Below are 288358 nucleotides of genomic sequence, written 5' to 3'. Positions count from 1 at the left end.
TCAGTACAGGACACATGAGCAGGTTTGACACCACGCAATGGACATGATCAATGCTGCACAATGAAGGACAGCAGATGTAGCCAGGGATCATGCCATCACCAGTGGATGGCCTGCAGTGGAACACCACTCTTGGCCACTGAGGAATTCCTGGTGAACCTAGGCACACACGACAGCTCCAAGGCATCCATCACACCATACATTGTGGATGTGGGTGCCACAGTTTCCACAGCAGAGGAACATGCAGGTAGGCTTACTGCTATCAGTATTGTAATACTGTAGCATTCAGTGTGTCAGGCTGTACATACATTTACATGGCTGTCAGGTCTTTGTTCTTTGGGGATGTTACCTCAGTTGTACTCTCATACTCAGAATGAGACCAACACAGCAAGAAACACAGTTGCTACTGTAAATGTGAGATATAAGGATGCATTACCTTCTTGTGCTACAACATGCGTTGGTACTGACATTACTTCACCCTCAACTTTTCACAGGTCCATCAGATAGTGGGCAAGGCTGTGGTCCTGCTCCTGGTAAGCAAGACATTGTTTTGTTAAGGAACATTTATATTCTATTAAAGTTAAGGGCTAGAATAATGCCCTATTTAAACATAATGTCATGTGTAAACAGGATCAAATGTTTTTATTTCTATTCTGGAACAGGTACATACGGATCTTAGAGGGGGTAATCACAAGAGTGTAGTTGAGCAAACAGAAACACTTTGGCATTGACAGCTAAAAAAATATAAGCCTCCTGGTTTAAATGAGGCATTTGCTCTAAAATTCCTTTTAAAAAGCAAGAGGTGGAACAGACATTAAATTACGTAATGATATGTGTATTTCATAATATTTGTTAAGATAGGTGTACTGGGTTTTTATGTTTTGTTTTATCAAGTATAGTGTCATATTGCTTAATTAAAAGGTAAATTTTATCGGTCATGTTTTACTTGATTTAATTGAAGTGATTGTTATAAAAGTTTTAACTTGAATATGTATTTTGTTCTGAGGAAGTCTATCTTGGACGAAAGTAGAGAGAAAAAAGTTTGACCACTAATCCAGTCGTGGGTCTTTGTTATTATGAGTATTGATGGATTTTACATACACAATAGTACAGGTATTCAAGTGCCACTTTTTTCTTTCTTATCACAGGTGACCAGTGGGGGGCATTGGTCTCTGTCTCCTACACAACCTGATGTCAGTGTCTGTTCAGACGCTGATGATGATGATCGCCACAGTGAGGCACAGGTGGAGGCTGAATCTGTCCTGGAGGTAGATATCTCTCTTTTGCCTCCATTGTCACTACACACAGTCAGTATAGCCACACATATCCATTCCCCAGAGGCCACAGATATTGGACAGTCAGAGGGTGGGGACATTGAACAGGAAAGTATGGCAAATATGGCTCCAGTGAGTGTAGACACTGGCCATAGCCAGAGAGCTGGTGAGGTCCCACACAGGCAGGTTGACAGGGGTGCACATAGAAGGCTTGCTGTCTGTCCACCACCTGCTGCAGGTGTCACATCACTGGTCACTCAGCACCTGTTTCTGGCCATCATGGAGGCACAGGCATGTTCTGAATGGAACACCAGATGTATGCTTAGGGTTATGGATGCAGCACAGTCTGACATATTTGATTGCCTGCACTGCATTGGGGACAAATTGAATCAGCAGACTGATGTGGTGGACAGAAGGTGTGCTGAGACAGTGTCTGTACTGGACCGTACATTGTCTGTGCTGGAACGTGTGGTTGAAGTTGAGCATCAGACTCATGGACATTGGTCAGCAACCCCATCTGCTGAGAGTCCATGTGGCCATACACAATCACGCTGCTGTAGGGGCAATATATCCAGAGCTACAGAGTGGAATGTGTTGTCCACACCATGCTTTGGCAGGCCATGGGCTCATGGTCCTGGGCATTCCCTTGGGGGACACAGTCAAAACAGACAGCAGTCACTGTCAGGTACTAGCACTGCTTCTGATCTTGGACATGTAGGTGCCAGTGCAACTCCTGGCAGAGCCAGTTTCCAGAGATGGTGAACTGTCAACTCTACCATGCCCGTTCCAAAGCTGTCCAATATACACACATGCAGAGCTAGCACTGAGCTTGACTGTGTACATACACACACACACACACACACACACACACACACACACACACACACACACACACACACACACACACACACACACCACTGTCAAATGCAGTTCCCTTACAGACAGACACTGCACCTTTCCATGGTCTATAAAACAACATAGTTTCAGGTTCATGGTGCTTCAGGTTATATATGTTAAAACTAGGGGAGGAGATTTGATTAACCACACAGAATACAATGAGATGAAATTGATTATATAGAGCTAGCAGCAGATCAAAGTCCTGCCATGAATGATGTCATATCACTTAAGCTGGCCCTAAAAAGGAGGAGGGCGCAATACTAGAATGTGATTGGTTACTCAAATGTTTAAATCTGATCTTGTTTGTATTGTGATTTTATCTGCAGAAGGGCTTAGGCTCAAAAGCGCTCATGTATTTGTTATTTTATTTGTGGTTTTTATTAAAAGATTGACTCAGTCTGGTGGTCCGATTGCTGTTTTTATACGCTTTCCATGGTCTATCTTACCTGCTTCCCTTCCTGACCTTGCCATTGATATAGGGAAATTAAGCTATGTGTCTGATGTACAGGGTGACTATAGTAGTTAACATGTACTTGTGTAATGCAGTGTTATTTTGCCATGCCACTTGTAGTGGTTAATGACAGATACTGTGTGCTGGCATTTGTCATGAGTACACCACATACTTCTGTGTACCTTATGTTGTATGATGTTGTACTGGCTGTATAGTAACACAATGATAGGTGTGTCATGGACCTGTTTATGTTTCTGTTTCAGGAGTCTGTTGAGGTAACCTATGGATACACAGTGGCAATAAGGCAGCACAGGATGGCATGTCAGCACAGCAGAAATATGTCTTCAGCAAGATACAGCACTATAAGTGCATGACTCCATAGGTTCATGTGTGTATAACAGGCTAACAAGGACAATGGTGGCGTTCAGCGTACTCGTGCATCCCTAACTTGTGAACAGGTCAGCTGTCCTTGATAAGTGTCACCAGGGTTTTAGGAACTCATGCATCTACAAGCTGTGGTGATGAAGATGACCCATATACAAATATCCTGTGTCCAGTACAGACAGTTGCCTGACACCCATGATGATTGTCATGTTCTACATCCCATTTTGTAAACTGCATATGCTGTGTCACAGTAGATGTGTGCTACACATGCTAGGGGGGCCTGTTTCATGCACTGTGTACTGCCTGTGTTACATACCTGTCTCTGCAGCATGTACTATGTATACCAAGTGATGTTGTAGGCATGTAGAACAGGTGAGACGTGTTAGTCCTATCATGGATACACAGGAGGTACACAGTGGGATCCAACATCTTCCTGTATGGAGCCATACCCATCACCTCCAAAGCATTTAGGAGACACAATACACAAGTACGGTCATGTTACAGACTCCATAGGACAGGTTATCTATGCTGTGTATTGGTGTACAATGGAACCTGTGTGGCTGCTTCATTTGTACGATATGCCTGTGTAGTGACATAGCAAGGGTGCCATTGCACACAATGGTAGCTGTGATGATTGCCACATTCAGCATAGCAGTGACAGTCTGGGATTTACATCCAAAACCTGTCAGTGCAGGTTGTACAACAGTGAATGCATCCCCACATCTTACCGACTAGTGAGAGTCAAAGGCTACATTACTCTCGGTGTCCATAACTCCATGTGTAATGACTGAACTTGGTGCAGTGTATATACACTACAATATTTTGCAGGGGTGGATGATTTCCCACAGGGTAGTATTGTGCAGTCTTTGGCAGTCGGTCTTTGTCAGTGGCTCAAAGCACAACTGACTGTGTCTTAGGCCATCCTGGATAACTGTTAGTTCTGTGTGGGAGTCTATGACAGCTCCCAATATGCAAACACCTACTAATGTAGTCTGTCTGAGGTCACTGACACTGGCTGTGACTGCAGGTAGATGGGGTACACCTATAATGGAGGATGGTAAACCCCACTGGTGACTGGCATCATTGCAGCGCAGGTCTCCCAATGCGATCTTCCTAGAGTATGACTGTCAGACACCTGCCTATTCACCAGCTGACATAACACTCTGTGCATGACGTACACAGTTTCCAGCAAAGCCTGCTGGCCTAGTATTGTGATATACCTTGGCAGAAAACGAACTGACAAATGAAATACTGAAGAAAAGAACACACTGTGAACAAGCACCAACACTTCTCTCATTTCGATGAAGAAATAAATGTAAAAAGCCATTCTTGTTCACTTTAATACCAAAACAAACAAAAAAAAATCTTAGCAAAAGTAACAATTTCTATTGTGTTATGATGTTTGTAAAGTCTTGAAGTTTTTAAGTTCATATTGGTCTTGTTAGCAAAACAATGCAACTGTGAAGTGTAATTTTAAATGAGTGCTGTGATCCACTTGTAGGCAGTTAATCAATTAACTCTTCATGATATAGAGTGGATTTTTGCTGGGCTGACTGATTTTGTTCTTGCTCTACATCTGAAGAAGTTTGGATATTTCCCAAATTAAAAGCACTTAATTTTATTTTGTTTTGGTATTAAAGTGAATAAGAATGGCTTTTTACATTTATTTCTTCATCGAGCTGAGTGAAGTGTTGGTGCTTGTTCACAGTGTGTTCTTTTCTTCAAATTGTCATATACCTTGTCAGGCCATGGTTGGTGGAGTGAGACATATGTCAGACATCCATTGCATAGTATAACAGTCAATGGGTTCTGCCGGGTACAGTCGGTAGGCATGATCTGGCCTTGAGCAAAAGGAACAGTGTTTGGTCCAGTGTCACTAGATGTACGACAGTGTCAATGCTCATATCCATGCTAACTCCTATCATGGCATTTCAGGTGACATGACTCAGAGATCTGGGGACACTGCTTGGCACTACATGCTAGTTGCCCTCTGTGCAAGTCAGTGCTGAAGTTAATTCTAGCATGTTGCAGGAAGAAAGTCATGCAACGTGTCTGTGCAGAGCACAAACATGTTAGGGAAGTATAATATGTACACACTGTGTTGCTTAGTCATGCTGTGGCTCACTTGTCCAAAGGATGGTCCAGGGCCTTACCTACAATGCCTTGCAGCAGTGTTGTGACATCCTCATATGTGTTGCCAGTGTATTGCATCATGTGTTTACCAAAATGAGTGACCAGTACAGCACCCCCAGTGTGAGGTTCTCCTTGGTGGGATTTCACCTCAGATCATTCTCCTTAGAACTACCAGCATGTACCCCCCCCCCTTGCAGACAATACAGACATATATGTCAAGACAGCCATTTATTACCTCTTGTGGGATGATTGACGTAATGTGACTGCACCTCCCCCTTCAGATTGGACAGGCAAGTATGTAGAGCTGTACACCCATGCATTATGTCAACAGCATTACAATAGCATTAACTCATCTGTACCTGACAGGAGGGACACAGGTGCATCATGACTCATCAAACCTGACTGGTGGACAACTGCCATTAGCAGGCTATACAATAACAGGTGGGCAGTACTGTGTGACAGTTGGGATGAGGGTGCCCTCCAACATGAACTTACTACCTCCTCAGCTAAAAGAAGCTGATAGTGTTGTGCTGTTGAGTAGACATGGTAAGTGCCAAAAGTCGCCACCTATGCAAAGGAAAACCACAAAGCACAGTGTAGTTACATGTGTGACCTCAAAGGACAGGCTCAGATTGTTGGTGACATCATATGTCATGATGCCACGTATGATGGGTCTGGACTCATACCTAACCTATACACCCACACTGTCTGCATCACCTACACTCCCTTGTCCCCACCACATATGACACATGACATTCCTACAACCTGTCTCATAACTTCCAGATTTACAGAGCAGTTAGTAACTGGCCTCTCATTGGAAGATACACAGCATCTATTGCACATGCTAACATTCCAGGCTGCATACCACATGTGATCTGACAAGGTTTGCTAACACCATTGGGACACCCTTGCAATCATACTGACACTACTGGCTGCACACTAGCTGAGTGGACAACAGCAACTGTTATACTCTTGCACAGAGGTGGTGCATCCACTGACCAACATAACTATACATCTCTTTGTCTGAGTATCCATATCTTATCCTTGTACAGAGGTGGTGCATCCACTGACCAACATAACTATACATCTCTTTGTCTGAGTATCCATATCTGTATGCCTGTAGGGGTGATCATCATGGAGCTGATTAGCACAAATATATGTATTCTACACACAGTTGACTGTACACAGTTTGGATGTGTGACAGGGGGAGCATGACAGTTACACATGATGGATATTTCTGTGGCAGTCACCATGGACCTGGGTGGGGTACATCAGGGCATGCAACCCCGTAGACTCATCTAAGCCATCTGACTATATCCCCTGCTCAGGCAACATTTGCAAAGCACCGACTTCGGCATCCATGATACTGTCATTGTAGGGGTCGCTAAGTGGCCCATTGCTGACACACATACAACACAGGGACATCTGCCTCCAATAGCTGATCTGTCAGCAGCATTGCTCAACAGGGTGCAGTCCTGGGTCCTCTAATGCTCGGAATCCATTCAACCACAATACATGCAACTACTGAATGACTGTGGCTAATGATGTTGGTTGATGCCTGCAAATTGTGAACACTCATAGAGTCTCTGTGGTATGCCACTATCCTGCAAGATGATATTGTGAACATATGCCTGTTGACATAGTAATGGCCATAAACTCCATGCACATATATATGTAGTATCAGTTCCATCAGTTAGAAATATGTACCTGGTAAGTAGCACATCATTTGCAACATGTAATGTACATACTCAGGGGTGAATGAACTGGCCACACAGGTTTACACCAAATGTGGCTCAGATCACCGTGTCTTTACCATGGTATGGCAGGAATCATATGGCATAGCTAAGGCCACAGTCAACTGTAAGTTACATACTCATAACCTCCAAGTACTCTTCCCTCAGCATGCCAATAACTGAGTGCAATGGCAATTTAGTGATGTATCTTTTTAAGCAGTATTGGCAATTGCACACAACACCATGGTTCCTCACAAGGTCACTTCACGTCTTCAGTATGTGTTCAATGGGGATAGTCTGCAATGAGTATCATTATCACCTGTGGCATATAGACTATTCAGAGGTGATCTGTGTCTTGTATATGGGGCAATGTGCGACCCTGCTTGATTGCATATGCTGCCTATCTGTAGGAGACATAGTAGATGGATAACCCACTGTAAGGACATTAGGCTTGTATGTGACATTGATACTACATGGTTGTGGGAGAGATGTGTCTAGCAGACTTAAACACACCCTTGAAACAGAACCCTGCCTAATAGCACACAGAGCACTTCAGTGCACCTCACCACATGCCATATGTATGATTGGCTGGGCGACCATTATCTCAACATAGAGCACCTGCCTGTGTCCCTCTTGGACTGGGGCAATATGTGCTGAGTCTGTAACTATGGATATAAAGATGACTATGATGGTGAGGAATGTATGACCATTATGCCAGAGAAGTTCAAACATCCTATGGTTCCATAACATGATGTAAAATCCTCTAACAGGCTCACATACATTTATGCTAGCAACACTTCCAATCACTGCATACATGACATGCCAAGGCACACATGTAGTGCAAGTTGGCTGTATGTAGATGGGAACTATAAACTGTGTAATGGTACACACTACAGATCACAGTACGCGATGCACGCATGTCTGCTAGTATTATCGGTTCAGGACATATGCATGATGACTTCAGCAGGCCTTGTTGTGGTCAGTCCTTTAGGGGGGCCACATCACAAACTATAGATAATATAATGCAAAACACTACCTATTACTAGGTTACAAGATGGTCGCATTTAGGTCATCAGGACACATATGTGCACCAAGTAGGGAGGAGTGAGATTAGAATCCATGGCTATCTAGTCATACACCCTACAGCTAACAGCACTTATTGCATGTGCACTGCTTCAGTCTGGGTACTCCACTCTCAGCTGCTAGTCTTAAAGTGGATGACATTATCAGGCCTTGTAAAAGAGGGCAGTGTGGAAGTCATCAAAATGTTGCTGGGCCAAAAAGTGCATAACCATTACAGGTGGATAGCCCATGAGGGAATGGCTGTTGTTCTGCAGGGGGATGCGCACACACACGCACACACACACACACACACACACACACACACACACACACACACACACACATACACACAAGCACAGCAAGTAACCCAGAGTGAGATTAGAACCCCTACTAATTTAGTCTTATTCACTACAGATCACAGTAATTGCATGAGCCACAGGTTGAGTCTGGTGGATATATGATTGCAAGCATAGTACTTGTGCATTACACAAACTAGGCTTGTGTTGAACAGCATCTGCAGAGTGATATTGCTTTGTACTGTTATCTGCATCTAGTGAGATAACTGTTATTATCCTAGCCCTGTGTGTACACTTACTTACCATATTTGTCTGCTTGCAGTTAGATAGGCAAACCTGTGGGCAGGAACAATGTGCCCTGTTTATGTGTGCATTGACAACATTTTGCATTGCACCACCTGCTCACCTGCATCTCTCTATGTGGTGACAACCAGCAGGCACAGGGGTCTGTAGGTAATTGGATTATGTATTGTTGCTTCCTTAGTTTAGATCCTTTGAGCAACAATATGGATGTGTGATATTGCAGATTTACTCACCATTATGATACATAGACTCTCCCCATATATGTAATTAACAGGGATGTATATATAAATGTAGCTCTGTGTGTGTATAATATGTATATGTGGTATGTAGATATACGGGGAGAGTATATGTATCATTGTGATATATATAGCTATGTAGATCAGTATATATCTATTTGACACTATATAGCGATAGATATACTGTGTATGTGAGGGACAGATAGTGACAGACGGATATGTATACATATATGTCTGTATGTATAGACATACTTATACATAACAAGTCAGTCTGATGATGGGGCAACAGAATTGCGCTCATTTTAACTGTTTGGGTATGCCCAATATGACTGCCAGTACTTATAAAGAGACTCCAGGCCACACCTACCTGTACTCAAGTCTCAGATGTTTTGTGTTACAGACTATACCTCTCAACTGTCCAGGGTTTCGTAGACTGTCCAGAGGTTTGGCTCATACTTTTGGTGTGTTCCTAATAAAATTTGTAGTTTTCTGGCAAATTACTTGGATGAACATAGGACTGAACTCACTAAATAGTGATATACATTTGAGTTTCTGACTTCAAATACTTCAGAAAAATGTCTGTTGAAACAATCCATGCTATTTTAGCAACTGTTTAAGTTTATGAGAGTAGTATATAACATACGGCCATATTTGTGGGCCTTTGCCCCCCCCCATTTTGTTGGCTTTGAACAGATTGCTTGCACTAAGAGGTTGAGAGGTATGTTACAGATATTGACATCTGTCTTTGTTTCTGCAGTACTGCACCCCACTCAAGATGTCCACAGCATTCTCCAGCTGTCTGCTGTACTTAATATGTGACTGAGATTCATAATGATACACCACACAGACTGACAGTCTGTGAAAACACCAACATAATAATACCCCACATGCAACAGATGTGCCTACTTCCAGATTAGACACATCAACATCATCACCCATGGTAACTTCCCTAGCCCACTGAGTCACACAGGCTGCCAGACAGAGTGAAGTCATTCATCACACAATCAACAGCATAAATATGTATGTTGTTATTCATGCATTATGTGTGATATACAATGTGTGATCATGGTCTATGTTACAGCCCTTAGATTGGTCTGCTGATCTACCATTGTTAAATTGTTAAAGCAGTTATATGGGAGCACTGCTGTGTTGGGGTGGGGGAACAGCAGCACATGATCTGCTGAGATAGACAGTAGTCCAAATATCATGTGCCCCTACTGTTTAACATCTTCCTTGACTGATGTAGTGAATATTCACACCACGAGGCCTAGTGATTATTAGGGAACGCATACTATTGAACTAGGTATCTGTAGGCCCACATGGATATTACTTCTGTCCAAATAGCCCACTATATGTCCTTGCATAAATGCGGCAGATCCACACATATGATACCATATTATAGCAATCCTCACAAGAAGTGTGTAGGTTAGAGACTTATCTTGCAAATGCAGCAGTTGACAGGACTGTAGTTCAGGGCTGACTCTGTGTGATGCAAGCAGTACACAGACAACACATGAACAGGTACAGGTTGTGTGGGTTGTCCGGCATCAACAATTTTACTATATATTTATGTGAGTAGGAGTAAGGTGTCAGTCCCTAGGGCCCTAAGTTGTCAATGAATGTGCAATGTGTTGTCTCTTAGCCAAAGCCAGGGTGTACTGGGCATGCCTACGCTTGCCTACAGGGATTTTATCAGGGGGTTTCTCCTCCAAGTCCTACTGTGACTGTGGTTGTGGTGACATAAGCACTGGTGGGGGGCAGTGTATCCCTTCACTTTGCTGATCCTGCTGCAGCTGTTTCCACAGGATCATATTGTGTAGCATGGCTCATACTTTGAACATCTGTGCACATGTGGCTGAAAAGTACTGCAGGGCTCCACCAGATATATTGACACACCGGAACCATGACTTCAGAAGCCCAAACACACGCTCTATGATGTTTCTAGTTTGTGCATGTGTCTCATTATAGTGTTCCTCCATGGGTGTGTGTGCATTTCTGATAGGTGTCATCATCCACGGTTCCAGTGCATAGCGGGCACCCCCCAGTAAATGACCGTGTGGGATGTCCCCCCTAACACACATCAGGTACAGCTGTGATGCATGTCAGATATGGGAGTCGTGATAACTGCCAGGGCTGCCAGCACACACATTCATGATAATGCCCTGGGCATTGCACATGACCTGGCAGTTGATGGAGTGGTGCCCTTTGTGGTTGACATAGATTCTACCCTCAGACTCTACATGGTGCCCTATAGGGGGAAGAGTTGTACAGACCAACTGCTTTGGGTCTCTACTGTGGTGCACAGTATCCTCAAGATAGGAGAACATGGATCACAGACTGAGTGCCATGGCAGGGCTAGCCACTTGATGGTGTAAAATATGGCTCTATGCGATTCGGTCATGTTGACTAATGTCACCAAAAATGGGCATGTGGAGTTACTGGTGATAAGTGGGTTGAGGACCCAGCCTACTCTGACCCACGCCAGGGACCCATGCTAACTGTGGGAGGGGTACATGTGCCCCTATTGGCCAGTATGTGCCCACCATAAAGACCAGCAGCCCTGGGTCAATAAGCTACTGACTGGCTGGCATCTAGTTGCCCAGCCTGGGTTACCTGGGATAGCTCTGTTGAGCGAAAGCTGGACATAAAACCAACCAATCTGCCAAACATGAACTGAGAATTGCTATGCTTAGTGTAGGTTCACTGACAGGATGCAGCTTGAAAGTGGATGACATGATGATAAGGAGGAGGCTGGACATCCTATGTATCCAGGAGATGAGATGGAAGGGCAGTGCAGCAAAGCCACTTGGCTTGGGATCCAGAGTCTACTACTCAGGTGGAGGGTAGGCTAGAAATGGAGTAGGAATTGTGGTGAGAGACAGGCTTCAGAAGGCAGTAAGGGATATCGTCAGAATTAATGACAGACTCATGTCAGTCAGACTCCAGTGTAATGATAGGGCAGTATTCATAATCTCAGCCTATGCCTCACAACAGGGTTGCGATAGTGAGGAAAAGAGTACATTCAGACAGCAGTTGCAGGACCTACTAGATAAAGCAGGGCAACATGAATTGGTGTTGATAATGGGTGACTTGAATGCACATATCGTGACAGACAGAACAAGATATGAGGACTGCCTGGGTCCACATGGGTGGGGCAACAGGAATAAAGAAGGAGAAGCCATTCTAGATTGATGTCTGGCAAATGGCTTGATAGTAGCCAACTCATGGTTCAGAAGGAGAGACAGTCACAAGATCACATCCAAGAGTAGTCAACATGCAACTTAGGAAGACTTCCTCCTAGTAAGGAGAAAGCACTGAGGCAGAATCCATGATTGCAAAGTCATCCCCAGTGAAACAGTTGGCCCACAGCATAAACCATTAGTTGCCACAATCAGCTGCAAGCAGTGGTCAGAGAAGGCTCTAAGGTCAACAGAGATCAGGCTGAAGACCTGGAAGTTGACTGGAGAGAAAGTACAACAGTTCAAGGAATTGCTCAGGGCTCTAGCACCCCAAGAAGAGGAGGAAATAGGTGGAGTTGAAGAAGAATGGCAGCGCCTAAAAAAAGCATGTGTTAGGACTACAGAAAAGATATGTGGCTGAGCCAGGTATGGAAATAAGGTACACAAAGAAAGTGGGTGGTGGAATGCAGAAGCCCAGGAAGTCATCAAAAAAAAGGAGTGCAGGAAGAAGTGGGAGACAGAAAAGACTGACGAGGCTAGGAAGGATTACTGGTTAGCTAACAAAGAAGCTAAGAAAGAAGTTGCAATAGCAAAGAATAGGGCATTGGAGGCACTGTACCAACTTCTGTAAAGTGACTCAGTAAGGGGCGGAAAGAAACTATATCAGGTTGCAAGGCAAAGACAGAATGATAAAGAAGATAGGTCAGGCACCCTTCATAAGGGATGCCAGCAACAACCTGCTCTCCAGCCCAGAGGACATCAAAGGCAGATGGAAGGACTATTTCCAGCAGCTTCTGAATGAATAAAACCCCACAGAAACTGTACTGCCACAAAAACAGCCTACAGTGAGAGAAGAAGAGGAGCCCAACCTAGAAGAAGTAAGAACAGCACTGAGGAAGATGAAGCCAGGGAAAGCAACAGGCTCAGATGGTGTCACAGCAGATATGATAAAGATGCTGGGTGAGATAGGGGAGAAATGGCTACTGAGGGTACTAACTGCAGTGTGGAGAGAAAGACATATCCCAGGTGACTGGAGAATAAGTATACTCATGCAAGTGTACAAGAACAAAGTGGACATCCATAACTGTGGGCAGTACAGACGCATCAAACTCCCATCACACTTTATGAAAGTTCTAGAGAGGGTGACTGATAAATGGATACGCAGAGTAGTAGAATGTAAGATGGAAGATGAGCAGTTTGGATTCAGATCAGGATGCAGTACAACTGACCCGATGTTTGCATTGAGACAGATACTTGAGGAAAAGCTAGAGATGAGGAGAGAGTCCAACTGGGCATTCCTAGACTTGGAAAAAGCATATGACAAGGTCACAAGAAAGCTATCTGAGCACTACTGCGGTGGTTTGAAATCCCAGAAACACCAGTAGAATTAGTGCAGACTCTGTGCAAGGGCCCAATGACTCAACTACAAACAGTGTTCGGCCTCACAGAGGGGTTCCGAGTGGGTGTGGGTGTACATCAGGGTTCAGCTCTGAGCCCACTGCTGTTCATACTGGTGATGGACTACATTAGCAAACAGGATGGAGGGGACGGATCAACAAAGCTGCTGTATGCAGACGATGTGGCAGTACAGGGAGACTCTGAGCTAGAACTTCAGCAAAGGATAGGAGAATGGAATACAAATCTGAAGGCACGTGGAATGAAACTAAGCACAGATAAGACGGTGGTAATGGCAACAAATTGGGGAAATCAGAAGAAGCTGAGAATAGAGATAGAAGGGAAGATAGTGGAACAGGTAAACAGCTTCAAGTATCTGGGAGGAGTAGTTGAGGAGAAGGGTAGTCTGAATGAAGAGATCACAGCTAGAATCAGAGGGGCTGCAGCCAACTGGCATAGAGTATCAGGTGTAGTCTATGACAGAAGAATGCCAAAGAAGCTGAAAAGTAAGGTGTACAAGACAGTGGTGCAGCCAGTACTACTGTATGGTACAGAAACCTGGGCAGTAAAGGCAGAACATTTGAAGAAGCTAGAGGTGATGGAAATGAAGTGCCTGAGAAAGGTGATAGGATGCACATTGTGGGACAGATGAAGAAATGAGGACATAAGGGCAGAAGCCAAAGTAGCTCCAATTGCAGGAAAGATAAAAGAGAACAGATTACGGTTGTTTGGGCACATGTGTAGAAAACCAGAAGACAATCTGGTGAGGAAGATTTGGGACAGACAGGAAGAAGGTAAGAGGAAGTGAGGACATCTAGCAAAGAGGTGGATGGATTGTGTGAATGCAGATGCGCAACAGTCAGGCATGAGTGTTGAAGAAGGCAGGAGTGTGGCACTAAATCAAGAGAGTTGGTGACAGTTAATACGATATCCCAACCCCATGTAGAAAAAAAATGGGATAATTGGGGCTGATGATTATGATGATGATGATAGATTCTACCCTCCTCACCAAGTGATCACTTGATGTGTATATGACTACAATCTATGGCACCCAGTACCTCTGGGTAGTATGCTACATGGCAGAAGTGTTGGATATTGCTGGCCCTCACCTCAGGAATGGGGGAAAAGAAATGTGCTCACTGGTATGTGGTAGCGTGGCATCCAGGAACTAGTGGAGTACCCTGGAAGCAGATGCCTGTAATACCCCCATCATATCCCCAGTTGGTCTTTGGAAAGTACCTGTAGCTAGTGTCCTAAGGGCTACACATTTCCACTGGGATGGGTTCCCCTCTGTTGGCTCTGAGTCTGAGTTGAGGGCAGCAGAGCTCAGTGAGTTCTTATAGTATGTCCCTGTCCACCAAGTAGAGCTCTACAATCTCCAGCTCATGTTGCTCCTGGAAGGGTATTCTGGGCCTGAACACTCTTCTCCTTCTCTGTCTAGGCCTATTGTCAGCAGCAGCAGCAGTATTGACTTCGGCATCTAGCACATACAGATGTAGCAGAACTGCAGCAGCCCCTAGCATTCTCTCACCTAACATTCCCAAGTCTGTACTCCAATGGTGCAGAGTATGGGGGAAAATCAGATTGTAGGGTGTATGTATACTTTATACTGCTCTGCTGTAGGTGCTGACTGTGTGATTGGCTACTTATGATGCATTCCAGCTGCCTAGTATATCATTAACATCATTTAATGACCCTAGTTTAAGTTAAACAGAGGTCAAAACTAATTAATATGTCACTGGCTTTTCGATACAATCAGCAGTGTGGCACACTGTGCAAAAGCATACCCCGTAGGTGAGCAAAGCTTAGCAGTCAATATACACACACCCCCAGACTTCTATGCTCAGCATGGCAGTGCACCATGCAAACATGCTGAAACTCACTCCCCTTAGCTAAACAAAGCTTAGAAGTGAGTGCACACAACCCCTGCAAAGATATACTCAGCACGGTGGCGAGCCATGGAAACAGGCTGAAATAAGCTTAGAAGTCACCCCCCCCTGATGTCAGCTACCTCCTCTGTAAGCAACAACATGGTTCTCTGCCTACATAAAAGAGATATGCGGACACAATTATCTCTTTGTGCTATTCAGTAATTCCACCTCATTTGCATAGGGATCAGTGCTCACAGCCTGAAAACTACACGGTTCAAAATCCTACCGTGTTAGCAACAGCACCAATGCACCATTGCAGATACTCCACACAGGGTCTTGTAATACATTTCTTTCACATAATATTAATTTTGTTTTTTCCAATTTTTTTTTAATTTTTTTATTTTTTATAAAGCATCTTTGTGCACTGTGGTACACCATGCAAACATGCACAGATTATTAAAAAAAATAATTTAAATTAACTTATTTCCTTTAATTTGTCAGACATACACAGAGGAGAGTTTCACTCATATCTGTTTGTGCTATGCAATTTCTGTCTGGCTGTCTACATTTTTACATCACAAAACTATCAAGAAATAATTGAATCCACAGTAATTTCAAGTTCTTTTGGCACTAGAACTAAATGAAGAAAAACAAACGATCAACACAGCCGGTAAAAAATAAAATTTAATAAAAAAGTAAGCACTTTCATGTAAAATACTTCTTCAGAACTAAGAACTACATCACTTTATAGGTACATCAATTAATAAAACATATAATTAACTTAGCAACTAATTAATCAATGTTTTAATTTATGTGAGAGCAAATAAGATTTAAGTGGGATGTTGTCATTCAATCCAAAACCTCTATCAGCCTGTAGGGTAATGGGCCACCTTAATTCATTAACCTCTGTTCTATTGACAATGCATCCACCCCCTAATACTTTTTGAAGTTCTTAGTTGCTTGTATTAGTTGGTCTGAAGCAGTGTTTTACATGAAAGCACTTACCTTTTTATTACATTTTATTTTTTACTGGCTGTATTCCTCATTTGTTTTTCTTCATTACATTTTTACAGCCCCTTTTGTCTATCTATATTCCTGTACACAGATTTTTTCTGTGTACACTACTGACCCTGGGTCTTCAGAGCTTCTTATCTGCTTGCTGGATCACTCTACATGCCTCATTCGCATGAGATTCACCTGCTGATGAGGTGATTCGCATGCCACAGAAGTTTCCATGTTGGCGCGCTCATGCGCCGTGATGCCTACATAGTAAAAAATGTGTAGGCTTTAGTAAATTCACCCCATAATCTTTAAATTTAATCTTGAATTTTTAAAGTTCCAGCTAATTTTTGACATACATAAACTATTCCAATTGACAAGTATTAGCATGTCCATGAACATCAACAAATTGGAGAAGCATTAAGAAAAGGTAAAAGCCTACTCAGTCAAGTGCCATAAATAATCTTTAAATTTGATCTAGAATTTTGAAAGTTCCAGGTAATTTCTGACATACATAGACTATTCCAACTGACAAGTATTAGTTTGCTGCCACTAGATTTAAAGTTTTTTTTTCAGGGTCAAGTCTTCTTGCTGTGTGGATACCTGATCAAAATAACTAGATTTGTAGCAAGTGACAAACATTACCTCAAGTGCAGCACCTTGAAACAGTGCTGTTCAGCACCAGTGGGACAGTTACTTGGAGCCATCCAGCTTTCTAAACAGAAATGGTTCCATACTATCAGTAAGAGAAATAAAATGGTAGATTTTGATAGGAGTGGTTTGAAGTAATAAGTTATTTTTACTTTTCTTCAGCTCTTCTTATGGTTTCTATATCCTTAGTACACATGTGGGGGAGAACAAGGATACCTGACCCAGACTTTTAAAGTCAGTTCAAATATCAGAGTTACAAGAAAGGAACACTGAACATCCCATGCCCTCCTCTCATCCATCCTCCAACTCGTTTTTAGTAGAAAGTAAATAAATCTACTTTATAAAGGTGAAAAGTGATGCCGTGTATCCTACCATTCCTCTCCCTGATTTGCTCTTTTACCTTTTCATCCGCATGCAGTTGTATTCTTGGGTTGGTGTGAACTGATTGGACTAGGCAGGCAGCGATCTGTCCCTCTTTCTTGAATCATCCACAGCTGTTATAATGTACACAACAAAATTTGCTTCTCAGATCCATACCAGGGGTGCTGCCTTCATGATCATTTAGCTTCAGTTGCATGGCTCTAAGCTCCGAGCCCTCATGGGCTTTAGATTACAGGAATGTTTCTACTTCATCAGAGCTAGCAAAGAAGAAAAGTTCAACACTCAAATCAACCACAGTGTATCAGGGTAATATCCCTGTGTTATAAATCTTCTGATTCCTATATTCAATAATGTAGTTCATAAATAGGAATGCTGAACAGTATAAAGCAACTCTTATTTGAAAGTCATTTGGCCGATACCATTCTGGTTCACTTTGCTTTGCCCATGTATGTTGATTTTTTTCCAGAATACCAAACATTCTACAATAAAGTCCCAAAGAAATTGTTGTTAAGTGTGATGCTGATACACCTTCCAAGTTCCTACACTGTGCATGCTTTTAGATATTAAAAGCTCAGCAAAAGATATAGCCGTCTGAAAAACTACAGTAAAAATATAGGATATGGTTCTTACGTATCTTCACCAATACCACTGAAGAGCAAACATTAGTTGCCAAATGATCCCCATATAATTTTTTGAACAAAATTATTTTATACATATCTTAAAATGCATATTTTTTGCTGTTTTCTAACATCCTGAATGTGTTCTTTTTTTATATGTACATGTTTTATTGGTATTTTTAAGGCTTTTACCTTTTTTTACTGCTTCTCCAAGTAAACTTAAATTACTGTAATACCATGTGAAATGCCTTGCAGCACACTGGTAGTCTGAACCAGGACAGTGATTTTGCTCAATAAGTTTATAAAAATCTACAGCTCTGCAGATGATACAGTTATCAATATTCAAAAATTAGTCACACCACTCTAGCCACCTGGGAAACACGGATTTAATACAGCTTATAATAGGTATTAGATTTAGTGTGATGTCATGTGATTCTGCTCTGAAACCCCAACAAGCTCAATTTTAATACAGTTTTGATGATTCTGATAAGGACCTCCTGAATGCCACTGGCACTTGACTGAGAGCATACCCAGAGCCCAACTTTAAAACTTCCAAGCAAGTCTGACTGGTTCTTCTTGAACTAAAACAAAAGTGACCTAAGAGAAGCATGTTAAACATACTCTGTTACAACAAATGTGCAATTCTACTACCTAAAGTAGTGCTTTATCAATGTCACCTGTAAAGTATGACAGCTGTGAACAAAGTCGCACACATTTTAGTAAACAAAGGCATCGGTTCTCTGGTACTTACTTACTTTTTAGTTATTGAAATATTTGCATGGAATAGGCTTAGTGAGCAAACCCATTAGGCACTAAGTGATACTTTTCAGAGACATCCCAGGAGAACTGTTTGGGTAAGAGAGTTGTTCAGTTGTTCAGAGTCATACACAGGGTAGAGACTGAGGAAATCAAATAAAGGACAAAGATTGTTACGATATCATAGTCACAACCCCCTCTGCTAAACTGCCAGCTGCATGCCACTTGTGTGATCCATCAGTCCAGAGCTTCAAGATTGTGTGGTGCATTTTTATGTCTTATGCCATCAGCAAATTGAATTCCTTTTATTGTGTGAAGTAAAATGTTGAAAGTCATGTGCCTCATTTGACATAGCTTATTTAGGTTATAATGCATGTGTTTAAGAAGTAAACTCTTCATCATCATTATCATCAACCCACTTTTTTCTTAGTTTTTTCTACATGGTGTAAGGGTGTCATGTCAATTGTCATTATGTCATTCGGTTCAGTGGCAGTCTCCTATCTTATTCAGCAGTCATTCCTTACAGTCGCAGGTCTTTTCTCACACAATCAATTTATCTGCCCCCAAATCTTCTTCACCAGATTGTCTCCTGCTTTTGTTCGCATGTGCATGAACCACCATAATCTGTTCTCTTTGACCTTCTCTGCAATTGGGTCTACTTTGGCCTCTGCTCTGATGTCCTCATTTTGTCATCTGTCCCACAGTTTGCATCCTTCCACCCATCTCAAGCAGTTTACCTCCATTACCTTTAGCTTTCTCAACTGTTCTGCCTTTACTGTCCAGGTTTTTGTATCATACAGTAGTACTTGTCACATCAGCATTTTGTATGTCTTACATTTCAGTTCTTTGGCATTCTTCTGTCATGCACTACCCCTGACACTCTGTGCCAGTTGACTGCAACCCCACTGATTCTGGCTTTGACCTCCTCATTCTGATTTCCCCTTCTCCTCAACCACCCCTCCTAGATACGTGAAGCTGTTAACCTGTTTCACTATTTTCCCTTCCATCTCAATTCTCAGCTTCTTCTGATTTCCTCCATTTGCTGCCATTATAACTGTCATATCTGTACTCACGTTCATCCTATGTACCTTCAGCTTTGCATTCCATTCCCCTGTCCTTTGCTGAAGTTCTTGTTCAGAGTCTGCCTGTAATGCCACATTGATTACATACAGCACCTTTGTTGATTTGTCCCCTCCAGCCTGTTTGCTGATGTAGTACATCACCAGCATGGACAACAGCGGGCTCAGAGCTGAACTGTGATGCACACCCAATCCCACTGGGAACCCATCTGTGAGACTGACCACCGTTTATGTGTTTAAAAAGGAAAGAAATCTTAAAACATAGTAATAAGATCTTACAGATTGTGTGTGTGTGTGTGTGTGTGTGTGTGTGTGTGTGTGTGTGTGTGTGTGTGTGTGTGTGTGTGTGTGTGTGTGTGTGTGTGTGTGTAATTTGAGGGCATGGGGTTATGGGGTTTGGCACTATAGAAAAAGTACATTTGTGTGTGTATTAGAACTTTGGGAATGTGGCTGTTTTGAATTGCTACTACCAAAGGTTTTAGACATTTTAGATTCATTTATTTGCTTATCAGTTAAACACGCACTTATTCATAGGAAATCCTAAAATTAGAACATATTGTATGCAACATACACTATGTATAACTTCATAAAGGCAGTCAGAATAGACAAATTAACCGTTATATACTAAACATGAAGCAAAAGTGTAGGAGTAAAATGTTTATCTAGTTGTGGCAGTGAAGCATATTGGAAATATTGCAAATGTTTTGAAATATAGAAAATGCTGCTGGCAGACACAGTCTGGAACATTGCTATTCATTTTGTTCTCTCAGTGCAAAACACCGCTTATATTTCTAATCTTTGACACAGCTCTGTAAGATGTGACTTTTTCCCAGGTGTATATTCAGCAAGTGGAACTGAACTTATAAATTGGTTTTCTTATCCATGGAAGTGTTTAAATGCAATCTAGCTGCTGTTTGCTATCTTGATCACTTATAATTGACCCTTGCTTCCGTCTGATAAAAACACTCCCCACCTCACAGCTAGTGCAATTCGTACGTTACTCTGTAATTTTCAAGAATGGATGACAAATAGGTGAATCCCTGCTACCTGAAATTTGAAGCCTCATTATTCATTTGAAATAGAAGTAAAATTTGGTGTATGTATCACATTTTTGATTTTATTTATTTTTTTATTATTTTTCAGAAATGGGTTACCTTGAGGTGACTGACAGCACAGTTCATTAACACCCACTGGCTGTGGCATTCAAGACAACATGACAAAAATAATATATTATTACATAACATGTTTCAGATGAGACTATTAAAAATGATGTATTATAATTAAAGCTGATACACAAACTTCCCATCTGCCAATATTTTAATCTATATTTATGCTACAGTGAGACATTTTTTTTTTTATTTTAGAATGTCCTGTAAAGCAGAATTACCTGCCTTCAGAAACATCAGTGTTAATACAGTGAGGTATATCATTTCTTAACAAATTTTTAATGTCAACACAATGAGGTATATCATTTCATAACAACTGTTTTAATGTTTCATAAGAAATATTGCTGAAAGTATGCCAAGTGGATGCTAGGTGAATGTCAGTCTGTAGTCATGGGAAGCAACAATTCTTCCTTTAATCTGCAACTTTATTTTGGAACCAAAGTCTTCAGCAACATTTATATTCTGGATAAGATAATTAGAAATGGGCATTACCTGTACTTGTCATACAGCAGCTATTAAAGAGAAAAATGTTACAAAAAAACTTTTTTCAGAACATGAAAGTTTTACAAAAGCATGCTTTTCATTTGTTAATTTCTACCCAGATTTGTATAGCATTGCACAGTTCATAAAATTTCCCCTCCATCTGAACACATTTCTTTATTTATCTTTATGCATGAATATATATTTTCTCCAAATAATTCTACATTATCCTATACTGATAACTGGCTTGATGTTAAAACAGTTAAACCTACAGACTACATCACTACAGAAGAAAGAATTATTACCAATAGGTTATTATATAATATAATATAGTAACCTGATTTAAGGCTCCAGAGAGCACCCCAGCACTACCAGGCTACAACTCACACCATACATTTCAGTTACAGAACCCAAACCGAAATACAAAAGGTGGGGACGTATCCATATTCATCAAGGATACCCACACCTCCAGGTTAGTGGCACAGCTCGATGCTTCAGAGATCATCCATGTGCAACTAACAATGGGCAAAACTGCAATTCAAATTGTAGCTTGCTACAGATCACCCACCATGTCCCAGGACCCCCATTCCGTGTTTCTGGAAACACTGGGAAACATAAAGGTCCTACCAAACACCCTAATATTGGGTGATTTTAATTACCCAAACATTAACTGGGAGAACTACTCAAGTACTAAATCCCCTTGCCCAACTTTTCCTAGAATTTATAAACTCAAATGCCCTGGTTCAAGTGGTCAACACTCCCACCAGAGGTGACAACATATTGGACCTGGTCATCACCAACATGGGCGACCGGTGTTCCACACCAGAGGTCAACCTCTCGCTGGTTAGATCTGATCATAAACAAATCACTTTGGATATCCATATTCTGCTGCCAACCCCAGACAAGAAAGCCACCATGAAAAGCTTTTCAAAAGTAAACTTCATGTTACTTAAGACCAAGGTGAAAAGTTTCAAAGCCCCCATGCTGAAGGATAACACTGTCCAAGCTGCAAAATCCTTTACTAATGCATTCTACGGGCAGCTACAAGAATGCATGGATCTTGCCATCCCAAGCAAAACCAAGACTCACTCCTCCAAGAAAAGGAAACCAGTCTGGTGGACTCCTGCCATAAACAAGCTATACAATAGAAGGAGGAAACTAGTACAGAAAAGAGTAAAATCCCAAGAAGGGAAGACATCCCTGATCAGTATCAGCAAGAAACTGTGATCCTTCATAAAATCATCCAAGGCGAGCTTTGAAAGAAAAATTGCCAAGGACTCCAAAGATAACCACAAGGTATTCTTTAGCTATGTCAAGAATCTAAGTGACAATGCTCAGATCTGCTTGGAGTTAGTGGAGAATGGCACAAAATACACTGAACCGACCGATATCGCCAACATCCTTGGCAGACAGGTTCAGCACAAACTTCACCCCCCTCTCACCCCCAAAAGGGCACATAACCATACCAGAAGAATGTAGAGTCCCTGAAATCACAGACACGCAGGTTAAAACAGCCCTCTCCAAAGTCAAAAACTCAGCATCAATGGGACCAGACGGTGTCCCAGGCTGCATCCTACATGAGCTCAAAGATGAACTAATCCCTCACCTAAACACAGGGTTCAAACTCAGCCTCTCCACAGGCTACATACCCATAGAGTGGCGCACAGCAACGGTTATTCCACTCCACAAAGGTGGAGCCACAAATGACCCTGGGAACTATCGCCCTATAAGCCTGACTAGCTTGGTCTGCAAGGCTATGGAGTGCATCATCATGTAACTCATTAACAGAGACATTGGGAACCTCCAAACACTGGACCCTACCCAGTTTGGCTTTGTTAAAGACAGATCATGCCTCCTAAACCTGGTGGACTTCTTTGAGACAGTTACCATGGCTATAGACGAGGGAAAGGTGGTACACACAGCCTATCTAGACCTCGCTAAGGCCTTCAACACCATTCCCCATTCTGGTATTATAGACAAGCTCACCAGCCTGAACATAAACCCCTATGTCACAAGATGGGTTGCCAACTGGTTCACGGACAAAACCCACATGGTGAGAGTTGTGGGAGCTAGGTCTGTCTCTAAACTAGTTACAAGTGGTGTTCCCCAGGGCTCAGTCCTAGGACCCCTCCTGTTCGGCATATACTTCTCAGAGGTACAGGCATGCACAGGAGGACTATGGCTGACCAAGTTCGCAGACAACTGCAAACTAGGGGCTATAATTGACTCTCCAGCTGACACAAACATCCTCCAAAAGGGTCTCACTGAGATGGATACCTGGTGTTAAAATCATGGCCTCAAGCTAAATGCCAAAAAGTGCATAGTCATCCCCTTTGGAAAAAACAAAGTACCCACAAACTACCACATAGGTGGTAGTGCCCTAAATATGGAAGACGTAATAAGGGATCTGGGGACCCAAGTAGATAGTAATCTCACCTTTGATAATCACATTGCCAAAGTGGTTAGAAAATCCTTCTACGTGGCCCACCTAATCACAAAAAGGTTCGCATCCAGATCAAAGGAGGTCATTGTGCCCCTCTACTCATCACTCATCAGACCCATCTTAGAGTATAATGTCCCAATTGGGATGTACCTTACAAGACACCTGCAACAGCTGGAAAGACCACAGAAGTACCTCACCAAGAGGATCAATGGCCTCAAACAGATGCCCTATGCAGCTCGACTGAAGAAACTTCAGTTGTACTCAGTTGCATACCGCCTACTCAGAGGTGATCTCTGCCTGACATACAAGGCCATGTTTAACCCAGAATTGATGGACATGCTTCACCTAAAGAAAACCTTATCCCCTCAAACCACATACTCTAGGGAATCTAAACCTCACCACAACAATAAATAGGATGTGCTGGAGGGATAGATTCCTGTCCCAGAGACTTCTCATGCTTTGGAACAAGATCCCAATCTACATTAGGCAGAGCTCCTCACTAACACTCTTCAAAAGAAACCTTGACGAGTGGATGGGAAGCAGAAAGTTTACCTCGGGGATCACTTCAGTGGCTCTGCTGGACAGAGGCACAGGGAACTAATCTAAGGGGGCGGAGAAAGCCAACACATTCTGGCTAGGCTTATAAATGCCTTCGGGCAGATAGCCTAGTACCCAACTATGAACCTAGGAACCTAATACAGAGGAACATAAAATAATGCTTGTTACACTGTGCTTCATTTATTAAAATAATATGGCTCTTGAGCCAGCTGTAAGCCATAATATCATGGCATCAATATGACTGCAATACTACAGCTGTTGCACCACAACTGCACATGAAAGGAAAAAGAGGGCTGTTCTGTCCTTAACAGAACTTGATTTGGCAAGGATGGTGCAGACAGAATGTTTTCCTGCTCATCTGTCCACCATTTTATTGCATCTGATTGTGTCACACCCGCCAAGTAAGAATGCAACATGTATGCCACATACCTACACTTTACTGTTCTGACAGAAAGCAAATAACATTTAAATAAGATGTATAATAAGCTTGCTGATAAAGTATTTGGTCATTTCACATCGAGGCACACAAGAACAGATTACATTGGCATAGTGGTGAAATACTTATGACCACAGGGGAGAGAAAAATGTGAAATATGAGGAAAATTAATGTAAACTGGAGACTGGCAAATGTAAGAGGGAAACTTTGAGAAAAACATTTAATATAAATAAGGAAAATAATGTGGAAAAGGGAATCTCTTGACAGAAGTACCTTTAAAGTGAACCAAGGACTAGAACACTGAAGGAGCCCATGTACCAGCATGTTCAATGTATTTCATTCATAAAGCAGGATTTGGACATAGGTGCTGGTTGCAATACACTTGGACTTGTTTAATATAAATTAAGGGGTGGGACATTGGAGAAAGGCAACCCTGGAAACAGATCACACGATAAATGATTTGCCTAGGAACAAGCTCTTAATTTCAAAACCAGAAGAACAGATATGCCCATGTGTGTGTGGGGGGGGGGGGTCCTGTGCCAGGGGCAATATCCAGCTACTGAAGACAACTTCAATGAAAGATTTTTGTGTGTGTCCATTAAATCAACAGATAGTTGCACTCACAATCAGAACATGGGCAATGGGGCCCAAGGCAGGGCCATGGATCACCCATCCATTAGCCATTCAAATGTTTCAATACTTGGCTCGCTGTCTCCCCAGTTACCATAAACACAGTTCAAACCTGTCAGTGTACATACTATTTTCTTCTTTACTCTACAATGATTACATATATTTGGATTTAATTTAAAACTTTTATTTAATATTTTATATCACAAACACTGATTTACATTTGCTAAACAAATAAATACGGTCTCATAATGAAAACAAAGTTAGCATGAGCAACAGTACATTTCTGTGTCCTTGAAACCCACATTGAATGAAACAGCATTGAAACTCACATAAATAGAAAATGCATCTGGCCGGTGGCATATGTTTGGACAATCTCTGCAAAAGTAAAAGTCATCTGCATAATTCTACATTAAAGAGATCTGTAACTAATGAAGAGGTTGCTGCTGGCAACAGCTTTACATTTCAGTGCTTCAGTGAAGAATTAATAGCCTATGTTACATTAAACATTATCCACTGGTGATATGCAGTACAGAATGGATGGCAAACCAATAATAGTTTCATAGCTAATAGGCATCTCATCCAAAGGAGAACACACTCAAGAGTGCAGTACCTGAGTGCTGTAGTTTACTTCGATGGGGAACAAACTCTCCATCCACATAAAACCTGTTCATCCCTGTCCATATTCAAGTGCAACTTAGAACTATGGATGGGAAATGGAAAATGTACCCTTCGACTCTCTCCGGCACTACTAATGAAAAGAGTCAGCTCCTAAATGCTTTATCCTATGCAAGGTCCTCTCCAAATTCTCATTAGGAGTAATATATAATTATCAATCATGTGATGGGTAAGGCCAATGTATAACCAAATGGGATAGGTCATTTGTGAGGCTTAAAATGGCCTGCAAGGGCAGCTAGCCTAATACTTGGCTATAAACCTATGAGCCTATTTTTGTTATTATTAGCAATATTATACCCTTTTTAAATGTTTCTAATGCATTCATATATATGATGTTAATTTTTTATATGACATTATCATTTCCACATAGCACTAAGCAGATTTAGTTAGAATGTATATAAATGTCAGTCATTTAAATATGTAATGATTTTAAGGCATTATTTCATCTGCATGATAGATAATCTAACATGTACTACAATGTTCTCTACAGAATATAGAAAGGAAAAGAGAAGCATTAACATAATTTGCATAATGTCACAAGAAGTTCATAATTTGATCTTGCACCTCATTGAACTTCCTACTGTTTTATCTGATATTTTGCAAAAGGGCCTTATATGACTAGATTTCCATTTGCTAGTACTTTTAACCACCTCCAATGAAGCCACTACCCATAACTCTGGTATTAATGACAATTTAGACAATCTTATTGTAAACCCCTGCTGGCTTGCAATTTAGTTCGCCAACAGATCCCAGTCTGTGAAAGGTGCCTCCACCATACCTGAAAGTAAAATTGCAACTAGTGGCATACCCCAGGGATCAGTGCTAGTCCCTCTTCTGTTTAGTATCAATCCCACAGTAAATGTATTACTACCCCTCCAATCATCTAGATTATATTTAAAGGAAAGTGATGAATCTCACTGCTTAATATGCAGGGGAATTTTATTCCAGAGGTTTGAGAGATGCTAGGTTATAAACCTATCCTCCAACATGTTTTACTTGTCTTTTGGTAAAGATTTTAGGTCCCTGATTTTAGTACAAGTGGAGATATTGGACTTGGGAAAATAAAGAAGATCCAGAACATCTAGATCTCTAATAGTAAATGAGCTAGATATTTCTCCTCAAAGTTGATAAGACATTAAATAAGAAAATATTCCTTCCAGTCTCTTTTGTTAGTTAAAGAACTTTAGGCCTGGTATCTTTTTGGTTAGGAACCTTTCATGTTTTTTTCAATTGTTTGATATGTTTACAGAGAGAGAGACATCTAACATAGGATATCTTCAAATCTACTGCACCATTAGAGATCTAGATGTCCAACAGATTAGCAAGACTCTCTTTTACTCAGTGGACTACCAGCTGCTCCAAGATGCTTATGTTTTAATTTTTGAGACAGGAAAGACATAATACTATATGATGCCTGTTTCTTTGTGAAATCAGTGAGTCTACAAACACTTGCACTAGGGAAATAAAGCTACACTAATAAATAAGCAAAACTCACTGAAGTGACAAGTTCCTAACTCAACATATTCCCTACCTTTGGAATAATTTGCCACTAGAGGTCAAACAAAGTACTACTTTAACTGTTGTTTTTTTTTTTTTTTTTTGTCCCCTCAAACCTCATTTTACTGACTGAGCTCCCTAGTGTTCCACATCCACACCAGGTCTACCAGTTATCTTCCTACAGTCCTGGACTTATTCTGGTATTGCTGGAGCCAGTCATGGATCTTAAGGGAATAGTGGAGGTTCAGCCATCTGTGCTTCTGTTCAGGGAAGTTCTTTTTTATGCCCTTTCCACTTAGCTTTCCATGCCCTCCCCCATGCTTGGCAACTACATTTGAGGGCAACTCCTCTCTTTGGATCATGCCTCACCTTATGGAACACCATTGATGAGTGCCCTTCCATCTAGGATGGGCATTTTCATCACTCACTACCTCTCACATCAAACCCAGATCATCTGGGTCATAGTCATGGCTTTTTTCCCTGTACGCCACCAAAATGGCCTACCTTAACTACTTTTTAAGGTTAGTCTTAACAACCGGATGAGTGGACACAAATTTACACCAGGTTTATCATGTACAGCCCTGCTCAGATTGGGAAGTCAACAATATTAAGTGGCAAAAGGAGGTTGTAAAGGATGGCAAGAACTTTTAGGTGTGTTGGCTTAAATGTTTATTTGTCTGGGCATCTTATTGTGCCCATGATCATTTGTCTAGTACTATTCCTGTGTTCCTATGTTTCTTTCCTTAGCAAAATCCAACCCCAAAACATTCCTAAAGTAATGGAATGAATGGATTGAAAAATGACTTGCACTGATAGCTGTTCTCTGTAATGTTGCCTTCTGTGCCAACTCAAATTGTTGCCCTTGCTGACCCAGTAGAGTTACTGTAAATATGAGGTCCATTACCCACAACACTCACCTTAGCTTACACAATGTGTACACCCATCTAACTGGTAAAATTAGCTCTCAGTCTGCTCTTTCCAATACAGATTAGCTGCCCTTTACCAGACTGATTGATCCTGGAAGACCTTAACCAGGTAACCACATGCTAAAACATAAGAATTGCATCCCCTCAAGTTAAAGGTTGAACAATATCTAATCCATACTACCAATAACTCATAGTTTAACACAAGGGGCAAAACTGCCAACATAGCACAGACAATGTAATGTTGAATACTTTTGCGCAAACCATGTAAAAGCATAAGCAGCATGTCTTTACCTTATGATTGCCTTTGATTAGACTACCATCCATCCAAATGAGCCAAACTCTTCAACATTCTGACAAGTATCCAATGCTGTAAGTCCACTATACAGCTAGCCTAAAAACAAACCTTATGCAAACAAATGCACTTGGATTACTCTGACTGCTTTACCTAGTTACTGTCTATGAACTATGTATCTCAGCACCCGGTACACAGATGACTTCCTTTCCTGTTGTCACAGGCCATCCACAAACCCCTCATAGATACTACAAGTCTAGGCATGGCTTGCCACTGGAACTAAGTCCAAAAGCCTGCATAATATAAATAACAGCAAACTGACAGCCACCTCGTGGCTTTCATCTATATTATAGAATGCAGGGAAATTGTATTATTCTTCAGGTTTTCTAAAACTACCCTTTTCAGTAAAGGTTTGATTTTAACAGATTTAGATTACCTCCTCTTCAGCGACTAAACCCTAGCTTGAGTATCTGACTGAAACATAAATCTCTTGTTCAATAGCACAGCAGTTCTCACCAGTTTTGCTGTCCAGAAGTGAATTAGCTCTAAGAGCAATTTCACTACCTGTTCATTTCTTGGGTCAAGGATATGCAAACCTTTGACCCCCCATATATCTTTCTTTCTTTTATTCCTAATGAGTCTGTCAACAGTTTTAAGTCAAAATTTTCTCTCCATTCCTGTCCTTCTGCCAAAATGAAAACCACTACTAATGTTGCAAAAAACTCCTGCAGATTTTCAGATCCTATTTCACCTGCCCAGTGATGCTAATTCAGTGATGCTTTTGTTTAGCTAATTTTAATAAGTTTGCCAGCATCCTAGTAAATGCTCTTCTAGGAGTTACTGCTCTTGAGGCAAAATTGAGTAATCCAGGTAATGGCATAATCTTAGCCACCCTCACTTTCTTTATGCTCTTCATATTTTCAACTTTGTCTCTTAATATGTCAGTTTTTAAAATATGTCCATCAGTGTGTCAATAGCCATTTGTTTGACAGTGTGCTCGGGTATGTGTGCGTGTCTTGTTTATTGGTAGCATTACAGCAAGTTTTTTTTTTTTAAGGTAAAGTGTAGAAATGAGGGTAGAATATGGACTGAGTTAGGGTAAATACACATCATTCATTTAGAGGCACAAGTTGGGTGAAGAAATTCACAAAAAATAAAGTGTAATTAATTCACAAACATGGAGTAACCACAGTATATACAAAGTCCAGCAGAAGATTGAAAAATGAGTAAATATATGTATGTGTGTGTGCATGCGTGCACACACATGCATGCGTGCCCCCTTACCAGTTCTCCAATTATCACTAATGCTTCACCTTCTGGTGAAGATAATCATGTAGCTGTTTTGGTGGTTAAAGGGGATAACAGTAACATTCTTTCTGGTGATAACATATTTTTGCCTGCAGACTATCCACCCCTCCCAAGATGTTCCCCAAAATTAGTGCAGGCTCAGATGTCAAATGCTTTTGTTAAAGGCACAAATGGGGTGTTCAGTGATTCTAACAACATTTCTGTAACAGACAGCTTGGCAGTTTCTTTTTCAACAAATACAAGATGAAACTGGTTCAGGGAAATAGATACAGAAGAAGAGGTTGTGGAAAAAAAGAAATGGTAGATTCAAAGACAGTTCAAATTTTTAATTTGAGCACCAAACTGTTAAATGGATTTAATTTCAAGGTTTTGAGTAAAGCTGTGCCTCTCAGCTGTCCATATTATTGTAGAATGTCCAGATTTTTGCCTTATATTTTTGGTCTGTTCATCATAAATTTTGTGGTTTTCCAGCAAATCATGGAAGTCTAAAGTCAACAAATAACGTCTGACTTGAATTTCAGGCTTCATATCCCTTTAGAAAATGCATGTTAGTTCTAAAACTGTTACTCTAACAACCAGTTTATAAGAACAATATTTAAAATATGTCCCTATTTTTGCACCTTTGTACCACCATAATTTGTGGCTCTGTCCATATTTCTTGTCCTAAGAGGTTGAGAGGTATAAATAAAGATATTTCTTTTATACCCTCTAAGAGGGTGAATTTGGTCAGTTTGTTGGTGGATTTGAAGTTATTTACAAGAAAATTGAATCTACAATACATTTTAAGAGATGTAAAACAATTTAACACTTATTTATCTAATGTTTGCAAAAAAGTACTTTTAATACACTTTTAAATAGTACATTTGCATTGAATGTTTTAAAGACATCTGAGAATGATCTTAAAATGTTATTACAAAAAAGACCTAATAAAAGATTTTTCAATTTATCTCATTTAGAAAGAAAATCATTGATTGATTTAATGTAGTGCTACAGTTAGAATAATGAAAGCAGATAAAGACAATGGAGTAGTGGTCATGGAGACTGAGAAGTACACAGAAGCAATGTTGAAACATTTATCATACATTAATTGTAAAACAGTAACTGGCTTGTATGGTAGCATGAACTAGTTAATCAATTATTGTCTTTTAGATTTAATGAGTCAGCAATATATTAATTTTTACTTATTTCATTTATGTATGTTGATCAGTCACCTTTGGGAAAGTTTTTGGGCATGCTCAAAAATACAGTTCACCCATAGCCGGCCTTAGGCATAGCCCAACTAGGCAGCTATCTAGGGCACTGGTCTAGCAGGGGCACATTTTCAATATTTATTTGTTTACTTTTTTTGTAGTAAAGAAATGGATTTTTCAAAATCTGTTGAATACCTACAGGAAAGACTGAAGAGTAAGACAAACTGTGAAAAAATGGAGAAAAAGTAATCTGGATGGTGTAGGTAGACAAGGATGGGGCCACTGGGTGGTGTGGGGAGGGGCACTGGGAAGCCTTTTTGCCTAGGGTACCATATGACTAAAGGCCAGCCCTGATTCAGCTACCATTCAGGCCAATAGTGTCAGCTAGTTGTAGTAAAACAGAGACCATTGCTGTCAATTTAGATTTTGTGCTAAATCCAATAGTGTAGTGTTCTGGTGTCTATTTAAAAGATTTTTGTGTCTGTTTAGATTTATTAAAACAGTATGAGTTCATAGGATCTGAAAGTTTTTAGTTACTATAGATATAGCATCATTATACAACTATATAGAGCAACATGTTGGTACAGAATTTGTATGGCAGTATCTTAGCAAATTTACAAAGTTTGGTAATGTTCAGATCAACACTTTACTGGAGTCAGTACCCATTATTTTTTTTTCAATGATAACAAATGATAACATTTACCGATAATTAAAGGATGTTGCCATGGGCATGAGAATGGTGTCATTCTTTGCAAATGTAGTGTTATGTTGGTGGGAACAAACATTAGTAGTAAATAATAAATATTTTAGTCATATTACTTTTTATAGAAGGTAAATCAACAATTTCTTTTTTATTTGGTGTGGCATGTGAAATGAATTTTATAATCAGTTGGTAGATCTTAAAGAAACAAGAGTTTTTTATCCTTTAAGTGATATCACGGATAAAGTACAATTTTTGGATGTCAGTATAACATTAGATAAAAACAGTAAATGTTTTGACAGCAGTGTTTTTAGAAAATATATTTTTGTATATAATTGGCTTCATTTCAGTAATCAACACCCTCACTACATGTAGTGGAATGTTATTAGGGGACAATTCATTAGTTTGAGTAGGCTGGTTAGTCAAGATGAATCATCCATTGATGAGACTGAATTTTTAAAGGATATTTTTTTGGATAGAGGTTATCATTTTGAATGGATTTTGGAAACTTTTATTAAAAAAAGAAACAGCAAACAGAACAATTAAGTTTTCTTCAATATTAGTAAATAGTTATGCTCATAAAGATAAGACAGTGAAAGATAATTCTTTTTGTAGGGTTTTTTCAGTCCCAGCCTGTGTAGATATGGTTGATACCTAGAACATCATTCCAGAAAACTGAAGAATAATTGATAATGCAGACTTAGTGAGAGCCATTGGATTCATACCCAAGTTCATTTACAAAAGGTTTTGCAATTTAAAAATGTTATTAGAAGGATATCAAGGTTTGGTAATTATAACCAATAGTGGAATATTTGGTACTTATCCCTATTACCTGTGTAAATACTGTAGCTATATTAATACTGGCTGTAATGTTGTTTTGAAACACAATAATAGGGGAAATTGTTTGTAAAGGAAGGTTTCCATATAAATCTGAGAGCGTAGTGTATTTGGTCACTTGGGTAAAACCACTAGAATGCTCTCACAGCAAATTTATGAACATGCATTGGCCATAAAAAAGAAAGATGCTACATATGCACTTGTTAGACATGCACTCAACAGTGTTAACTTTACAAAGTTTTTGTTTTTTGTTACTGACTATGTTAAACATTCCAAAAATAAATGCTTTATGGGAGATCTCAACAATTTGTTAGAATGTAAAAATGTTAAATGGCAGATTTTACTCAAGGCATTCAAGATTGGTTGGGTTTCAATGGAGTCATCAGTATTAAGTGTATTTTGAAGGCACAGTCCAGTGTGTTTAATTTAATTTAACAATTCATATGCTTTTATAATATTTTATCTTTATACTTGCTGTCATAGGGATTATTTATATTTACGAATTAAAGTGGTATCTTGCTTTTAATATCATGCAACTCTGTGGATATGTCAGCAGATGCAATCATGTGACTGGTTTCTATGGTATTTAATTTGAATTTTTTCATTTCTTTCACATGTTCTGATGAAATTCTGGTGTTTAAATTAAAGGAACAAAAACACTAAACCTCTTCATTTTTTAGTGGTGTTCATGTCCTTAGTGGTATTCTGTTTCATGTTTTTTTTTTTTTCTTTTTTAAGTTTTGTACAGTACACAAAACACAGTATATGATACATTTGTCAATGAGCTTCCTTTCTGTTTTCTAATTTAGCCCCTACCTGATTGTCACTTTAATTATAATACTGAATACCACTAAAGAGATAAAATATACATTAAGTTTATTGTGACATTTATCACCTACTTAAGGAATGGAATAATATTTTCCTCACATTAAATCAAGGTCAACATTAAAAAAGGCAGCACGTACAGTTTAAAACTGAGAACTGCTAATATCTCTGTGTATCTCAAATAAATCCTAAATATCACTTAAGCATCATACTAGGTCATGTATACATGAATGACTTGTTTTCATACATCCTGTATTAAGCTTCAGCATTATTCATTAAACCACTTTTACAGTATGGTTCTTGGAAAGAAATATACTTGTATATAATTCATTCATTTAAATAGAGCTATTCTACCTACAATATCCATACCTACTTCTAGTCTAAAGGACTTGGTGCTTCATTATTGTAGAACTCAGTCTTAATTCCACTGTTCATGTCTTATGAAATTCATTGCTTACAGCAACCAAGAAAAATGTATTACTGTAGTCGTACCACTGGAATTTGAGCATTCATATGATTACCTATAACAGCCACTGTTGGCTTTCATGCTAGATTTTATACATGTTTACAATAAGCATCATCACAAGGAGATTTACTTTTCTTAGTGCATCCCTGCTAATATGCCTCTGACATTTATTCAGTTATTTATTCAATTCCTTTTCTATCAAACCAATTCAAACGAATACAATGAAAAACATCTTTCCAAACTTAAGATCTCCTTCTGCACAGCTGACCAACTCCACAATGAATTTCTAAAGCTAGCAGCAGATGCCATCTCCTACCCTATATCTCTCCTAATAAACTGTAAGTAATTACCGTTCTGTTGCTGAGCAGTACATCCACAAACTCTGGAAAAGAGGCTCCTCTACTGAGTTCTCAAACTACAGACCAATTGCTCCTCCTCCCTCCCGTAGCCAAGATTCTTGAAAAATGCATAAACAGATAACTCCTGCGCTATCTACTAAACAATAATCTCCTATCTGCATCTCAACATGACTTCAGACCTAAACACAGTAAAACCACTGCCTTGTTAGTTTTACAAACTCAGTCAATCAGCTTAGAAATGACAACCAGCTCATCTCGTCTATCTTTTTTGATATGTCTAAGGTCTTTGATACAGTAATCCATCAAAAGCTACTGAATGAGCTAGCTTTCTTAAACCTAACCCAGCCAGCCCTCTTCTGGTTTCTCATCTACTTAACTCACTGCTGACAGGCAGTTAAGTGGCAAAATGAACTCTCCACCCTATTACCAGCATCAGTAGGAGTACCACAAGGGTCAATTCTTGGTCCACTGGTCTCACCATATTCACCAACAGGCTCAGCACAGCCAAGCAGCATGTAAGCATTGTTCAATACGCACACAATTTCTCCCTCATATGCTCAGCTCCCTCCCTACCAGAACTCCTACAAACAACCCAACAATCATTCCAAGACATTGAAAATTACCTCTCAGACTCTCAGCTCATACTCAATCCAAATAAAACAAAGCTCATGCTCTTCACTAATAGTAAAGTTCCTGATAACTCTCCCCTTCACTATTTACTCTGCCAATAAAACTAATATTGAACCTGTCCAGCACATCAAACTCCTTGGAGCCACAATTGACATCAACCTAAAACACCTCGCTCTATTAAAAAGGTCCACATTAAGCTAGGCTCACTATACAGAGTCAAGCCATATCTAACCAAGGCCACTAGACATTCCATAGCTAGGATTCATCTACTCGCTGCCTTTCTATATGCCCCACCAATATTCACCAATCTCAGAAAATCAGAAAATCAAATTTAAACAAACTGGAGTCCTGCTATAACGAAATTGCAAGATTCACTACTTACCTCCCTTATAGATCACTTCACAGCACATCACTTCATAAACGAAATTGGATTGAATTACCCAATCTCCTATCCCTCAACCAACAAACTTTTATTCATTTCATCTTCCACCATCCAAACAACTGTCCATCACTCAAGAGCTTAGTGCAGCCCTACTCAAACGGCAGGCCACCAAGATCCTCCAACAAACTACTACTCAAAGTAACTAGATCTAATAATTGCTATGGTAACTCTCTATTGTCCCACCAAATATGTAAGTCCTGGAATTCCATGCCTCAGACAATACTAAATTCTAGCAGCACATACCGCTTAAGGAACACCTAACCAAAACTAGCTTTGCTCCTGCACTAATCCAGGCTGATCATTCCATTTTTCCTTGTTCCTACAACCAAAATATGTCTTCCCTTGCTAAATTTTAACATCCAAACTATACCTTCTCTCACAGAACTCCAGTTTCTCTATGCCTATCACAAGCCCACTACTGCTGCTGTTTTTATCTACCTATCTCAAGCTTCCTACAGTTTTATCATATTCCCTCCTTCTTGTACTTCACCTCAATATCGCCTTAGTGATCACTGTTTAGAACAAGCAAAACTAGCATAGCAGCAGTAAGCCATATTCCTGTTCATATACCATACATGTATCTCATAAATATATACCACCAAAACCATGATATTGATCTACTGATCAGCCATTTCTCTATGATGGCACAAGCTATTTCATGCTAGTTCACTTGTTAGTTTTCTTTTTTTCTGACTTTATATTGCTCTCTCAATTTTTATTGTTTACATATAAACTATTAACTACCTATATTTACCAAAGTTATGCATTCTTGATTGTTACAGATTTCTTGTATTGTTTTAATGTGTTTTTAATGGCAGATCATGCCTCCTAAACCTGGTGGACTTCTCTGAGACAGTTACCAAGGCTTTAGACGAGGGGAAAGGAGGTCCACACAGCCTACCTAGACCTTGCAAAGGCTTTCAACACCATTCCCCATATTGGTATTATAGACAAGCTCACCAGCCTGAACATAAACATCTACGTCATGAGATGGGCTGCCAATTGGCTCACGGATAGAACCCACACAGTGAGAGTTGCAGGCTCTCGGTCCGACTTTAAACCAGTTACAAGTGGCATTCCACAGGACTCAGTCCTAGGACCCCTCCTTTTCGATATATACTTCTCAGAGGTACAGACAAGCACAGGAGGACTATGGCTGACCAAGTTCGCAGATGACTGCAAACTGAGTGCCATAATTGACTCTCTGGCTGATACAGACATCCTCCAGAAGGGTCTCACTGAGACGGATACCTGGTGTCAAAATCATGGCCTCAAGCTAAATGCCAAAAAGTGCATAGTCATCCCCTTTGGAAAAAACAAAGTACCCACAAACTACCACATACATGGTAGTCCCCTAAATACAGAAAATGTAATAAAGGATCTGAGGACCCAAGTAGATAGTAATCTCTCCTTTGATAATCATATTGCCAAGGTGGTTAGAAAATCCTTTTATGTGGCCCACCTAATCACAAAAGAGTTCACATCTAGAACAAAATAGGTTATTGTTCCTCTCTATTTGTCACTCATCAGACCCATCATAGAGTACAACGCCCCATTTGGGATGTACCTTACAAGACACCTGCAACAGCTGGAAAGACCACAGAAGTAACTCACCAAGAGGACTGTTGGCCTCAAACAGATGCCCTATGCAGCCCGACTGAAGAAACTCCAGCTGTATTCAGTTGCATACTGCTTACTCAGAGGTGATCTCTGCCTGACATCATACAAGGCCATGTCCAACCCAGAATTGATGGACATGCTCTACCTAAAAAAAACAAATCCCCGAGAGCCACGTGCTCTAGGGATTTAAACCTCACCACAATGATAAATAGGACTTGCTGGAGGGATAGATTCCTGTCCCAGAGACTCCCCATGCTTTGGAACAGGATTCCAATCTACATTGGGCAGAGCCCCTCATTAACACTCTTCAAGAAAAACCCTGACAAGTGGATGGGAAACAGAAAATTTACCCCAGGGATCACTGCAGTGGCTCTGCTAGACAGAGGCACAGGGAACTAATGGCTCTGCTGGACAGAGGCACAGGGAACTAGTCTAAGGGGGTGCCAAAACCAACACATTCTGGCTAGGCTTACAGATGCCCTTGGGCAGATAGCCTTGTACTTACCTATGAACCTATGAGCATTTCTCCATGGGCCTCCTCTGAAAAAGGGCCACTGGCCAAGTTGGACATCCCCAGTAAACAAATGTAAAATAAATTGACTGTGGGATTCTTTCAGTATATGTGACAAAAATATAAATTCCCAAATTGCTTCAAACAAACAGCCTGCTGCTTTATACATTTATAAAACCCTACACAGTAAGGCACTCACTGGCAGATATCAGTGGACATAAATCTGCATTGAAATCACAGTGGTAGAACATACAATGAAAACAAAAATCCAAACTGTATGCGGCCGATGGATCACCTCACCTTGAGTGTTACCTCAGCTGTAATGTGGCTTCAGCTAACCAGTGTGGAAATAATTGGGCTAATAGGCAAGAAGAGAACTGAAGGTCAAGGATTGTAATTGCAAAATAAATAAACAAATAAATAAATAAAAATTAAAAAAATAATTTATTAGACTAATTTATTAGAGATTATTACCACTGCATCTGGATTGTAATTGCAAAAAAAAAAAAAAAGTTATTAGATTAATTTATAAGAGATTATTACCACTGCATCCCTTTCTTCTTTTGAAGCTACTTACATTCTCACACCATGATGAAACTTGATTTATCACAATGTTGACCTGACATTTATATCCCCAGTTATATTACCTTATGTTATCAGTGTCTGTCTACTTGCATAATTTCCCAGAAATATTCTCACTCCACCATAACTTCCCACATGTTTAAAAGCACATCAGATGGCTAGCAAAGGTGTCCTACTTGAAACTGCACACGTTAGCATATATTCTATGAATGTCTCATCAAATATCCATTCTGTTTCTCACTTAACGGGCATATCAACAAATACAGCATTACAGTTTTTTTACTAAAAAATATGTTATGGAGTTATTAACATTCCACCCTTGCCTGCTACATTCAACAAACTGAGCTGCTATAGTGCTTTTCTACTAGGTAAGTTTAAAACGTGAATACATGTACCTACAACATATACATTATTTCTCTTGAAACTGATTCAGTAGCTTGCTGCTCACACTGATTAATCTGCTTTTGTTATTATCCAGTTTTCCTTATTCTTGGATTTCTGTTCTGGTATATGTGTTAATTTAGGTCACCTCACTGAAACAAGTAGATGATCAGAAGTGGCTGCAATACTAAAGCAATGAAGGAAAAAGCTGTCAGCATACAACAGATCAAACTGAAAAATATAAAACACAAAACTAAATGTATGCTAAGTTTCTAAATAACTTTGTTTTAATGTTATGATTTAAAGTTTCTTTACAGGGGAAAAGTCCCCCTTCACTTTCATATCCAGTTGCTTTACCCTCACACCCCACAAAATTGATATTATAAATCCTAGGTCATGCAGTTATAGGGATACATGGCTCTAAGTCTGTGTACTTAAATGTGTATATGGCTAGACATCTTAAGGTTCCTGTAATTGCTTGCCTAGTATTGTTCCTTTTTTTCTATATTCTGTAGTGGCATAATTAAATGTGTAACCCTTTCTCTGTTTTTCTGTGTCAACAGAGTAGTAAGATGTTTAGCAATTTGGAGATAAAGATCTCCATGGGGTGCAGAGGTGCTTGTCTCCCCACAATGTTTGTCAAAGTCTTCACTTCAGTACTGGCAAACTAGTCATCTCATGTCATTGCTGCCAACTTTTCTTGCCTGTGTTTTCCCCAGTGGCAGATTAGTACTTCATGGTGTTGTGTACTCAATAATAAACCTATGGAAAACTGTAGCTCTGTAAAACTTGACTCGTCCATTTGTGGCGACTCATTCTTGCTCTTACTATTGATATTAACAAATGAGTTACGGAAAAATAAAATGATTTTACTATCCGTTGAAGAACTGGTGACTTAGGTATGTCTAGTAGAATTGAAGTCTTTAGGTTATACATTCTATAAGATAATTTATTTATAAAAAGTATTAAAGTTAGAAAAGACATACATCTGTACTTCATTTGATAGGGCATATCATTCTTACAGGGAAGTTTATAAATCTGAAATAGAACTTTAGTGTATTATCTTCAATTGAAAGATATATTGTTTAAAAGATTGAGACTAAGTCTGAATTAAAATGCTGCCTTCTACATTAATCATAGCCTAAATAAATTTAGGGGCATGTGTTAACCAGGACAATCTTTTAGAGAAGTTTTAACTTGACATGCAATTTCATAGAAAGAGACATCTTTTATGTTGTTTTTTATAAATGTGAGTATTATTAAACCATTGAACATAAGAAAATGGCTAGCCATCAACAAATTCTGTTTTCATAATTGTCAGTATTAATAAAACTTTGAACATAATAAAAGTTGCCATTTACAAATTTTTATTACTGTGCGTATTAAAAAACTTTGAATATAAGAAAATTGGCTGGCATTGACAAAAAACTCTGAACATAAGAAAATTGGTTGGCACTGACAATTCAGTAATAGCACAATGTCAGATTTCTAAGTACTTTATGCCTAGTGATGGACTGCTCTAGATTTTAGACATGGGCTTACTTAAATTAATTGTGCAATTTCTACATTTAATAAGTAATTGCATCCATTCTGTAAGTCAAGCAGTATTTTATTTTACAAAGCACTACAAATGAAGTTTCAGCATTGAGACTAGGAAATAACTTCATTAAAATATGATACAGACCTCAGAAGATAAATGTGCCTTTTACTGAAGTTTTCTGGACACACAACCACAAGGGCATATAGGTGATAGTCACTATGTTGATGCAAGAATTGGTCATGTTATGTGAGTGTTTATCCAATTAATATAAAACTATTTGTAATCTTTTTCTTAACTCTTACTCTGACTCATCAGTAAATCGCTGCCAACCCTTCTCCAAAAATTTTCACATAATATTATTGCTTGCTTTATAACAGTAATGAATCCGGGAGGTTTTCTAGCACAACTAATCTTGACCTCCAACATGCCATTTGTTCTCTCTAGCTGCAGTCAATATCCTTATCTATTTTACCTAATATATGTAAAAGGCTAAATGGGGAATTCATATTTAATGGCCTTTGTCACTAACTGTGATAAATCATATAGCCTAATATAATTTGTTGCCACTCTGATGGAGTAGAAATATAAATCCCTGAATATGACCCAGGCAAGCCAGGTTTAATTAGTGGCTCTGATGACTAATGGAGATGCAGGGAGGGATGAGACTGCCTTATCTCTGGGAGGGGGTTGTGATATGAGACATCATTGGGGTAGGCATTGTCCAAAGAAGAGTCAGGGGTGGACAATGGCTGAGCTGTTGTGGAGGTGGGTGATGCACCACAAATCTCCATTGAATGCCCACCCCTCAGACATAATTACATTGCTGTGAGGAAGGGGAGAGGGAGCAAGGCATACAAAAGGATAATCTTGGGATGGATGTGGAGATGGCCAAGCCCCTGGTAAATCCTTAAGATCCTCGATTGGCACCATCAGTACTGAAATGAGTCCAGCAGGATAGAAGATCAGTTGGTAAACCCAGTGTGGACATAGACCACTGGGGTGCCAGGGTGGAGAAATTACATAAAAGTGCAAAAAATATCCTAGCATAATTTCAAATTCAAATAGCAAATGTAATCAGCAGTACAACAAAGAATCATTTAATTATTTAACATTTGTTTCCTGGGAAAGTCTGAATTGGAACAAAGCCAAATTTCAGCAGAGGCCCAGACAGAAACACTCCAGACGCATGTCTTTGTAATGTGGGAGGAAATCATAGTACCCGAAGAAAACCCACACGAATGTAGGGAGGACATGCAGACTCCACACAGAAGGCACTCCAGCTGAGAATTGAACTGGAGAACCTCTTGCCGTGAGACAACAATGCTACAGCTGTACCACTGCACCATCCATGTAAAGAATCATATTAGTTAAATTAGATTTTGCAATACCAATTACTACTGAAAGTAACCGAAAATATGAAAGAGGGAACAAGGTTGTGTGAATCTAGTGCATTTAGAACACAGAAAGCAATAATTAATGGGGTAGATTATGCATGCACATTAGATGAGAGTAGACAGGCATAAAATAACTTTCAAAGTAAACATAAAATTCTAAACTGCATAGAGACAAGGGCGAGGGTTGCAAAACTCAAATTCAGCACTCAGAAAACTCAATATAAAAAGTGTCAGCAGTGACATTAATTCTCAAGAATACATGTTTAACCTAGTCTAATGTCCAGGAACAGTCTTGTGCCATAATATTAGCTGTTACCCACTGACAAAAGAACAGCTGCAGTCTTGCTTCCTACCTGAGTTACAAAAGCAAAAGTAACAGTTTAAACATTAAAAATGCTCTGAAATATATCCACAATTATCATTCACGGAAATCCAAAACCTTATTAGTAATACATACTAAAAATTGAAATTGTCTTAAAAAATACCAGAATTAAAACAACTAACTTTATATGTACTCTGGCCAGTAAAGATAAATTGCTCAAGACTAAATGGCAACATAGTAGTCAGTTAAAAATAATCTAAGTACATTGTTAACAATAGGAGCCATGCTTAATTTTATGTCGTGGTCAGAGATTACTTAAGAAGCTATAAAGGGTAGAAATATACTTGGGAAAAAGAAATATATTATTATGAGCTTGCTGTTATCATAGTTTCAGCATAGTGTGCGGACACATACTGCATATGCTGGAAAAATATAATGATGTATGTAGGATTCAGTCTAATCTCCAGCCCTGGCTCCAAATATAATATACAATTATTGCTCTCAGGACACTTACTAAAATAAATATAAAATATCTTATGACCTACACAACTGCAGTTTCAGTTATGATAAGGGTAAAAAAAACGGTAATAAATAATATACAATAAAATGTCTAGATGGATATGACTGCTAGAATAAAGAGTGAACTTCCTGGAAAAAATCTTCAATGTTTGAATACTTGCTTAAGATAAGTAATTAAGATAGTTCTCTCATAAGCAACAAAAACAGCTTATCCCTCCCACCCCTAATCCTTTCCCAAATTTGCAAAAAGAGAATTGCATATAATTTAAATGCCACTCTTTTATCATTTTGCATATATTACCTTCTCCCACTATAATGTTATAAGCGGTATAATGCTGCAGCAGTTTTCTCTGTCTTACACTAAATTGTGGAATTCCTTTTCAAATATCATATCACTTTAAACATCTTTTCATGTTGATCATGTTTGGCAAAGGAGGTGAAAAGTGAGAGACTTTGATTTTTTTGTGTGTATTTAATTATGGATGAAATGGCTATTTTTTTATTTAAATGATTCACTTGAAAGGTCATACCTAGTATTGTATAGAAAATTTGACATGTAGTGTGTAAATAGTAAAAACTGGGATGCATTAATATTCCTGTGTAGTAAATGTAAAGTGTTGATGGCTGATAGGAATTTAAATATCTGCACCATAGTATACAAGTTTCATTTGACAATAAGGAGGAACATGTTTTTCCTGTAGTTAAAATTTAAAAACTGGTGAGGTACAAACAGAAGATGATATATTTCATTAATGTCAATATTTAAACTGATCTTGAAGATATGAAATAATATTCTGATGTTATAATCCAAAAAGAAACTGAAATTAATATTTATAGATCTAATGATGATGAGATTATAAAAATGAATAAGGATTTGCACAATGCAGGGGAGCAGCATGATGTTATGGATTAGAATGAGTGTTCATCTCCTTATGCAGAGAAAAGTAGCATAAAAGCAGGGTAGGAAAAGAAATGTAAGTGAAATTTATATGGTGGAGTCAAGGAATGTTTAGTCTGATATGAATGGAAAGAAAAGAAGATGAGCCCTGGATGGTACTTTTATTAGCAGAACTCAAAGCCGTTTTGCTGCAATAAATGAAGAGGCTTCCAGTGCAGAAGTTCCTTCTTTTAAGAATAATACAGGATCTGACAATCATATAAGATGTGAATAGATTCTGATTATAGGTGACTCTGTGTTAAAAGGACTTATTAAGTAGGGAATGTTTCACAGTTTCTTCACTAAATAGTGCTAAAATGAAAGATACAGAACATTTGCTTGAAATATTATTTTCTAAAAGGGTTATTATATTGTGATTATAGTAGGAGGAAAAATTATGTTGGTAGCACTAATCTATATAACGTTGAGGAGAAAGTTAGAAAAATTCTGATTTAGGTGATAAATTAGGGTGTTTTTAATCATCTTTATTAAATAAAGTATTCACAGAATAACTAAATTAATTGAATAAGTGAATAATTGAGTAAAAAGGGGGGGAATATTAAGTATATAGGACTTTCAAAATGTATGATGAGTATTCTGATGAAATCTATGGTTAGCAGAAGAAAGCACTCAACCTGATTTTATTTAGTGGTACATAAAACCTGTTTTTTATAAACGTACTGGACCATGACACTTGCTTCTTGGAATCTTTTTGTTTTTACTTGTTTGGAAATACTTATAACATAGGCAATCATACATTTATATACATTAAAGCAAACCATATTGACATATTCTCATTTACAAACATTATACATTGTATATAATATTCTGTACAGTCATTGTCAGTCCAGCATTACATAGCTCACTCAATTCCTGCCTTCCCTTAAAATTAATTCTTCCTCTAAAACATTATTCTGTGTGCATTCTTCCCACAGTTCCTATTTTTCTATACAGTTGTTCATACTCTTGTCTAAAAATCTCACTTCCGGTTCTTTTATCTTTGTTACTATATTCACTACTTCAAATATGGTTGGTTTAGACTTAGATTTCCATTTTCTAGTATTTTTTGCAGGCAGCAGAATTAAACTCAGCAAAGACTTACTATACAATTCAGATCCTGTATCACAGCTCAAAAAATGTCCATAGTTACACCAGTTTGCTCACCGAATATTTCTGACAGAATAGTCTGTAGAGGAGTTTTAAGGCCTGTCAGCTCATTACAATTCTAAAAATATGTTCCCAGTTATCTCTTTCTCCCTGATCACACCTCCAATATTTGCAATCTACCTGAGGAAAAATTCTTTGGAGTCTGCTTGGAGTATAAAAATAACCTATGCAAACACTTTCAGGCTAAAATTCTAAATTATCTAGACTTTGTTGCATATTTGGGAACCATACATATATACTTCCATTGTATTTTTTGTGAATTGCTTATCCAGTCTTTGCTCCCAAGCTTTTCAAAATCCCCTCTGATTGATTCCTACAGTTATCATGCAATATTTTGTATGCCCTACTAATTACCCTATTTTAACTGCAGCTTGTGTTTTAGATTAATCTAAAAACTCTACAATTACTGGTCTCTCACTTAGGATTCCCTAATCCCTTTCTCTTTCCCTATACTCTGATATCAGTCCTTGATAGGGAAGGCAGTTTCTAGCCTACATTCCAAATGTGTTTTTGGCCTCTTCCCATTCTATTACCATTTCCTGTCTAATTGCTTGTTCCCAATGCCTTGGTTTCATTGCCAGTTTTCTCCAGTAAATTCCTGCCTCCTGTTGCCTAATCCCCATTCCCTTAATACCAATCATCTATATGACAGAATCTCCTTTCTCCATTCCCATGTTGGCTTAATTCTTGGAATACTATCTGCTACTTTAGGAATATAATATTCTGTACGGCTATTGTTATTCTCCTTAAGGATCTGCATCCAAAATCTCAGTCTCTCCTTATTTCTTGAGCTTCCTCGCATTTCACCATCATCCCTTTCCACTCTGAATTATAGCTTTCTGCTTCTACGTATAGGAGATTTAACTGTGTATGTCTAATATATCCATGCAAGTCAGGTAATCCCAAACCACCTTGTTCTGTTGGAAGGATAACATATTCCACTTGACTGTTGCTCCTTTATCTCCCAGAAAAAAATTCTTCAACTCCTTATTAATTAATTTTTCTCTAGTTGATAAAAATATGCTTACCCTGTAGCTGCTATAACATATTAATTTTTAACCCATACTCCTTAGTACTTCACTGAGTATTGCTGAACCAATCTGTGTCTGGATATATTGCCTTCTATCGTCATTAACTTTTTTATCTCAAAAAGACTTGAAACTTTCTCAGAATTTTCCACAATACTGAGATGTCCTTTTCTGGTTTTACATGGTACAAAATAATATCATCTGCAAATAAAAACCAACTTTTCTTGATTATTATATTAATTATATCCTTCAATTTATGAGTATGTTCTTTGCCAATGGTTTGAAATATAACACAAAACAAAGGGAAAAGGAGACACCATTTCCTGGTTCATATGTTCAGACAAAACTTATCAGCAGAGAGACCCCCCCCCACTTAAAATTTTCATCTCTGATCCTTCATATAACCTTATTATGGTGTCAGGAAATGCAAATGTTTCCATCACCCTACTCATAAAATTCTAACTTACTCTGCCAAGTGCTTTTTCTGCATTAAGACCCACCGACAATGGTGTTTTTGTCTTACATTCTGCTCCCCTCTGGAACATTATTGTTCTATTAATGTTGGCAAATGTTAGCCTCCCCTCCACAAAACCACATCAATCCATATCGATCAATTTTGGAAAAACCTTTAACATTCTCTTAGCAATTATAGACATAAGCACTTTATAATCATGATTTAGAATAAAGATCGGCCTATATGAAGCTGGATCTGATGAGTCTTTACCATCTATAGGTATTACAGCCACAACATCTTTCTTCCAGGATGATGGTGCCTTCCCTCCTTTTAAAATACTGTGAAACAAAACCTCCCATATCTTTATCACTCTATTCCCTGCTAGCTTCCAAACCTCCAGACAAATAACAACTATTCCTAGATACTTTCCTGTAGATTGGTTATACACCTCCATTTTTGTTTCATTTCCTCCAAACCTAACTGTTAATAATTAAGCTTCATCTACCTCTAACATTGGCATATTTTATTCTTTCATAAATATTTCCATTTGTGCTTTTTCTTGATTTCTGCATTTCCCTACTTTATACAGATTTTTATATTCTTTGCAAAATGGTTATAATACCTGAAAATAATTCAGCGACTGAAAAATAAACAGTGACACAGAGAATTGAAGAAATTTTTTTTAGTATCACCTGTATCACTCTACAGTTACCTATCCAAATTCGAGACAAGATGAATGGAATATCCCACTCATGAGGAAAAAGTCAGGGAAGAGACAATCATATGCATATAGGTCCTGCAACCAGGAGTCAGTTTATGACCAACAGGTAAAGACTGGCATGACTGTGGTCACCTTATCAAAATATGTATTTACTGAATTGGAAGTGTATATTTTTGATAAGAGATTGATGTTTGCTCCCTCAGCAGAAGGTGACTTGAATGATTTCCCCTTACTGAACTAAGGTTATTTGTGCATAATTTAGATTTGAAGTTACTTTATAAATCTGATTCCTTTCAGGCTAGGGATGCTACAAATAAACCTATCACTTTTATACCAGTTAGCACACCTGTAGCAAATGCCTTTTGTAAGATGTATAAAAAACAAGTGCTTGATTTTCATTTTAAACAGAGAAGTAAAAAATATTATACTTTAAGTATGATAAAAGAAAAGCACTACATAATTCACGTGAAAGGTGATATAAAGTCATAAAAACAGCTGATAAAAGTGGTATGACAGTGATTATGGCTCATAACAGTTATATACAATTTATGAAAGATATTCTACTAGATTCAAATACATTTCAGGTAGTTAATAGAATGTTTATAGAAAGTGTTATATATAAAAGTAAAACTTTGTTATATGATCTGATGCTTGAGAATGCAATTATTACTGAGATATATAATTATATGTATATACCAACTCCTGTCATCCCTTTGATATATGGTCTGCCGAAATTCCACAAAGATAAAATGAATCCACCAATGAGACCAATTATATCTAAATGGATAACAGTAGCTATTTCTAAATATTTAGAAACTCAACTAAAACATTTATTATGAAAACAAAGATAAAATCAGAGCACACATACACAGACTAGAATCAAATAAAAATATATTTATTTATTACAAGTGCTTCCACATCACTATATGGTGGTTCATCAGACCATATTTTACAACCACCAAAACTGTACAGATATAGTATAAAACAACTTCAGAACAACCAGTGATGCATTTACATCAAATACAAAATAACCAGTCATATAAATTAAGCAACACTTTATCTTAATAGATCATGAGCTTTCAAAATAGGCCTTAAAGGGACCTTACCATTTAACCCCAGTTACTTATCAGCCTGCAATTTAATAATCCACCTTCCCTCCAGTTTCTCAGTTATATTCTTAAGATTATCCAATTTTTTACTTTCTCTTAACACTTTAATGACCATAAATTTAAAAGAATGACTATTGTGTGCCTCCATGCAGTGTTTTGCTAAAGCATTGTTGTAATCATGTATATATATATATATATATATATATATATATATATATATATATATATATATATATATATATATCTTCTCTAATCTGCTCAAACAATAAGTGGTTAGTCTTTCCTACATAAAAACAAATAAGTCTTTGTTTACTGTTATACCTAATGAATATGGTCTTCAAGCAGTGTTTATGTACATACAGCAATTTTTTGGGAAGAAAAACAGAGACTACTTGTTTCCTAATGGATGGTGTTTTAAATAATAATGTTTTTCTTTTCAATAATGAATACTTTCACCAAAAATTTGGTGTAGCCATGGGTACTCCAGTGGCTAACACCTGTAGGGATACAGCACTTTCCAGTTAGGAAGATAATAATATATTTAACATCAGCTTACCTTATATTCAATATATAGCCTTCTATAAGCATTTTATAGATGATATATTTTTATTTGGACAGGTGAAGAAGAAGTGTTATATAAATTTGTTGAAGATTTACAACAATCTACACCTTTTCTATCTTTTGAAACAAATTGCTCCAAAACTGAGAAAAATTTTTTAGATATCACTGCATTTTTAGAGATAGTAAATTTGATACTGGTAATTAAAAAAAAAGATATACTGACTACTAGTCATTTCCATATTCAAAGTATGCATCCTATAAATATATATATATATATATATATATACATATATATATATATATATATATATATATATATATATATATATATATATATATATATGAGCATTACAAAATCCTGAAAGACCAAAATCCTGAAACCCAAAATCTTGAGACCAAAATCCTGAAAGATCATAATACATAAACTCAAAATACTGAATCTCATAATACTGAAAACTGAAAACACACAGGATACCAACACTTACTACATTCCAGCACAAGTACATGTAGAAACATATTACCCTTCAACTATAAGCAGGGGGCAAGCCCCCCTGCACCACCCATGTGGTGGGCTGTGCCTCCACACCCCATGCTACTTAAATATATCAGCTCTGATTTTACACTTCACTACACTAAGTGCAATCTCAGAGTTGATATATTTAAGAAGCAGGGGGTGTGGGGGTGCAGCCTACCACATGGGAGAACAGGGGGGCCTGCCCCTCTACTTACAGTTGGAGAAGAGTAATATGGTTTGTCTTTTATTTGTTTCTGTATGTACATGTGCTGGAATATAGTAAGTGTTGGTATCCTGTGTGTTTTCAGTATTATGAGATTCAGTATTTTGAGTTTTAAGTATTTTGAACTTTCAGGGTTTTGGTCTCAGGATTTTGGGCTTTCAGGTTTTGTATCACTTATATATATATATATATATATATATATATATTATACATTATATATATATAATAATATTGTTAGGAATCAGTTGTTGAGAGTGAGTAAACTGACTACTTGCATTGATCACTTTCATAATGAAGCCTATACTATGATGGATGACTTTTATAAAATGGGTCATAGTGGTCTGAATAAGATAATATTAGTAAACCATTTTTTTTCTAAGATACTATTTATCCATGTTGATAATGGTATGTGTCCTAGAAAATTAGCCTATATTGTGAAATATAATAGGTGACCATCACAAGTTAAGAACATTATTAAAAATAATTGGTCAATATTGAATTCTAATTTGGAAATCAATAAAATTATAGACACTCAACCTAATTTTGTTTATAAGAAAGAAACCAATTTGAAACAGAAGTTATATTTTCAGATTGTGTTTCTGTGAATAACAAACCATTAGGCATTAAATATGGTACTATGCCATGTCATAATTGTCATTATTGTAATTTCATAAATAATGATTTTAGCTTTATGCATTCTTTTAATAAAAAATAATTTATGTTTAAGACATTTACAACATGTAATACTGAGAATTTAGTCTATCTTGTTGAAATATACTAGTTTTATGTGGGTAAAACCAATTACAATTTGAAGGAAATAATATGTTCACATTTATCTGAGATACAAAGGGGAGTAGAGGTGAATTTTTTTAGGTAAACATAGTGAACTGAAGGGTAAAGAGCATGTATTTAAGTTTAGAGTTCTCTAAGGATTTATAAAAATGAGCGTGGAGGTTATTTAACTTCCACTGAATTAATGTAATATAAATAGAGAAATTATTTTAGGGCTGATCATGTAGGAGGTCTTAATGCTGTAAATAGTGCTAAACCAGTCCTAAAGATGAAACAGTATTATTTTTAAAAACAAATATTAAAAAAAATCCTGTGCTTTATAACTATAATTAATATGTCATGTGATTATTTAACTTATACTGATATATATAAATATGGGTTCATATGATACCGTCGACAACTGACTAAATCGACAACCGGCCCTGTAGCACCAATTTACCGAAACCGCACAGCATCGACACTTTAAATAACCTACACCGACTCTACCGACAGCAGCTACACGACATCGATTACAGCTACGGTATTAACATGTGTGAGGTAGGGGAGGTATTGCTAAACTTATGTCACTCAGTCTAACATTATAAATACATCCCCTACCTCACACATGTTAATACCCGTTAGCTGTAATACGCGATGTCGGTGTAGCGCGTTGTCGGTAGAGTCGGTGTCGGTTATTTAAAGTGTCGATGCTGTGCGGTTTCGGTAAATTGGTGCTACAGGGCCAGTTGTCGATTTAGTCAGTTGTCGACGGTATCATATGAACCCATATATGGATATATATATATATATATATATATATATATATATATATATATATATATGGGTTCTATACACTAGATCAAATTTTCACTAATTCGAAATAGTGCATGGAATGCTCACTGCAGCGAAAGTGTACTTAATCAAAAGTGCACTTACACGAAGTTCAGTACAGCGAACAGGTGTTGTACTGCACTTTTGTGCAGTACTCATGGACCTTAGGGTTAGGGCACGGGTCATAGTAAGAGGATAGCCCGTAGGGTTATCCCCTTACCATGACCTGTGCCCTAACCCTAAGGTCTGTGATAACTGCAGCACAGTGAAGGACATAGCAATGTCCTCCACTATGGTGCGATAGTCACAAATCTTAGGGTTAGGGCATGGGTTAGGGGATAGCTTTACTAACTATCCCCTTACCCTAACCCGTGCCCTAACCCTAAGGTCCGTGACTATCGCACCATAGTGGACATAGCTTGTTTTTTATGTCCTCCACTTTGCTGCGGTGTTTTCGGTGAAGTGCACTTACGTAAAAGTTCACTTTCATTAAAGTGAACTTTCGCAGAAGTGAGGCTTCCTATTACAAGCTCAAAGTAGTGAACTTTTATTCTTGTAATAGGAATCCATATATATATATATATATATATATATATATATATATATATATATATATATATATCCATATATATATATATATATATATATATATATATATATATATATATATATATTATTCTTATACCTCATTAAACAAAAGTGTTTTGATTGAAAGCTGTGTACATTAAATTAAGTTAAGTGGTGGTCATAGTTCTTTTTTGTTTTATTATGTTTTATGATATTTCTAAAACCTCTACAGGATTTCTGGTTATTATTCTTTTCACAGGCTCCTTAAGCTTAGCAACAACCCTTTCTACTTTCTGTTGCCTGAGTTGTGCTACAAGTTTTTGTGCTCTGCAATTATAATTAAAAACAGTTTAACAGCACTCTTTCTAAATTCTGCCTATGTAGCCCCTTATTTTCTCTCTAGAATTCTGCAGTTGCTCCTCTTCTTGATCTGCAAGATTCTCCTTATTCTGCAATTCTTTAACCTCTATCAGTTCCTCTAAATAATTCTTGTTACTTCTTAAGCATATCTATTTTCATTTATTTCTACCCTATTTTTAAACTCTGCTTTCATTTTATCCCACTCCTTGCTATATCATCTGAAGAAATTTCTATCTTCCCTAACAACTCTTGAACAATTTCCACTACCCATTCAATAAATTCCTCCCTTTTTAACAGATTGGTGGGAAAGCATTGGTGTCTCATTTTTATTTCAATTCCCCCTATCTTAGTTTATTATTGGCATACGATCTGAAACAATATATCAAAACTTTCAATTAAATGCACATGTTCCTGTGAAATATAATTTCTTTCTATCCCAACCCAGTTGTTTTACCTTGGGGAATAATATCTAAATTCTGTTCAAGTTCCTACTAATGAATTCACCTTTCATACCAAATATTTTCCTAAATTTCTTCAAAAAGTAACCCTCTTTTGTTATACTTTCCCTTCTAGCCCCCAATACATTCTCACTGTTGGAAATCAAACTCCAGTCCCATCTATAAGTAATACTCTCTGCTGAAAGCTATTTATTTCTCCCAGAATTGTCTTAAGCTCCATTGTAGCAGTTTTGAGTGGAATATATAATCCTGCTCCTTTGCCAGTAGCTTCTTACTACCACAGATCTACTATTATCATTTTTTTCCTCTTCTATTACTAATGGAACTCCTCTAGTAATTAATATAAGTACTTCCCTTTTCCTTTGTTTGACATATTCCACTGAATAACTACCCTCATATCTTTTCTTTATAATATTCACATGTTCATTTCTTTCCATATTTGTTTCCTGCAGCACAGCTATTTGCACTCTGCATTTCTTAATATAGTTCATTACTTTTTTTTCTTTTTTTGCATATACCTGTGAGGCCATTCACATTCCAAGATAATACTGAAATTGTTTCCATTATGATAAAAGGTTATTGTTCCCACCTGTTATGTATAACAGTTTTTTTAATGTCTATTTTCAGCTTTTGTGTTGCATGCATGCTGTAATGTTTGGCAAGTTGATTTTTTTATATGGTTGAATCTTGTCATGTCCATTTGAACCTATGTCACATCTTACAAGACTGTTTGTGTTAATGAAAACCCTCAAAGAAAAACCACACACACACAGAATACCACCATTACCTATTAACTTAATACAAACACACTCACACTGCTTCAAATAATGAAGCTTTATTCGTCTAATAGGAACAGTTATCCTAGACTGAAAGCTAAACTCATATGTTTTAAATGACCTATAATTAAGGTTATACATGCTGAGATATATGGTATAGTCTGTGATTCTATTTACACTAACTGCTGTCTGTTTTTGTCTTATGTTTATTCCTCTCCGAGACATAGAAAACAACTTGAATGCTTTTAGAAAACATTACCTTTGAGCCTTAAAATGTATTGCTCTCTTACTATCTTGTCTCCATTTTTTCCACCTAAAATTGTTGTTAGGTCAATCCAAGAGCCTTAATCCAGTCTTTGATCTATGCAAAACAAGAAAATGCATACCATCTCTGCTTATATTGTGATCTGTATACTTTTATTTTCTACCCCCCACCTCAAAAAAAAAAAAAAACTAAAATTACAGCCTATTGTCTTAAACATGCTTTTGGCCAGCCTTTCTTCTCTTTTGCATTGCAATGCCTCCATTTCTTAAAATAAAGAAGAAGAAGAAAGAAAAAGAAGAAAAAAGGGGGCAACTATTTACTTTAGTATACTTATAACATACAAAAACAACTGAAAATGCTTTACTATATAACATGCAGTTTATGCTATGAAATGTTTCATAAAATTACTGTTAAGAACAAAAATTGCTTTACTTAAATTTACTTCTTACCCTCTTCTTCCCTCCCCTTTAATGTTCTTCCAAACATCAATGACATGAAGTAGGGTGAATGCTTTGGAGACCCCTACAAGTTTAATAAAGTCAAAAAAGTACAGTATTTCCATGTTTTTTCTTGTTCATCCATATTTCCCAAATGTGATTGACGTTTTGCAATCCCACATGAATTCATTAATTACTGAGTTGATGGTTTTCTTCCTGTTGATCTCCATCTCCCAACTGTAATCTCTGGTTCAATTCCAATGTGCTCCCAGTTCTTCTAGTCAACTCATGTGTTTTTCTCTGTCTCTCAAGCATTTTCCTTTAGAACAGTGGAAAAGGTTTCACTGTCAGAAGAATAAGCAGATTACCCTTCTGTTTGATATGTCAGTTTTTGTTTGACAAACTTTTGCATTTCCTCCTTAGCCTGTTCTGCATCAAATATTACCTTTAATCCTCCAGAAAAAAATATTCTGAAGCTAACTGGATACAGCTGCCTGAATCTCACAACTGCCTCTCAACATACCATGATTGCTGAAATAAATTTGCTCCACTTCTGCCTGATGTAGAGTGAGTAATCATTTTCCACAAACACTTTACTGTCTCCAACTGTTAGTACTCTGCCCTTCTGCAACATTTTTGTCAGTATCAACTCTTTCTGCTCTTAGGCTTACATCTTTACTTTTATGGGACTTGGCTGGTTTCTCGTGGCCAGGTTTGGAGCATACACATTGTGCATCCTTTCAATTAACAACTCCTGCTGTGTAATATCAGCCCAGTTGCTTATTAGTGCTTTCATGAAATTAATACAGTCTGTTTCTTCCAGTATCACTGGTACAACAGAAAATTTCAGGTTTTCATATGTGCTACATCCTCTAAGTCTATCATTTTTTGAAACATATCTTCTTGAGCAGTCTGATATTCAGCCAGCCTTTTCTTAATGTTTACCTGTGGTTGTTGCAGTTTTGTCAGTGCATCTAGATATCTATATACAGCTTCTTCAATTTTTTTCTAGCCATTTGTTATTTGAGTTGATATACACCTTCAGTCTTTCATCTATTTTAATCTGAGCAAATTTGACTTATTTTTCCCCTAGATTACTGGAAATCATGCATGTACCAAAGCTGGAGCTTGAACTGCTTTTTGCTGAATGGCTGCAGGATTATTCCCAGACAGTGTTTTCTCATCACCTTCTGTGGTTGATTTTCTTTCAACTTCTCTAAATTTCTTCTATCCCGGCATCACATTTACTATCCAGTAACTGAAGTGTACCCAAAAAGACAAATTCATCAGCTGTCTCTTCTGAGTTTCTGTTTTCATACTGGGAGCTGAAATTGAGCTGTTACTTAGTGTACAACCATTGTTGAAGTTGAGAAATTAGAGTTTTGGCTCATTTTCTGTGACATAATTCCAGCTCATCAATATAGGGAAATCTCACTGGCTAAAGATTGGGAATTTACTAACCTTTTTAGAAGACTAAGTTTGCAACACTTCATGGAGTACATCAATATATGGGAAGATATATTCCTTAGGAAGCATCTCTTTAGTTGTGATATACCTGAGTCAATCAGGATAGCAGTTTCTTATCTGATAAGACAAAGTAATGAAACCATTTAGGAAGCTCTTATTAGGGGAAAAGACTTACATTGTTTACAACAGGTTAGGATGTTTGAAGGACAATGCAAGAAGCCTTAACTATAATATTTTGGAAATTGAGACAAGGGTTATGAATGAAGGATATGATGTTATTTTCATCATGGAAACATAGGTTTCTGAAACTAACTAACCAATGATTCTGCCTGGTTTTATGGGATACCATGCTTATAGGAATTCTAAGAAGGAGGAGGTGTTTGAATCTATGTCAAGGATACTATACATCAGTACCTATTTATAAGGATTTGGAAAATGAGATTCTAGGAATGAGTATAAAACATGGGTAAGTATCTATGGAAGATTGCCTTGTTTTATAGAGATCCCTCACAAAGGACAGAAGAAAGGAGGAATCTCATCAAGGCTTTGCATAATTTATATTAAGTGATTATGAAGTAATAGCTGGCAATTTAAATACCCCAGGTGTGGACTGGGTTTTTTTTTTAGAAAACAACAAATCCTTTGATACTGTTAATGGAATTCAGTAGAAATTGTGAATATAATCGAGTACTAAACAAACCATTTAGGGAAGCAAACATCCTGGATGTAGACTGGGTGAAGAATCAAATTGATATTGAACACTGTGACTTATTAGCTAAATTAAATAATTCCAAATCTGGGCATTTGTGCATTTCCTGGAAGATCAAGCTAATGAAATTGAAAGTTATTTCCTTGCATTTAAGAGATAGTAGGAGCTTCTCTAAAACTGACTATATGAGAATTAAACATGAAATAAAATTGTAAGACTAGAAAATCATTTGATACACAAAACTATAAAGGAGTCCTGGGATATTGTATTTACAAATTTGCAAGCAATCTAGTGCATAAATATGCCCCAACAGAGCCTGGTTATGGGACTGCTAGTAAATGCCCTTGGTGGTCATACAAACTGGAAAAAGCAAAAAGTATGAAAAATCACTATTGGGATATTATTAGAAGGGGGTCATATCTAGCAAACAAAACTAGATATACTATGGCAAGACAAAGTTACGGGACATTGATGCATGCTAGTAGATTAAAAATGAAAAAAAATTGACAATAAGGAAACTTTACTTCACATTTAAGAAATTATAAGCACAAAAATCAATCTGGCATTTCAATAGATACTTGTATCTCTTTTTGAAGACAAATTTGCTGGGTTTAGAAGTAGTATTAATATTAATTATGACCTGAGTCTGCCCAGTGAACAAGGCCCTACATTTGTAAGCAATGAGACTATGTTATTAAAATCTATTAAAACCAACTCTGCAGCTTTACTTGGTGGTTTAAATGCAATATAGCTGACTGTGTTCTTCATAGTTTGCTATATTGTTTTGGAAATCCTTAATTGATGAATTTGTTCCACCATTTTGGAAAAAAAAAGATATTGTTGTACCGATACATAAGGGGGCTTCACTTATATCAGCTGATACTTTTAGACCAATTATCCTTACCTGTATACTAGGCAAATGTTTTGAATGTATTCTTTGTGATTATATTGCAGAGATTAACATTTATTTACCAGGAAAGTCTGACTTTGATTGAAGCCAATTTTCAGTGGAGGCCTGGGGAGATACACTCCAGACGCATGTCTTTGTAACATGGGAGGAAACCGGAGTACCCAGAGAAAACCCACACAAACACAGGGAGGACATGCAGACTATGCACAGAAGGCGCTCCAGCCAAGAATTGAACCGGAGAACCTCTTGTTGTGAGGTGACAATGCTGCCGCTGCACCACTGCTAATAGGCTAGTTATTGACCAACATGGGTTTATGGAAGGTAGAGCTTATCTAATCAATATGGACATCTTTTATCAAGTGTTCTAGGAAGCATTGGATCAAGGATTGTCTGTCAGTGTGGCATATTAAGACCTTTCAAAAGCATCGAATTCCATTCCTTATGATCAAATATTAACTATAATGAAAGGAGCTAATTTTATTTTTTATCTTATTAGATGAGTGGGATAATGGCTGAAAGTCATAATTTTTAAGGTTAGAATAAAGAGTGCCTTTTCTGATAGCAAGAATATGAAAGCAGGAATGCTTCAGGTGTCCATTTTAGAACTTTATTTATTCTGTATTTTTATGTCTGATTTTCCATCTAATGCTAGGATTTAGGTTAGTAAATACACTGAAGACACTAAGTAGGTGCTATAGTGGCATCTGTACAAGATCAATTCAGCTTTCAAGGCTCTTTCAATGTTTTACAGAATTGATCTCAAACAAGGTGAATTGATTTTAATACTAATAAAACAGAATTTGTTCATTTGGGTTCTAACAATGTTAACTACCCCTATGCTTTGAATTGCACTGTCTTGAAAAGTGTGAGCTCTATAAGGGACTTAGGGATATTAATTGACTGTAATCTCACCTTTGAAGATAAGCTAAGAGCTGTTATTATGAGATGATATTCAATAATAAAATATATTTTCCACTCAATTGTAAGTAGGGATAAGCCTATCTTAATTCCTCTCTATAAGCCAATGGTGGAGCTTCATACTGAATACTGTGCTGCACTTTGTTCTTATAAAATGAAACAGAAAGTATCTAGAAGTGCTATACAAGGCAGATTGCACAACTAAAGGGTCTTAACTTTATTTTCTGTAAATTATAGGCTCATATAGGGAGATTTAATACTGATGTACAGGTGTGTACATAATGACAGACTGACTGTGAGCTTAGGAGTTGAAATAAAATCTCAGCTGATTGACACCAGAAACAACAGGTGAGTATTTCAAGTTTTAATACTAAATTAAATATATATATATATATATATATATATATATATATATATATATATATATATATATATATAGCTAGATAGATAGATATAGATAGATATATAGATAGATAGATAGAGATATAGATATAGATACATATTGTTTCACTATTGAGCTAGTTTATGTTGAACTCATTGCCATAAGGTATGCCAGGAGGTAATGACTTTCAAGAAACAACTAGATGATTGGATAGGTAATCAGGTCTAAAATTCTCCTGTTATAGATGGTAAGCTTTTTGAAAGCTTAAACTAGGTTATTAAACTTGATTTAACAAATACTGAAATTTTGAAAATAATGACAATTTAAAATCTTACCATTGATGGACTAGTTTATCTCCAAGCTAAAGAAATATATTTTTGTAACAATGAGAAGTAGCTCCTTTTTGCAGCTAAGCAGCTAACACTTGAATACATCACCATGCTTAAGAATAAAGTCATGAATAAATTTGCATGCTATAATGAACAAAATTTCAATGCCGATTTTCTTGCATTTCTAATGACTTAATACTTTTATATTGGTCTAGAACAAATATATGTCCCTAAAAACTTTATTCTGAGGAGAACATGTCATGGGTAGGAAGTTCACTAGGTACCTTATATTTTTGTCACTGGCTTTTGATATTTAAAACTGTGAAGTTCTTATGAGTGATGTTTCTGTACGGATTCATTGCATAATGTATATTAGGATATCCACTTAACTATAACATATGTGCAATATATCTGACCTGTCTTTTATTGTATTTTTGCTGTTATATTTTTTTAATTCATTTTGCTGTCTTTTTATAATTGACTATTTTGTTTATTGCATTTAGCATTTTTATATTGTTGCTGAAAGTATATTATTAGAGAATACTACTAATGATATTACCAATTAAATAATAAATCCCAAAAATACCTAATACCTTGTTCTATGAAAACAAATATTAATAGAACTATACAAAAAGCCACAGTGCCCTAAAAATTGATTAATGACTCTATCAAAATACTAGCAAGCTGAAACTAAAATAGCAAAACAAAATGTTTTAAACAAATTAAAAAACTATGATGTGGTGAAATTTTGGGTTATAATTCCAGCACAACATGGGAACTTGGCTAGGCTTAAAATGAGCTTGCAGACCAAAGATGGATACTCAGATTGAATGCACATACCTCTCCAGGGATTTATGAGGCAGTGTCCCTGAAACCCTTTTTAAAAGCTAGGACACTTAAGCATTAAGGAGTTATTATTAGACAAATGTATTTTTTGCTATACTTTTTACTATTTTTTAAATGAAGTCTTTAATATGAAGTTTTAGCATGCATAATTGAATAATTGATGTTCTTAATTAATGTTTTAATTGATTATTGAGTGTATAAACGTAGGTGTATGAAAGGATTTTATTTGAGTCTGATGAAGCGGTTGAGAGGATCGTGAAAGCGCTAACTTTCTGTCTCGACAATTAAAGTGGATTTATATCAGCCGTGGTGACTGGCTCAGCCTGTTTTTCTTTATATATTAAAATAGCCCACAATGGCTGCTAGCTTAATGCTTATGAACCTATGAACCTGCTTCTGTTTTGAATATTACCAGCTTCTCCCAGATAGCTTTCTGTTATTGCCCTATTTGTTGTATTATTGACTCTTCACTATGTGTCAAAGCATGATAATTGCTGTTAGAATGCATTCAGAAATATGTGATATACTTTAGACATTTATAACTGCAAATTTTAATTTGCATATGTTTTGAACTGTGTAGAATGCATTGAATGAACATTTAATATAGCATATGATCCTGCAAAATATGAAAGCCTTGGGGGGATAGGTGCAGATTATATTTTATATATAAGTTTTAGTTACATGTTTTATGCTAGGTGTAGTCTGAACAGGTTGCTTGTGAGGTTGATGATGGTACTTGTTTCCTTGGTTGTGTTTGTGAGGTCTTTTTTGGATTAGGTAAGCTACTTTTAAGAGACTCTGTAGATGTTGCAGTATGTGTTTGGTCTGTAGTGTTTGTGTGTCTGGTACATATAGTGTGGCATTGTGTATTACCGACAGCCTGTCTGGCATTTTTAGTGGCTGAATGTGGGAGCATTGCCCTGAATGAAATTGTAGAGCTACATCTCCGACACATTGTGTCAGATTGTTTAAGTATTAAGTGGTTGTCAGTAAACTTGAAATAATTCCAACATTGTCTCTGGATACCCATGTCAGATAGTTGGAAAGTGCAAATCCATGTTTCCAGATGTTAATTTACATGGGCTACAGGTGAAGTGGTACTGTTGGGGTTTGGACTTGTTTTACAGGAGTGTTATTGGAGTGAAAACAACAACCTATATCTAAACAACTTTGTAAGTCTAAACATGACAGCAATGCCACCATGCGAGCAACCCAGGTGCTCTTCACACAAAGCAAGGGCTCATAGCACCACTGCAGAGTACTAGTTACTCAATCAATTCAGGAGATTAGTTTTATAAGAGAGTTAAGCTTCTAAGTGTCATGTGTTTATAGAGGTCACTGCTAACTGCACTACAATGAGCAGTGTCATGCAAATGCAACAACTTTATAAAAGTGGATAAATTAATACAAAACAAAAAGAAACAGTTCAAACAGCACTTTGACCAATCACAAACAGCACATTATTATGTTATTTAAGCAACCCAAGCACAAAAATGACTTGTTTCCCTACTCTTCCCACTAGAGGGAGGAAGGCTGGCATAATGGTTAAGGTAGTTACCTTACAAACACAAAGTGCAGAGTGTGATTCTCACATGGGATAATTGGCTAGGCTTAAAATAGTCCACAAGGACAGCTATCCTAATACTAATCTATGAACCTATAAAAGAAAATATATATAAAAAAACCCAAATCTTTCTAGTTTAGAGCATTAATTAACCTCCAAAAAGGGAAGATCAAGCAAATACACATTCAGTCTTACAGAAAATACATGTAAAGCAGCAAAAGAAATACCTATTAGACCTATATGAGGCTGGTGGTTCACCAAATCACTGTATTTCAGATGGCATTGTCACAAGTGTTGCAGAACTCTAAAGAAATTAGTCAAGCATCACACAAATGTGACAACTTTAAAGAAGCAGAGAAATTCAAGTTCAAGTTCAAACAGTTCAAACAGACCTCTGTCCAACCAAAAAACGGCATACTCATTGGATCTTTAAGCAATCAAAGCATAGAAATTACTTAGTTCCCTTTTACACCGACTATAGTGTAAAACCAAAGGCTTTTATTTTAGATTACTAATTATCTAGTATTCTAACAAGACTTAGTGATAATTATATCAACTGCATAAAGGAGATAATTTATTTGGGAGTGGTCCCAATTTGCATCTGAGAAAATTTAGTGATAATTATATCAGCTGCATAAAGGAGATAGTTTTGAGGGGATTCCAAGATGTATTACTAATGAAAAGTGAAAATAAAAGGGGAGCTGGTACTGAGCCTTGTGGTACCCCAGTTCTATATTACCTGTTGTTGGTTGTGAAAATGAGCACAGCAGTGTGAATGAGCATCTTGTAAGGCAACATTTGAACCAAAAGTGTAACTTTGGTAAAGAAACCCGTGGAAGACAATTTATGAAGCAATACTTTATACTCAACAATTTCAATGGCCCCTTTCATAATGAGAAAAATAGTGCCTGTCAGTAGTCCTTGGTCGATGTTATTGTAGATTAGGTTGGTAAAATATAAAACAGTGCTGTACTATATTTAGGGCAGAATCCATATTGCTTATGTATGAGTATATCATATCTGCAAATGCATTAAAAATTGGTTGTGGATGAGCTTTTCCAATATTTTTGAGAATGATCAGAGGTCAGCTCTGGGTTGATGGTCTGATGCAGAAGAAGGACTGGTCACCTTTGACAATGGAATGATTAAGGTGTGCTTAAAAACAGTGTGAGATAGTGCCACATGAGAAAGATGGGTTGTTTATTTATTTATTTATTTGTTTACATTTGTTGACCAGGAATGTCCAACTGGACGCAGGTCCATTTTCAGTGGAGGCCCGGGGAGAAAAGCTCCACAAATTAAAATATTACAGACATAGTTATAGATGAAGAATCCTAGCAATTAAAATATTACAAACATAGTTACAGATGAAGAACATAATACATTCAGTAGATAACTAGAATCTGTTCCATCCATGAAGTCATAGCAGATATCAACAAGTGTTACAATTAGAAGTTACTGCCGTGAAATAAGTAGAGAGATATGGAAGTATCGGAGCTTGCTGTAATCAAGGGTAGTTTGTGGGGTGGAAGAAAGGTAGAGGGTAGATGGAGTGGGAGACGTTAGAGGGGAGAGTTACAAGGGCATAGCCAGCATGTTTGTAGGTGCGCTTTAAGTAAAGCTTTGAAGTGGTACATGAGCAGATGATGGTTGAGACATCTGCATATTGTATGAGTGCGCCATGTTTAGTGGCAGAGGCTAGATTATTGGTGAAAATAGAGAAGAGAAGGGGTCCAAGGATGGATCCTTGGGGAACACCAATTGAGACAGGTAGTTGGGGAGATATGTCATTTTGCCATACAACGGATTGCTGGCGGTCAGACAGGTAACTCTGAAACCAGTTGGTGACTGATTGAGAGAAGGATAGGTTATTGAGTACAGAGATGAGTTGTTTGTGTGGGACCATGTCAAATGCTTTAGATAGGTCTAGGAAAGTAGCAGAGGAGAGATGGCCATTGTTTTTATGATGAAGGATAGTGTTAGTAAAAGAGAGTAAGGCAGTGGTGGTGCTATGGTTTGGTCGGAAACCATGTTGCGTATTAGAAAGGAGGTTGTTAGTAAGGAGGTAGTCTGAGATTTGAGAGGAATGCATATCTCTAGTATTTTGGAGAGTGGAGATAGAATCGCTATGGGGCAGTAGTTGGTTAGTTCTGTGGAGGGGCCACCTTTGTGAAGGGGAATTATGTGTGATATTTTCCACAGTGTAGGGACATAGCATTCTGACAGAGATCAGTTAATCGAGATTGATACTGGGTTGGCTAGGGCATCAGCTGCAATTTGTAGGAATTCACTTGGGAGGTTGTCTACTGCTAATTTTGTGGGTTTAAGTTTAGTTAAGAGTTTTCTTATGTTGGAGGTAGGAATGTGAGAAAATGAGAAGAGTGTGGGGAGATTACTGGGTGAAAGTGTGGGGTGTAGGGGAGGGGGGTTGTGTTGTCTAGTTAGTGATAGTACAGTTTGTGTGAAGTGTGTGTTGAATGAGGTACCAATATTTTCTGAGGAGTGAGGAATGTTAGGTGGAGGGGTATTGATTTTACCTGGGTGGAGGATGGAGTTTATGGAGGTCCAGAATTGTTTGGGGTTGTGTTGGGAGAAGTTGAGGCTGGTAGTATTATAAATAAAGGAGATCAGTCTCATAATGTTGGGGTGTGATGTATGAATTGAGGGGTTGTAGCTTTATACAGTTTGTCAAGTAGATCTTTTGTATGTGTGTCTTACCAATTTCCTTCAAGTAAAATGAAGGATTATCCAGATATATGTGCAAGGGTGTATTAGTGGATAGGTTGTTGGATATTATCAAAAACTGAGGAGTTAACAACTGGTAGGTTGGCAACATTTTGTTTTATATTCTGTAATGTTATTACTTTTAATGTGTCTTGTGCTGCTAATTCAGAGAAAACCTTGTTGTTAGAGAGGTATCTGATGGTATGCCAAAACTGTTTTGAGTGCTTTTAGCTGAAGTTCTCTGAAACAGCTGTCCTGGTGTGCAATACTGGAGAGACTGATCTCCTTGAGAAGCCTTGTTTTTTTTTTTTTGTTTGTTTTTGGGGTTTTTTTTGGTTAGCTTTCCAAATGTTCTAAGTAGCATCAAACTTTTTGATCACCTGCTTTAATTCGTTTGATAGCCAGAGGATAGCCTAATCTGTAAATCTAATTTTTCTACGTTGAAATTGCCTATCCTGGATAAGAGATATTAAATGAACCAATGCAATATAGGCAGAGACAACATCAATACAGATGTATACATTGTTCCAGTTGATTTGCTAGAGTTCTGTGAATATTTCATCTAAGGATTTATTAGGGATGAGCCTTATAAGCTTGTTAATGGATGAAAGCTTTCTTACTTTAAAAGACAGGTAGTTGTAAATGGACAATGATAGCAGAATATATTTGGGAGAACTTGAATTGAATGCATTTTGCCTGGTATGTTGATGAAAAGTATGGCTAATGTTTTGCTTTATTGCTACCATGATTAAGCCTAGTGCCTGAACCAACTAGCTGTGTAAGACCACAGGAATCTTTCAGGCTCAGTCTTCAGTGAGATATGCCAGTTTACATTTAGAGCACCCAGATGAATAGTTTATATGATTGTACCAGACCCACATTCCACTAGCACTCATATCTTTGATTGTCTTTACCATGTTAGAATTGCAGTGTAGTGGTTGGCAAGTGATAGAAGTTGATGGATGAAAAATGGTCTTCCTGAGTAGGAGATCATGTTAGTAAGGTGGAAAAATCTAAAGTATATGAAGACATGCATGTATGCAAAAGAAAATGTATATGAAGACATGCATGTATGCAAAAGAAAACAATGTTATAATAATGTAAGCAACACCTAGAATGTACTGCAGACAAAGAAATATACCTATTTAGTTGTCTATTTTATTAATGTATAGCCATTAGTGAAGAGGATTAGGACACTGAGCTGTTGCCTTTTTTCTCAGGTATGGGGTTTGATTCCTTTCACATCCATTTGTCTATTGTGTGGTTCTGAGCAAGTCACTTAACCAGGCAGTGCTTCTGAGTCACCCTAGAAAAGGGGCACTTGCCTATAGTGTTCTTATTCAGTGCATAAATGGTTAAAATAAAAATGGTTATTAACTGAGCAGGTGGACTGGTCAGTGGACCCTTTTCTAGTTTCACCTGGGCTCAAACACTGAGTAAAAATAATAAACATACAAAGGACAGTGTCATAAATAATCAATTAACAGCATTGATTAGTCATGTACATTAACTGACAGAGACACATTAAATATACACATTTGCATGTAATATACCGGTATACAGATTATTCACTCATAATGTTTACACAACATTTAATTGTACAAATGCAGTGCACAGTTTATGACTTATTTGCATTTAGATCCCAATCTACCTGTAGGGGAATAGGAAGAGTGCTTGAAGTCTGTTAGCAACTATCCCTTATGCAATTGCAAATGCTCCCTGGAAGGTAACATGATTAGCCGACTGTGCATGATGAGCAGCAATGCAAGACTCCAAGCTACTCTACACATCGAGCAGCCCTATCTCAAGCCCATAATATAGGCACACGGCCCAGTTGTGGGAAGGCAGGGCTTGCGTACACAATGTAAACAAAGGAGTGTACAAAAACTTGAGATCAGTAAGTGAGTGTGTGCTAATGGCACAGCAAGATAGGTCAATTTTGAATACATAAAAGCCAGGGGAAGTGTAGCAAAATAAGTGTACACGGAGGGTTGATAGAGTTGTACATTTCAATGAATACAGTAGTGGAAATGTGAGGACTTCACTGGCATTGTCATGTACATTATGAAAGAAAATACAGGCAGTAAATCTTCAGAAAGAAAAATGTCTTGCTCGAACAGGCATGCAGTTGACACAGCTTTCCAAATTCCCATGCCTTATATGTACCAAAGTACCAATGCATGGGTACTGAGGAAGCACATATATTCATTTGTGGACAAAGTGAACACCTGGACATACTGCCAATACAAGCACATATAGTGGTTACAGTTAAAAGTTGTGGTGGCAACTTTTGGAGGGTAGGAAGTGAGACAGAGAGGACATCCCCAAACCAGTATGCAATGCAATCCACAATGATATGACACAGAAGCAGAACTGTCAAATTGAACAGAAAATGAATAGAAGATTATGCTGCAATACATTGCTACAGATTTGTAAAATAGAAAGGATAAGATGTACGTACACAGGAGATTTAGGGCATGTCATGAAAAATTTACTAAGATTGAAATCTTGGCAGACTCAACTGCCCCATGTGCAAGATCAGACAATCCAGGTCTTTCTCTAGTGCAATATTGGCTTTTAAAGACAATACAGCATTTGTTGTCAAACCTGAAGGTGTAGAATTCCATGTGTGGTCTAAAAAAAATAAAAAAAAAAAGTTGTCCTGTTTTTAAAACTAAAGCCTGAGCAGTTTAGTGCTCCATGTAGGCAGGGTATAAACTCTAGTAACTGTTTGCTACATTTGTAGCAAACAGTTTGCTACAGTTTAAAAGATTTTTTGTCTTTAAATAAATATTGTTGAATGAGAGTTGGGGGTGCCAGGATGCAGATAAAGGACCTGAAAGCCTGGAGGGAGGGAGGGAGGGAGTGTCATGTTTGCATCTGGCCACCTGGTTTGTATGCTAGTAGATGAAACATCCATTTTTTTTTTGCTTGCTCCTTAGTGGAAGAGCTGGGGGGGGGGGGATCTAACTGTAAGAAGCCAATCACTTACAAAGTATTGATCAACAATTACACAGAAGTGTTTTTTTTTTTTCTGCTCTTCACTTGAAGAGCTTACGGGGAGAGATGCACTGGTTCATAGCATCTATGCATACAAAAACTTCAAAGGAACTGTGGAAGTAGACTAATAAACCAAACAACAGTCCATTTCCACAGTTCTTTTGAAGTTTTTGTATGCGTAGTTCGTTTTCCTAGTTTTGGTGTGTCTTGCGTGGTTCATAGCATCTGCCCAGGGAGCTGGTTGAATCAGCTATGCTTCTGATTAAAATCATCTGGAAGCAGTCCAGTAATGTCTATTACATGCGTGTATGTATGTCAGTATATGCTACACAATTAAATGTGTGAAAGGAAGACCACTCATGACAGATACATCCTGGGGGAAATAATCATAACACAAGAGAGTCTGATGTCACATTATGTAAGGAAAATTGCTGCATGCACCATTTCAATTTATTTTATGCGATTGGAGTGTAAAGCATTTGTACGTATGTAAGCATCATATTACACCTATACCACCTGCTGCTGACACATATTCACAGATAATACAGTACAACAGACCCTATATAAGCATTGTATTACATGTATACTGCCTGCTGCTGTCACACATACACAGTTAATACAGTATGAGAGACCATAAGCATGCATCGTATTACATGTATACTATCTCTTGCGGCCACACATACATGCTTAATACAGTATGACAAAACCTATATAAGCATCGTATTACATGTATACTTCCTGCTGCGGCCAAACATACACAGTTAATACAGTATGACAAGCTCTATGTAAGCATCATATTATATATGTATACTACCTGCTACTGCCACACATGCACAGTTAATACAGTAAGACAAACCTTATGTAAGCATTGTATTACATGTATACTACCTCCTGCTGCCACAAATGCACAATTAATACAGTAATACAGACCATATGTGAGCATCAAAATACATGTATACTACCTACTGCGGCCACACATACACAGTTAATACAGTATGACAAACCTATGTAAGCATCGTATTACTTGTATACTACCTACTGCTGCCACACATGCACTGTTAATACTGTATGACAAACCCTATATAAGCATCATATTACATGTATACTACCTGCTGCTGCCACACATGCACAGTTAATACAGTATAACAAACCCTATGTAAGCATTGTATTACATGTATACTACCTGCTGCTGCCACACATGCACAGTTAATACACTATGACAGACCCTATGTAAGCATCATATTACATGTATATTACCTACTGCTGCCAAACATACACAGTTAATACTGTATGACAAACCCTAAGGAAGCATCAAATTACATGTATACTACCTGCTGCTGCCACACATGCACAGTTAATTCATTATGAAAAACCCTATGTAAGCATTGTATTACATGTATTAGTATACTGCTGCTTCCACACATACACAGTTAATACACTATGACAAACACTATGTAAGCATAGTATTACATGTTGGCTACCTTCTGTGGGAATAAATACACAGTTAATGCAGTATGACAAACCCTATGCAAGCATTGTGTGTATATATATATATATATATATATATATATATATATATATATATATATATATATATATATATATATATATATATATATTATGACAAACCCAATGTAAGCATCATATTACATGTATACTACCTGCTGCAGTCACACATACACAATTAATACAGTATGACAAACAGTATGTAAGCATCATCTTACATGTCGGCTACCTTCTGTGGGAACACATACACAGTTAATACAATATGACAGACCCTATGTAAGCATCGTATGACATGTATACTACCTGCTGCTGCCACATGTACACAGTAAATGCAGTATGACAAACCGTATGTAAGCATTATATGTATACTACCTGCTGCTGCTACTACATATATACAGTTAATGCAGTATGAAAAATAGTATGTAAGCATAGTATTACATGTCAGCTACCTGCTTTGGCCACACATAAAGTTAATACACTATGACAAACCCTAAGAAAGCATCGCATTCGATGTATACTACCTGCTGCTGCCACACATGCACACTTAATACAGTATGACAAATCCTATGTAAGCATCATATTATATGTATAATACCTCCTGTGGCCACACATGCACAGTTAATACAGTATGACAAACCCTATGTAAGCATCATATTACATGTATATTACCTGCTGCTGCCACACATGCACAGTTAATACACTATGACAAAACCTATGTAAACATCGTATTATATGTATACTATCTGCTGCTGCCACACATACACAGTTAATACAGTATGACAAACCATATGTAATCATCAGATTAAACGTATACTGCCTGCTGATGCCACACATACACAGTTAATACAGTATGACAAACTCAATGTAAGCATAATATTACATGTATACTACCTGCTGCTGCCACACATGCACAGTTAATACACTATGACAAAACCTATATAAGCATTGTATTACATGTATACTCCCTTTTGTTGCCACATATGCACAGTTAATACAATATAACAAACCCTATGTAAGCATCATATTATATGTATACTGCCTGCTGCTGCCACACGTACACAGTTAATACAGTACAACAGACCCTATATAAGCATTGTATTACATGTATACTGCCTGCTGCTGTCACACATACACAGTTAATACAGTATGAGAGACCATAAGCATGCATCGTATTACATGTATACTATCTCTTGCGGCCACACATACATGCTTAATACAGTATGACAAAACCTATATAAGCATCGTATTACATGTATACTTCCTGCTGCGGCCAAACATACACAGTTAATACAGTATGACAAGCTCTATGTAAGCATCATATTATATATGTATACTACCTGCTACTGCCACACATGCACAGTTAATACAGTAAGACAAACCTTACTGTATTAACATGTATACTACCTCCTGCTGCCACAAATGCACAATTAATACAGTAATACAAACCATATGTAAGCATCAAAATACATGTATACTACCTACTGCGGCCACACATACACAGTTAATACAGTATGACAAACCTATGTAAGCATCAGATTTGTATACTACCTACTGCTGCCACACATGCACTGTTAATACTGTATGACAAACCCTATATAAGCATCATATTACATGTATACTACCTGCTGCAGCCACACATGCACAGTTAATAGAATATGACAAACCCTATATAAGCATCATATTACATGTATACTACCTGCTGCCACACATGCACAGTTAATACAGTATGAAAAACCCTATGTAAGCATTGTATTACATGTATACTACCTGCTGCTGCCACACATGCACAGTTAATACACTATGACAGACCCTATGTAAGCATCATATTACATGTATATTACCTACTGCTGCCAAACATACACAGTTAATACTGTATGACAAACCCTAAGGAAGCATCAAATTACATGTATACTACCTGCTGCTGCCACACATGCACAGTTAATTCATTATGAAAAACCCTATGTAAGCATTGTATTACATGTATTAGTATACTGCTGCTTCCACACATACACAGTTAATACACTATGACAACCACTATGTAAGCATAGTATTACATGTCGGCTACCTTCTGTGAGAATACATACACAGTTAATGCAGTATGACAAGCCCTATGCAAGCATCGTGTGTATATATATATATATATATATATATATATATATATATATATATATATATATATATATATTATGACAAACCCAATGTAAGCATCATATTACATGTATACTACCTGCTGCAGTCACACATACACAATTAATACAGTATGACAAACAGTATGTAAGCATCATCTTACATGTCGGCTACCTTCTGTGGGAACACATACACAGTTAATACAATATGACAGACCCTATGTAAGCATCGTATGACATGTATACTACCTGCTGCTGCCACATGTACACAGTAAATGCAGTATGACAAACCGTATGTAAGCATTATATGTATACTACCTGCTGCTACTACATATATACAGTTAATGCAGTATGAAAAATAGTATGTAAGCATAGTATTACATGTCGGCTACCTGCTTTGGCCACACATAAAGTTAATACACTATGACAAACCCTAAGAAAGCATCACATTCAATGTATACTACCTGCTGCTGCCACACATGCACACTTAATACAGTATGACAAATCCTATGTAAGCATCATATTATATGTATAATACCTTCTGGGGCCACACATGCACAGTTAATACAGTATGACAAACCCTATGTAAGCATCATATTACATGTATATTACCTGCTGCTGCCACACATGCACAGTTAATACACTATGACAAAACCTATGTAAACATCGTATTATATGTATACTATCTGCTGCTGCCACACATACACAGTTAATACAGTATGACAAACCATATGTAATCATCAGATTAAATGTATACTGCCTGCTGCTGCCACACATGCACAGTTAATACACTATGACAAACCCTATATAAGCATTGTATTACATGTATACTCCCTTTTGCTGCCACATATGCACAGTTAATACAATATAACAAACCCTATGTAAGCATCATATTATATGTATACTGCCTGCTGCTGCCACACGTACACAGTTAATACAGTATGACAGACCCTATGTAAGCATCATATTACAAGTATACTACCTACTGCTTCCACGCATACACAGTCAATACAGTATGACAAACCCTATGTAAGCATCCGATTGCATGTATACTACATCTTGTGGCCACACATACACAGTTAATACAGTATGACAAAACCTATCTAAGCATCATATTACATATATACTACTTGCTGCAGCCACACATACACAGTTAATACAGTACGTCAAGCCCTATGTAAGCATCATATTGCATATATACTACCTGCTGCCACCACACATACACAGTTAATACAGTATGGCAAACCCTATGTAAGCATCATATTACAAGTATACTACCTGCTGCAGCCACACATACACAGTTAATACAGTACGACAAACAGTATGTAAGCATCATATTACATGTCAGCTACCTTTTGTGGCCACACATACACAGTTAATACAGTATGACAGACCCTATGTAAGCATCGTATCACATGTATACTACCTGCTACTTCCACACATACACTATGAATACATTTTGACAAATTGTATGTAAGCATCCTATTACATGTATAATACCTGCTGCTACCACACATACACAGTGAGTACAGTATGACAAACCCTATGTAACCATCATATTATATGTATACTATGTGCTGCTGCCACACATACACAGTTTATAAAGTATGATGAACCCTCTGTAAGCTTCAGATTACATGTATACTGCCTGCTGCTGCCACACATGCACAGGTTATACAGTACGACAACCCCTAAGTAAGCATCATATTGCATGTATACTACCTGCTACTGCCACACATGCACATGTAATACAGTATGACAAACCCTATCTAAGCATCATATTACATCTATACTACCTGCTGTGGCCACACATACACTGTTAATACAGCATGACATACCCTATGTAAGCATTGTATTAGATGTATACTACCTGCTGCAACCACATATGCACAGTGAATACAGTATGACAAACCCTATGTAAACATTGTGTTATATGTATAATACCTGCTGTGGCAACACATGCACAGTTAATACAGTATGACAAACCCTACGTAAGCATCATATTACATGTATACTACCTGCTGCTGCCACACATGCACAGTTAATACAGTATGACAAACCCAATCTAAACATCATATTATATCTATACTACCTGCTGCGGCCACACATACACTGTTAATACAGTATGACAGACCCTATGTAAGCATCGTATTAGATGTATACTACCTGATGCTGCCACACATACACAATGAATATAGTATGACAAACCATATGTAATCATTGTATTACATATATACTAGCTACCGTGGCCACACATGCACAGTTAATACAGTATGAAAAACCCTATGTAAGCATCATACTACATGTATACTACCTCCTTCAGGCACACACACCAGTCAATGCAGTATGACAAACCCTATGTAAGAATGATATTACATGTACACTACTTGTTGCAGCCATAATACAGTTAATACAGTATGACAAGCCCTTTGTAAGCATCACATTACATGTATACTACCTGCTGCAGCCACACATACACACTTAATACAGGATGACACACCCTAAGTAAGCATGATATTACATGTATACTATCTGCTGCTGCCACAGATACACAGTGAATACAGAATGCCAAACCCTATGTAAGCATTGTATTACATGTGCATTGCCTGCTGCGGCCACACATACGCAGTTAATACAGTATGACAAACCCTATGTAAGCATCATATTATATGTATACTACATCCTGAAACCACGAAAACAGCAAACCAAGAATCCAAAATCACGGTAGACTGAACCAAGCAAATAGCTGAGGCAAGACGTAAAACGTACAACTATTTATTCGAAATAACACAATAAAGAAGAAACACCTTGATATGAGCTTTGGTTGGCTGTGCCAAACTTTTTCAAATACAACCCTTTTACTCAACCACGTGGATTAAATACATTTCTTAATGATTTACGTCATAATGACGAATGTATGACTAACATCAATTCATCTTACTGAAAAACAAGTACAAAATATAAAATAATTTGAAAAACAATCGTACTAGAAACACTGGACAGAGATGGATCGTATACTCAACAACACTAAAATACAATAAAATAAAATACACTGTAAATAAACACAGAAACTGGAAGCTGACTTAGAATAAACATGTCTTTTCCAATAAAAAACAATTGTTTATACCAATTGCATATAATGTGTATATATTTTTTTATATATATTTTTGTTGTACTGCTAACATTACTAACCTAATATCACAAAAAGCTTAGTAGATTTGTTCCTATAGCCTGCATATTAAATTAACCGCATAAAACATAATGAATATTTATATATAATAAATTTTTATATAATGAATTTTTATATATTGTATTTTTATTTTTATTTTTTATTTATATTTATATTTTATTGTATTTTAGTGTTGTTGAGTATTTAATCCACGTGGTTGAGTAAAAGGGTTGTATTTGAAAAAGTTTGGCACAGCCAAAGCATCATATTATATGTATACTACCTGCTGCTGCCACATATACACAGTTTATACAGTATGAAAGACCCTATGTAAGCATCATATTACATGTATACCACCTGCTGCTGCAACAGATACACAGTTAATGCAGTATGACAGAATCTATGTAAGCATCGTATTACATGTATACTACCTGCTGCTGCCATACATACACCGTTAATACAATATGACAAACCATATTCAAGCATCATATTACATGTATACTACCTGCTGCTGCCATACATACACCGTTAATACAGTATGACAAACCCTATTCAAGCATCGTATTACATGTATACTACCTGTTGCCATCACACATACACAGTTAATACAGTATGACAAGCCCTATGTAAGCATAGTATTACTTGTATACTACCTGCTGCTACCATACATAACAGAACTCAATGCTTTGCCAGAGATGGCCTGCAGCTGTCACCCCTGGGCTTCCAGATACTGGCCAAGGCTCTTGCCACCCCTATAGTGCCTTTTTAAGTGGTGTTCCAAAGACCAAATTACCACCATAACAGCTACAAGTAAATGCAATCTGAGGGTCATGCCGCTCAATGCTAGAAGTCTAAATCTCAGAATACTCTCACTCAAAGCACTTCTTAAAATGGAGAACATCGACATTTGTGCTGTAATAGAGACTTGGTTCAAGACAGCAGAAATCACTTCTGCACTGCCAGGCTATAACTCATTCCACACCATTTGGCCCCAGAACTTGGACCGAAGCTCCAAAGGTGGTGGTGTTTCCTTATTCATAAAGGATATGCACACCTCCAGACTGGTAGCCCAAGATAGCTCATCTGAGATACTTCAGGTGCAGCTAACTTGTGTAAGACAGGGATTTAGGTCATAGCCTGCTATAGGTCCCCAACCATGTCCCAAGATTCACGCTCCATGTTCCTAAGCACCCTGGAGAATATTAAGGTCCAGCCTAACACTCTCATACTGGGCGACTTCAACTACCCCTCCATTAACTGGGAAAACTACTCATGTACCAATACACATGCCCAGTGTTTCCGGGAATTCATTAATTCCATTGCACTGGACCAGCTCATTCTTACCCCCACTAGAGGTAGCAACATCTTTGACCTGCACATTACTAACATGGGTGATGATTGCTCTACACCAATAGTCAACTTCTCTCTGGTTAGATCTGACCATAAACTAATCACCTTGGAAATCCACATCCATGTCACCCCTGCCCTGCAATGGCAACCACCATGAAAAACTTTTCCAAGGCTAATTTTGGCCTCCTAAAAAAAGAGGTGGCTAACTTCACTGCACCCATGCAAATGGAGATCAGTTGCATGACTGCCGAATCATACACCAATGCACTGTACGAACACGTACAAAAATGCAAGGATCTTGCCTTACCCAGTAGAATCAAGATGCCCTCCTCCAAAAAAAGGAAGCCAATCTGGTGGTCCCCTGCCATAAACAAACTCTACAACAGAAGTAGGAAACTGATGCGGAATAAGGTGAAATCCCAAGACTGGAAAAACTCCCTTATCAGCCTCAACAAAATGTTGAAATCCCTCATCAAATCCCCAAAAATTAGCTATGAAAAAAATTGCAGCAGATAGTAAAGACAACCACAAGGCCTTCTATAGTTATGTAAAGAATCTCCACGACAATACCCAGATTTGCTCTGAGCTACTGCACAATGGTACCTCCTATACCGAGCCAACAGATATTGCCAATATACTGGCTGAAAGATTTAGTGCCAACTTTACCCCTCCCCCCAAGGGACCAGTCACAATACCAGTAGATTGCCAGGTAACCAGTATTTCTGCTGCACATGTTAAAACAGCACTGTGCAAGGCCAAGAATACAGCTTCTATGGGACCTGACAATATCCCTGTCTGTATTCTACATGAACTACAGAGTGAACTGGCACATCACCTGTGTGCCCTGTTCAATCACAGCCTCACCTCAGGGTTTGTCCCTACCGAATGGAACACTGTTACAGTCATCCCTCTCCACAAAGGAGGAGTGACTACAGATGCTATTAACTATTGCCCCATTAGCCTGATGAGTCTGATATGCAAAGCTATGGAATGCATCATCATGGACCTGCTAAACAAGGATATAGGGAATCTCCAAACTCTGTATCCCACAAAGTTTGGTTTTGTGAAGTGTAGATCATTCCTGCTCAACTTGGTCAACTTCTTTGAGTCAGTCACCAGAGCTGTGCATGAAGGCAAGGTGGTTCATACAGCCTACCTTGATCGGGCCAAGGCCTTTGATACCATTCCCCACTCAGGAATCATAGAAAAACTCACTAAGCTAGGCATCAACCCCTATATCACTAGGTGGGTTGAAAACTGGCACACAGGTAGAACCCACAGTGTGAAAGTAGCTGACTCCAAGTCAGACCGTTGACCAGTCACGACTGGAGTCTCACAGGGTTTGGTCCTGGGTCCTCTCCTGTTTGATATCTACTTCTCTGAAGTCCAGGCCAACATGAAGGGACTCCAACTGACAAAGTTCACATACGATTGCAAGTTGGGAGCTATTATTAACTCCCCGAGTGATGTTGACATCCTATAGAAAAGCCTCACTGAGACCAATGACTGGTGTCAGAATCATGGCCTTAAGCTCAATGCCAAATAATGTGTGATCATCCTTTTTGGGAAAAAAACAGTTCCCATGAATTACCACATCGATGGTAGTCCACTGAACACACAAGAGGTGTTATAAAAGATCTGGGAACCCAGGTTGACAGCAACCACTGTTTTGACCACCACATTGCCACTGTGGTCAGAAAGTCCTTCTATGTGGCACATCCCATTACTAAGGGTTTTGCATCCAGGAAGAAAGAGGTTATTGTCTCCCTCTAATTTTCAGTCATTAGGCTAATCATTGCGTACAATGCCTCATTTGGCATGTACCTCACTAAACATCTGCAACAACAAGAGAGGCCACAAAAGTACCTCAAAAAGAGGATTCTAGGCTTTAAACATTTGTTCTATATGGATAGACTAGAAGAACTCCAACTATTCTCTGTCTCATAGTGCCTACTTAGAGGCAATCTCTGCAAATCCATGCCTGACCCAGCTCTGTTAGAAATGCTACAGCTGAAGAAATCCCAATCCCTCCACACCACATGCTCCAGAGACTTCAACCTCATTACCACAATCAACATAACATGCTGGAGGGACAGGTTAATAACCCAGAGACTGCCCATGCTATGGAATAGACTTCCCATCCATGTCAAACAGAGCACCTCACTGGCCCTCTTCAAAAGAAATATGGATGAGTGGATGGGAAATAGAAAATTCACCCCAGGGATCACTCCAGCAGCTTTACTCGACATAGGCACTGGGAACTAAGGTTGAGTGGCACAATGCCAGGGTAATGATATGGGCTAGGCATGTAAAGGCTCCAGGGCCATTAGTCTAGTACACACCTATGAATCTATAAACCTATACATGCACAGTTAGTAGAGTATGACAAACCCTATCTAAGCATCATATTAAATGTATACTACCTCCTGCTGCCACACATACAAAGTTAGTACAGTATGATAAATCCTATGAAAGCATCGTATTACATGTATAATACCTGTTGCTGCCACACATATACAGTTAATACAGTATGACGAACCCTATGTAAGCATCATATTACATGTATACTACCAGCTGCAGCCACACATACACAGATAATACAGTATGACAAGCCCTATGTAAGCACCATATTACATGCTGTGGCCACATACACAGCTAATACAGTATGACAAACCCTATGTAAGCATCATATTACATGTATACTACCTGTGCTGCCACACATACACTGTGAATACAGTAAGACAAACCCTATGTAAGCATCATATTACAAGTATGCTGCCTGCTGCTGCCACACATGCACAGTTAATACCGTATAACAAACACTATATACGCATCATATTACATGTGTACTACCTGCTGCTGGCACATGTACACAGTTAATACAGTATGATAGACCCTATGTAAGCATCATATTACATGTACACTACCTACTGCTGCCACACATACACAGTCAATAAGGTATGACAAACCCTATGTAAGTATCTTATTACATTTATACTACCTGCTGCTGCCACACATACACAGTCAATACAGTATGACAAACCCTATGTAAGCATCATATTACATATATACTACCTGCTGCAGCCACACATGCACAGTTAATACAATACAACAAACCCTATGAAAGCATCATATTATATGTATAATACCTGCTGTGGCCAGAAATGCACAGTTAATACACTATGGCAAACCCTATGTAAGCATTGTATTTTATGTATACTACCTGCTGCTGTCACACATAAACAGTTAATACAGTATGACAAACCCTAAGTAAGCATCGTATTATATGTATACTACCTGCTACTGCCATACGTACACAGTGAATACAGTATGACAAACCCTATGTAAACATCATATTACATATATACTACCTGCTGTGACCACACATACACAGTTAATACAGCATGACAAACCCTATGTAAGCATCATATTACATGTATACTACCTGCTGCTACCACACATACACAGTGAATACAGTATGGCAAACCCTATGTAAGAATCATATTATATGTATAATATCTGCTGTGGCCACACATGCACAGTTAATACACTATGACAAACCCTATGTAAGCATTGTATTATATGTATACTACCTGCTGCTGCCACACATAAACAGTCAATACAGTATGACAAGCCCTATGTAACCATCAGATTACATGTATACTACCTAGAGCGGCCACACATGCACAGTTATTACAGTATGAGAAACCCAATGTAAACATCATATTACATGTAAAAAAAACAAATACTGCCAACAGTAAAAAAAACAAATACCGCCAACTACTGTTTTTTTATGAAGTTTTTGGTGATACTTTATTGGAAATTATCCTGCAGCTCATGGTGCACTCATCGTTTTCTTTTTGAATCATATTACATGTATACTACCTCCTGCAGCCACACATACACACAGTCAATGCAGTATGAAAAACCCTATTTAAGCATCATATTACATGTACACTACTTGCTGCAGCCACACATACAGTTAATACAGTATGACAAGCATTATGTAATCATCACATTAGATGTATATTACCTGCTGCAGCCACACATACACAGTTAATACAATATGACAAACCCTATGGAAGCATAATATTAAATCTATACTACCTGCTGCTGCCACACATACACAGTTAATAAAGTGTGACAAACCCTATCTAAGCATCATATTATATGTATTCTACCTGCTGTGGCCACACCTGCACATTTAATACAGTATGACAGTGCCTATGTAAGCATTGTATTACATGTACACTACCTGCTGTGACCACACATGCACAGTTAATACAGTATGACATACCCCAAATAAGCATTGTACTATATGTATACTACCTTCCACTACCACACATGTAGAGTTAATACAGTGTGACATACCCTATGTAAGCATTGTATTACATGAATACTACCTGCTGCTGCCACTCATACACAGTTAATACAGTATGACAAATCCTAATTAAGCAATGTATTACATGTATAATACCTGTATTACATGTACACTACCTGCTGTGACCACACATGCACAGTTAATACAGTATGACATACCCCAAATAAGCATTGTACTATATGTATACTACCTTCCACTGCCACACATGTAGAGTTAATACAGTGTGACATACCCTATGTAAGCATTGTATTACATGAATACTACCTGCTGCTGCCACTCATACACAGTTAATACAGTATGACAAATCCTAATTAAGCAATGTATTACATGTATAATACCTGCTCCGACCACACATACACAGTTAATACAGTATGAAAAAGCCATTGTAGATATCACATTACATGTATACTACCTGTTGCATCCACAGATACACAGTTAATACAGTATGACAGACCCTATGTAAGCACCATATTACATGTATACTACCTACTGCTGCCACACGTACACTGTCAACACAGTATTACAGACCCTATGTAAGCATCTAATTACATGTATACTACCTGCTGCTGCCACACATACAAAGTGAATACAGTATGACAAAACCTATGTAAGCACTGTATTACATGTATGCAACCTGCTGCGGCCACACACCTATAGTTAATAGAGTATGGCAATCCCTACATAAGCATCATATTACATGTATACTACCTGCAGCAGCCACACATACACAGTTAATACAGTATGACAACCCCTATGTAAGCATCATATTATATGTCTATTGCCTGCTGTGGCCACACATGCACAGTCAATACAGTTTGACAACCCCAATGTTAGCATCATACTACATGTATAGTACCTGCTGCAGCCACACATACACATTTAACACAGTAAGACAAACCCTATGTAAACATGATATTATATGTATACTATCTGCTGCTGCCACACATACACAGTTAAGTTAATATAGTATGACAATACCTATGTATGTATGATATTACATGAATACAACCTCCTGCTGCCACACATGCACAGTTAAAACAGTATGACAAACCCTATGTCACCATGATATTACATATATACTACCTGCCGCTGCCACACATACACAGTTAATACAGTATGACAAACCCTAAGTAAGCATCGTATTATATATATATATATATATATATATATATATATATATATATATACTACCTGCTGCACCCACACATGCACAGTTAATAAAGTATGACAAACCCTACATAAGCATCATATTACATATATATATATATATATATATATATATATATATATATATATATATATATATACTACATGCTGCTTCCAAACAAACACGGTTAATACAGTATGTCTAACCCTATGTAAGCATCGTATTATATGTATACTATCTGCTGCTGCCACATATACACAGTTAATACAGTAAGACAATACCTATGCAAGCATGATATTACATGAATACTACCTCCTGCTACCACACATGCACAGTTAATACAGTATAACAAACCCTAAGTCACCATAATATTACATATATTACACAGTTAATAAAGTATGACAAACCTTATGTAAACATTGTATTATATGTGTACTACCTGCTGTCTCCACACCTGCACAGTTAATTCAGTATGACAAACCCTACGTAAGCATCATATTACACACACACACATATATATATATATATATATATATATATATATATATACTACAACCTTTTGCTGCCACACAAACACAGTTAATACAGTATGACAAACCCTATGTAAGCATCATATTATATGTATACAACCTGCTGCGGCCACACATACACATTTAATACAGTATGACAGAGCCTATATAAGCATCGTATTACATATATACTACCTGCTATGACCACACATACACAGTTAATACATTATGACAAACCCTATGCAGGCATCGTATTACATGTATACTACCTGCTGCTGCCACACATACACAGTTAATACAGTATGACAAACCTTATGTAAGCATTGTGTTATATGTATACGACCTGCTGCTACCACACATACACAATTAATACAGTATGACAATCCCTATGTAAGGATCATATTATATGTATACTGTCTGCTGCAGCCACACATGTACAGTTAATACAGTATGACAAACCCTATGTAAGCATCATATGACATATATACTACCTGCAGCTGCCACACATATGCAGTTAATACAGTTTGACAAACCCTATGTAAGCATTACATTATATGTATACTACCTGCTGCTGCTGCCACACATGCAGTTAATTCAGTGTGACAAACCCTATGTAAGCATCATATTACATGTATACTACCTGCCGTGACCATACATACACAGTTAATACAGTATGACACACCCTACATAAGCATCATATTACATGTATACTAACTGTTGCAGCCACACATAAGCAGGTAATACTGTATGACAACCCCTATGTAAGCATCATAATACATGTATACTACCTGCTGCTGCAACACATACACAGTGAATACAGTATGAAAGACCATATGTAAGCATTGTACTACATGTATACAACCTGCTGCAGCTACACATACAAAGTTAATATGGTATGACAAACCCTACATAAGCATCATATCATATGTATACTACCAGCTGCAGCCACATATTCACAGTTACTACAGTATGACAAGCCCTGTGTAAGCATCATAGTACTTGTAAACTACCTGCTACAGCCACACATACACAGTTAATACTGTATAACAACCCCTATGTAAGCATCATATTACATGTTTACTACCTGCTGCAGTCACACATACACATTTAATACAGTATGACAAGCCCTATGTAAACATCTTGTTACATGTATACTACCTGCTGCTGCCACACATACACAGTTAATACAGTATGACAAACCCTATTTAAGCATCTTATTACATGTATACAACCTGCTGTGGCCACACATGCACAGTTAATGCAGTATGACACACCCTACATAATCATCATATTTCATGTATACTACCTACTGCAGCTACACATAGATAGTTAATACAGTATGACAAGCCCTATGTAAGCATCATATTATATGTATACTACCTGCTGCGGCCACACATACACTGTTAATACAGTATGATAGACCCTATGTAAGCATTGTATTACATGTATACCACCCGCTGTTACCACACATACACAATCAATACAGTATGACAAACCCTATGTAAGCATCGTATTATATGTATACAACCTGCTGTGGCCACACATGCACAATTAATACAGTATCACAAACCCTATGTAAGCATTGTATTATATGTATACTTCTTGTTTCTGCCACACATACACAGTTAATACAGTATGAAAAACCCTCTGTAAGCATCATATTACATGTATGCTGCCTGCTGCTGCCACACATACACAGTTAATACAGTTTGACAAACCCTATGTAAGCATTATATTATACATATACTACCTGCTGCTGCCACACATACACAGTTTATACAGTATGACAAACCCTATGTAAGCATCATATTACATGTATACTACCTGCTGCTGCCACACATACACAGTTAATACAGTTTGACAAACCCTATGTAAGCATTAAATTATATGTATACTACCTGCTGCTGCTGCCACACATGCACAGTTACTACAGTATGACAAACCCTATGTAAGCATTGTTGTACATGTATACTACCTGCTCCAACCACACATACACAATAATACAATATGACAAAGTCAATGTAGACATCATATTACATGTATACTACCTGCTGCAGCCACACATACACAGTTAATACAGTATGACAGACCCTTTGTAAGCATCATATAAGTAAATAATGTGGGAAGAAATAGCCAGGGAATTGTTATGGCTAGGCTTGTATAGGCCCTAGGGCTGATAGCCTAGTACCAACATATGAACCTATGAACCTATATTACATATATACTACCCACTGCTGCCACACATACACAGCCAATACAGTATGATAAGCCTTATGTAAGCATCATATTATATGTATACTACCTGCTCCAACCACACATACACAGTAATACAATATGACAAAGTCAATGTAGACATCATATTACATGTATACTATCTGCTGCAGCCACACATACACAGTTAATGCAGTATTACAAACCCTATGTAAACATTGTATTACATGTATACTACCTGCTGCTGTCACAAGTACACATTTAATACAGTTTGACAGAACCTATGTAAGCATCATATTACATGTATACAACCTGCTGCAGCCACACATGCACAGTTAATAGAATATGACAAACCCTACATAAGCATCATATTACATGTATACTACCTGCTGCAGCCACACATACACAGTTAATACAGTATGACAAGCCCTATGTAAGCATAATATTATATGTATATTACCTGCTGCAGCCACACATACATGGTTAATACAGTAAGAGAAACCCTATGTAAGCATTATATTACATGTGTGCTACCTGCTGTGGCCACACATACACAGTTAATACAGTTTGACAACCCCAATGTAAACATTATACTACATTTATAGTACCTGCTGCAGCCACACATACACAGTTATTACAGTATAACAGACCCTCTGTAAGCATCATATTGCATTTATACTTCCTGCTGCCACACATGCACAGTTAATACACTATGACAAACTGTATGTAAGCATCGTATTACATCTATACTACCTGCTGCTGCCGCACATGCACAGTTAATACAGTATGGCAATCCCTATGTAAGCATTGTATTATATGTATACTACCTGCTGCTGCCACACATATACATTTTAACACAGTATGACAAACCCTGTGTAAGCATCATAATATATGTATAAAAATGTCTACTGAATTAAGCATTATGTGTCACATCATTATAATACCTGTATCATAATATACAACAAACCTCACAGACAGATCAACCATACCATCAGGTAGTAAGCAAATTCTAGAAACTGCAAGTGTTCACATGCAACAGGTGTATAATGGCCTGTAACAATAATGGTATCCTCCGCACATCAGCCAATCCCTCCTTTGCATGCCAGTTAGGTAATCCATGCTGCAAATTCTCAATATTTTTAAATACATAATAATATTGGGAATGCACATAAGGAAGTACAGCAATTACTGGATTAACATCATCTACCCATCCCATTAAATTAAAAATATAATGCAGGTCTGATGACACTTAATGCTGTCATTAGGTAGTATGACACGCAATGATATCTGTTGAATAAGCCATTCTTGCCTGTTACCATTATATTGTGAACAAAATAAAAGGTAAACACTACTGGATTCAAACATCTTTGTGGGTAAAGTTCCTGTTAATCTATGCATGCCATACAGGAAATTATATCACAGTTGTCAGACAACACACACTTGAAGGAATAAACTGACCATTGTGTTTGCATGCATATGGCCTCCATTAAAGGTAGTACAAAACTTGGCCTTTGTAAATGTTTCCAGTATCCATCCACCCATAACCCTTTTCACCATTTTTGCACATGGGGTTGGGATGTCACTCCAACAGTGACAATCATCTACAGCCAAAGCTTGTACCACCAGGTGGCCATTCCTGTCATGGTAGCTCTTCCACACCATGTACTAGCATGCACACTCACACCTCTGGCCAATTTAGAGTGTCCAATCCCTGTACTGCATGTCTTTGGAATGTAGGAGGAAATGGGAGCATCTAGAAGAAGCCCACATGAACACAGGAAGGACATGCAGACTCTGCACAGAAGGCACCCCAGCCAAGAATCAAACCTGGGAACCTCCTGCTATGAGGCGACAATGCTATCTGCTGTGCCACTGTGCCAACCCCTGCAAATGTTTCCTGTATGTTAAACTGTAAACATCAGTTCTCTTGGTAAAGTCAATCCTACCTGTTAACATTGTCTTACACACACAGTAGTTAACTTGCCAGACTTCAACATGTTCCTACCTGACTGTGTAGTCCATAGATCTGTATATCAAACACTGATATCACAGAAATAATTGCATCTGAAGTGTCATAAAGTACATATTCAAAGGGATTATATCAGCACCATGTAAGAATGGTAATGCCTCCCCTAAAATGTAGTTTGAGGGCTCAAAACTCTTTAGCCTTGTTAGTGTTCACTTAAGTGTGAATCAGCCATATCACCGTCTGTTGCATAAACTTGTCCAGTCTGCCACTATTCTCTTGCACTGTCTATCTAGGTACACACACTTTATATAGCTAAGTATAAGCCACTCACACCACAGGAAAAGCCATATTACAAGTCTGAGACAGCACACATTTGAAGTGATGACATTATCATTGTGTTGCAAAGACAATACTTGGCCTAAAATAGACTGAAATTGTTGAGGTAACCGAATACCTGTATAAACATTTACACTAAGTGGAAGTGTACACACCAGATCGATTGGATAAGCCAGTCCTACTTGTCACTATAATAACATAAACTCTTGCTAGTTAATCATTGCTGAAGTTGAACACCAGCCTAAGTCCATAATCTAGAAAACTGTGTATTAGTCACTCACACCAAAGGGGAAGGCTTGCTGGAAGTGTGAAACAGCACACATTTAAAGGGATATCATCATCACTGTGTTGCAAAACAGATGTTCAGTCTAAAATGGATTGAAATACTTGGGGGAGTCCTCTTATTTATTTATTTATTTATTGACATTTGATTACCAGTAAAGTCCAGTTGGGTAGGAGCCCATTTTCAAAGGAGGCTCAGGGAGAACAGCTCCAAAGTATTACAAAACATTTTAAGGACAACTTTTTACAATCTTCAGAAATAATAAAAAACATCTACAGTTTAAATAATTATACCAAATTAAACATAATATGAAAACATCAGTTAAGAATAGATACAATTTGTATGACAATGATTTAATATTTAGAGAAATGTTAGCCAGTTTTTAAAGATATTAAATGTAAAGTAATGTCTTTCAGCTTTTCCCTGTTAGGGGTTGCCAGAGCATAACTCTGGTCCGCTCATGATTGGCAGTGGATTTTTATGGTGCCTAGTTGCCAGCCCACCACCCAACCTTCAATGAAGGCACACTCATTCACGCACTCACCTACCTGCATGTCTTTAAACATCACTCAACCATGGGGAGGACATGCAGACTGCACACAGAAGGTGCTTCAGCTGAGAATCGAGCCAGAGAACCTCTTGCTGTGAGGCAACAACGCTAACCGCTGCACCACCTTATAGAGAAATTAAATTGTATTATACTAATTTATAGAGAAATTAAATGTAAATTAGTATAATACAAACAGGAATTGCAACATGAAGTGAGAGAAAAGCAGACTTATGGTATATTTAGAAAGAAAGCTGGGGAGGCAAATTGTTAGAAGTAAGGAAGTGAGTGAGGAAGGGAGAGTAAGGAGGTATACGGTATGAATAGGTATTTGTTCACATTTAGGAATATAGTTTATCCTGGTGTTGAACAAGAACAGAGCCAGCGTTTGACTCAGAGGTCTTTTGGAATGTTTTTGAAAGATGGGAGGGTTTACTCTTCCTGAGTAAATGTTTCTCCTCAGTGAAAGTATAGACACCAGATCTGTTGGATAAGCCAGTCCTTGTTACAGTTTAAAAGAAAAATCTGTGGCATCCCTCAAAGTCTCAGAAAAATACAGTTTGCAACCTATACTGGGTCAAAAACAAACCAAGAAGAAACTTTGCAGTGTGGAGGGTGTGATGTTCACTTCCTGAATTATGTATTGCACCTAGTTCACTTAATAAAAATCAAACTGTAAAACACGTGCTAGAAAATAACCAAATAGAAAACAAAATAATCAAACAGAAAATAGTACATAGTCCACAGTTAAGTTAAAAATGGAATATCCTTTATTGAAACACATAAAGCTTTTTCTATATGATTATTTTGTCGCATGTATTTTACAGTTCAATTTTTATTAAGTGAACTAGGTACAAAACATAATTCAGGAAGTGAACATCATACCCTCCACACTGCAAAGTTTCTTCTTGGTTTGTTTCTTGTTACAATTTTCTAACACACTCATACAAGTTACAGTTGCTGTATTCAATCAACTGCCTATCACATTCTGTACAACATTGCATTAACTGCTGAAACAATAGGAGAAGTCTTATTAACAAAGTGTCAGACACCACATTGTTGTACTTTACATGACATATGTTTGGGTGAATGGGCAATGTGATGTGACAGACAAAACATCAATGTGCTGATCACAACTCACAATATACTGTAGCAATAAAATATGCATCACATAATTCACATTAATTGTTGTGTCACCGAAGATATATGTGTGTGTCACATTAAGATGTATCAAGCTGTTTTGTGATGGGTGAGTGTCACAAATGTCAACCAGTGGAGTGTCACTCTTGACTTCCTGACTGTTTATCAGTCAATATCATTGTATGAAAGTCTTGTGGCTTTTGGGGATCATTAACAAGTCTTTATTTGTGTACAATGTGCAGGGTAACAACAAGCCAGACGTATTTGCATGACCAATGGCAAAGTATTATATGTGTAATTATTTTTTCAGCTTTTTAACTTAGCATCACACAAAGGAAAAATTCAGGCATATAGGCATTTCTGTTTCTGAGCCATTAGTGCCCACTTGTATGTTCATAGGTTCATAGGTTCATACTAGGCTATCTGCCCAAGGGCATTTATAAGCCTAGCCCATAGTTATGTGGCTTTCGCCACCCCTTTAGTTTGAATAAAAACTATGCCTATCATTTTGCTGTGCCTCTGTCAAGCAGTGACGCTGAAGTAATCCCTGGGGTATATCTGCAATCTCCCATCCATTGGTCAAGATTCCTCTTGAACAAGACCAGAGAGGTGCTCTGCCTCACATGTACCGGGATTTTGTTCCACAGCATAGGGAGTCTCTGGGTGATGAATCTGTCCCTCCAGCACGTTCTATTTATAACCGTGTCAAGGTTTAAGTCTCCCGCCCTTGTGGTTCTGAGGGATCTAGATCTCTTGAGGTGAAGCATATTCATCAAATCTGGGTTTGACATGGCCTTATGTGTCAGGCACAGGTCACCTCTGAGCAAGCGGTATGAGACTGAATAGAGCTGGAGCACTTTCAGTCGGGCAGCATAAGACATATTTTGAGACCCTTTATCCTTTTGGTGAGGAACTTTTGGGGCCTTTCAAGCTGCAGCAGGTGTCTGGTCAGATACATTCGAACGGGCATTGTACTCAATCATAGGTCTAATAAGTGATGAGTACAGGGGATGATGACCTCCCTTGATCTAGATGTGAATCCCTTCATGATCAGGTGGGTGATATAGAAGGTTTTCCTAACTACTTTAGCAACATGAGTGTCAAAGCGAAGGCTACTGTCAACCTGGGTCCCCAGATCTCTGATGACTTTTTCTGTGCTCAGTGGATTGCCACCTATATGGTAGCTAGGGGTAGCCTTGTTTTTCCCAAAGGGTATGACTATGCATTTTTGGCATTTAACTTCAGGCCATGGCTCTGGCACCAGTTATCCATTTCTGTGAGGCCCTTCTGGAGGATATCTGTGTCAGATGTGTTTTCGACTATGGCCCAGTTTGCAGTCATCTGCAAACTTTGTCAGCCATAACCCTCCTGTGTTTGCTTGTACTTCAGAAAAGTAGATGCCGAACAAGAGTGGACCCAGGACTGAGCCCTGTGGGACACCACTTGTGACAGGCTTTGAGTCTGACATGGCTCCAGCAACTCTGACCCTGTGGGTTCTGTCACTTAGCCAGTTTGCAACCCATCTTGTGATGTATGGGTTTACATTCAAGCTGATGAGTTTTTCGATGATACCTGAGTGGGGTATTGTGTGAAGGCCTTTGCCAGGTCGAGGTAGGCTGTATGGACTGCCTTTCCCTCATCAATGGCCTTGGTGACTGTCTCGAAAAAGTCAACCAAGTTTAAGAGGCAGGATCTGCCTTTGACAAAGCCAAACTGAGTTGGATCCAAAGTCTGCAAGTTCCCTATGTCTTTATTTATGAGTTCCATTATGATCCTCTCCATGGCTTTGCAGATAAGGCTTGTCAAGCTAATGGGCGGTAATTTCCAGGGTCTGTGGAGGCACCGCCCTTATGAAGTGGGACCACAGTCGCCGTCGCCACTCCTTGGGTACGTATCCTGAGGTGAGGCTAAGATTAAACAGCTGTCCTAACTGTGGGTTTAATTCCTCATTGAGTTCATGAAGCACACAGCCGGGGACACCATCCGGTCCCATGGATGCTGTGTTTTTGCCTTAGTGAGGGCAGTTCTCACCTGGGCGTTGGAGATGTTTGGGGGCTACAATCCTCTGGAATAGATATCTCTCCTTTTGGGGGAGGGGAGTTTGCACTGAACCTGTCAGCCAGTATGTTGGCAATGTGTGTAGGTTCAGTAATTTTCACATCATTTTGAACTAATTCTGAGCATATCTGGGAGTTTCCTCCTAGGTTTCTAACATAGCTAAAGAAGGCCTTATGATTCTCTTTAGAGTCCTTGGCGATTTTTCTCTCAAAATTTGCCTTGGATGATTTTATGAGAGCTCTTAGTTTTTACTTATAATGATCAAAGGTGTCTTACCTTTCAAGGATTTTGCTCTATCTTGTAGTAGCTTCCTCCTTTTGTTGTAGAGCTTGTTTATGGCTGGGGTCCACCAGACTGGACGCTTGCCTTTGGTACAGAGAGTCTTAGTTTTGTTTGGGATTGCCTGATCCATGCAGTCCTGTAGGTGCTGGTAGAAGGCATTTGTAAGTGATTCAGCGGTTTGAGTAATGTTTACCACTGGCTCAGGGGCCTTAAAGGAGACCACACTAGTTTTTAGAAGTGTGAAATCGGCTTTTGAGAAGTTTTTCACTGTGGTCTTTTTGTTTCAGGTGGGGCGGGATGAGGACCTCCAGCGAGATTAGTTTATGATCTGATCTCACCAGTGAGGGGTATACTTCGGTGTTGAACATTTTGATCCCATGTTCGTGATGATGAGATCAAGTATGTTTTCTCCTCTTGTGGGGATGGTGACTAGTTGTTCCATGGCATTTGAGTTTATGAACTCCAGGAATCTTTGGGTTAGAGTGTTCGGGCTTGAGTAGTGTTCCCAGTCTATATTAGGGTAGTTAAAGTCACCTAGTATGATGGTGTTTGGAGATACATTTATCCCCTCCAATGTTTTCAGGAAGGCCATGTGAGGTTCCTGAGTTTGAGAGGGTGGCCTGTAACATGCTACAAATTGCAGAGCAGTCTTGCCTATGGTTAATTGCACCTGGATGGTCTCCGATGCATCATGCGTTGCCACCAACCTTGAGGTGTGGGTGTCCTTTATGAATATGGACACCCCCCCTCCTTTCTTGGTGTTGTCCGGATTTTGGGGCCGGAACGCATGATATGAGGTGAAACCTGTTGTGTTGTGTTAGTCTTGTGTGTCATTATTACAACTTCTGTCAAGTTGTTTACAGTAGCGTGTTCAAAATAGGGAGCATGTGGGGTGACATAATGATAAACTAATTAAGGAATAAGCAGTATAGTGGTGGGGTAATATATTGAGCCGATACTTTCCCAGGTAAAATGTTATAGAAAAGAAAACTATAACCAATTTTGCATTCAAACACCTGATGTTGTTAATCAACCTTACCCAGACCCAAGCATTCTTAGAGAACACCACAGAAGAAGTTAGATTTCAGCTAGTAAACCTCACACAGCTGAAGGGATAATGAAAAACAAGTGAAGAAATGGACTATGTGTGCACCAGACTTCATAACAGTAATAAGAATTTAAACATCCTATATGGTGTACTTTAGACCCTGGAGACTGTTATACATATAATAACGACTGCCTCGTCATAGTGCTATCAGTATTGCTTTTTGTCATGCAGTGAGATTTAGCAAAGTTGTGCGAGGGGGCACTATATTAATGTGGTGGAAGGCAAATTGAACATTTTTTTTTCCACAGGACGTGGTGTCATTTACTGTCTCTTTGCATTGTTGCTCAGTGCTGTGAGTCATGCAAATGCTGAGGAGAAAATAGAGAATTTGGTTTATGGGCCATTTCTGGCCATGTGTGGCATGTGAATCTATTTTTTTCTTTATTTGTTTATTTATTTGTTTATTTATTTATTTATGTGTTTATTTATTTATTTTTGCCCAAATTAAAGGTGTGAAAAGGAGTTGACATTACAGTGGTAAAATGGAAGGCAACCAGCGGATAAGATACTGGGGGAGATCTTAAGGAATGTGCAAGGGGGTGGTGGGAGAGTACCATAGCTGTCCACTTCTTCAGCAGTTAACATCGTATTTGTACAAACAATGTGAGGAATTTGGATAGTCACACATAAAAGGTGTGTGACAACAATTTAATAATGTTGTGTGGTCAATTTGACCAAATCAAGTCTGTCCTATACACACATATGCAAAGTTGAGAGATATGTCTGGGGTGTAATTTTTTGTGAGACAGTTGCCTGTTTCATTTCTTTAAAGAGAGAGGAATGATGGGTAAAGTAGTTAGGAAGAAGAGGTGTGGGTAAGTAGGTTAGGTTAGATAGCAGGTACAGACATACAGGGCATAAATGACAGAGAGGTACAGTGATGGACACAAATGCTTGGAGAACATCATGATTGGGGATAGGTATGGGACTTCAGAGGCATATTCCTGTCTAGTGTGAACTCAGTGGGAATCTAGTCCTCCACCTCAGAACGTTCACTACTGTCTCCTAGTGCAAGCAACTGGGGCAGTGTCGGATGGGGGTACTGATTCAGCAATTTGCTGCAAGATCCTTTACATACAGCTGATACAGGCACTGAGGCCTCTCTCCATAGTCTCCTTCACCAGCCCTGTCAGTTCCTATTGGATGGCATAATTGTCCCCTCCACTGACATTATTCCCAGTAGATACCACTGCCCCAGCCCCTGGTACTATTGCATCAGCCCCCCAGGGCAGACCTACCTGATGTAGGTGGTACAAATAGTGCAGGGGTTATGGAGACTACATTGTCAGGTTGTGACCCAAAAATGTTGGGTGCCTATGCTGACTGTGGTCACACCACAGCAGCCACCTGTAGAGGGATAGCAATCCAAGCCCCTGTCACTGGTGTAGCTCACCATGTTGGTGGTTGTGTTGCAGCAGGAATGATAGTCCAAATGTTATAAAGACAGAAAAAAGATTTAGACTTGGGGGGAAAGACAACAGAGAAAATATCATAAATGCAATATAATTATTATACATCCCAGTCAATGTATATTCCCATATAAATCTTTAGGTTTGTCACATCCACTGATACAGGAGAGTATAATCTCATCAATATTATACACGTTATGCAAATAGCAAAACTATAGCTAAGCTGGTTTATGCATTACAAGTTATGAAATGTCTATGTGGACTAAGTAAAATGTTATTACTGACTGCAAAATAATAAATATTAAGTAATACAGCCAAATTGCTGCTTCTTGGATTTGAACACAGAGATTTCTGCATTTATTGAACCATTGACTAGGACAATGTCACAAGAGCTATTCATCCAGGCTTGTATAATGAGCATATGTTGAGCATGCATACGCATGTATTACTTTGTCAAACATTTATGGACTAATGCTCAGAGAATTTTCTAACCAGTTTTTACAATCAGTTCTTATACCTGAACTCATACCTACCCCCATGCCTTTCTGAGGTGTTGCAGTCTCTCTTGATGTGCCTCACTAGTCCCATCAATATGTGCAGAAGCTACACATAAAAAACATTAAAAAAATAATGAACACATGTTTATGTTAGCAGTTCATTATATTATATTGCCTGGTTATGCGCCACTGTACTTATACATTTGAGGTTGCTCGTGAATCTTAAAATATTCCTTCCATTGGCTAAGGAGGTCCGGTTTTCACCTTAAGTCACTATAATGTTGATAGCATTTTTCATCCATGCGTGGGCTGCCAGTTGCACTGGATACAGTCTTCATTAAGCTATTCTAAGCTTAAGCCTCATACTGTGACCCGGTACAGTTACCCTGCAGAAGCCATCAAATATAACATTTAGCAAGGAGCACCAAAAAAAATCTTGGACTCTACCTCACACCATCTCTATGCTCTAAATGGAGCACTATCCTCACCTTTGTTTATCATGTCTTCTGCAAGATCTCTGGAAAAATGGTAGGGCATTGGTGCACAAATCAGATCCCCCATGTACCATCTCGTGGAATAACAGAAATGCTAGTGGATTTCATTCGCATGACAGAAAGTACAGAAATGGGCTGGATTTATGTGCTTATATTACTTATGCAATGCTGACTTCAGGTGAGAAACATGTCAGTAAGACATAGCCATGTTTGCTGCTTAGTGTATGAGAAATACTTTAAAGAGACTCCAGCAAATATTGGACAATGTTGATATCTCAGTTGTATTTCATAATATATATTACCATCTCTGGATATGAACTCTGGAATGGTTAATAGCATTTATAACATGAACACTTTCACAAACAAATATGGCATCTCTGTGATGTTATTGTTGTCACTGAGTGTTATTGTTTTGCAAATTTTGTTTCAGTAATACACCAGTGCCTTGGTGACACATAAAAATTTAAGTGTGAGTAATAGCACCTTGAAATCAAACCCATGACAAAAAGGAACATCAATTTCTGAATTCTGTGAAATAACTGCTAACATCATAGGAGAGTTGACCTTCCAAGTGCGTAAGCTGAGGTATACAATTTTTGAACAACAATGGATATAGACCTACTTTTGACAACCTTAAAACTGTTGCACTTTGAGGTGTCTTTTTATTGGAGTACTAATTTTAGACTAGTATGTATTCCTGTGGAAAGCGTCCCATTGCACTGCTTTTTTATATCTTCAATACTAACTGCCACATGCTAAAGCCAAGCTTATTTGTGTAGTCATTGGGAAAGCCTTAGAGCACGCATAATTATTTTCAGAGTTTTTGCCATGGGATGAGATGTGACAATTCTCTACAGTCATTCCGGCATACTGAGAGTGCTGCTTGCCAGCTGCTGAGCAAACAGTAAGAAACAGTTTAAGAATTGCTGACTTTGTGTGTGATGACCTGTTGTTATCAATTGCATCAGAATGTGTTTATGATATAACACATATTGATGAAAAAGCCTTCCAGAGTTTACAGGAAGTGATGTTCTCCACAGCTTATATCACTACATTGTTTACTTGGGATATTTAAAAATATATTCCACTGAAGCCATGTTCACACATGTTTTGAAAGTTGTGTTGCTGTGCTCTTCATATTTCCATAATTCGTTATCTTGCTAATTATACTACCGCATACTTTTTGACATGCACTGGTTTTCACAGCATGCACAAAGACATCTGTTCTTACTATAATCAGTGGTATGAGTCCTGCAGGTGACACAGATCACATTTTTCCTTTTTAGCAGCCATAGCACACAATAATATTGCAACATTCTCCTTTTAAATTACATGTGTAGTTCAACTTAAAGTACAGAAAAAAAATGTTCACACGTATTATGGGTCATAAAGATAAACTATCCCTAATGTAGATAGTAACTTGCATTGTTATTCAGAATGTATTTCATTAACACATTGCACCATTGATAAAGTTGCTTAGTAACTGTATTTTTCTCCATTCAGTTCTGTCTAAACTGCTGAGTAAGGCACATCAAAGCCAGTCTTATTTGCATGACTGCTGGTATTTGTGCATGTGAAATTAAATTATGAGTTATTTCCATAGGAAATGAACTGTGATTCAGTTAAGGGCATTGCTGACAGGCCCCAGTGCCTAATGCAAACCATCATGCAAAGGATGCAGCCATAACAAAAAAAAAAAAAGATTGTATTCTTAAATCAGTGTGTCAGTGTGAGGATTGCTCAACTATATGGACTTATGCAAGTAAAATGTTTACAGTAGGGATCTCTTTTTTAACAAAAGCAGCACCCTGCCAAGATTTGAACACTGCAGCTATGGCATTCCTATGAAACATGTTTTGCCGCCTGACATTTAAATGCAAAAGTAGTGAAAGTCTAGCATATGCTGCTTAGCATTATGCTTCTGAAATTTACATTGACTCTGTACCATACCCATATTAGCACATATTGACGTGTATCCTGTCATTGTACAAGTGGGTGACTGTGATCCTTGCAGACATGAGGATGGTAAAGCATGGGAGGTTAGGTTATGTCTATAAGGGAAGGGTTTATGTTTTCAGTTTGTTTGCATTATTTCATTGTATTTAATTTGTACCATGAATGTATTACATCGTCATGAGTATGATTTTTACTGTCTTTCTAAGTTGTGTATAAGCTAAGAGTTACACATACTCTGTCATCAGAGGCATGTACTCTCCTTAAAAAATGTTAAACAATGCTTGTAACCCAGCCACTGGAGGATGCACAAGTCAGTGTATTTCTTTCTGCCTGTCCCAAGCCTGGATAAATTTGGAGGGTTATGTCAGGATTTTGCCAGATCGATATGCGGACAATACAGCTTTCTATACCGGATCGGTTGAGGCCCAGGTTAACGACTGCCTCCAGTACTGTTAGCCAACAGGGTGCTGGTGGAAATTGGGTTACTGTTGGCTGACGGAGAAGGAGAAAAAGAGGAAGAAGGCATGCCCGGAGGCAGGAGGAGAGTAGGAAAGTTAGAAGTGTGGAAGTGAGATTAGGAACTTTGAATGTTGGCGGTATGACTTGTAAAGGAAGAGAGTTAGCTGATGTGATGGAGACAAGGAAGGTTGATAAGTTTACTATTGTTTAATTGGAAGACAGAACACATTTCTGCCAGAATTCTGAAGCAGAATGTGAAATTTACATGTGCACATGCTCAGAAAGCCTTTCTGAATGGACAAATTTGAAATTCGATATATATGTCGAACATTCCTAGTGGCAATTCTAACTATATCCAACATGCGCCTTTTATGTTCATAGTGAAACACCGTCCCATCAAAAAAAACATCAGTAGTGAACATTACCCATGTCCTACAATTTTAAAAGTGGATTCCATGATCTTTGAAGCATGTCCCAAGTGAGGAAACACTGCAGATTACAGATGCACCCTAATAATACTTTAAATACAATACAGTTAACACCAGTTTAAAATAAAACAGTGCCGTGCAATTAATTGCACGAATCCTCATGAAGTGAAATCATTCCTCTTTAATAGTAGTTTCATAAATGATGTCTCCTTCTGTACTAGTCACCATCGTTTTGGAAAAGAAGGAAGGCAAGTCAAAGCCCTGTGCTTCAAATCTTCGATATGAGTCTGTTCTAATTTTATTGCGTGTAGTACATCATGTAAATACATTTTTTTTCTTGCCTAACAGACTACGCAAGCATTTGTGCCAACCCTCCACAGTATTCTGTGTCCTTGGATACCCCAATAAGCAAGTGTCATACTGATTCCAGAAGTCTATATTATACTAGGGTGGAATACATTCAGTGGTGGCATTTCTAATGCTGTAACGACGAGGTCTCCCTACAATGTAGTTCTCCTTAAAAAACTCACATAAAGGTTTAGCCTGCTGTGGCATGTCAGCTTCAATCAGTTGAAAAGTAGGCAAAACGTGATCAGGTTTCACAAATGCTAGGGCGGGTATTTGCTTACATAGTAATGAAAATTGGATATCTGATCCAAATAAAGAAGCAAGTTGTGTTTTTTTGAATGTGCTGCCACACAATTTGGCACAGGTGAAACCAACAGCCCTTTGCCTTACTTGAAGATACCTGCTTGACAATATTGTTTATCACCCCCTTCTCAGAATCACACAAGACCATTTCTTGTTTGAATATCAGATCATGTCGAGCACACAAATCAATTATAGTCATCCAGAAGGAGTCATAATTGCTCTCAGTCTTTTAATTCAGGATTCCATACACCACGGGGACTACCTTGCCTTCTATCCCACCCTGCAAACAGCAGTGAATTGTATACACTTGTTTGCATTCCTTTACAGTTAGTGGAAATGTTCCATCAACTAAGACATATTCCTTATTACACATAGCCTGCAAATTACTCAGAGGTTAACACCACAGCATTAGTTGCAACACCATCCTTTCTAATGTGCTGGGCAATAACAGAACCACATTTTATACTGAACATCTCTGCATTTATGTCAGTTAAAGCAACTGGTGAATGCATAGTTGAGGATGTTTCTTTATGCCTAACTCTCCTCACTGTCTGCTTTAAGGCATCACTGTTTGGTAATGCGCTAACCACGTCTGAAGAAGTAGTTGCTAAAGCCTCAGACACAATTTTGCAGGGATCTTCCAATGTATTTGCAGCTTTTCTTTTTATAGCTGATACACTGATACTGATGCACGGATTCTCAAACCTTCACAACTAATAGGATTGGGAGTATGGAAATGTGAATCTGCTTTTAACATTCTTTCACCATTTGTAACAGTTTCAGTGACACACCCTCCTTTGCATTTCTCCTTTTGTTTCAGACAGCAACACTAGTAGTTATGGGTATCAGTAGGTTTTTCAAGATAGTACTGACAACCCGTAACTACTAACATTTTCTTTCCTTTCTGACTTATTTCTGTCTGATGCATGTCACCTACTTTACCAGGCAAATACATATTAGTATTACAGGAGCTCATTTATCTTTGTTACACCTAGGAAAGGGAAACAAATTTACTATTATGTTTTAGACAGCATGTATGCTTTCTTTAAATGAGACTGACTACAATCTACATATACAATACTTACCAATTCGCTGTGTATGTGCATTCCGTGTTAGCCTTTTGTTACACCTCAGATTAGCACAGTGGTTATTTACGAATAGCATTATTTCCCAGAAGTTAGTTGTCAAATTTAAATATGCGATGTGGTGACATAACCACGTGCAATACATCAAAACCTTATAGTCAACTACAAGTATACATTTGTGTATGTGAGTTCGATTTATTAACACAGTTTACCTTTTAAATTTGACACATTGGTTTTCGGACATATACAGTCATCTAACACACGTTCGAGTAAACAATAGTAAACTAGGTTGATATATTGTGCATTCAAGAGACCAGATGGAAGGGGAGTAAGGCCAGGTGTATCGGAGGTCAGTTCAAATTGTTCTACCATGGTGTGGATGGGTGGAGAAATGGGGGAGGAGTTATCCTGAAGGAATAGTATGGCAGGGGTGTTTTGGAAGTGAAAAGAATGTCGGATAGAGTGATGTTTATGAAGCTAGAAATTGATGGTGTGATGATGAATGTTGTTAGTGCATATGTTTTGCAAGTTGGGTGTGTGATAGATAAGAAAGAAAAATTTTTGAGCGAGTTGGATGCAATGATGGGGGGTGTACCCAAGGGTGAGAGAGTGGTGATTGCAGCAGAATCCAATGGGCATGTTGGTGAAGGGAAAAAAGGGGATGAGGAGGTAATGGGTAGGTATGGTTTTAAGGAGAGGAATGCAGAAGGTCAGATGGTAGTGGATTTTGTGAAAAGGATGGACATGGCTGTGGTGAATACATATTTTAAGAAGAGGGAGGAGCATAAGGTGACATACAAGAGTGGAGGATGATGCACTCAGGTGGATTATATCCTATGCAGGAGGGCCAATGTGAAGGAGATTGGAGACTGCAAAGTGGCGACGTGGAAAGCATAGTTAGGCAGCATAAGATGGTGGTCTGTAGGATGACATTGGCGATTAAGAAGAAGAGGAGGAGAGTGGGGACAGTGCCAAGGACCAAATGCTGGAAGTAGAAAAAGGATGACTGTAAGGTGGAGCTCAGGGAAGAGTTAAGACAAGCACTGGGTGGCTGTTAAGAGTTACCAGATAGCTGGGCAGACACAGCAGAGCTGGTAAGGGAGACGGTTAGAAAGGTGCTTGAATTGACATCTGGACAGAAGAAAGAGGACAAGGAGACCTGCTGGTGGAATGAGGAAGTACAGGAGAGTATACAGAGGAAGAGGTTGCCAAAGAAGAAGTGGGATTGCCAGAGATATGAATAAAGTAGACAGGAATACAAGGAGATTAGGTGCATGGTAATGACAGCAGTGGAGAAGGCTAAGGATAAGGTGTATGGTGAGCTGTATGAAAGTCTGGACACTAAGGAGGGAGAAAAGGACCTGCACCAATTGGCTAGACAGAGGGACTGAGCTGAGAGAGATGTGCAGCAGGTTAGGGTGATAAAGGATAATGAGGGAAATGTACTCGCAAGTGAAGAGAGTGCGTTGAGTCGATGGAAATAGTACTTTGAGGGGCTGTTGAATGAAGAGAATAAGACAGACAGAAGGTTGGATGATGTGGGGATATTGAATCAGGAAGTACAATGAATTAGCAAGGAGGAAGTAAGGATAGCTATGAAGAGGATGAAGAATGCAAAGGCTGTTGGACCAGATGACATTCTTGTGGAAGCATGCAGATGTTTAGGAGAGATGGCAGTGTTTTTTAACCAGATTATTTAATGAAATCTTGGAAAGTGAGAGGATGCCTGAGGAGTGGAGAAGAAGTGTATTGGTACTGATTTTTAAGAATAAGGGTGATGTGCAGAGCTGTGCTAACTACAGAAGGATAAAATTGATCAGCCACTGCACGAAGTTAAGGGAAAGAGTAATGGAAACTAGGTTAAGAAGGGTGGTGATGATTAGTGAGCAGCAGAATGGTTTAATGCATGAAAATAGCACTACAGATGTGATGTTTGCTCTGAGGATGTTGATGGAGAGGTATAGAGAAGGTCAGAAGAAGTTGACATTATCTCTTTGTGGACTTAGAGAAAGCATATGACAGGGTGCTTAGAGAGGAGTTGTGGTATTGTATGAGGAAGTCAGGAGTGGCAGTAAAGTATGTAAGAGTGGTACAGGATATGTACAAGGTTAGTGTGACAGTGGTGAAGTCTGTGGTAGGAGTGACGGATACATTCAATATGGAGGTGGGATTACATCAATGATCAGGTCTGAGATGTTTTTTATTTGCAATGGTGATAGATAGGTTGACAGATGAGATCAGACAGGAGTCCCCATTGACTATGATGTTTGCAGATGACATTATGATTTGTAGTGAAAGTAGAGAACAGGTTGAGGAGACCCTGGAGAAGTGGAAATATGCTCTAGAGAGGAGAAGAATGAAGGTCAGCAGGAATAAGACAGAACTATATGTGTGTGTATAAGAGGGAGAACAGAGGAATGGTGAGGATACAGGGAGTAGAGTTGGCAAAGCTGAATGAGTTTAAATACTTAAGCACAACAATTCAGAGTAATGGTGCGTATGGAAGAGAGCTGAAGAAGAGCGTGCAGACAGGGTGGAGTGGGTGGAAAAGAGTGTCAGGAGTAGTTTGTGACAGACTGGTACCAGTAAGAGTGAAAGGGAAGGTCTACAAGATGGTAGTGAGACCAGTTATGTTGTATGGGTTGGAGATGGTGGCACTGATGAAAAGACAGGAGTTAGAGCTGGAGGTGGCAGAATTAAAGATGCTAAGATTTGCATTGGGTGTGATGAGGATGGACAGGATTAGAAATGAGTATATTAGAAGGTCAGCTAAAGTTAGATGGTTTGGAGACAAAGCCAGAGAGGTGAGATTGCATTGGTTTGGACATGTGCTGAGGAGGGGCGCTGGGTATATTGGGAGAAGGATTTTAAGGATGGAACTGCCAGGTAAGATGAAAAGAGGAAGGCCTAAGATAAGGTTTATGGATGTGGTGAAAGAGGACATGCAGGTAGCTGGTGTGACCGAGCAAGATGCAGAGGACAGAAAGAAATGGAAACAGATGATCTGCTATGGTGACCCCTAATGGGAGAAGAAGAAGAAGAAACAATGCATGTAGCATGGTTTTCTCCTAATTCAAGAAATATAACTTATACCTTCTCCATGTGTCTTTTTCTTTTACAGACCCTCTGTAAGTGGCCTTGTCATTAGCAGGGATCATAAACAAGTGACTGAATAAGCAGAACTGCTAGTGAGCCACATTTGCCATTACCATGCCAAAACTCTTAATACCAGCTCTTGTACTGTTCAGATGTGTGCCATGTGAACATCACCATGTAGGACCTGCACAATGTTTACCTGACCAGCAGCTTGAGCAGATTGAATGATTCAGGAATGACTATGAGTTGAGCTCTAATTAACATATTCAACCTGCCTGGGGGGTCTACACCAAATAAAGAAGATGTAGAGCTATAGAACTTCCATCAATCAAGGTAAGACTCGTTTCCCCAAGTTCTTCCAAAGTAAATGGTAGCAACAGTTTTAATTATGACTGCAAAGGCTAATGGAGATTTTTCAAGGAATATATCTTTTAGTATGTTGATAAATAATTGCAAAGAGGGCTGTATACCTGAAGTGTTTCGGTGATTTTGTTGAAGTATGCTATGTATTTCATAGTGATTGGGAAACACACACATTCATGTGTACAGAATCCACACATTGTTGTAAAAAATCCTTAAAAAATGGGCTGTCACTAACTTGAATGACTTAAGTATGTTTATGTTACACTGGTGGCTACCTGCCTGCTTCTGACTTTTTTCCTGCTTAGTATGCATATATTGTTGAATGTGTTATTGTCTGCTTCTTTTTCTGGTTTATACACATTATCTTGGGGGTGGCATATGGGATATTACATTGTTTGCATCATTGCTTACCCTGTTTTGTTTCTCTGATGCTACTGGTTTACTATCAAAATCCTGCACCTGCAATGTGTGAGTGTTCATATTTCTGACCTGAAATGTTGGAAATCAAATCTACAAACATAAACATGACCGAATGATGTATTTCAGGAAAGTCGACATCTCAGGAATATCGACTTTACAGAAAATACTACACTTCCAGTCATGAGCAACAAACGTTTTTGCAGGGGGAAAGCCCCCCCCCTGCAACTTTCATGTGGGGGGCTGCATCCCCCTCACCCCCTGTTACTTTTATATATGAACTCCGAGACAGCAATACAGTGAGGGAAAGGGTACATTTCCTGAGCCCCACTACAGTGCGATCTGCATTCAAAATGTTGAATCCACAACAGTGAAGGCTAGTGTGCATTCACTAGGGCTTTTGGTGTTACCAATTCAGATGTAGTCCAGTTGCTCTTTTGATAGTAAACTGATGCTACTTACTGACAGTGTAGCCATGCTATGTTGATCCATATGTATACCTGTCAGTACAGCCCCCCCGCCAGGTTTTATATATATATATATATATGTATTATTGATTTGGTATCATAAAATGCAAGTTATTTTTAGTGTATAGAGAGGAACAAGCATACCCTTGCTAAAATGAACACAAAATGAACAAATGGTGGCTATCCCAAATTAGACCTGAGGAATGAAGATCTAATATCCCCACAGCCTTCCTGAGCAGATGGCAGGGTTAGAAGAAGAGGAGTAATTAAAACATGTAATGGATATAAGCATATGCAAATGATAGGCAAAATATTCTAATAGGTTATAACCTGTTACTGAGTTCTATTCCATAGGACCAGGTTCTATCAATCCCTATAAATATCATGTGATTCTGAGCAAGTCATTTAATCAGAGATCTCCCCCTTGCTTGTCCATGAAAACAGGTGCTTAAGCTTTTTTTGGCCTTACTCAGCCAATAGATAAAGAAAAAAGAAAAAAAATGCTTTAAGATAAAAAAAAAAAATCAGAAATTAGCTTTGCAATGAGTTCAGGCACAGGAAACAGTTTCCACATTATTTATAGCTATGCCTCAGATGGAACTATAAATTGAGGTTCATCACAAAGAACACATAAAAAATTAATTCCTCAGATACAAGGAACCAAATGACTTCCAGAACTTTCAAGAACAGGTTTAGAAACAGAAATAACAACTGCAATCAAAAATGTATAGAGCACAAACAAATGCAAAGCATAAATAACAATGTAGGCTGCTCAAAGCATGAGTTCAGGCATAAGTAAAAACAGCTTTCCACCATGTTACTAGCATACATCCAGCTAAAACTACTATAAAAATGAGTTTGCTGTAAGGAGTTTGTCCCAAGTACACACAATAAAGCATTTATTCACGGGTCTATATTACAAGCCCAAAGATCCGTTTGAGTGAATCAGAAAAGTGCGACACATATTGCGCGAACTACGGAAATGGCGAACGTCCAAAACCTCAAAATTCAAAATGTTCATTTGTCAAGGTTGGCCCATCTGCGGTATAGCTCCGTAAGGTAAGTGTGCGATAGTTATGGACCTTAGGGTTAGGGTGCGGGTTAAGGTAAGTGCATAGATAATAATGTATGTAAGGTTTAGTGTAGGGTTAGAAGTAGGAGGGATTGGTTAGTGTATGTATGTGGTTTATTTATTATGTTTGGGTGGGTAGTATGTAGTGGGCGGTGGGGTTGGCCATCTATGACGATTCGAGATTTTAAATTTTGCGGTTTAGGGGGTTTGGCGTATTTGCGATTCTGGCTATATGTGTCGCTGTTGTATTAGCTCAAAAGGGTTTTCGTGTTTTTAATTTAGACCCTTTATTCACACAGAGAGTGGTGGCTGACTTCTATAGTTTTCCCCGGAGGTGACAGCATCAAAAAGGGGAGGAAGTTTGATGTAACCAATAATAGTATTACTAATGATTATCAATAATCATCACTAACAAAAAATTAAAGTCAAACAAAACAAAAAAATAGTCACCACTGTCAACATGTCTTATTTCTCAGCACTCTGTTCTTTAATGACTATGCACAGTGAACACTCAAATTTCCTCAAGGAAATTGATACCTGCTAAAATTATGTGCTTACTGCTGTATTAACTGTAAAGACAAGATACAAAAAAATCTTAACAAGAACTACACAATGCAGTAACTGTATTTAAACTAACCATATAGCTACTCACAAAAGAAGAAAATCATGTTCTTTAGGTATGAATCTTACCTGCAAGTTATATCATTAATTAGCAAGTCTATCAAATTAACTATTCATGCTCTTCAAATTAAGTTAAACATTTATATAATCATAACACAGTATTTAAACTGCCAAGCTGGCATTACCCAATTAATATTCTGTTTTACTACAGAGAATGACATGTATTACTTGGGGCAAGTTCTCTGAAAAAAAAAATAATAAAGCAAAACAAAAAATGTGGAAAAATACACAAGCAATATAAAAACACTAATAGAAAGCTGTAAAACAAATAGCAACAAACTATTATTTTAATTGCAAACCTTTTTACTTAGTGACATCTTTCCCACATTGAGCAACAGAGCAAAATGGTGCCTTGTCAGAATTTCCTGATTTTTCAATGCAAGGCCTGAAACTCTGAAAATGTAAGTGCAGTCCTCAGAACATAATGCAAAACTTGTTATGTGTAAAAAGCATTTTTTTGTTTTGCAGGACTCAAGCCCCTATATCCTACAATATGGGAGGATTCTCATTCCACACTCCCACTACACACACACACACTCACATATGGTGTGTGTGTGTGTGTGTGTATATATATATATATATATATATATATATATACACAAAATACAATATCACTGTGCCTCAGAGAACAGGGAATATTTGGCGATGCAGCAATTTCAAAATTAATACGTATTTGCTTATAATCATACTGAAACTCTCACTGTACCAAGGACTGCGGTCATGGCCCTTGAGCATACTCTGAAGTATGCTTCCTACCCTTTCTAGTAGTGCTGTTGCAAAATGTTGTTACAGATATCCTCTTATGTACATCTTCTGGTCCTTCTGAAAAGGACACATGAGTATATACAAACCAATGTCCCACTACTGTATGCACTGCAAATAAAGACATTTTTACTTTAGAGCTGACCCTTTTATTTGCTGCTGTGTTCTCTCCATCTCTTCATCTTTCTTTCTTTAATTTAACTTTATTGGCAGTCACAGAGTCATGGGTAAATAAACATATGTTTTTTGGCACAGAACTGTTTGGTGCAACTGAATGCTGCAAGTGAGACACAGAAGAGCTGGACAGCCATAAACAGCATGGTATCTTGTGATGCAAATTAAGTAAGTTCATAGGTTCATAGTTATATACTAAGCTAATGACCACCAGGGCCTTTGTAAGCCTAGCAGTGCAATCCAACCAAACTGTGTCCCGATATATCATGGGCATTTATTAGGAGGGGATATGTTAGGAAGTTTGTAGAGGTTATCTAGGGTGTATGCTAGTTTTGATGTTACTGTCTGCCACTGTCTGTCTGAGAAATGGAAGGCCAGACCCAGGGTGAATTTCTGATTTCCCATCCATTGGTCAAGAGTACTCTTAAATAGGGTTAGAGGTGGACTCAGCTTCACATGGATGGGGAGCATGTTCCAGAGTATGGAATCCTCTGAGACACATATCTGTCTCCCCAACATGTCTTATTTATGTCACAACCAACATTTAAATCCTTGGGTATAGGGGTTCTAATGTTGTTCATTTTGCAGATGCACAAAAGTTTCATCAGAGCTGGATCCGAGGATGCCTTGTATGCTTATACCAGGCATAGATTACCTCTCAGTAACCTGTAAGAGACAGAGTATAAAGATAGGGCTTTACAATGCTCTATATAAGACAATGTGTTTATACTCTGGATTCCCTGGTAAGGAACCTTTGTGGACCTTTCAACTGTTGCATATGTTTAGTCAGGTAAATGCCAAAGGGGGCATTACACTCAATGATGGGTCTATTAAGGGCCAAACAGAGTGGCACTATGACTTCACTGGACCCGAATGCCATGGCCTTACTTATAAGTTGGGTGACATAGAATGATTTTCTTACTCCCTTGTCCACATGTTCATCAAAGACCAGATCCCTGACTACTTGGTCATCTCTTAGGGGTGTCCTGTCAACAGAATAATTAACCTGTGTGGCAGTTTCTTAAAAGGCATTATAATACATTTCTTGGCATTGAGTTTTAGTCTGTGACTTAGTACCAGTCATTTGTCTGTGTTAGACCCTCTTTAAAATGTTTGCATCATGGAGAGAATCTATGATAGCTCCCAATTTGCAGTCATCTGCAGACTTGTTCAGCCAAAGGCCCTAGATAGTAGTAGATGCCAAATAGGAGCAATTCCAGCATAGAGCCCTGAGGTACCCCACTAGTGAGCAGCCTCTTAGTGGAGATGATATCACCAGTCATGACTTCCTGGGTCCTCATTGTGAACCGGCCGGCAATCAGTGAGTTATTTAGGGGTTTATAACTAGTTTGGTGAGGTTTGTCAACTATACCTGTACACCTTAGCCAGGTCCAGGTAGGTAGTATGCAAAATTTCCCCACATCCATTGCCTTAGTGACCTTCTCAAAGAAGTCCACTAAGTTTAGTAGGCATGATCTTCACTTGACAAAGCCAGACTGGGTTGGGCCCAGTGTCTGAAGGCTGCTATATCTTTGATAATTTGTTCCATGGCTTTGCACATTAAACTAGTCAGATTAATAGATCTGTAGTTTCTGGGGTCAGTTGATGGTTCACCCTTGTGAAGTGGAATGTAACCCCATTGTTGCATCAGTTGAGCTATCACATGACAGCACCACAGCACCGACTTCCTAAGAATACCATATGATAAATATGTGAGCACCATGAGCCAAATTCCAAAAGAAATTTGCTAGCACTGTAGGACACCAAAAGAAGACATAAGCTCATCAGTGGCAGATGCGATTCCATAACATATGCTAAAACAAGACCAAGTAAATATTTATTCAGTGTAAGATAATTACAGACTCCACATAGGCCAACCATATTCCAAAACACAATGGGCACCCCAATGCAACATAAATGTGACAAGGTACTTTACCAACAACTTTCTGAAAGCACTCGGCGGAGGACCAGTGTGCTTTATCTTAACTCCATTTTATTCCACATACTGTAATCTTAGGGAATTGTGCAAAATCGGCAAACCTTACTTAAAAAAAATCCAACTGGCATTTAATCCACAAAAGCAGGCTGGGGTACTACAAGCCATAGTAGTGGACAAACTGCAAATATTTCACAATTGGCAGCTAGCTAGGCACTGAGCTATGTTACAGTTAAATCAGCCCTCTAACCAGGAAATAATAGATAATACAGATTAGATAGTGAGATGGTGTGGGCTGTGCACAGGATGTGTGCACCCCTTATGCATACCTGTAGTCTGCAGGTAACCCAATATCAACATAAAATAATGTGTGCCTGAGTACAAGTATACTGGCCTCTGGGACATTTCAGCAGTACATGCATGTCTGTAGTCTGTGGGTAACCCAATACAATAGAAAAAAATGTGTGCCTGAGTCCAGGTATACTGGCCTCTAGGACATTTCATCAGCATATGGGGACATCGTAGGAGTGTCTCAGAGAGCTGCCAGTTGCATCCTCTCACATTTCTTAGCAGTAAAGTACACCATGGTGGATGAATATATCCCAACAGCAGTCATGGCTTGGAGAACTGTCATGCAACAATTCTATGATATAGGCATCTTCACCTGTGTCCTCAATGCAATAGACTGCACCCATATCCCAATTAAAACTCCAGCTGTACCTGATGCTGAATGGTATAGCAATAGAAAGGGGTAGTCACTGCTCAATTAGCTGGTGTGCTCAGCAGACAGCCTCATTACTGATATCATGGCAACATAGCCTGGTAGTGTGTATGGTACTGCAATATGGAAGGAAATTGGTCTGAGGGCCACTTTCCAACATGACAAAATTCCTAAGGGACTGCTACTTGGTAAGTACAGGACCACAGCTATAATGTAAGTAGACTCTAGACCTGCCAACATTAAGCATAAGGACAAATATGTGTTATCGTCTTCCCACAAACAGGTGACTGTGGTTATCCACTTGACCCTTGGCTAATGACGCTATACAGAACCCCATCAATCTCTGTGGAGGGTGCAATACATCACACACTGTGACATGAAACCCCATCAAGTATGTGTTTTGTGTGCTGAAAGCAATATTCAGATGTCTGGACACAGCTGAAAGTGCACTACAATACCCACCAGAAAAGGCATCATGGATGGTTGCCATGTGTGTTATATTACACAACATGATAACAGCAAATCATGATAGCTTGCCATCTGCAGGTGTGGGTGACCTACCCAAGAACCCCAAAAGTCTGATGGTGACATATCAGAGCTGTCACAGGGTAATCAGGTGGACACAGAGGTGAGAAGAAATAAGCATGAGTGATGGGAGGATGCAGCCATATGTCCTAGCTCATGTCTGGCACACACCTTTGAGTAATGACAAGCCACATGTAGAAATGTGCACAGACTAAACAGCAATGCTCATATTTTGCCCCACAATAGAAATACAGGACATGAATAATGGAAAGAAACCATTAGTTGTCCACATTGAACATCATACATAACAGAGCATAAGTAATACCAGTAAGAACATATACACAGCACTCAGGGGAAGTGTCAGCTCATGACGTCTGTCTGCAAAGTAAATCACCAAAGAGTACCACACTGGCAAATGTGTGGGATGCTGGAGGAGTGCACAACAGAATATGTCATTGGACAGGTAGGATATCATCATACAGATAACTAGCATGGAAAGTTAGCCTTAAAATAGCCACTAACGCAAGGCATTTAGACATAAAGTTTATGGGAGTACATCAGAACAAATGTACCTAAAAACAGGGGCCATATACTAACCTTGATGCATCACATACCACTGTGTGATGTGCAAGTGTGTTACAACACAGTGAAAAGCTCCATGAGTAATTACAAACAGGCTTCACATCCCATGCCTGATATGGAATGTCACACAGAAGGCAATGCTTTGATTCACAGGTTATTGCTGCAAAATGATTGAGTTATAGGTAATAATATGAGCAAGCATCAATGTCAATGACTACACAGAATATATGGAACATGCATCAATGTTGGGGATACAGCAACATAGGTATATATATATATATATATATATGTATATATATATATATATATATATATATGGTTCTACCTCACATAAACGAAACACCACAACACCGACAACGCAATCACCGACACCACATAACCGACAGTACAAAAACACGAAATCCCACATGCCCGACAACGAAATAACCGACGGTACACAAACACGAAACCTCATACACTTCACACACCACAATCAACAACCAAAACACATTCCCCGTCCAAAACCACATACACAACACAAGCACACCAAAATCCCTACAAACCCACACTAAACCACACATACACAACTACCTACAACCCTGACCCAAACCCTAACCCTAAGGTCCGTCACTACCGCACACTTACCTGACCGCTCCCTAACCCTAACTCACTTATCCCGCCCCTAACCCAAACACAATCACTACCGCACACTTACCTGACCCGCTCCCTAACCCTAACTCACTTATCCCGCCCCTAACCCAAACACAATCACTACCGCACACTTACCTGACCCGCTCCCTAACCCTAACTCACTTAACCCACCCCTATCCCCACTTACCTTACTCGCACCCTAACGTCCGTCACTGCCGCATACTTACACAGCCTTTTCCCATTTCGGCATCCTCGGCGTCGGTGCTTTCATCCGTCGGGTCGGTCTTCTGCTTGTCGATCTTCTAGGTCCCGTCGCGTCGGTCTTCTGCGCTGTCGATCTTCTGGGGCTCGCGATTTCCCTGTCGATGTTCCGGCGTGTCATTGAAGTGAGGTAGAACCATATATATATATATATATATATATATATGTGTGTGTGTGTGTGTGTGTGTGTGTGTGTGTATGTATGTGGAATCAGTGAGATATGGAAAGTCACAAATGGGAACTATGTGTTAGCATGGGGATTAAAAATGGAAACATGTCATCACAAATGCAGTGAGTCAGTTCTGAGGGAAAGACATGCAGTACCATATTAAAACTCCATAAGTAACACAGGTATGCATACAGAGGCATGCTTGTGCATGTGAGAATGTCAGACAACAGGGAAATGTGTAATGAAGCAATCAATGCTGAATGACAAAGATAACATGTTGTTAACCATGTAAATATGTGCTATATGTGAACTAGCAATTGATGCAAACATAGAAGCATGAAGTCACATATAACATCACTGTTGTCATTATCTGTGCTAACATATATCAAATAAGTACTTCATATCACAGCTTGAAACTAATCACCCAGGTCAGATAAATGATCAGAAAAATCCTGTGGCATCAGACATTTGAAAAGCCACCTAAGATTTATTATTCAGTGGTCATTGCCATAAGGTCAGAATGACACAACATTACCCACATTGGATCAACTGCCAGTGTTACCCTGCCACAGTCTAGACTCACACTGTAGTCCTGGCTGCCCCAGCCATGTCTGGAAGTGCTCAGCCCTGGGTGCTGTACTGAGAAGTCTGATGTTGTGACCATTAACATTTTGAGACACATTATGGATAAGAGCAGTAATGTGATGTGACAGTCTGGACATGACTGCTAGACTCATAACTGAGTGACCAACAGTAGATGTGCATGCTCATTGCAGCACAGACATTTATGTCTGAGGTTCATGTGTAGCTATAATGCAATGGAGTCTGCATCTACCCACTGGAGGTAATCTGCTTAGTACAGTTAGGGCATATAACACCCATCTAATACTATGGCATTGCTCTAGCACCAGAATAACAACACTTTCAACATAATGTACAACAGATAACATGCTGTCATTCTGTGCAACCAGTGCTGCCATGACCTCTCCATGTCTGTGCTTCTGACCTTCATGTAACACATGCAGCTGGTATGCTACATGAGCATTTGCCCAGACAAGTATACACAGGTCAGAGCATGACATCACTGTAAATGTTGATCTGCCTGTAATAGTAGGTGGACACCATCTGACATTCATCCATGCACATCAGCTACACTCCCACCCTGTGTAGTCTGATGGAAAGTATTGGTCCATTATGGGGAAGAGTCACCATCATTACCAAACTCTACATGGGACAGTGCATTATGGTCATTATCATGTCCATCATCTGACATCCCAGCATCAGAATGTTTGGCCACATTATCCTCCATATTGGAGGGTACACAGTGAACCAAATAGCTGTCCCATTCCAGACTGGAAAATGAACCCAGTACAGTAGCCTGAGTGCCATGGACCATACTTATCATAGTTAGACATATCACATCCCACCTCAGTGGATGGGCTACTGGAAGAGGCAGGCAGTGAACAAGCTACAAAAGAGACAGATGACACATGTCACATACCTTCACAGAAACCAAATGATGCAGCATAATATTGAAATCTGGAACAACTATATGACTACAATGCTAAAGATGATATGGATGTACCAGGATGCCTTGGCTGTTGTTGGTTCAGAGACCCTATATTACAGAGATATGACATGCAAATTACATATCATACAAAATGACAGGTGAGGTCTATACAAATACTAAATCCTATCTTGCATGTCCTCCTGTGACTCTACAGCCAGAGGTGAGGGTTATAATGCCACTGCCATGTAAAAAGACAGGCATAAACAATCATCATTAAGCACATAATAGGCATCATGAAGCATTACACCTGAGGAATAACACACAGTAAATAAGATCCATGCATACCAGATCAGTGAAGGTGATGCGCATATTGCAGGTGTTCTCTGCAGGTGTACAAGAACACAGTAATCATGAAGGGCACAGATGTAATTATCAGCAGCGAAATGTAGCAAACCAAAGTACCTGTGTAGAGAACAAGGCAACATAAATATCCTAGATCACAGGTGTGCTAAACAGTGTTGCATAATATCAATCAGATGAACAATTACCAGGCCAGTCTGTACATGCAGCTTCCTGGCCCATGTCTTATGATGATGTATCTGTAGGGTAAAATGGCACACAAACATCAAGATGTGAGTGTACTCCACAGTCATGACTAGAGGCAGAGGCACAAAACAGCTGTGCATCACATTAACAGGATATGAATGCACTTCCTATACATGTTGCTGTGCACATGTTTATGGAACCTATCCAACTGAAAAACACAGCATTACATGTTGCTGAGATTATTATATATGTACTATGTTGGTAAGATAACAGGCTATAACACGCTTGTTGTGCATCCATATCAGATGTGCTTTCATGTTTGTTGTGTACTTCTGCTGCTGGAACATAGATATAACAATACAATACTAATCTTGAATTAATTCCCTGTAATGAGAGTTGTGTATGCTGCAATGTTTTTGAATATGGAACATACCTGTACATCCTAGAACACATGCTCCAATACCTCCCTTGGATATCTGATGATCCCAGCTGGTGGTATGATGTGAAGCCAGGAACATTGTTATTTCATCTGGGGAGGCAAGGGTGGCCCACCCTCAATGGCATTCCTCACCATCTCATAGCAGCCGAGTCTATTGGCTGTACAGAGGATCATGTCAGAGCAACATTGACAACAGGCCTCCTTTGATTCTGTTATGACCACCCACCACATTGATCATGTTTGCCATGTCTGCCAACACTTGATTCCTCCAGACAGTATTGCCTGTCCCTCTAAGTAGGTTGCAGCCATGCTGGCACAGAGCCATGATCATTATATCATTCTGTGTGAGAAACTGTGTCCCCTATTTCTGATTGACATCTGGTGGCAGGGTGATATGCTCATTTTAGACTTGATATAGAAGCTGACACATTGACATGATAATGTTAAAAACATATGTCAATTGAATTGCTCGCCTCTCATATACAATGGATAGATATGTAAAATAATCCATGTCATGTATACCACTGTTATGTACATATTAATCTGTATGAATATGAAAAACATGTCACAATATGTAATCCATATAGGCTAACAATATCAGCAGATCTATCAATCCCTTTAACAATTTTGTACAGGTCATACATACAGAGGTGGGATTTGAACTCATGTCAGTAGTTCTGACAGCAAGTAAGGGACAAATACATAACCAATGTGCTTCAAACCCAGTTTGATAATAATGGTGTTGCCATAGTTACATGCACATTCAAACACAAACGGCATGTCTATCTCAAGAATGTAGGCTGCATCTCAAATATTACCACAGTCAGTTTCACGCACCATAAAAAATGTTAATATCATTATATGGTACGCAACACACATGCAGGAATTTATACAGAAACAGGGAAGAAAAACATCAGCATATTAAAATGAACTGTTATGCAGTTATGGCTACATGTCACCACAAGAAATAGTATACATTCAAAGCCATCCAAATGCTGTTTCTGTCAGACTGAATGTACTCACTACTAATACCACATAACTAAGCATCAGGGAGTATCCATAAATCAGGCACAGAACATAAGACTTATGAAAATTCTCTTAATTTGCCAGTTTTCCCTGAACATACGACAGGCATAATGGGTTATTCTGAAATAACAATGGATATATTTTAATTCTTTCCATATCTGTAGTTCACCAGGGCTGTTTCCTTTTTATCCATATAACTGCATATGGGGAAAATTGCTTTGTCACTGATGGACATTTACAAATCTGTACGTATACTGTTTATTTCTTCCCCCTCCTTTATGTAACAGACAGATTGGAATGCAGCCAATTTCAAAAAACATATACATGACAACATGTACCAGTTGACTCCTACAGAATAATAACATAGGTATGTGATAATAGCAATGTATACCACCACAGCAAAGTCAGCAGGTGACAGGTTACCTTTTGAAGCTAGCTATAACTCAGCTATACCTTACAGGGAGTTTAGCTAAGCACACACAGCTTTTAAGTACCATTTGTGGCATGCATAACTAATGAGGCTCATTACCATTCAATGTTTTGCTATTCCATTTGTGAATGTCTTTGTAAGTTTTCAAAATTAGACACATAAGCCAATAGCTCAGTGTTAGTGTAAGGTGCCCAGCGCAACTACCCAATGGGTATAATTGAATGGGAATATCTGTAACATATACCTAATGCCCTCCAATAGTCTGCTACCATTCTATATGCACCAACATTAAAATGTAATATTAATACATTTACTCCTTATACCATTACTGCCTGCAAATTGACTGACTCGGTAAGCATTTTTGGAAGGAGCTTTTCAATAGCTTTCAAAAGCAATAGTGAGGATGTTGACTGAGATGAGGCTATGGCATGTTTGGGTACCGAACAGGACAGAGGAGGAGACCACACAGCTGCTCTCTGTTTGTGCTGGACATGAGCAGAGGATGTGAGCATGACCCAGGAACTTCATGATAATCAACAAATGAAACCAGATTGGGATGGATCACTGCAGATGGACTGGGATCTGTCAGACGGGCATGCAGATCTACCTGCATTATGATGACCAATATCAGAGGGACACAGGGGATCTTTGCAGCTGAGTCGCACAGGTTTGATGCCAGCCAGCAAATGCCTGCAGTAAGTTACATAATCCACACTTTAACACCTACATTATCATAAATGTATTTAGTAAGTATATCTGTTTCTGTGACTCTGTTTCAACTGTATTCCATGGGTGTCTGCATTGATATTAGTAACTCAAATGTAGGAATTTAAGTTCCACTCATTAAAGTTAACATTAGCATATCTGCGCATTCTGAAGTTATCCACAATTATACTAGGCCAGTGTACACATTATGAAGGACTGATAATTATGACTGTATATTAATATCTGCTTTTATAACATGTAATGACCTCTGATGCCCCTTAGCTCAAATAGTTAAGCAACATCAGAAAATGACTGATGTTCTCCAATGTGTAGGTGCAAACTGCTGCTATAAAGCAGATAATCACATATTCCATCATTACTCTAAAAAGCTTTTTAAAATTTAAGGCAGTGTAATGTCCATTAGCTCAAATGGTTAAGCAATAGGCCAGTGTAAATGTTTTATAAATATCTGTGGGTTTGAATCTCAAAATAACCTCTGATTGATAATATCTTTGCAGTTCAGTATTTCTTATAGAACAGATATGGGAGAGCTATACTTGCTTGGTAAGTTATACAGTACAGATTTTTATACATCTAGCATGGCTGTGATGTACTGATGCCTATAGCAATTAGGCCACTGATGACTACACATATTTCCATTATCCACTCAGTTTCTAGGAACATATGTATGTCTAAATGCTGGGTAATACATACATACATACATACATACATATATATGTTACCTATTTAGTTTGAATTATATAACATTATGTTATAATCCATTACTTGATTTTATTGACTGCTCTCCCGCCTAAATTACATGTCTATGTATTAAATCTCACAGCTGAAAAGCAATTCCGTTAATGTCTATTTATATGTTTCAAGTGCAAATAAATGTTTTATTGAAAGTTTGATAGTTAGAACTCTGAAGTGTTATAGCTGTGGTCTATTCATGTGAGCAGTCTAATGACATACAGTTATGATATTCCTAAAGAGCTGCTTTGAGGGTCTATGACTGACATTGTTGTAAGACCTACAGGGTAACTGGGTTGCACCAAGGGTTACATTCCCAAAGGCTGACAGTGTCACTGTTAACTTACTCTTTACCAAGTCTTTTGGAGTGGAACCCCATGTCAGTGTTGCATGCAGAGTGGCACGGCCTGCTTGTCTTGAAACTTAATGATATATAATTTTATATATATTTATTTATTCATATCATTATATACACATATATATATATATATATATATATATATATATATATATATATATATATATATATATTCATATCATTATATATATATATATATATTTGTGTGCTGTGCATGCGTGGTTACTGATGACTGATATGTAAGTAAATTAGCAAGTAATAACTGAAGTTGTTGTTGTGTCTTTTGGCTTTTCCCGGTTAGGGGTCGCCAAAGCAGAACTCCAGTCAGCTAATGATTGTCAATAGATTTTTACGTACTGAGTTGCCAGCTCTGATGCACAACCTTCAACGCATGTTCATGCATGTCTCCACACAGAAGACGATCTAGCTGAGAATCGAACAGGACAACGTCTTACTGTGAGGCGACAATGCTACTGCAGCACCACCACCGCAGTAGCAAGTAATAACTGAAGTATGTCTGATAAACTAGGAACTGAATGCCATGCAATGTTCTGGAGTATTATAATGAGAATGTATAAAAGGCACACTGGCCCATACATAGACTTCTATCCATATCATCAATATATGAATATTAGGACATTGAAAATGTTGCATAATTATGTCAGTTCACTTGTTGTTATCACAATTTTATGTCTTTTGTTATAGAATATATAAATAAACCCTATGGGCCATATCTGCTGACAATTATAGTGTAATGGAAACGTTCTGTATAGTGATATAACAAATGTACTGTATTGCGATATACCTTGAGCAACCATTTTACACATCCTGTTTGATATGTTTTAATGATGCTAATGGCATATCATATAATCTCTTTACAATTACAATTACATAAGTGCATATCTGTTTGTGTTTTATTACAGACATGTTTGGCATATGATTGTGATGTACATTATACACAGTTTTGTACATTAGTATGGACTGAATTCATGCCTTTCATCACACACAGTGCTAAAGCTGGATGAAGTCATACAGTAGTGTAATATCACATACAATATAGTTACAACATACATATATATTGTGTAAGTTTGTATGACATATTTAATCACTTATTTTTGATTAATACATATAACTTATGTATGATGTTTTTTTTTCTGTGTTGAGCTTTAACAGAGCTTGGGACCTGTGCTGGCTCACCAATCATAGGGCAATAATGACAATATGCCAGACCACTGCCATCCAACTTGGACTCTAAAAACCAGGATGATGACCATGACTATCATCACAGAAGATGTCCAGCATCATGCCAGGGAGACGATTTTAGGGGCCAGTTCTAGGACGTGGTGATAGACATCTTACAGACATAGATGAGGGACTTGACGAGCAACCTCTTTCAGGATATGGCACAGGCCATGAGCAACTCCTATCAGGAGATCACTCGAGAGATCCCTTGTGATGTTTGACCCCATCAGGGTGTCCTCTCAGGACCATAATCTGTGTAATCCACTTTTGTAATAGGTTCATAGGTGTGTACTAGGCTAATGGTGCTGGATCCTTTACAAGCCTAGCCCATAGGAGGATTACCCTGGCATTGTGCCACCCAATCTTAGTTCCCAGTGCCTCTGTCAAGTAGAGCCACTGGAGTGATGCCCAGGGTGAATTGTCAATTTCCCATCCACTCATCAAGATTGCTATTGAAGAGGTCCAGGGAGGTGCTCTGTTTGACATGTATGGGAAGTTACAAACAAGGTAATGGTCAGTAGTACACAGTCTCTGGACACTATTTCCAAACATATTCGCCACAAACACATCCAAAGAACTACTCAACGGCTGCATATAAAAACAGTAGCTTTATTGGTGAGCGCTTTCGTGGTGTTGAAACACCACTTCTTCAGACCTAATAAAAACTAAACTGCACTCTACTTAAATACCACTCAATCAGTGACACGCCCAAACCTTTTCACATGTCATCATTCAACTATATGCTAGTTAAACTCACGCTACCTAAAAGCAGAGTTATACTCTGTAAACCCATATTGAAGTCCAGACCACTACATAGGTAAACATGCTGTTTTGAACTCTTGCATATGACTATATGACTTTATATTGTTAAGGAAAATAACATTCTGTTATCAATATAATGTTACATTTTTTTAGCAGGTTTGTCAGCATTGCTTATACAGGGAGTTCTGCCTTGATACATTTGTCTTTTCTGCAGTGCACATTTATGAAGTTAGTACAATGTCTTTTTTACATTTTTTGTATGTTTTTAAAGATGTTGCACATCGGATATGTATTTATTATGATGTGTTTTTATTTTTATTTTTATTTTGTGTTTATTTTTGTGTCAATATATATATGCTTACTGAGTATAACTCTGCTTTTAGGTAGTGTGACTTTAACTAGCATATAGTTGAATGATGACATGTGAAAAGGTTTGGGCGTGTCAATGATTGAGTGGTATTTAAGTAGAGTGCAGTTTAGTTTTTATTAGGTCTGAAGAAGTGGTGTTTCAACACCACAAAAGCACTCACCAATAAATCTACTGTTTTTATATGCAGCCGTTGAGTAGTTCTTTGGATGTGTTTGTGGCGAATGTATGGGAAGTCTGTTCCATAGCATCGGCAGTCTCTGGGTTATGAACCTGTCCCTCCAGCACATTCTGTTGATTGTGGTAATGAGGTTGAGGTTTCTGGAGTGTGTGGTGTGCAGAGATTGTGATTTCTTTAGATGTAGCATTTTATTTATTTATTTATTTTTATTTTACATTTGTTTACCGGGCTAGTCCAACTGGATACATTTCCATTTTCAGCAGAGGCCCGGGGAGAAAAGCTCCACATTGAAGTTAATACAAACAAGTCATTTACATAAAGAATGTAAGTAGTTAGTAAAATACAAACAGAAATAAGGTTCAATCTAGATTATACCAGTTGAAAATATATACTGGGAAGGACACTTACTCTAATTTTATTTACATTACAAGATAGGAGAGTTATACTTTAGTAAAACATACATGAAGAGTATAATTGATTAAGTAAATAAACCATACAGAGTTCTATATTAATTCATATCAGAGGCTAATTAACAAGGGTGTTTTAGAGATTGTCTACTCAAGGGGAGTGAGTAGAGAGAGGTAAGAGAGGGTGATTAAGAGAAGAGTAATTAGTAACAGAGCTGGGTCAGACATGGTTTTGTAAGTCAAGCAGAGATCGCCTCTAAGTAGGCGATATGAGACAGAGAATAGTTGGAGTTTTTTGAGTCTGTCCATATAGGACAAGTGTTTAAGGTCTAGGATCCTCTTTGTGAGGTACTTTTGCAGCCTCTCCAGTTGTTGCAGGTGTCTAGTGAGGCACATGCCAAATGGGGAATTGTACTCAATGATTGGCCTAATGAGGGAAGAGTAGAGGGAAACAATGACCTCTTTCTTCCTGGATACAAAACCCTTAGTAATGAGACATGTTACATAGAAGGACTTTCTGACCGCAGTGGCAATGTGGTGGTCAAAAGAGAGGTTGCTGTCAACCTGTGTTCCCAGATCTCTTATAAGGCCTTCTGTGTTCAGTGGACTACCATCAGTGTGGTAATTCATGGGAACCAGGTTTTTCCCAAAAAGGATGATGACACATTTTTTGGCATTGAGCATAAGGCCATGGTTCTGACACCAGTCATTGGTCTCAGTGAGGCCTTTCTGTACGATGCCAGCATCACTCAGAAAGTTAATAATAGCTCCCAACTTGCAACTGTCTGTGAACTTTGTCAGCCAGAGTCCGTTCATGTTAGCCTGGACTTCTGTGAAGTAGATACCAAACAGGAGAGAACCCAGGACCGATCCCAGTGGGACTCCACTCATGACTGGTCAACAGTCTGACTTGGAGTCAGCTACTTTCACACTGTGGGTTCTATCTGTGAACCAGTTTGCAACCCACCTAGTGATATATGGGTTGATGCTTAGTGAGTTTTTCTATGATTCCTGAGTGGGAAATGGTATCAAAGGCCTTAGCCAGATCAAGGTAGGTTGTATGAACCACCTTGCCTTCATCCATAGCTCTAGTGACTGACTCAAAGAAGTTGACAAAGTTGAGCAGGCATGAGCTACCCTTCACAAAAACAAACTGTGTGGGATCCAGTGTTTGGATATTCCCTATATCCTTGTTTATTAGATTCATGATGATTCATTCCATAGCTTTGCATATCAGACTTGTCAGGCTATTGGGGCGATAGTTCCCCAGAGTCTGTAGTCACTCCTCCTTTGTGGAGAGAGGTGACTGTAGCAGTGCACCATTTGGTAGGGACAAAGCCTGAGGTGAGGCTGTGATTGAACAGGGCACACAGCTGAGGTGCCAGTTCACTCTGTAGTTCATGTAGAACACTGCCAGGGATATTGTCAGGTCCCATAGAAGCTGTATTCTTAGCCTTGGACAGTGCTGTTTTAACCTGTGCAGCAGTAATACTGGTTTTCTGGCAATTTACTGGTATTGTGATTGTTCCTTGGGGGAAAGGGGTAAATTTGGCACTGAATTTGTCAGCCAGTATATTGGCAATATCTGTTGGCTCAGTATAGGAGGTACCATTGTGCAGCAGCTCAGAGCAAATCTGGGTATTGCTGTGGAGACTCTTTACATAACTATAGAGGGTTCATATTAGAACGACGAAAACTCATTTTGTCAAATGCGTTTTTGTCGACACATGTAGGGCGAATAGGCAAAACAGCAAAGCGGCTGTTCAGCGAATTCTTTCCCTGGTAAAGAAGTCACTTGACCGCTTTGTTGCTTTGCCTGTTCTGGAGTGTAGTATGGTCCCTTGTCTGGTATAGCTCCTGATCATGATTGTGCAGCAGTTACAGACCGTAGAGTTAGGGTGCGGGTTAAGGTAAGTGCATATGTATGAAAGTGTTTAATGTTTTTTTGTTTTGCGTTAGATGTATGGTTGAGTTACGTGTGTGTGTGTGTGTGTGTGTGTGTGTGTGTGTGTGTGTGTGTGTGTGTGTGTGTGTGTTTACCTGTTTACTTTTGTTTTGGGGGTAGGATTAGGGTTAAAGTAAGTGTGTTTGTGTTTGGAACTGTTTATGTAAATGTGCAAGAGTTATTGACCTTAGGGTTAGGGTGCAGGTTAAGGTAAGTGCATATGTTTTAAGATGTTTACTGTTTTTTTTTTTGTTAGATGTATGGTTGGGTTACGTGCATATGTGTATTTAGTTGTTTACTGTTTTTTTTTGGGGGGGTATACTTAGGGTTAGGGTATGTGTTTGGAAGTGTTTAATGTTTTTTTTTTTTGAGGGGGGGTTGGAACAGCAAATTCTTTCCATAGAAAAGAAATTGCTGTTCTGTGGTTTTGACATTTTCAGCGTTCGCTGAATATGTGTCGATGTAACACTGTTCACTGTTTTCAGCGTTCGGTGTTATAATATGAACCCACTATAGAGGGCCTTGTGGTTGTCTTATCTGCTGCAATTCTCTTTTCATAGCAAGCATTAGAGGATTTGATGAGGGATCTCAACTTTTTGTTGAGGCTGATAAGGGTGTTTTTCCAGTCTTGGGATTTCACCTTATTCCACATCAGTTTCCTCCTTCTGTCAGGGGCCCACCAGATTGGCTTCCTTTTTTTAGAGGAGAGTGTCTTGGTTCTATTGGGTATGGCAAGATCCATGCATTTGTGTATGTGTTCATACAGTGCATTGGTGTATGATTCGGTGGTAATGCAACTATTCCCCATTTGCATGGGTGCCGTGAAGTTAGCAACCTCTGTTTTAGGAGCCCAAAGATAGCTTTGGAGAAGTTTTTCATGGTGATTACCTTTGTGGGGGGTGGGGGGTGGGAGGGATGTGGATTTCCAAAGTGATTAGTTTGTGGTCAGATCTAAACAGGGAGGAGTTTACTATTGGTGTAGAGCAACAGTCGCCCATGTTAGTAATGACCAGGTCAAGGATGTTATTACCTTTAGTGGGAGTAAGAACAAGCTGGTCAGGACATTAGAATTAATGAACTCCAGGAAATGTTGGGCAAGCCTACTGGTACATGAGTAGTTTTAGGCACAACTGTGCAGACATCATATGTTGCTGTCATAATGTACACTGCACATATCATGTCATATGTGTCTTTATCTTGCTGCTGCAGTATGACACACATTACTAAATGACACATGCAATAACCACTACTATTTACATGATCATGCTGTCATTACTGCATACATTGCTCCATATTGGCAGGGGTGTTACCTTAAATCTGCGTATGTATTTCTATGCATGCAGTGCAACATAAAGTCATTATATCCAATGGACTCTGGAACTGTATGTGTCAGATATAACTGATGCAGTTTGCATAATGTGAGTGGGACATGATTGTTCTGCTTATGTTGTTCTGGTGTACACTTAATTGGGATGATAGCTACTCAAATACTACATTATTCCCATTGCTCTCACATAACAGGGTGGGGTGAGTCCATTGTGTTTATTTGCAAATGTTATCCATGTGTATGTATTGCACCCTTTTTTGTATTGGTTGTTGCTGTCTTAAGTCTGTTCAACAACATGACATGTCCTTGCTTTTATGATTTATGTAACATTGTTGTGTGAAGCTGTCACACTGGCACAATAGTCTTGTGAGTGGAATGTACTGGCAAATATTGTGCCATCTTATATTATAGTAATGTCACTGGTATATATGAACATGTATCCTACACATACTGCATTGACATTCACTGGTCTAAATAGTGAATATATGAAGGTGATGGCTTGTTTAGCATCATTCATGACTCTCTTGTTTGTCCATATCTTGCACATGTCAAAACCTGGCCTTTTTGATAATAGCTTGTATTATGACATGCATGAACAGATTTGCATACATGATCATGTGCATGCATTTGTAGTATGTAGTTACTAATTTTCTTTGATGTAGATGCTTATGGCTGTATTGTGACTGAAACACAACCTCCCCTTGTAATATGTGACTGCTCACATGCATTGATTCCATTTTTCTGTTCTGTACTGTAAACAGGACTGTCCTTTGATCAGGCCTACACATGTATGGTGCTATTTATATTAAGAACAGTGATTCTGGCACCTGTTGTATTATGTTTGCATCTGAGTACATATATATATATATATATATATATATATATATATATATATATATATATATATATATATATATATATATGTGTGTGTGTGTGTGTGTGTGTGTGTGTGTGTGTCTGTGTATATGTGATACTCAAAACCAATTTTGTTGTGCACCTACACCACTTGTATTGCAACTGTTGCATATTACTGAGTTGTTTGTGTCATTTGTACCCAGATATGTTTATAGCCATCGCCAATAATGCCCATATGTCATATGTTGGCCATTAACTTCAATGTATCTTGCAAGGACTTACAGTCCATCCTATGTTGTGGACATATGCATGTGCAATGTGTTTCCTAAGCTAGGGTTGTCCTGCTTTATTCTTTGCCTGCTTTCACTTGCTGACATTCCTTCACTGATGTGGGCCTGTATTATCCATCTCCCTTCCCTCTTATAGTTTTGGTCTACGTGTTTCACATATACATGGCATATGTTATATTTATGTTTATCTTCCTCTATATGATCTTCATTGGTACAATATGACTGTGTGCCACCATGTTGAGTATGATACACATACAAGGCATAAGCATGTAAGATGATGGCAATTGACTTGATTCCAGCATTGTTTATGTTGCACTTGTGTTTTGTGCATTACCGAGGGATTTTTATGTTTCCTGCCTGTCCATAGGTTTGCATTCCTTAACTGTCATTGTTTAAATATGTATCTTCTTTTACTTTATATTCCATGTCATTGGTGTGTGTATGTGTGATGAATCATCTTTCTGTTTGGATGCATGTCACGCATATACATTGTAAACCTGACAACCCATCTGTGTTGCCTCTGACATGACACATATCTTTGACACATGGATCCCATTTCACCTATATTTGTCTTGTGTAAACTTACTTGCTTATTACACTGCCACATTAATGTTTGCTGCAGTACTGCTGTTTGGCACTGTGCTTGGTTATTTGCCTTTTACATGTAGGACAGCATGTTGCTGTCTGCCCTCCGGTTGTCTGCTCCTACATTTCCCTGCCTGCATTCGTTCATTATTGTTGTTGCTTGGCTTACATTTGCACTGCTAACAGCCTACTGGATAACTGTATTCAATTGTGTACTGCAATGATGGTACTCCCTACTTATTCTTTTCTGACCCACACCTGCCATTGGTCATACTCATTCTAATGTCCCTATCACATAGTTTGTAACATCTCAGCAATGGTGTGTGCAATGGTACATAAGTATTTTTGCACTGCACCATGGCTGGTATGAATCCCTACACTGTTTGTCAACTTTCCTTCACCTGCCTTGTATAGTCTGTATTTGTGCTGTCTGTGCACCTTACCTATCCTTTATGTGTATTTTAACTTTCGTCTGTCATTTATGCCTGCTCTTTTGCCCTGTTCCACATTATGTGTCATTTCCTTTCCTTCTGTTCTCCTAAAACAAAAAAAAGTGGGGTCTATCCCACCAAAACAAAATGACAACTTCTCTTTGACTCTCCGTCTGACTTTCCTATTCCTTCATACTTCTTGTGTGTTTTCTTCTTACATCTGTTTTTCAATCAAACTATTTCCTTGTGTGTCCTGCACCCATTGTTAGCAACTGTTAGCTGTGATGAAATGGCCGTATTGCCCTTCGCCTTACTTAATTCATTTTTTATTGCAAATTTTACAGATTATGTTGGAGCTGCAAATTATGATGAGTGTATTAATATATGTCCATCTACAAATTATAACAATATCCATTATCATTTGTGATATAACAACTGATGCACATTTCTCTTCCTTCCATTAAACTTGTATAATTTTCATATATATATATATATATATATATATATATATATATATATATATATATATACACATATAGGTAGATAGATAGATAGATAGATAGATATATCTTACTTTATAAACAAATTTTCTTGTCATATGGGTATGACATGACTGCTTGTGGTTGCACTGACATTGCTGGTTATATTTGCTTTGTGCCGAGTTATTGTCCATAGAGTGAGCATATAGGCATATCAGCATATTACTTGGTAAGCCACAATTTTTGTATGGAACCTGGCACACTCAGAGATACATATATATATATATATATATATATATATATATATATATATATATATATACATACACACACATACACACAAGCGCACACACACACACACACACACACACACACACACACACACAAATATTCTATGTCAGATGTCTATACTTCTGTGCACTTATTTACAAGATGAAAAGGCATCAGGTGATTTGAATCACTGTGGTTAACATAAGACAGTAGCATGTTATTTATATATGTCAGCCATGTTACCAGCTATCAGTTCATAAACTTGTTATTGTACCTAGACTAAAGTGTTTTTCTCTTAACGCATTGAATTTTAGAGACTTTAGAATACAGACTACTCCTTTCCTCATCTCCAGAAACATGTTTAGCTCAGGGGACTTCAACCTTCCACAGCAGTTTGTAAAAGTCCACTGTAAACCTTAATTATAAAATTATGTTACAAAACTTTTTTGCCACTCAGATTGGGGCTTAGAAAGGTCACTGTCCAGGTTAATAAACAAACAAATAAAATGTGTATTAATTTCTCAGTTGCAACAGTGAAACGATTAGTATCAGCTAATATAAAGTACTGAATGAATAAAGATGAAGTACATGCAGAACTTTTATGCTAAACTTGCCAAAAGCTGGACAAAAATTATAGAATTATAATCTATAAACATGCTGCATACTGTTTTGAGAATCTAATTTTCAGCTCTAACTCAGGGATATTAAGGTCTGACCATAATGCTCTTTTCAACAACAAACAACAGGACAATTCTGACAATTTACCTTGTGAAATATTGCTAAGATCACGGTTTCCTTTACTACAGAAAAGCATCTGCTCCCAGAACCAAAGCTCATAGTTTATCTAGAATACAAAAGGATAAATATAAGCCTTATTATTTGTGTTCTCTGAACTGTGTTATTGCATGACAGAAAGCTGAATATAATCAAAACAATTAAATCAAGCAGTGTACAGATTCACTGCCGATAAGAGCAGCCTCACTTTCTATTTTATTTACCTCCTTTCTCTAATCTTAAGTCTATTCTTTTTTCACATAGGCACTGGAAATAGCTATGCAATCCTCACATCAGAAAAAGTGTTCAACTGTGAAATTGAGAATCTACAATTACATTAACTACCATCAACATAACCTTCCCTTGTTAGAATGGCAGGTGCTTGAACAATTGCACTTGTTGAAGTGTGTTGTGATAAAGCCTTTTGACAAGAGCAGAAGTGGTGGTAATTGTGAATGAAATTGAACTGCTCCCTGTCAAAGATGGCAGTTCTGTAAGAAGGAATAGTAAATTTAATCTCTGTATGCATACTGGTTGGCAGGATTCATCATCTTTTGTGGCATCAAAGAGTTGATTTTGAATAAATGTGTTCAGTAAGCTGTAATAAATGATAATGTAATCCTGTTTTTAGTGAATACTCCTATAATGATTCAAAGCATTATCTGTAGTATGGGATATATCTATATATGTGTGTGTCAGGTTTCTTTGAATTTTACAAAGCTAAACAAATTCTGAAGTATACCAGATATCTGTACTATTTGTGCATGCTTTCATTCTGATTTTTTGACCCCCACCAGCTTAACCACATAACCCTCTTGTTAAATGTTACCTGTTGACCTATTTTTCCTTGTGTCATTATCTTATAGGTTCATAATTGTGTACTAGGCTAATGGCCCTGGAGCCTTTATAAGCCTAGCCCATAGAAATGCCCTGATATTGTGCTGCCCGACGTTAGTTCCCAGTGCCTCTATCAAGTAGAGCCACTGCAGTGATCCCCAGGGTGAACTCTCTATTTCCCATCCACTCATCAAGATTTCTCTTGAAGAGTGCCAGTGAGGTGCTCTGCTTGACATGCATGGGAAGTCTATTCCAGAGCATGGGCAGTCTCTGGGTTATGAACCTGTCCCTCCAGCATGTTCTGTTGATTGTAGTAATGAGGTTGAGGTCTCTGGAGCAGGTGGTGCAGAGAGATTGGGATTTCTTCAGATCTAGCATTTCTAACAGAGCTAGGTCAAACATGGCTTTGTAAGTCAAGCAGAGATCACCTCTTAGTAGATGATATGAGACAGAGAATAGCTGAGGTTTTTTAAGTCTATCCATGTAGGACATGTGTTTAAGGCTTATGATCCTCTTTGTGAGGTAGTTGTATGGCTTTTCCAGCTGTTGCAGGGGTCTAGTGAGGTACATGCCAAATGGGGCATTATACTCAATGATTGGCCTATTGAGGAAAGAGTAGAGAGAGATGATGACCTCTTTCTTCCTGGATGCAAACCCCTGGTAATGACATGATCATGAAAGCAAAGCCATTTTTCATTGCAGTCATAACATGAATGCTTGGGATTGTGGATACTTACCTCATCTATTAATACTTTGCTCTTTTTCACATCACCATTTCTAAAGCAGACTCTATGTACTAACTTTTCTTAATTCTCTCTCTTTTTTTTTTTTGGTGGTGGGGGGGGGGGGTCTTTCATATTTTCCCTCTCTGGAATGAATGGTAGAAATCACACAAATTAACTTCACCTATATTTTCTTAGTTTCAGATGAATGCACCATTAACTATTATCTGGTGTGACTGTTTTTGTTTCATATTTAATTCAGGTATTTTGTATTTCATCTTTACTGTATTCTACAAATATATCTGTTTTGTGCTAGATATATAAACCACTGTTCACACAAATATTCAGCATGTTAGTTAACAAACACTGCAAAAGACAGTATATCAGACACTGCAAAAGCCAATGAGTTGATGGTTTACAGTCTCTTTAAAGGCCCATTACAGCAGCTTTACTCATACTAAATTATACTACTAAACTCAGAGAATGGACATCTATGCATATCAGTGAAACAAAGAAGAGCACAGAGGAAAGGAGTCCTGACTGCAACCCCAGGTGCCCAAAATTCATTTAGTAGACCTGTTCCCTGTGGATTTATCTGGGGGATAGGAACTGACTGGAAATTTTGCCAGTTTACATCTTATGATGTGGTGAGAGGTTTAATACTCAAGGCTACAAGTCTTTCACCCAGATTGTGGACTGACCCCCTGCTCTGCCTTAGTAATACATGCTAACCATAATCCCGCCCCTACCTTACCCATACACCTCACCTTAGAAACCCCTTTCCATATTATTAGCACTCATAACACACCTTGGGTACAGACAGAGACACACATAAACACAAATAATCCAAAACTCAATCCCTTACCTAAACCCTACTCTAACTCTAAACTACAGAGACACATATACAAAAGCATATTAAATCTATCCCCTTGTCTAACCCTTACTCTAACCCTTATCTGGAAACAGTCACACACACATAGTCAGCTTATCCCCTTATGTAACTATTCCTCTAGCCCTAATCCACACACACTCACTCGTACACTATACCTATCTTTGTGACTAACCTTTCATCCAACCCTAACACACACACACTTGTACATACACTGTATCTATCTTCATGACTAACCTTTCATCAAACCAACACACTCAATTACCTCTGTTGGTAAAGCAAGCATTTGCAAAAAAAAGGACAAATTGCTCACTTTGTCATTTGCACACACTACACCATACTATACTGTGTCAGCCAAAAGAGTGTTCAACAACTGTAATACAGCCATATCTATCTATCCATGTATATGTGTAGATATAGATAAAGCTATAGATATAGATACAGATGTCGTTTACAGGAGAAAACAAAGTACTGGGAATATTATAATGCTAACTGTTAACATAATTGTATAATAAACTTGTTCTAGTTAATATAGTCAAAATTATACCTTCATGGTCTCCCATTGTATATTCAAGGACAGCAAGTGTGTGATCCTCAAAAGTGTGAAAATCTAAGTGCAACTACAGGGCAATAGATACTAAGTTTCAAATTTCTGCATCAGAGAATATTCCCTCATAGGTTCATAGGTTCATAGGTTCATACTAGGCTATCTGCCCTGGGGCATTTATAAGCCTAGCCCGATTGTGTTTGGCTTACGCCACCCCTTGATTTGAGTATACTGTGCCCTTTTTAAAGTTTAGTTTACTGTGCCTCTGTCTAATAGTGACACGGAAGTAATCCCCGGGACAAACCTACGATCCCCCATCCACTCATCAAGATTCTTCTTGAAGAGAGTCAGTGAGGTGCTCTGCCTAACATGAATTGGAATTCTATTCCAGAGCGAAGGGAGACTCTGGGTTATGAATCTGTCCCTCCAGCATGTTCTATTTATTTCTGTGCTGAGGTTCAAGTCCCTCGAGCACGTGGCTCTAAGGGATTTAGATTTACTGAGGTGGAGCATGTCCATTAATTCTGGGTTGGACATAGCTTTATATGTCAGGCATAGATCGCCTCGAAGTAGGCGGTATGCAACTGAGTAGAGCTGGAGTTTTTTTAACCGAGCAGCATATGGCATCTGTTTGAGTCCCTTGATCCTCCTGGTGAGGTACTTTTGGGGTCTTTCTAATTGCTGCAGGTGTCTGGTAAGGTACATCCCAAAGGGGGCATTGTATTCTATGATGGGCCTGATGAGGGATGAATAAAGGGGCACGATTACCTCTCTTGATCTAGATGTGAATCCTCTCATGATGAGCTGGGCTATGTAGAAGGACTTTCTAACCACTTTGGCAATGTGGTTGTCAAAGGAGAGATTGCTATCAACTTGGGTCCCCAGATCCCTAATTACTTTCTATGTACTTAATGGGTTACCACCTATGTGGTAATTTGTGGGCACATTGTTTTTGCCAAAGGGTATGACTATACACTTTTTGGCATTTAGCTTTAGACCATGGCTCTGGCACCAGTTATCCGTCTCTGCAAGACCTTTTTGAAGGATGTTTGTGTCAGCTGGAGAGTCGATTATGGCACCCAGTTTGCAGTCATCTGCGAACTTGGTGAGCCATAGTCCTCCCACATTGGCCTGTACCTCAGAAAATTAAATACCGAACAAGAGAGGTCCCAGGACAGAACCTTGTGGGACACCACTTGTGACCGGTTTCGAGTCTGACATGGCTCCAGCAACTCTGACTCTGTGGGTTCAGTCTTTGAGCCAGTTTGTGACCCATCTTGTGACATAGGGGTTTATATTTAGGCTGGATAGCTTATCGATGATGCCCGAGTGGGGTATTGTGTCAAATGCCTTTACGAGGTCCAGATAGGCTGTGTGGACTACCTTCCCTTCATCTATGGCCTTGGTGACTGTTTCGAAGAAGTCGACCAGGTTCAAAAGGCAGGATCTGCCCTTGACAAAGCCAAATTGGGTAGGATCTAGTGTCTGTAGGTCCCCAATGTCTTTGTTTATGAGTTCCATGATAATCTTCTCCATAACCTTGCAGACTAGGCTAGTCAGGCTTATGGGGCGATAGTTTCCAGGGACCGCAGAGGCGTCACCTTTGTGGAGTGGGACCACTGTTGCTGTACACCATTCTTTGGGCACATATCCTGTAGTGAGGCTGAGATTGTACAGTAGTTTTACTTGAGGGATTAGTTCTTCTTGGGGTTCATGTAGGACGCAACCCGGGACGCCATCTGATCCCATGGAAGCAGTGTTTTTTGCTTTGGAGAGGGCGGCCTTCACCTGAGCATCAGAGATCTTTGGGAGGCTGCACTCTGCCGGGATAGATACTTGCTCTTTTGGGGGGGGGGGTGGAGAAGTTTGCACTGAACCTGTCTGCCAGGATATTGGCGATGTCTGTGGGTTCAGTGTATTTTTTGTCGCTTAGAATCAACTCAGAACAAGTCTGGGAGTTGCATCCCAGGTTCCTAACATAACTGAAAAAAGTCTTATGATTGTCTTTAGTGTCCTGTGCAATTTTTCTCTCGAAGCTGGCCTTGGAGGATTTTATGAGGGATCGTAATTTTTTGCTAGTACTGATCAGAGATGCCTTCCCTTTTAGGGATTTTGCTCTATCATGTAGTAGCTTTCTTCTTCTGTTGTACAGTTTATTTATGGCTGGGGTCCACCAGACTGGACGCCTGCCTTTGGATGATTGGGTCTTGATTTTGTTTGGGATAGCATGATCCATGCATTCCTGGAGATGTCCGTAGAATGCATTTATATAGGATTCTGCAGTTTGGGCCATAGTTTCCACTGGCCCTGGGGCCTTGAAGGATTCTACTTCGGTTTTGAGAAGTGTGAAGTTCGCTTTTGAGAAGTTTTTCACTGTGGTTTTCTGGGCTGGGGGTGGGGTCGGGATGTGGATATCCAGTGAAATTAATTTATGGTCTGATCTTACCAATGAGGGATATACTTCTGGTATGGAGCATAGAGTCCCCATGTTAGTAATGATCAGGTCTAGTATGTTTTCCCCTCTTGTGGGAGTGGTGACTAGTTGTTCCATAACATTTGAGTTTATAAATTCCAGGAACCTTTGGGCTAAGTTGCTGGGGCTTGAGTAATGCTCCCAGTCTATGTTTGGGTAGTTGAAGTCACCCAATATAATGGTGTTTGGAGAGATCTTCATGTTCTCCAATGTTTTTAGGAAAGCCGAGTGGGATTCCTGACTTTGAGAGGGTGGTCTGTAGGATGCTATAAACTGAAAAGCAGTCTTGCCCAGTGTCAGTTGCACATGGATGGTCTCCGATACTTTGTGCAATGCCACTAACCTGGAGGTGTGGATATCCTTGATAAATATGGAAACTCCCCCTCCTTTTGTGGTTCGGTCCGGGTTTTGGGGCCGAAAAGCATGATATGAGGTATAACCTGGTAGTGCTGGGGTGCTCTCTGGAGCCTTGAACCAGGTTTCTGTCACTGCACAGATATCAATGTTCTCCACACTGAGGAGAGCTTCGAGTGCATGCATCTTGAGGTTAAGACTTCTGGCGTTTAGCAGCATTACCCTTAGTTTCTTGTTCCTTGTGCTGTCTATGGAGGTAGGTGTGACTTTTGAGCCTTGCCTAAAAAAGGCACTATGGGGGTGGCAAGAGCCTTTGCCAATATCCAAAAGCCCAGGGGTGACAGGTGCAAGCCATCCCTAGCGAAGCAATGTGGCTTGTCGAGCATGTCATCCCAGGCTGACAGACACTGGATCCCCTTTGAATGACACCAAAATTTTAGCCAATTGTTAAAATCGATAATTTTGTCTTTATACTGTGGCATCATTCTAGGTGAGGGTAAGATGCTGCTCAAGGTCAGGGTCATACCGGCCTGGGCTACATGATCAGAGAGCTCCTCTATGTCTCTTTTCATGTAGTCGAGGGAGGTACGTCTCAGGTCATTCATGCCAGCATGTACAATGACTGAGTCATATTTCTATTTGCTTTGGAGTGACCTGAGTGCTTGCGTTATGTGGCGGATCCTAGCACCCGACAGGCAGCTCACTGTGACCTTCTCTTTATTCAGCCTGGTGAGCGGGACGTCAGTGTGTCTGACAATAGAGTCACCTATTACAAGAGTATCAGGTGTGTTATTCAGCCTTAAGGGCTGTGACTGCTTGGCACACTGACTTTGTGTGCTATGTGTTGTACGTGTTTTGTTTTGGGGTAGAGTTTGCTTGGATGTCTGCTGTGGAGGTCTCTGTTGCTTAGGTAGATTTTTATTTAGAGCCTCCGAGTATGTTTTTGTGTTTTTATGTGTTTGGTTCACTGTTGTGGTGGGACTATGTGATACTGGAATTATGTTGGGTGAGGTTACCTTCTCCTCCTGACTGGTTACACCAGTTTTGAGATGAGAGAGCTCAGACTCCAGTTTGGCTATATGGTTGCATCTCTCACATATATTTGAACCTGTTTGGAGGAGGAGAGGGTTGTCTGTGTACATGAGACAGTTGTAACATTGCCTCAAAATTCCCAGATTCACCAGCTAGACTGGAGAGGAAACCATTGACTGACCTTTGGACATGCTAGAGTAATATAGGGAACTGAATTAAAATGGACCAATAGGGGACCAAGGTAATCGTAGAGAGTATAAGAGTAAGTAGTGCTTATGGTTTATTAGTGCTAACTTGTAAAATTACTTATTTGGACCAGTGAGGGGCCTTAGAATGAGAATATGGTGTTTAATTTGAGAGATAGAGCAGTTCTAAGGGAAAAAGTGAAGAGCAGACTTTGTGGAGCCAGGAATAGTTTAAACCCAATTAGGCGGCGCTGCCCGATGTTGCGCTATGTGCAAAAACGCGCAAAAATGCACAAAAGAGGGTTTTAAGAGAGGGAGATCAAGGAGTTAGGAATTGACCCAAAATGGCCAATAAAACTACAGTTTCAAGGCAGTAACCACTCCCACAGGGACAGGCAGGCTGCTCAATGTTTATCACTGCCACTGATGAACACAGAGACTTCCCTTTAGCCCAAGCAAACAGTGGCCTCCAAGAAACTTACAAACAGTTCAGAACAGCAAATCTGTAACTGAACTTTTGTAAATCTCAGAAAAGTGGGAAAAAAGCAAGATTTTTTTTTTTTTTTTTTTTAAGGAAAGCAGAGGTTCACAAGTATCAACAAGTTAGAACAGTGAAATACAGTGATGTCAGAGTTAGTGTGTATGTGTATATATATATATATATATATATATATATATATATATATATATATATATATATATATATATATATATATATATATATATATAGAGAGAGAGACAGAGAGAGATGTAACCAGAGAGTGAGGGGTGGAGCCACCACATCGGGGGTGCAAGGAGCTTGACCTTGTAAACAATGCTTTCAATGTATAACAGTATGTTTCAAACTTCACTGCTATTTTACAAGGATTACTACTGTTTTATAAGGATTGCACTAATTTTTCAGTTTATGGACTCACAGTACCAAGTTTTAAACTTGCAGTAGGTTGCCCACTTTCATGTTTTACATGTGCCATTTTTGTTTATTCTGTAGTTTTCTATATTATACCATATGTATATGAGTATGACACTCTGCACTCATTCTGTACACTAAATACTATGTATTCTAATCTCCTCTATGTAATCCCCATTGTAACTATGTCCTTTTGCATCTAAGGTGTGACAGAAAGGATCTATGGACCATTCTGTCCAACTGGTCAACAAAGATAAATAAAACTGACAAATAATACAGAAAAAAATAAAATAAAATAAATATTTTCTTTATTTGTTTGCTATTTACATTTACACTCTCTTTCTGAATGTCTTCCCCTCTCCAGCATAGCCATCTAGCACACATGGTGCCCTACTGACCCAGTTTCCTTCATCCAACCTGGTATAGCAGCACTGTATCTCCACATTCATAGATGTGTCCTTTTCTGTAGTGACTTGTCTTGTTAAAGCAGCACTTTTTTGTTGAGGTGGTGAAAGGTAATAGTTAAGCACAAGGTGTTCAGCATTCCTAGCTGATAATAAGCATTCATTGTTGATCCTACTTACCAAGCTATCCCCTGCATGTCAAAAGTGCAATGCATGCACATGCTAGCTTCATATGTACACATGTGCCCTCACTGCTATCCTACAGCAAGCTGTTTTTATGCTGCCTGATACAACATTTTGAGCACTAAGATTTTTTCTTCTGGTCTCCACCAGGTAAGAGTCTTGCAGTAGTAAACTCTATTCCCTCTGCATAAATAGGAGAGCTGGTCAGTTGCCACTCAGTTTCACCTCTCCCAGCCACCTTTTCAGGGCCTAGATCTGTCATATGAACCCCAGCTACTTCTGTCATAACCTGTACTCCAGTTCTGTATCAGTGAACGCAACTTCTACATTATTAAAGTGCTTTCATCCAAGCAATATTCTCAAAATAAACAAAAAACATGAATGCAAAAGTAGTACTGACACTACAGTAAAATTAAATAAAAACTATATGAAAAGAAACTACATCTACAAATAAAGGTAAAATGGATAACCTGCACATAATAAACAAGCTTGAGTTAATAAATCAGTGGGTGGAAAGTTACAGATGTGGGACATATTAACCAAGAGCAGGCTCAAAAAGTTAGGTCTTTAAAGCCTGTTTAAAGCAGCCAGTAGATGGGAACTCCCTCTGCCTACCAAGTAGCAAGTTCCACAAACAGAGACCTTGATAACTAAAGACTCAAGTTATAAAGGACTCATTTAAAATGGGCAGCTGATGGTAGGGAGTGACCTGGCCTGTACCATGACATGAAAGAGCAAAATCAATCAGGACTAAACAAACCAACACAAGAACCTTAAGCATGATATGTTGTTGTTTTTTTAGCAGCTAGGGCAAGGTCCGCAGTACCAGTGCAATGTGCTGATAGTTAGATATCCCATTAAGTATAACCATGCCGTACAGTTCTGAACTAGTTGTAAGCAAATAAGTTCTATGTCTGGAAATCCCAGTTAGAGGGCTTTGCAATATTCCTCTTAGAAGAAGACAAGTGTATGCACCACTACAGTGACTTGGAAAATGGAAAAGGATATTTAATCATGGAGCTATTGATAAGATGGGAACAGGAAGAGTTGACAATGGCTGAGATCTTGTCCTGCAAATTCAGTATGTCATCATAGATCCATAAATTGTGAACTCTGGCCACAAGTCACAGTTTTTTTGCCACTGTGCTAGATAGTGGAAGATAAGACTGGCAGAGCAGAGCTAGTAAATGTAACATGAAGAACGTTTGCCACAGTCAGAAGGGAATATTTCCCTGTGTTTTTATTTGCAGAGGAAAGTGCTTGTTTTAAGAAGATCACTCAGTTGTTTGAATCTTGTGTTGGCACTCTCTTATAGGTTCATAGAATCATAGGTAGGTACTAGGCTCTCTGCCCGAAGGCATTTATAAGCCTAGCCAGAATGTGTTGGCTTTTGCTTCCTCCTTAGATTAGTTCTCTGTGCCTCTGTCCAGCAGAGACACTGAAGTGATCCCCGGGGTAAACTGTCTCTTTCCCATCCACTCATCAAGGTTTCTCTTGAAGAGGGTTAGCGAGGAGCTCTGCCTAATGTAGATTGGAATCTTGTTCCAAAGCATGGGAAGTCTCTGGGACAGGAATCTATCCCTCCAGCACATCCTATTTATTGTTGTGGTGAGGTTTAGATCCCTAGAGCATGTGGCTCGAGGGGATACGCTTTTATTTAGGTGGACATGTCAATCAGTTCTGGGTTGGACATGGCCTTGTATGTCAGGCAGAGATCACCTCTGAGTACGCAGTATGCAACCGAGTACAGCTGGAGGTTCTTCAGTTGAACTGCATAGGGCATCTGTTTGAGGCCAGTGATCCTCTTGTTGAGGTACTTCTGTGGTCTTTCCAGCTGTTGCAGGTGTCTTGTAAGATACATCCCAAATGGGGCATTGTACTCTATGATGAGTCTGATGAGCGATGAGTAGAGGGACACAATGACCTCTTTTGATCTGGATGCGAACCCTTTTGTGATAAGGTGTGCCATGTAGAAGGATTTTCTAACCACTTTGGCAATGTGATTATCAAAGGAGAGTTTACTATCTACTTTGGTCCCCAGATCCCTTATTACATCTTCTGTATTTAGGGGACTACCACCTATGTGGTAGTTTGTGGGTACTTTGTTTTTTTCCAAAGGGGATGACTATGCACTTTTTGGCATTTAGCTTGAGGCCATGATTGTGACACCAGATGTCTGTCTCAGTGAGACCCTTTTGGAGGATGTCTGTGCCAGCCGGAGAGTCAATTATAGCCCCTAGTTTGCAGTCGTCTGCGAACTTGGTCAGCCGTAGTCCTCCTGTGCTTGCCTGTACCTCTGAGATATATATGCCGAACAGGAGGGGTCCTAGGACTGAGCCCTGGGGAATGCCACTTATAACTGGTTTAGAGTCAGACCTAGCTGCCACAACTCTTATCATGTGGTTTCTGTCCGTGAACCAGTTGGCAACCCATCTTGTGATGTAGGGGTTTATGTTCAGGCTGGTGAGCTTGTCTATAATACCAGAATGGGGAATGGTGTCAAAGGCCTTTGCGAGGTCTAGGTAGGCTGTGTGTACCACCTTTCCCTCATCTATAGCCTTGGTAACTGTCTCAAAGAAGTCCACCAGGTTTAGGAGACATGATCTGCCCTTAACAAAGCTGAACTGGGTAGGGTCCAGTGTTTGGAGGTTCCCAATGTCTCTGTTAATGAGTTCCATGATGATGCGTTCCATAGCCTTCGCAGACCAAGCTAGTCAGGCTTATAGGGCGATAGTTCCCGGGGTCTGTTGTGGCTCCACTTTTGTGGAGTGGAATAACTGTTGCTGTGTGCCACTCTATGGGTACGTAACCTGTGGAGAGGCTGAGTTTCAACAGTGTGTTTAGGTGAGGGGTTAGTTTGTCTTTGAGCTCATGTAGGACACAGCCTGGGACTCTGGTCCCATTAATGCTGTGTTTTTGGCTTTGGAAAGGGCTGTTTTAACCTGAGTGTCTGTGATTTTAGGAGGTCTACATTCTTCTACTATGGTATGGTTATGGGCCCTTTTGGGGGTGAGACGGGGGTAAAGTTTGAGCTGAACCTGTCTACCAGGATGTTGGCAATATCGGTCAGTTCAGTGTATTTTGTACCATTCTGCACTAGCAGATCTGAACATTGCCACTTAGATTCTTGACATAGCTAAAGAATGCCTTGTAGTTATCTTTGGAGTCCTTGGCAATTTTTCTTTCGAAACTCGTCTTGGATGATTTTATGAGGGATCGTAGTTTCTTGCTGATACTGATCAGGGATGTCTTCCCTTCTTGAGATTTTACTCTTTTCTGTACTAGTTCCCTCCTTCTGTTGTATAGCTTGTTTATGGCAGGAGTCCACCAGACTGGTTTCCTTTTCTTGGAGGAGTGAGTCTTGGTTTTGCTTGGGATGCTAAGATCCATGCATTCTTGTAGGTGCCTGTAGAATGCATTAGTAAAGGATTTTGCAGCTTGGACAATGTTATCCTTTAGCATGGGGGCTTTGAAACTTTCCACCTCAGTCTTAAGTAAAGTGAAGTTTGCTTTTGAAAAGTTTTTCACGGTGGTTTCCTTGTCCAGGGGTGGGGGCGGAATGTGGATATCCAAAGTGATTTGTTTATGGTCAGATCTAACCAGTGAGGGGTTGACCTCCAGTGTGGAGCACTGGTCACCCATATTGGTGATGACCAGGTCCGATATGTAGTTACCTCTGGTGGAAGTGTTGATCAGTTGATCCAGGGTGTTTGAGTTTATAAATTCTAGGAAATGTTGGGCAAGGGAGTTAGTACTTGAGTAGTTCTCCCAATTAATGTTTAGGTAATTGAAATCACCCAATATTAGGGTGTTTGGTGGAACCTTTATATTTCCCATTTCTTCCTGAAATGCAGAATGGGGGTCCTGGGACATGGTGGGTGATCTGTAGCAAGCTACAATTTGAATTGCAGTTTTGCTAGTTGTTAGTTGCACGTGGATGATCTCTGAAGCATCATGTTGTGCCACTAACCTGGATGTGTAGGTATCCTTGATGAATATGGATACGCCCCCGCCTTTTGTATTTCGGTTTGGTTCTGTGGTTGAAATGTATGGTATTAGTTGTAGCCTGGCAGTGCTGGGGTGCTCTCTGGAGCCTTAAACCAGGTTTCTGTTACTGCACATATATCAATTTTCTCCATACTGAGGAGTGCCTCGAGTGCATATATTTTGAGGTTTAGACTTCTGGCATTGAGTAGCATCACCCTCAGTTTTTTTGTTACTTGTGCTATTTATGGTGGTGGGTTTGTCTTTTGAGCCTTGCCTAAAAAAGGCACTATGGATATAGCAAGAGCCTTGGCCAGTATTCGAAAGTCTAAGGGTGACAGGTGCAAGCCATCTCTAGCTAAGCAGCATGGCTTGTCGAGCATGTCATCCCAGGCAGACAGACACTGGATCCCCTTTGAATGACACCAGAAACTTAGCCAATTGTTGAAATTGATCATTTTTTTCTTTATACTGTGGTATAATTCTTGGTGAGGGCAGGATGCTACTCAGGGTCAGGGTCATACAGGCCTGGGCTACAAGATCAGAGAGCTCTTCCATGTCTCTTTTCATGTAGTCCAGGGAGGTACGGCTCAGGTCATTCACACCAACATGGACAATGACATAGTCATATTTGTACTTGTTCTGGAGTGACCTGAGTGCTTGTGTTATGTGGCGGATCCTGGCACCTGACAGGATTCTATGGTAAATGAACTTTCACTTTGTATGGTTACACCCTTGATGATCACAATGCTTATGTCAATATTCATGGCATATGATACTTGTTCTGCTAGTATCCCTCACTAGGTAAAGTATCATACTTAGGCATAATGTTTGTGGCACCAGTTAAATCACTCACTGTGAACCACCAACATATCTTAGCATATGCCAGGTATATATAATGTGACTCTTTTGTACTGCATGTAGTGGAATCATATTATGTAATACTGGCATTTCACAGAAACATGGGGTAGTCCCATTCATTTCTATGGTCTTCTGGATAGATTGCATATGATCATTTTCCACATTCAGCTCCACTATCTACCTGCATGCTTTTAGCTTCACCTATATCTGCGCATGCATCAGTACTCCTGGTGTAATCTGTGACAGCAAAGCATACTCATTAATAAGCCTATACAACTCAGGCAAAAGGTTTTAAACACTGTCCATTTGTTGCTGAAACTGGTAACATGCACATAGTTACAGAATTTATGGGTTTTTTTTTTTCGTTCAGAAAATACACTTTCATGTACTGTGCTTTTTTGTATAGTAAAACTGTTTCAAGACCTCACTGCTTTTAGGGCTGTCATATCAATACTGTATGCAGCTTTTAAGACAGTATTTTCAACAGAATGTGTACTTTTTTGTCAGTTCATTTTTTTTTCATTAAATGTGGCACTAAGCTAGGCTTATTTCACTGAATATGTCATACTGATGGAAAAATGGCTAGTATTCCATGGGAAATGTTCCTTTCCCCTAAGGTACATTGACTTTGCAGTTAATTATAAAAAATAGTAAAGGAGTGAAGAAGGTTTAGCTATCTGAACTGGGTCTGCAAGGGGGTTTGACTTCCATATTGTACATTATTTTACATAGAATGCAGTTGATGTGCATAGTGTTTGGGGTAGGTCAAGCAAAATTTTCATATGAAAATATACATCTCTGTAATAAAACTAGTAGAACATTTCTGGAAATGTAAAGTTTAAGTCCGAAGAAATTTATTAACTTACATTTTTATAATTTGGTAGTGGTGAGAATTGTCAGTGTAATATAACCTAATAGTGTTTATGTCATTTTGCAGCTCTTTTGAAGATGAAACTTGATTTGAAAGGTGTGTGCATACCTCTCAACTGTACAGAATTTTGCAGAATGTCCAGATTTTTGCCTCATATGTTTTGGCCCCTTTTTTATAAAATTGTGGTTTTCTGGCAAATTAGTGGCAAATCATGAAAGACTGAAGTTAGAAAATAACGACACTCGTTTGAGTTTCAGACTTTATATCCTTCAGAAAATTCATGCTAATGCAAAACCTGTTATTCTATCAACTTTATAAGTTTGTAAGAGCAATATTTTAAAATTGTCCCTATTTTTGGGCCTTTGCCCCACTTTTACTTAAGGCTTTGTCCATATTTCATGCTCCAAGAGGTTGAGAGGTATGGGTGTGTGATAACATTAGTTTTCTTAGTTTCTTTAGCAGTGAGTTTTAGTGTACACATAATGGTACAGTACTCCACAAAAAGAAAAAAAAATGTAATTTCTGCTGTGAATTATGTTGTATAGTGTTCCTGCACTTTACAGAATTAAATATGAGAAATGTTCATCCATATGTTCATAGAAAGTAGTATTTGAGAAGTGTGCTGTAAATTTTTAATGTTTTTGGCGCTATAGTAAGATTTATGTTACTTTTGCTACATTGCTGTTGAGAAATTGTCAAATATTATATTTTCTCATTTGAAATTTTCTGCCATGCTTTCATGTGGTAGATGCATGCAAGTCTCAAGAAATGGTCTGTCGGTAAACCTCTAGCTAAAATTACATTTTCCATTTCCTTTTGAAGCATATTAACAAACTTGTGATATTTCCTGATACACAGCAAGCTAATATTTGTACCTAGCAATCAGCAGAGACATCAGTGGGTAAAACCCTTTCTGCCATGAAAATGTAATGCTAAAAGTAAACATTCAGTGTGCCATGCAATAACAAAAAATAAATAAATAAAACTATATTTAACATATAGAACTTCCATGGGATTCGTTAACAATCATATAGTCTTTGTGCTAAACCTAAATAATGCAAGTGTGCTAGCGAAATGATCAGCAATGCTAACTGAATATGCATGTTGCTCTTTACTCCTACACATTTGCAAGCACCTTTTTGTGGCCAGTAATAGTGTCCACTACCATGGAAAGGTGCTTGCATGCATGAAGACAGAATGTAAAGAAAACAGCTTGCTTATAGGAAAAGCTAAGATATGAGCATGTACTGTAGCCCTAAAATATTAAAGGCAAAGTGAAAGAATTCTGAAGGAGGGGAAGTGAAATGTGAGAATTGTATACAAATAATAATGATTTGTACTGCATAATAATTAATAGTGTAGGGGAAACGGGTAAAACTGTACTCATATATCACAGGCAAATCTGTTGAAGTGTCAAAGAAACATTTCCAACATAAATCCTGCCATATTGCAATGATAATTAAAATGTCAATGACAATACTGGTATTATGCACATAAATAAAAACAGACATGGTAACAAAGGATGTTATAAGGTTGTAAAGCTGCAGTATAACAAAGGGTGCTAAAATGTAATAGACATGTTAATAAAATGCTGAGTTGTGATAAGAGCATGGACAGAAAATATATTATGGGATGAATGCATAGACTGCAGTTATTGCATATGAGATGTTTATACAGGGAATTTATGGGTGCAAGCCAATACCACTACTGTATTCTTCACTTCAGCATTTATTCACAAGGCCAATTAGAGGTTATAGCTGTTGTGTCATGTACATGAGAAATTAACATGTTTTTGCAAAGAAATGTCATTAGCACCCGTAGGAAAGGGTTTTATCACCTATAAATGTGTAAAACAAGTAAGTGTTGTATAGTCATGTAAATGCTAAATGGTAATCTAATAACAGGTGATATACATAAGTGAGAAATGACAACACAGATTGGATGACATTTCATTATTTCAACTTTTCCATTTCTAATTTGCAAACATCTCAGACATTGTTATACTGGGCATACTCACGTAGAATTACAAAGAACTGTAGCATTAACAGCAAATTAACAACACCAACACACAAGAAAGTGTTGTAACAGAAGACCAGTCACAGTTTCTGATGGGCTGGTTGCATGCCATACAGTAAGAAACATTTATAGAAACACTCATCCACCATTAAGCTGTATAGCGTGACGAGAACAATAGCAGTAATAAAGAATTGTCCAGATGAAGACATGTAGTACGGAGCATAATTACCATTGGAATAGGTAATGCCTGTGATCAATGAATGACATAATAAGTATTCATATGATGTTCACAGGTTCATAGAATCATAGGTGTGTACTAGGCTAATGGCCCTGGAGCTTTTACAAGCCTTGCCCATAGAAGTGCCCTGGCATCGTGCCACCCAACGTTAGTTCCCAGTCCCTCTATCAAGTAGAGCCACTGGAGTGATCCCTGAGTGGACTTTCTATTACCCATCCACTCATCAAGATTTCTCTTGAAGAGGGACAGCGAGGTGCTCTGCTTGACATGCATGGGAAGTCTATTCCAGAGCATGGGCAATCTCTGGGTGAGGAATCTGTCCCTCCAGCATGTTCTGTTAATTGTGGTAATTGAGGTTGAGGTCTCTAGAGCATGTGATGTGGAGGGACTGAGATTTCTTTAGATGTAGCATTTCTAACAGAACTAGGTCAGACATGGCTTTGTAAGTCAAGCAGAGATCGCCTCTAAGTAGATGATATGAGACAGAGAATAGCTGAAGTCTTTGGAGTCTGTCTGTGTAGGACATGTGTTTAATGCCTAGAATCCTCTTCGTGAGGTACTTCTGTGGCCTCTCCAGCTGTTGTAGGTGTAATTTCTGAACACATGCTAGGACAGGTATCAGACAGATGTCTAGTAATCATGGACACCACAGAAATACACGTCAGTTATGTCATGTAGAACCCCCTTGAAGGGCTTACAGCACTTTCCTATCATAAGCAGTATGGATGCTGTACAATGTAGGACAAGACCTGAAATAGGTGGCTCTCTGACTGTGCCATAACTATTGTCTGTGTATAAGCCACTGCTGTCTGACACAGTTGCCTGACAGATAGATATTACCAGATTAAAACCCCTGCCTATTATACTTGGCTCTTTCCAGACCTCTGTATTGACTGCATCTGAAACATTAGATAGCAATGGAGGTTATCACAAGTAACTGAATGTCTACATTAAGAAAGGAGTTATGATATAATATGAATAATCATTTATAGTCAGAATACTGGAAAGGAGCTGCACACGTTACTGCCTGTACACATTAAGCAGCACAATATCAATGTTTCTTTGCAAGGAACATATTTTCATCATGCAGTACATACATTGTCCTAGAATTAAACCACAATCTCTCTGTGTAGGTATGCTATACAAGCCAGTACCCAATTTTCAGCATTCTGAAAATAAAATAAATGAATAATAAAACAAATGCATTCCTTGCTTGAATATAAGGAATGTGTAATACACCTAACATGGCTGTCTCTGTCAGAATAGAGGCGGGTAGCTGCCTTTAGGGATCGCCATGAATTAAAACATTTCTTTTCATAGTGTACAGCTGCAGTGGTTATGCTATTCAGCCGTACTGCTCTACGATGAAATGCTGCTGCAGCCTTTTGGTTTCAGCGATGTAGCTCGCAGGGATATGTTTCACGAGCTACAGGCCAGAACCCACACATGCCACATGAGCATTCACAGCATGACAAGCCCCAAATAACCATTTCACTGTCACGAAACCAATAAATAAAAACTCACAAGGAGTGAACACTCATTACACCCCACACAGTCCAGCAATAATAACCAACAAAAAATACAGTTATTAGAGTGAATCACAGCTACAGCAGTCCAAACACTCTGTACTCAGTCTACTCATTCAAAACATACAAAACTATGTATGTATATATCATAGAAACCATGTATTCTTCATATAAACTTCAATAATAAAAAATATATAAATATAAATACTTATAAAAAATATAGAAAATATAGAAACACATGCCTATATTATAAAAATGCATGTATGTTCCTATTACTATAAAAATATATATTCAACAAAAAATATATTCAAAGCTATAAAGATATTAAATAGCTGATACATAGAGATAGGATCTGTGAGCACATGTATCAGATTAAGATTAAATCCACAGTTAATGCACATGTGTTAGAGAGAGGTGATATGCATATGTTCACTCTCAGAGTCATTGAAATGTTACCTACTAGCTCCAGAGGTGGTGACATTAGGAACCATACTGAGACACAGGAGGCTAAATCGATAATTAGGTTCAGAGCAGATGCCCATCCAGGTCTCACTAACAAGGTACCCCTGAAACCTTTTTTAAAGTCTAGAGGGCTCAGATAGTATTGGTTGTGTAGACAACATGAATTCATATTACTGCATATTAATGTATACTGTGTTAAGTGTATTATATATAAATAGGGGCTGTCACTTAAAGGATGTTTTTAAATTTTGATTTTGGCACCTTTTTTGTATATAATGAGCACTTATTAGCAATGTTTTATGGTCTGATGAAGTCCCACTGGGTGAAAGCGCTTACCTGATTTGTCTTATTGTTATAATAAAAGATTTATGTCGCTTTGAATTGTCATCCTTGGATGGGTTTGGACTGCTGTAGCTGTGTTTTGCTTCGGTACCTGCATTTTTTATTTCACTGTCATGCAATCACAACCTGTGATGATATGTTGTCCAAAGTAAAAGTGGATAAAAATAACTAGCTACAATAGTGTTTATGTAACATCAGTACAGTCATATAATGTTGTTCTTTTAGGAATTTAATAGCAAACTATGTGACTAACAACTAATGGCATGTGGATGAACCACAAATGCCACAGTGGAAGTCTTTATGCATCTCTGGCACTCCACCTATGCTAACTTATTACATCAGATGTATGTGCTGTAAACAATATCTTTGAGATAAAAGGGATGGTGGAGACCTCTCCCACTGTAAATGGATGCATTATAACTGTTGTGGGTGCCATTCATGCATTACAGTAAAAGGTCCAACAATGCTAACAGGCACTAAATGTGGATATTGAGCACATAAGCATTTAACAACAAAAAATACATGACACTGTACAAGATGAATGCTCCATGGTAGAATTGTCACTACAATTGTGAGAAAAGTAATAAGTATAAAAGTAATAGTATAAATCTGTATGTTTTTTTCTCAGTTTATCAATACTCCAAAAAGATACAATAAAGATCTTAATTGCCATTCCACCCTAGACTGGATCCTAGTAGCCCACCCTGCCAATTACCCCACTTCCGGTACACTGTCTGGCTCCCTGAGTGATCATCTACCAGCTTATTCCCTTAGAACAAACTCCCAACAACTAAGAGTACATGCTATAAAATCAGTTAGGAACTCAACTAAATTTTTGTCAGCATAATTTCAACAATCTCCTACAGAAAATAGACTGGGCACCCCTTAAACAACTAGCCCTTAATGATGCTGTACTATACTTTAATAACACCTTCCTTTACATACTTAATAACACCCCTAATCCTGGACCCCCCCCACCCTTCAATCTATTTAGACACCAACCCCAGACCATAATCTACTTCTATCCCTGTCATTATTAACCCTCATACTTAACAAAATGTCACACAAACCCCATTCTCATTTCAGCCCATACTCACTGACACCATTAAGAAACTGCTACAAAACGAAAACCCTGCTCTACCTCAGTTGACAATCTCCCACCATACTACCTCAAACTGTCTGCTAACTCAGTCACCTACACAATCAGTATCCTTATAATTACGTCTTTATCCAAATCAGATGTACCTGCCATATGGAAACAATCTCACATCACCCCCATCCACAAAGGAGGCAACTCTTTTGATCCATCCAATTTCCATCCCATATCCATCTTGTCACCCATATCCAAAATTCTCGAGAGAGGCATCCATCAGCAGGTAATGCAATATCTATTGAAAAAGAATCTTTTAACCAAAACCCAACATGGCTTCTGACCTAGCCACCAGCAGAAACTAAACGCCTCGCAGGTACGGTATGCTCGGCCAAACCATTACATCATAAAATGCCAGAGGCCAGCATAAACAGCATATAGACACTTAAGTAATAAATAGATATTTATTAAAGCATGAAATGCAACAAAAGTGCACAAAAATCTAATCAAAGCGGTTTCGGCTACCCAGCCTTCATCAGTGAAAAAAACAATTGTCAGGCACAAAATCTCATGAATATTTATGCAACCCACCAACCAATGGAAACATTGTATAGTCCAACCCAATTGTAAATTTTACAATAGTATTTAAATACATGTATCATCATAGTCAAATAGAGGCATTCTAAGACAATACTACAGCATAATATTATTTTTAAATCATTACAGATTTTTGCTATAATTACAGCATAAGACCGTAATATACATAATATTAATTTTACATAACTTGAAAGTTCTATCAATTGTATCCTGATGCAATGACATATACTGTGAACAAAGAACAAAGTCCCCAATAGCATATGACTATATACTAATGTCAAATACATTGTTGAAATAATATAATAATAGTATAACATGTGAAGTTTTAACTACAATGTATAATATATTAGTGAAACATTTGATATTAGATGCTATGTTATATAATATAAAATATAGACAGTCTGAACACGGTCAGCTGATATACCATTATAATGCTGTGTAAATAGCAATATACCACATATACTGGTAATACTGTCATGAGGACAAAATTATATTTAAATACAATAGCATATAATTGGGTATATTTAGCTGCCCAGTTAGTAAATATTGTTACAGCCCTCATACTTGCCTAGCTCATATATAAAGTATTGGATCTGAGATATAACATTGTATGGACTTGCGGCAGGAACAATGTCAGTTCATAAGCTAAACATATGAATGAAAAACCCATATAATCCAATTTAATAATTGAAAACATATATCTCTTCTTGATATATATTCTTCCCAGTCACAACACATATATTGTTATTTATGATGGTTCCAACGTGTATTAGCCCAATTATCCTACAAAAACAGATTATAAGTGGTCATTGAGGCCCGGGGGAAATAGTGCCCCAAGGTGAATAATCCAATATTTTCCTTTATGGTTCAAAATACTATGCCACCCCTGTTGGTTGCTCCTGTCTCCAGTTATTTTGTCACTGATCTGACCTAGCCACAACACAGCTACAGCCATATTATCTTTTACAGACACCGTGAACAAGGCCAGAGATACAGGATGCTATACAGCCTCAGTATTCCTTGATCTCTCCAAGGTCTTTGACACAATGTCGCATCTCACACTTTTGAACACTCTGTCTAACTTAGGCTTCTCGCATAACACAGTAAAATGGTATCAGAGCTACCTCAAGGATCATAAACAAGCAGTGAAATGGTCCAATGAACTCTCACCCTGTCTCCACAGCCCTACTGGTGTCCCTTAAGGCTCCATCCTAGGACCCCTACTCTTCAACATTTTCACAAACAACCTTCACACTGCCTCTCACCCTGGGACCCTCATTCAATACATTGATGATTCCACCATAATCTGCACTGCTCAATCACTACCAGAACTACCTTCAAAAACTCAACAGCCCTTTACTGCAGTTGAATCCTGGCTAAGAAATGCCCAACTCTTTCTTAATCCAAAGAAGACAAAACTAGTACTCTTTCATCCCAAAAATATCTCCCCTGTCACTGATCATTTCAACATCCTTGCATCTGACAACATTGTCATAGAAATAGTGCAGGAAACCAAACTTCTAGGTATTATCATTGACAATAAACTTTCATTTGACCCCCATATACAGCAAAATATAAAGAAAACTCATCAAAACTGGGACTCTTATATGGAAATAAACATTTTTTTTTACAGCAGCAACCAAATTTACCCTTGCAAAAACATTTTTACTTCACTCCCTTTTTTATGGTGCCCCTATCTTAACTAACTTACAAATGTCTACCCTAAGCAAGATGGAAAAGTGCTACAACAAAGTTGCAAAGCTTGCCCTAAACTCTAAATATCACACACGCCAATGTAAACCACTCCTAATAATAAACTGTCTTGAACTCCCTAACCAACTTGCCTTTATTCATCTATTCACCTTGCACAACCTTATTTTCAAGACTACGGCCTGCCCTGCACTAGCCAATCTAGTTACACTTTACACACCACATCGATTCCTACGATCAGAAGACAAAAATCTCTTAGCTATCTCAAAACCCACAAGAAAAACAGGTCGCTCACTGTATTCATAGTCTTCTCTATACTTTGGAATTCACTACCAGGTCTCTGCCTGGCCTAACCCATTTCAAAGCCTCTTTAAAAAAATCATCTCAAAATAAATGGCTCTGCTCCTGCATAAAGCCTGCCTAATGCTCAGGTCTTCCTCTTCTTCCACACTAGCCTCATTGTCCTCTTCTGTCACATTTCAATCCCTCACAGACTGCAAGATCCTAAGGCTCTTCTAACTCCTTCTGTTTCTATGCCATATCCTTAAGCTACTGCTCAGGCTTTATTGCTTATATTCTTCTTAACTCTCTGTCTCACTATCTATCTGCATCACTAACTTTCTGGCTGCTGTTTTCCTAACTGAAACTAACATTCGATTTTTCATGTACTATAACAGTCACTGTCACACATTGTACTACCTATGTACTATTTTTTTTGGACACTATCTATATCATGTGTGGTGAGAGTGACTATTATTGTCTGTAATGTTTTAACTCTATAGAATTGTCTAGGTGTGTAGTAATATATTGCAACATCTTGTAACAGTTTTTTCTTTCAACTTATTTTGTATAGTATTTCTAATGTAATTTGTATTAGATTGGATTATACTGTATTTGTATTGTACTGTATGTGGAGCTTTTCTCCCCAGGCCACTGCTGAAAATGCATTCTGTAGACCCAATTAGACCACCCCTGTAAACAAATATCAAATAAATAAACAATAAATAAAAGGTCAGTATGTCGTAGCATTACATCATGTTATTACTGCAAGGGATATGTGTGCCTATAATTTCTGTACTAAGGCAACAACACACGGAATATCATCTTATTATCCCTGCCAGAGGATAATGCTTCCTACATAACTACATACTTCCTACATACTGCATAGTCTGGCAGTTGGTTTAGAGGATTAAAGTGCTATTAACCAGCTGTTTTCTGTGGTCCAGAGGTGCATCCATTGCCTAACTGTGTGACTCTGAGCAAGTCACTTAACCAAACACTGCTCCTGGGTTGAGTGTGAGTAATGTCTGTGGAGACAATTGATATACCCTGGAAAACAAACAGAAATGAACATGCTTTATATAAGGAAAAAGTAATCACATGTCATTATTATTCTGGATAAAAGCATTGTTATGTGAGAAATTATCAGACCTTTTTACATTATTATGTGAGAAATTATCAGACCTTTTTGCAAGAGGAATCAACAACTACACGTATACACAGCAGATGTGTTTAAGAACAGTGTTAGCAGCATGTACAGTCACAATAAGACTGACATAACATAATCTGAGCAGTAATCGCTGGATGTGAACTAACTAGCTAAGATCATAAGCTACAGATTAGTGCCTGAATTGCAAGAGCCACACAACATGTTGAGGTACAATTGAGACAGTGCACAGTTAAATGGATGACATCACCACTGTTCATTAGCTGGATATTTATGCTAAAAAGTGGTCGAAGTGCACAATAACACAGTACAGCTACACATCATATATTTATTTGAACAGCAGTATACACAGTATGAGGGTGAATGATACACTCACAGCTGGCTTGCAATATCCTACATATGTAGTTACACAATGTACAAAACACAGTATCAAAGTCAACTAACACAATAGACTCTGTGCTCCATATGTGAGATACTGCAGGTATGTTAGCATTATGTACACTTCCACCTATGAGATGGATTTACATTGGCATAATGTTACACTAGTAAATTCTAGCATCCTCGTGGAAAATAACCTTTTAGCCACACAATGATTAGATGTTATTATTTATTTTTAAATAAAATAAATAAAAATAAATTATAAAATGTAATCATTGTGTGGCCAAAAAGTTATTTTCCATGTGGATGCTAGAATTTACTAGTGTAACATTATGCTACTGTAAATCCATCTCATAGGTGGAAGTGTACATAAAAGTAGTCGTGAGGTGGCCAATGGTATATAACAGTAAACACAATCACACTGGCAGGGGTGGACTTGAACCACCTACCTAGCTAGTTACACAATATTCAGCAATTATCAGCAAGCTAGTATCACAGGAAAATAATGAGGACAAATGAGGCATACAACATCTGTGAAGGGATGACATCAGAAGTGTAGTGCCAAGGAGACGTGTCTGATAACATTACTTTTACAGACATCTGGGAATGCAATAATTGTCACTGCAAATGTGAGCAAGCCAATCACGATGCCCTGTACAGTCATACAGATACACTTGTAGAAGTTAAGCACTACTATATTTGAATTTGAATTCCTACTTTTATATTTACGCATTCTAGAGAATAATGCAAGAACATCAAGCGCCATAGAAGAAGTCTCACTCAAGTGCAGAGTGTACTTTTGTTAGGATGACATTGTCACTGCGTTGTAGACAGGATGTTTCTGTAAAAATGTGGGACAAGGGAGCTGTGTGAAGAGTAAAATATGTTCTCCTTAAGGGAAGTGAATACACACAACTTTCTCATATTAAGCATCAAACATCTTACCTATCTAGTTATAGAGTCTAAAGAGCACTGTATTATTCACAAGTGTCACGGGAGAAGTCTGACTTTTAAGGGGAGACACTGCACATTTGCCAGAAAGACATCATCACTGCGTTTCAGTCAGGATGTTTTGGTAAAAAGTGGGATAAGGGAGCTGTGTGCAAATGTAAATGCATTCTCCTCAGGGGAAGTGAATACAGCAGAAAGTGTTAAACACACACACACGCACACACACACACGCACACACACACACACACACACGCACACACACACACACACGCACACACACACACACACACACACACACACACACACACACACACACACACACACACACACACACACACACACACACATGCACACACGCACACGCACACACGCACACACGCACACATGCACAAACGCACACACGCACACACACACACACACACACACACACACACACACACACACACACACACACACACGGTTTCCATGCTGACCATTAAACCTCCTACCTATCTGGTTACACAATCTACAATATACTATATTAGTTGCAAGTGCCACAGAAGAAGTCTGAATATAAAGGAGAGAGAGTGCTCAGAGTAGATGCTTCTGTAAAAAGTGGGATAAGTGAGCTGTGTGAAGAGTTAAATGTATTCTTCTCATGGGAAGTAAATACAGCACTAAGCATTACACATACTCACACAGACAAGTTTTCCATGCTGACCACTGAACCTCCTACCCATCTAGTTACACAGTCTAGAGATCACAGTATTATTTGCATGTGCCATAGAAGAATACTGACCTTAGCAATGTGAAATAGCACACGTACTTCTTGAAAATCCACTGTGGAACAAATGTATATGTGTGCACAGGACAATATAACATCAGTATGATTGTCAGGCATAATTACATACTTCTCTGCTAACACACTGACATACAGTCCTCTATGTACATTGCATTAATGTGAGAGACATTGACATGTCTGACATTATGGTATGCCATAGACATTTGCTGATGTTCATTGTGGTTCACTGTTGCAGTCATCACTGTTGGGTTCTTCCTGCTGGCAGGCAGCCCTCGATCGGCCAGAGTCCCAAAGTCTGGGTCCGACTTCGGCTGTGGTCACTTCTTCCCTGACGTCAGAGCGCCAGGGGTATAAAGGCCTCAGCCGACGCCATTTTCCTCAGTCTTTCTTGCCGCGCAGTGCCCGAAGCAAAGCAGTTTGCAAGTGCCGGTCGGCCGACTCCTTTTCACTTTTGGTGATTTATCTGAGGAAATTTTTCTTACAGCTAAGTACCCCATTGGGGAAACTTTTTTCTTGCTCCAGTCCAATATCAGAAAAAGTTAATAATTGTATTTCTTGTGGGAAGCAAATACCTCATAAGGATTTTCATTCATACTGTATCCCTTGTCTAGGCTCTGACCACGACGTAGCTAGTTGTAGGTTTTGTGCTAGATTTAACCAATGCACTATTAAGCGCAGGTACGATTTTGCCTTCCATTATTTTGGGAGAAGATTTAACTACAACATGTCGTCAGATTCTTATCCGGCCGGAGCATATAAATGGCGCAAAGATAAAGACAGGTCTCCGGGGTCCAAAATGGACAACATTTCTCTTCCAGATCCAGTTGCCGGTTCGTCGGTCGTCAGTGAGGTGCTTTCACAGCCCCTGTCATTCGCCACTTTTGAACTGCTTGCCTATACCGACTCCCATGAGGAGCAGATGAGGCCTTCAGAATTTCAAGGGACCAGACCTTCGGATAATGCCCCCTCAGATGGGTCCAGAGCCGCTGTGCAGGCACCGGCTTCTGAGGGGGTTTTCAGGCCTACACAGCTTCATGTAAAGATAGCTTCAGTTTTAAAGGCAAAGACAAAGACTAAGGCTCCAGCAAAGACAAAGAAACAAGCACAGGCCTCTTCAGTTCAGGGCCCTAGACCTCAGGGATAGATGCTTAAAATGGCCGAAGACCTGTTGACTATGATCAGGGGTTCCCATCCCCCTCCTGACAAAAGGCCTAAACAAGAGCCAGATTATGATTCATCAGATCAAGTTTCAATTTCTTCTGCTTCTTCCTCTCAGCAGGATTATTCCTTCCCTCCTTGTGAGGATTCTGATGCTGAAGAATCCCTTCCTTCAGCTTCTCCTCCTGAAGATTATTCTTTTGGGGAAAGCTTGCATGACATGAGAGAGCATTTCCACTGGGAAGGGCAGGAATACTCTGAATCCAAGAGAAGGCTTAGAGATTTTCTTCTTCTCCCCCAGCATAGGCCCCTGGCTATCCCCCCTGTCTTGGACATTGTGGATGATGTTTTTACAGAATCTACCCTCTCTCCTGATTCTTTTCCTCCTGCTCCTGTCAAACCTGATAGGTATTATAGGGTTCCAGATTCTCACAAATTCCTTTTTAAAAATCCTTCAGCTGATCCAGAAACTATTTCTCAGGGCCCTAAAGGTGTTAAAGCGGCTTCTGCTAAGAACCCTATTCCCTCTGACAGAGAGTCCAGGGCCTTGGAAAGATGGGGCAAAAAAGTTTATACTTCTGCTACGTTGTCTATTAGAGCTTTGAATTGTCAATTTCATATGTTGAAATATCAGCAATACCTTTTGTCTGTGTTGAAACAAAAGATGCCAGCTGTTTCGGTTTGTGCAGAAAATAAGGAGTTACAGGATTTATTGCACACTATTGAGCAGGTGGGTAAACATACCCTGCACTGTGGTTTTGATTCTTTGGAGGCTTCTTGCAGGGCTGCAGCAACTGGCACAGTTATTAGAAGGCATGCTTGGTTAAGGGAGCAAAGTTTGCCAAATCAGGTCAAGGCCAAACTGTTGGATGCCACTCTATAGCACAATGTTTTGTTTGGGGCCAAAGCCGAAGCGGTATTAAAGAAAATGGAAGATAAGGCCAAATCTATGCAGACAGTTAAAGATTTTCTACAGGTGCAACTACCTAGAATTAGCAGGAACTGGCCAGCTAAGCCTTGGTCCTTTCCTACTTCGGACAGATCCCAGTGAGGCAGATACAGGTGTACCAGAGGAAGAGGATAGGCCCAGACCTCTTTCAGATCCAGGCAGTGGAGTTCTCCTTCTCCCAAGGGTGGAGAAGATAGGTTACAACCTTACAGGAAACAGTCTTTATGACTCTCCCTTAGTAGCTCCAGGGGCCCCTCTCCTGGAAGCACCTTTGGGAGGAAAAATTTGTCTTTTTTATCACAATTGGAGCCGCATAACCCAAGACAAATGGGTCCTGGACATAGTTTTAAGAGGTTACAAGTTTTATTTCCATACCTTGCCAAAACCGAACGGATGACCAGACCTGCCAAAGCATCAATGGGCAGAGGCTGAAAAGCAAGTTCAGTCCCTCATGGCTATGAGGGCCATAGTGTTGGTACCAAACACAGAAATAGGGCAAGGTTTTTATTCAAGACTTTTCTTGGTTCCCAGGAAGGAAAACTCTTGGAGACCAATCCTGGAACTTTCCATACTAAACACCTTTCTGGATATACCAAAATTCAAAATGATCACTCTGCAGCAGCTGCTGCCTATGCTGAGCAAGAACGCTTGGATGGTGACTTTGGACTTGAAAGAAGCTTACCTGCATATTCCCATAAGACAGGAATGCAGAAGGTATCTCAGATTCAAAGCGGGCTCGAAGCATTATCAGTTCTCTGCACTGCCCTTTGGCTTATCTACTGCACCCAGGGTCTTTACCAAGTGCCTGGCACCAGTAATGGCATTCTGCAGACAGAAGGGAATTCAAATATACCCTTATCTGGATGATTGTCTCATTCAAGTGGACAACAAGGAGACTTTACTTCAGCATCTGGTTTTTGTGCAGCATCTACTCAGGTGTCTAGGGTTTACAGTGAATGTAAAGAAATCAAACCTGGTACCCACTCAACAGATTATTTTCCTGGGCGCTATGTTGAGCACTACAACCCAGATGGCTTACTTGACACCAGACAAAAATGTGCAACTGGCTTCCTCTTTCAAAACACTGTCTTCAAAGAGTCAGCTAACAGCAAGAAAAATTCTGCAGGCCTTGGGTTACATGGCATCCTGCATTCTGCTAATACCATATGCAAGACTGCATATGAGGAAAATACAGTGGTACCTCAAGAGTGTATGGTCTCAACATTGCCACAGTTTGGAAACAGTGATCACAATTTTGCCTTGCCTCCAGCGGGAATTTCTTTGGTGGGCCAAAGCCTCTCTCCAAAACAAGGGAAAGCCTTTCTGTCCCACTCCAGCCAATCAAGTGATAACGATGGATGCTTTGGACTATGCATGGGGAGCCCAAATGCAAGGGAAATGTCTTCAGGGTGCCTGGGCAGAGGACCAAATGCACCTGCACATAAATTTGAAGGAAATGCTAGCTGTACAGAATGCTCTGACAGCTTTCAAGGATCTTATTCTACCGGGGCAATTACTGATAAAGACAGACAACACTACAGTGATGTGGTACATAAACAAGCAGGGAGGCTCCCACTCTTACCCCCTGTGCAGACTAGCCATGACTCTGTGGAACACAGCTCTGGCCTACAAGATAGATTTACAAGCTCAATTTCTGCCAGGAAAAGATAATTCTCTGGCAGACAGTCTAAGCAGAAACCTCTCAGACCCACACGAATGGATGTTGGATGTTCAGATATTCAGGATGATAGAGGCATGGGGGTGCCCGGACATAGATCTCTTTGCATCCCCCCAAAACCACCACCTGCAAACATTCTGCACGAGGACCTACCACGAACAAGCATGGAAAGTGGATGCCCTCTCATTCAGTTGGAAAAACCTCTCAGTGTATGCTTTTCCTCCATTGCCTCTGACAAACCAAAAATTATTCTACTGGCTCCGAACTGGCCTCAACAATTCTGGTACTCAATCCTAATGAACGTGGTTCAAGGTCCGCGCTGGATTCTATCACAAATTCCGCATCTACTGTCTCAACAAGACGGCCAGATCCTGCACAGCCATGTCAAAACTCTGAATCTAGCAACCTGGCGGATCCAGGGACTATAAGCAATTCTACCCTTACCAAACAGGTAATGGATGTAATTCTTGAAGCTAGAAGGCCCAGCACCAGGAAATCCTATGCAGGAAAATGGAAAAGATTTTGCATCTGGAATCAGACCCAGGGTGTTGATACTACAGTTCCAAACATTCCTCTGATTTTACAATACCTTACAGAGATGTTGCATAAGGGCCTATCTTTTTCATCTGTCAAAATACATGCCTCTGCTATTTCTGCACACTACAATACAGATCCTCCAAATTTTTCTCATCTGTTACTTAAACAATATCTCAGGGGGGCAAAGAATATTAGGCCCCCTAGAAGAGCTCCAGTTCTCGCTTGGGATCTCAACTATGTTTTGGAAAAGCTAACTGCCTCCTTTTGAACCTGCGGCTTCCACAGATTTGAAGTTTTTATCATGAAAGAATGCTCTTCTTTTAGCAATAACCTCTACCAGAAGAGTTTCTGAATTGCAAGCACTCATGGCTGTGGAACCCTTCATTATTTTTCATCAGGACAGGGTTTTCCTGAGGACAAATCCCACTTTTATGCCTAAGGTGGTTTCTAAAGTAGCCTTGAATCAGACTATTCATTTACCTACTTTCTATCCTAGTCCTCAAAATGAAGGAGAGAAACTTTTACATTATTTGGACCTACACAGGCAGCTTCGCTTTTACCTGGACAGGACCAAGATTTTCAGGAAAACTGACCAATTGTTTGTAGCCTATGCTGCTACATCTCAGGGAAAAGCAATCACTAAACAAACTATTTCTAAGTGGATTGCCCACTGCATCAGGTTCTGTTGCTCTCATCATGGCAAACCAGTTCCTATTAACATTAGGACACATTCTACTAGAGCTGCTGCTACTTCTGCAGCTTTCGTCAGTGGAGTTCCTACCAAGGAAATCTTAGAAGCTGCTACTTGGAGTTCTGTGCATACCTTTTCAAAGCACTACAACCTCCCTCTTTACTCTAAATCTAGGGCAGGCTTTGCCTCTTGCCCCTTCTGTACCATCTCCAGCCACCCTTTCTTAGCTTTGGGATTCAACCCAACAGTGATGACTGCAACAGTGAACCACGATGAACATAGTACAGTTGTGTACTCTTACCATAAATGTAGATGTTCGAGTGTGTTCACTGTTGCAGTCTGGGTTACCCTCCCTCCTATCCCCTCTTTTGCTGTTTTTTATGAGTACTGTATATGTTTCCTTGGCACTACTCTTCCTCTGAGGTATATTCAAGAGTGTATGGTCTCAACATTGCCACAGTTTGGAAACAGTGATCACAATTTTGCCTTGCCTCCAGCGGGAATTTCTTTGGTGGGCCAAAGCCTCTCTCCAAAACAAGGGAAAGCCTTTCTGTCCCACTCCAGCCAATCAAGTGATAATGATGGATGCTTTGGACTATGCATGGGGAGCCCAAATGCAAGGGAAATGTCTTCAGGGTGCCTGGGCAGAGGACCAAATGCACCTGCACATAAATTTGAAGGAAATGCTAGCTGTACAGAATGCTCTGACAGCTTTCAAGGATCTTATTCTACCGGGGCAATTACTGATAAAGACAGACAACACTACAGTGATGTGGTACATAAACAAGCAGGGAGGCTCCCACTCTTACCCCCTGTGCAGACTAGCCATGACTCTGTGGAACACAGCTCTGGCCTACAAGATAGATTTACAAGCTCAATTTCTGCCAGGAAAAGATAATTCTCTGGCAGACAGTCTAAGCAGAAACCTGTCAGACCCACACGAATGGATGTTGGATGTTCAGATATTCAGGATGATAGAGGCATGGGGGTGCCCGGACATAGATCTCTTTGCATCCCCCCAAAACCACCACCTGCAAACATTCTGCACGAGGACCTACCACGAACAAGCATGGAAAGTGGATGCCCTCTCATTCAGTTGGAAAAACCTCTCAGTGTATGCTTTTCCTCCATTGCCTCTGACAAACCAAAAATTATTCTACTGGCTCCGAACTGGCCTCAACAATTCTGGTACTCAATCCTAATGAACTTGGTTCAAGGTCCGCCCTGGATTCTATCACAAATTTCACATCTACTGTCTCAACAAGACGGCCGGATCCTGCACAGCCATGTCAAAACTCTGAATCTAGCAACCTGGCGGATCCAGGGACTATAAGCAATTCTACCCTTACCAAACAGGTAATGGATGTAATTCTTGAAGCTAGAAGGCCCAGCACCAGGAAATCCTATGCAGGAAAATGGAAAAGATTTTGCATCTGGAATCAGACCCAGGGTGTTGATACTACAGTTCCAAACATTCCTCTGATTTTACAATACCTTACAGAGATGTTGCATAAGGGCCTATCTTTTTCATCTGTCAAAATACATGCCTCTGCTATTTCTGCACACTACAATACAGATCCTCCAAATTTTTCTCATCTGTTACTTAAACAATATCTCAGGGGGGCAAAGAATATTAGGCCCCCTAGAAGAGCTCCAGTTCTCGCTTGGGATCTCAACTATGTTTTGGAAAAGCTAACTGCCTCCTTTTGAACCTGCGGCTTCCACAGATTTGAAGTTTTTATCATGAAAGACTGCTCTTCTTTTAGCAATAACCTCTGCCAGAAGAGTTTCTGAATTGCAAGCACTCATGGCTGTGGAACCCTTCATTATTTTTCATCAGGACAGGGTTTTCCTGAGGACAAATCCCACTTTTATGCCTAAGGTGGTTTCTAAAGTAGCCTTGAATCAGACTATTCATTTACCTACTTTCTATCCTAGTCCTCAAAATGAAGGAGAGAAACTTTTACATTCTTTGGACCTACACAGGCAGCTTCGCTTTTACCTGGACAGGACCAAGATTTTCAGGAAAACTGACCAATTGTTTGTAGCCTATGCTGCTACATCTCAGGGAAAAGGAATCACTAAACAAACTATTTCTAAGTGGATTGCCCACTGCATCAGGTTCTGTTGCTCTCATCATGGCAAACCAGTTCCTATTAACATTAGGACACATTCTACTAGAGCTGCTGCTACTTCTGCAGCTTTCGTCAGTGGAGTTCCTACCAAGGAAATCTTAGAAGCTGCTACTTGGAGTTCTGTGCATACCTTTTCAAAGCACTACAACCTCCCTCTTTACTCTAAATCTAGGGCAGGCTTTGCCTCTTGCCCCTTCTGTACCATCTCCAGCCACCATTTCTTAGCTTTGGGATTCAACCCAACAGTGATGACTGCAACAGTGAACCACGATGAACATAGTACAGTTGTGTACTCTTACCATAAATGTAGATGTTCGAGTGTGTTCACTGTTGCAGTCTGGGTTACCCTCCCTCCTATCCCCTCTTTTGCTGTTTTTTATGAGTACTGTATATGTTTCCTTGGCACTACTCTTCCTCTGAGGTATATTTGCTGGTGATTTTTGGTTATGTTCTAGTTTGGTGTATGCTTATTCTTCTGACTAAGCTATTGGCCTTTTGGTTTTGGGGCACCTGACATCTGGGGCAAGAAAAACTGAGGAAAATGGCGTTGGCTGAGGTTATACCTTTGGCACTCTGATGTCAGGGAAGAAGTGACCTCAGCTGATGTCGGACCCAGACTTTGGGACTCTGGCCAATTGAGGGCTGCCTGCCAGCAGGAAGAACCCAACAGTGATGACTGCAACAGTGAACACACTCGAACATCTACATTTCATAGTTTCATAGGTTCATACTAGGCTACCTGCCCGAGGGCATTTACAAGCCTAGCCCATAGTTTTGTGGCTTACGCCACCCCTTTAGTTTGGAGAAACTATGCCCATTATTTTGCTGTGCCTCTGTCGAGCAGTGACACTGAGGTAATCCCTGGGTTATATCTGCGATCTCCCATCCATTGGTCAAGATTCCTCTTGAACAAGGCCAGCGAGGTGCTCTGCCTCACATATACCGGGATTTTGTTCCACAGCATAGGGAGTCTTTGGGTGATGAATCTATCCCTCCAGCACGTCCTATTAATAACCGTGTTGAGGTTTAAGTCTCCCCTTGTGGCTCTGAGGGATCTAGATTTTTTGAGGTGAAGCATGTTCATCAAATCTGGGTTTGACATGGCCTTGTATGTCATGCACAGGTCACCTCTAAGCAAGCGGTAAGCAACTGAATAGAGCTGGAGTTCTTTCAGTCGGGCAGCATAAGACAGATTTTTGAGACCCTTTATCCTTTTGGTGAGGAACTTTTGTGGCCTCTCCAGCTGCTGCAAGTGTCGGGTCAGATACATTCTGAATGGGGCACTGTACTCAATCATTGGTCTGATGAGTGATGAGTATACGGAGACTATGACCTCCCTTGATCTAGATGTGAATCCCTTCATGATAAGGTGGGCAATGTAGAAGGTCTTCCTAACTACTTTAGCAATATGAGTGTCGAATGAAAGGCTACTGTCAACCTGGGTCCCCAGGTCCCTGATAACTTCTTCTGTGCTCAGTGGATTGCCACCTATATGGTAGCAAGGGGTAACCTTGTTTTTCCCGAAGGGTATGACTATGCATTTCTTGGCATTTAACTTTAGGCCATGGCTCTGGCACCAGTTATCCGTTTCTGTGAGACCCTTCTGAAGGATATCTGTGTCAGATGTGTTTTCGACTACGCCCAGTTTGCAGTCATCTGCAAACTTTGTCAGCCATAACCCTCCTGTGTTTGCTTGTACTTCAGAAAAGTAGATGCCAAACAAGAGTGGGCCCAGGACTGAGCCCTGTGGGACACCACTTGTGACAGGCTTTGAGTCTGACATGGCGCCAGCAACTCTGACCCTGTGGGTTCTGTCACTCAGCCAGTTTGCAACCCATCTTGTGATGTATGGGTTTACATTTAAGCTGATGAGTTTTTCAATGATACCCGAGTGGGGTATTGTATCAAAGGCCTTCACCAGGTCGAGGTAGGCTGTATGGACTGCCTTTCCCTCATCAATGGCCTTGGTGACTGTTTCGAAAAAGTCAACCAAGTTTAAAAGGCATGATCTGCCTTTGACAAAGCCAAACTGGGTTGGATCCAAAGTCTGCAAATTCCCTATGTCTTTATTTATGAGATCCATTATGATCCTCTCCATGGCTTTGCAGATAAGGCTTGTCAAGCTAATGGGACGGTAATTTCCAGGGTCGGTGGAGGCACCGCCTTTGTGAAGTGGGACCACAGTCGCTGTGCGCCACTCCCTGGGTATGTAACCGGAGGTGAGACTAAGATTAAACAGCTGTCCTAACTGCGGGTTTAATTCCTCGTTGAGTTCGTGGAGCACACAGCCGGGGACACCATCAGGTCCCATGGATGCTGTGTTTTTTGCCTTGGAGAGCAGTTCTCACCTGGGCGTTAGAGATGTTTGGGGGGCTACAATCATTTGGTATAGATATCTCTCCTTTTGGGGGGAGGGGGGGGAGAAGTTTGCACTGAACCTGTCAGCCAGTATGTTGGCAATGTCTGTAGGATCAGTAATCTTCACATCATTTTGAAATAATTCTGAGCATATCTGGGAGTTTGCTCCCAGGTTTCTAACATAGCTAAATAATGCCTTATGATTGTCTTTTGAGTCCTTAGCTATTTTTCTCTCAAAATTTGCTTTGGATGATTTAATGAGAGCTCTTAGCTTTTTACTTATAGTGATCAGCGGTGTCTTACCTTTTAAGGATTTTGCTCTATCTTGTAGTAGCTTCCTCCTTTTGTTGTAGAGTTTGTTTATGGCTGGGGTCCACCAGACTGGACGCTTGCCTTTGGTACAAAGAGTCTTTGTTTTGCTTGGGATTGCCTGATCCACGCAGCCCTGCAGGTGCTGGTAGAAGGCATTTGTAAGTGATTCAGCGGCTTGAGTAATGTTTACCTCCGGCTCGGGGGCCTTAAAGGAGACCACACTAGTCTTTAGAAGTGTGAAGTCGGCTTTCGAGAAGTTCTTTACTGTGGTCTTTTTTATTTCAGGTGGGGGCAGGATGAGGACCTCCAGCGAGATTAGTTTGTGATCTGATCTCACCAGTGAGGGGTATACTTCCGGTGTTGAACATTGTGCTCCCATGTTCTTGATGATGAGATCAAGTATGTTTTCTCCTCTTGTGGGGATGGTGACTAGTTGTTCCATGGCATTTGAGTTTATGAATTCCAGGAACTTTTGGGCTAGAGTGTTTGGGCTTGAGTAGTATTCCCAGTCTATATTAGGGTAATTGAAGTCACCTAGTATGATGGTGTTCGGAGATACATTTATCCCCTCCAGTGTTTTCAGGAAAGCCATGTGAGGTTCCTGAGTTTGTGAGGGTGGCCTGTAACATGCTACAAATTGCAGAGCAGTCTTGCCTATGGTTAATTGCACCTGGATGGTCTGCGATGCATCGTGCATTGCCACCAATCTTGAGGTGTGGGTGTCCTTGATGAATATGGATACCCCCCCTCCTTTCTTGGTATTGTCCAGATTTTGGGTCCGGAACGCATGATATGAGGTAAAACCTGATAGTGCTGGGGTGCTCTCAGGAGCCTTGAACCAGGTTTCTGTCACAGCACAGATATCGATGTTCTCCATACTGAGAAGGGCCTCGAGTGCGTGCATCTTGAGGTTGAGACTTCTGGCATTGAGCAGCATTACCCTTAGTTTTTTTTCTTTATTGTGTTCTAGGGTGGTAGGTTTAGAATTTGAGCCTTGCCTAAAAAAGGCACTATGGGGGTACCAATATCCGGAATCCCAGGGGTGACAGGTGCAAGCCGTCCCTTGCGAAGCAGCGTGGCTTGTCCAGCATGTCATCCCAGGCAGATAGACATTGGATCCCCTTTGAATGACACCAGAGTTTAAGCCAATTGTTAAAGCTGATCATCTTATCTCTGTATTGTGGCATCATTCTTGGTGAAGGTAGGATACTGCTCAAGGTCAGGGTCATACCTGCCTGGGCTACATAATCAGAGAGCTCCTCAATGTCTCTTTTCATGTAGTCCAAGGAGGTACATCTCAGGTCGTTTACACCAGCGTGGACAATGACTGAGTCATACTTGTACCTGCTGTTGAGAGACCTGAGTGCTTGCGTTATGTGGCGGATTCTAGCACCCGACAGGCAGCTTACTGTGACCTTCTCCTTACTCAGTCTGGTGAGCGGGACATCAGTGTGTCTGACTATGGAGTCACCAATGACTAGTGTGTCTGGCATTGTGTTTGGTCTTAAGGGCTGTGACTGTTTGACACTCTGACTGTGTGGTCTATGTGTTGCAGGTGTTGTGTTCTGAGGTGGTAGTTGTTTGGGTGTCTGCTTTGGTGGCCTCTGCTGTTTTGGTAGATTTTTGATCAGAGCCTCCGAGTATGTCTTTGTGTGTTTATGTGTATGATTTGAGGTTGTGATGGTACTATGTGAGACTGGGTCTATAGTGTGGTAAGAGTACACAACTGTACTTTGTAAACCAGTGGATTATCAATCAAACTTCGCTGCAACTTCATGGTGTGATGATTGCACACTTGTATTGTGTCATACTTAAACTATGTGCATTGACAAGACAAATATGTAAGTCATACGTAGGACAGGGCACTGCAGAATAACACTGATAGATTATTTCAGAGTGGGTTATGCAAACTTGCAACACAGTTGCAAGTGTAAACACTGTAGGACACAGATACATTAAATAACTGAATTAATTGAGCCAACATCATTCTGAAATCAAAATAAGCTGTTGGCAAAATTAATACAGAGATACAAACATTGTGCAACCTAAAACAACGATTATTTGATTCTCTTTTCTATGTTTTTTTTTTTTTTTTTTTTTTTTTTTTTTTTTTAGTCTTTGAGTACAGCACTGCCAAGTTGCATTGCACTGGTGATGGCAAATTGTTAGTGCGTGTATAATCATATCTTGAAGTGTTGAACTTAAAATAGAAATTAGCATTACTCTATACTGCTCTGTGCCGACTTTCAGTTCAAGACTGGCTTCGGAATATGGAGCAGGCTCATTAATATTACAGCAGGATAATGATGTGTTAATGAAAGGGGTAGCCAGCATTTACCGACATAGGAGCCAGACAAAACATTCTGATACATTTCTTCATCCATCTGGATTCAAACCTTTAGAGCATTGCAAGAAAAAAACATTTCTGATAGTTTACATTTGATATCAAATTTCAGCAAACGTGGATGTATATATTCATCTTCATTACCCTATTGACCAGTGTAATCTGTACATACAACTCTTCAGTTTGTTGAAAAGTACATTTAACTGAATATACAAAGCTAAGTAGGAACATCTGTATGGTGTTTTACTCTTATTAAATCATCATTAATCTGTCATTCTTTGTACAATGCAGTGTTTGCCATAAGGAGAGTAAGGGGTAGGAGAGGGCAAAGATTAACAAAACATAAGCAGGTTGACGTTGATTTAATGAGTCTTCCCATTGGGGCTGCAATGTTTTTGCAAATTATGTTTTGCTGCGCTATTCAAATGGTATGTTAATGAAATGTGTATGGAGAAAAATACAGATGTTTGCAGTTAAATATATGACAGGAATATGACATGTCATTAATTTATAGATTGCCCTACAGCTGTAATCGAACCCAAGACACTATGCAAAAACATCAGTCTATGAGCAGGGTAAGTATCACAACACTCCTACTTTATTACATCTATCTGCCTAAGAACAATTATATTAATTGTATCACAGTACTACCTATAGTTTGCCTTTATTCTGTATTGCCATAGCACTGCAGATTTAAGAAGACTTTCACAAAAATATTCTGACCACTGTGAATTAAATAAAAATCATCAGCTTTTGCAATGAGAAGTTAAACAGCATTCACGATTACCCAGCATTGATGCACTATTTCAACTTCTGTGCAAACACAGAGGACATAAAGTGAAGGTTTTTCCATGGGTCATTTCTGGGCATGTGTGTTGTGTGTAAATCTATTTGTTAACAGAATAAATGTGTGAAAAACAGGTGGATCGGACAGTGGTGAAAATGGGGCTGGCAAGCATAGGGTAGGACACAGAGGAGGGAATGAATGAATTTGCACACAGGTTGGCGAGAGCACCATAGCTATCCACTTCTTCACAACATAAATGTACAATTGTGCACACAGTTTCATGACTTTGGAGAGTCACCACACCAGTGATAGTTAACTAAAATGGAATAATGTTGTATGGTCAATTGGACCAAATCAAGTGTGTCAAGATGGCACATAAGTGAGGTGGAGAGTTATGTATGGGATCTCATTTTTTTCTGGGGCAGGTGCCCATTTTTTATTATTTATTTGGGAAAGAGAAGAATGTTAGGAAAGGTGCTTATGAATAAATGGTTAGGTAGGTGGGATAGTTAGGAAGCATGCAAAGACATACAGCATATACAAGACATAGATGGTGATGGAGACAACAGGTTGGAGGACACTGTGATTGGAGGTAGGTGAGAGTCTTCTGTGGTGCTCCAAAGTCCAGCTTGAAAACACTCAGAATCTAGTCCTCACTATCAGAACTGTCATCCCTGTCTCCTGCAGTGGCTCAGTGTGTCAGTGATCATCATGGCATCATCTTTGCAATCTGGCAGAGGACCATTTTAACCCTGGTGATATATGCATCGAGGCCAGTCTTCATGATATCCTCCATTAGACCTGTCAGCTCCTGCCGGGTGACAAAATCACCACCTCCATTAGTATTGCTCCCAGAGGGTACCACTACACCAGCAGCCAGGGCAGAGCTATCTGATACAGGTGAAGCAGGTAGGGCAGGGGTTGGGGAGGTGACATGGACAGATTATGAACATGAAGTGCTAGGTGCCTGTGCTGCCATCTGTGGAGGTATGGCGGGCCAAGCTCCAGTGGCTGGTCTACCTCTCTATGATGTTAGTTATTCATTTCTCAGCAGCATGGCATGCAAACATCAGAATGTTCACAAATTATAACCCCCCCCCCCAAAAAAAAGAGAGCTAGGGTGGGGGAGACAAAAAAGAGATAATTAGATACATGGCATGTCACATCACTGTATAGTTTCAATAAAGTTTGTTTGGCAAGTCATAAATAATTATGATAATTTACTATTGTAGAACTTTGCAACATCCACATATTATGGAATGGCCTTTATTGTCATAAAATAAACAAATCTCACTGCTATGATATAACAAAGAGCAGCCTTTATTTCTCTATGACCTACAGGATATATGCTTTCAAATGTAATAATTGCAATTACCATACATGAATTGTTCCTGACATATTATTGCTGTTAATATTTTAGAATTACTTATCCAGTAATAAAACATAATTGCTACTTCTGGGTACTGATCCCACACCCACAGACACATTTAAGCTGGTGTTTTCATTGCCTAATGCAAGCAGCAAGAGTTACTGGGGAAGGCCTGTGTGCTTTAAATCAATGTTGAGGTATGCTTGATGAAAATGCTAGTGACTGAGGGAATGAAACAAAATTTTTGGCTTGAATTTGGAACTGAATGATACTTACCAAATTCCTCTCTAAAACGAGTTAATCTCTCCTGTTGCACCTCACAGTTTGCAGCTTTTTCCTCTGCAGCTGTACAGTATAAAAAGAAAAATAAATAAATATATATGAAAGCATAATGAGTACATGCATTGGCTGCTAGATTATTAATGCCATATCATAGACAGGTTATGGGTCAGTATACTTACACAACTGGGGCATGTTTGTAATCCTAAATTCAGCCTACCATCTGCTTAGGAGGTCCTGCTTGTGATTCTTAAGGTCACGAAAGTGGTAGCAACATTGTTCCCCAGTGCATGTAATACCAGATGAACTGGAGACAGATTTGTCTAAAGTATTCCAAGCAACATGCTTGTACTGAAACCCGATATAATCCCCCTGCAATAGCCAACAGTTGTAGTGCTTCACAAAGAATGCCACAAATATCCTGAATTCCTCAAAATCCCACCTTTGTGTTCTGAATTTAGCAAGATTCTCTCCCTCTCTAGTCATGTCTACAAAAGTCAGTCTAGCAAAACAAATCTGAAATGGCATGCAGTTTAGATCTTGCAGGTAACTGGTTGTATGCAAAGACATACAGCCTTGCCAACTGCATTTGTGCAATTGAAAGCAGCTGGATTCCTTGGCAGGCACATTGGCACTGTTTATATCACAAAGCTTTGACATCACAAAGCTGTAAAGGTGTGAACATGGTATTGATCTTTGCCATGGGTGATGCTTAGCATATTGACAGTTTCCGGTGTTCAACAATGGAATGCTTAATGGCATGTGTGATGCCCATGCCCTGGCCCAGCAATTGAGAAGCCTCAATCCTCACCACTAACACCAAAGAGGGCGTTTCATATGAGAGGAAAGGATAACAGATACACACAGTAAAGTGCAATTTCCCTTAAGAGCACACAGAGATCACAGTCAGTCCGGGGCTGGTCGCTCCCTTGCTCCCCAGGTCCCCAATAAGACTCCCCACTAGCACAGCAATAGGGTCCAGATCTCAACCTAGCTGGCAAGCTAAAACCTCTAGTACTCTTTCTGTCCAACCAGTGCGTCATGTCTCTGCCCAAGTAGCTGACACACACACACACACACACACACACACACACACACACACACACACACACACACACACACTTTGAGATAATTATTTATACAACTTCACAGACACTCCTGGGAAAGGCTGACACAGATTTTCCAACTGTGCCCCTATACCCAGACTATATGGTAGCAATTGCTGCCACCATCAGCTAATAATTATCAGCTACCCAAAGGCCCTTAAAAGGGTGTTCAATTATTACTGTGCAATATTATTATCCAATGGTAAGTGTGACTAAACAGTCTTAAGGCTTATTGGGAGGGCTTATTACAGGATCACTTATAAGCATGTAATGTACTCTAGAGCTTAATTATCTCTACATACACCAGCCACAGTTGAAAAGGGTTTAAAAATATTTAATAATAAATACTAAAAACACAAGACAATACTACTGCACCACAGTGCTATTTAGGAGTTCAGAGATCACACAGAAACTTAAAATAATTCAGTAGTACAGTTCTGACATAACAGAAAAACACTTAGTCTAATCTTTTTCTAATTCCTATCTATTGCTACAAAAAACATACTTCTAAAATAACTTACTTACATAGAGCATAAGCAGTGCTGAGTTTGATGTCCAAGATCAAAATGCTTATAATCTCTCACTGAGCAATAGTTTTTAAAATCACTTACAAACATTTCTGCTGGGTCCTCCCAGATTATATCATGTTTTTTGACACTTAGGTTTCCCAGTATACACATTACATCATTTTGACACTTTCCTGGTTCCCAGGCCACACAGAAACTGCATTTTCATTATTTTACACTTAAAGCAATAAAGGACATTCCACATGTAAATTCTGGTCATTAATTTTAGCCTTAAAACAACAGAAAGAATGTGTTAGTCCAGACATAATGACTCCGAGCTCTGGAGATCAAAAGAACATACAAGACATGATTTTAATTTCAAAGAACAGATGTGAAATGCTTGACTTAGTTTTCCTTACAGCAGATGGCAATGTTGCTACAATCTTGAAGTTCAGCATTTTACAGTATTTTTTTTTTCATTTAAGAAACAAGCCTGTATTTTACATTTGTATTTACAAATGCCAGAATTATGTATCAAATTCTATTTGGCTAGGCTGGCAGCCTTCACCCACCTCTACCTAATCTTCACATCTCCCCCACCCCCAGAGAACTCAAGCTAGTTTTACAAGTGGCCCTGGAGAAAAGCCACTTGAGAGGGTTAGGTCTATCTGAGTGTACCTCACCCCATTCCCTGTCTTGAGAGCCCATCTGCATTGGTATTGTTACTCCCACTGAGGTTCTGCACTGACATATCATATGCTTGTAACCCCAGGCTCCATCTTAACAACTTGGCATTTTGCTGGCTGGCTCTGTTTTACCATGTCAGAGGGTTGTGATCTGTCATTACAGTGAATTTTCTTCCATACAGACAAGGCTAAAGTTTCTGCAATGCCCACACTATGGCTAGACATTCCTTTTCTACCGCTGCATAGCATTGCTCTCTGGGTTGGAGCCTATGACTGAGATAAACCACTGGGTGCTCTTCCTCCTCTGAAGAAATCTGGCTAAGTACAGCCCCCACCCCATGGTTCGAAGCATCCACTTGCACAACAAATTATTTGCTGTAATCTGGACTGGCTAACACAGGGGGTCTTCCCAAAGCTTCTTTTAGCTTCTGGAATGCCTGCTCACATGCTGGGTTCCACATTACCTTATCTGGCCTGTTCTTCCTTGTCAGGTCTGAGAGTGGAGCAGCTATGGTACTATAATTGGGAATTAACTTTCTGTAGTACCCTGCTGTCCCTAAGAATGCCCTCACCTGCTTTTTAGTAACAGGTGCAGGCTATGCCTGAATGGCTTCCACTTTGGCAGGTTCTGGTCTTATCTTAGCACTCCCCACTCTATGTCCTAGGTAGGAGACCTCTGCCATACCCACCTGATATTTGCTTGGCTTAATGGTCAACTCTGCCCTCTGTAGTCTGCCCAGCACCTCCCTGACATGCTGAAGATGCTCTGGCCAGGAACAGCTTGTAAATAGCAATATCATCTTAGTAAGCAAGGGCAAACCCTCCTGCTCCTGCTAACATATCATCTATCAGCCGCTGGAAAGTCACTGGGACATTCCTCATCCCAAAGGGCATTTCTGTGAACTCATACAAGCCAAAAAGAGTCACAACTGACTTCTTTCTAGAACTGTGAGTCAATGGCACCTGCCATTAACCCCTGGTAATACCAATGGTTGTAAGATACTTAGCCCCACCCAGCTGCTCTAGGGCCTCATCTGTCCTAGGCATGGGGTAAGCATCCAACTCTGTGTGACTATTTAATTTCCTATAATTCACACAGAACCTGCTGCTGCCATCCTTCACTGGCATCAGCACCACTGGGGAGGCCCAGGGACTGTTGGACTCTTGAATCACCTCTAGTTCCAACATCTCCTGTACCTCCTCCCTCAGAGTCTGTTTGACTCTCTCAGGCACCCTATAAGGGACCTGCCTAATAGGCCTTTGGGGTCCTGTATCTACCTGGTGCTGCACTAGGTGGATGCACCCTGGTTTCCCAATGAACATGTCCCCAAATTCCTGCAACACTGCTTGGATTTATCAAACCTGGGTAGGAGATAGCTACTGGGACATTGCTACCCCTTCCACTGAGGTGTCAGCCAGAGCCTCACTGAGATCAGTCACCAGATCTCCCCCAGACTCCTCCTGCAATCCACTGCAAATGTTCAGTACAAGGGCCTCCCTATCATGGTAAGGTTTCATCATATTAACATGGTACAGTTTGTGCCCCTGCCATCTGCCTAGCACTTCCACCATTTAGTTAACATCACTTACCTTTCTTACCACCTTGTAAGGACCCTCGCAAGCTGCTTGCAGCTTGTTGTGTCTGACAGGAATGAGAACCATTACCTACCGCCTCACAGCATACTCTGTAGCTTGAGCATTCCTGTCATACCACACCTTTTCTGTTGTTGGGCTTCTGCCAGGTTCTCCTGGGCCAAGCCCATGAGTTCCCTTAGTTTAGGACGTATGCCACAACATACTCCTTGTAAGACTCACACTCACCTTCCCACTAATCTCAAATTAAATATAGAGGTCTTCTCACCCTATGCCCATACAGTAAATCAAAGGATGAAAAACATGTGGATTCCTGGGGAACCTTTCTGTAAGCAACCAACAGATGGGGCAAATATTTGTCCCACTGCCTCTTATCCCGATCTGCAAATGCCCATAGCATGGACTTGATTGTAGAGTTTAACCTCTCAACAAGACCATTAGTCTGGGGATGGTGGGGGGGGACTTCATGTGCTTCACCTCACAGGACTTCTACAGACAAGCCAGCAGGTCTGACATGAAATCAGCACCTCTGTCAGACAGTATTTCTTGTGGGAAACCTACCATGCTGAAAATCTCTAACAAAGCATTTGCCACCTTCTCTGCCTCAATGGAGGACAAAGCCATTGCCTCAGGGTATCATGTAGCGTAACCCACTACCACTAGTATATACATTTCCCTGTGGAACTTGGGGTACTCAGAGGACCCACAATATCCATAGTTACCCTCTGAAATGGCTCCTCAATTACAGGCAAAGGCATCAAAGGAGCTCTAATTTTGTCTCCTGCCTTGCCTACCTTTTGGCACTGCACACAGGTCCTGCAGTACCCTGTTACATCTCTGGAAATTCCAGGCCAATAGAAGTTCTGCATAATACGCCTCTTTGTACAGTTTATGCCCATAATATCTGCAAAGGGAATATCATGGGCTATGGCTAGAAGTGCCACACAGAAGGCTCTAGGCACTACCAACTGCTGTACTCTCTCACCTTCTAGCCCTCCCTAGGGGTCCACTCTCTGTATAGTAACCCTTTGTCGCAGTATACAGATTCCCTCTTCCCTTGAGAATCAGGTGCCTCCCTAGCTACCTGCCTCAGGCCTTGCAATGTAGGGTGTGAGAGCTGAGCCTGTCTCAACTCTCTCCTTGTAAACCTTCCCAGCTCCCCTTCCACAGGAAGTCTGGCATCCTCTGACAGTGGTGCCTCACTGTCAGCCTGGGTACTACTACTCACCTCTACCTTTGCAGTCACTCTTTCCAAGGGACCATCAGTACCCACAAGCAGCTGTGGCTCACCTTCAGGCTCACTGCTACAGTGTAGCTCACTCCCTGAAGTAACCACCTCACCAGTTCTTGCTGCAAGTATGCAGTCTGTCTGGGTCTCCACCAGGCTAGCAGACCCACATGCTTGTCTCCAAGCCTGACTGCATGTAGCTGCTCAAGCACGGGGTACTGCACTATCAAAATCAGTCCCAATCATGACATATGCAGGTATATCCTCAAACACACCTACTTGCTGGCTTCTTTTTCCACCCTCCCAGTCAAGGTGAATCCTAACCAAAGCTATTTGGAATGGGATCCCTCCTAAAGCCCTGACTGGAATAGACTGCCCAGGCAAGTAGTGCTCCTCTGTAACCATTGCAGGCTTCACAATGGTTATGTCAGAGGCTGTGCATCTCTTGGCAATGGCCTCTTTGCCATTCACTACAATAGGATATAGCCTCTGCTGGTAGTTTGGTACCCTTGTTATCCCAAGACAACCTATTAATGTCATTTTGTCTTTCCCACTTACTGGCTCCTTCACCTTTGGTTCCCCATCTTGCCCCTGTGGACACTTGTATGCCACATGGCCCCGCAGGTTGCAGTCAAAACATTTAACCCTAGCTCCTGGATGTGTACCTGGACTAGTGGCTTCCCCTGCTACAGGCAGATTCTGTTGTGGCAGCCTGTGCTGCCCACCATGGGTTCCTTTAGACTCATGAGCAGTACTGGGGATCCCCTTCCTGTGCAGGGCTGCCCTGCTGGCCAGGTATAGGTCTCCCTTCTTCCCCAACTCATCTGAAGTAGCACATTGTCTATCAGCTAACCAGATCCTCATGTCCTCAGGCAAAGTGCTAAGGGCTTGTTCCCTCACCAAAAGGTCTGCCAGCCCTTCAAAAGTGGTATCCTGACATCCACTCAACCAGCTATGAAAATAAGTGCTCAGTTCAGCAACATATTTACACACACTTACATCTGCCTTGCGTCTATGCTCACAAAAATTTTTCTTATACATTTCAGGTGTTAGCTTAAAACATTCTAAAAGACATTTTTTACAGCAGTATAATCAAAACATGCAATGTCAGACATTTTAGCCAATGAATTTACAGCTTTACCATGGAGATAGGGGGTCAGGAACCATACCCAGAGCCTTTGGTCAACACTATACTGTTTTCATACCCTTTCAAACATGTGAATGAAACTATCAAAAGTATTCCCCTCTTTAAATTGCAGAAGAAATTTACTGACCTGTTGTGCTTCTGGGGTCCAGTTACTCCCTGCCCCATTACCTCCATGACTCTGGCAAAGAGTCAGCATTTCCCTTTCATGCCTCCTCTCATGCTTCTTTTATTCGGCTTGTATCTCCAAACACCTGGCCTCCAACTCAAGTCTCTTTAGCTCCAACTGTATTTTTAAGTCCACTGCAGAAAGGTTGAGCTGTCCATTCTCCGAGGATATTGTATCTCCACTGCCAGTCTGATTGTCATTCTGGATGCTGTTTTCTGATGCAGCTGTAAGCAAGGCTGCAATCAGGTCTGCCTTAGTCAGGTTTCCATGCACCAGTCCCCTAGCCTGGCACATCTCCACCAGCTGGCTCCTTGTCAGCTTTCCATACTCCTCTGCGTACATGCTGCCTGCTCACCCTGATTAACTAAGCTAACAAAAGAAATAAAACAATTGTGATCTGAACTCTGAGTATTCACTCTGTGGTTGATTTAGAGTACAAAACACCTTCAGAGATCACTGTACATAAGCTATAGGATTCACTCTATCCACACCACTGCAAGCCAATTAGTATTTGCCAACTACTTAATATGTGATGTGGATATCCCAACCACTGCAAACCACATGTGATGCCCGTAACCTGGCCCAACAGTCAAGGAGCCTCAATCCTCACCACTAACATGAGAGGGCATCTCATATGAGAGTCAATGATAACAGATACACACAGTAAAGTGCAAATTTCCTTAAGAGCACGCGGAGATCACAGTCAGTCCGGGGCTGGTCGCTCCCTTGCTCCCCAGGTCCCCAATAAGACATCCCACTGGCACAGCTATAGGGTTCAGATCTCAGCCTAGCTGGCAAGCTAAAACCTCCAGTACCCTCTCTATCCAACCAGTGCTTCATGTCCCTGCCCAAGTAGTTGACACACACACACACACACTTTGAGATAAGAATTTATACAACTTCACAGACACTCCTGGGAAAGGCTGACACAGATTCTCCAGCTGTGCCCCTATACCCAGACTATATGGTAGTAATTCCTGCCACCACCAGCTAATAAATATCAGCTACCCATAGGCCCTTAAAAGGGTGTCCAATTATTACTGTGAAATATTATTACCCAATGGTAAGTGGGGTACTCGGCTTATTACAGGATCACTTTTAAGCATGCAATGTACTCTACAGCTTAATTATCTCTATATAAACCAGCCACAGTTGAAAAGGATTTAAAAATATTTATTATACAACAACCCCCCCCCCCCATTAATATTCCAAAACTTGCACGCTGATTGGTCAGCCTGCACATTGTAAATCAAAGACTTATACTAATGGAAAAAGATCCGGTCGCCTGGACTTTTTCCATTAGTATAAGTCTTTTTTTTTTGGACAGCAAAGGATAACAGAAGAGCTCCATTGCTATTATCTCACTATGTTAAATGAGTTTAACATAGCAAGATATCTTAAAAAAAAGCAACAGAGATCTTCCTTTCTCTGTTGCTTTTTTTAAAGCTGTCTCGCTATGTTAAACTCATTTAACATAGCGAAACAGCTTTAAAAAATGCAATGGAGAAAGGAAAATCTCTGTTGCATTTTTTTAAAGCTATCTCGCTATGTTAAACTCTTTTAACATAGCGAGACAAGTTTTTAAAAGCAACGGAGATCTTCTTTTCTCCATTACTTCCACACACACAGTTCTGATGTACTACATAACCATATGCATGCGCAGTACATCAGAACTGCCGCAGAATACTGGACAGCTGCAAAAGGGCAGCAAGGAGGCATTATACAATGCCATTATTTAAGAAAAGTAAGTATTTTCTTTCTTAAATAATATCATTGTATAATAGCACTAACCCACTTCTGGGTGTGGGTAATGCTGGATTTACCCACGGTTGTCTTTGTTTGGCCACTCGGGCTTCACCCTCATGACCAAACCACACCAACCGTGGGTAAATCCAGCATTACCCACACCCAGGCATGGGTTATTGCTTAAATAATAAATACTAAAAACACAAGACAAGACAATACTACTACATTACAGTGCTATTCAAGAGTTCAAAGATCACACAGAAACTTAAAATAATTCAGTAGTACAGTTCTGACATAACAGAAAAACACTTAGTGTAGTCTTTTTCTAATTCCTAGCTATTGCTACAAGAAAACATACTTCTAAAATAACTTACTTACATAGACCATAAGCAGTGCTGAGTTAGATGTCTAAGATCAAAATGCTTACAGTCTCTCTCTAAGCAATAGTTTTTAAAATCACTAACAAACATTTCTGCTGGGCCCTCGCAAATTACATCATGTTTTTGACACTTAGGTTTCCCAGTATGCGCATTACATCATTTTGACACTTTCCTGGTTCCAAGGCCACGCAGAAACTGAATTTACATTCTTTTACACCTGAAGCAATAAAGGACATTCCACATGTAAATTCTGGTCATTGACTTTAGCCTTAAAACAATAGAAAGAATGTGCTAGTCCAGTCATAATGACTCAGAGCTCTAAAGATCAAAAGGACATACAAGACATGATTTTAATTTCAAAGAACAGATGTGAAATGCTTGACTTAGTTTTCCTTACAGCAGATGGCAATGTTTTCACAATCTTGAAGTTCAACATTTTACAGTATTTTTCTTTCATTTAAGAAACAAGCCTGTATTTTACATTTTCATTTACAAATGCCAGAATTATGTATCAAATTCTATTTGACTAGGCTTAGGCAAGCAGCCTTCACCCATCTCTACCCAATCTTCACAGCATGGCTTTTATTCCTTGCAGTTTGGAAAGAGAAACAAGATGAATTGTGACATATTGTAATGTTAGAGGTTACACAATGCTAAACTATTGTTATACCAGCAGGGAATCAAACCCTTGGAAAAAAGTATGAAAAAACTGAAAGGTAGCATATTATTTGACATTGCCAAAACTTGTAAGCATGGAAATTAGAGATATACTAATTTCAGAATGAATGGGAATACACTTTAGAGAGGCCTCTACGTGTGTGATTTTAATTAGTCCTGGGAATGCATCCCTATGTGAAAGTCATTATTTCTGTTTACAAATATATTTCAGATGGATCCAGTTGAATAAGCTGAGTAATACAGGCTGTGGTATGCTACATACATACTTTAGAAGACATCCAATCATCCACAACTCCTTTATAGCATTTGTCCATGTGGTTAGGGTGTCACCTCAACAGTTCCAATCATCTACAGCCAAGGTTCACATTGCCAGGTGGCTAGCCCAGCAGTGGTTGTTCTTCCATAGCATGCAATCACACACTCTCACCTATGGCCAATTTAGAGTGTCCAATCCATTTACTGCATGTCTTTGGATTGAGAGAGGAAACTGGAGTACCCAGAGGGAACTGAAGCAAACACAGGGAGGACATCCAGATGCCTCATAGAAGGTGGCCAATACAAGAATCAAACTGGGAAACCTTTTGCTGTGAGGTGACAATGTTATCTGTTGTGTCACTGTGCCACCCACTTCACAAGATAAGACATACCTGTTATAAACAGATAGGATATGTGATAGCCTATGACGATTATAACAAAAGTATTGTGTCTGTCATGGATATGCAAGTGAATTTTAAATTAAATATCATCATTGTCATGTTTAAGAACTTGAACACACATTAGCTTGAAGTTATATGTGAAGCATTAATGATATATGCTAACAGAAAATCTTATTTACACAAGCATTATTGATACATTGCTTGCAAGAAACATGCTTAACATTATCATTTTTCTTTGTCTTTACAGTCCTAATCAAATTGTTATGAGAAATGGGATTCTTATACTATTTGTAAAAGTATCTGTTAGCTGGATTTATGCCATTAATCAGCTGTGTCTTTTATCTAAGATCACTGCACTTACATCTTGTGCCACTGTGATAGGTATATGACAGGTGGATTTTCTCTGTTCTGCCCAAATTACTGAAGAAAGCATAACATTGGCAGGTGTGTTTTTGCTACATAAGGCAGCCCATACAAAATCATTCACTTTTTTCCTTAGGCAGTGAACCATGTTTATGAGATATTGAGCAGACAGCAGATGCAAATTAAAAAATTACGCATTGAGAATAAGTAAAATGTGATTTCTAAATAGGATTTGAACCATGCATCACCTGTCTTTTTTCTTTATGCTCATTATATTTAAACCCAGTGCCACAGAGAAACTTAACTAGCAGGTGCATTTTCTTCAGTGAGTACTATCCAGAAAGATGACAGCCACACAATGCCACCAGGCTTGGGTACGCTGCATAAGGCAGCCTAAACTAAATTTATCACCTTTTTTTCTCACGTTATGAAAGTAAATTTCATGCTGTCAGGAGGCACACAAATACAGAAAGTCATGTTTATCAGAAGTATTCACACAACTTTTTTGGGGATAACAAGTTGAAGGGAAATGAAATGAATCACAGTGTATATCTAGCAATGAGCAGCATTATTACTGCATTTTATTGATACATTCAGCCTTCTCATGTTTCCTTGCCACATCAGTACTATCATGGATGTCTCACAATATCAGGACTTTAGCTAATGAAATGGGAAAGGAGAAGGGCACAGGGAACAGCCGAATTCCTTTCATTGTTCAAGCAGTACACAAAATTAATATTGACATAATTTCGAATAACTTATCTGTCTGTCACTTTTAGTCAATACTGACCTTACTTGAGTTTCCCACATCAACACATTCATACATCAAAATGAGTGTCAGGATTTATTTCCTCCCTCAGTAAAATGATCTGTGAATGGATTTCATGCCCTGCATCACCTGTACTCTTTCTCTAAGCTCAGTCCATTTATACATTATGCCACAGAGATAAGAGTGTGACAACTTGAATTTCTTCACTCAGTACTGTCCAAACGGCTGAGAAAAGCACAATGCCAGTCTTCATTGTACTGTTGATGGCAGTCCGGATAACATTTGTCAGTTTTTACCTTGGAAAATGAATTGCTGTTCACTGCTACTGATGACAGAGATCTGAAGTGTCAGAGGTGCAATAATTGTCAATTAGAAAACAAGAATCGAGGTGTAAGGAACCCTCTGAGCTGACCACTGTAGGGTTTGACATTACACATTTTACTTTGCCTCTAAAAATCCTATTATGTAAGTAATTAGAGTCCCAGGAGGCCATGCCACTCAGTAACTATCCATTCAACAAAGTTTTCAAGTGAAAAAATAAAGATATAGTTTGGATTGAAGAAGTTAGTAGATTTTCTGTAATATTGAGCACTGTCAAAATGCATTGCATTTTAAACTTTTGCATCAGCATTAGTTCTTAATTATTTTCACTTGTTTTATGAGTAATTAATGTGTAATGTATATAGCTTGCTTTGAGTAAAAAAGAAGCACCTGTCTTTAATGAAATAGCAACATACTTTTGTCTTGTACCACAAAAATATGAGACCCAATGCACATTTTTTACCATCCATAACACTGATCTGCATCTACTTTAGTGCAAAAAATAAAATTAATGCAACTGGCCATATGCAGCTGCACTACCCCAGTCAAGGGTAAATTTATGTAACGAGACTGGGAGATTATCTGAAAAATAATTTCAGATGCAGGTGTGTAGGATATATACTTTTGCTTTAATATATATTTCTTTATGTGAAACTGTAGCACATGACTTTTTATAATGAGCTTTTTCTCTGCACCAACGCATCAAATGAAATATTAATTGACATCCATTATTTTCTGTTAGCCAGTACATTACAAGACCTAAATAAAGAGAAAAGGATGAGACAATATTTCCATTTTTTTGTCATATACCAACTTAGTGGTTAACTGTCTTGTAGCAAATCAGATTTACATCTTAATCGCCACTCAAAGAATAATTGTCCTAAAGGGTTAGTTGTTGCAAAGGATATTAGAGCTCATTTTGTTGCATCACATTCTTCTTATAAAGGCTAAAAAAAGCAAGAATGCACAAACTGTTCTTACCTCTGCTAAATGGTTTAATTTATGGTAATGTTGAACAATTTTGATATGTGACCTGACACAATACAAGGCTTGCTTAATGTGAGATATACAACACCTCTGAGACTTGAAATGCAAACACAGCAAAAGCCACAAGACTGGAGAATTTCATGTAGGTATAACAGATTGGCAAACTCAAATCTTATGATGTAAGACTAGCCAGTACACAATGTAAACACACAATACTGTTTAAGCCATTATGGGAGAAAGGAGAAGTACTTGATAATAGTGTCATATGTAAAAGCTGAGATGCAAAATGTCGTGGGTTAGATTATCAAAGGAAATAGAACCAGATAAACCACATTCTGAAAGCAATGAGAATATAAATGTACTAATCTCTTAGAAATGTATTGAAATGTATAAAAATGTACAAAACTTGTATACTCCATTTTTTTATTGTCAATAACATTTTTTGTAAAAATATGATTTATATAACTGGAACCTTTCTCCCTAGGCCTCCACTGAAAATGGGTTTCTGACCCAGTGGTCTTTCCCGGTCAACAAATGTCAATAAATAAATAAACAAATGATAAGAGAAGGGCCCAACATGCTTCCTCACTTAAGTAGTGTCATTTACCTGCTGTCATAAATTAAGAATTATGTGTTAATAGACAGTACACACACACATACACGCACACACACACACACACACACACACACACACACACACACACACACACACACACACACACACACAAACACACATACACATACATATTAGCACAAACACATACACACACATGCACACACACACACGCACATATGTGCACACACACACACACACACACACACACACATGCACACACATGCACACACACACATGTGCACACACATGCACACACACACAAACACACGTACACATACACACGAGCACACATACACACACGTGCACACACACGCACACATGTGCACACACACACACACACACACACACACACACACACACGAACACACATACACATACACATGAGCACAAACACATACACACACGTGCACACACATGCACACACACGCACACATGTGCACACACACATGCACACACACATATGCGCACACACATGCATCTGTGCTACTAAACTGATTGCTGCTAAGGTGCCAGATATATATATGTCCAGCAAATGCTTAAAACAAATGTAGGGGGTTTTGTATTTTGACAAAGAACAAAACAAACAAATTGCATTTATGAAAGTAGAAAAGTAGATAGTGGTCGACTACAAAACGTCTGAAATGAATATGGGAGAAGGAAGACATCTACACTATAGATTCATAATGTACTCATCTTCAGGGAGTTCCTTTCAGACAGTTAAAATAATTCAGTGATGAATTCTTACCAGTTAAGTATGTACTTTGCAAAGGCGATCTCAAACCAGTGCAAAAATGAGAACATTAGTAATTAAGAGATAAAAGCATTTCATTTGACATTTAAGCAAAAGTTAAAACATGTATATTTTATAGAAAATTCCACCATATCTCATTTTAAAAGACTACACTCAAATGTCCATTAACTTACTCAGAATGTACCAACAGCTCCAAAGTTCATTTTTTTGGTTTGGATCTATTGCTGAGTTGTTAATTCAATATTACGTTCATGGTTTGTATTGCATTAGATGCTTGTGTGTCTAAAATTACCACTATGGTGATTTTCTAGTTAAAAGAAAGAAAAACTGCTCTTAGGAAATCTAGGTACCAAACTGTCCAGACACTACTTATTGGTCCAATTTCCATGACAATGGCACAGAAGGTAGGTGGAATCAGGGGTTCAATCCCCAGACAAGGGTCAGAGTTTTCTTATCTGCAAATATCTGACTGCAGTACATCTCAGCTAAAATCCTTTGAGATGTAATTCAAGTTGGGGCAAATAGATTTATTTCTGAATAGGATAGCATCCTATGGAAAATCACCAAATGGAAATCTAATAAGGCAGATTATAAAAGTTAACTTTATACATAAGCAAAATCAAACTCATCAGTTTCTCAGCTTTACGTGGTACTTTTGAAGAAGTTTCCATTTACAACTTACATTCTATTACCTGGCAGTAATATCATGCAATAATCTCTTTTGTAACATCTAAATGACAGCACAGATTGCTGCATCTGTTATATTCAGTACATTTAACAGAACCTTATTCATATAAAACATGTTGTAAAACCAACGTCACATATACAGTGGTAGTCTATCTGTCTGTCCCTAAATAATTTATAAATGTATCTCTAGTCTTACAATTTCTGACCATACCTTTTGTTCACACTGCAGCTTAAAACTTCCCCGGGATTCAATAAACTCCATGCAGGAATAGTGCTACTCCTCCAGTGTCATACGGCCATAGCCATCAACTGTACAGGTTTCTGCAGAATGCCCAGATGCCTGCCTCACATACTTCTCAACTTCCTAGAGCAAGCAAGCTGTACAAAGCCATAAATAATGGGGGGACAAAGGCACAAAAATAGGGACATGTTTTAAATATTGCACTGACCAACGCAAAAGCTGATAGAATAAAAGGTTTGCAGTAGCACAGACTTCATGCAGGGTATGAAGACTGAAACACAAATGTCTGCCATGTGAAAGCACTGTAGAGCCATAGCTGTTAACTTTACAGGTGTCTGCAGAATGCTCAGATGCCTGCCTCACATACTTCTCATCCTCGTAGAGGAATAAAGCAATACAAGGCCATAAATAATGGAGGGACAAAGGCACAAAAATAGGGACACTTTTTAAATAGTGCACTGACAAACCCAGAAAGTTAATAGAATAAAAGGTTTGCAGTAGCACAGATTCCCTGAAGGGTATGAAGTCTAAGATCAAAATGTCTGCCAGTATGTTCTGACTGAATCCCTGAGTGATTTTCCAATGATTTGCTAGACAACCACAGTCACACTTCCTAAGTTTGTAAAACCAACAAGTAAAATCTATCCCTATGTGTCCCTTCACAATTTCCCTTACTGTGACTGACAAGGAGTACAGATGCATGTAAATAAAGTGGTTCTGTGAATTTATATATTTTTTCCATTCTAAGGTATGTTTAAGTGTAGCTGAGCGGGTGTGCATGTCATGGCCTCTGTTCAGCATTACTGAAACATCCCATAGGAGATAAATAAAAATAGACAGCTGAAATCCTCCTGATGAGATAGCATAGTGGTTAGAGTCCTGGCTTTGTATGCAGGCGTTCACAGTTCAAGTATTAAGACAGACACTTTATTTTCATTAAAATGAAAAGTGAGAAATGGTAAGCAGTGCTCAGCTATGATTGGTTAGTATAAGCATTGCTTAAATGTGGATGCTAAGCAGTAGTCAGCTTAGGTAACCAGATTTGCACACCACTAAGCACAGCTCAGCGTCTACTCCTTTAAGCAGTGCTCAACTTGGCTCAGCAGGTTTGTGCACTGCTAAGCTGTGCTGAATATTTTCAAAATCGACCAATGATGGCAAAGGGTGGGAATATGGCCTTATTTAAACCACACAGGTGGGAACACAGCCAGTACCTGTTATAGTTCAACCTGTGCAGAAACCATGGCTGGTGTAGGTGAGGGTTCAAACTTTAGGGCCCAGCACTGGGGCATCCTGGAGTCCAGGGTCATGGCTGGACTCCTAGTAACCATGATGAGAGACTGCTGCAGGGCTAGTACCAGGACTTTCTACATAAAGTGGAGGCCTGGGACCATCTTCCCCATGATCTCATCAATGCTACTGGCATCCCCAAACTGGTGAGCAGGTCTGGCACCACTATGCCGACCGAAAGCAGAAAAACAGGGTGCTCCTGGACCAGTGGATCCAAGATGCTAGGGACAACCATGCTCCAGCAGTTTGTAAGTATCACAGATGTGATAGACAGGTATGCATAATATTTGTTTTCTTCCCCTACAGCTGCAGCAGAGAGGGCTAGTAACATTGAAGGCCATGGAGACAGACTATTGAGGCTGCACCAACAGGCTGGTGAGTAAATATCTGTTGTGCAGTATATTGTGCAAATAACTAAGAAGGAGTACATTGTTTACTGCTAGGAGGTATACTGTTACTGTGTTAACTGAATAAATAAAGTTTGTCTGACTAATATTGATCTGTAATAAACATCTACAACACAAACTGTTGTGTTTACTCTGGTATGTTGTTGTAGACTTAGAATGGAGCTGTAAAACAAGATATAAATGAAATGTGAAATATATACTGCACTAAGCTGTGAACCCTGAATGTAATGCGTAATGTATTAAAGTGTGTTCCATGCAGCATTGCCTTGTGTTAACCTTTGCTTTCCAGACTGTAGTAATCCAAAGGATTAATGCACAGTACACTATCTGTCATGCATGCATCACAGGATTACAAGGTCAGACTGTCTAAGCAAGAGACTATTAGGCAGAAACCAGTGAAGCATGAAACAGCAGTTCCCCAGTAGTTCAGTATGATGAGAAATAGCTTAGTTGTTAATTTTGCACTCCCAGACATGGTTCAAATCCAGGGAGTGGTATTAAGATGTTTGTATATCTACACACAAGGAATCAGGACTAAATGTAAAAACAGTCAGGTAGTGTTAACAGATATTTTCTCAACAGGTTTTGCAGGTAAGGAAATGTTGATAGTAGCTGTATGAAGGGTATACTAATAAGCTGTGCACAACTGTAAAACTGTCCCATCACATGGCTGCAAATTACAGCAGGATAGGTACATACAACATGCACACTTCCCGATAAATAACTCTCGAGTGTCATGCTGTCACGGCTAGTGGTCACTGCTACCAATAACCCTGGACACAGATAGGGAACCAGTTAAAGAATGCCAGTAGCACACTCACATAACAGCAGTTCAGGGTACCCCTTCTGTGACAGATATGTAACCCTGACATGTACAATTTCCCTCTAGTCATGTACGCAGAGTTGTCACAGTATGCCCCATATCATTCCAGGCTGACAATTTAATAGGTATGTTTGTACTACAGAAGCTATGGTCCACAGGTAAATGTAAAATGAGGGCAGATCCATAGAGTATTGAGCAGTACTGTTGTGAAAAATAGAAGCATAAACAGTTGTTAATTGACTTTTTGTCATTCCCCACACCCCTTATCTGGATTAATACTATAATTCATATACTACGGGTATGTTGTTCTCCAAACCTAATGTTGGGACTTGTGTTCCATTACTGTTCATATATTTGATTGATTGCATGTTAACATACTTTGTTCAAATACCATTGTTGGTGGCCTGCTGCCATTAATGTTACTGACATGCTGTTATGATGCATACTGTTGTTCCATTTATGCATGTGTTCTGTTTGCTATGCAACTGTTTTAAATCTGTTTTATGGGGTTAATTGGAATACCCACGCATGCTGTTATAACTAATCTTGAAATGTATTGTTCATGACTAGCCAACATATTTTGTAAAACCTCAACACCATAGCATGTTTGGGAAGGCAGATCCCGGTGGATCCACCTGTACTGCCTCATCTGGCCATGGCACTGGTCCCCAGCATGTCTGGGACCCAACCTGGGAGTTCCTCATCCATTGGTCCTGCAACACCTTCGGGTGGAACAGTCTCAGGGGATGGGGCCTGCCCCCCCCCCCCCGGGAGCGGACATGGACAGGAGCCTGTCACCCACAGTCACTTCCAGGGTATGGTGTGCAGTGTCATCCAAACAGAGTTGGATGACCATCTGTGCCAGATGGAGGGCTGCCTGGTGCACCTCGAGGGGCAGTCTGCCCCTCCTGTACAGCCCCCAGTGCAGCCACTTTTGGGGCCGTGAATTTGCAGTCATGACTGCCCATGGGTGAGGACCTCAGTCCCACTGTATTCATTTGAGGGCTCATGGGCTTCAGATTCCCAACCACCCTCCCCGTCAAAGGTGTTTACCCCCCTCATGTGTCATATACCACCCCTGTCTGCTGTCACGTCTGTCTTGTCTGTCTGCAAATGCAACCTATCCTACCCAACCTACATCCCCAAACATACCTACAGCTCTTTCCCAACATCCCACTCTCATCTAAAAAAAAGGGCATCTGTCCCGCAAAAAAACATTGCCCCATACATAGCTCTACATTGCCCCACATGTATAGTGAAACTAATCAATCTACCCACAGATTATTTTGAAAATGTCTGTTGCCAACACCTCTCCCTGTGGGGTGTCAGCATGTAAATTCCAAATTCTACACATTATACACAGCTGTTGGTGCAGAAGAAATGTAGAGGTACGGTGCTTTCCTACACCCATCCTGCACATCCCTAGCTGGTTTTTCTAATGTTTCACCCCCTGCTTGCCCCCATTTCACCACTTTCCTATCACCCTTGTGCTTTTCTTTAATTAAAATTAACAAGGGTGTAAGCGGTGATAAATGAAGCTAAGAGGGCTTAACTATCTGTTAGCATTGCTTAGCTCCACACAAAACTGTTCAAACCTGCTTAGAACTGCTTACAAGTGCCTTACTCACTCTGTCTCTATCAGCCCTTGTTCTGCCCACCACCAAACTAACCAGCCTTGCCAAGTCTCAAACCCACAATGCTGTGCATTATGATCACAGCAATATTTCACTACATCAGCTGAGCTGTGGAATGGTGTAATGATTTTACAAACATATCATGCATTCTGGTCATTTAACATTAATGAAAAAAGTCATCACTTCCCAGTCTGGAACACAGGACCCTGTGCACTACAAACACAGCAACATACCTCAACACCACCTAAGCTGCAGGAATTTGTACTGTTTTAACACACATATCATGCACGACAGTCATTTAACATAAGGGAAAGTTATATATCCGTAGTAGTCTTATATACATATATATGTATATATAGATACCAATATATATATATATATATATATATATATATATATATATATATATATATATATACATACATATATATATATATATATATATATAGATATATATATATATATATATATATTCATACATATATATATTCGTACATATATATATATATATATATATATATATATATATATTGATAAAGTAAAGATGTCTGCATGTATGGCTGGTGCAGGGCCAAACCAAACCAATTCAGTACACAAGCAGCCAGCACTCAGAGGTAATCAACACAACACTCCAAAATAAGTAAAATGGTTTTATTTTAGTAGTAAGTCCCAGACCAGTTTTGGCAAGCCTGCCTTCCTCAATGGGATATGTAACAAAAAATCCCATACAATCATAACCTTTAAATAGTACAACCCTCCAATGAGAGGTCAGCTTCACATATTAAGTCATCTCCTATACCATTTGTTAATACTCCTAAGAAATAAACAATAAACAGACAAATATCACCATACTGTGTGTGAATCACAATTTAATAAATTTCACAAATGATCATTAAGCCCCGGTGAAAAGAGACCCTCCCAGTTTAATAATCCAATATTTTTCCTTTCTATTTAAAATAGAGTGCCAGCTCTGTCTGTTATTTTTATTGCCATGGATCCTATCTATAATCATAAAGTAGAACTGGGCAGTACTATGGACCATACAATGTCTATATACTGCATTTGTCAACCTTTTCTTGCGTATATCACTTCGATGCTCAGACATACAGAGACTCAAGGGACGTGATGTCTGCCCTATATAGAAAGCCAAACAAGTGCATGTCGCTAAGTATATAACCCAGTCAGTTCCACAATTCACAAAAAATCTGGTATCAAAAAGCTGACTGGTATTTTTGCAAGTAAATTATTTGGACTTAAATATGTACTGGCATGAGGAACAATGACCACAGGGAAAGGTGCCCAACAATCCCCAGTAATAGTGATTTGATGATGTACCGCACCCCCTGTACTGGTACGTTTAAAATGTTTTTCCCTTCCTATACGAAAATTGACAGTTGGGACCAAGGACATGATGTAACTCCTCATTGGCCAAAAGTATATTCCAATGTTTGGGAATTACCTTCCAAATCAAATTGATATTACGACCATAGGTGGTAACAAATCTAATAGTATCAGATTCCATCCTCTGTGTTTTTTCTTTGCATTCTAATAATTGCGTCCTGTCCAAAGCTGAGGCCCAATCACTGGCAGCTATGATGTCCTGTTGTTTATAACCCCTGACTCTAAATCTATTAATAAGATCCTGTTGTGATGTAATATAATCATCCATGGTGGAACAGATTCTTTTTATATAAGAACTGAGACTTGGGGATATTACAGATGGTATGACTTGGATGCATGCTGGTGGTAAAGAGCAAGTTGTACTGGGGGGATGCTTGCAATACACCTGAGTTCTGAGTGCGTTATCAGGATTTCTGGTAACTGTGACATCCAGAAAATTTATTTCATGATAATCTGAATTAAGTGTAAATTCTATTCCCCATTTGTTATTGTTCAAATATTCAAAAAATTCCAGTCGATATTGTCTACCAGCTCGCCACACCAACCAGCAATCATCCAAGTATCTCTTCCAAATCTCCAGTTCATTCATATAAATATTATGTGTGGGGTCATATATCAGCTGTTCCTCAAGATATGCCATGAACAGGTCAGCATATATGGGTGCAAAAGATGCACCCATTGCAGTACCCCGAGTTTGCCACAAACATTCCCCCTGAAAGTAAAACACATGTTTGCTGAGTACATGCTCCGCCATGCATATTAATAGAGTGTTGAAACCTGCTGGATACAAATTGGCTCAATTTAACCAGTAATGTAAAGCCTGAAGTCCAGCCCAGTGGGGAATGTTAGTGTATAAAGCCTTAACATCAAGGATACATAATAACCAATCTGGCTCCAATTGGGTATCTAATAATATCTTGAGAAATTGTGTCGTATCCTGTATTCTAGTACGATTCAAATTAAGCAAAGGCTTCAAGTATTGGGTCAGAAATACAGAGAGAGGCTCAGTCAAAGAACCTCTGCCGGAAACTATAGGTCTACCCGGAGGTTTGATAAATTATTTGTGCATTTTGGGAAAGAGGTATAATATTTGTTTTTGTGGATCTGAAACAGTTAAATTCAATTTCATAGAATCCAAAATTATACCTTCATCGATAGCCTTGTTTAAGAAGGAATCAATTTCCCTTTTGAAATTGGGTGTGGGGTCAACAGGCATACACATGTAATGACGAGGGTTGGACAACTATCCATTTCCCTCCCCCAGATAATAATCCGTATTCATAATGACTATCTCCCCACCCTTATCAGCTGGTAATATTGCAATATTTTTATTTTCCTTCAATTCCTGTAAGGCTTGTTGTCACTTGTTGGCACAAGGAGTGCCCATCGCCACTCACCATACAATGAGTCTTATTTTTTTACAAACTAAATGAGTGGCGATGGGCACACATTGTGCCAACTCGCACGCTAATCTTGTGATGGCGTATTGGGGTATACATATGTGATTGATGATTTACAGTTTAGGAGCTACATTAAATATAAACGTTTTGTGGATGATATTTTTTTAGTTTGGGGAGGCACCGAGGAGAAGTTGAATGAGTTTATTGAATACATAAATTGCACTATGAATTTTTTGTTATTCACAGGCCATTGGTCGTTTGAAATGATAGAATTTTTGGATGTCTTGATATGTAAGCAAGGCAATGAGATACACACAGAGATGTATAGGAAGAGCTGCAGGAGGAATAATCTGCTACATAGCAGCAGTATGCATCCCTCGCATATGTATCAGAGCATAGTTAAGAGTCAAGCACTGAGGCCCTCCAGGTTGACTAGCCAAGATATTGTTTTCCATGAAACATTGACAACTTTAAAACAAAAATTTAAAGATAGAGGATATAAATTGTATGAAATGTATGAAGCTGACAAGGCAGAGGCAAACCTTTCTTTAAGAGGGATAATAGTAAGCAGAATGAATTAAGAAACAATAATCATTCATTAGTATGGTTTAACAGATTAATTATCCCCTATACTAACTATACTAATAAGATAGATGAGATAGTAAAGAAGAACTGAACATGCTGACTACAGATAAAAAAATTTCAGGACTGGTGGGAGCTACACCTAGATATTCCTACAAGAATACGAAGTCCTTGAAAAACTATTATGTTAAGATAGAAAGAATAAGAGCAGAGTACAGTCATCAGGAAGGGAACGTTTCCATGTAGAAAGTTTAATCAGTGCTCCTACATGGCTAGTGATAATATCTTTGTACATGCAGACACAGAGAACATCTATACTTTTGATCACTATGCTGATTGCAAATCACGTGACTTAATATGCTTAGCGAAATGTCAGAAACGCACCTCTTTTTATACTGGAAAAACCAATAGGACCCTACGGGAAAGGGTTAGGGAGCATTCGTACGCTATTCATAAGGAAGATGATAGGAATGCATTAGCTAAACATGTCATTAATAATGATTCAACACATAGGTTTGCCTTCCTAGCATTAGAGTTGATCATTAAAATGATTAGATTGGGAAATATTAAAAATCACACAGAGAAATAAGAGAATAAATGGATTTCGAAGCTGCAAGACAATAAAACCCATGGACTCAATTAAAAAGTTTAATTGAAACCTTTCTTGGCAGACCAACCTTTTACACATTAGGTTTTTAGGTCATTGTTCTTCCATGCCATAGACCATTTTTTCCCTTTTGATGTTTTGAAAGGTCTTTACATATACCTATACATTTTTATCATGTTATATAGGTTGTCATACCAATAGTCTAGTAGTTTTTTACATAGTAGTTTTTTATATGAGAGTATTTATTATATTATTATGATATGAGTTTAACCTGCGGTGGTGGTGCTGCAGTAGCGTTGTCGCCTCACAGTAAGACACTGTCCGGTTAGATTCTCAGCTAGAGCGTCTTCTGCATGGAGAGATGCGTGAATGGGCGTACCTTCATTGAAGGTTGTGCATCAGGCCTGGCAAGCCGGTACGTAAAAATCAACTGCCAATCATTAGTGGACCAGAGTTCCGCTGTGGCTACCCCTAACCGGGAAAAGCCGAAAGACACAAACAAACAAATTATGATATGAGTTCAGTATAAGGTTTTTACCAGATATATTTCCTTTACAAATATATATATATATATATATATATATATATATATATATATATATATATATATATATGTGTGTGTGTGTGTGTGTGTGTGTGTGTGTTTACATACTGCCATCTAGTAATGCAGTATTGTGATAGTATGTTCTTTGCTTTATTAATAAAATAAACATATATTATTGTTTTTTTTAATATTTTTTTTTTATAACAATGTTTATAGTATTTTAACAGGTTCTGTTGTTATATAGAAATGTTTATACAGTCTTTATAGATTATTCATATTATTTTATGAGTTTTTTTAAGATGAATGTGGAAGATAAATGAATATTACATCATGTGATTAATTAGTGAATCATTTGATCAGTTTAGACATTTGATTGGCTAGTGATTTATTCATTCAAGCCATCTAGGCATATTTAAATGAATGTTTTTTGTAGGAATAGATAAGTCTGAAGAAGCGTTCATATGAACGCAAAAGCACTCACTTTGTTTTTATATTTTATGTTCTGTGTGGTGAAATAAACATCCTCCTTCACTTTTTATGGTGTTGCCTCTTGAGTTTTTATGACGTATTAATTTACATATGTTGTGTTCCCCTGACAAGTGAACATGGGTTGGTGTCCCTCCCCCTGACAACCTGATGTCAGTGTCTTAGTGGACTCCCATGACGATGACAGTCATAGTGAGGCACAGATGGGGTGGTCGATGCCTGGACCCATGCCATTGTTTTACATCTCACTTTCACCCACCATGTCCCCGCACACAGTCAGTGTACCCACACATGCCCAGTCCCCAGCAGCCATGGATAGTGGACAGGGTAAGGGCGGTGGCATGGAAAGGCTAGTGTGTTGAGTATGGTGAGTGTGAGTGCAGACACCAGCCATAGGCAGAGAGCAGGCAAGCTCAAACACAGGCAGATTGACAAGGGTGGTCAAAAGAGGACTGCTGCCATTCAAGATCCTGTCACAAGTGCCACAGCAGGTGTCACCAGACGCATGTTACAGTTTGTCATGGAGGCACAGGCGCATACTGACTGCAACATCAGACAGATGCTCAGGGTCATGTATGCAGTGCTCCCTGCCATGCGTGGCAACCTCCATGGCAGTTGTGATGCCATATGCCATCCTGCCAATGTTGCGGATAGACAGTGGGGAGAGACATTGTCACTGCTCGACCGTGCATTGTCTGTGCTCAAGCATGTGGTGGGAGTAGGGCATTGGCCAGGTGGTTATAGGTCAGCAACTTGATCAGCTGTGAGCCCACATGGCCATGCACATTCATAGTCCCATAGTGGGAGTACCAACAGCAGTACTGAAGGGAGGTTGCTGTCCACACCACACCAGAGCAGGCCATATGCATGCTGTCCTGTCCAGTTCCTTCAGGGACACAGGTCCAGCAGACAGCAGTCACGATCAGGGAGTAGTACTGCATCTGTCCTCGGGCCTGGCGATGCCAGTGATACTCCTGACAGAACCAGTTACCAGATCCCTGCCAAGGGATGGTGAACCTTGCATCCTGTCATGTACGGTCCACAGCTGTCCAACATAGACCTGTGTCAGGCATCGACATTGCTTGCAGGTGTGCAGATGAACACTCACACATCCCTATCCCAGACCAGTCACCACCAGACACACACAGCTCCTCTGCACAGCCCAGGTGAACATCACCCCTCCAAACACACACACACACACACACACACACACACACACACACACACACACACACACACACACACACACACACACACACACACACACAGACACACACACACACACATGATGTCAATTATTTGGCCCAGCATTGGCCTCTGGTAATCCAACACCACACGCTATGTATGTGATGATATGTGTGCCACAACCCTGTTATCCATGCCATCGATGCATGGACATGCTCATATGGGTCTGATGCACAGGGTGACTATGGTACAGTGTAGCAATGTCATGCTGTGTAAAGTGCTGTCTGCTGGCAGTAGTTATGGGTACACTTTGAGGTGTATGTTCCTTGTTAGCCATGATGCACTATTGCTGTTAGTACTGCTGACTGACTGTAGTGTCACATACTGTATTCTGTTCATGTTCCAGGTGTCTGTGTGCCTGCAGGATGTGGGCCTGCTAGCAGTAGCAATGTTGGGTAAGGTGGAGTGGTAACACAGTCACCTTATCATAGCCAAGGTACAGCTGTCTTTACCAGGTGTATTTACATGCAACAGTGTGTGAGGGGCAATTGTGGCAGACAGTATGACCTTGCATACATAGGTTCATAGGTGAGTACTAGGCTAATGGCCCTAGAGCCAGCACAAGCCTGGCCCAAGAATATTCCCAGTCGTCATGTTTTCAGACGTTAGTTTCCTGTCCCGCTATTGAGCAAGGCTGTTGAAGTGATACCTGGGTTGAATTTCCAGTTACACATCCACTCATCAAGATTTTTCTTGAAGAGGGCTAGTGAAGTGCTCTGCTTGACATTAATGGGGAATCTATTCCAGAGTATGGGAAGTCTCTGGGTTAGGAACCTGTCCCTCCAGCAGGTTCTGTTTATTGTGGTGATGAAGCTGAGGTATTTGGAGTGTGTGGTGTGGAGGGGTTAAGACTTTTCCAGATGAAGCATGTCTAGCAACACCGGGTCAGACATGGCTTTGTATGCGAAGCAGAGATTGTCTCTAAGTAGGTGATATGAGACAGAATAAAGCTGGAGTTTTTTGAGTCTGTCTGTATAGGGCATGTTTTTGAGTCGTAGGATCATATTTGTGAGGAATTTTTGTGGCCTCTCCAGTTGTTGTAGGTGTCTATTGAGGTACATGCCAAATGGGGCATTGTACTCAATAATGGGTCTTATGAGGGATGAGCAGAGAGGGATTATGGCTTCTTTCTTCCTAGATAAGAAACCTTTAGTAATGAGGTGTGCCACATAGAAGGACTTTCTAACTACAGTGGCAACATGGTTGTTGAAGGAGAGGTTGCTATCCACCTGTGTCCCTAGATTGCTTATCACACTTTGGGAGTTGAGTGGACTACCATCGATATGGTAGTTCATGGGTACCATGTTTTTCCTGAAGGGGATGACAATAAACTTTTTAGCATTGAGCTTAAGACCATGGTTCTGTCACTAGTCATTGGTGTCTGTGAGGCCTTTTTGTAGGATGTCTACATCAGCTTGAGAGTCAATAATAGCTTCCAGTTTGCAGTCATCCACAAATTTGGTTAACCAGAGTCCCTTGGTGTTGGCCTGAACTTCAGAGAAGTAGATACCAAATAGCAGAGGACCCAGGAGAGATCCCTGTGGGACTCCACTTGTAACTGCCTGGTAGTTGGATTTGGAGTCTGCTACTTTCACCATGTGGGTTCTGTCCATGAGCCAGTTGACAACCTATCTTATGATGTAGAGGTTTATGCCTAGGTTAGTCAGTCCTTCAATGATCCCTGAGTGGGGGATGGTGTTGAAGATGTTGGCTAGATCGAGGTAGGCTATATGGACTACCTTGCCTTTATCAACCATTCTGGTGACAGATTCAAAGAAGTCTGTCAGGTTGAGCAGACATGATCTGCCCTTCACAAACCCAAACTGTGAGGGGTCCAGGGTTTGAAGGTTCCCTATATCCCTATTTATGAGGTCCATAATGATGCGCTCCATGGCCTTACAGATCAGGCTCATTTGACTGGTGGGAAGGTAGTTTCCAGAGTCAGTAGTCACTCCCCCTTTGTGGAGTGGAATGACTGTAGTGGTGCACCATTTGGTGGGAACAAAGCCTGAAGTGAGGCTGTGGCTGAACAAAGCACTCAGATGTGGTGCCAGTTCCCTTTGTAATTCATGTAGAACACAGCCAGGAATATTATCATGTCCCATGGAAGCTGTATTTTTGGCTTTGGGTAGTGCGGCTTCTACCTGTGCAGCCGTGATATTAGGGATTTGGCATTGCTCGGGTATTGGAAGGGGCCCTTTAGGGGGTGAAGGGGGGGTAAAGTCTGCACTAAACCTGTCGGCCAAGATATTGGCAATACCTGTTGGTTCAGTATAAGCGCTGCCATTGTGCATTAGCTCAGAGCACATCTGCATATTGTTATGCAGATTCTTGACTTAGCTAAAGAATGCCTTGTGGTTATCTTTAGCGTCTGTAGCAATTTTGTTTTCATACCTAGCTTTGGGGGATTTGATGATGGATCTCATTTTTTTGCTGAGACTTACAAGGGAATTTTTCCTGTCTTGGGACTTTACCCTTTTCTGCAACAGTTTTTTTCCTTCTGTTGTAGAGTTTGTTAATGACAGGGGACCAGCAGATTGACTTCCTTTTTTGGAGGACAGGATCTTGGTTCTGTTTGGTATGGCCTGATCCAAGCACTTGTGTAAATGCTCATACAGCACCTTGGTGTATGATTCAGCAGCCAATACCCATTACTCACTTGCATGGATGATGTGAAGTTTGACACTTCTGTCTTCAGAAGCTCGAAATTGGCTTTGGAGAAGTTCGTCACTGTGGTTTCCTTCGGGGGGGGGGTGAGAGTGGGATTTGGATATCGACTGTGATTAACTTGTGGTCACATGTAACCAAGGAGGAGTTGATTACTGGTGTAGAGCATCAGTAATGACCAGGTTGAGAATGTTTCTCCCTCTGGTAGGGGTGAGAATGAGTTGGTCCAGGGAGTTGGAATTAAGGAATTCCAGAAAATATTGGGAGAATGAGTTGAAACAGGAGTAATTTTCCAAGCTAATGGAGGGGTAGTTAAAGTCTCCCAGTATAATGGTATTAGGTTGAACCTTAATGCTTTCCAGAGTGTTCAGGAATGCGGAGTGGGAGTCTTGAGACATTGTGGTGGCTCTATAGCAGGCTACAACCTGGACTGCAGTTTTATCCAGTGTTAGTTGTACCTGTGGTATCTCTGATGCATTATATTGGGCAACTAGTCTGGAGGTGTGTCTATCCTTTATGAAGATGGATACACCACCTCCTTTAGGGCTTAGGTCCAGATTTAGGGACCGAAAGGTGTGATATGCAATGTAGCCTGGTAGCACTGAGGTGATCTCCGGAGCCTTGAACCAGGTCTCTGCTACTGCAGAGAGATTGATGTTCTCCAGTTTTAGGAGTGACTCGAGCGAGTGCATTTTGAGATTTAGGCTTTTAGCATTGAGTAGCATAACCCTCAGGTTGAGTTTGCTTGCAGTTCTTATGGTGGTAAATTTGTCTTCAGGGCATTGCCTAAAAAAGGCACTATAGGGGTGGCAAGAGCTTTTGTCAGTATCCAGTATCCCAGGGGTGACAGATACAGGTCATCTCTGAAAAAGCATTGAGGTCTGTCTATCATGTCACCCCTGGCAGACAGATACTGTACCCCATTAGAATGACACCAGAAACTTAGCCAATTGTTGAAGTCAATCATTTTCTTCTTGTACTGTGGTATCATTCTAGGTAATGGTAGGATGCTGATTCTAGTCTAGGGTCATACCTGTCTGGGCTACAAGATTCAAGAACGCCTTCATGTCTCTTTTCATGTAGTCCAGGGAGGTACATCTTAGGTCATTCACACCAACATGGAGAATGACAGAGTCATGCTTGTACTTGTTGTGGAGAGACCCAAGTGCATGCATTATGTGGCAAATCCTAGAACACAACAGGCAGCTGACCGTAACTTTTTCCTTATTCAACCTAGTGAGTGCGATGTCAGTGTGCCTTACTATTGAGTCACCTATGACTAGGGCATTGGATAAAATGTTTTGCCATAGGGGTTTAAGCTGAGTGATACACTGTTTGTGTGGACTAAGTGTCTTGGGGGTTGTGTTTGGATGAGATGGTTGCTTGTGTTTCTGCCTCAGAGGTTTTTGTTGTTTGGGAAGATAGCTATTGAGAGCCTCCATGAAAGTGTGTGTGTGTGTGTTTTGTGTTACTATGTGAGATGTGCAGTGGTGTGTAATCCGGGGAGCTATGTGTTATATGTGGTGTGACGTATGTGTTAACCTTCTCCTTTTGACTGTCTAGCCCAGTCTTGTTTTGAGAGAGCGTGGCCTCTAGTTTGGCTATGTACAAGCATCTCTCGCAAGTGGATGTGTTTGGAGGTAGGAGGAGAGGGTTGCCTGTGTATATGAGGCAATTGCTACATTGCCTCATGATGCCCAGGTTCACCAGGTTAGTAGGAGAAAGCATAGGGAACTGACCTTTAGACATGCCTGGATAGGTGCTTAGTTATTTAAGTACTGGAGCTGTCTTGCTTCCTTTTAAGTACTGAAGCTGTTTTTGTTTCCTTTATGGATGACTTTTAATGCTAGTAGCAGTTGCTATGCTTACAATAACAGCTGCAAGAGGTTCTGAGCAAGTGCTGGATTTAGAGGTCTGATTTGAGTGCTTAGAGATGAAAGCTAGCAAGATCTAAGGGAAAATTTGAAGAGCAGACTTTAAGGCACAGGTAATAGTTAAGGTAAGATGAAAAAATGGTTTATCCTAAACACTGCGGTGTGCACTAGAGGAGTTAGATGTGAAAGTAGGTAACTTAAATTTTACCTGTCTAAAATGTCAAGTTTTAGTGGAAAGTCACTATTTTTAAAACAGCAAGATAGATTGAAAGGGGGTGGTCACATTTGTATTCTGGTATTATGGAATACAGTAGGATGGCCAATAAATATAAATAGTTGAAGGGGAGTGATTTCACAAAATGATAATTTTGCGCTTACTCACACCAGCCAGTAAAATCAGAGAGGAAATGAAATATATGGTCAAATTAACATAAGGGGCAGGCAACTAGAAAGACAGTGGCGTTTAAGAACACAACACTAACTGGGTGGGAGGGTGGGATAAATTTCTGTCTGATTCACAAGAGACAGAGCTGTGGTCGCTTTTCAAGTTTTAAATTGCAGTTAAAAGCAGAGTACAAGTAAAACACAGTGTAAAGAAAACAAATCACAGTATACAAAATAGAAAAAGGCAATAAAGTAATACAGAATACAACAAATAAAAAGCAAACTAACCTTTTCCTCACAGCAAACTCAAGCAGAGTCTGGGTGAGCCTTTCCAGTAAAGCTCTGACACAGCCACCTAGCCTGCATACATGTCACCTGGGTGTTCCGTAAACCTGCTGGCTTACACATACAGAGGAGGTTACCTGAGTACTGGCACTATGTCCACCACCTTAGCCATTACATTCACTGCAACAAATTCAGCTATCAGTACCTGTTGCCCCTGCCATTTTTGTCACATCCACTCAACCATCATGCAGTTGATGAGGGTTTGCCTGGTTCTGTGTATGACAGGTTTGAGGTATGTATTCCTGGCACAGGTCAGCTTGTGTTAGTCTAAATTGAAAATCACCAGCACGTGTATCTGCTATCTCTTATGGATGTCTGGACTCTCATGCTGGTAGCACACACAGTGTCATTGTTCTGGACATGGGACAGCTGACAAAGGGCTGAGCACAGCTCCTACCTGCACAGTCTTATGAATGATAGCGCTAGATACATAACACAGATAGCACAGCAGTACTGTAGTGTGCCAGTGTCTGCCACTACTATTGAAGTGGGTGACAATTGCAGGGACTGTTAGGATTGGCAATGGTGAGTTCAGAGGCCTTAACATGTTAGAGCCATCTCACACACACACACACACACACACACACACACACACACACACACACACACACACACACACACACACTGCTGCATGGGGACATGCATTGAGACACACATGCACATGGAGGTGACACTTATCAGAGTGGATGACCTACTCATCTATTAATGTACAATACACAGTGATATGGCCATTGAACCACAGTGACTTGGTGTTAGAAACTGTGTAACTGTGCTTGCACGGAGGATGACATTTGTATGGGCTGACACTAGTTTGCCAATGGGGGAGTTCACAGGGTGGAAGAGGCACACAACATGGTAAAGCCATCACATACACACACTGAAGACAGCCACAGGGGCTGTGCATATGGAAACACATACACAGTTGCCAATAGACATATTAGTAATCCTACATATCCACCTGTATGTACTATAGTGCTGTGTACACATGCCATGCTCCACACTATATGCTTGGGACATTACACACATCCTCTTACAACAGGTAATCTTGCAAATGCATTCATGGATACATATTGAAATAAATGTGTCTATTGTTATACATATATATGATTTTACAATCTTTTGCCAACAGTTTTAAGACTGTGTATAAATATTTTGATTTATTGACTAGCTGATTGTTACTGTGGGCTAGTCTATTTGTTTGTTTAAAATTCTTATAGATACACAAATATGTAAGTAGCCGCGTGATATGATGAAGCATGTCATCCGTATAAACATCTTATAAAATAGGACACTCCATTGGTATATGTTAGAACTCTAGATTCTATTAAATACTAGAGAATTGGATAGGATGTTTGTCTCCTTACATGACATGCTCACATATTACATATTAAGATATACCAAAAAAAAAAAAAAAAATATATATATATATATATATATATATATATATATATATATTAGAATACATGTGTATAATTAACTAACTAACCAAATTCACTTAATAAGTTCCTTGACTAAGATAGCAATGTATCAGACATACAGAAGATATCCCTTAGCCAAAGTGAATATAACAAACATGGTGCACTCTAGAGCATTATTTATTTCCTTTATACACACCACTTGATATCATTTGCCTCCTCCAAACTAATTTTATATTTTTATTTTCTTATTGTTCACTTTTTTGTTTCACCATTACAAAAACATTACTGACTTGATGTATTAAATACCATGTTTGAACCTGAATTTTTGTTTGAAACATAAAATGCATTTTAACCATTTGGTTGGGCTATACCATGTTTTCCATTGGTTGGGGATATATATAAATACCCATCATTCTTAATAGAGGGGAAACATTACCCACTGATGAAGGCTTGATAGCCGAAAATGGTTTGGAAGTATTTTCTACCATTATATGAAATAAATTACAATTTGGAATCTTATTTCAGACTTTAGTGTCATTGTATTGCATTTTGCTGGCCGTTGGTGTTTGGATGTTTATGGTTTGGCTGGGCAAACCTTACTTGCAAAGCATTTTGTTCGGATTACTGGTGGAATAACCCACCAGACATAGCAACTGGTCTCGTCTACTGCATCTACATACCTGCACAAGTGATAGGGTGACAGACTTTGTATCAGCATGATGTGTCAGTCAGGTATGATGTCTGATGCTGGCATGTGTGTCATTATGGTAATTGTGACATGTTTGGCAATGATATCACAGGAATGCTCATTGTCAGGTGACACAGACAACATATAGGTTGCAAACATGGCTATCCCATGTACAACTGTACAGATGACTGGTATGGGCTGTATAGTGTTACATGGTGCATGTGTGGCAGATGCCATTAACAGTATCTTTACAGTAATGCCATGGGTAGGGGGTCAACAGGCCTTAAAATGGTATAACCTACACACAACAGCCACACGGGATAAATTTCACACACTACTATAGCTGGCATTGAGATTAGAACCTCTACCTATCTAACTATTTCCACTATAGTATTGCTCAGTTATAGCACATACCACAGAGCTTAGAGTGTTGATAAGTGTATACGGGTACATCTAGGATGAATGACATCAGCAGGCCTTGTAAAGTAGGGCAATGAGACATGTACTGAGTGATACATGCCTCAAAATGATACAACCCACACCCCCAGAGGATATGATTCTCACCCAAATGCACACACATACACACACACACACACACACACACACACACACACACACACACACACACACACACACACACACACACACACACACACAGTTTCCAGTATTGAGATTAGAACCCCTGGCTATCTAGTTATGTATACTACAGTGTTACACAATTATCACACACACACCATGGAGCTTATAGGATTTCACAGTGTCACAAGGCATGTCTAAGGTGATTACATCAAGAGCCCTTGTAAATTATGGCAATGGGAAATGTACTGAGTGGGAAGTGCATCAAAATACATTACCCGACAAACATGCACATTTACAAACACCTTCATACACACACATTTGGCACAACTGAGTGTAGAACCATCGCCTATGTAGTTATCTGTACTATACTGTTACGTAGTTATTACACCCGCCACATGTATGACTTGAGTGTTGTCCAAAGGTACTTCTAAGGGCAATGACATCAGTAGTACTGCAAAAGTAGGCCACTGGGAAGTGTTGTGGGTGGGGAAGTCCTCAAAATACTTCATCCTACAGACATGCACACTTACAAACTTTTGCACATACACTTATACAAGCACACACATTTGCTGGACCAGAGATTAGAACCCATGCCTATGTAGCCATTTGTACTATAGTGCTACACAGTTATCACATGTGCTACAGAGCTTACAGGGTTGACACCTGTCTAAAGGTGCTTCTAAGGTGAATGACATTGGCAGGACTGCTCAAGTAGGGCACTGGGTGGGAAAATCCTCAAAATACTTCATTCTACAAACATACACACTTGCGCATACACTTATATAAACACACATTTGCCAGATCTGAGAGTAGAACCCCTACTTATCTATTTATTTACACTACAGTGTTATGCAGTTGTTGCACACACTACAGAGCTTACAGGGCTAATAACTGCACAAATGTACTTCTAAGGTGAATGACATCATCAGGACTACTAAAGAAGGGCATTGAATGGGCAAGTCCTCAAAATACTTCATCCTACAAACATACACACTTACAAACACTTGCAGGATCTGAGAGTAGAAACCTGCCTATCTAGTTATTTGTACTATAGTGTTATGCAGTTATCACTCGAGCTACAGAACTTACAGGGCTGACAACTGCCCAAAGGTGCTTCTAAGGGGAATGACATCAGCAGGACTGTAAAGTAGGGCACTGGGAAGTGATGTGGGTGGGAAGGTCCTCAAAATACATCTTCCTATAAATATACACACTCTTACACACTCTTACACGCACACACACACACACACACACACACACACACACACACACACACACACACACGCACACACACACACAATTGCCAGAACTGGGAATAGAACCTCTGCCTATCTAGTTATTTGTATTATACTGTTGCATAGTTATGGCACACCCCATGGAGCTTATAGGGCTGGGGCTGTGCAAAGGTACTTCTAAGGGGAATGACATCAGCAGGACTGCTAAAGTGGGGCACTGGGAAGTGTTGTAGGTGAGAATGTCCTAAAACTGTTTCACCTAAAAACAAACAAACACACGCACACTCCCTCACTCTCACACACACTTACATTTGCCAAGACTGAAATTAGAACCCCTACCTATTTAGTTATTTGTACTATAGTGTTATTCAGTTATTGCATGCTCTACAGAACTTATAGGGTTAATAGGTGTCCAACGGTACTTCTAAGGTGAATGACAGCAGCAGATCTTGTGAAGTAGGGCAATGGGGAGTGTATATATGGGAACAGTCTCCTAATACTTAGACCTATGGGCACACACACACACACACACACACACACACACACACACACACACACACACACACACACACACACACACACACACACGTGATGTGATATTATAATCCCCACCTCAGTACTATTACACAATGGGGCTCACCTTTAATGCTGGCATATGTGACTGGTTACGACTGGTATGCCACTGTCCACAGCAGGATGTCACTCTATGCCATTCAGGGTTTATGCGAGTGTGACTCACTCTGTTTGTGCCCCCTGTGTTTCTCTCTCTATCACTGTCTATCTCTCACTTCCCCACATCTTTGTGCGTGTGTATGCTTGACAGAGTGGTATCTGTTGCCCGTATATATGTCTGTGTATCACACACAATGGGTGTAGATATATCACATATGGGCCACCTACAGCTAGCAGAGGGTAATTCTGTCTGATGGGTGTGTGTAGGGACAGTTAAGGTGTACATAGCTGTCTGTCATATAGTCCAATGTGGGTTTCAACATGGCCTGTGATTCTTTAAGTGTAGGAGCATGTCCAGTGTGGCCTTCTATAGTGAGAGTGTGATTCCAGTCAAGAGGTAAGGGTTTTGTGTGCTACAGTCATACCTCTCAGGAGTAAACAGGTCTTTCTTAGGGGTACTGGGTTTGTTTAGCAAACATTTTCTGACATATCTGTAGTCTGACACTGCAATGTATTGTGTCATTACCTACTGACAGACATCATCAGATCATCACAGTGCTTTACCAGAGGAATACAAGATATACGATGCACAGACCAATATTATGAGCCCAGCTATGTACATGCTTGCCCAGCAAGGTCAGGTGGGAGGTGTGGCTACAGTCAGTTGACTGATGATCTGTAAACAGTCCAGCAACCTGGTGATATACTGGCTGGGGATCTCCTGCTTGTGTGGTATCTTTCTTACCTGAGATGTCATATCCTGGTGTGACCATACCTCTCAACTGTACATTTTGTTGCAGATTGTCCATGTGTTTGCCTAGAGGTTTCATCCAATTATATAAAATTGTGTTTTTATGGCAAGTTAGTTGCATATAATTGAAGACTGATGTTACAAAATAATGACAGACATTACTGTTTCAGACAATTCCCACTAATGCAAACCCCTCATCCTACCAGCTTTCTCAGTATGTAAGGGTAATATTTACAACACATGCCTATCATTGTGCCTTTGTCCCACTTTTATTTCTGACCTTGTCCAGATGTCTTGCTGTCAGAGGTTAGGAGGTATGGGTGTGGGTACAGAGTGCATTCTACTGTGCAGTCATGTCCATTGTGTGTGTAATATATTCCACATAGCACTGTGACTTCCAGGTATGTCAGTGGCAGAGCAGTAGATGTAGCTTGACATGCATAATAGTTGGCAATGCAGTTATCTGCATATGGCCCTGTCAAAGACAGCACTGTACCTAAGCCACTAAAACATAACAGCCAGGAGTAAGTGCTGGCCAGATCCTGACAGTATTAACTACACATACACATAACTCACTGACCCCTGCATATTGTAGACATGCAACATGTTTCATATGTATTGGGACAGACCTGGCAATGTGTGCTCTGCTGCTATTTCCCTGCAAACATACATGCTACTGCATTTCTGAGGGAATATGGGGGGCACACCTATCAACTGTACACATTTGCACAGACTGTGCTAATATTTGCTTTACATTTTGGTTCCATTTAGCATACTATTGTGCCCTGTCTTGGGGACTAGAGGCATATCACTAAAGACCACAGGTCATATTGTAATAGCATACATTTGAGTTTCAGATGTCTTACTCTTCAGATCCTTACTGCCACTGCAAGACCTGCTGTGCTATCACTGTGTAAGTCTATAGGGGGTAATTCAACATTGTCGCCATTTGTGGGCCTTTGCCAAATATTTCCTTATGGTTTTCTACAGCTAATTTTCTGGGTGAGGCTGAGGGATGATATCCATGACTGTGACCTATGACCCTTCCAGTTAGTTGGCCCCCCCACATATAATGCAGCAGGATTTGCCACCTTGGGTACTACTGTATAGTGTGGGGAGGCCAGTATTGGGCAGACATTTCCTAGTCTCCCACATAGCTGTCAGTTATCTACTGCTATCCCAGTAAGCTAGCCCATTCCCTTGCATGCATGCAGCAATACCATAGATATGCTACCTGAACATACTGATACATTAATTTATTGTTAAGAGGACTGACTTACCTTGTGCCTGCAGCAGTTGTGTGGATGGTGCTTGAGGACTGCCTATGTCAGATGCACACAGTACACTGCCTATACATGGTAAGGTAGAGGTAGTGTGATGTGTGTGTCATCCATTTTTACTGTGTGTGTGAGTGAGTCAATGAAAGGTGTCAGTCAGTCTCTGGGTGCCTACAGTGTCAGTGTGTGTGTGCTATGCATTGCCTCTTTGCCAAGGCCAGGCCATACTGGGGACACCTCCATCTGCCTACAGGGGCTGGCTCAGGGGGTTCCTCCTCCAAGTCCCTCTGTGCCTGTGAGGACTTTGGTAATGGTGGAGGGCTGTGTGGCCCTTCCCTGTTTTGTTCCTGCTGCAGCTGTTTCTTCAGGATCATATTGTGTAGCATGGCGCATACTATGAACATGTACACACATGTGACTGGGGAGTACTGCAAGGCCCTACCAGATATGTCAGGGCAGTGGAACCATGACTTGGACATCCTGAACACATGCTCTATAAAGATCCTGGTCTGTGTGTGTGCCTCATTATGGCATTCTTGAGTGGGTGTGTGTGCATTTCTGATGGGTGTCATCATCCACAGCTCCAGTGCATAGCCAGCATCCCCCACCAGATGGCCATACGAGATGTCCTCCCTGGGAAATCCCTGATACAGCTATGAGGAATCCCAGATGTGGGAGTCGTGATAGCTTCCAGGGCTGTCAGCACACACATTCATGATAATGCCCTGGGCATTGCACATGACCTGGCAGTTGATGGAGGGGAAGCCCCTGTAGTTTATGTTGACCCTACCCTGCTCACCAGGTGGTGCTTTGATGCAAATGTGCATACAGTCTATGGCACTCAGAACCTCTGGGTATTCTCTGCTACATGATGGAAAAGGTGCATATTGCTGGTAAACTCCTCCCAACTGCCGGGGAAGTAAATGTGCTCACTAGGCATGTGGTAGCATGGCATCCAGGAACTGGTGGAGTACCCTGGGTGCAATGCCTGTGAGACCCCCATGATGTCCCCAGTTAGTCTTTGGAAAGTACCTGTAGCTAGTATTCTTAAGGCTACACATACCTTAGTAACCACTGGGATGGGCTCCCCTCTGTTGGCTCTGGGTATGAGCTGATGCTGACACGGGTTGATGATTTGCTGAAGTATGTCCCTGTCTACCCTGTAGTGCTCTACTATCTCCAGATCATGTAGCACCTGATAGGTTACCCTGGGTCTGAGCACTCTTCTCCTCCTCCTCCTCCTCAGTCTGGGGCAGTTGTCAGCATTATCCTTCTCACTGCGGTCAGCGTCCAGGACATACTGATGTATCAAAGTGACAGCAACCCCTAACATTTTGTAGGTTAAAATTCCCCTGAGTGTGTACATCAATGGTGCAAAGTTTGTGGTAAAAACCAGACTGGAAGGTGTTTGCACAGTTTATGCTGTTGTGCTGCAGATGCTGCCTGTATGATTGGCTGGCTATGATACTTTCCACCTGCCTGCTATTTTATTTGTAGTTGATTGCTTTTATTCTGATATTTCCATTTTTTCCCTTCCCATTTCCATCTCTTTTGAGCCCCGAGGTGCACCGCACAAACCCGGTGCCCAGATGTAAACAGCTCTGCTATTTCTGGGGATTTTCTTGTTTTGTTTTGTTTTAGACCCAGTGTGCCATGCAAACCCATTTAGCTAAAGTAAACACTGAGTAATGGCCCTCCCCTGGACATGAGCATGCTCCTCATTTCATGGAATAAGTCAGTACAGCCTCGGACACACCCCCTTACTTAGCAGTGCTTAGTTAAGCTCAAATGGGAGCCGTGGAGCTCCAATGTGCTTACACCAAACATGACACCCCCCCCCCTTTTCAAGTCAGCTGCTTCTCCTACTTAGATCACTGCCTTATAGCTCCTACACAGTTAGGTGAGAGTCTGGTCTCCCATGTAGTAATTTAGTAAAATCTGCTCATTTGCATACCCCACTGCCTTAGTCCCTGGTTACACCTCTACACCACAGCCTTCCTCCTTAGTAACCAGTGTTACATGTTATTGTCTTGATTCTGCATGCCACAAACTATAATGGCAAAATACAGATTTCACTTAAAATTGCCTTTTCACATTTTTTATATTTTCAGCACGATCCCATTTGCATGCTGCTGCCCTGTGCTTAAACAGCCAAAAAAATGAACTTTGATTTGTCATGCCTCCATTTTGATTTTTGCAGAAATGTATTCGGCTAGCAGCCAAATAAATTTCTGCACCTCACACTGTTCTTGCACGGATGCCTGCCTGCTTACTGAATCACTAATTCACCTCATTTGCATGGTTTTCACCAGCAAATGAGGTAATTAGCATTATTCAGTGGAGTCCATGCAAGAATAGTACTGGCAGCCTTATGCACGCTCCCAGCCTTGTTTACTGGATTGTTCGGTGGCTATATTCCATGCAGGAGCTGCTACACAATTCCTGCATGGAGAAAACAGGTTATTGAATCCCAGGGCTTATCTCAGCCTACAGCATGACATCTGAAACAACTTCACAAAAGACAAATGCAACATTTGTTCTACCTTGCGGCGAAGGAATGTCTAAAATAATTCTTGAAGAAATCCCTTCTGAAACTTGTGCTTTAGAACATCATTCTTAACAATTCTCCCTTTAATTCATACCTTAATTTATGAATTAACTTTTATCTGCTCAGGAAAGAGGTTACAGAAGATCTACACCAGGGTTGTATCAGATAACCAAAAGAGATCCACCATTATCCTGAAAAGTCTGGAAAGCATTTTCTTCATCTGATAATTCTCACACTTTGATCGCCACTAAGAAATTAATCAGTGGGATGGGCAGGAGATGTAGGGAAAAATGAATACGAGATATGAATTCCAACTATTGTCTTGTGTACTTCCACTCACTCTGTGCATTTATATACATATATACTCTGTGATTATTGCAAATTCATTAGTACCTATTCCGTATTACGTTTGTTATTAAAGTCCTAGACATAAAACATATCAAACACAACCTGCTGACTATTACCAACTTGAAACATCATAGATTTTACCAACCAAACTAAAAATGCAACCCTAGTGATAGACACCAGATCACCTCAATAAGCTTATTAACTTACTACTAACTTACTAATCCCTGAAGCCTCTTCATATAGAAAGAAAACAGCCAAAGTTGCATACAAAACACTCATCTCAGATGAAGAAGAGACCACCTGTAAACCTTCCGATACCACTCTTAACTGCCTACCAGTGGATAGTCCACTGTCAGCTGAAACAACCTTCACCCTTTCTCATCCATTCAACATCCTCTGCTTTACCTCATAATTGTAGCTAGTTCAGCTAGCACCCTGTGCCAGCCCCACAATGTTGCACCCCACTGTCTCAGCTCTTCACCTGAAGAGCAAAAATGGGTCCTCTTCTGAACAGATACACGCCACTTCCCTCCTGCCTCAGGAGCCATTCAAGTCCTGTTTCTGTGCCTTGCCCCTAAACCTCCTCTTTCCTCACATTGTTATTAGTAAAAAATGTTTTTCTTTTAAATTGTAGCAAACTGCTATGATGTAGCAAGTTGTTGTTACAGTTCAGACTCTTTAGACAGTTTATACTCTAGCACTACAACACTCAGGTTTTGCTTATAAATGTTTTCTTGTTTTTAAACTGTAGCACACTGCTTGCTACAGTGTAGTAAACAGTTGTTGCACTTTATACTCTGCATGGAACACTGCAGCACTCAAGAGTCAGTTAAAAAAAATATTTTAAACTGTAGCAAGCAGATGTTACAGTTCAGACCATGCAGGGAGTGCTACAGCATTCAAGTTTAATTGCAAATGCAATACCAGCTTTTAAAATCAGATATGCATTAAAGAGCTATCGAGATCAGCCAACCACACCCTGTAACATTTTGCTCCTGGGGCAGTTGCCCCTTTTGTCCACCTTAACTACATTTCTGGCATGAGCCAATGTTTTATGAGGCCTTTATTACTCTAGCTGCACTCATTGCCACCAGATAAACCATGATATAGTATATCAACTCACCCAATCCCCACCGAGTACTTAATAACAGGCCACCGGGGAAACCAACCCCATTCTCTCATTATATGTAAAATTCCCTACATAATCATTACAAGACCTCAAAGCCAAACTATACACCTTCCTGGTCAAACTACCCCAAGACTGCTGCACCACCCAACCAATCAACTATAATATGCCAATTTCCGATATTTTATCTGGCTTACTCTTCTGGCAGCTCTTCTGCACCTGGAGCTAACTCTTGAAACCGGCAAAGCTGAAAGTGAGCCAAACAATCAACAACTCTGTTTACTCTACCTGGAACACAGTTAGCAGAAAACAAGCAGTTAATCTACAGAGAATGGAAAACCATTTATTGCTGAACATCTGAACCATTAATGATCTTGCTGATCTTTTCATTAAAACATTTAATACCTCTACATTATCCAAATGAAAAAACACCATCTTATTATTCAGCTCTTTATGTCTCACCACCATCGCAGCCCAAATTGGCATAAATTCAAAAAAAAACATAATATCTCTCCTCAAATGCCTAGACCATTCCTGTGGCTGTCTGCCATAAACAACTTACCCTTAAAGTAAACATTCATCCTTACACTGCCTGCAGCATCTGTATACAATTGTAGCTCATCTGAAGAATATCTTCTTGCCACATGACAATTCCATTAAACTGCACCAAAAACAGATTCCAGACCAATAAGTCCTATTTCACTCTTTTAGATATCCTGATTCTATAGTTCTTCTTCCCATTCCACTCATCAAATTTGCTAATGACCTAGTAAAAGGTGTGCCAGGGCTAATTACCGAACAAACAAAATTGAGTAGTCCAAGCAACTCTGTCACCTCCTTAATCTTAGATTTGCTTTTATCCTGCATTAACCCAAACTTCACTCTCAGTTTGCATAATTTGTCATCCAGTAACCAAAACAGCCCTTCAGATGCATCAATAGTCAGGCCTAAAAGCATCAGTCCCTTAGCTGGGGCTTCCTGTTTATCCCTTCTAAAGCACACCAAAGTCCTTGAACAATTCCAAAAAAGTTTGAACTCCTTTTCAAAATCCCTCATGCCCTGTCCTAATCAAGGTAATGTATTGCCTTTGCAGCTTTTTTCCAGGTGTTCCAACATCCTTGTAATGTTAAGCTTAATTTCTCAAAGATTGCACATGATACCATACAACCAATAGGCATGAGCTTGTGAAAATAGCAGCCCCCCCAAGAACTTTCCCAAATGAGCCAGTCTTTTTCCTGAATAGGCAACAAGCAAAAATCTGACTCAGTGTCAAGCTTAAACAACCAGGGATTAATGAATTCCCTTAACAAATTCACTGCATCATATAATGATGCATACTGTGTTCTGGTATTACTTTTCTCCAATCAATCGTTCAGCAAAGCTCCTTCTGTGAACAAAAGGTGATGAATACGCTAGAATTCACCTGATGTTTTCTTTAGTACCAAGCCCAATGGTGACACCAGAAAAGGAGGGAGATGTAATGGACCTAACCAGTGTAGTTTAAGGTACCTTAACCCTTAACCTCAACTGGCATAACCAGTCAGGAGGAGAAGGAAACCACACTCACTACAATTCCAGTCTCACATAGACCTACCACGACAGCAAACCAAACACATAAACACACAAAAACATACTTGGAGGCTTTAAATAAAAATCGGCCTAAGCAGCAGAGACCTACAAAGCAGACACCCAAGCAACCGCTACCCCAAAACAAAACAAGTGCAACACATAGCTCACAAAGCCAGTGTGCCGAACAGTCACAGCTCTTAAGGCTAAACAACACACCTGATACACTTGTAATAGGTGACTCTATCGTCAGGCACACTGACGTCCCGCTCAACAGGCTGAACAAGGAGAAGGTCATGGTGAGCTGCCTGTCGGGCGCTAGGATCCACCACATAACACAAGCACTCAGGTCACTCCAAGGCAAGTACAAATATGACTCAGTCATTGTCCATGCTGGTGTGAATGACCTGAGACGTACCTCCCTGGACTACATGAAAAGAGACATAGAGGAGCTCTCTGAGCATGTAGCCCAGGCCGGTATGACCCTGACATTGAGTAGCATCTTACCCTCACCAAGAATGATGCCACAATATGAAGACAAGATGATCAATTTCAACAATTGGCTTAAGTATTGGTGTCATTCAAAGGGGATCCAATGCCTGTCAGCCTGGGATGACATGCTCGACAAGCCACAATGCTTCGCTAGGGATGGCTTGCACCTGTCACCCCTGGGCTTTCGGATATTGGCAAAGGCTCTTGCTACCCCCATAGTGCCTTTTTTAGGCAAGGCTCAAAGGACAAACCCACCTCCATAGGTATCACAAGGGATAAGAAACTAAGAGTAATGCTACTCAATGCCAGAAGTCTAAACCTCAAGATGCACGCACTCGAAACTCTCCTTCGCAGGGAGAGCATCGATATCTGTGCAGTAACAGAAACATAGTTCAAGGCTCCTGAGAGCACCCCAGCACTACCAGGTTATACCTCATACCATGATTTTCGGCCCCAAAACTTGTCCCGAACCACAAAAGAAGGGGGAGTATCAATATTCGTCAAAGATACCCACACCTCCAGGTTGCTGGCACAGCACGAAGCATCAGAGACTATCCATGTGCAACTAACAGTGGGTAAAACTGCCTTCCAGTTTATAGCCTGCTACAGACCACCCTCCCAAACCCAGGAACCCCACTCGGCCTTCCCGAGAACACTGGAAAATATGAAGGTCTCTCCAAACACCATTATATTGGGCAACATCAACTACCCAAACATAGACTGGGAGCATTACTCTAGCTCCAGCACTCTAGCCCAAAGGTTCCTAGAATTTATAAACTCAAATGCTATGGAACAACTTGTTACCACTCCCACAAGAGGGGAAAACATACTGGACCTGATCATCACCAACATGGGGACTCTATGCTCCAGACCAGAAATGTATCCCTCACTGGTAAGATCCCTCACTGGTAAGATCAGACCATAAACTAATCTCACTGGATATTCACATCCCAACCCCACCCCCTGCCAGTGAAAAACTTCTCTAAAGAAAATTTCACACTCCTAAAAACCGAGGTTGAATCCTTCAAAGCCCCCGGGCCTGTGGAAAATACGGCCCAGATTGCAGAATCCTTTATAAACACATTCTATGAACACCTTCAGGAATGCATGGATCATACAATCCCAAATAAAACCAAGACCCAATCCTCAAAAGGCAGACGTCCTGTTAGGTGGACCCCAGCCATAAACAAACTATACAATAGAAGGAGGAAGCTACTACATGATAGAGCAAAATCCCAAAAAGGGAAGGCATCTCTGATCAGTATTAGCAAAAAACTACAGGCACTCATAAAATCGTCTAAGGCCAGCTTCGAGAGAAAAATTGCACAGGACACTAAGGATAATCACAAGGCTTTCTTTAGTTATGTTAGGAACCTGGGTGGGAATTCCCAGATATGCTCAGAATTAGTCCAAAATGACAAAAAATACACCGAACCCACAGACATTGCCAACATCCTAGCTGACAGGTTCAGCGCAAACTTCTCCCCCCCTCCCCACCAAAAGGGCAAATATCTATCCCAGCAGAGTGCTGCCCCCCTGACATCTCAAATGCTCAGGTAAGAGCCGCCCTCTCCAAAGCAAAAAACACAGCATCAATGGGACCAGATGGTGTCCCGGGCTGCATCCTACATGAACTCCAAGAAGAGCTAAACCCAAACATAAAACTACTGTTCAATCTCAGCCTTACTACAGGATATGTACCCAAAGAGTGGTGTACAGCAGCAGTGGTCCCTCTCCACAAAGGTGTTGCCTCAATGGATCCTGGAAACTATTGCCCATAAGCCTGACTAGCTTGGTCTGTAAAGCTATGGAAAGGATCATCATGGACCTCATAAATAAAGATATTGGGGACCTACAGACACTGGATCCTACCCAGTTTGGCTTTGTTAAGGGCAGATCCTGCCCCTTAAACCTGGTCGATTTCTTTGAAACAGTCACCAAGGCCATTGATGAGGGGAAGGTGGTCCACACAGCCTACCTGGACCTCGCAAAAGCCTTCGATACAATACCCCACTCGGGCATTATAGATAAGCTCACAAGCTTAAATATAAACCCCTATGTCACTAGATGGGTTGCAAACTGGCTCAAGGACAGAACCCACATGGTTAGAATTGCTGGAGCCATGTCAGACTCCAAAACAGTTACAAGTGGCATCCCACAAGGCTCAGTCCTGGGACCTCTCTTGTTCGGTATATATTTCTCGGAGGTACAGGCCAACACAGAAGGACTGTGGCTGAACAAGTTTGCAGATGACTGCAAACTGGGCACCGGCTGCACTTCAGAAAATCCAAATCCCATCGAGCTACGCGCTCGAGACTTGAACCTCACCACTGAAATAAATAGGACATGCTGGAGGGACAGATTCATAACTCAGAGGCTCCCTTCACTCTGGAATAAAATCCCAGTCCAGGTTAGGCAGAGTCGCAGATTGACTCTCTTCAAGAGAAATCTTGATGAGTGGATGGGAAATCGTAGGTTTACCCCGGGTATCACTTTTGTGTCACTGTTAGACAGAGGCACAGTATACTAACCTCAAAAAAGGGCATAGCAAAATTAATTTAAAATGGGTGGCGAAAGCCAAACACACTCTGGCTAGGCTTATAAATGCCCTAGGGCAGATAGCCTAGTATGAACCTATGAACCTATATGTCTAAAGTTAATGTTAGAGTTAGCCCACATGAGTAAAGAGGAGGAGGGGCAAAATTATTCATCTGTGCTAATCCCAACCATAAATCTACTTGCACGCCTGCCCCAAACCTTAACCCTGAATATTATATTACTAAAAACCCTTTTCCTGACAGTACCACTAATCAGACAAAAGGGCACAGAACATCCATAACACCAATCAGGTGCAGTACTAAATCCATCCCTTCACCTAACCCTAACCCTAATCAGCAAACAATTGGGCATATACACTACTTCCTATAATGCAGCCTTGCACATTTTCAAAACCACACCTTTTTTAGTCAGCCATTCCTTTTCCTTCACATTCTTACATGCCTACACTAATTTAAGCATGAATTTAACCAAATGTGATCCTCAGAATTGTGCAGTCACCTATTTGTCTATTCACTGATATGGTCACTCATTTGTGTTTCTCACATTTGCATTTTCAGTCAAATGAATGACAACCATTTACTGAGTTTTGTATTTTCAGCAGTAAGTCTGAGCTTCACCTCCAGTTTATTTATTTATTTATGTATTCATTCATTCATTCTATCTATTTCTGTTTGTTTACCATGCAGTTTTGATGGGGGGTTCATCCCATTTTCATTGGAGGGCCATGGAGAAAAGCTCTGCATATTAAGCAAGTATATTTAAGGACAAAAAATATATATTTTGCAGAATACATTGAGATTACATGAAAACAGAATTATTTCAATGCATCTAGACCATATAATATAACATACAATAGCCCATGAATGTAAGGAAATACATGAGGTAGTTGGATACAGAGAAATTACACAGACAGTGGATGTATTATGTAATGTACTTATCAGCTGGAAGTAGAGACAAGGGTAAGAAAGGCAGCAAGGGATTTATCAGGAGGTAGAACATAAGAGGACAATTAGTTATACGAAACATTAGATAGACTGAGGTAGAGAACTTGTATAAACCTGTATTAAAGAAAATAGAAGTAGTGGTAGAACTGTGAAATGGAAGTTTTATAGGAGAGAAAGTAAGGTGAAGTGACAGCCTGTAGAAAAATAGTGAGAATGACAGTTGTGGGAGAATATACAGTGACATCTTTTAGTGACAAAGATATAAGGTTACATGCATAATATTGGGGTACAGAAAAGTTGAGTAAAGAAAGTATAACTTTGATGGTAGACTTTAGGTTGAATACGGGGGGGTGGGTAGCCTGGGGTAGTGCATGAGCACAACCAGTTATTTAGCAGGTTTTTCTTTAGTGATGGTTTAAAGCCAGGAAGTGTGTCTGCCTTTCTTATTTCAGAGGGGATTTGGTTCCATATTTTTGCTACCTGGTTAGAGTATAGTGAGTCTCTTGCACTATTTGATTTTGTGATGGATAGAAAAGCTTTGTTATTGGATCATAGGGCTTGATTAGTGGTATAGGATTGTAGTATTCTTTTTAAAGCTGTGAATTTTAAAGGGGAGTTTGTTAGTTTATGGGCTGTAATAAGTTGAGATATTTTTTTTAAGTTCTAGCCAATTAAGGCTTTTTTATTGCTGTGCAATGGTGGGTTTTGAGGATTATTTGAAGCAAATTTTGCAATTTTGCTATAGGCTGTCTCTAGTTTATTTTCGATGGTTAAGTTACGATGTGTAAAGATGTGTGAGGCATAGAATAGGGATGGAAGTAAGTATGTGCTATGTTTTTTTTTCTGGCAAAGAATTTCCTACCCCTGTAGAGGGATCCTGGTTTCCAGTTTTTATTTTTGATGGCTAGGAGTAGGTGCTGGTCATATCTGAGATTATCATCAAGCATTACTCCTGGGAGTTTTGCTTGCGTGACATATTCTGTTTTTGTTCTCTTGGCTGATAGGATATGAAAATATTGTTTTTGGTTTGAGTAGTTTTTAGGAGGTGTGAAAAGCGTCAGCTGTTTTTTTTTTTTTTTTTTTAAGCATTTAAGAGCAAGTCTGAGCTATCTAGCCAGGACTCTATAGGCAGAAAGACCTTTTGGGTGTTTTCCTGTAGGGAGGATAGTGTTGGGGCTGAGCAGATGAGAGTGGCATCATCTGCATATTATACCAGGGTAGCTGTTTCAGTGGGGGAGTGCAGATTACTAATAAAGATATTGAAAAGCAGGGGTCCTAGCACTGACCCCTGAGGGACACTTACTCTGACTGTGAGTAAATCAGAATAGTCTTTTTGCCATTTCTCCGCTTGTTTCCTATTGGATAAGTAGTTACGGAACCAGGGTAGCCATGTGGTATAGAGGCCTAGACAAGCTAGTTCCTCAACAAGTTTCTGATGTGAGACAGTATCAAATGCTTTATATAGGTCTAGGAAGACTGTTAAAACTAGGTTCCTGTTTTGGAGGTGATTAACTTGTGTTTGTAAAGTTTAAAACGGCAGTAGATGCTATGATTTGGCTGAAAGGCACGTTGAGTCAAAGGAATCTAACTGTATAAAATTGTAAAAGATGCAACTTTCAAGATGCAACTCTCATATTTGTATCTTATTCTGTAATTCTTCTTACTTATGTATTGGCTTATTCTAACTGTAAAAAATCGTAAAATATGTTTTTTTTTTATTCTATGTATCTAATTTTAATTTTCATGCTTATGTACTGTCTAAGTAAATACGATTGCTGCTGTTATATCCTTCTAATTACTTGTAATTGATTTGTGAAGTTTTTCTCCACGGGCCTCCACTGAAAATGGACATGTATCCAGTCAGACTCTCCCAATCAACAAATGTAAAATAAATAAATAATAAATAAAGTTATGGTTGGTGAGGTATTTGAGCAACTGGACATGGGTACATTTTTGTAATATCTTGGACTGGGATGTGAGGATGGTTATTGGACAGTAATTTGTTAGATCAGTATAATTTCCACCTTTATGTAGGGTATGATGTACAATACTTTCCAGATTTTGTGGAAGTGTTTTTCTTTTATGGATCTATTGCTAAGTATGGAGACTGGAAATGATATAGCTTCTGTTGCTATTTTGAGGTACTCTGCGGGTAAGTTTTCAACTGCCATGGTGGGGGGGGGTGTTCATTTTTAGTAGGTATTTTTTATTGTTGAGGTGGGTACACTATCAAGTTTAAAGTGTACTTTGTTGTTGGTCAGGGAATGTGGAATAGTGAGGGGTGAGGTGGAGTTTTGTTTGGTTAGTGATAAGACAGAATTTACAAAGTGGGTGTTTGAGTTGCTGCATTACCTGGATATTTAGAGGTTGTGGTGGGTTTGGGGGTGTAGAGAGTTGCCTGAGATTGAATAGTGACTTTAAGGAAGATCAGAACAGTTTGGAGTTATTTGGTGCATGTTCTGTAGGTTTGTAAAATATTCTTTCTTTTCATTTTTTGTGAGATTTCTGAGATATCTATAATCTTGAAGTGTTAACAGAGCTTTATTTTTTTGTATATGTTTTCCAGGCCTTGTCTCTATTTAATAGTAGTTGCTTAGTAGTATTTGTTAGCCAGGGTGTTAGCATGGATCTGACTCTTTTGTTTCAGAGTGTGGCCTACTTATTTAGGATTGTTAGGAAGATATTAAAACAAGAAACTGTCTCATCTAGTGCAAATGTTTTTAGGCAATTCCAGTAATGTTGCTTAAAAGTTGTTATAAAGCATTCAGGGTTGAAATTCTGCAGATTATGTTCTTGTTTGTATGTTACTTGCTTCTGAATGTTTAGCCACTGTCTGACAGCATAGGTGGGTAGATGGTCACTAATGCAGGCAATAATGCCCAACAGGGTGTGTGTTACTGTGGAAATAACACCTGCCCAGGAGTGTTATGAGGCATGATACTGCAGATGGAGAGCCTCTACAGCCCTGGAAGGGCATTATTTACACAGTAATACACACCCTGGTGGGCATTATTGAACTTAGAGAATGGGCTGTCTGTAATGAATAAAAGAACAAAAAGAGGCACACCACGACTATCGAAGCTGACCCTTTATTCCACAAGTAAGCGCTTTCATGTCACTAAAGATGCTTCATCAGACTTTCAACAACACAAAGTAGCAAACTTCTTAAATAATGGTTCAAAAACTATTGAGCCAATGAAATTACACATAAAAACAGGAAGCTCATTAATATTTAAGTATTTAAAAATACACGTATAAAAAAGATACTAATGAGCTATAATTGAAAACCCTTGTTCACATTTCATATAAATAACATATATATCTACTTAAAATCTCAATATAAAAGGCTTTATGATAAATAACTTTATTAAAACAATTATACTATTCGATTACTTAAGCCTTAACACAAACCACATATATCTAAACTAGTCATTGTATCATCAGCATGGTACAAGCCATAAATTTACATTTATGGTATTAGAAATAGTATGTAGAACAGTGAGATTAGGTAATATTAAGACTCATACGGAGAAACAGGAAGGTAGATGGATAATCAAGTTACAAGCAGACAAGGGTCATGGCCTGAATGAGAGGGTTTCACTAAAACCATTTTTTAGCAGATCACCCTTTGTCTCATTAATACAATGACTAGTTTAGATATATGCGGTTTGTGTTAAGGTTTAAGTAATCTCTGTTAAAGGTGAGTGTGGCCGAGGCGCTAGAGAAGACTGATTTTTGTGGAAGTCAATTGAACTTTGATTGTACATTTTGCAATAAATTATCTTAGCATTACAGTGGAATTGGCCTGCAGTTTGTGGAATACTAGAAGCTTTGGTGTATTTGGTTGTGGTTCATTAAATTTGATATAACCTGTCAAATGTACAACAAATGAGGAGAAGCCAAACAAAAAAAGTAAGCTCATGTTGAATATGGGGCATCAAGTCACCCTAAAATAATAGAAAAAAGGATGCACAGATCACAGGAAATTATTTATATATACATTAACAGTAATGACATGTTTAAAATATTGAGACAATTTTTCTTGCCATAGGCTGGGCCTATATTTTATGACAGGGAGCTGCAACATTTAAGAGAAAGCAGGTGGTGAAAGTAAAAAGTTACAAGGTAGGAAATGCTGTGTTACAGCTAAGAGTGACTAGTGGATAGGCAGAAGCAGGTGAAATGCAGAAAAAAATAAATCAAAGTGGTAGCAAGCTTTCAATGAGGTCTTGGAGTTAAGGTATTTATACTTTTGACAAACAAATGAGAGAACAGCAACTGAAGTGAAGCCACTGAAGCCATTCATCACAGACTTTGCAAAAATAAATGAAATGCACTATTTGCTGCTTTTATGCTGATGTTTAGAAGAACTGGCCATGAGCAACACTGTTGTATCTTTCAATCAGTAGAAAATGTGCAGCCAAAAGGGCTGACATGGAGTTTGTTTTCTAAAAACCTTGGTGATCCATGGTACCTGCAACTGTAATGCTGCAGTGTAGTCCTTACAGAGCATGATGTGACTGCCCACTGGTAGAATTTCAGTCTGCTGCATGTGCTTTATTCAATCATTTCTTTTAGCTGAATTAATAAGGAAGTGCAACAGATTTTACCGTTAATGCTGGTGATGTTTTTCTTGCATACTATGCAGAATAACTGCCAGTGCTTCTTAGATGACATGCCATTTCACTTATGCAGACTGTTTGGTGTGATAGATAATTGTGTTTCACTACAAACTGATATATATATATATATATATATATATATATATATATATATATGTATATACATACATACAAAAGCTATAGGAAAAATAAAAACCTGAGCATGCTGTAGGTGGATTGGACACTCTAAATTGGCCCTAGGCATGAGTGCGTGTGTGTGTGTGTGTGTGTGTGTTCCTTCCATGGAAGGATGGGCGCTGGGCTGGCAACCCGACACCGTAAAACTCTACTGCCAATCATGAGCGGACAGGTGATTCGCTGTGGCAACCCCTAACCGGGAAAAGCCAAAAGAAGAAGAAGAAGAAAAGCCTGAGTTAAGCTTTAGTGCTGTTTTTAGATCATTGCTGCCTGAAATATTTTGTCAAGTGTAGTGAAGAGTGCATGTACATTATATGAGTTTCAGGATGTGATAAAAACTTCAAAAATACTATATGTATGATTCCATAAAACATGATATCAGATTGAAACATGCAGGGACAAAGACTGCAAACACCTTAAATGATTACTCTTATGAAGTTACTAGTTGACTTATCTTACCTAAAGGTTACACAGTACAAGAATTCAGCATAGTAATTCTCCAGATCGTCTAGCCTTGGGTATTGAGAATCTCAATTCACAGGCTAAAATAAGATACGGTTTATTATTTAATCAAAATGATGTCTGGGTATTTTAACACAATTAGGGACAGACAGTTAGATGAGGTGAGTCAAATGTTGGAATATATGTTAAAACAATAAACCTGTTTTGAAAAAAAAAAAAAAATGTTGGAATATACAGCCAACACACAAGAAAGCCCAAATTAGGAAATACATGGGCTAATTTAAAAAAAGCTGGAAAAATAAGAAAATATTTTAGAAGCTGTTTAGTAAAAGGGACAAACCATGTCTGATTACAGACCATATTAGCATGGTCAGCAGAAACATTTAATTACAGTACTATGGTAGAATACTAAGATCTCTGTTTTGCACCTCCAGGACCTAGGGCTCATTTCCATCCTCTGTTTACTATCTGCATAGAATCTGCCTGTGTCTACACAGATTTCCTCAACTCCCCCCGATAAAAAGTTTACTCTAAATTTTATATATAGATATGTACTACTACATAATACTTACACACGTGTGTGTGTATATATATATATATATATATATATATATATATATGTGGGTGTGTATATATATATATATATATATATATATATATATATATATATATATATATACACACACACACACACACACACACACACACACACACACACACACACACACACACACACACACACACACACACACACACACACACACACACACTCACACGTATATAATATAATATAAAATATCAGCATTAAGAAGTTCAAAAGTACATATCAAACGCTTTCAATATCAAACCTATGAAAGATCAAGAAAGGAAAATTATTTCCTCTCCTGATCTTCACACTAGACCCCCCTGTATCATTAACTCCAAATTTGTCTGAATAGTGGTAGTGTTATGGGAAGGTTTTTCTCCCTCCCCTGCACTGCCTGTATGCATGGAATCTGCCTGTCTCTACACTGATTTCCTCCTACCTATCAAAAAATTTGTTATCCTAAATTGTTTATGTGTGTGTGTGTGTGTGTGTGTGTGTGTGTGTGTGTGTGTGTGTGTGTGTGTGTGTGTGTGTATATATATATATATATATATATATATATATATATATATATATATATATATATATGGATCCCCTACAGAAGACCAACAGCTCACAACACCGACACCAAAAGCCTGACACACGAAACACCAAAACAGCGCTACTGCAGAAAAAAGGAACATAACATTTCCTTTTTTCTGCTAGCATGGGGGCTATGGCCCCCTGCACCCCCCCGGGGGATCTGACCCCCCCACACCCCCCATAACTTTAATATACCAACTCCGAGACTGGACTACAGTGCAGGAATGGAAATATTTCCATTCCGCACTATGGAGACTTACCATTTCCCCCATTGTCAGTGTTTCATGTGTCAGGCTTTTGGTGTCGGCAATGTGGGTGTCAGTGTTGTGAGCTGTCGGTCTTCTGTAGGGGACCCATATATATATATATATATATATATATATATATATATATATATATATATATATATATATATATATATACACACACACACATACACACACACATAGGTACATAGTTATATATATGGTTATATTATATATAATTAAATGCATTTATAAAATACTGGCATTAACAAGTTCATAGAGTCATAGGTTCATGTTAGGCTAATGACCACTATGGTCTTTACAAGCCTAGCCATGCAATCCAACCTACTTTTGTCTCAGAGTTCCTGGGACGCCCATATGAGGGGGGTATGTTAGTAAAGAGGTATCTGCGTGATATGTGCGGGGGGATATGTTAATTGGAGATTAACTTACGTACTGTCTACCTTTTCCACCAATGACACAGGCACCATGTCAGGGGTAAATTTATGATTTCCCATCCAATGATCAAGACTTCTTTTGAACTGGATCAGGGATGAACTCTGCTTCATATAGATGAGGAGCTTATTTCATAGCGTGGAGATCCTTTGAGATACATATCAGTCCCTCTAGCAAGTTGTGTTTATGTTGCAGACAAAGTCCAGGTCTTTGGATCTAGTGTTTCTGGAGTTGTTTTTCTTGTGGATGTACAAAAGATCCATCAGATCTGTGGACGCCTTATTTGTTAGGCATAGTTCACCTCTCAGCATCCTGTAGAAGACTGAGTGCAGAGATAGGCCCTCAAGATGATCTGTGTTAGACATGTTATTCATACCCTGAACTCTCCTGGTGAGGAACATTTGAGGGCATTCCAACTGTTGCAAGTGCCTGTCTAGATACTTGCCAAAGGAGGCATTGTACTCAATGAGTGATCTGACAAGGACTGAGTAGAGTGGTACTATTACTTCCTTAGACCTGGGTGCAATACCCTTGCTTAAGAGTTGGGTGTCATAGAATGATTTTCTTAATATCTTAGCTATCTGTTGGTTGAATGCCAGATCACTGTCTACATATGTTCCCAGATCCCAAATTATTGGGTTAACTCTTAGGGTTTTTTTTACTGATGACATAATTAGCTTGGGTGAATGCTTTCTCAAAGGGACTATAATGCATTTCTTTCATTAAGTTTGAATCTGTAACTTTTGCACCAGTCATTTGTTTGTGTTAGACTCTGTTTTATAAATTGCTGTCATGGGCGAGTCTATGATAGCTACCAATTTGCAATCATATGTGAACTTGGTGAGGCAGAGGCCTTTGACATTAGTCTTGACTTCTGAGAAGTAGATGCCAAACAGGAGTGGGTCCAACACAGACCCTTGAGTACTCCACTGGTGACTGATCTCTTGATGGAGATGATCTCACTGATCTTGACTTCCTGTCCATCAGTCCTGTCTTTGAGCCAGCTAGCAATCCAGCAAGATATGTAGGGATTTATGCATACTATAGTTTGTCAATAATACCTGAGTGGGATATTGTACTGAATGCCTTGGCCAGGTCAAGGTAGGCAGTATGCACCATTTTATCTTCATCCATAGTCATGGTGACCATTTCAAAGAAGTCTACCAGATTATGTAGGCAAAACCTTCCCTTATTAAAGCCAAACTGAGATGGGTCTAGTGTGTGTAGGTTGCCAATGTCCTTGCTGATCATTTCCATGATAATTAATTCCATAACCTTGCATATTAGACTTGTTAGACTGATGGGTGTGTAGTTCCTGGAGTCAATTGATGGTCCACTCTTATGAAGATGGATGGCCATTGTGGCCCTCCATTCACCTGGCACATAACCTGTTTTGAGGCTGTAACTGAAGAATGCCTCAAGTGGTTCTGCTGGATCACATTTTAGACTATTTAGAAGTTAACCTGGGATATTGTTGGGGTCCATTGAAGCAGTGTTTTTGGCTTTAGTCACCACCTGCAGGACCTTCTCCCTGTTGATAGCTGGGAGGGGATAGAAGGGATTTCACAGGGTTAGTGTGGGGGGGGGGGGTGAAGTTAGATCTAAATTTATCAGCCAGTAGATTTGTTATGTCACCCTGTTCAGTGAAGGTTGTGCCATTTACCACCAGTTCTGCATACTGCTGAGTATTACCTTTAATATTTCTGACATGCCTGAATAAGGTCTTTTGATTGTCCTTAGCCTGGAAGGCTATCCTGGCTTTGTAATTGATGTTGTTGGACTTTATAAGACTTCTTAGTTTCTTGTTTAGTTGAATCAAAGAGCTCTTGTCTATATGAGACTTGCTGTTTCTGATTTTGACTATGAATTCTTTCTTTTGTAATATAGCCTGCTAAAGTAAGGATTCCACCAGTGTGGTTTGTTTTTGGTGTTAGATCTGAACTTCTGTTAGATACAGCATTCTCAATGGAGCCATTTCATGTTTTTAAAGGGTTTCTGTAAATAATTCTGCATAGGTAGTTAAGTTTGCATATTTTGGGGATGCTGTGAATTTGGGCAAACTGTCACTTAAAAGGATGAAGTTTCCTAACTGTTACAGGTTTAGTTGCTTTTTCTGGGTTGGTTTTTATTTCTAGGGAAATTGGTCTGACTTCACCAATGAAGACATGATGCAAGGGAAGATGCAGTGCTCTCCTATGCTGGTAATACATCCAATATATATGATCCTCTGGCTGGAGAGTGCACTGGATGTTTGTGTTGATAAGTTAAAGGAAATCTTGGACCTGTGAGTTAGAGGCAGTGTTTGTTTTCTAGTCAATAGAGAAGTAGATAAAGTCTACCATGAATAGGTTATTTGGTTGGCTGGTGAGCACCTCTATTAGGTCTAAGTAAGAGTCATGAGCTTTCCAGGTCATAGAGGGTGCCCTGGTGCTGGCCAGTACATGGTAGGGAATCTTATTTATGTAGATGTGGCCACGGATTAACTCCAAGGCATTATCCTGTTTAGCCAACCTAGAGTTGTACTTGCTGCTAACATAGATTGAGATACCTCCACCTTATGGCCCTGTCTGAGCTGATGTTGTTCTAAATGTGTGGAAGACACTATAGCCTTCCACTGCCAAAGTACCGTCTGCAGCTTTAAACAATGTCTCAGTGACAGCACAGATATAGACATTCTGCAGAGTGAGGAGAGCTTGTAGGGTGTGGAGTTTCTTGTTTAGGTTGATTTAGTTTTATTTTTTCTGCTATGTTGGTAGTTTTCTCATTTTGACATTGCCTAAAATAGGCTTTAAGGAGATGGATAAATTATAGCCAATATACAAAAGCCCAGGGGGGAGGGGCAGCTGCAGACCATCCTTGACAAAGCAAAGTGGTTTGTTAACCATGTCCGCCCATGCTGATAGATACTGGATTCCCCTGGAGTGACACCAGAAACTCAGAAAGTTTTTATAATCAATCGTTTTGTATTCATACTGTGGCATCTTCCTTGGTGAAGGTAGAATGTTGCTAAGGGCAAAGCACATACTTGCCCATGACACATAGAAATCCATAATGCTTTTTTCATATAGTCCAGTAAGGTATGCCTCAGGTCATTTACACCCACATGGAGTATGATAGAATCATATTGGCACCTTTGGTACAGTGACATTAGTGCATGCATGATATTGCAGATCCTAGTTCCAAATAGGCAACTATTATCATCTCCTTGCCCGGCCTGGTAATAGGAGTATCTGTATGTCATACTATAGAAGGCCCTATGACAAGAGTACCAGGTAAAGTGTTTGCTTGCCTTATGGGCTTTGTTCTTGGGTGGATCATTCAATATAGGCTTATGTGTAGTGTTAGGTGCTGCTTTTGGTGTGTTTTAGTGTTTGCTAAGAGCAGGCATTGCAGTTTGACAGCATAGGAGGTATTTGAGGTTTGGAGTGGTTTCTTTTAAGTGCATAAGAAGGTCTGTGTGTGTGGTGAGTGGTATGTGTGAAAGATATAATGTGTGTGTGTTTATTTGACAACTTTCTTTGTAAGTTCATAGATTTATAGGTGTGTACTAGGTTAATAGCCCTAGACCCTTTACAAGCCTAGCCCATAGGATTACCCTGGCATCATGCCACCTGACCTTAGTTCACAGTGACTCTGTCGAGTAGAGCCACTGGAGGGACCCTGGGGTGAATTTTCTATTTCCCATCCAATCATCAAGATTTCTCTTGAAGAGGGCCAGTGAGGTGTTCTGTTTGACATGTATGGGAAGTCTATTCCATAGCATGGGCAGTCTCTGGGTAATGAACCTGTCCCTCCAGCATGTTCAGTTGATTGTAGTAATGAGATTGAGATCTCTGGAGTGTGTGGTGTGGAGGGATTGGGATTTCTTTAGATGTAGCATTTCTAACAAAGCTGGGTCAGACATGACTTTGTAAGTCAAACAGAGATCGCCTCTAAGTAGGTAAGGCTAGATAGAGAATAGTCAGGGTTTTTTGAGTCTGTCCATATAGGACAAGTGTTTAAGGCCTAGGATCTTCTTTGTGAGGTACTTTTGTGGCCTCTCCAGTTGTTGCAGGTGTCTAGTGAGGTACATGCCAAATGGGGCATTGTACTCGATGATTGGCCTAATGAGGGAAGAGTAGAGGGAGACAATGACCTCTTACTTCCTGGATGCAAAACCCTTAGTAATGAGATTTGCCACATCGAAGGACTTTCTGACCACAGTGGCAATGTGATGGTCAAAAGAGAGGTTGCTGTCAACCTGTGTTCCCAGTTCTCTTATAACTACTTCTGTGTTCAGTGGACTACCATCGATATGGTAATTCATGGGAACTGGGTTTTTCCCAAAGGGGATGATGACACATTTTATGGCACTGAGCTTAAGGCCATGGTTCCGACACCAGTCATTGGTCTCAGTGAGGCCTTTCTGTAGGATGTCAACATCACTTGGAGAGTTAATAATAGCTCCAAACTTGCAATCACCTGTGAACTTTGTCAGCCAGAGTCCCTTCTTGTTGGCCTGGACTTCGGAGAAGTAGATACCAAACAGCAGAGTACCCAGGACCAAACCCTGTGGGACTTCACTCATGACTGGTCGACAGTCTACTTGGAGTCAGCTACTTTCACACTGTGGGTTCTATCTGTGTGCCAGTTTGCAACCTACCTAGTGATATAGGGGGTTGATGCCTAGCTTAATGAGTTTTTCCTATGATTCCTGAGTGGGGAATGGTATCAAATGCCTTGGGCAGATCAAGGTAGGCTGTATGAACCACCTTGCCTTCATCCACAGCTCTGGTGACTGACTCAAAGAAGTCAACCAAGTTGAGCAGGCATGATCTACCCTTCACAAAACCAAACTGTGTGGGATCCAAAGTTTGGAGATTCCCTATATCCTTGTTTATTAGGTCCATGATGATGCGTTCCATAGCTTTGCATATCAGACTTGTAAGGCTAATGGTGCGATAGCTCCCAGGGTCTGTAGTCACTCCTCCTTTGTGGAGAGGGATGACTGTAGCAGTGTGCCATTCAGTAGGGACAAAGCCTGAGGTGAGGCTGTGATTGAACAGGGCACACAGGTGAGGTGCCATTTCACTCTGTAGTTCATGCAGAACACAGCCAGGGATATTGTCAGGTCCCAGAGAACCTGTATTCTTGGCCTTGGACAATGTCATTTTAAGCTTTGCAGCAGTAGTACTAGGTGCCTGGCAATCTACTGGTATTGTGATTGGCACTTTGGGGAGAGAGAACAGTAAAGTTGTCACTGAATCTATTGCCCAGTATATTGGCAATATCTGTTAGCTTGGTATAGGAGGTACCATTGTGCAGTAGCTCAGAGGAAATCTGGGCATTGCCATGGAGATTCTTTACTTAACTATAGAAGGCCTTGTGGTTGTCTTTACTATCTGCTGCAATTTTTTTTTCATAGATAGCTTTAGAGGATTTGATGAGGGACCTCAATTTTATGTTGAGGCTGATAAGGGAGTTTTTCCAGTCTTGGAAATTCACCTTATTCCACATCAGTTTTCTCCTTCTGTTGTAGAGTTTGTTTATGGCAGGGGACCACCAGATTGGCTTCCTTTTTTTGGAGGAGAGCATCTTGGTTCTATTGGGTATGGCGAGATCCATGCATTTGTGTATGTGTTCGTACTGTGCATTGGTGTATGATTCGGTGGTCATGCAACTAGTCTCCATTTGCATGGGTGCCATGAGGTTAGCCACCTCTGTTTTTAGGAGCCCAAAGTTAGCTTTGGAGAAGTTTTTCATGGTGGTTACTTTTGCAGGGGGGGGGTGTATTTCCAAGGTGATTAGTTTGTGGTCAGATATAACCAGGGAAGAGGTGACATTTGGTGTAGAGCAATGGTCAACCATGTTAGTAATGACCAGGTCAAGGATGTTGCTACCTCTAGTAGGGGTAAGAATGTGCTAGTCCAGGACATTGGAATTAATGAATGCCAGGAAATGTTGGTCAAGTGTATTGGTACACGAATAGTTTTTTTCCAGTTAATGGAGGGTTAGTTGAAGTTACCAGGTCTATATTAGATTATTGAAACTGACAAGTTCGAAGCACAAAACTTTGAACTTGCAACTTCAAAATCTGACAACATCGAATGTGAAAAAAAAACACTAAACACCCAAAACAACAAAAAAAATGCAAGCCCCCCTGCACACCCACACCCCCCACTACTTAAATATACCAGCTCCGAGATCACACTACAGTGCAGTAAAGGGAAATCTTCCTTTCCTGCACTCTATGGCAATTTCCATTCTACATTTCGACATTGTTAGTTTTCGAAGTTGCATGTTTGAAGTTTTGTGCTTCGAACTTTTCACCTTTCGATATTGTGATATAGACCCAAAGTTACACAGTAGGAGAATGTTAGATTGGACCCTAATATTCTCCAGGATGCTAAGGAATGTGGAGTGTGAGTCTCGGCACATGTTTGGAAACCTATAGCAGACATTGACCTAAATCACTATCTTACCCAATGTTACCTGCACCTGAAGTATCTCTGATTCATTATGTTGGGCTAACAGTCTGGAGGTGTGCACATCCTTTATGAATATGGAAACACCAACGCCTTTGGAGCTTCAGTCCAATTTCTGGGGCCGAAAGGTGTGGAATGAGTTATAGCCTGATATGGCAGGGTTGCTTTATGCTGCCTTGAACAAGGTCTCTTTTACAGCACAAATGTCAATGTTCTCCATTTTAAGGAGTGCTTCGAGCAAGGCATTTTGACATTTAGACTTCTAGCATTGAGCAGCATGACCCTCATATTGCATTTGTTTGTAGCTGTTATGGTGGTAATTTCCTCTTTGGAACACTGCCTAACAAAGGCACTATAGGGGTGGCAAGAGCCTTGGCCAGTGTCCAGAACCCCAGGGGTGATAGATGCAGGCCATCTCTGGCAAAGCATTGACATCTGTCAATCATGTCATCCCAGGCAGACAGATACTGTATACCCTTTAGCCAATTGTTGAAATCAATCAATTTCTGCTTGTACTATGGTATCATTCTGGGTAATGGTGGGATACTGCTCAGGGCTAGGGTTATACCAGCCTGGGCTACATAATCCGAGAGCTCCTCCATGTCTCTTTTCATGTAGTCCAGGGAGGTACATCTCAGGTCATTCACACCCACATGCACAATGACAGTCATGTTTGTACCTGTTATTGAGAGACCTGAGTGTGAGTGTTATGTGGTGGATCCTGGCACCTGACAGGCAGCTGACTGTTACTTTCTCCTTATTCAACCTAGTGAGTGGGACATCAGTGTGCCTCATTATTGAGTCACCTATGACTAGTGTGTTGGGCATCCTGTTTTGCCTTTAGGGCTTTGGTTGAGTGGCACACTGTTTAGGAGAGTTATGTGTCTTGTGATTAGTGTTGTGTTGTGGTGGTTGAGTGTGTTTCTGCCTTGGAGGTTTCTGCTGTTTGGGTTGATTTTTATTAAGACCCTCTGTGAAGGTGGGTGTGTGGTTTGTGTTTTTATGTGAAGGCAGTGCTGGTGTGTGTTCTAGAGGGCTATGTGTTCCATGTGGTGTGGTGCAAGTCTTAACCTTCTCCTCTTGACCAGCTATTCCAGTCTTGGCTGGAGAGTCCGTGGCTTCCAATTTGGATATATAAGTGCATCACTCACAAGACTGAGTGTTGGAAGGTAAGAGGAGAGGGTTGTCAGTGTACATGAGGCAGTTGTTACATTGCTTCAGGATGCCCAAGTTCACCAGGTCAATAGGAGAAAGCATAGGGAACTGACCTTTAGACATGCCTGGAGGGGTTGGCATTAATAACAAGTGCTGGAGCTGTTTCCTTGTAGAACATTTAGTACTGGTAGCACTTTTGTGTGCTACAATAATTGCTACAAGAAGTCTGGTAAAGTGCTAGACTAATAAGCTAGCTAAGGGAAAAATTGAAGAGCAGACTTTGGCACAACTCAGAAGCTTACAAGCAGTCCTGGATGCAGCAAATCTGTATCTGGACTAGACTAGTTAAAGGAAAGGAGGGAAACAAGTGCAAATGTGGGCTTTTAAACCAGAAAGTTGAAAGAGATGGAAAAACTGCCCAAACGGCCAATAAACTACAATTTCTGGGCCAGAAACCACTCCTCTTATGGTAGATAGGCTAGCTAGTGCTTACCACTCCAACTAACAAGATAAAAGGCTTCTCTCTGACAGAGAAAGGCTTGGGGGGCTCAGAAGCTTACAAACAATCCTGGCTACAGCAAATCTATATCTGGACTAGACTAGTTACAGGAAAGGCAGGAAACAAGTGCAAACACAGGCTTTTAAACAAGAAAGTTGAAAGAGATGGAAAAACTGCCCAAACTGCCAATAAACTAAAATTTCTGGACCAGAAACCACTCTTGTGGTAAATAGGCTACCTAGTGCTTACCACTCCCACTGATAAGCTAGAAGACATCCCTCCAACACAAAAAGGCTTGGAGGGCGCAGAAGCTTACAAACAGTCCTGGATACAGCAAATCTATATCTGGACTAGACTAGTTACAGCAAAGGCAGGAAACAAGCTTAGATTTTTTTTTTACAGCAAAGCAGCTAAAACAGCACTAAAATCAAGTGCAGTGCAAGCTATCACACTTGAATGTGTAGCAATATTAAAGCAAATACAGTTTAAATAAATGCAATTTATTCAAACTGTATTCTGAACTGAATTCATTTATTGTTTTATTCAACTCTGAAGAGTTAAAAAGTGCCAAAAATATACTTATCAGCTGAGAGGCACACTCAGTCAGAACACAAGGAGATTCTAGCAAAAATGTTTTTTGACCTAAGCGGGTTGGCCTTTTCAAATGTTCTCTCTGTATTAGGTAGAATGAGCTAATGAGACTAGACTGGGATAGTGCTGGGATACAGCCGAAAAGATGGGACTAGTAGGAGGGAGATTTTTGCCTCCAAGGAAGTCATGTGTGTACATTTCTCACATACTGTGTTAGCTTATTTAAGGATTAAAATGTCTGAGTGCATAAATTCATAGATTAGTACTAGGCTAACTGCCCTTGTGGGCCATTTTAAGCCTAGCCAGTTATCCTATGTGAGAATCAAATGTTGCACCTTGTCTCTGTAAGTTTATCACCTTGACCATTATGCCAGCCTCTCACCCCCTGCCAACCTTCCACCCCTAAATGACGTTTGGTAACAAACCAACTTGTCCAGGGACATCTTTAGAAGGGGGTTAGATAAATATATTAGTGGGAGTTAAGAGGGAGGAATGAAAGGGTTAAATGGGATAGAGGGATGATTAGGAGGAAATGAGTTAAAGGGGAAAGGGGCTTCAGGGGTTTAGGCTTGTGTAGCTGGGTAAGGGATCACATTTTGGCATGAACTTGCTACCAAACCTCCTCCCCCCTAGTTTGGTGGATTATGAGGGATTGTGCTTATTTTATCAGTCTGAGTAGGGCAGAGAAGAGGGACAGGCTTGCTCTCCTCTGTTCCCCCTCTGGTGTTGGATGTTTAAGTCATAGATATAAGTGAGTGGAAGTAAGAACACTGCTTATTTGGTTATAATTCAATAAATGGTATATGAAATGAGTGGTGGGACCCTGCTTCATAAGTAAAGTAAGTGAGTGGAGGTATGGACACTGTTTACTGGGTCAGGATGAGTGAGATCACATTGTCATGATTAACAATACATGGATGTTTATGTTGTGTTATACTATGTTCAGTTGTGATTAATAAATATTGGTTATCAAAGCTATGTTATGGAAGTTTAATAAAGATCATCAAATGTCATTCGGTGTGATGTGTGTTTATTGAAATGGACCAGGACAAGTATATTTCTTCAGTCAATGAAGCTCTTATCAGAGGTCAAGATCACACGTTGCACCTTGTGTATGGGAGGAGAACACTTTCACCATTATGCCAATTGCTACATTGTCTTAAGATGCCCATATCTACTAAGTTGCACACAGAGACATTAGTAAATTGCAAATCCATGTTGTCAGGACCTGTATTAGGTTTGAGTAATTATGGTTTAGAGTCTTGTTTTACAGGGGTCACTTAAATGGTGTCTAGGGTAAATGCTAGGTGTTAGATAGTGCTATGATCTTAGTGCTGTATGACACCATCTAGCTACTTTGAGCTTAGCTGCATGCAAAGCCTTTCTATGTTATGCGTTAAAGTCCAAAGTACTATCTTTATAGGCTTGCTACTATACAGGGTACTGCTAATCACCACTAAGCAGTGAACAGCTCAGCAAAAAGGCACCTAATTTATAACAGACAGAAAAAGCTGGAAAATAACTTATGTGCCCTCTGGGCAATAAACAGTTATACTTTAATCTCCCTTAGGTACGTCCCAACTCAGACAAACAAGGTAAACACCTTCGGCTACAAAATGGAGGATCCTGAGACTTCTTAATATAAAAGCACAGCAAACATAGCTCTCATGTGCAGATTAACATTCAACTAAGTCCCAAAAACGTCATCTGGCTGATGAAACAATCTCACTTTAAGCCTCTTGTGTGTGTTTCTCAACTCAGACTGACCAGGCTACTTTTCTACTCCACTAGAATTACAGTCCCAATCTTCTTAATCTAAAAACACACTTTAGTTGGCCAAAACTGAAAAGGTACCAATTAAGTTGCAACAAGTAATTATCAGTTTAATTTCCCCTATTTATTTCTCATCTTGGACAGACCAGGCTGCCTTTACTAATTCCACTAGAATTGCTGTCCCGGCCTTCTTAATATAAAAAACATTCTTTAGTTAGCCAAAAGTGAAAAGATATTGGAAACAAATCAAATAACTAGCTAAATCAAGTAATTCTCACTTTAACCCTCCCTGTATATTTCCCAACCTGGACAGACCAGGCTACCTTTCTACTCCCACTAGAACCATAGTCCCATTCATCTTAACTCATTCACTCCAATGGAGCTCAGGAAGTTTGCACTGTAACTTCCAATGGGCGGAGCCTAAGTCTTTTGACAGAATCAAATTATGTCCTCACATTTCAAGCAAGTGGTCATATCTCTGGAACCATAGGGGTTATAAAAGAAGTATGAATGGCAAATCTTTCTTTTTATAGTGGTAGTATTCTTTAGGTTCTAGATCTTAAACTGAATTTTATAAGTCACAATAAACATAGTAGCTATTTTGTTTGCAATGTTTTGTAAACAACTTAAAATATCTCAGCAACCACTCAAGCTACACACATACTGTCAGCAGCATTTTATTAATCTAGCTGAGAGCTTTCATAAGAGGCTAATGACCTCTGTCTGTGGTACTTGGTTGTTGAGCTATTTAGAAACATTTGAAAATTATATCTGTATAAATTAATATCATAAAAACAACAGTTAATGTCTCCTTACCTGCACTAGACAGAGGTGGAATAATAATGCAGTTGAGCTTGCCATTGTGTAAGCTTTAAGATGAAATCTTTTAAAACCTTGTACATAGCATGGTTTTGGAATTATTGATACAAATATGAACAAGCAATATTTGACGCTTACAGGCATCAGTGGATGTTAACTGCAGATGCACCTGGAGGCATCACTCAGATGTAATGAAATAATGTAAAAAACACATCTTACTTAGCCAAAAATAGAAAGGTACCAGAAACAAATCTACCAACTAGCTGCAAGTTTTGCAAGATGATTCAAAAGCATATAAGTCAGCAGTGAGGAACACACACACACACACACACACACACACACACACACACACACACACACACACACACACACACACACACACACACAAGTAAATAAATCAAATTAAATTAAATAAACCCTCCAGAAATAAAGGGCTGTGCTCATCTAAGCTGTATGTGAATTTTTTTTAACCAGGTAAGCCCACTGGACAAAAATATCCATTTTACTGTTAATCCTGTAAGCCCATTGGGAAAAAAACATTTTACAGGGTCAACTAAGCAGCATCATATGGTTAAGAGATTTGGTCAGATTCTTGGTAAATAGAGGCTGACAGACTCAAAATGCTAGGCTTCAGGAAGCAGCTTGTTAACAATTCATAGCCTCAAACTCCCCCAAAACTGCTAGACTATTTCTAGGTATCAGGAGATCTAATCGAGCCAGTGAGAGTATTTAAGCATCTGAGTAAAAAACTGTTTTTTTTTTCTGACCAATATATGCCTTTGAAATCTAAATCAGTCATGCAATATTTTGGAGGCCCGACAAATGACTGTGAAAGGCCTAGAAGGCAGAATGCAGTAGGTAATGAATAGGTCATTTCTGGATGATTCAAAAGAGGGGTAAGGATCCACAGGGGCAAGAAATCATTTCAGGACCTGTGTTAAGTGCAGTGATGCTTACTGAAGAGAAGCTAGAGGGACCAGCCTACACTGGCAAACACTCAGAAGAGCTGAGGTGGGTATCATAAAACAATGTTGTTGCTTACTGCAAGCAAGCTAGGTAATTTCAAAAGTTGTTCAATTTCAAGTTTATTATATTGCTTATTTCCTAACCACTTTACAAAATAAAAAAAATCAGTCAAACAATGTAAGCAATTGTAATAACCAAATAAAATAGCTATATTAGAAATGCAATGATTGCTAAAGCAGATCTTGCTGGGCAAAATAACTATGGTTTAAAGCACAGTAAAATGCAACAATTTTACACTAAAAGCTAACAATGTTATGTATGACGCAACATAGTAACTGGTGCTGCCAAAACAAAAAGCCCCAAAAACAGCATAATAAATAGAATTAAAGAACAGCTGCCTTCTCGCCACCTACATGAACAGCAACTTTCAGCAAATTAATTAATTGATTTATTTTTATATTGCTATTTGTTTACTGGGAAAGTCTGACTGGGCAGACCTGCTCTTCTTCAGTGGAGACCTGAGGAGAAAAGCTTTTTGAAAGTTAGCTGAGATTACTGAGAGATGGACTAATATATGCAATGACAAACAAATATTATATAGATACGTAAACATTAATAATGAGGTATATATTCATTGTGAAGCTAAATTTTGGTAAGAGGTACAGTCATTGCAACAGGTTGGAGATTCACATATGTTAAAATTCAGATGCCAAATTTACAGCATGATTATTCAGCTGTCAGATTATAAATATAGTTAATAACATCAGAGTGGAAGACAGCTGTCTGAACAAAGAACAAGCATTTGTGAATACAAAACAAGTCAAGACAAAATAATATTTTTTATGAAAAATATGCTGGAAAGGAGAAAGGAGAATGATTAAAATATGTTGAAAGACCTGATGTATGTAAGATATGTGATTATTTAAAAGAGGTAGGTTGAAATAGTTATTAAGAGCAAAGGGGATGGAGAGGAGGTAGAAGGGAGTTTGAGAGAGTGTGAAATAAGGAAAGGTATATATATTTGTGATAATGTGACAAAGCAGGCTTGATTTCATGGATGAGAGCTGATAAATGTGAGAGGTATTATTTGGGAGACAGAGTAGTGAGTGTGAAATATAGTGGGGGGGGTTTAACTAGGTGTGGTTCAAGGTCAAAGACGTGAGTTAGCCAGAAATTGCCTTAGTGTAGGTTTAAATGTCTGAGGGCTGTCCATTGACCTAAGTGTAGTAGGGAATGAGTTCCAAGTCTTAGCTACAGAATTAGAGTACAGGACATTTCCAGCAGATTTTTCAGCTCTGCTAACAGATAGTTTTTTTTTCCATTAGATGAAAGATGCCTGTTGAGGTAATAGTTATGGTACGTTCTGCAGTTTTAAATAATGTCTTATTGACAGCACAGATGTAGACATTCTGCAGAGTGAGGAGAGCTTGTAGGGTGTGGAGTTTCTTGTTTAGATTGCTTTAATTTTTTTTCTGCTATGTTGGTAGTTTTCTCATTTTGACATTGATTAAAACAGGCTGTAAGGACATGGATACATTTTAGACAATATCCAAAAGCCCAAGGGGGTCAGCTGCAGACCATCCTTGACAAAGCAAAGTGGTTTGTTAACCATGTCCGCCCATGCTGATAGATACTGGATTCCCCTGGAGTGACACCAAAAACTCAGCCAGTTTTTATAATCAATCATTTTGTATTCATACTGTGGCATCTTCCTTGGTGAAGGTAGAATGTTGCTCAGGGCAAGGCACATACTTGCCCATGACACATAGAAATAAATAATGCTTTTTTCATATAGTCCAGTAAAGTATGCCTCAGGTCATTTACACCCACATGGAGTATGATAGAATCATATTGGCACCTTTGGTGCAGTGACATTAGTGCATGCATGATATTGCAGATCCTAGCTCCAAATAGGCAACTATTATCATCTCCTTGCTCGGCCTGGTAATAGGAGTATCTGTGTGTCATACTATAGAAGGCCCTATGACAAGAGTACCAGTTAAAGTGTTTACTTGCCTTATGGGCTTTGTTCTTGGGTGGATCATTCAATGTAGGCTTATTTGTAGTGTTAGGTGTTGCTTTTGCTGTGTGTTTTAGTGTTTGCTAAGAGCAGGTGTTGCAGTTTGAGAGCATAGGAGATCTTTGAGGTTTAGAGTGGTTTCTTTTAAGTGCATAAGAAGGTCTGTGTGTGTGGTGAGTGGTATGTGTGAAAGATATAATGTGTGTGTTTTTTTGACAACTTTCTTTGTAAGTTCATAGATTTATAGGTGCGTACTAGGCTAGTAGCCCTGGAGCCTTTACAAGCCTAGCCCATAGGATTACCCTGCCATCATGCCACCTGACCTTAGTTCCCAGTGCCTCTGTTGAGTAGAGCCACTGGAGTCACCCCGGGGTGAATTTTTTATTTCCCATTCACTCATCTAGATTTCTATTGAAGATGGCCAGTGAGGTGCTCTGTTTTATATGTATGGGAAGTCTATTCCATAGCATGAGCAATCTCTGGGTTATGAACTTGTCCCTCCAGCACGTTCTGTTGATTGTAGTAATGAGGGTGAGGACTCTGGAGCATGTGGTGTGGAGGGATTGGGATTTCTTTAGATGTAGCATTTCTAACAGAGCTGGGTCAGACATGACTTTGCAAGTCAAGCAGAGATCGCCTCTAAGTAGGCAATACGAGATAGAGAATAGTCAGGGTTTTCTTGAGTCTGTCCATATAAGACAAGTGTTTTAGGCCTATGATCCTCTTTGTGAGGTACTTTTGTGGCCTCTCCAGTTGTTGCAGGTGTCTAGTGAGGTACATGTCAAATGGGGCATTGTACTCGATGATTGGCCTAATGAGGAAAGAGTAGAGGGGGACAATGACCTCTTTCTTCCTGGATGCAAAACCCTTAGTAATGAGATGTGCCACATCGAAGGACTTTCTGACCAGAGTGGCAATGTGATGATCAAAAGAGAGGTTGCTGTCAACCTGTGCTCCTAGTTCTCTTATAATGCTTTCTGTATTCAGTGGACTACCATCGATATGGTATTTCACGGGAACTGGGTTTTTCCCATAGGAGATGACGATACATTTTTTGGCACTGAGCTTAAAGCCATGGTTCTGACACCAGTTGTTGGTCTTAGTGAGGCCTTTCTGTAGGATATCAACATCACTTGAAGAGTTAGTAATAGCTCCCAACTTGCAATCACCTGTTTACTTTGTCAGCCATAGTCCTTTCTTGTTGGCCTGGACATCAGAGAAGTAGATACCAAACAGGAGAGGACCCAGGAACAAAGCCTGTGGGACTCCACTCATGACTGGTCGGCAGTCTACTTGGAGTCAGCTACTTTCTCACTGTGGGTTCTATCTGTGTGCCAGTTTGCAACCCACCTAGTGATATAGGGGGCTGATGTCTAGCTTAGTGACGTTTTCTATGATTCCTGAGTGGGGAATTGTATCATAAGCCTTGGCCAGATCCAGGTAGGCTGTATGAAGCACCTTGCCTTCATACATAGCTCTGGTGACTGAATCAAAGAAGTCAATCAAGTTGAGCAGGCATGATCTACCCTTCACAAAACCAAACTGTGTGGGATCCAGAGTTTGGAGATTCCCTATATCCTTGTTTATTAGGTCCATGATGATGCCTTCCATAGCTTTGCATATCAGACTCATCAGGCTAATGGGGCGATAGTTCCCAGGGTCTGTAGTCGCTCCTCCTTTGTGGAGAGGGATGACTGTAGCAGTGTGCCATTCGGTATGGACAAAGCCTGAGGTGAGGCTGTGATTGAACAGGGCACACGGGTGAGGTTCCAGTTCACTCTGTAGTTCATGCAGAACACAGCCAGGGATATTGTCAGGTTCCATAGAACCTGTATTCTTTGCCTTGGACAATGCTGTTTTAAGCTGTGCAGCATTAATACTGGGTGCCTGGCAATCTACTGGCATTGTGATTGGTACTTTGGAGGGAGAGAAGAGTAAAGTTGTCACTGAATCTATCGCACAGTATATTGGCAATATCTGTTAGCTTGGTATAGGAGGTACCATTGTGCAGTAGCTCAGAGCAAATCTGGGTATTGCCGTGGAGATTCTTTACATAATTATAGCAGGCTAGTGGGGGTAAGAATGTGCTAGTCCAGGACACTGGAATTAATGAATTCCAAGAAATGTTGGGCAAGTGTATTGGTATAAGAGTAGTTTTCCCAGTTAAGGGAGGGGTAGTTGAAGTTACCGGGTCTATTTCAGATTATCGAAAGCTGACAAGTCGGAAGCACAAAACCTCGAACTTGCAACTTCGAAACCTGACAACACTGAATGTGAAAAAAAAATCACTAAACACCCAAAACAACAAAAAGAAAAATGCTCTTTGCAGAGGGGCAAGTCCCCCTGCACCCCCCCACACCCCTCGCTACTTAAATATACTAACTCCGGGATCACACTACAGTGCAGTAAAGGGAAATCTACCCTTCCTGCCCTCTATGGCGATCTCCGTTTTACATTTCGACGTTGTCAGTTTTCGAAGTTGCAAGTTCAAAATTTTGTGCTTCGAACTTGCCAGCTTTTGATATTGTGATATAGACCCAAAGTTACCCAATATGAGAGCGTTAGGTTAGACCCTAATATTCTCCAGGAAACTTAGGAATGTGGAGTGTGAGTCTTGGCACATGGTTGGGGAACTATAGCAGGCTATGACCTAAATCGCTGTCTTACCCAATGTTAGCTGCACTTGAAGTATCTCCGATGCATTATGTTGGGCAGGGAGGAACGTCTCATGTCATTCACACCCACATGCACAATATAGTGGGGGGTTTAAGTAGGTGTGGTTCAAGGTCAAAGCCATGAGTTAGCCAGAAATTGCCTTAGTGTAGGTTTAAAGGTCTGAGGGTTGTCCATTGACCTAAGTGTAGTAGGGAATGAGTTCCAAGTCTTAGCTACAAAATTAGAGTACAGGACATTTCCAGCAGATTTTTGAGCTCTGCTAATAGATAGTTTTTTTTTTCCATTAGATGAAAGATGCCTGTTGAGGTAATAGTTATGGTACGTTCTGCAGTTTTAAATAATGTCTTATTGACAGCACAGATGTAGACATTCTGCAGAGTGAGGAGAGCTTGTAGGGTGTGGAGTTTCTTGTTTAGGTTGCTTTAGTTTTTTTTTCCTGCTATCTTGGAAGTTTTCTCATTTTGGCATTGCCTAAAATAGGCTGTAAGGAGTTGGATACATTTTAGCCAATATCCAAAAGGCTGGTGGGGGGGGGGTGCAGCTACAGACCATCCTTAACAAAGCAAAGTGGTTTGTTAACCATGTCCGCCCATGCTGATAGATACTGGATTCCCCTGGAGTGACACCAGAAACTCAGCCAGTTTTTATAATCAATCGTTTTGTATTCATACTGTGGCATCTTCCTTGGTGAAGGTAGAATGTTGCTCAGGGCAAGGCACATACTTGCCCATGATGCATAAAAATCCATAATGTCTTTTTTTCATATAGTCCAGTAAGGTATGCCTCAGGTCATTTACTCCCACATGGAGTATGATAGAATCATATTGGCACCTTTGGTGCAGTAACATTAGTACATGCATGATATTGCAGATCCTAGCTCCAAATAGGCAACTATTATCATCTCCTTGCCCGGCCTGGTAATAGGAGTATTTGTGTGTCATACTATAGAAGGCCCTATGACAAGAGTACCAGGTAAAGTGTTTGCTTGCCTTATGGGCTTTGTTCTTGGGTGGATCATTCAATGTAGGCTTATGAGTAGTGTTAGGTTCTGCTTTTGTTGTCTGTTTTAGTGTTTGCAAAGAGCAGGTGTTGCAGTTTGACAGCATAGGAGGTCTTTGAGGTTTGGAGTGGTTTCTTTTAAGTGCATAAGAAGGTCTGTGTGTGCGGTGAGTGGCATGTGTGAAAGATATAATGTGTGTGTGTGTGTGTGTGTGTGTGTGTGTGTGTGTGTGTGTGTGTGTGTGTGTGTGTGTGTGTGTGTGTGTGTGTGTGTTTTTGACAACTTTCTTTGTAAGTTCATAGATTTATAGGTGTGTACTAGGCTAATAGCCCTGGAGCCTTTACAAGCCTAGCCCATTACCCTGCCATCATGCCACCTGACCTTAGTTTCCAGTGCCTCTGTCGAGTAGAGCCACTGGAGTCACCCCGGGGTGAATTTTCTATTTTCCATCCATTCATCAAGATTTCTCCTGGAGAGGGCCAATGAGGTGCTCTGTTTTACATGTATGTGAAGTCTATTCCATAGCATGGGCAGTCTCTGGGTTATGAACCTGTCCCTCCAGCATGTTCTGTTGATTGTAGTAATGAGGTTGAGGTCTCTGGAGCGTGTGGTGTTGAGGGATTGGGATTTCTTTAGATGTAGCATTTCTAACAAAGCTGAGTCAGACATGACTTTGTAAGTCAAACAGAGATCGCCTCTAAGTAGGTAATGCTAGATAGAGAATAGTCAGGGTTTTTTGAGTCTGTCCATATAGGACAAGTGTTTAAGGCCTAGGATCCTCTTTGTGAGGTACTTTTGTGGCCTCTCCAGTTGTTGCAGGTGTCTAGTGAGGTACATGCCAAATGGGGCATTGTAGTCAATAATTGGCCTAATAAGGGAAGAGTAGAGGGAGACAATGACCTCTTTCTTCCTGGATACAAAACCCTTAGTAATGAGATGTGCCACATCGAAGGACTTTCTGACCACAGTGGCAATGTGATGGTCAAAAGAGAGGTTGCTGTCAACCTGTGTTCCCAGTTCTCTTATAACTACTTCTATGTTCAGTGGACTAGCATCGATATGGTAATTCATGGGAACTGGATTTTTCCCAAAGGGGATGATGACACATTTTTTGGCACTGAGCTTAAGGCCATGGTTCTGACACCAGTCGTTGGTGTCAGTGAGGCCTTTCTGTAGGATGTCAACATCACTTGGAGAGTTAATAATAGCTCCCAACTTGCAATCACCTGTGAACTTTGTCAGCCAGAGTCCCTTCTTGTTGGCCTGGACTTCAGAGAAGTAGATACCAAACAGGAGAGTACCCAGGACCAAACCCTGTGGGACTCCACTCATGACTGGTCGGCAGTCTACTTAGAGTCAGCTACTTTCACACTGTGGGTTCTATCTGTGTGCCAGTTTGCAACCTACCTAGTGATATAGGGGGTTGATGCCTAGCTTAATGAGTTTTTCTTTGATTCCTTAGTGAGGAATGGTATCAAAGGCCTTGGCCAGATCAAGGTAGGCTGTATGAACCACCTTACCCTCATCCACAGCTCTGGTGACTAACTCAAAGAAGTCAACCAAGTTGAGCAGGCATGATCTATCCTTCACAAAACCAAACTGTGTGGGATCCAGAGTTTGGAGATTCCCTATATCCTTGTTTATTAGGTCCATGATGATGCGTTCTATAGCTTTGCATATAAGACTTGTCAGGCTAATGGGGTGATAGTTCCCAAGGTCTGTAGTCACTCCTCCTTTGTGGAGAGGGATGACTGTAGCAGTGTCCCATTCGGTAGGGACAAAGCCTGAGGTGAGGCTGGGATTGAAAAGGGCACACAGGTGAGGTGCTATTTCACTCTGTAGTTCATGCAGAACAAAGCCAGGGATATTGTCAGGTCCCAGAGAACCTGTATTCTTGGCCTTGGGCAATGCCGTTTTAAGCTTTGCAGCAGTAATACTAGGTGCCTGGCAATCTACTGGTATTGTGATTGGTACTTTGGGGGGAGAAAAGAGTAAAGTTGTTACTGAATCTATTGCCCAGTATATTGGCAATATCTGTTAGCTTGGCATAGGAGGTACCATTGTGCAGTAGCTCAGAGCAAATCTGGGCATTGCCATGGAGATTCTTTACATAACTATAGAAGGCCTTGTGGTTGTCTTTACTATCTGCTGCAATTTTGTTTTCATAGCTAGCTTTAGAGGATTTGATGAGGGACCTGAATTTTTCATTGAGGCTGATAAAAGGGAGTTTTTCCAGTCTTGGGAATTCACCTTATTCCACATCAGTTTCCTCCTTCTGTTGTAGAGTTTGTTTATGGCAGGGGACCACCAGATTGGCTTCCTTTTTTTGGAGGAGAGCATATTGGTTCTATTGGGTATGGCGAGATCCATGCATTGGTGTATGATTCGGTGGTCAAGCAACTAGTCTCCATTTGCATGGGTGCCATGAGGTTAGCTACCTCTGTTTTTAGGAGCCCAAAGTTAGCTTTGGAGAAGTTTTTCATGGTGGTTACTTTTGCGGGGGGGGGGGATTTGTATTTCCAAGGTGATTAGTTTGTGGTCAGATATAACCAGGGAGGAGGTGACATTTGGTGTAGAGCAATGGTCACCCATGTTTGTAATGACCAGGTCAAGGATGTTGCTACCTCTAGTGGGAGAAAGAATGTGCTAGTCCGGGACATTGGAATTAATGAATTCCAGGAAACGTTGGTCAAGTGTATTAGTACACTAGTAGTTTTTTCCAGTTAATGGTGGGGTAGTTGAAGTTACCAGGTCTATATTAGATTATCGAAAGCTGACAAGTTCGAAGCACAAAACTTTGAACTTGCAACTTCAAAATATGACAACATCAAATGTGAAAAAAAAAACACTAAACACCCAAAACAGCAAAAAAAAATGCATGCCCCTCTGCACACCCACACCCCCCACTACTTAAATATACCAACTCCGAGATCATACTACAGTGCAGTAAAGGGAAATCTTCCCTTCCTGCACTTTATGGCAATCTCCGTTCTACATTTTGACATTGTTAGTTTTCGAAGTAGAAAGTTCGAAGTTTTGTGCTTCGAACTTGTCACCTTTCGATATTGTGATATAGACCCAAAGTTACCCAGTATGAGAGTGTTAGATTGGATCCTAATATTCTCCAGGATGCTAAGGAATGTGGAGTGTGAGTCTTGGCACATGGTTGGAAACCAATAGCAGGCATTGACCTAAATCGCTATCTTACCCAATGTTAGCTGCACCTGAAGTATCTCTGATTCATTATGTTGGGCTAACAGTCTGGAGGTGTGCACATCCTTTATGAATATGGAAACACCAATGCCTTTGGAGCTTCAGTCCAAGATCCGGAGCCGAAAGGTGTGGAATGAGTTATAGCCTGATATTGCAGGTTTGTTTTGTGCTGCCTTGAACGAGGTCTCTTTTACAGCACAAATGTCAATGTTCTCCCTTTTAAGGAGTGCTTCGAGCAAGTGCATTTTGAGATTTAGACTTCTAGCATTGAGCAGCATGACCCTCATATTGCATTTGTTTGTAGCTGTTGCGGTGGTAATTTCCTCTTTGGAACACTGCCTAAAAAAGGCACTATAGGGGGTGGCAAGAGCCTTGGCCAGTGTCCGGAAGCCCAGGGGTGATAGACGCAAGCCATCTCTGGCAAAGTATTGAGATCTGTCAATCATGTCATCCCAGGCAGACAGATACTGGATACCCTTTAGCCAATTGTTGAAATCAATCAATTTCTGCTTGTACTGTGGTATCATTCTGGGTGATGGTAGGATACTGCTCAGGGCTAGGGTCATATCAGCCTGGGCTACATAATCCGAGAGCTCCTCCATGTCTCTTTTTATGTAGTCCAGAGAGGTACGTCTCAGGTCATTCACACCCACATGCACAATGACAGAGTCATATTTGTACCTGATGTTGAGCCCTGAGTGTGTACATTATGTGGTGGATCCTGGCACCTGAGAGGCAGCTGACTGTTACTTTCTCCTTATTCAACCTAGTGAGTGGGACATCAGTGTGCCTCATTATCGAGTCACCTATGACTAGTGTGTTGGGCATCCTGTTTTGCCTTTGGGGCTTTGGTTGAGTGGCACACTGTTTAGGAGAGTTATGTGTCTTGTGATTAGTGTTGTGTTGTGGTGGTCAAGTGTATTTCTGCCTTGGAGGATTCTGCTGTTTGGGTTGATTTTTATTAAGACCCTCTGTGAAGGTGGATGTGTGGTTTCTGTTTTTATGTGAAGGCATTGCTGGTGTGTGTTCTGGAGGGCTATGTGTTCCATGCGGTGTGGTGCAATTCTTGCCCTTCTCCTATTGACCAGCTATTCTGGTCTTGGCTGGAGAGTTCGTGGCTTCCAATTTGGATATATAAGTGCATCTCTCACAAGTCTGAGTGTTGGAAGGTAAGTGGAGAGGGTTGTCGGTGTACATGAGGCAGTTGTTACATTGCCTAAGAATGCCCAAGTTCACCAGGTCAATAGGAGAAAGCACAGGGAACTGACCTTTAGACATGCCTGGAGGGGTGGGCATTAATAACAAGTGCTGGAGCTGTTTACTTGTAGAACATTTAGTGCTGGTAGCAGTTTTGTGTGCTACAATAATTTCTACAAGAAGTCTGGTAAAGTGCTAGACTAATAAGCTAGCTAAGGGAAAAATTGAAAAGCAGACTTAGGCACAACTCAGAAGCTTACAAGCAGTCCTGGATGCAGCAAATCTGTATCTGGACTAGACTAGTTAAAGGAAAGGAGGGAAACATGGGCTTTTAAACCAGAAAGTTGAAAGAGATGGAAAAACTGCCCAAACGGCCAATAAACTACAATTTCTGGGCCAGAAACCACTCCTCTTATGGTGGATAGGCAACCTAGTGCTTACCACTCCAACTAGCAGGCTAGAAGGCTTTTCTCTGACAGAGAAAGGCTTGTGGTGCTCAGAAGCTTACAAACAATCCTGGCTAAAGCAAATCTATATCTGGACTAGACTAGTTACAGGAAATGCAGGAAACAAGTGCAAACATGAGCTTTTAAACAAGAAAGTTGAAAGAGATGGAAAAACTGCCCAGACTGCCAATAAACTACAATTTCTGGGCCAGAAACCACTCGTGTGGTAAATAGGCTACCTAGTGTTTATCACTCCCACTGATAAGCTAGAAGACATCCCTCCAACACAGAAAGGCTTGGAGGGAGCAGAAGCTTACAACCAGTCCTGGATACAGCAAATCTATATCTGGACTAGACTAGTTACAGCAAAGGCAGGAAACAAGCTCAGATTTTGTTTTTTTACAGAAAAGCAGCTAAAACAGCACTAAAAACAAGTGCAGTGCAAGCTAGCTCACTTGAGTGTGTAGCAATATTAAAGCAAATACAGTTTAAATAACTGCAATTTATTCAAACTGTATTCTGAACTGAATTCATTTATTGTTTTATTCAACTCTGAAGAGTTAAAAAGTGCCAAAAATATACTTATCAGCTGAGAAGCACACTCAGTCAGAGCACAAGGAGATTCTAGCAAATTTTTTTTTTGACCTAAGTGGGTTGGCCTTTTCAAATGTTCTCTCTCTATTAGGTAGAATCAGCTAATGACACTAGACTGGGATAGCGCTGGGATACAGCTGAAAAGATGGGACTGGTAGGAGGGAGATTTTTGCCTCCAAGGAAGTCATGTGTGTACATTTCTCACATACTGTGTTAGCTTATTTAAGGATTAAAATGTCTGAGTGCATAAGTTCATAGATTACTACTAGGCTAACTGCCCTCGTGGGCCATTTTACGCCTAGCCAGTTATCCCATATGAGAATCAAATGTTGCACCTTGTGTCTGTAAGTTTATCACCTTGACCATTATGCCAGCCTCTCATCCCTTGCCAACATTCCACCCCTAAATGAGGTTTGGTAACAAACCAATTTGTCCAGGGACATCTTCAGAAGGGAGTTAGATAAATATATTAGTGGGAGTTAAGGGGGGGAATGAAAGGGTTAAATGGGAAGGAGGGATGATTGGGAGGAAATGAGTTAAAGGGGAAAGGGGCTTCAGGGGTTTAGGCTAGTGTAGCTGGGTAAGGGATCACATTTTGGCAAGAACTTGCTACCCAACCTCCTCCCCCCTAGTTTGGTGGATTATTGGGGATTGTGCTTATTTTATCAGTCTGAGTATGGCAGAGAAGAGGGACAGGCTTGCTCTCCTCTGTTCTCCCTCTGGTGTTGGATGTTTAAGTCGTAGATATAAGTGAGTGGAAGTAAGGACACTGCTTATTTGGTTATAATTCAATAAATGGTATATGAAGTGTTTGGTGGGACCCTGCTTCATAAGTAAAGTACGTGAGTGGAGGTATGGACACTGCTTACTGGGTCAGGATGAGTGAGATCACGTTTTCCTGATTAACATTACATGGATGTTTATGTTGTGATTAAAATAAGCTATACTATATTCAGTTGTAATTAATAAATATTGGTTATCAAAGCTATGTTATGGAAGTTTAATAAAGATCATCAAACATCATTTGGTGTGATGTGTGTTTATTGAAGGGAACCAGGACAAAAATATTTCTTCAGTCAATGAAGCTCTTATCAGAGGTCAAGATCACACGTTGCCCCTTGTGTATGGGAGGAGAACACTTTCACCATCATGCCAATTGCTACATTGTCTCAAGATGCCCATATCTACTAAGTTGCACACAGAGACATTAGTAAATTGCAAATCCATGTTGTCAGGACCTGTATTAGGTTTGAGTGATTATGGTTTAGAGTCTTGTTTTACAGGGGTCATTTGAATGGTGTCTAGGGTAAATGCTAGGTGTTAGATAGTGCTATGATCTTAGTGCTGTATGACACCATCTAGCTACCTTGAGCTTTGCTGCATGCAAAGCCTTTCTATGTTATGCGTTAAAGTCCAAAGTACTATCTTTATAGGCTTGCTACTATACAGGGTACTGCTAATCACCACTAAGCAGTGAATAGCTCAGCAAAAAGGCACCTAATTTATAACAGACAGAAAAAGCTGAAAACTAACTTATGTGCCCTCTGGGCAATAAACAGCTATACTTTAATCTCCCTTAGGTACGTCCCAACTCAGACAAACAAGGTAAACACCTTCTGCTACAAAATGGAGGATCCTGAGACTTCTTAATATAAAAGCACAGCAAACATAGCTCTCATGTGCAGATTAACACTCAACTAAGTCCCAAAAAAGTCATCTGGCTGATGAAACAATCTCACTTTAAGCCTCTTGTGTGTGTTTCTCAACTCAGACTGACCAGGCTACTTGTCTACTCCACTAGAATTACAGTCCCAATCTTCTTAATCTAAAAACACACTTTAGTTGGCCAAAACTGAAAAGGTACCAATTAAGTTGCAACAAGTAATTATCAGTTTAATTTCCCCTGTTTATTTCCCATCTTGGACAGACCAGGCTGCCTTTACTAATTCCACTAGAATTGCTGTCCCGGCCTTGTTAATATAAAAACATTCTTTAGTTAGCCAAAAGTGAAAAGATATTGGAAACAAATCAAATAACTAGCTAAATCAAGTAATTCTCACTTTAACCCTCCCTGCTTATTTCCCAACCCGGACAGACCAGGCTAACTTTCTACTCCCACTAGAACCATAGTCCCATTCACCTTAACTCATTCACTCCAATGGAGCTCAGGAAGTTTGCACTGTAACTTCAAATGGGCGGAGCCTAAGTCTTGTGACAGAATCAAATTATGTCCTCACATTTCAAGCAAATGTTCATATCTCCGGAACCATAGGGGTTATAAAAGAAGTATAAATGGCAAATCTTTCTTTTTATAGTGGTAGTATTCTTTAGGTTCTAGATCTTAAACTGAATTTTATAAGTCACAATAAACATAGTAGCTATTTTGTTTGCGATGTTTTGTAAACAACTCTCAGCAACCACTCAAGCTACACACATACTGTCAGCAGCATTTTATTAATCTAGCTGAGAGCTTTCATAAGAGGCTAATGACCTCTGTCTGTGGTACTTGGTTGTTGAGCTATTTAGAAACATTTGAAAATTATATCTGTATAAATTAATATCATAAAAACAACAGTTAATGTCTCCTTACCTGCACTAGACAGAGGTGGAATAATAATGCAGTTGAGCTTGCCATTGTGTAAGCTTTAAGATGAAATCTTCTAAAACCTTGTGCATAGCATGGTTTTGGAATTATTGATGCAAATATGAACAAGCAATATTTGACGCTTACAGGCATCAGTGGATGTTAACTGCAGATGCACCTGAAGGCATCACTCAGATGTAATGAATTAATGTAAAAAACACATATAACTTAGCCAAAAATGGAAAGGTACCAGAAACAAATATACCAACTAGCTGCAAGTTTTGCAAGATGATTCAAAAGCATATAAGTCAGCAGTGAGGAACACACACACACACACACACACACACACACACACACACACACACACACACACACACACATATGGATCACCTTCAGTTTACCAAAACGCCGATTCGCTGACACGCGGAAGAGGAACGCGAAAGGACCGACAACGCAGTTGACCGACATGCTGGAATCCCAACAGCTGGAAGACCGACAAGGGGAATGTGTAAGCGCAACTTGGTAAGTATGCGATAGTGAGGGATTTAGGATTAGGGAGCGGACATGTAAGTGTGCAATAGTGAGGGATGTAGGGTTAGGGTGTGTGAAAGGTGAGTGTGCGGTAGTGTCGGAGTTAGGGTTTGGGTAATGTAAGTGTGTGTTAGTGACAGGTTTATGTTTTAGGGTGGGTTAAGTGAGTTAGGGTTAGGGTGCAGGTAGGGTAAGTGTCTAGTGTCGGACCTTGGGGTTAGGGGTGGGTAAGTGAGTTAGGGTTAGGGTGCAGGTAGGGTAAGTGTGCAGTAGTGTCGGACTTTGGGGTTAGGGGTGGGTAAGTGAGTTAGGGTTAGGGTGCAGGTAGGGTAAGTGTGCGGTAGTGTCGGACCTTAGGGTTAGAGTTTGGGTTAGGGCTAGTGGATATGTCATGTAGTGTACTGTGTTGTTTACATGTAGTGTGTCGGTGTAATGGTGTTCGGTGTTTTGCGTTGTCGGTATTTTTTGTTGTCGGTCTTTTGGTGTCGGTGATTTGTGTTTCGGCGTTGTGGCATTTCGGTAAACTGAAGGTGATCCACACACACACACACACACACACACACACACACATAAGTAAATAAATCAAATTAAAATAAATAAACCCTCCAGAAATAAAGGGCTGTGCTCAACTAAGCTGTATGTGGATTTTTTTTAACCAGGTAAGCCCACTGGACAAAAGTATCCATTTTACTGTTAATCCTGTAAACCCATAGGGAACAAAACATTTTACAGGGTCAACTAAGCAGCATCATATGGTTAAGAGATTTGGTCAGATTTTTGGTAAATAGAGGCTGACAGACTCAAAATGCTAGGCTTCAGGAAGCAGCTTGTTAACAATTCATAGCCTTAACCCCCCAAAATAACTGCCAGACTATTTCTAGGTATCAGCAGATCTAATTGAGCCAGTGAGAGTATTTAAGCATCTGAGTAAAAAACTGTTTTTTTCTGACCAGTATATGCCTTTGAAATCTAAATCAGTCATGCAATATTTTGGAGGCCCAACAAATGACTGTGAAAGGCCTAGAAGGCAGAATGCAGTAGGTAATGAATAGGTCATTTCTGGATGATCCTTCTTCATTTAGAAAGAGGGGTAAGGATCCACAGGGGCAAGAAATCATTGCAGGACCTGTGTTAAGTGCAATGAAGCTTACTGAAGAGAAGCTAGAGGGACCAGCCTACACTGGCATACACTCAGAAGAGCTGGGGTGGGTATCATAAAACAATGTTGTTGCTTACTGCAAGCAAGCTAGGTAATTTCAAAAGTTGTTCAATTTCAAGTTTATTATACTGCTTATTTCTTAACCACTTTACAAAATAAAAAAATCAGTCAAACAATGTAAGCCATTGTAATAACCAAATAAAATAGCTATATTAGAAATGCAATGATTGCTAAAGCAGATCTTGCTGGGCAAAATAACTATGGTTTAAAGAACAGTAAAAAGCAACAATTTTACACTAAAAGCTAACAATGTTATGTATGACGCAACATAGTAACTGGTGCTGCCAAAATAAAAAGGCCCAAAAACAGCATAATAAATAGAATTAAAGAACAGCTGCCTTCTCGCCACCTACATGAACAGCAACTTTCAGCAAATTAATTAATTGATTTATTTTCATATTGCTATTTGTTTACTAGGAAAGTCTGATTGGGCAGAATTGCTCTTCTTCAGTGGAGACCTGGGGAGAAAAGCTTTTTGAAAGTTAGCTGAGATTACTGAGAGATGAACTAATATATGCAATGACAAACGAATATTATATAGATACGTAAACATTAATAATGAGGTTTATATTCATTGTGAAGTTAAATTTTGGTAAGTGGTAAAGCCATTGCACGTAGGGTGCAAAGGTTGGAGATTCACATATGTTAAAATTCAGATGCCATATTTACGGCATGATTATTCAGCTGTCAGATTATAAATATAGCTAATAACATCAGAGTGGAAGACAGCTGCCTGAACAAAGAACAAGCATTTGTGAATACAAAACAACAAGTCAAGACAAAATAATATTTTTTATGAAAAATATGCTGGAAAGGAGAAAGGAGAATGATTAAAATATGTTGAAAGACCTGATGTATGTAAGATATGTGATTATTTAAAAGAGGTAGGTTGAAATAGTTATTAAGAGCAAAGGGGATGGAGAGGAGGTAGAAGGGAGTTTGAGAGAGTGTGAAATAAGGAAAGGTATATATATTTGTGATAATGTGACAAAGCAGGCTTGATTTCATGGATGAGAGCTGATAAATGTGAGAGGTATTATTTGGGAGACAGAGTAGTGAGTGTGAAATATAGTGGGGGGGTTTAACTAGGTGTGGTTCAAGGTCAAAGGCATAAGTTAGCCAGAAATTGCCTTAGTGTAAGTTTAAAGGTCTGAGGGTTGTCCATTGACCTAAGTGTAGTAGGGAATGAGTTCCAAGTCTTAGCTGAAGAATTAGAGTACAGGGCATTTCCAGCAGATTTTTGAGCTCTGTTAACAGATAGTTTTTTTCCATTAGATGAAAGATGCCTGTTGAGGTAATAGTTATGGTACGTTCTGCAGTTTTAAATAATGTCTCAGTGACAGCACAGATCTAGACATTCTGCAGAGTGAGGAGAGCTCGTAGGGTGTGGAGTTTCTTGTTTAGGTTGCTTTAATTTTTTTTCTGCTATGTTGGTAGTTTTCTCATTTTGACATTGACTAAAACAGGCTGTAAGGACATGGATACATTTTAGACAATATCCAAAAGCCCAGGGGGGAGGGGCAGCTGCAGACCATCCTTGACGAAGCAAAGTGGTTTGTTAACCATGTCCTCCCATGCTGATAGATACTGGATTCCCCTGCAGTGACACAAGAAACTCAGCCAGTTTTTATAATCAATCATTTTGTATTCATACTGTGGCATCTTCCTTGGTGAAGGTAGACTGTTGCTCAGGGCAAGGCACATACTTGCCCATGACACATATAAATCCATAATGCTTTTTTCATATAGTCCAATAAAGTATCCCTCAGGTCATTTACACCCACATGGAGTATGATAGAATCATCTCAACAACAGAACAAAACGTGAGTCCCAGCTCTACTTTCAAAGTCTGGAAGTATTTATTCAAAAAACTTCACTGTATTTACAAAGTTGATTTTCAATCTTTAATAACAGTCACAAAAAGACCATTTATATACATCTATAAAATATTTAATTACATTCAATTAAACCATTTTCACAAAATCTGATGTTGACCACAAAATAATTATTAAAAATACTCAAATGGCAAGATTTTTTTGTCTGCCGAAGATACACAAAAATTTCAATAGCCCCCGGACGTCAATTGTGTCAGCTCATGGCTTCTTTACTTATAATATGTGTAGTTTGTTACATGATATATTAATTGATAAAGTTATGACATTACCTTCCTATATCAAAGATTCTTATGATTTTTTACAAAATATCAAGAGTATAGGTTGGGAGGAAGGAATGTATTTTATTACTGCAGATGTAGAGAGTTTATACACAAATATCTCCCATTTTTGGGGATTGGAAGCTATTAAATTTTTTTGAGTGATTGTCCTAGAACACACTATATACTAGAGATGATAGAATTTTGTTTAAAAATAATGCTTTTGAATTTAATGGTAAATTATATAAGCAATTAATTGGAACAGCGATGGGAGCAGCATTTGCTCCAGCTTATGCTAATTTATTTATGGGGATGTTTGAGAATGAATTTCTATATAAATTACATTTCTTCAATACATATGTCATAAAATATTATAGATTTATTGATGATCTTATTTTTATATGTAAAGACGGTTATGAATTTTGTGATGAATTTATACAGAAATTAAATATTAATAAATATGGTATTAAATTTGGGGATGTGCAGATAGGTTCTGAAATTAATTTTTTGGACATTTCTCTTAAAGGTATTAATAATCAGTTCATTCATACTAGTATATACAGAAAATTTGATGAAGTTAGTTGGAAAATGTGTGGGAGTAGTTGTCATCCTATACATACGTTAAAAAGTATACCCTATGGAGAGTTTATGAGAATAAAAAGGCTTAACTCAGATGTTAATTTAGCTTTTGATGAATCTTTAAGAATGGCCAAGTTATTTATTAATAGGGGTTATGATATTAATGCAGTTAAAAACAATATTATAAAGGTGTTCAAAAATAGTTTTGATATAAAAACAACTGATGGAAAATATAATGAACATAGATACAATGAATATTCAACTAGTGAAGAAAAAATATTTTTTGTGACAAAATATACAAATTTTTCTTATATTATGAATGAATTGATTAAGCAATATTGGTATATTATCAAAAATGAAGTTGATTCTTTAAATAATATTAGATTAATTGTGTCATATAAAAAAGCTAAAAGTATTAGAGACTTTATAGTCCATAGCATATTTAAACAACCTACAATTCAGATAGTAACTAGTTTGAAAGAGCTGGGCACCTTCCCATGTGGAAGTTGTTCAGTATGTAAATATATAGTAACTGAAGTAGAAAAAATTAATGGAAAAAGTTTTAGTGTTAGGGCTAAGTATACATGCAGAAGTAAGGGATTGATTTATACTATTTTTTGCACATGTAAGAAATTTTATATTGGTGAAACGAAGAGAATGTTGGCAGACAGAATAAAAGAACATGTTAGAGATGTAAAAAATAAAAAAACAAATAGTCCCATTGCAGAACATTTTAACTTGTGTCATGGTGGAGATATGAGTTGTATGAAAGCAACAGTTTTGGAACATGTACCACTACATTTTAATAATGCTGATTTTCAGAAAAGTGTATTGAGACAAAAGGAGTCTGTCTTAATTATGAAATATGGTACTCTGGCTCCATATGGTTTAAATAAGGAATGTAATTGGCAAAGCCTTGTTTAAGGCTATACCTTTAAACTTTTGAATTTTTTATGTTTTAATTGAATAATGGTTTAATTGAATGTAATTAAATATTTTATAGATGTATATAAATGGTCTTTTTGTGACTGTTATTAGAGATTGAAAATCAACTTTGTAAATACAGTGAAGTTTTTTGAATAAATACTTCCAGACTTTGAAAGTAGAGCTGGGACTCACGTTTTGTTCTGTTGTTGAGATTATCAGCTGGTTCTTGCTTTTGTTGTTTATCTTATAATATGATAGAATCATATTGGCACCTTTGGTACAGTGACATTAGTACATGCATGATATTGCAGATCCTAGCTCCAAATAGGCAACTATTATCATCTCCTTGCCCGGCCTGGTAATAGGAGTATTTGTGTGTCATACTATAGAAGGCCCTATGACAAGAGTACCAGGTAAAGTGTTTACTTGCCTTATGGGCTTTGTTCTTGGGTGGATCATTCAATGTAGGCTTATGTGTAGTGTTAGGTGTTGCTTTTGCTGTGTGTTTTAGTGTTTGCTAAGAGCAGGTGTTGCAGTTTGAGAGCATAGGAGATCTTTGAGGTTTAGAGTGGTTTCTTTTAAGTGCATAAGAAGGTCTGTGTGTGTGGTGAGTGGTATGTGTGAAAGATATAATGTGTGTGTTTTTTTGACAGCTTTCTTTGTAAGTTCATAGATTTATAGGTGCGTACTAGGCTAGTAGCCCTGGAGCCTTTACAAGCCTAACCGATAGGATTACCCTGCCATCATGCCACCTGACCTTAGTTCCCAGTGCCTCTGTTGAGGAGAGCCACTGGAGTCACCCCGGGGTGAATTTTCTATTTCCCATCCACTCATCTAGATTTGAAGATGGCCAGTGAGGTGGTCTGTTTTACATGTATGGGAAGTCTATTCCATAGCATGAGCAGTCTCTGGGTTATGAACTTGTCCCTCCAGCACGTTCTGTTGATTGTAGTAATGAGGTTGAGGTCTCTGGAGCATGTGGTGTGGAGGGATTGGGATTTCTTTAGATGTAGCATTTCTAACAGAGCTGGGTCAGACATGACTTTCCACGTCAAGCAGAGATCGCCTCTAAGTAGGCAATACGAGATAGAGAATAGTCAGGGTTTTCTTGAGTCTGTCCGTATAGGACAAGTGTTTAAGGCCTATGATCCTCTTTGTGAGGTACTTTTGTGGCCTCTCCAGTTGTTGCAGGTGTTTAGTGAGGTACATGTCAAATGGGGAATTGTACTCGATGATTGGCCTAATGAGGAAAGAGTAGAGGGGGACAATGACCTCTTTCTTCCTGGATGCAAAACCCTTAGTAATGAGATGTGCCACATCGAAGGACTTTCTGACCACAGTGGCAATGTGATGATCAAAAGAGAGATTGCTGTCAACCAGTGTTCCCAGTTCTCTTATAATGCTTTCTGTGTTCAGTGGACTACCATCGATATGGTATTTCATGGGAACTGGGTTTTTCCCAAAGGAGATGACGACACATTTTCTGGCACTGGGCTTAAAGCCATGGTTCTGACACCAGTTGTTGGTCTCAGTGAAGCCTTTCTATAGGATGTCAACATCACTTGGAGAGTTAATAATAGATCCCAACTTGCAATCACCTGTGAACTTTGTCAGCCAGAGTCCCTTCTTATTGGCCTGGAATTCAGAGAAGTAGATACCAAACAGGAGAAGACCCAGGAACAAAGCCTGTTGGACTCCACTCATGACTTGTCGGCTGTCTACTTGGATTCAGCTACTTTCACACTGTGGGTTCTATCTGTGTGCCATTTTGCAACCCACCTAGTGATAGAGGGGGCTGATGCCTAGCTTAGTGACGTTTTCTATGATTCCTGAGTGGGAATGTATAAAAGGCCTTGGCCAGATCAAGATAGGCTGTATAAACCACCTTGTAATCATCCACAGCTCTGGTGACTGACTCAAAGAAGTCAATTAAGTTGAGCAGGCATGATCTACCCTTCACAAAACCAAACTGTGTGGGATTCAGAGTTTGGAGATTCCCTATATCCTTGTTTATTAGGTCCATGATGATGCGTTCCATAGCTTTGCATATCAGACTCATCAGGCTAATGGGGCGAAAGTTCCCGGGGTCTGTAGTCACTCCTCCTTTGTGGAGAGGGATGACTGTAGCAGTGTGCCATTCGATAGGGACAAAGCCTGAGGTGAGGCTGTGATTGAACAGGGCACACAGGTGAGGTGCCAGTTCACTCTGTAGTTCATGCAGAACACAGCCATGGATATTGTCAGGTTCCATAGAACCTATATTCTTTGCCTTGGACAATGCTGTTTTAAGCTGTGCAGCATTAATACTGGGTGCCTGGCAATCTACTGGTATTGTGATTGGTACTTTGGGGGGAGAGAAGAGTAAAGTTGTCACTGAATCTATTGCCTAGTATATTGGCAATATCTGTTAGCTTGGTATAGGAGGTACCATTGTACCGTAGCTCAGCGCAAATCTGGGTATTGCCTTGGAGATTCTTTACATAATTATAGCATGCCATCTGGTTGTCTTTACTATCTGCTGTAATTTTGTTTTCATAGCTAGCTTTAGAGGATTTGATGAGGGTCCTCAACTTTTTGTGGAGGCTGATAAGGGAGTTTTTTCAGTCTTGGGAATTCACCTTATTCCACATTAGTTTCCTCCTTCTGCTGTAGAGTTTGTTTATGGCAGGGGACCATGAGATTGGCTTCCTTTTTTTGGAGGAGAGCATCTTGGTTCTATTGGGTATGGCAAGATCCCTGCATTTGTGTATGCGTTCGTACTGTTCACTGGTGTATGATTTGGCGGTCATGCAACTATTCTCAATTTGCATGGGTGCCATGAAGTTAGCCACCTCTGTTTTTAGGAGCCCAAAGTTAGCTTTGGAGAAGTTACCTTTGCAGGGGGGGATGTGTATTTCCAAGGTGATTAGTTTGTGGTCAGATCTAACCAGGGAGGAGTTGACATTTGGTGTAGAGCAACGGTCGCCCATGTTAGTAATGAGCAGGTCAAGGATGTTGCTACTTCTAGTGGGGGTAAAAATGTTCTAGTCCAGGACCTTGGAATAAATGAATTCCAGGAAATGTTGGGCAAGTGTATTGATACACAAGTAGTTTTTTTCCAGTTAATGGAGGGGTAGTTGCAGTTAGCGGGTCTATATTGGATTATCAAAAGCTGACAAGTTCGAAGCACAAAACTTTGAACTTGCAACTTCAAAATTTGACATCATCGAATGTGAAAAAAAACTCAGTAAACACCCAAAACAACAATAAAAAATGCTCTATGCAGGGGGGCAAGCCCCACTGCATCCCCACACCGCCATTACTTAAATATACCAACTCAGAGATCACACTACAGTGCAGTAAAGGGAAATCTTCCCTTCCTGCATTCTATGGCGATCTCTGTTCTACATTTCAAAGTTGTCAGTTTTCGAAGTTGCAAGTTCAAAATTTTGTGCTTCGAACTTGCCAGCTTTTGATATTGCGATATAGACCCAAAGTTACCCAATATGAGAGTGTTAGGTTAGACCCTAATATTCTCCAGGAAACTTAGGAATGTGGAGTGTGAGTCTTGGCACATGGTTGGGGAACTATAGCAGGCTATGACCTAAATCGCTATCTTACCCAATGTTAGCTGCACCTGAAGTATCTCTGATTCATTATATTGGGCTACCAGTCTGGAGGTGTGCACATTCTTTATGAATATGGAAGCACCACCGCCTTTGGAGCTTCAGTCGAAGTTCTGGGGCCAAAAGGTGTGGAATGAGATATAGGCTGATATTGCAGGGTTGCTTTCTGCTGCCTTGAACGAGGTCTCTTGTTACAGCACAAATGTCAATGTTCTCCATTTTAAGGAGTGCTTTGAGCAAGTGCATTTTGAGATTTAGACTTCTAGCGTTGAGCAGCATGACCCTCATATTGCATTTGTTTGTATCTGTTACAGTGGTAATTTCATTTTTGGAACACTGCCTAAAAAAGGCCCTATAGGGGTGGCAAAAGCCTTGGACAGTGTCCAGTTGCCCAAGGGTGACAGATGCAGTCCATCTCTGGCAAAGCATCGATATCTGTCAATCATGTCATCCCAGGCAGACAGATACTGGATACTATTTAGCCAATTGTTAAAATCAATCATTTTCTGCTTGTACTGTGGTATGATTTTTGGTGATGGTGGGATACTGCTCAGGGCTAGCGTCATACCCGCCTGGGCTACATAATCCTAGAGCTCCTCCATGTCTCTTTTCATGTAGTCCAGGGAGATACATCTCAGGTCATTCCCACCCACATGCACAATGACAGAGTCATATTTGTACCTGTTGTTGAGAGACCTGAGTGTATGCGTTATGTGTCGGATCCTGGCACCTGACAGGCAGCTGACTGTTACTTTCTCTTTATTCAGCCTAGTGAGTGGGACATCAGTGTGCCTCATTATCGAGTCACCTATGACTAGTGTGTTGGGTATCCTGTTTTGCCTTTGGGGCTTTGGTTGAGTGGCATACTGTTTAGGAGAGTTATGTGTCCTGTGATTAGTATTGTGTTGTGGTGGTCGAGTGTGTTTCTGCCCTGGAGGTTTCTGCTGTTTGGGTAGATTTTTATTGAAACCCTCTGTGAAGGTGGATGCGTGGTTTGTGTTTTTATGTGAAGGCAGTGTTCTGGAGGGCTATGTGTTCTATGTGATGTGGTGCAAGTCTTGACCTCCTCCTTTTGACCAGCTATTCCGATCTTGGCTGGAGAGTCCGTAGATTCCAATTTGGATATATAACTGCATCTCTCACAAGTCTGTGTGTTGGAAGGTAAGAGGAGAGGGTTGTCAGTGTACATGAGGCAGTTGCTACATTACTGCAGGATGCCCAAGTTCACCAGGTCAATAGGAGAAAACACAGGAAACTGACCTTTAGACATGCCTGGAGGGGTGGGCATTAATAACAAGTGCTGGAGCTGTTTCCTTGCAGAACATTTACTGCTGGTAGCACTTTTGTGTGCTAAAATAATTGCTGCAAGAAGTCTGGTAAAGTGCTAGACTAATAAGCTAGTAAAAGTGCAGAACAGGAGAGAACTAGCAGATCTAAGGGAAAAATCGAAGAGCAGACTTTGGCACTACTCAGAAGCTTACAAACAGTCCTGGATACAGCAAATCTATATCTGAACTAGACTAGTTACAGGAAAGGCAGGAAAGCAGCTTAGATTTTTTTTTTTACAGAAAAGCAGCTAAAATAGCACTAAAAATAAGTACAGTGCAAGCTAGCACACTTGAGTGTGTAGCAATATTAAAGCAAATACAGTTTAAATAAATGCAATTTATTCAAACTGCATTCTGAACTGAATTCATTTATTGTTTTATTCAACTCTGAAGAGTTGAAAAGTGCCAAAAATATAATTATCAGCTAAGAGGCATAGTCAGTCAGAACACAAGGAGATTCTATCAAAGTTTTTTTTTACCTAAGTGGGTTGGCCTTTTCAAATGTTCTCTCTCTATTAGGTAGAATGAGCTAATGACACTAGACTGGGATAGAGCTGAGATACATCCGAAAAGATGGGACTAGTAGGAGGGAGATTTTTGCCTCCAAGGAAGTCATGTGTGTACATTTCTCACATACTGTGTTAGCTTATTTAAGGATTAAAATGTTGTCTGAGTACATATGTTTATAGATTAGTACTAGGCTAACTGCCCTCGTGGGCCATTTTATGCCTAGCCAGTTATCCCATATGAGAATCAAATGTTGCACCTTGTGTCTGTAAGTTTATCATCTTGACCATTATGCCAGCCTCTCACCCCTTGCCAACATTCCACCCCTAAATGAGGTTTGGTAACAAACCAATTTGTCCAGGGACATCTTCAGAAGGGGGTTAGATAACTATATTAGCGGGAGTTAAGGGGGGAATGAAAGGGTTAAATGGGAAGGAGGGATGATTGGGAGGAAATGAGTTAAAGGGGAAAGGGGCTTTAGGGGTTTATGCTAGTGTAGCTGGGTAAGGGATCACATTTTGGAATGAACTTGCTACCCAACCTCCTCCCCCCTATTTTGGTGGAATAGTGGGGATTGTGCTTATTTTATCAGTCTGAGTAGGGCAGAGAAGAGGGACAGGCTTGCTCTCCTCTGCTCCCCCTCTGGTGTTGGATGTTTAAGTGGTAGATATAAGCGAGTGGATATAAGGACACTACTTAATTGGTTATAATTCAATAAATGGTATCTGAAGTGAGTGGTGGGACCCTGCTTTATAAATAAAGTAAATGAGTGGAGGTATGGACACTGCTTACTGGGTCAGGATGAGTGAGATCATGTTGCCCTGATTAACATTACATTATGTTGTGATTATAATAAGCTATACTATGTTCAGTTGTAATTAATAAATATTGGTTATCAAAGATATGTTAAGGAAGTTTAATAAAGGACATCAGACGTCATTTGGTGTGATGTGTGTTTATTGAAGGGGACCAGGGCAAAGATATTTCTTAAATCAATGAAGCTCTTATCAGAGGTCAAGATCATACGTTACACCTTGTGCATGGGAGGAGAACACTTTCACCATAATGCCAATTGCTACATTGTTTCAAGATGCCCATATCTACTAAGTTGCACACAGAGACATTAGTAAATTGCAAATCCATGTTGTCAGGACCTGTATTAGGTTTGGGTGATTATGGTTTACAGTCTTGTTTTACAGGGGTCACTGAATGGTGTTTAGGGTAAAGGCTAGTTTTTAGATAGTGCTATGATCTTAGTGCTGTATGACACCATCTAGCTATCTTGAGCTTAGCTGCTTGCAAAGCCTTTCTATGTTCTGCGTTAATGACCAAAGTACTATCTTTATAGGCTAGCTACTATACATGGTACTGCTAATCATCACTAAGCAGTGAACAGCTCCGCAAAAAGGCACCTAATTTATAACAGACAGAAAAAGCTGAAAACTAACTTATGTGCCCTCTGGGCAATAAACAGTTATACTTTAAGCTCCCTTGAGTACGTCCCAACTCAGATAATCCAGGTAAACACCTTCTGATATAAAATGGAGGATCCTGGGACTTCTTAATATAAAAGCACAGCAAACATAGCTCTCATGTGCAGATTAACACTCAACTAAGTCCCAAAAAAGTCCTCTGGCTGATGAAACAATCTCACTTTAAGCCTCTTGTGTGTGTTTCTCAACTCAGACTGACCAGGCTACTTTTCTACTGCCACTAGAATCGCAGTCCCAATCTTCTTAATGTAAAAACGCACTTTAGTTGGCCAAAACTGAAAAGGTACCAATGAGTTGCAACAAGTAATTATCACTTTACATTCCCCTGTTTGTTTCCCAACTTGGACAGACCAGGCTGCCTGTACTATTTCCACTAGAATTGCTGTCCCGGCCTTCTTAATATAAAAACATTCTTTAGTTAGCCAAAAGTGAAAAGATATTGGAAACAAATCAAATAACTAGCTACAACAAGTAATTCTCACTTTAACCCTCCCTGTGCATTTCCCAACTTGGACAGATCAGGCTAACTTTCTACTCCCACTAGAATCATAGTCCCATTCTTCTTAACTCATTCACTCCAATGGAGCTCAGGAAGTTTGCACTGTAACTTCCAATGGGCGGAGCCTAAGTCTTATGACAGAATCAAATTATGTCCTCACATTTCAAGCAAATGTTCATATCTCTGGAACCATAGGGGTTATAAAAGAAGTATAAATGGCAAACCTTTCTTTTTATACTGGTAGTATTCTTCAGGTTCTAAGTCTTAAACTGAATTTTATAAGTCACAGTAAACATAATGGGCAGGATTCACTAAGCCTCCGTGTAAGAGTTAGCAAGTCTTACACGGAGGCTGCAGTTAAACGGGGTGATGTCAGCATGCCATGCATATTCATGAGGGCATGCTGAATCACACCCTAGGCTAACACGGTCCGTGTAGCAATGTAGGGGGCATGTCCGCATGGCGAGTCCTGCAAAGGCACACGCCCCCAGAAGAATCACAGTCCCAAAAGGAAACTCTCACGAGCGAGTCCGCGGAAATGTCAAGAAAAACAACAGCACACATGCCCCCACAGACTATTAACCTAACTGAAATGTAAAACGTAAAAATGAACAGTTTAATTTTTTTCTACAATTTCAAAAATGTTTGCCCGTAATTGCGTTCATTTGCGCGGGTGTGCCCTTCGCTCAGCCACAGTTAGCAGTCATTGAAAAAGCATATAACATCTAAATATGCAAAATAAGCCAAGTAGCAATAGCGTAGCTGTAGAAACGTCGGCCAAAGAGGAGGTAGTCACAGTTCAAGCCCCAACATCATCATTTTTATTTTTAGTGAAATAAGCACGAAACAATCCCCTGACATATATGTATATATATATATATATATATATATATATATATATATATATATAATTATAATTTAAGTAAAATGCAATGAAATGGGCCATGTTTTCATGAAGAAATCTGCCACAATAAAAAAATAAAATAGTTTATAAGTGCCCATAGCTGAGCAGCGCTCTAGCAAGCTGAGTATGTTTGCCCGTAGGTGACCAGTGGTTTAACAGGTGTAATATAAGTGCCCGGAGTTGAGCAGTGCTTCAACATGTTGAAACTGTGTGCCTGTATTTACACAACATTTCTGACAGTGTAATATGCGTGCTCATAGCCGAATAACGTGTTAACCAGCGTAACCCATTTGCGCAGAGCTATGCAGCGTGCCAACCGGCTTACCGGTGGGCAACGTTAAGCAACCTGTATGAAAGCTGCTTTTAAACAGACACACCTCCTAGCCTGTCTAGACAGTAGTAAAATAAAAGCAATGCCCAGGCTCAAACCCAGGGTAATGTGCATCATAGTCAAAGTATTGAACCACTAAGCCATGACAGCTGTACTGAAAAATGCAGTATTAGCATATATATAGGAATTAATGGAAATAGAAGCATGACAAAGCAGGTTTTGTGAAGCTGATACAATTCCAAAATGGCCAATCACAGATAAGTGTGGGAAAAACGGCATATATAAGCCCCATAGGTGGGAATACACAGCATAACTGATTGTGGAACCTATTTGCAGTCAGGATGGCTGGTGTAGGAGAGGGTAGTCGCTTCCGAGCACAGAGGTGGGGTGTTGAGGAGTCCAAATACATGGTTTGGCTCCTAGTCCACGATCATGAGGCTCAACTCATGCAGGGCCAGGTTCTGTGGGGTGTGTATAAGGCAGAGGCGTGGAACCGGTTGGCACATGATCTCATCAGTGCCACATGCATACCAAGGACTGGTGAACAGGTCCGTCACCACCATGCGGACCTGAAGAGACGGAAGCAGGACCAACTGAACCGTTGGATCTAGGAGGCCTGGCAAATGCCCAACGCCCCACTAATGAGTAAGTATCCATGTAATTATGTATGTAAGGAATTATCCTAGCTGATATTATGGAGATATATGTTCCAATATTACTTCATTTATATTACAGCTGCAGGTGTGCGTTCTGCGAATCGGCGAGCCTATGGTGATAGGCTGGAGCGGTTGCGCCTCCAGGCAGGTTAGTAATTATATTTCTGTAATTGTTATACAATATAAGTGAGACAGCTTGTAAAAGAGTTCAGTGTAGTTACATATTAATAAAGTTCAAATAACACTAGAAGAAAGATTCTGCTAGTACTGTATGATTAGATAAGTGATGCAGCCTGTAATCCAGAAATAAAAATTAAACAAGTCTGAAATAGTGATTTCCCACCTGAATTGTAATATCAGATAACCTGCTGCAGCCTGAAAATCAGTGGTAAACAACCTAAAGACAATAGACATGTGTCAAATACATCCCCTTTGAAAATCTGCCATATGAAACAAGTGAGTCTGTTGGAAAGGATTGCTGTAATCAAGTATGACGTTAATAACGCCTAGAATAAAGTACCATCTTGAATTGTAAAAATAAAACAAGTGATAGTGTGAGAAAGAGGTATGAATCGACCAAGAAAGCTGTTATAACTTCTGAATAAAGTATACTGCAGTCAGTACATAATGAAATGAATGAGATAGCCACAACCAAAAAGTGAAATGTTTGAAATAAAGTACTGAAGCTGGAATGTGTCTATCCCACAATTTGGATATGTTGCTGTACCCTTGCAATATGGAGATAGTATGGTTGTATGAAATAATGAACATCCACAGTTGTCTAGAGCCATATAAATGAAATGTAGCAGGATGCTGTACCTGAACATAGCCAGATATGAGCGTGTATGAATAAAAATGCAATGTATATTAATGTAGCAGTAACAGTCCCATCACCACCATTCCTAAGGTTACATATAGGAAACTGTACTAAGACCTGTAGGGTATATATATCTGCAGCTACTAGAGATGTACAGCATATGTATAGGTAGCTGAAGTTGTTAATGAAATATTTCTTCACCCTACCCTATATTCACAAATAATGCCATTCCACAACAAACTCGGTATGTGTATTCACAATTAATTCCTATGGACATTTGTCCTGTTGGTTCAAACATATTTGCACATACGTTGCTGCATGTGCCCTGTTCACATATCCAAACCTGATGGCCTGTTGACATCAATCAACCCTGCATGCTGTTGGATTGTGTACTGCTGTTCAAAATATGCATGTGTTATGCTTGCTGTTCAATGTTTGGAATTCATGGGTGTTTGGTTAATGGGAATACTGATGCATGCTGTTACAACTAATTTTGAATGGTATTGTTTGTTACTAACCCAAAATGTCATAAAATATTTCTAAACATAGGACAACAGGGAAGGCGGGTTCCAGCAGACACACCTCTCCCACCTCAGCTGGCGAGTGCACCTGGCACTAGTGCCCAGGCCGGAACCTCCTCCGGTGGCCCTGTGCCACCTTCGGGTGGAAGCGCTGCAGGGGATGGGCTCATCCCCCCTCTGCAAGCGTGGCCAGAGGAGACCGTCCACTCACCCCCCAAAGTGTCCGGTCTGTGGGCATTCTGTGCTTGAACCCCTACGCCAGCTTGAGGCTTGGGTGGCACAACTCATGTGTGTCCCTGCTGCCCATCTTACACAGCCTCCAGCACAGCCCCATCCTGGGCTGTGAAGGCACAGTGGCAACAGCCCATGGGTGGGGATCTCAGTTCCACTGTTGCCATCTGTGGGCTCATGGGCTCGCGATATCCAAACATCCGTCCCCGTCAATTGTGTTTCCCCCCACATGTGTCATACTCTGCCCCTGTATGCATCTTGTTTGTCTTGTCTGTTAACCTCCCCTACCTACCTCCCCAAATATACATACTTCCTGTACCTCACATTCCACTCTCACCTGAAAAAAAAAATAAAAAAAGGGCACTCTGTTCCCGCAAAAAAAGTACACCCCATACATAGCTGCCCATTTTGCAGACATATCTGCTAGACATGTGAACTGGTAATTACAATTGGCTGTACAACATATTTTGTTGTCCTCACCCCTCTCTCAGGGGTGGAAGGTTTCAAATTTCACACCAAATTACAGACATATGCACAGCTGTTGCTGATAAAGAAATGGGCAGCTATGGGCCTTCCTGCAAATCCCGAGCTTGTTTTCCTACTGTCCTACCCTCTTTGTGCCCCCTTTTTCACTACTTTCCTATCTCCCCATTTTCTTTTCTTTCAAAGAAATTAGTGCGGGTGTGCGCGACAGTAAGCACTTTTAAGCAGTTGTAAGCAGGTGTGCGCTTGTGTGCGCTTAGCTAAGCCTGTGTGTGCAAAGCTAAGCGACAGTGCACATGCGTGAGCTCCACGCAAACCAGCGCTAACCCACTAACAACTGCTTAAAAGTGCCTTAGTCACTCTGACTGACAAGGCCTGTAGTCTGCTCAACAGCAAAATGAAAATCCTGTGTCAGTCTCGAACCCAGGACCTTGGAAATACTAGTCTGCATGACTTACCACTAAGCCATGACTGATATACAAGAACTTTGTGCTGAAAGCAATATATCATGAAATAGTAGGACTGAATGTAAAGGGAATATAGGAAGGCTATTACACAAAGCTTTTCTTGTATCTTTACTGGCAATTCTTGTGGATTTCTATAACATTAGTGTGAGAAGAGAAACAGCCATGCTAGTCGATAGCTAGTAGGTAATAATGTGACAGTAGCATCTTGCAAACCACACACACTATCAGAGCAGGATAAACACTGCCATATTTGAACAGGTAAGAGGCCAGACCTCGCAACTGTGACTGATTTACAGGGATGTCCCTGATTTGAAAACAAGTGTTAACTGTGCCACACTGACTCCCTATGAAATGTGCTAACAGTAGGCAGAAAGGTGTTTTATCCCATGTAATGGTGACTGTCAACTACTGAAAGTATGCACTACTTGCATTTCAGAAATGGTGTAGTAATACATATGCTCAAAATACCCCACAGTCACAACTGCAGAATATCTGAAATATATCATGGGTGTATCCCACTGATATGAACCATTCCCTGAGGCTAATAAAAGATACACCTGAGAGTATCTGAGGCCTGCAAGTGTCACAAACTCACAGGCATATCATTCTGTCTGCTGTCACACATTCTGTGAATAGCTGTAGAATATCTTCCACAAGCACACCCACATGTAGGTGTACAACCCACAAATATCAAAGGAGGCATCCAACTAATAAAATAAGGACAGTATAGCAGTTTACAAGCACTGCATGTGCCTGCTATCCATAACTGTTAGTACAAAGTACAAGGCACCACTACTGCTCAGCAGCAAAATAAAATACCCTTGTAGGTGTCAAGCCCCACACCTTGGCCAGACCAGACTGCATGCAGTACCACCAAACCACAACAAACATATAAGGAATTGCTGCTGAAATAAATATAGCAAGCATTACAAGGAGTGAATGTAAATGGAAAATAGGAAAGCCATAGCAACACATTCCAGTAAAGACACCTAGCAGCCATTCAAGGAGTGAATGTAAAGGCCAAATAGTGAAGCCATAGCAACAAATTGCAAGAGCCACTGCTGTATACCAGTTACTCCACAAGTCCCACAGGAAATCACATACTCCCATTTAAACAGTAATAGTATTACTAGGTGTCAGTTAACATACACACTGAGAAGAATAAACTGGAGGAAGCAATAGTCAGGTGTCAGTACAACATGCATGTCAGTGCCTACAACACAGCCTAAAATATGAGAGACATACCAACCTTTACACTCACACAACAGTGTCCACAGCATACCAGCATGGTCCCCACCTTGAAAATCTGAAAGGGCTACACCTACCTAACCTAACATTTTATAGCACTGTCCTGAAATCAGAGTGAGAACTGCAATTACCACACAGCAGGCTGCATGCAATTAGTAAATGCTGGCTAACAATTGGTGCAGAGGCCATCACATGCACATGTGCATATACCTACAAAAGCAGCCTGTACTCCCAGTCCACACATTGCAACATCCAGAGGGAGAGACAGAGAGAGAGAGAGAAAAAAAAATAAAAAACAGAAAAAACGAAAAAGAGACACAGAGACAGCCACCGAAAATAAAACAATACAAAACAGCAAGCTAACCAGCAGCAAGCCATCACAAACAGCAGTGACAAACAAAGGTAATGTAAACTAATAATGTAATAATCTACATACTGTGAACCCTCCATATGTGTTAGCAGTCTGTATCTATATATATGAAGATGTGCATAGGGCAGGGGACATACTGCAACTGTTAGTGAAGGCTGGACATACATATGTATGTGAAGGATGCTATGTGCACATATCAATGTAGGTTGTAGTGCAACATACAATGTAGGTTGTACAGTAATGGATGTTTAGCAGTATGTTAGTGTGTGTATTCGTATGTGTAAATAAAAAGGTGTATATATATATATATATATATATATATATATATTATATGTATATGTATGTATATTTATATATGTATCTATATATAATACGCATATATGTATACATAGATAGAGAGGGATGTAGAAATAGATAGACCCAGAATGATACCACAGTACAAGGACAAAATGATTGACTTCAACAATTGGCTAAGCTTCTGGTGTCATTCTAAGGGGATCCAGTATTTGTCTGCCTGGGATGACATGATCGACAGTCCACAATGCTTTGCCAGAGATGCCCTGCACCTGTCACCCTTAGGATTCCGGATACTGGCTAAGACTCTTGCCACCCCTATAGTGCCTTTTGCAGGCAAGGTTCAAATGACAAATTCACCACCATAACCGGTGACATCTGTGCAGTGACAGAGACCTGGTTCAAAGCTCCAGAGAGCACCCCTGCATTACCAGGCTTCAATTCATACCACACCTTTTGGCCACCTAATCCAGAAAGAAGCACTAAAGGTGGAGGCGTGTCCATATTCATTAAGGATATACACACCTCCAGGCTAGTTGCACAGCATAATGCATCCGAGATTATCCAAGTGCAACTAACTCTGGGCAAGACCACAATCCAAATTGTAGCTTGCTACAGACCCCCCACCATGCCCCAGGATTCATACTCCTCATTTCTTGATACACTGCAAAGTATTGGGGTACAACCCAACACCCTAATAATGGGCGATTTCAACTACCCCACCATTAACTGAGAAAACTACTCATGTACCAACTCTTTTGCTCACCATTTTCTAGAATTCATGAATACCAATGCCTTGGATCAACTTATTCACACCCCCACCAGGGGCAGCAGTATCCTAGACATGGTCATCACCAACATGGGAAACCGGTGTTCCACGCCAGAGGTCAATTCCTCGTTGGTCAGATCTGACCACAAGCTAATCAGCCTAGACATCAACATCCTACCCCCAGCCCCAATTAGGGAAACCATCGTAACAAACTTCTCAAAAGCCAACTTCACACTTCTTAGGATAGAAGTGGCAAACTTCATGACACCCATGCAGACGGACAATAGAGGTATGACTGCCGAATCCTACACAAATGCTCTTTATAAGCACTTACACGAGTGCATGAATCATGCTATCCCTAATAGAACCAAGATGTTATCCACCAGACAAAGGAAGCCAGTCTGGTGGTCCTCTGCCATAAACAAACTCTACAACAGAAGAAAGAAACTGTTGCAAAAATAAGTAAAATCCCATGACTGGAGGAACTCCCTGGTCAGCCTCGGTAAGAAGCTGAGATCCCTCATAAAATCCTCCAAAGCTAGTTACGAAAACAAAATTGCCACTGACTCTAAAGACAAACACAAAGCATTCTATAGTTATGTCAAGAATCTAAATGGGAACACTCAGATCTGCTCTGAGTTATAGCATAATGGCACTAAATATACAGAACCAACTGATATTGCCAACATCCTAGCAGATAGGTTCAGTGCTAACTTTACCCCCCTCTCACCCCCTAGAGGGCCCATCTCTATACTGGAAGAATGCAAAGTTCCTATAATCATGGCTGCACAGGTAAAAAACACACTCTCCAAAGCCAAGAACACAGCATCCATGGGACCTGACAATATCCATGGCTGCGTTCTACACGAACTACAGAATGAACTGGCACCCTACCTAAGTACCATGTTCAATCATAGCCTCACCTGAGGCTTTGTACCCACTGAATGGCACACCACAACAGTTATCCCACTCCACAAAGGGGGAGCCATGATGGACCCCGGTAACTACCACCCCATTAGCCAGACGAGCCTGGTCTGCAAGGCCATGGAATGTATCATCATGGAACTCATAAACAAAGACATTGGTAATCTCCAAACTCTGGACCCTACTCAGTTTGGATTTGTAAAAGGCAGATCATGTCTCCTAAACCTGATTGACTTCTTTGAAGCAGTCACCAAAGCCATAGATGATAGTAAAATGGTTCACACAGCTTATCTAGATCTCACCAAGGCTTTCAACACCATCCCCCACTTTGGAATTATAGATAAGCTCACTAAACTAGGTATAAATCCCTATGTCATAAGATGGGTTGCCAACTGGCTCATGGACAGAACCCACACTGTGAAAGTAGCGTATTCCAAATCCGACATCAGACCAGTGACAAGTGGAGTACCACAGGGTTCAGTCCTGGGTCCTCTCCTGTTTGGTATCTACTTCTCTGAAGTGCAGGCCAACACAGAAGGTCTTTGGCTAACAAAGTTTGCAGATGACTGCAAACTAGGAGCCATAATCACAACTCCTAACGATGTGGACAAACTACAAAAGGGCCTCACTGAGACAGATACCTGGTGTCAAATCCATGGCCTGAAGCTCAATGCCAAAAAGTGTATTGTCATCCCCTTTGGTAAAAACTCTGTACCCATGAACTACCACATAGCTGGTAGTCTACTTAATGCCGAAAATGTGATAAGAGACCTTGGGACACAGGTGGACAGTAGTCACTCCTTTGATAATCACATCGCCACAGTGGTCGGGAAATCCTTCTATGTGGCTCATCTCATCACAAAAGGATTCTCATCCAGAAAAAGGAGGTCATTGTTCCCCTCTACTCATCACTTATTAGACCCATTAATAGAGTACAACGCCCCTTTTGGTATGTACCTCACAAGACATCTACAACAACTGGAAAGACCACAGAAATACCTCACAAAGAGGATTACTGGCCTCAAACAGATGCCCTATGCAGACTGTCTCAAAAAACTACAGCTTGACTCCATCGCATATCGCCTACTCAGGGGCGATCTCTGCCTAACATACAAAGCTATGTCAAACCCAGAGCTGTTGGACATGCTTCACTTAAAGAAATCCCAATCCCTCTAAGCTACACGCTCTAGGGACCTTAACCTTGTCACCACAATAAACAGAACATGCTGGAGGGATAGATTCCTGTCCCAGAGACTTCCCATACTCTGGAACAGACTACCTATCTATGTCAAACAGAGCTCCTCATTAGAACTCTTCAAGAAAAATCTCAATGATTGGATGGGAAATGGGAAATTCACCCCGGGGATCGCTTCTGTGGATCTGCTCAACAGGGGCATAGGAAAATACTTTTCTTGGGTGGCGAAAGCCAGGGTACATTTATTGGCTAGGCTTGTATGGACCCTAGGGCCGATAGCCTAGTACCTACCTACCTATGAACCTATGAACCTATGAACATATATAGATAGATAGAATATGTATATACATATATTATGTAATAGACACATACATATATAGATATATATAGATACATACACATATACAGACAGATATGAATGTCTACAGATATGTATGTATATGAATATCTCTCTCTTATGGCTTATGTTTCAGTGTCATTCAAAGGGGATCCAATGCCTGTCAGCCTGGGATGACATGCTCGACAAGCCACGATGCTTTGCTAGGGACGGCTTGCACCTGTCACCCATGGGCTTTTGGATATTGGCAAAGGCTCTTGCTACCCCCATAGTGCCTTTTTTAGGCAAGGCTCAAAAGACAAGGCCACCTCCATAGGTATCACAAGGGATAGGAAACTAATAGTAATGCTACTCAGTGCCAGCAGTGTAAACCTCAAGATGCATGCACTGGAAACTTTCCTTAGCATGGAGAACATCAATATCTGTGCAGTAACAGAATCCTGGTTCAAGGATCCCAAAAGCACCCCAGCACTGCAGGTTATACCTCATACCATGCTTGTCGGCCCCAAAACTTGCACTGAAACAGAACAGGAGGGGGAGTATCAATATTCATCAAAGATACACACACCTCCAGGTTGGTGGCACAGCACAAAGCATCAGAGACTATCCATGTGCTACTAACAGTGGGTAAGACTGCCTTCCAGTTCATAACCTGGCACACACCACCCTCCCAAACCCAGGTAATCCACTTGGCCTACTTAAGAATACATGAATATCTGCAGGTGTCTCCAAACAACAATATATTAGGCAGCTTCATTTACCCACACATAGACTGGGAGCATTACTGTAGCTCCAACACCCTAGGTGTAAGGTTCCTAGAATCCATACACTCAATTGCTATGGAACAACTTGTTACCACTCCCACAAGAGGGGAAAACATGCTGCACCTGTTCATCACCAACATGTGGACTATATGCTCCAGACCAGAAGTGTATCCCTCGCTGGTAAGATGACACCATAGACTACTCTCACTGTATATTCACATACCAAATGCAGCCCCTGCACAGAAAACCACAGTCATAAAGTTGTGTAATGCAAATTACATGTATTCACATGAGGCAGACTTCACACATGGGAACTATTTAAGGTCACAGGTACATATGTCTATGTGGCACACACATACCTCTTGTGTGCATTGCCATTACTGATATGATCTATGTCATACAATATTAAGAGGAACACGCCACACACATGGACAAACTGTGTGACAAAATCACAAATGGCATTTGTAAGGTTCAAACCCCTATCTAACTATGTTATGATACTTGAGAGAGACACATTAGCAGAGTGCGCTATTCGCATTACTGGGAGGTTTCTCTTCTCCTGCTATACTTATAGGGTGCTGACATCATCAGTGTTTAGAAAGAGGAATGTGCATCATGTAGTGTGTTCTTCTAGTTGCCAAAAGGGACATTTCTTTCACACAGAATTGCACACACACTAAACCCCCTCATCGAAACACACACATTGATTATTTACAGGATTCAAACCCCTATCTAACTATGTCATGACATTTGAGAGAGGTGCATTAGCAGAGCATGCTAGTCACATTACTGAGAGGTTTTCCTTCTCCTGCTGTACTTATAGGGTGCTGACATCATCAGTGTTTAGAAAGAGGAATGTGCATCATGTAGTGTGTTCTTCTAGTTGCCAAAAGGGACATTTCTGTCACACAGACTTGCACACACACTAACCCCCACACTGAGCATTGGCAGGATTTAAACCTCTACCTCACTGTATTATGATACTTGAGAGAGACGCATTAGCAGAGCGCACTACTTGCAGTTCTGCGATGTTTTTCTTCTCCTGCTGTACTTATAGGGTGCTAACATCATCAGTGTTTAGAAAGAGGAATGTGCATCATGTACTGTGTTCTTCTAGTTGCCAAAAGGGACATTTCTTTCACACAGAATTGCACCCACACTAACCCCCCTCACCCAAACACACACTGAGCATTTGCAGGATTCAAAACCCTACCTAACTATGTTATGACACTTGAGAAAGATGCATTAGCAGAGCGCGCTGTTTACATTACTGGTCAGTTTCTCTTCTCCTGTTTTACTTATAGGGTGCTGACATCATCAGTGTTTAGAAAGAGGAATGTGCATCATGTAGTGTGTTCTTCTAGTTGCCAAAAGGAACATTTCTTTCACACACACACACTAACCCCCTCACCCATACACACACACTCAGCATTTGCAGGATTCAAACCCCTACCTAACTATATTATGACACTTGAGAGAAACGCATCAGCAGAGCGTGCTATTCGAATTAATGGGTTTCGGTGTTTCTCCTGCAGTATTTATAGGGTGCTGACATCATTATTTATATAGAAGTATGTACATCTATTACTATCTGTCAGTTAGGGGGATAGCATATATATGCATTAACAGCCGCCTACTTCAGGGTCAGATATGCACATCAGCACTGCCAGGTTATGTTTTATACCATGCTTCGTGACCACATGACCTGTAACACACAACACAACCAGTTCAGACCACACCTCCCATATCCAGGACACACACTTTGCTTCCCTGGGAACAGTGTAGGATATGAAGGTGTTTACATACACCATTACAGTGGTTATCGTCAGGTACAGGTATGTTGTGTGGGGGAATTACTCATGCCTCAACAACATCACCCTACAGCCACTACAATTTGTAAATCCATGTGCTATGGCAGGACCATTCACCATAGCTACAAGGGGGAATACATATTGGACCTGACCATCTGCAACATGGGGACTGTATGTTCCACACCAGAGGTAGACCACCGTTGTTAATATCTGACCATATCCAACTTTCCCTGGACATCCATATCCCATCCCCACCCCCAGGCAAGGAAGTCACTGCAAACAAAGTATTTATCAAAAACAGATTTTGCACTTGTGGAGACTGGGGTGGAAGACTTCAAAGGACCCATGCTGGGGGATTATACAGGCCACTCTGCATAATCCTTGACAATAGCATTCTATGAGCATCTGGAAGGTTTGCATTGATCATGCTATCCCAAATAAACCCATGACTCCTCCACAACAGGAGACATGCCTGGTGTACAGCAGACATATATAAGCTGTACAACAGAAGGAGGGAGCTAATACATTACAGAGCAATATCCCACAGAGGGAGGATGCCTCTGAACAGTATTGGCAAGACACTTCAATCCCTCAAACTCATCACGTCAAAGTGTTGACAGTGAAATTGTCCAGACACTGCAGATAAGGCTCCCTCAGTCTGTAATTGATGCCCAATTACTGTTATATGTCCTTGCAAACCGTCTTCCAGCAAACACCAGCCACATGGATGTGACATTGCAAATTCAACCTCTGGGATCTCCACTGTTTCCCTGCTTGATGGAGGCACAGCACACTAGCCTTAAACGGTGCATTCTGTGACCTACTTTACAGAGGCACAGTAGCCTACTGTACTGGGGAGGCAGATGCCAAGCACACTCTGGCTAAGCTTGTATTCCCTAGGGCAAACAGCCTAGTATTGACCTCTACACCCATATGTTTAATTTTCAGATGCACAATATTTGTTGCTGATAAACTGTTTGCAGGTCTTTATTGCCATAGCTTTCCCTGTTTCTATGAACAACTTGTGTATCTGTGGAAGATGTTTGAATATGAGAGGGATCCACTATTTAACTTATGTCTCTGTAGTCATTTAACTGTGTGCACTGGGCAGATTGCTGTATTGTGGTTGGTTCCTGGATTAACACATACAAATACCAGATATGTGTGGCCAACTGCTAAACTGAGACATGGCCTAAGTGTGTGAGCATGCCCAGTTCAGGCTTTCCATGGCTTGTTGCCTGATACATGTTTCATTTATCAAAGTGTGCGAGCATGCCCAGTGTGAGCTTTCCATATGTTGAAATCTGCAGTCCACCACATTTGTGGTTGTGTGTGAACTTCAACAATATTTCACATTTATAGTTGTGTGTTGGGAGTCATGTTGTGTACTTACTGCCCAACTGCTTTGTGTCTGAACCCAACAGGGATTATATTGTGCCTGCAGGGTTTCCATGGGATAGTTTGCATACAGTTGTCAACATCCTTTCATACTGACCAAACACTGTAATATCGAATAATGTACTGGTTCGGTACTTTCACTGTGGTGGACACTATCCTGGGTCTCAGTCCTATCACTGCTTTAAATATTCATAGTGAGCACACAAGACTGGTTAAGGGCCAGTTGTGCACATATGACCATGTTGCATTTTGTTCGGATATGGACTACTTAAACCAGGCTTGTCCAACATTGGTAGTGTATTCCACAACTTGGGTGGACATTGACAAACACTAGCGATGTGCCCTAGGCCATTTCTACTGCTAGTCAGAGAGTGTGTTTGTCCTTCAGCACACATTGTGACTGGATTTTGACATGACATATTTCAAGGGTAGTATACTGTGCCTCTGTCTACCCGTGACATAACAGTGATACCCAGGGTAAACCTACCATCTCCCATCCACTCATTAAGATTCCTGTTGAGGAGAGTCATAGGTTCATAGGTTCATAGGTTCATACTAGGCTATCTGCCCAAGGGCATTTATAAGCCTAGCCCATAGTTATGTGGCTTTCGCCACCCCTTTAGTTTGAATAAAAACTATGCCTATCATTTTTCTGTGCCTCTGTCAAGCAGTGACACTGAAGTAATCCCTGGGGTATATCTGCGATCTCCCATCCATTGGTCAAGATTCCTCTTGAACAAGGCCAGCGAGGTGCTCTGCCTCACATGTACCGGGATTTTGTTCCACAGCATAGGGAGTCTCTGGGTGATGAATCTGTCCCTCCAGCACGTTCTATTTATAACCGTGTCAAGGTTTAAGTCTCCGCCTTGTGGTTCTGAGGGATCTAGATTTTTGAGGTGAAGCATATTCATCAAATCTGGGTTTGACATGGCCTTATATGTCAGGCACAGGTCACCTCTGAGCAAGCGGTATGAGACTGAATAAAGCTGGAGTTCTTTCAGTTGGGCAGCATAAGACAGATTTTTGAGACCCTTTATCCTTTTGGTGAGGAACTTTTGGGGCCTTTCAAGCTGCATCAGGTGTCTGGTCAGATACATTCGAACGGGCATTGTACTCAATCATAGGTCTAATGAGTGATGAGTACAGGGGGACGATGACCTCCCTTGATCTAGATGTGAATCCCTTCATGATCAGGTGGGCGATATAGAAGGTTTTCCTAACTACTTTAGCAACATGAGTGTCAAACGAAAGACTACTGTCAACTTGGGTCCCCAGATCCCTGATGACTTTTCTGTGCTCAGTGGATTGTCACCTATATGGTAGCTAGGGGTAACCTTGTTTTTCGAAGGGTATGACTATGCATTTTTGGCGTTTAACTTCAGGCCATGGCTCTGGCACCAGTTATCCATTTCTGTGAGGCCCTTCTGGAGGATATCTGTGTCAGATGTGTTTTCGACTATGGCGCCCAGTTTGCAGTCATCTGCAAACTTTGTCAGCCATAACCCTCCTGTGTTTGCTTGTACTTCAGAAAAGTAGATGCTGAACAAGAGTGGACCCAGGACTGAGCCCTGTGGGACACCACTTGTGACAGGCTTTGAGTCTGACATGGCTCCAGCAACTCTGACCCTGTGCGTTCTGTCGCTTAGCCAGTTTGCAACCCATCTTGTGATGTATGGGTTTACATTCAAGCTGATGAGTTTTTCGATGATACCTGAGTGGGGTATTGTGTCGAAGGCCTTTGCCAGGTCGAGGTAGGCTGTATGGACTGCCTTTCCCTCATCAATGGCCTTGGTGACTGTCTCAAAAGTCAACCAAGTTTAAGAGGCAGGATCTGCCTTTGACAAAGCCAAACTGGGTTGGATCCAAAGTCTGCAAGTTCCCTATGTCTTTATTTATGAGTTCCATTATGATCCTCTCCATGGCTTTGCAGATAAGGCTTGTCAAGCTAATGGGGTGGTAATTTCCAGGGTCTGTGGAGGCACCGCCCTTATGAAGTGGGACCACAGGCACCGTGCGCCACTCCTTGGGTACGTATCCTGAGGTGAGGCTAAGATTAAACAGCTGTCCTAACTGTGGGTTTAATTCCTCGTTGTGTTCATGAAGCACACAGCCGGGGACACCATCCGGTCCCATGGATGCTGTGTTTTTTGCCTTAGTGAGGGCAGTTCTCACCTGGGCGTTGGAGATGTTTGGGGGGGCTACAATCCTCTGGAATAGATATCTCTCCTTTTGGGGGGGGGGATGTTTGCACTGAACCTGTCAGCCAGTATGTTAGCAATGTGTGTAGGTTCAGTAATTTTCACATCATTTTGAACTAATTCTGAGCATATCTGGGAGTTTCCTCCTAGGTTTCTAACATAGCTAAAGAAGGCCTTATGATTGTCTTTAGAGTCCTTGGCGATTTTTCTCTCAAAATTTGCCTTTGATGATTTTATGAGAGCTCTTAGTTTTTACTTATAATGATCAAAGGTGTCTTACCTTTCAAGGATTTTGCTCTATCTTGTAGTAGCTTCCTCCTTTGTTGTAGAGCTTGTTTATGGCTGGGGTCCACCAGACTGGACGCTTGCCTTTGGTACAGAGAGTCTTAGTTTTGTTTGGGATTGCCTGATCCATGCAGTCCTGTAGGTGCTGGTAGAAGGCATTTGTAAGTGATTCAGCGGTTTGAGTAATGTTTACCACTGGCTCAGGGGCCTTAAAGGAGACCACACTAGTTTTTAGAAGTGTGAAATCGGCTTTTGAGAAGTTTTTCACTGTGGTCTTTTTGTTTCAGGTGGGGCGGGATGAGGACCTCCAGCGAGATTAGTTTATGATCTGATCTCACCAGTGAGGGTATACTTCGGTGTTGAACATTTTGATCCCATGTTCGTGATGATGAGATCAAGTATGTTTTCACCTCTTGTGGGGATGGTGACTAGTTGTTCCATGGCATTTGAGTTTATGAACTCCAGGAATCTTTGGGTTAGAGTGTTCGGGCTTGAGTAGTGTTCCCAGTCTATATTAGGGTAGTTGAAGTCACCTAGTATGATGGTGTTTGGAGATACATTTATCCCTCCAATGTTTTCAGGAAGGCCATGTGAGGTTCCTGAGTTTGAGAGGGTGGCCTGTAACATGCTACAAATTGCAGAGCAGTCTTGCCTATGGTTAATTGCACCTGCATGGTCTCCGATGCATCGTGCGTTGCCACCAACCTTGAGGTGTGGGTGTCCTTTATGAATATGGACACCCCCCCCTCCTTTCTTCGTGTTGTCCGGATTTTGGGGCGGAACGTATGATATGAGGTGAAACCTGTTAGTGCTGGGGTGCTCTCAGGAGCCTTGAACCAGGTTTCTGTCACAGCACAGACATCGATGTTCTCCATATTGAGAAGGGCCTCGAGTGCGTGCATCTTGAGATTGAGACTTCTGGCATTGAGCAGCATTACCCTTAGTCTTTTGGCTTTTTGGTGGCCTAGGGTCGTAGGTTTAGAATTTGAGCCTTGCCTAAAAAGGCACTATGGGGTGGCAAGAGCCTTTGCCAATATCCGAAGCCCAGGGTGACAGGTGCAAGCCGTCCCTTGAGAAGCAGCGTGGCTTGTCCAGCATGTCATCCCAGGCAGACAGACATTGGATCCCCTTTGAATGACACCAGAATTTAAGCCAATTATTAAAGCTGATCATCTTATCACTGTATTGTGGCATCATTCTAGGTGAAGGTAGGATACTGCTCAAGGTCAGGGTCATACCTGCCTGGGCTACATAATCAGAGAGCTCCTCGACGTCCCTTTCATGTAGTCCAAGGAGGTACGTCTCAGGTCGTTGACACCAGCGTGGACAATGACTGAGTCGTACTTGTACCTGCTGTTGAGAGACCTGAGTGCTTGCGTTATGTGGTGGATTCTAGCGCCCGACAGGCAGCTTACTGTGACCTTCTCCTTACTCAGTCTGGTGAGCGGGATGTCAGTGTGTCTGACTATGGAATCACCAATGACAAGTGTGTCTGGCATTTTGTTTGGCCTTAAGGGCTGTGACTGTTTGACACTCTGACTGTGTGGTCTATGTGTTGCATGTGTTGGGTCGTGAGGTGGTAGTTGTTTGGGTGTCTGCTTTGGTGGCCTCTGCTGTTTTGGTAAATTTTTGATCAGAGCCTCCGAGTATGTCTTTGTGTGAGTATGTGTATGATTTGAAGTTGTGATGGTACCATGTGTGACTGGGTATGTATTGTGTGTGGTTGCCTTCTCCTCCTGTCTGGTCTTGCCAGTCCTATGTTGAGAGAGCTCAGCCTCCAGTTTGGCCGTATAGTTGCATCTCGCATGTATTTGTGTTTTGTGGGAGAAGGAGAGGATTGTTCTGTGTACATGAGGCAATTGTAACATTGCCTCAATATTCCCAGGTTCACCAGTTGAGCTGGAGAGGACACTAGCAACTGATCCTCGACATACTAGAAGTAGTAGATAAAGAACTTTCAAAGGACTCGGGGAAGTGGGTTTTAGGCTGGTGGGGTACTATCTATAATAAGAGTGCTTTATCAAGGTGCAAGTACTGTAAGAGTAAGTGCTAGGCTTTACAGATAGAGAATAGTCTACTTGGGAATCAAGTAGAGATGAACTTTTCAGTTATAGGATATGCTGGTTAGATCAGCAGTACAGTTTAGCGTGTTTTATAGCAGGGGCTGAAGGGAGCTAGGAATTGGCCCAAAACGACCAATGGACTACTAGTTTCTGGCTGAAACTTCACCAAATCGGACAAAAAGGCCGCTCAGTGCTTCCCACTCCCACTGGTAAGCAAAGAAACTTCCCTCCTTCCTAATAAGGCAATGGATCAGTAACAGGAACTAAAAACAAAGCCCAGGGATCAGCAACTCTGAAACTGGACTACTCTAGTTCAGTAAAGTGGGAAAACAAGAGATTTTTTGTTTTATTACAGAGATAAGGAAAAAACAGACAGTAAATGCTATAAATGCTGTAAATCGGCTAGCGCACTTTAGTGTGTAGCCTACAGAAACAATTTGCAAAAATTAGTAACTTAAAGTGCAATAAACAGTGTAAAATGCAGAAATCACTTAAAGTAGCAGTAAAACAGGCGAAATGCAGTCGCTAGCTTAATAACAGTGGGAAAGCCACAAAAATACTTATATCTGGTAGAAAGTCACTCTTTTAGCTCTCTGCTGCTTGGATCACTCTGCAGGCCACCACGAGGATCTGTGCAGAGTTGGTACAAGCTGGAAAACACGTGTTTAGCGTGTTTTATAGCAGGGGGCTGAAAGGAGCTAGGAATTGGCCCAAAACCACCAATAGACTACTAGTTTCTGGCTGAAACTTCACCAATTCGGACAAAAAGGCTGCTCAGTGCTTCCCACTCCCACTGGTAAGCAAAGAAACTTCCCTCCTTCCTAATAAGGCAATGGATCAGTAACAGGAACTAAAAACAAAGCCCAGGGATCAGCAACTCTGAAACTGGACTACTCTAGTTCAGTAAGGTGGGAAAACAAGAGATTTTTTTTTTTTTTTTTTTTTTTACAGAGACAAGGAAAAAACAGACAGTAAATGCTATAAATGCTTTTAAGTGGCTAGCACACTTGAGTGTGTTAGCCTACAGGTAAAATTAAGCAACAAATAACTTTTTAAGAGTGCAAAACAGTTAATCAACACAAAAACAGTTTAAATAGAATGCAGAGCTGTATAAACAGGCTAAGATGCAGTCGCTAAGCAGTAAATATTCAAAAAGCCAGAAAAAAATATTTAAATCAGTTATAGCAAATACAGTTATAACAAATGCTCTGAAATATACTGTATATTTCCAATATGTTTGAGAAGGACAGTCAGAACACAAGAAGGTTCAGGCCAAAAGAAAAAAAAGTTTTGTTTTACTTTTTGAAAAGGTAAAAGGAGGAACAGAAGGCCTTATCAAATGTTCTCTCTGTATTAAGAAGAATGAGCTAATGACACTAGACTGGGAGGTGTGTCACAGTAGGGGCGGACAACTGCAAAGCCACCAAGTATAAGAGCAAGACACCAACAGGGAGGGAGGGTGGGACAAAATAGCCTAAGACAACAAGCTATGAAAGTTTTTAAACAGATAAAGATTTCTGAAGATTCTGAATAGACAAAGTGCTTTATATATATTAAATTATAAAAACAGTAATCTGTTAAAATAATCAAAAGATACTTATATTTTGTAGCTCAGTTGCGGTCAAACAACTTCTCCAGCCTGCACCAAAGACCAGAACAACAACTTTTTTTTTTTTTTTTTTTTTACAAGAACACAAAAGAACCAGCCCCCACTAGCCAAGAGATAATTACACAGAGTAAATGTTTCAGTTTATACAATAGCCTAAGACAACAAGCTATGAAAGTTTTTAAACAGATAAAGATTTCTGAAGATTCTGAATAGATAAAGTGCTTTATATATATTAAATTATAAAAACAGTAATCTGTTAAAATAATCAAAAGATACTTATATTTTGTAGCTCAGTTGCGGTCAAACAACTTCTCCAGCCTGCACCAAAGACCAGAACAACAACTTTTTTTTTTTTTTTTTTTTTTTTACAAGAACACAAAAGAACCAGCCCCCACTAGCCAAGAGATAATTACACAGAGTAAATGTTTCAGTTTATACAATAGCCTAAGACAACAAGCTATGAAAGTTTTTAAACAGATAAAGATTTCTGAAGATTCTGAATAGACAAAGTGCTTTATATATATTAAATTATAAAACAGTAATCTGTTAAAATAATCAAAAGATACTTATATTTTGTAGCTCAGTTGCGGTCAAACAACTTCTCCAGCCTGCACCAAAGACCAGAACAACAACTTTTTTTTTTTTTTTTTTTTTTACAAGAACACAAAAGAACCAGCCCCCACTAGCCAAGAGATAATTACACAGAGTAAATGTTTCAGTTTATACAATAGCCTAAGACAACAAGCTATGAAAGTTTTAAACAGATAAAGATTTCTGAAGATTCTGAATAGATAAAGTGCTTTATATATATTAAATTATAAAACAGTAATCTGTTAAAATAATCAAAAGATACTTATATTTTGTAGCTCAGTTGCGGTCAAACAACTTCTCCAGCCTGCACCAAAGACCAGAACAACAACTTTTTTTTTTTTTTTTTTTTTTACAAGAACACAAAAGAACCAGCCCCACTAGCCAAGAGATAATTACACAGAGTAAATGTTTCAGTTTATACAATAGCCTAAGACAACAAGCTATGAAAGTTTTTAAACAGATAAAGATTTCTGAAGATTCTGAATAGACAAAGTGCTTTATATATATTAAATTATAAAAACAGTAATCTGTTAAAATAATCAAAAGATACTTATATTTTGTAGCTCAGTTGCGGTCAAACAACTTCTCCAGCCTGCACCAAAGACCAGAACAACAACTTTTTTTTTTTTTTTTTTTTACAAGAACACAAAAGAACCAGCCCCCACTAGCCAAGAGATAATTACACAGAGTAAATGTTTCAGTTTATACAATAGCCTAAGACAACAAGCTATGAAAGTTTTTAAACAGATAAAGATTTCTGAAGATTCTGAATAGACAAAGTGCTTTATATATATTAAATTATAAAAACAGTAATCTGTTAAAATAATCAAAAGATACTTATATTTTGTAGCTCAGTTGCAGTCAAACAACTTCTCCAGCCTGCATCAAAGACCAGAACAACAACTTTTTTTTTTTTTTTTTTTTTTTTTACAAGAACACAAAAGAACCAGCCCCCACTAGCCAAGAGATAATTACACAGAGTAAATGTTTCAGTTTATACAATAGCCTAAGACAACAAGCTATGAAAGTTTTTAAACAGATAAAGATTTCTGAAGATTCTGAATAGACAAAGTGCTTTATATATATTAAATTATAAAAACAGTAATCTGTTAAAATAATCAAAAGATACTTATATTTTGTAGCTCAGTTGCGGTCAAACAACTTCTCCAGCCTGCACCAAAGACCAGAACTCTCTGGCTAACCTGTACTGGGAGTTTACTCAAGAGTGGAGGGAGCTTCTGGGTTATGGATCAATCACTACAGCATGTCCTATGTATGTCAGTGCTGGGGTTCAGGTCTCTCATGTGCATAGCTCACTGGCATTCAGATTGTACAAGGTGCAGCATGTTCATTGATTCCAGCTTGAACATGGCTTTATACATCAGGCACAGATTGCCTCTGGGCAGGCAGTATGGCACTGTGTGGAGCTGCAGTTTGTTTCATCAAGCAACACATGGCATCTGTTTGAGCTCTTTGATCCTCCTGGTGAGGTACTTTTGGGATCTTTCCAGTTGCTGGAGGTGTCTGCTGAGGTACATCCCACAGGGGCCATTGTACTCAATTGTGACGCTGATAAAGGATGACTGAAGAGGCACGATGACCTCCCCTGATCTAGATGTGACTGCTTTCATGATTAGGTGGGTATATGGTATGTTTCTGTAACCACTACAGCCACATGGTTGTCAAATGCAAGATATCTGTCAATGTGTGTCCCCAGGTCTCTTATTACTTCTAAAGTACTTAATGGGTTAACACCTATGTGGTAATTGGTGGGCACTTACTGTTTATCCACAGGGGATGACTATACACTTTTCTGCAATTAGTTGATGACATGGCTCTGGCACCAGTTGTCTGTTTCTATGTGGCCCTTTTGTAGGATGCTTGTGTCAGCTGGAGGGTCAGATATGGTGCCCAGTTTGTAGTCCTCTGCAAACTTGTTCAGACACAGTCCTTCCATGTTGGCCTGTACCTATGGGAAATATATACCAAACAAGGTAGGTCCCAGGACCGAGCCTTGTACGATGCCAGTTGTAGCTGGTTTGTAATCTGACATGGCTGCAGCATTTCTGACCATGTCAGTTCTGTCCTTGGGCTGGTTTGCAACCCATCTACTGACATAGGGGTTTATATTTAAGCTGGTGAGCTTATCTATAATGAACACGTGGGGTATTGTATGGAAGGCTTTTGCAAGGTCCAGACAGGCTGTGTGGACCACATTCCCCTCATCAATGACCTTGATGACTGTTTCAAATGAGTCAAACATGTTTAAGGGGCAGAATCTGCCCTTAAGAAAGCCACACTGGGTAGGGTCCAGTGTCTGTAGGTCCCCAATATCTTTATTTCTGAGGTCCATGATGATCCTTTCCATAGCTTTGCAGACCAAGCTTGTCAGGATTCTGGGGTGATAGTTTGCAGTATCCATTCAGGCACCACCTTTGTGGAGAGGGACCACTGTTGCTGTACACTGCTCTTTGAGTACATATCCTGTGGTAAGGCTGAAACTAAGCAGTAGTGTTATTTGGTGTTCCATTCTTCTTGGAGTTCATGTTGGACACAGCCCAGGACACCATCTCATACCATTGATGCTGTGTGTTTTGCTTTGAAGATGCTGGCTGTGACATCAGCATCTGCAATGTCAGGGGGCCAGCATTCTGCTGGGATAGATATTTGGCATTTTGGTGGGGGGGAGGGGTTGCACTGAACCTGTCAGGTTGGATGTTGGCAATGTGTGTGGGTTTGGTGTATTGTTTGTAATATTTGGTAATTCAGAGCATATCTGTGAATTCCCAACAAGATTCCTACCATCGGTTAAGAAAGCCTTGTGTTTATCCTTAGTGTCCTGTACAATTTGCATCTTCATAGGTTCATAGGTTCATGCTAGGCTATCTGCCCTAGGGCATTTATAAGCCTAGCCAGAGTGTGTGTGGCTTTTGCCACCCCTTGCTATGTGAATATTATGCCCATTTAGGGTTTACTTTACTGTGCCTCTGTCTAGATGTGACACAGTGAAGACCCCCAGTGTAAATTTACGATCTCCCATCCACTTGGCAAGATTCCTGTTGAAGAGAGTCAGTGAGGGGCTCTGCCTAACATGGAGTGGGATTCTGTTCCAGAGTGTAGGGAGCCTCTGGGTTATGAATCTGTTCCTCCAGCACATCCTATTTATTTATGTGTTGAGGTTGACATCTCTCGCTCTCGCGGCTCTGATGGATTTGGATATTCTGAGGTGGAGCATGTCCATCAATTCTGTATTGGACATGGCCTTGTACATCGGGCATACATCGCCTCTGAGTATGCAGTATGTGACTGCATACAGCTGGGGTGTTGTCAGCCAGGCAGCATATGACAAATGTTTGAGACCCTTTATCCTCTTGGTGAGGTACTTTTGAGGTCTTTCTAACTGCTGCAGGTGTCGGGTAAGGTACATCCCAAATGGGGCATTGTACTCAATTATGGGCCTGATAACAAAAGAGTATAGGGGCGCAATGACCTCTCTTGATGTAGAAGTGAATCCTTTCATGATAAGGTGGCTAATATAGGTGGTCTTCCTAGCCATGTTGGCAATGTGAGTGTCACATGTGGGGTTACTGTCCACTTGTGTCCCTAGGTCCCTGATTACTTCTTCCATACGTAATGGATTACCACCTATGTGGTGATTTGTGAGTACCTTGTTTGGTATTTGGAGAGACATTCATACTCTCCAGTGTCTTCAGGAAGGCTGAGTGGTGTTCCTGGATTTGAGAGGGTGGTCTGTAGCATGCTACAAATTGTACAGCAGTTTTGCCTACGGTTAGTTGCACATGGATGGTCTTTGATGCTTCGTGCATTGTCAGTAACCTGGACGTGTGGGTATCTTTGCTCAATATGGATACCCCCCCTCCTTTTGTGGTTTGGTCCAGGTTTTGGGGCCGAAAAGCATGATATGGGGTATAACCTGGTAGTGCTGGGGTGCTCTCAGGAGCCTTGAAGCAGGTTTCCATCACTGCACAGACATCAATGTTCTCCATACTGGTTAGGGCCTCGAGAGTGTGCATCTTGAGGTTTAGACTTCTGGTATTGAGCAGCATTACCCTTATGTTTTTTCCACTTATGTTTTCTAGGGAGGTGGGTTTGTCTTTTCAGCCTTGCCTACAAAAGGCACTATGGAGGTGGCAAGAGCCTTAGCCAATATCCAGACACCCAGAGGTGACAGGTGCAAGCCATCCCTGGAAAAGCAGCGTGGCTTGTCAAGCATGACATCCCAAGCAGACACACATTGGATCCCCTTGGAATGACACCAGCAATTGAGCCAATTGTTAAAGCTGATCATTCTGTGTTTGTACTGTGGCATCATTCTTGGTGGGGGTAGGATGCTGCTCAGGGTCAAAGTCATACCGGCCTGGCCTACATAATCAGAGAGCTCCTCTATGTCTCTTTTCATGTAGTCCAGGGAGGTACGTCTCAGGTTATTCACACCAGCATGGAAAATGACTGAGTCATATTTGTACTTGCTTTGGAGTGACCTGCATGCTTGTGTATGTGGCGGATTGTAACAGCCTACAGGCAGCTTACTGTACCCTTTTTCTTGTTCAGTCTGGTGAGTGGGACATCAGTGTGTCTTACTATGGAGTCACCTATTACAAGTGTATCAGGCATGTTGTTTGTCCTTACGGGCTGTGACTGTATGGCACACCGACTTTGTGTACTATGTGTTGCATGTGCTATGTTTGGAGGTAGTGGTTGCTTGGGTGTCTGCTTTGGAGGCCTCTGTTGATTCGGTGGTTTTTAATTAGAGCCTCTGGGAATGTTTTTGTGTGTTTATGTCTTTGGTTTGCAGTTGTGATAGGTCTATGTGGGACTGGGTTTGTGGTGTGTGTGTGGTTACCTTCTCCTCCTGACTAGTTTAGACAGTACTGAGTTGAGAGAGCTCAGCCTCCAGTTTGGAGAAATGGTTGCATCTCTCACATATATTTGTATTTCTTGGGGGGAGGAGGGGGTTGTCTGTGTACATGGGGCGGGTGTAACATTGCCCAAGATTCACAGATTCAACTTGTTGTAGCTGGCCTTAGTGGATTTTATGAGTGGCCATATTTTATTGCCACTATACTGATCAGAGATGACTTCCCTTTTTGGGTTTGCTCTATCATGTAGTAGCTTTCTCATTCTCTTGCATGGTTTGGTAATGGCTGGGGTCCACCATGCCAGATGCCTGAGTGTATGGTATTGGGCCTTGGTTTTCTTTGGGATTGCATAATCCATGCATTCCTGACAGTGTTCGTAGAACGCATTTATAAAGGGTTCTGAGGTGTGGCCCATATTTTCCACAGGCACAGGGCCTTTAATGGATTCCACATCAGTTTGGAGGAGTGCAACATTTCCTTTACATATGTTTTTCACTGTGGTTTTCTGGCCAGGGACTGTGGTCAGGATGTGAATATCCAGTGTGATTACTCTAGGGTCTGATCTTACCAGTGAGGGATACACTTCTCATCTGGCCATAGAGTACCCATGTTGCTGATTATCACATCCAGTATGCTTACCCCTCTTGTGGGAGTGGTACGTTGTTCCTGAGCATTTTGGTTTATGGATTCTAGGAACCTTTGGCCTAGGGTGTTGGAGCTGGAATAATGCTCCCAGTCTATGTTTGAGTATTTTCAGTCATCCAATATAATGTTGTTTGGAGAGCTTGATATTTCCATGTGTTCCAACGTAGGCCAAGTGCAGTTCCTGGCATTAGGAGGGTAGTCTGTAGCAGGCTACAAACTGGCAGGCAGTCTTAGCCACTGTTACTTGACCATGGATAGTCCATGCTGCTTCTTGTTGTGGTACCAACATGGGGGTGTGATTATCCTTGACAATTATTGCTAGTCACCCTCCTTTTGTAGTTTGTTCCATGTTTTGGGGCTGTAAAGCACGGTATGAGGTGTAACCTGGTAGTGTTAGGGTGCTCTTGTGAGCCTTAACCCAGTTTTCTGTTACAGGACAAATATCAACATTCTCCATGCAGAGGGGAGTTTAGCCTGCATGCATCTTGCAATTTAGACATCTGGCATTGGGTAGCATTACATCTAGGTTCTTATCCCTTGTGATACCTATGGAGATGGGTTTGTGTTTTGAGCCTTACCTATTCAAGGCACAGTGGGGGTGACAACAGCCTTTGCCAGTATCCTAAAGGCCAGAACTGATAGGTGCATGCCATCCCTAGCAGGTGGAGCATCGTGTCTTGCTCAGCATGTCATCCCAGGCTGGCACGCATTGGATCCCCTTTGACTAACAGCAATACTTAAGCCAATTATTGTAATTGATCATCTCGTCTTCATATTGTGGCATCATCCTTGGTGAGGGTAGGATGTTAATCAGGCTCATCAAGTTTGCATATACTACATGGTGTTACATTGCTTAACACATGGCAATCATGCCTCAGGTTGTGCTGCAGGGATGTCTATGTTGTATGCACATACTACACTCCCTGTACATGTTTGATAGCAGGTTGTGTCAACTTAGGCATCCCTTTTACTATGTGTGAGTCAGAGAGAGGTATAATTTCCTGGGCTTCTACTGAGCCAGTGTATGTGCTATGCGTTGCCGCTTTGCCAAGGCCAAGGCATACTGGGCACGCCTCCTTCTCCCTACTGGGGCAGGCTCAAGTTGTTCCTCCTCCGAATCAAGCTCTGCCTGTGATTGGCTTGGCAATGGTTGGGGGGTGTGCTGGTCCTGCTGCAGCTGTTTTTGCAGAATCATATTATGTAGCATAGCACATACCATGACAATTTGGGTACATGTAGTTGGTGAGTACTGCAAGGCTCCACCAGATGTGTCCAGGCACCGGAACCGTGACTTGAGCAGCCCAAACACACACTCGATTACATTTCGTGTTTGTGCGCGTGCCTCATTATGGCGTTCTTGTTCAGGTGTGTGTGCATTTCTGATGGGTGTCATCAGCCACGGCTCCAGTGCATAGCCAGCATCCCCCACTAAGTGACCATGTGGGATGTCCCCATTGGCAAATGTCTGGTACAGCTGTGTCAAATGCTAGATATGGGAATCATGGTAGCTTCCAGGGCAGCCAGCACACACATTCATTATTATGCCCTGGGCATCACACACGACCTGGCAGTTGATGGAGGGGAAGCCCTTGCAGTTAATGTAGGCCCTACCCCACTCACCGGCTGGTGCTTTGATGCATATATGCGTGCAGTCTATTGCACCCACTACCTCAGGGTATTCCGCTATTTGCTGGAAGAAACGCATATTGCTAGCCCATACCTCATGGGAATTGAGGAAATATACATGATCACCGACATGTGCTGACATGGCATCCAGGAACTGGTGCAGTACCCTGGATGCTGATGCCTGTGATATCCCCATCATATCACCAGTTGGTCTCTGGAAGGTACCTGTTGCTAGTATTCTTAGGCCAACACATACCTTGGTTTCCACTGGGATGGGTTCCCCCTCTGTTGGTTCTGTGTGTGAGGTGTGGACTGCACAGCTCAACAATTTGCTGCAGGAGGTCTCTGTCCACTCTATAGCACTCCACTATCTCCAGCTCATGTAACCGCTGGTAGGTGACCCTGGGCATGTACACTCTTCTCCGTCTCCTCACTGTGGGTTGTCTGGCAGCATTTGCATAGTCACCACCCTCAGCAAATTACATATGTCTCCTTATAACAGCTATGGCAGCCCCTAGCATTTTTGGTCTGAGTGAAGCTTTTTCAGTTTTCACTTCTAATAGCTTACTCCTCTGTTGCAGTGTCTCTTGAGAGAAACATTCTGCACTGTTGTTTGCAGAGTTTTAAGTGCTGGACTGGGTTACTGCTCCGCCTTTGTAATTGCCTTCTTCTGATTGTTTTCACCTGCTAGCTCTGCCAGTAATCCCTGCTAGCTTGCTACTATTTCCCATGCTTCCTTTTTCCCTTCTGTTTCCTCAGGGGGGAACGACGAGCATACGAGTGAAAACATGCTCACAGTGGCTAACACACGCACACACATGCTTATTCAGGTTAAAATGCATGCACACCAGCACAAACAAGCTTACAGGCATTTAAACAGGCTCCTACATGCGTATTCTGCCTTAAACGCGTGCACTCACACTTACACGCGTGCACTCTCGCTAACTCGTGCCTACCAGTGCGCACGCGCATGCATGCACGCCCTGCAAAAAACTTTGGTGTTATCCATAGTGTACACCTTCCATTTTTTGGCTTTCCCATGCCTACTTGTTGACACTCCTCTTTCCATGATGTGTGACTGACAGCTTTCACATGCCACTGTGCTCCATGTCACCTATTTCCTACTCTGTTACTCCCCCTTATCCTACTCCTACACTGCATGGAATGTGCTCATTTCCTATGTAACAGTGAGATTCACTATCCTACCACTCATTTACATAGAATTGTCTACTAATGCTTAGTTACATGTCTTACACTCTGCTTCCCCCCTTAACAACCCCTACTCAGTGGCCATGTTGTTTTAGCCTACTATTCCCTTCCATTGTAAACTCATGTTTTGCATAAACCCACATTTGTGGGTTTAATATTTTTATTTTTCTGTTTTTTTATAGTGCAGCCCATTTGCGCGGTGCTGCGCTACATTTAAACATCGGCAATCGCCAAAAAAAAATATTTTTATTTTATGTTTGCATCAGGGTACGTTGCCAGTGGCCACATATTCGGCCATTGGCATGCTGCCTGGGACATTTGCAACCTTTATTTGGAGCTGACAAGGCTCCATTGTGTTATTTGCAGAACGGTACTCAGTTATCAACTGAGTAAATTTCTGCAGATAACACGGCCCTTACACGGGCAGGTTTCTGCTTCCTGGATAGCGAAATTACCTCATTTGCATGCCTTTCGGCTGCAAGTGAGGTAATTAGCATATCCATGCCCTGCCCGTGTAAGAGCCGTTTTAGGTGCTCTCTTACACGCACATTCAGGCTGTTCCTGGATCGCGATGGCTGCACGGAGTCTTACACTACTCTTAAACTCCATGCAAGCCATTGTGAATCCTGCATTGTAACTATTTTGTTTGCAATGTTTTGTAAACAACTTAAAATATCTCAGCAACCACTCAAGCTACACACATACTATCAGCAGCATTTTATTAATCTAGCTGAGAGCTTTCATAAGAGGCTAATGACTTCTGACTGTGTTACTTGGTTGTTGTGCTATTTAGAAAAAATTGAAAATTATATCTATATAAATTAATATTATAAAAACAGCAGTTAATGTCTCTTTTCCTGCACTAGACAGAGGTGAAATAATAATGCGGTTGAGCTTGCCATTGTGTAAGCTTTAAGATAAAATCTTTTAAAACCTTGTACATAGCATGGTTTTGGAATTATTGATACAAATATGAACAAGCAATATTTCAAGCTAACGGGCATCAGTGGGTGTTAACTGCAAATGCACCTGGAGGCATCACTCATAGGTAATGAATTAATGTAAAAACACATCTTACTTAGCCAGAAATAGAAAGGAAAGTCTACCAACTAGCTCCAAGTTTTGCAAGGTGATTCAAAGGCATATAAGTCAGCAGTGAGGAACAAACACACACACACACACACACACACACACACACACACACACACACACACACACACAAATATAAGTAAATAAATCAAATTAAAATAAATAAACCCTCCAGAAAAAAAGGGCTGTGCTCAACTAAGCTGGATATGGATTTTTTTTTAACCAGGTAAGCCCACTGGACAAAAATATTAATTTTACTGTTAATCTTGTAAGCCCACCGGGAAAAAAACATTTTTCAGGGTCAACTAAGCAGCATCATATGGTTAAGAGATTTGGTCAGATTCTTTGTAAATAGAGGCTGACAGACTCAAAATGCTAGGCTTCAGGAAGCAGCCTGTTAACAATTCATAGCCTCAACACCCCGAAATAGCTGCCAGACTATGTTTAGGTATCAGCAGATCTAATTGAGCCAGTGAGAGTATTTAAGCATCTGAGTGAAAAACTGTTTTTTTTTTATTCTGACCAATATATGCCTTTGAAATCTAAATCTGTCATGCAATATTTTGGAGGCCCGACAAATGACTGTGAAAGGCCTAGAACACAGAATGTAGTAGGTAATGAACAGGTCATTTCTGGATGATCCAAAAGAGGGGTAAGGATCCACTGGGGCAAGAAATCAT

The sequence above is a fragment of the Protopterus annectens genome, chromosome 12.part0 (genome assembly GCF_019279795.1).
Source record: "Protopterus annectens isolate FY-2018-M chromosome 12.part0, PAN1.0, whole genome shotgun sequence".
In the NCBI taxonomy this organism is placed as follows: domain Eukaryota; kingdom Metazoa; phylum Chordata; order Ceratodontiformes; family Protopteridae; genus Protopterus; species Protopterus annectens.
This window is presented reverse-complemented; position numbering follows the sequence as displayed.